We start from the raw sequence: 288,358 nt of genomic DNA, 5'->3' as shown, positions 1-288,358 counted from the left end.
GGAGGAGGTCGACGCATAGTATCGTCGTGCCTGCCTTTATCTGTAACACGGCCATGCAAAGTCAGTTACTTGGATTATTTCCCCACATCAGAGTAGACGTGACAGTTTTGGGTTACAACGCATTCGACAACCTCAATGGAAGTGCCTTTTCATCTGTAATGCGCTTACTTTGCGGTTTTGAAAAGGCGCGTTTGTGCGTCAGTGTTCCCTCCACATCGAAGTGACGTGCATGCCATAACATGACAATGTGTATGGACAATCTCAGTCGGCAACTAAATGATCGTATGTTGTATTGTGCTGCTGGTGGACATACTGGACATTTGTACGAATAGTCACAGGTTGTGGAGCAGTTGATATGAAAAACGACAGCTTTTAATGCCACATAATTTATTTAAACAAGGTGTCAGAATAAACAAAGGCAATCGTTTTTTCGAATCTTCAGCCCTTGCGTCGAGTCATGCTCAGTTGACCGTTGGCCGCACAGCATAAGTTCAAAGGACACAGTCAGCCCGCACAAGATATGTGGAATGATGAAGTTGTGGCATTGTCGTCTTCGAATCGCATACATAGTGCAACTATTTGTGTAGGATGCAATTAGTTTTCCACGCAATCGATTATAATAAGAGCCGCTTAAATGTATGTGCATGATCTCACATGTCGCAATATAAGTTTGTCTTCAGGCCAAACTGCCACAGATGAAATTTTACAGCGAAGACGCGTCGAACAATCGAAGACCGATTGTGGTCAGCCAGTGTGATCGGCAGCAATCGCATTCATTGACATTGGCACTTTCGGACGTGGTTTTGTAAGCATTTTACACGATTACGTTTTTGGTAGTAAAATAATTGGTAATTTGGGTCAACAGTTACGCTTAATGGCTTTAGAGTATCGATGGCATCTCGCCATCCGACTCACATGCATTGTTTCCTCTTCTCTCATTGTTAAATTGATGAATGAATGAGCTTGGGGGCGGGGGCGCTTTCTTTGTTTGTCGGGCACCTATCTCGAATGAAATAGAAGCGTTTTCATCTTTTGGAATGAGTTAAGCTCCAACAACTTTCGCTGCTGCAGTTGGTGCCGATGCTTGAAATACTAGTAGAAAAGCAAAAGGCATTCTTCTTTGTTTCTCTATCTGTGCGTGAGCTTGTGAGTTTTTTAATTTGTTATTATATTTACTTTGTTACATTTTGTAGGGAATTCCGGCCGAAATTCGAAATAACGAACAACTTCAATAATACAACAAAAATATTCTCTATTTAAGTCAAAATTGGCAATGAATCATGACTGACATGAGTCAGGATTAATTTTGATGTTGCGTAATAGGTTTCGTTGCTTAAGGAGGTGAGAATACAGAACATAAAGCTTCTAAGGTCTGCGAAAAATTGTCATGGAATATGGTATGCAGGCCATATGGACTTGTATGGTGACCCAACAAACGTAGGAGTATTCATTAGAAACACGAATCACAAGTTTTCAGTGCTGGCCTGTGAGCCAAAAATTAAATTAATAAACGATTTGTCACAATTGATTTCAAATGTGCTACAATCGAATTCAATTCGATGTACATATGTATAAATGTACCTATTAATGACTGTAGGTAGAGAACATCAACGGACTTAATTGTCAAGTCCCACACCATAGGGCGGAGTGTATATTTAATTTGTCATACCGTTTGCAAAACATCGAAATATTCAACGGAGATCGCGTAAACTAGATACATTGTCGATGAGAATAAAATTCAATATCGATTCGGCTATTTCCTACCGTCTGTTGAAATCGCGATAGAAATCTCAATATTTTTTAACATAGAGACAATTAAAGTTTTAAATTGTTACTACTCATCAATAATGGGGTATATCGGTACACGCATGGGTATAGCCCCCATATAACGGTAAATCATAATTTTCGGAATTTTAGACACGTTTTCAACCAATTGATGCTTTGAGTTCTCATTGGATATCAAATATTCTTACCGATATCAATTGTCGATATTGCTTTACTCTTAGGGGAAGCCTTATACAACAGAACTTTTCAAATTTCGATATTTTAGGGAGATTGGCCGTGTTTTTTCAACTAAATTCACTGTAATTTAGTAATATCTGGGTGTCTAATATATTCTGAATGTCCACCACATGGTGGAGGGTATGAAATGTTCGGGCAAATTGGCTGTAATTTATTGTTCCAGCCGGTGAAAATTAAGCTGCGTGGCCATGAAACGAGCGTTGTCTAATTGATTGCATAAACTTGGCCCGAGTGGTGCGGTTGCTGCTGCGCGCTTTCTTCATGAGTATTTAATTAGTCGAAATGGAATGAAGGTGTTTGTTGTTGATGCGAGCCATGCGGTTCGCATCTTCTAAGTGATCTCCGGCGAATGACGGCGTTGTCAATATTGTTGGTGCTACCATCCCGGTGTGTGAGTGTGAGTGCGAGTGTTTGTTTTTGTTGTGGTTAAACAATTTTATTAAATACAAATTTTACAGATAAACATCATCACGACCGACACCACGATAAACATTAGCACGAATGTACGTTTGAGTGACTGAAAGAACAGACCAAGTAACAAGACTTTATTAGCTAAATGGCAAATATGAATGAATGTTACGACGATAAGGTCGACGATGTTACCGCAAGTTTACTCTCTTTATGGAATAACAACCGAAGAACATTTTTCTATTTAATCAAAAATATAATCTCAGCCCACAATTAAGGCCCACAATGACCATTCATCGTACGGCCTTGCCGAAAAACCCTCTCGGTTGTGTGTGTGAGATTGATTAGTGAGCTGCAAGTTCTTCAATATGTGGACCAACATTGATTGTTAAAAGACCTTCCTTCACATACTGCATAAATATATACTGATTTTCGTCGATTCGAAGTCAAATCGTTCATTTAGGTAAATTTCCAACTCTTGGGTATTTATTTCACATATTAAGTTCGGACATTTTTTTCTGTAGGGGTGGCGAACACAGAACGAATTGCAATACATTTTACACCATTTTTTTTATTTTTGTTATATGAAAGTGGTATTATTGGTATTGGATTTACTAAAACGAAATTGGTGTTCTAATATCCCCATCGAATTTGATGTTTTTACAAGAATCGTTATTTAGACAAATGGCCTGTAATAATTTTCTGTCTTCAGTCTCGATCTCTTTATTACAGCATACACTCGTAATTTAAAAATGAAAATATAAGGCTTAACTTTCATTTTGAATCGCGTAATTTTCAAAACGATATTTAATTAGGCAGCTAAGATGTACTGCACGGTATAATTAATCGGTCAAAAACAAGTAAAACGCGGATAATTTCATATATACCTATTCAGTATCATCCTTCAAGTACCAAGTATTTACAGACTCAAAATAGTTTTGAGGTACGTTTGAAGCGGGAAAGATCAACAGACAACGTAATAGGAAGTTGTCAAGATTTAACCTTTATTACGTGTATTTGACGATAAAGGCTTAAGATGTTATGTATCAAGACGTTATATCTAGTACAAGATTAGTACTGCAATGCCACTGCACTTCAAATCAGAGGGATAACGGAAAACTACAGAGGACAATTTTGGCACAACACATCTTGCTTGTTCTGCTTAGATGTCACTTCCGCTTGAAAACTATACATTCCGAAATTGAAGCCGCCTAACACCACAGCTGATAACCTCAACTATCGTCGGTCATTGCCACGACTACAAACGAAATTTCGTTTCACCATTTGTTGCAATGCCTTGTTTTGTGAGGTCTGCTTCTCAAAGCGAAAGCCATTGCTTGATGTGTCAAACGATTAAATGTATTGGTGCGTTACGGACCATAGTCGAAGTTGGATTTGCACTGCAACATGCATTCAAGCGATTTTTCAGCAGGCAGACCCGGCGGCAAGATGTTTGTGATTACTGCTCAAACAGGCCGCTACATAAGCGAGCTGAATGAAATCGTAACATTTCATGCATCGCCGTTTAATTTGTAGATTTGAGGTTCGACGTGCGTTGCAAAGCTAAGCAAACATTCGCATTCGAAAGTGAAAAGTCATGCAACCAGCCAGACAATAAAACGAATGCAGCGTAAATCCGACCAAATTAAAACGTTACATTAATAATAAACCGGTAGGCGAGTGATCATTCTGCCGATCTACAGATCATACATATGAGGCGTTCAGTGTACACTTCCATTAAGCCCACGTATTGACAAATCTCAAATGTAAATGCCAAAAGCCTTGTTGTAGTCATAACATTCTATATTAAAGAAATCGTTCCAAAATAATCATGATTAGCGCCGTTATCCCTTCTACATTATAATGTCGAATTCATATTATAAAGAGATTTTAAAAAGCACTTACACTCCATCACCGCTGTCCACAACTTTTTGTTTTCGGAATTAATCGATGCGTGCCCTGAACAGCTCATATATGGCCCCGAATCCTCTTGCTCTGCTCTGCAACGAATCATGTCCGCCTATGGCAATTATTAACACCAAATGTTTAGATTGATTTTGCGACATCAGCTGTTGCAACAAACATCGCACCTAACATAACCATCTAACGTTCACGATCACGATCCAATAGCCATAAAATAAACAGCGTATCGCCATTGACCAATGGCAAGACTTTGCCGTTCGCAATTACCGATGGTGGACATTGTCCACGAAGTGAACTGGTTGAAAAGTTTTACTGCAAAAGCAGTCAAACATCGTTGTTGATCTTTTTTGGTTCATATTGAGAGCCCGATTCCGTTTTAAAAACCAGCTGAATAGAAATAATTTTTTTTTTCTTCTAATATCCCAAAAAGCAGACCAGTAGCAACGAATGCCACTAATACGCCCCAGAAAACAACGGAAACCCTTTTTCTTGATATTGTTTTGTTTTCGTTTTAAAGCGCACCTTTTAAGCATTTAAAATATGTGCATATTAAATGAAACCATGCCATTGACACAAGTGGGTTATTCAGATTTGCAAAGTGCACGCCACAGTATATTCGTCCTAAATAAGTCCTTTAGAGGTTGACAGCAGCCGAAGCAGCAACAGCAACAATAGCAAGATAAAGAATAAAAAAGCAAAACGAAACTGTGCAAAATAAACGTGTGGCACTTGTCACTTGTCTGTCAATAGGTGGAGACCTCTGGGTCATCAACGGAGTATCAACGTTTGAGTGCGTTCTTTCTTCTTCAGAAGAGAACAACGAAATAGAGGCCATTCGGAACATTTATTTTCTAATGCATCGCATCTATTTGCCAAGGCTGGGGAGAGCGTTGAATGTTCCTCGTTGGGCCGTTTCAGATGGAGGATTGTTTTTAGAATTACTCATTTCATATTGGACGCCTTTAATATTGCCGTAGCTATCTTTCATTCTAAATTTTCACTACAGTAGCAATAGGCGCCATTTTCCATTCAAGTAATGGTGGCTTCCTTGAGCGCTACCTTGCCCGCGACAGAGTTATGTTCAAAAGCAAACATACACCGATAATGGTTTTCATTATTTTAACAGACTGACGATTATGTTCATCAGTTTGGTATGTTTGCGTCATAGTCATTATCGCAGCTAATTGTATTGAAGTTCGGTAGGCATTCATAGTCAACGACTATCGGAACAAAAAGGAGTATTTCAGTCGTATCCATACATACGTTGATTCCCTGTATGGAGTAGGGATTGTTTTTAGTCAAACTCATTGCCGGACACAATGGCGAGTATCGTTATTTCTGGAGTTTCGTTTTCGTTTCACACAATTTCCACTTTCATTACAAATATTCATATTTCAATTAATATTCTGCGCTTTTCCATGTTCCCCAATAAAATAATTGCGCTTTAGACACACGCCTACACATATTCACATGTGTCGTGTGCATGTGCACTCAGGGTTGGGACGGGAAGGGGCGGGGCGGGGCGGGGATGCCACAACAGCAATATTTTCATTTAAATCCTGTCGTTTCGAGGTGGCCTTTACAAATAAACAAAAAAGTGTTTGCTTCGCGAAATATCCTCTCTCCATTTTGATATCAAACATAATGCTGCCGAAGCAGCTGTATCGCTCTTCACGGACTGGCCATTTAATCCGCTGAAATGCAGGGAGGAAAACCTAAAAATAAACCTCTTTAACACCGAACATTTCCATAATGAAGAAATGCCGCAGAACAATAGGAGCATAAATAACATGGCGAAATGTTCTGACAGCAATTCATTTCAGCGAATACAAAATATAAACCAGCCGTTGGCAGCCGTTTGCCAGTAACGAACTGCGAGCGAGTAATGATGTTGCGGAGGTTGGTCCTTTGCACAAGTATGGAGTGATACAGCAAGAAAATGGATTGGTTTAGGCTTAATGCGGATACTCAACACGGAAAGTGGTACCGAATACTAGGCCTTAATTAAGGCTGTTGACTTCGTTCAGCCGCTTCGATGTCGCATGAATTTGGACATGTGTGGGTGTGTGCGATTGTATTTAAGTTATAAATATGGATTGTAAATATTCTTATTTGTTCATTGCAATGTTTTCGTGACAAAAACGAATTACATTCAACCTTAAAAAGTGATAGAAAATATGGCACCTTTGAAACATGAGAATGGTATGAAGCGTGCAAACGTAAGGTTTGTTAATTTTATTTAATTTATGTCAAGGTTTGTAGCTTTACTCATATATATAATTTAAAATTTAAAAGAGAAGAACAATAATTTGCTAAATTAGGTTGTTGTTGTTTTTAGTGATTAAAGAAAATTCATTATTTTTGATGGAACATCGGAATCCTGAAATTCCAAGGGTGTAGGAAAGAGTACATGTCTGGCGCTCGAATGAAATCTCGCTCTCGTATGAACTATTATTGACTGCATTCAATTGCCAGTATTTCAAAATAAGCCAATAAGAAATTCGATTTATTTAAAATTTACAAGTGGCCATAGCCCCTAATGGTCAGCAATGCATTTTTACACAACTTTCGATTGCTGTTTGCTTCCAGCTTCAAAGTTTCGTTGGAATTCACCTGTGAATTGAAATCGAAAGTAAACATTGTGTGGAAGTTTGTTACGAATTCAGCCGATCAATTAGAAAAATTAATTCGAACGGGGAGGCCGAACAACAACAAAAACAAAAATGAAAACACATTTCTTAACAGAGGCTTAAACGGGCCGTGATGACTAAAATCAGAAGATGAACGTAACGAGTCGCTGGAGTGATTTGGTTGGAGCAGCGCAAAGAGAAGAAGAAAGACGAAGAAGACATCAAAATCGAAAACAATGAAATCCGATGTGCATGTTCAACGCAATACACTGGCAGCAGAGTTTTTGCTTTTATTTGCAAGTCACGCTCGAAAGCTGCAAATTATGGATTGCGTGGTCCCCATCGAGTTGGAGCAGAAGCACTGTGAAACGCAAAGTAATATATGTAGAGTCATTAAAGCAGTATAGCAATGAAAGCAGGGGAGGTGAAACCGACAACCTTGTTCATTAATGAAAAATATAACAACAAACCTGAAAACCAATCAGAAAAAAGCTCATTATCTCACATTATAGTATTCGGAGATACTTGCCGCTGACTAAAATTTATATCTAAAAGTCCTAGAATTCTAGGCAATTAATTTATCGCTCATAATAATTGCAGGTGGATCCACGGATTTTTCATTAAAAATGTTTCTTCCCGACAACCCACTTTTTAAATTAGGTCTACACATTTTATTTGGGTTCATTCACTGTCAGATTAGTGTTTTTCTCTCGAATTCGTATTGTTCAGAGCTGCAGTCCACTAAAGAAAGTGTGGGAGTTGTGTGTTGTTGATCTGCTGTGTCCGCACCAATTAAGTTAGGATGCTGTACAGCAAGCAGCTTGCTATTTGCTGATAAATAGTTGTACATTTATTAAGCTTATGCAAATGAGTGCTACAAATATTTATCACCCAAACAGCCAGGACACTGGCTCTGTATGTCCTTGGTGTTTGTGTTTGCAGTTCTGTGGCTTAAACAGTTCAATTATGAACCAGCTGGAGCCCCATACGGCGAGGCGTTCGCAATGAAGGATTGTCGGTTTTTCCATCAGTCACATTAATAACGATACAAGGAAATGGTCTCGTAGTTGGTGGACATTTGCATGCCGTAGAGGTTGCTATGATGCTGCTCTCCGACCAATCTACACTAGCGAAATTAATATATTATCTCGTTGAGCTATGGGACTGTGATAGTCTGTGGCAAGGCTGAGACGACAAAGGATGGGCGAATCATAATCTGTATTAATGCGCCACATTAGAGCGTTCTCTTTGGCAACAGGCAGTGGGGTAATGGCCAGACAGCTGATTCAGTACGAACGAACTTTGTTCATATGCTCAACAATTATAAATTTTATATAATACAATTATGTGCTTGTTTAATTTAGTTTAGTTTTGTTCTCATTTGTTTTGGTTGGTTTAACTCCGTCCAAAATTGCCACAGGACATTCTTACGATTATGCGTCTACAGCGACGAATATGTCGCTCTGGTGGTTGACAATGTAGCTCTTGTGACTTATGTTCCCTCAACCAAACCGGAAAATCCATGGAAAGTGTATCGCACCGTGAGCATCGTCGTTGTACATAATCCTCTACTTGGAAAGGCCATACAGGCAGTCAAATCAAGGTGCACATTGAGTGGATACGTTGGTGTTATTGATATAGGACATTTTCTGGCAGAGCAGCTTGCGTTGTCTGCAAATAGATTTCTTATTTCAGCAAACCAAACACACAGATTTTAAGAACATGTCTTAACTTGATTGATATAAAATCTGGCCACTGAACAAATGACGCCCATGATCTGATTGCCTGACAGGCACAGATATTTTCGACCGATTTGAGATTTGTTATTTGAGCTTTTCGGTTCAGCTTTGGGCCTTAGCCCTGCCCGAAATAAAATCTATAACATTGCACTATTCGCTTCCTCCTGGAAATGGTTTGTCTTGCCTCTTCACTTTCATTGAAGCAGAAACAATTTTTCCTTTCTAAGTCAATCGTATCGAAGAACAAATGTGTGTTCGATACAACGTCAAGTTTGAACTCAGTGTTTGTTGTCGCAAAAACAGGGGGAAACACGAACGTGACTTGAATCTGGGACACGTTTTACAAACGGGCGAGAGCAGCCAACGATGCTCGGCAATGTAAAGAGTTCTCGAACTACGTACCATCTGTTTCATGTGTCAATTGATGTCACATGTCTGCACCTCTATAAACATTTGAACCAATACAGGGTGGAGATGATTCTGTTGAACAGTTTCGTTTTATTGGCGCTTTTATTTATTGCTCGTAACTCGCTTCTCGCAAATTTTTGATTTGTATTTTTTTTCTAGCACTAAACAAATGACTGATGAATTTGATAATTGCTCCAAGAAACGGTAGGACATTACACCTAAATTCAATTGTTCCTGTAAACGAATAGAGCATTAGCAACGATATCGACGGCAGGGTTTAAAATTGTAACTTTATATATATATACATATATATATATATATATGTGTGTAAAGATTGGCCCCAACAAAGTGATCCTTTTGGAAAGCCACGACATGTGCGGCAAATGCACACTTTCACGATGACGAGGTCGTGCAATGCGCACTTTTATATTGATGGATATTTAATGGAGCGTATAGCGACGAATTGTCATTCTGACTCGCAATATTTTGCAGTCAGGAGTTATGTAGACATTAGTCGCGAAATAAGTCCATTTCGGACATTGCTCGTCTGTACAACACTTTTCTACGGCCAATTCGTTCAAATTTGCGGGGTTTCTTTTAAAATGTGTCTACCTTAATGATTATTGCAGTAGTTGTTTTGACATAACTTTGCATAATGTTTATCAAAACGTGCGACAAAGCAGGCTATGGTAAGATAGTGGGAAGCTGTGTGGAAGATGTGGTTGAATGGGTGGAACAATATATGTAAATGTGTATCGGTTCTAAATACCTATACATATTGGCATGTCCAAGCTGTGTCGTTATTTAAAAATGGATGGCATCAATGTTTTTTTTTTAATAGCCACAAAGGCACTGTCTATTTTGTCGCAATAAATATTCTTCGGTTAGACAGGGAAAATCATTCCCATTAAACTTTGCATCACATTTAATGCCAAATTTACGTACAACCCCTTTGATGAAATAAATACGGCTTATAAAAAGGACTACTGGTGGGGTGGTGCCCCAAGAAAATGCTGAAATGTCCTTAAGGGTGTTGTTATTAAACAAAATCAGGAAAAACGACTCCAGGATAGCTTCACTTGTATTCAGCAGACAGTCATTCTCTGGCATATCCTTTGTAATTTAATGTGCAATTTGCCAAGTATTTTAGCAGCCAAGGGAAGGGTACACACAAGAAAATTAGATTTTCCACTTGAGCTAATTTAATCCGAATGCTGTCCCAGACAAAGCCAATTGGGACGAGTATGTGGCGGATGGTCGGTAACTCAGCAAGCAAAAGGTACTTGTTGATAACTGACTATATTTGATTGTAAAGTGTGTCCTTTCACGATGAGCATAATGGACGGTATGTGTGTGTGCGTGAGCCCTATGATGAGAATATCATTAAGTTATAGTCCTATTGTGCAGACAGGAGATAAAAACGAATATTTAAATTATAGAATTAAGTACGCCACAAAAATATTGTAAAAGGATCCCTCAGAGGTTGCAGAACGGATGTAGTATGTGAGTATGTCGACACTGCAGAGATAACCGAACAAAGAACTAACATTTACTCAGCTCATTATTTCCGTATCTTTATTGCAAAGTGATGACATACAAGTAGTGGTAGCTGGTTCCCAAAAACAACAAACACGACACGATAGCATTATTGACTTTTCATTATTGAAATGATGAATGTCGGTAGAAACTATTCGCCATATGGGCCGAACTAATTAATTAAAAAATCTAGAATATTTGTAGACATTTGAAATGTCTGTGTATTCGGATAGTGGAAAATGAAGTAGTTAGTTTTACATATGTTGTAAAGTTTTCAATGAGACACCAACATTTCATGTTCTTCACGATTTCGTAAAATAACAAAAATACATTCCACAGAACACACATCTCAATCCCCATGTGATCATCGAAGCGGTACAGGGCTCAGGTAGCGGTATTTCTAGCAGAATTATCTACTTCTCGTCTTTTCTCCTTTGGCACGACAATGCGTTCGTTATTCATTTCACAATTAAAAGTCGTCATTTCGTCATTTCACACTTCCCAACTGTCCAAATATTTATTTGAGGTGGATACATTTCTTGCCTCCGAAAGAATAGCCAACGATTGGATGAATTATGTCCGTGTGTTTCTCTCTTTTCTACCAGCGTTGTGGTCCTGTTGGCGGTGTCGTACTACATTTTTGGTTGGCTTTTTTGTATTCGCATTGGTGGTGTCATCCATTTATTAAAAAATAACATAATTTACTACGTGGTTTCTGTGTGAATTATTGCTCACTGAAAAACGGCAGCATAAGTCGCAGACCCCCAGTACGACGAGCTCCCTTGCTAAGTAAGGAGAAATTGGAAAACTTTGGCCCACACCACGTGCTAACGGTCTGAGTAGCCATTGGTGGTGGTCATACGTACGACGTGTGATACCCCAGGACATCAACTAAAATTCTTGGAAATCATGATCGTTTTCTTTACAATGAAAGTAGATGAAATAAAAACTATGCGGTAGTCCAGATTTGTTCGCCGTGGGAATAGTCTTGGTAATAACGACAGCATTGATGCCAACTAATAAAAAATTTATTCATTTTGGGCAAAAGCTTTCTTTCACATTCTCCCATCTATGTGTGCCTCCATTTGCATTTGAACCACTCTCAAAGCGTCCATAACTTTCCAAATGTCCAATTCTGGGAGGCATTTGGAAACAAACACGTCCTATCGCATTGAGTCACACTCACTGGCATCTATCTTCGGCCATGTAATCGCAGCCAAGCAAGTCTAGAGCCAAGTGTAACCTTCGGAGCTATAAAATGCTGAATGTCTGGCGATTGCCAAAATGTAATGTGTTCGCCATTTAACCAGTTAGCAGCACTTTAACCTTTTTATGGCCTACTAAATGAATAGATCTCTCACATACATGCACACACACAGTAGTGCGTACTTGGAACAGTTATATGCCGTTTTGCATTCGGATGTACTTCTCGGTGTGCAGAGGCATTAACGAGTAGATAAAATTTGATGAAATTTGATGCTCTTGTTGCAGTTGTGGTGATTTCCACAAATAAATGTTTGACATAGAATAACTGTAACGGAATACATTGGGGTGTGCCGAAAATGGAATTGGCACCATACTCCCAATGTTTACTACTTAATACTTTATTGCTGAGCGACTAGAACTATGTTCTTTTTGGGTGTCCTATCAACTATTATATGCTGGGTCTTTGCGACTTTTGCCAATGGTAGCCAGTCACTGCATGTTCTGTTCTGTAGCTTTGTGGTTCATTTCCGCCTTCTAATGGATTTTTGTGATTCATTCATTTGTTGCTCCAACTTTCCAGTCCAGCATTGACATTCGTTCAGTCATTCATCATTCATGTCATTTCTGTTTTGCTGCTTTCCTGCTTCCAGTTCCCCCAGAAGCTTTTTCATTCAATTCAATTTCAAATGATGCCATCCTCTGTCAGTTGCCACGTCTGGGCAAATTTTGGTCAGAGTGCTGTTGGCGAGTTTATTCCTGTGAGTGTGTTGGCATTTAAAATTGATTGAAAATGGCGGCTGAAATTAGTCGGAAGCGGAAGTGCATCGAAGCGAGTGTTTTGTGGTTTTTAAAACATTTATTATGTGTTTGTCTAACATCATCAAGTGGGACAATGGAGGTTCCATTTCAATATGATTGGTTGGTTGGTATTGCCCGTTGTCGAATTTGTCTTTGTTGAACAACCTAGATGAAAAACAATTGACCTAATACGCCTGTTCCATGAAATAAGTTTTATAAAATCTGACTTCTGAAGGCGAAAATGTTTGTTCACCACACGGCATAACCGATGACTGTTCGTTTGCGACATAAGGAACCTTCGATGCATCCCAGTGATTTGTACACCCCTTTCAGACCCAATGACGTTAATCATTTGTCTGATGTATTTGTAGAAACAGGATTGAAATAGAAGCAACATGTTGAATTCGATATCATTTTACTTTTTTTCTATGCTCTTAAGACACATGCACATGTCTTTACTATCTTCTCTTAAAAACTGTCAGATCTCACAATTGATTAAGCTGGATCTGAAAGGGTTACGTCAATTCGTACTCGCTTTAAATGCATCCAGCTGCAGCAGCCAATGTGGAAAAAGAAGATGTTAAACGATTCTCCACTTATTAAGCCATAAATAAGGGCATAATTGTTTGATAGTTGCATTGCCGAACGACTCTGCATTGTCGGCCCATATTTGTGGATAAAACCCTTACAAACAATTATGCCCTTAAATAAGGGCATAATTGTTTGATAGTTGCATTGCCGAACGACTCTGCATTGTCGGCCCATATTTGTGGATAAAACCCTTACGAAGCCACAGCATATTTGCCGTTATCTGTGTGGAACGCACACATGAATTGTTGGCCAGTCAAACGAGCCACACAATGGGAAATCAACGAATTGTTGCCGGCCAAGAGGACAATGAAGTGGCCAATTGAAATCATTAATTGATTTATCATCCGACATGGCTTTGCAGTTTGTCAACGAAAGGCCAACCTGTACCCATAAGGACATATTTGTTTGCTCACTAGGCACTTGGCATCGCCGCGCTTTGAAGCAAATTTAAAGTGACACTTCATTAAAGTCGGTGGGTGCTACAGACTATGACGTTGCCATTGGGGTGTGCAGTCGTGCCACATGTCCCGGCATAATTTTAATATAAATTGCTTTTTGTTTAGTCCTTTCCAAACCACAATTAGCTGAGTTTGCTGCTGGTCTGGGTTATATGATTGCTGTGCAGCTATTCGGTGCATTCACCTGGCCTGTTGACACACTATTTGCATCCACCGAACAAACGGGCTAGAATTTCATAAATATTAATCCGAAGAGGGGTGTCGCTTTCGGCGAATGAGCGAATACATGAATGTGACATATTTCTGGGCAATGACAAAACGAATTTCCACATCTTTTATATAATATTGGGTTGTGATGCTGATAGTGACCGTTAGGAGTAATCGATTATTCTTCCTTCCACTTTCAGTTCTTAAATAGAGGTGCTTGGTCCTGTAGCACATAATACTTGTGGTGAAGACATACGACAGTCTCCATCCTATAACAATATTGAAAACCACACTTGATTGGCAGAAATTAACTCTGGAACTTCGGAAAAAATAATCGAATAATAAAAATGTATGAAATATTCATTGTGTAGAGTTGCTGGAATCGGCCTTGGGTTCCCAGCATCAGGAATGTAATTCTATGACATCTTGTTGCCCTAAATTATGAATAAATCCGCTTGCTACCATATGTTGCAAGGTCGTTCGTTCTGAAGCTTAACTAAATCTGTACACAACATTGTTGAGCTTATTTTATTTGCATACTCAACATTGCAACGCAGCAGGAGGGAAATCTGATTCAGCTTAAGGCCATACTAATTGTAGAGGCAGAACTTCAATGTTTGAACTACGACAGAGAGAAGTAGATGCCAAGGATTGTCTGTCGCGTCAACAGTCCGAACATGTCTTGGCCTACATTATGACTTTCCTCAGACCAGACTCATATTGGAGTTGGTGATATTGAATCATTACAACGTGGGGAAGTGCATATTCCAGAAATGTTTATGAATGACCTTTTCGAGCTCCAGTTTTTGGTTCATATTCACAATGTCGCCACTAAGTTTGTTATGGGAATGTTTCCCTTGGAGTACAGATTTAAGTTTGCTGGGTGGAATTTGTTCCTTTCCACCAAACCTAATATTGGCAATACCAGCCAACATACACATGTTTGCATTTGTGTGCAATACTCATACTATCTCTAAAATCTAAAAACATGGTTGAGATAAAGCTGACGTGGTGGGTTATATGACGCAACGTATTTGCAATCGTTTTGGGACGTCCTCCATAAAATATTCCCTCCGACACGTAGTGGATACGTACATCAGCCGTATGTGGCAAGGCAGGTTGATGGCTATCCATTTTATGGACAATCTTAACGGAAGGAAGCACAAATATTGTGCACTGAGAGAAATATATGCGCTTGGTCGAGCAATCTAAGTTGACAATGAACTTATTGAGCAATCCGTCTACTATTTGATTTTTGGTAACTGTGCGAAAAATGTTGCGAACATTATTCAGAACTAATATGCCGACTCAGATCTGTGTTACTTCACACACACACACACACACAAAACTTCTGTGTTTATATTCCTCATATCCCGCTTATACATCGCTGCAGTGGCTGTAGCGACTAGCTGAGGAGTCTATTTTTTATTTGCTGCCAATACGTGATATACATTTCATATGAACATAAATTCCCTGGAAAACTCTTTTGTTGCGCTTCGTCTTCAATGTCGGCGAATGGAAGCTAAAGTTAAAACAAATATAGAAAATGAAATAAAGCCAGCAAATAGCATTAGAAATTGGAGGAAGAATTCAATTGAATCGCTTCTGTTTTTCTCGGTTGGCACAGTGTTATGCGAATGAATAACTTTTTTATATTTTCCAAATTGTTGTTTCGTCCAGGGAATATGAATAGAATAATATATTGCTACCCATAATAGATAATGGTCTTGACCTTTTTACAACGATGTCAGTGATTGCCACTGTTAAGTCCTTCATACTCCCATTACTTCCGGCAGAGTGACGTAGAATCCCGCCACCATTACATATGACATGGAAGACAGACATTTGCATTATTTACATTTCATTAGACCCCGCCGATTTCCGTCTTCAGTAAACAGTTAAACGTAACTGCATGGCGCAATTCAAACACGGTGGACGCAGCAAATATCGAAGTACAATATGCCGCACAGCGGGATATGTGCCCAGATCTGACGCGGATACCGATACAACAACACAAAAAAAAAAAAAAAATATTCAATTTACATACATCCATATGCAAAGAGCACTTCCCCACAAAAACATTTTCTCGTTCAAATTTACATAACTTTAACATTAGTTTTGCTTCAAATAGCGGCAAGCTTCAAGCGCTTCGCTTGCGTTCTGTCAAAATATCACTTCGCAGTTACTCAACATATTTGCAATGACAGCGAGGATTGCTGCAAAAGTTTTAGAATAAAAACTTTATATTTTGTCGAGAGTCGAAGAACGCGTTCCCCTAGGGCGGAACTATGTATCTGTCCAAATAGCATTTTCTTAAAAATATTCGGCGGATATTGGTTTACATGTATCGTTTGTTGGGAAACTGTAGTTAATATCAAATTTGTTTTAATCCAAATATTTGTCTGACATTTGTAGATTTTTACAGTGACCCACGAGTAGGACCCACAATAGGGAAAATCTTCATGTGTGTTTGAATGTGCTTACGTACATATGTGAGCAATGTTCAAATGAAAAATTTGCACCCCAAAGGAACGAAAATCTGAATTCCCATTCGTTTGTTCTCCGTACATGGAACGTTCCGCATAACAAACTAAAGGCATTTGTTTGCTTTACTTTTCGCTCCGAAAAAGTCCCGTTGCGGCCATGAAGCGTTGTGTGTAGCATTCTGTGTGCCATGTGAGCATTGTAACGTTTATTCACGCAACTCTTGCCCCGTGCATATTTGAAGACTACTTCAACAATTCGCTTGTGGCACGTGGGTGTTAAAATTAACGTAGTTAACAAATCCATTCCACGGATGCTTTATCCTAGGGCTCCGTTTCAGTACTGTCGACTGCGTTCCAGTCATATGGAAATATATGTATGCGTAAATGTGTGCGTTATGTAGAGTACCCATACGTTATCGTTCCTGGTGCTGTCGTAGATAGTCATACCTTTGATAATTATTGTACATTTCCTATTCGAGTCTGTGGGCTGAGTGTAAGGCTATTATACCGAATTTTAGTTCAATATAACAATTTTCAATTGTTTGACTACACATTCACTTATTTACGGAAGTAATAAGTGTCCCATTGGCGAAGGTGGGATGGGCGGGCGTTAGTAATTAACCTATCATGTTTCATTTGTGTAACGGTGTGTGATACCTTATAATGCAAATTGCATTTGCCAAACACAAATAGATTTTGCTAATTGTACACATTTTTTCTTCCGAGCGGACGTCCATCCTTCCCACAGCGCAATCCGTATCCTTCCATGGTTTTTTGTTAAGTTCTGTAAACATGATTTCTGCGGTTATTTGAATAAAATAATTTTTATGTATGCGCTGTACAATAATGTCGTCATATGCAACATGCCAACAACAAAAAAACATAACATCAAGGGCAGCAACAAAACCAGGACAGCGCAGCACCAACATCGACATGCACGGACATAAAACTTAATTAAAAAAGATTAAATTTCATTAAAAATATTACATCGAGAAAAAAATGAAATGCTGCAAAGAGAAATGGAATGAGGGAAGGCCTCTATCGCTTCCCGTGCACTTGCTGGTCAATATGCAAATTGAAATCAGATATCAATATGTTTCGCGAAACACCCGTCATTAACCTGACGTGTATATAAGAGTTGCAGGACTTAATGACATGCATTTGTTTGCGAATGAGAAACTGTATGTGTATGTGTGAATTTTTCCGTAAATCGTTCGGCAGTTCATTTAAAAAACATATGCGCAAATTGAGGATGCAAAAAAAGTAGGAAATCGAAGTTATGGTTTTAGAAATTGTCCTATAGCAACTTCTAACAATCTCATGTAATGGGACATATTGCAGGATTTACAATTTGTCGGCAGTTATATATCATTTCGAAAATATTTTTTGCGGAAATACAATGCACCCTACATCAGAAACTGCAAAACGGCAAAACTCCAAAGAAACAGAATTTTCCGTTTTAATAAAGGCAAACGATCCCGACCATCGGCTATTCTTCTCTTTTCAATTTATTTAGTTTTTTTTTTTGCGAAACAGATTGTACATATGTAGCATCTACCTGGTGGTTATAATTAATTAATTTATTGTTTATAGAATATCAAAATAACAATGTGACGCCGCCGCGGACACGGCAATCATTCATGCAAACTTTAATCAGGCCTTTCAGTTTTTTATCACTGGCGTCGTTTTAACGCAGTTGTCGATTTTGTTGTTAGTGGCGTATAAAATTGAAAATTCAATTAAAATACGGCGAAACCTGTACAGCGAACATGCCGCTTTGCATAAATTTATTGTTGATGGTTCTGAATCACCAACGCATTGAACAAAAACTCCAAATAATGCAAAAATTCCATTTAAAATATGTGTCGGGTTAGAAGTGGAGTTGTAAATGCAATTAATGAAAGCTCAGGGCAGTGCATAGTACAGTGCATGCACAGCCAAATCTAGTGCTCGTGGTGTCCCGATCAATGCTCACGCTTAACAACTCTTTATGACCCGAATTTTATTCTGTGACCATACAACTATTTTCTGTGCACAGATTTAATGCAATAGCCTAAATAGATGAACATGAATTTGAAGTCACTACATCCTTATCAACAAAAGCGAAAGAATACAGACGAAAAACTCTTTTAGGGTTACTCTTTACGTTCTTTTAAAAACGTTAATTGGGCCACAAAGGGTTAAGTAGATCTTAAGAAAAAATAGACTCCAATAAATTCTAAATTAAAGTAGTATCCGAAGTGAAAAGTTGACTGTTTTCTTCTCCGTGATAAAGGTGCATATAGTCATATAACGTATGACCTTTATTTTTCTAAAAACACAAAATTTTTAGATATATTCTTTAAAATATAATTTTTGGAAAACTCATGGGTTTGGTCTGGATGATATATACACGTTTCCAATAATAATCTTTATTGTTAGTATTTTACGTTCGGAAAGTCACCTTAGAATACACCAGAAATTTCCAAATTGCACCAGAAATTTCTAGAGCTACTTGAAATCAATAAATATTTGAAATCAAAATTCAAAAGTTGCGAATTCACCTTAAGGTGCGATTCGACTCCTTTACACTACGATAAGATACTGTAAATGGTCACAAATCGTCAGTACCTCGTCGCAGTGTAACTGTCCATACTTAGTACAGCATAGAATGTTATCTGTTGTCATCGGTATTGTCGTACATCTTATTGACCTAAGTCTTGCCAAACATCTGTAGCATGAAGCAGGTACTCATGAAGAATATTAACTCCAGTGCCATCTGTCAAACTTGAACATTTCAACACAAAACTTGCCGATTGGGCAATACTCGTATTCAATTCAGATATTAACAAACAAAAATCAATTATGCGATACCTTGACACCTTTGCCTAGCTTTTTGGCATTAATTATTGTGACAACTGACACTCAGCTCGCGATTAGGTGCAATTGCACAATCACCCCTAGACATTGAGAATGCTGAAGATGACACTGCAAAACCCTTTTCATGGAATGCCGAAAATTAGTGGGCTATCTATTTGCTTAATGGTTGGATTGAAGCGAACGAGTGTGAATACCAAAATACGGAATCAATGTGGTCATTGGTTGGCTCCGCCGTACGCATGTCCTATCCTCCTATGTAGATATTGAGGGATCTCTTGCACTGATTGAAGGCAAAGAATCATTCACTGCGTTAGATTTCCACAAAAAAAAGTTCAGACTTGCAAAACATTCCCAAGTAGAGAATATTCATTTGTGCAACAATACTTCAAGCAAACAGAAGCCTTATAATCAGATGCAGCTACAACTGTAGAATTATTGCCATCATCCACAGCAGCATCATCAGTTCGCCAGGGTGCCTTTGGTGTTATGGTTGCCAAATTGTTTGCAACCTTTCTTGGCTTGTCTGGTTGTTCGTCGCAGATGTTCCATTGACGTTCGGTCGATGTGGTTGTCGGAGTTGGTGTTGCTGGTAATTTAGTTATTACGATGATTGCCTCAGAACTTTTTAACCATTGTTTGAAATGGCTTCTTGCATTTCTCTTCTCACCCTATCTCGCGCTCAGTTGTAGCCCCGCTCTTCTATACTCTTTTCCAAATCGTCAGCCTTATTGAAAATTATATGGGAGCAGCAGCGTCTTCTCTGATGGCATCTGCATTAACTGCACAAACGTGACTTATGGAAATGACTGGTTTTCGAACTCGATGTCGTCGTTGCGAAACGAATCGAAACTGAACTTCAAAGTGTTTGCCACAATTGCTGCCGACAATTGTTTTGTTAACACATCCAAATGGTTTTATTCGGTGCTCTATTAAGCTTCTGATGTGATAGGTGCCCGGAGAAAAATTGCAACACCATCTAATTGGCAGGCATTACTTAAATTTGTGGATCATTGGACCCATGACAAAAACTATTACAAATCGACAATTTTCCCGTTGATATTTTACATAAGTACGATTACTACCTTCTCCAACGGCTATATATCTTAGCAAAGACCCTTGTAGAAAGATATATAATTGTGCCAACTGCGAAAGTTCCATCGGAAGCGAGTATCTGATCTTTCCTCAAGGTGACATAATGTAAAAAAAAATATTTTTTTCAAATGTGGGGTCACTGTTTAGGTCCTTTTAATACCATATCCCATAAAGAACATTCCACTGCAATTGGGCTAGAGTTTGTCCAGGGACAAACTGATATTTGCGGAGTGACACATAAACGCAACATATAGGTATGTGTGCTTACTTGTACGTGTGTATGTTCGAGCACAGTGACAGTTTGATACATTGCTTGTAAGTTGTGTAAACATGTTGGAAATTTATAAACATGTAGAACAGTGTAACATACTGCACTACATTCATGTCACATGCACCACCACCACCAACAGCTACAGCAGGACAGGGTAGTGTAAGCATGCGACTATTGGGTTGTATTTTGAGGGCCAATGTCTACGATACCGTATGCTGTGTACAACATGAACATCGAATGTATGTATGGCTGTGTTTGCTAGGCGGAGGTGTGATCCGTGGCATTTTTGATTTGTATTAATTCCTTTAGAGCAATCTTCTACATATAGAGGTTGAAATTCCAGCTACCAAAGTAGAACAACATATCGCGTAGATTAGATGTTTATTAGACGTGCGTTTCGCCTGCATTCTCGAACCTCCCCTCCACATGGAAGCAATCTTCGCGGTGTTTCACAATCATAACCACTTTGTCAAGTGAACGTTCCACCTCATTGCATGGCCCATTGCATTTGTGTAGAGGATGTGTGTTTTCTGTTGTCAGAATTAAATAATCCTACGTCTGTAAACCAACAACAAAAATAGAAACATGGAAACAGAGACAAATTGAAAAAGGGATTTCAAAAGGAATTTTTTGTCAAACTGCTGAACCACCCGTCGTCACACACACAGGGATGATATGGCATATGTTTTATGTACCACAGTCAGAGTCGTACACACAAACATGTCACTAACACAAATAAACCATCATCATCTGGATCTGAAAAAAACACGTCAAATGCCCTGAAAGTTACAGTTGCTCATTAACAAATCCAACGAGGTCTAAATGTTTAGACTGACTTTAAAGCGATGCGAAAAAAGTCGAACAAATGAAGGAAACAAGTGCTCACTGATTTTATGTGGCTATTTGGACTTCACGTCCCGCTATTATTATGCGTATGATACTCAAAATATCTGTAGGCATAAAGGATGACTTCGAATAACTAAGAAGTACTCCTCACTTTTACGTCCTCCATAAAAAGCGATAATAGATTTATACATGCATCCATAGACTTGTATAAAAAACAGCCAAGCCATAATGTAGAAACAACCATTTTAAAGGATTTCTTCCATAGACAGCCATGTCTGTCGCCGAATGTGTATTTTTCATCCCCATTGCGAATTAATATCCTGTAAGATGGAGTGAGAAAATTTAAGCAAAACCTTTACTGCCAACAGCAGGGCAGAATTTAGGATAAGATTTATTTGCAAGTGAATGCGTATTTTTTTCTCATCTCCCCGTCGATGGCGGGTGCACGTCTACATTTGGAGTCGTCGAACAAAATCTTTTTTATGTTCACAGATTGACATTATTCATGTCGTCGTCAGCTAACCAAAGGGATATAACTTGTGACGAACGACAGCCAGACACAAACACATTTGTGCTCCCAGGATAATTTGAAATGTACGTCGGAAAGTAACTGGAGTCAGTGATATCATACAATGCAAGTGACATGATGGGGAGTGCGAGGCTACATCGACTTTGTTTCTACATGGGTTGCTGTGTGTGCTTGCGAAATCGCAAAATGATGGTATAGGACATGGACACATTGACAGTGTTATGATGTCCATTCTATTCTGATCGAAAGTTACTCTGTATATTAGATCCGAAAAACAGAAATTCCAAAACTTCGGAATTCATTCATAATATGCCGAACCAATTTTAGATCTAAGGTCGATGTGACGGATGACGTAGTCTAAAGGACTAAGTTCTAAAACGGCCATTGATGGAACCACTTGCATTGGAAGTCAACGAAAAAGATCTAGTGAATATCAGGATCTAGTGAATATCAGTGAATGTGGACTTAGCAATAAAAGTATATGTACACCTCCAACCACCTTCGATAACAATCGAATATGAATAACCACTACATTTGCATTTTAATGTCATTAATATTTGCGACAAAGAGCCGGTATTCAATGCAATACCTGTATGTCCTTATTTCTGTGCGAGTGAATATTGATTTTGAAAGTCATTAAATCTGCATTTCAATGGGCACTACTGCTAACATTCACACAAAGTGATTCATGTGCAGACTGAACCCCTTTGAAAGGATTTCCATTTCATTTGAGTCATGTTAGCATGACTGTCCCAAACATGTAAAATGTTTCCCATGTCAAACCAAAGCCGAAACTAACATGGAGAATGGAATAAACAAAGCTGGCGTCAGTGACACAATTACAGCTTGGAAACACAGCGTCTCTACGTAGCTGGTCTCTGGGATCCCCACGTGGCTAGGCGGCTGACTGGAAATGGGGAAACAGAATCAATCAGTTTTTATGCTGTTTTTTTTCGCGAATGACCTCCCACATCTAATGCAATGAAGTACCCTTAATAAATGTGTCTCTTTGTTTGATTTTTAATGTAACTGAATACATATTTTCCCGCTAAGCCTTTGTTTCGACTTACCTCGGATATAACGAACTATTTTGCTTGGTCCTTACAAGTTCGCTATAACCGTGCTTGACTGTATAGACAAATGTGTATCCCAACAATGTAGTTATTCGAACACACAATTGATTCAACGACACCCATTAATTTGGATTGCATTAGAGTGCCACAATTTTTCTCAATGTCACAGAGCAATATTACCCGCTAACGAATTAATTATTAATCCGACAACCCCATTCCAACAAATTCATTAACGAAGGGAGCTCCGGAATAACGAATGCCACCAGATTGGTTTGCAATAAACTGTATTCAGCAGCCATAAATCACTTGGTTAAGAGCAGTTGGACTACTTATCGACATACACATGTCAAAACAAATAAAATTACAAAGGACAAAGCTACAGAAAGAAGTTGAAACATCCAAAGAGTGGTGAAGAAACGAGGGGTGCCGAATAATATATATATATATATATATATATTAGCTTTTAAGCAAAAGTTCTCAATTTAGTTATATCCTTATTCGCATTTTTTAATTGTTCTATTTTTTGGCAAATAGTTTGTAGATGCAGGCGTAGGGCATAGTTATAAGTGAATTTAAGGGTAGCGCTTGAATAAGTGTCTGTTTGGTCAATCAATTAAGATAAGTTTAACCCATTTAACCCATTTAATAGATGTGTAATTCGATTTAATAAAATAACCATAGGATAAAAGTATATTATTGGTTAAATAGTCGTAGCCTTCTTAACATGCGAGCAGCAACAATGAGAATTATGAATACCTTGTATTTGTCAATGAATTCCCCAATTCCCCAACTGTCACAGCAGTGTGTAGCAAATCTAACGCTGCTACAATAAAGGCGGTCGCATGCCAAGAAACAAGCCACAGCGACACAATTGGCAATAATACCAAAACTCGTTAGGCCAATAAATCAGGAATTGTTTGGGTTCGTTCGGTTGGTAAATGTAGCCTTTGTTTTTGGCCTTTCCATTACTGACCATAAAACATTTGAATCGTTATATTAGGCACTTGAACAAACTTGCTTGCCAACAGCAGTCATAAGCCTCTACCCTGCCAGTGGTTAGTATTTACCCCCTCCCCGTTGTGGAATCGAACTCTTCCGGAGTGGAGTGTATTTTCAGCCATTTGAAGGCATTTTTGATTTTGAGTTCATGCTAATTCTTATGCCATGAATTAAAATATATTAATTATATTTTTTAATGTTTGTTTATTCTTTTGCCTTTAAATATCCAAAATTGTACAGGTTTACTGTCAATGAAAAAATCACGACAAATATGTAAATGTATTGTTTTAAAATGGTTTATGCATTTGATATTGTATACGCAAAACATCGTTTGTAAACATGAGTCGGCCTAACATTCGACATTGTTTATTTTACAACAATTTCAAGGCTTATATATAGGCCATGAACAATTTCATTTGTTTGTTTTGTTGTTTTTACAATAACAAAAGAAAATAAAACGATGTCGCATTTTGTTAAAAGTTACAGAACAGGTAACACAAATTAGTTGCATTTTAAATAACTTCGAAAATTCTACAAGATAGCTCATTTGCCTCGGGTCAACGTTATAATTAGTTCGCTTACAAACGGGTCTACGCCCAAGTTTTCAATACCGATTTATTATTTGTCGTGCTGATTAAACTCGTTTTTGAAATGTCGAATTGATGATTTCCGCTTGGGCCTTGGTTTACTGCAGGCATGGGCAGATCAGGCATTTTTGATTTTGAGTTCATGCTAATTCTTATGCCATGAATTAAAATATATTAATTATATTTTTTAATGTTTGTTTATTCTTTTGCCTTTAAATATCCAAAATTGTACAGGTTTACTGTCAATGAAAAAATCACGACAAATATGTAAATGTATTGTTTTAAAATGGTTTATGCATTTGATATTGTATACGCAAAACATCGTTTGTAAACATGAGTCGGCCTAACATTCGACATTGTTTATTTTACAACAATTTCAAGGCTTATATATAGGCCATGAACAATTTCATTTGTTTGTTTTGTTGTTTTTACAATAACAAAAGGAAATAAAACGATGTCGCATTTTGTTAAAAGTTACAGAACAGGTAACACAAATTAGTTGCATTTTAAATAACTTCGAAAATTCTACAAGATAGCTCATTTGCCTCGGGTCAACGTTATAATTAGTTCGCTTACAAACGGGTCTACGCCCAAGTTTTCAATACCGATTTATTATTTGTCGTGCTGATTAAACTCGTTTTTGAAATGTCGAATTGATGATTTCCGCTTGGGCCTTGGTTTACTGCAGGCATGGGCAGATCGTAAAAAAATCGGTTCTCACGCATTTGCCTTTGTGTGTGTGCCAATGGTTTTTCAGTTGGTTCAGTTGAATGTGTGTGAGAGAATAGTGATATTTACTCCCGCGAGAGTGCACGCGTGCGATGGTTCGCCCGACACTGGTTTTCTGTTTTGAGTGTATTGTTGTGAAATAGAACAATTGTTGGTTGGGAAGACAACAAGTCAATCTGACAAAAATATTCCTTTGGTTGCAGCAGCAATGTTATTGAGGGCGATGGTGGCGGCATTAACATCCATGCAGCATGGAGATTAATTTATACCGACTTCGTTCGATCCACTCACATTGAGCAATTGCAAACATTGTCGACAGTAAACATTGAAAGTCCATCAGAAGCATGACGACTATGGAGAGAGCATTTTGCATATCATCCACAAAAGTCCATCGAGCAGTCGGTTTGTCCATCCAGTGGACCAGATATTTCTGTACATTCATTTCGGTTATGTTCTGTATCTTCTGGCTGTGAACCGTTTTTTATGCAGTTCCCTTCGCAAATTGTTTTTAAATATCCCGACGAGTCCATTATAAATGAAAGTCGAAACTGCTGTTGTGGTTTGCAAACGTTTATTGTGGGTGTTGTAGTTGGTTGCCACATTGGTGTCTCGTCTGGGGGCAGTGCGGATGTACGTGCAAATTGTCAGAAGTGCTGTTGTCGAGTTGTGTAGCTCTGCGAAAAGAAGAGCACTCGTCCAATAATAACAATGGCAACTATTAAGAGGATTGTTAAAACATAAATACTTATTCTGCCGCTGAGGCTTTAAGGTGCCGCATCACTTAAAGTGGAGAGCTTTATTTTTTGATTCTCGTAAGCGTTGCTTTTAAAACGATTACTATTTGTATATAATGCTAAAGTGGTAATTACTAACTGGACATGTCCTTGTTATTAGGCTATTCTAGAGGCCTACGTTTAAGTACATTTTTTGACCAATATCCATTCAACACTAAATTTACTAATCTGTAGGAAAATATATATATATAAAGGCTCACCCGCGGACACCGCATTTCGTGGTCAATTTGACCTATATAATGGTTTAAAAGTTATATATATATATATATATATATAAATTTACTAATCTGTAGGAAAATATATATATATAAAGGCTCACCCGCGGACACCGCATTTCGTGGTCAATTTGACCTATATAATGGTTTAAAAGTTACTCGCAAAGCAATGAATTTATTGGTCATACCGGGCCTAGACCACATTCAAGCAACACATGGGCTATGAATATGATATGATGACAATTTGTTATCAAAGAAAGGGTTTTTAACGTTCGCAATAATTAACAGCAAACTTATAAAAAGGAAAAAAAGGACAACATTTTGTACACATGTTGGAACAGTTTTATTTTCAAATAACTTATATTTTTTAATATTGTTTTGTATTGATAACATCAATTGTTTTGATATGAAGCAAATTGGCTCACTTCAGTTCTAATATTATTATTATCCGCACATCTAGTGTTAATGCTCAAAATTGATTTATGTCGCAGCTGTACAATTGAACAACGAGCTGATTTCTGACAGTCTCATAAGGCAGCACTCTGGTAAAAATTCCAAACTATAATTTTGCAAATAAAATATGTCTTTCGTTTGATGTTCATTTTAAAGAATGTGATAGAGATTGAAAGAAAACCACCACTTACGACTTCCTTACTACAGCCTGGTGTTGGGAAATTACCTCTCTATGTCTTTTCGTTAGCGACTTAAGATATTGTCCCAGATTAACCAATTTCCTCTTTAATTAATATTCATGTAAGGTTTCCCTATGGCAAATGCAATTTTGCCTGACCGCCCCCCTCCTTGGAACCATTCTTGATTACAATCCATTTTTCGTCTCAGTTAGTCTTTATAGAACTCCTTATCGAAACTAGCGTGCATGCTTTTGTTTCGTTTCTGTTTACTTTTACTTGGTCCTTTTTGTTCTGAAATTAATTTATTTTTATAGCAGAAAAAAAACCGAAGTGGGATTTTTATTTTTTGTTGTTGTTGGTTTCTTGTTATGCTTTGGTGTTTTACTTCTTCGGTGACTTTTTTATGCCATGAAAACATTTGTTGGCTTGGTTGAACAACATTATACCGATTCAGTTGGCAAACACTTTCCATCAGGGATATATATTTTGAAGCAGGATTATCCTGATTCCTACCAATCGTCCTAGAGCCATTTCGTGGTATATCCGCAGAATTGAGAATTGAATTTAAAATCGAGAATACATATTTTCCGTCTATTGATATCGATATTGCTGAGATGGGTAGAAGAGAGATCTTGTTCAAGAACAACATTTAAAAACGTGAAGACTGTGGTTATTCAATTGCTGATGTTGACTCTTTTATTGTTTTTCTCGCATTGGCTTCAGCAAATGAAAGAGGAGCACAAATATACCCTATATTCAAGAGTTGTATTGTACAAACATGGATGAACAAAGGATTCCGAAAATGTTTTAATACGACGCATTTCAACTAGGAAAAGGATTGCGAACTTTTTTGTCTAGCATTTTTAACTTAACAAAAGCAAATATAAAAAAGAAAATTTTAAGTACAGCATTCGTACAAATGTAATATTTAAGAACGATTCCCTAAATAAACATGGACAATAATTACGGGGAAAATAACAATCGTTTCAAGGAGAAATTGGTTAACCCAACAGGACGAATACCACCAAACAATCGTTAATCCTAGATATGTTCCCTTTGAGCACACACTAAATGTTATTTATTTTTTAATGAGGCTCAGCGGATTGTACCGCTATGCTGACTGTTATGTTCTGCAGTTCCTTGGTGTTCTGATTATAACATGTATTGTGCAGTAAACACAATAACTTAAAAATAACAGGTTTACAGCATATTGTAACGTCGGCCTATTTAGACTTTGTCCACAACTAAAAACTTTGAATGAATTTGACCACTATCCTACCCTATACAAGATTTACTTTAGCATTTTGACAACCTGGGGGTTAATGAAATTTTTGCGATGAACTGAAACGGACGTGGTTCACAAATTCTTAGGATCTAAAACCTTAATGAACCCCATCACCAACCTTTAGAACATAACCAATTGCATTGTATTCTATCAAAAGTCATTTCAATTGGATGAGCATGGAAATGGAAAGCAAAACACGAAACTAATTACACTCATTGGCCTCTTCGACCTGTATGCCTCATTTAATATTTATGAAAATAAAAACATTAAAATTTACAAATGAACTGCAGCAGCGAACATTAACTTCCCTCTATATTTGTGTTTTCCCTCTGACTTCATCCTGTGCCAAAGCATTCCTTTCATGCAACTGCCCTCTGCAACTGCCTGTTCCCCATCCACCTGCATCGTTTTGCGCATGAGAAGACCATCTAATCGAGGCCAAAGATTTCAAGGAATCGATTAATGAACGCATGCAAAAAATCAATCGATTGCTGGCATTCAACACGGCCACGGCAATGGTCCAAAAGACGATGATGAAGCACATCTGTTTGCTGCAAACCTCGATACCACGATGGTGAATAAAGCAGTGTTAGTTAAACGGCGATCCGATACTGTCGAATGTTCTGATGAGCTTCCTGCCGAGATATTTACTTTCGGTGAAAAAAAAGAATTACAGAACGCTGAACAAATATATGCATGACTGACTTGCAGGCGTGCATTTATGACCAAGAGAAAGGTGTTACACAAAGACAGATTGTTGTCATACCCCCAATGACGATTCAGAATTGAATATCTTCGTTTCAAAGATGACATTTATAATTTTCCCAACATTATTTTAGTATAGAACAGAACACCATTTAGCTAGTCTCCGGTCGCATGTTTAGAAACACCAGTCCATATGTACTGTGCACATGCATATTGTTTCGGATTGTTTCGTACGAACTCCTCGTTTTGCCGATCCCATGTTACAAGGAAGGACAATCCTTCATTCATCGTAATTCACCCTAATGTTCATTGCGGCATTTGTACATGCATGTATTTGCCCGTGACCCCATGTATTTACTCGTGTATGTGCAATGTCCAGAATATTGACATGGCTGTCCTGTGTACGGAGCAATTGTGGCTTAAGATTGCTTCATGGTTGGTTAGTTTAACCTATGTTGACATCGTCCCGATGGTATTTGACGCCTGACTACATTAAACAAACAATGATAACAACAAAAACAACAACAGTGCAGGCACCGACAATAAAGAACTGAAGCGACAAGTGCACAAAGGTTCCGAGACAAGAATTTCACCAATGATTATTACAACAAACGAGCAAACCGTCATCTACGAAATGGCTGCAGCGGAGCCATTATAATTTCCATACAGAGCAAGCCACCTCGCCTCCCACCGCCTGACAGCTTCGCTCGGCAGGAATGTTGCGACAATGTTGTTACATGGCTGCCTTTGACTACTACGAGTGTTTGTGTGTGTGCGTGACCACAGCAAAGGCTGACCAGAATATTTAAATGGCAAACATGGCAGATGGCTCCGACACTGGAAGTTTTCTCTAAGGAGTGGCATGTGGGGTTTCGGTTGTTACCGCACACACCAACCCCATAGAGAGGAGGTCTTTGTGGGAGACCTGTCTGCCGCAAGAACCATATGTGAGTAGCAGAGTTTAAAATGGACTGGCATCCAATCCAATTTGCATTGTTGTTCGTGATGTGGTGCATTCCATTCAAGTGGTCGGCATGATTAGGACAGATTGATTTTCGATAGGAACACATACACATTTACATTAATTTACGTGCGTACGTAGATGTATTCTACAAATTGGACTCGAAACCAAAAGGTGTTGATGGCAATCAAAAGAAATTCCCATGTCGTAACGCCGAGGATCTTCCTCCTGAAAGATTGGTGAAATTACATTTGGTGTTTAATTTTGACAGTTCACCCACCGAGGGGCCAAATGCATTCGAATGTTGCGAAATAGCAATCCGTTGTCACGTAATGGAGGCTGTCACAATGAAGGAAGGTATGTTTTTTGCCGTACATTGTTACTATTCTCCTCGGTGGACTGTCACATTGTGCTCGCAAAATCCATAAATTTTCCATTTAACAGAAAAGAACATTTTTGGCACTGCTGGCTACGGTCTAAGTTTTTGACAAAACTAAAAACTCGGGAAACAAAACGATGGTGTCCGTGACAAAGAAATGGTGTTTGCATTCAAAGGATAATCGAAATGGAATAAAGATAAATCATCTTCAGAGAATTCGGGCGACTTATTTGTTTTCAGACAAATTTATCGCAAATGAAGCAAATAATTGCAGCGAAGTTGAAGCAATGTAGTAAAGTTTGGTTGTAGTCCGTCGAATGACATCCCGATCAACAACGAGAGTACGTATATCCATTCTATTGTCGATTGCCAAAAAACCAACACACAAAGTACTGATAACACTGTGAGACAAAAACGTTGAAATATCGATTCCACATCTTTGAGAATATTGCGTGGTTTTAAAATCGAATCTTGGGATTATTGGAGTCCGGTTCAATAAAGGAAGGATGAAATGTTCCTCATTCGATTTTACTGAAGAAATGTAAAACCCTAAAATACATACAATAGTTACAAATCAAGCATAATTCATAAAAAATTGGGTCGCCGGCATATCTTCAAACTTTGACTTTTGACGATTTTTTTCTAGGGTTTTCATATATAGACCAAGCCCTTCCCAATTTGAATTTTCCACAACCCTCTAAAATCGTGTCCCACAGTGAAATGGCGTCGTCTGCCGAACATACCAATACTTCTGAATGTGACCTTTGTGCCATAACTTGTAAGCAAATAACAAAACAATGTATGGAATGACCTGATAATCAATTCCAAAGCGAATGGGATAGATGCCACTGCCAATGCCTGGTGTGGCCATAAGATACAGCAACAAATTAAATAATTACCCCAGCGAACATGCTTAGACTCTGAAGCCCAGAAGCAGAGCGAGAAATTGGAATGACCACAAACTAATTAAAAACCACGTGTCGATAGCGCTCTGTAAAATGTTATTCCGTGTAGGAGAGTTCTTATTCGTTTTACCTGGATTCGTTTTACCTGTATGTTCTCAGTGAGCGAAGAATTTACGTTTTTCATTTCATACAGAAAGTTTCTCAAAATGTTTAATTTAAACAACACTAAATTAAATTAAACAAAAAACCATAATCACAGTTGTAAAATATCTGTCGCCTTTCGTTCTACTGCAATTTTGTGTCTCCTCGGAATTGTTAGATAGCTACTCAACCGCTTAGAACTCCCGAATGCAATGTAAAAACGACATCGTTTCAAGTTCTCAAATCAAACGGAAAGATAAACACTATGTCTAGTCGAATGTACAGGCCAATACTGCTCCCCGTCTACACTACTCGTACTGTAATGATTCGGTACAACACTCCCATTTCGAATAAATTTTCCAATTTCATTCGTATTTATTATTACTTTCAGATTTATTTTCGTATGTGGATTGTTTGTATGTACGGAGTAAGCAAGGTGTTTACTATTGCCTGCAAATCATTATTAGGTAGTATATATAATGTCTTTAGGGAGATTTAGTTTTGGGTCCTACTTATTAAATTAATATTGTCCTGAGGTGGAACATGGACAAGGTCCAAATATCGATAAACCATCACCAATAAAGGACGGTGTTCTTGTTCTCCTTCGACTGCAAAATACAACTCTAATCAGGATTCCAATGGGGTAATTTATATTTCGCTTTTCAATACACACAATGCAAGTTCATGCCTGTTGCGACACCATTTTATGCGGCTGGCAAAAGACGAAAGTTTGAAAACATTTCATTTCCGAAAACAGTTCTGACTTGAGGGAGAAGACAGTTAGCGGGAGATCCCTTTGTACGTAATATAAACTAATTAATTTGATTATTACAAGGCTCCCGCTCCTTCACATCCCCGCCATCCCATTGGTCTGCTAGAAACTGTGTTGCTTCCATTCATTCACTGCTACAACAATAACAAATGGTATTACATCATGCCGGCCATATAATTTTCTTGGCATAGTTCGTTACTGTTTCCTCCCCCTTCGTCTGGTTGAGACTGTTACTTACCTTGTCGTTTTATAGCACGTAATTGAAAGTTTAATATCAAGAAAATCGTCCACTCCTTTCAAATCAGCCAACCGCCAGTGAACTATCCGAAACAATCCCCAAAGAGCACTCCTTAATTTGTATGGCAAAATACCCTACGCGAAGAGGCGATGATAGGCCAATGCGCTTTAATTTAAATATTATGTGTGGAAATTATTCGAAATCCAAGTCCAAGTGGGATTTATTACACATTGTAGCACAACATGCCATCATCAACCGATTCCCCTATAAGTTACTATACTTGTCTGGGCCGGTTAGGGCTTATTCTATGTCGTTGTGGCCTTCGGACTATTTATTTGAAATACCAATTCAAATCGAAAGACAGTTTTCTCCATGACGTCGATAACTACCAGAGGAGACCTCTTCGCCACAGTTAACCGAGACATGAAATAACTTGTTGCACTTTGGGTTGAGTGGCCCATCGCCTCATTATCCAATCCAATCCAAGCCAACCAAAACCGTTGACTGCTGGCAGTCAGACACACCACAAACATCTTCATAAGCCTTGGGCGGCCGAGTACAACAGGTTTTAGCTTCAGCCTGAATTTGATTAAGTGTTTCGTTATTTTCAAATTTCCCATTCGAAATCGGAAAGTGAAAAATGGAAAATGGAAATTTTGAATGAGTCGTAATTGTGATTAGATAATAGCCAATGTAGGTCGTGGCTTTAGACCATGGCACAGAGTGGAGCAAATCGCCCTGGCCATTCTCCCCTAAAATGGCATCATTATAGTTGCATGTGCCGGGCGAGTGTGTTAACATTGGGGTTGCTGGTGTTCTTTCAGCTTGTAAAATATGATACAACTTTGTATTTGTTCGGCATTCATTCATTCAGTCATTCTTCCAGCTTCTCAGTCCGTTCGCACTGTTTGTATGTCATGTGCATGTGGATATGTAGATATGTTTGTAGGTCTACATTTTTGTATCATTTTCAGGCAGCTTGTCATCTGCCGTGGGATCCCAGTCCCAGCGCCATTTCAGCATTTTACATGAATCATTTTTGCACATTTGGCATAGACAAGCTCACATTTCCGCTTGAGATAGATATACTCTGCATTCCGTGCATAGCATAGGCCATATGAGTTATTGCCCATGTGAATTTCCGTTTCATCGATGTTCGGAAGATGTTCATTCGAACTAACAATGTCTAATCGTAGCAATCCATTGGGTAGATTTTAACTAAAATTTCCTTTTGGAATGGCCCACATTCGTTTGAATAGGCGATAGGTCGTTTTTCATTTTCAATTTGGTGTGGTGCACATTCATGTCGATGGAGGTCTGTAGTTGCGACATGTTGATGTAATTTTCTGACATTTCCTGAACGATGTCCATGGTTATTTGCCACAGCAAAGGGCAGAGAGAGAGAGGTGCCAAGTAAGAGTTTTGTATTTTATTTTTTTTTTCATTCAGTTACATGTCGGAATATGGATATGGAATCGCGATACCATTAGAAACGCTGCACTCACATTCCAGCTCAAAATGCAGAAAAGTAGCAGGCCCCTAATTAATTTAAATTTGTTTAAATATTCTCTTCTATTTTCCATTTCATTTTTGTGGCAGTTAATAACAAATTGTGGCTGCCTCCAAATGTTCCCTACTTTCCCATCCTTTTAATTGGTGTTTTGCCATCAGATTGGTGTGTTGCAAGTTGCAACGAACGTGTGACATACTCATTCCCCACCAATTACAATTCTAAACATAAACATCCCCGACGTGCACTCACCGCACATCTTGTCAATTTAATTTCAGCCATGATGCAGCACGATGCACACTGGAAACAGTGCAGAGTCTATTAAAAGTGCTCAAGACAATAGCCGTGCGCAGAGGAGGAGGAGGGGACGACGACTACACCAGCCTGCCAAAGCTTAATGAAAATGAGATATAACCAGTTCCATGCAATCCCATAACCACACACATACATAGATTGTTTGTGGCCATGTTCAGAATGACTGTGGAGTTGATGTGAGGTGAGTGCATCTTCCATTTGATTGCAGCTCTGTCTATGGATGGAGCCGGATGGTAGATGGTACATAATCTCCTCACTTGTACTGAGAGAGGGGCTGGCGGGAGGCCGGGCGTGCGGTGTCATAGTGGTATGGTGGTGGTGGCGATTGTAGTCAGTCAACAAACATAAATGTGCACAGTATCATGGGTATATGAATGGCCACATGCAGTCATATTGGAACGTTTCGATTATCGGGAGAGTGGATCTCGTTATGGGAGTTTGATGAACTAAGTTCGACAACATATCATCTTGGGCTAAATAATTGAATCTCTGGTAAAAATATATTCGGATACAGCCTAAGGTTCACACATATATAGATATATAGTTTAGAGGAGAACCGGTTACTGTGTTAGAAAGGGTTTTTAATAAGAAATGGGGGTTTAAGGAGCGTCAATTCCGATGCAAACTTTGACTCTGTGAAAGATGCATATACATATATGTAATGTGTTGCCTCTGAATACTAATCAATGACTGGATATAACGAACGCATTACTGCGCTGCGTCCCTTCTAACACCCCGTCACACACACTATTTTGCATTTCTGTCAATGGATTTCATTGATGACCTGCCGACAGGTTATCAAAAATACATGCTACTCCATTTGTTGGCTTTTTAAGAACCTTTGACCAATAAACAGGAACAACATACTTGGTATGTGCCACAGTTCAGCAACTACATTAGGTGGTGGAGTTTCCAATTAATATTACAGGACCGGTTTGACATGTTGATATGGCTATACATAATTCCAACGATTTCCTTTCACCAATTTATTCGGGTCGAGACAGCCAACAGCTAGCTACCTCCACCAATAACAGCCGCCGAACAACTGCTACCAGAAATTGTGTGTCCAACTGGCTATGGATGGCATAAACAACAGCCTGTAGATAACAGATAAATTTCCAGCATAAAAATGTTTATCTCTTATGTCGGTCTCTGCAATGTTAACTTAACATTTCTTGCCAGACATGGAATCCACACCACCTTTAGTTAACAGAGAAATGGAGACGACAATAAAGAGACAGAGAGAAAGAGAGAAAGACTTGCATGCCCATACTAGGCCAACATTACATATCCTTAGAAATTTGAAGATAGAAAGGTTAGGGATTTCATGGACCAAGGACCATAACCTACCGTAACTGCGGGGACGCACAGGGTAGGTAATGAAATTACTAGCAAACCAATATTAGTGTTACTTAGACAAATCAATTAGAGATGTTGTTTTTATGTCATGTGTATTTGTTGTACATGTGGATTGAAAAAAGTAGAATGCGTACTTATCCCATATTCAAATCCGATAAAAATATGAAATGTTACAGTACCAGTTAAGTTCTTAGTTTAAAAAGTTGTATAGACTGACTCTTGATATATTATCTGTCGTACCAAAAATTCCAGTTCCTATTAGGGAACCGCGATATTTCCGTCTCATTCGTTATTTCTTTTTTTTTTTTTTGTATTATTCCGTTTGAAGTGCTGACATTGACAACAAATGCGCAAGTAGTTTAATCCAATTACTGTGGCGTTTCCCAAGGCAGACGATTCCGTCCATGAGACTGAAACCGTGTGAAGTGTCTATTGCACTCGTTTCGTCGAATCACTTACGTCCCATCGATAACCAAATACCCCCACACACAACGTTATTGGGTGGAAGTTTAACCAGTAAGCGTTCTGTCATCACGCTGCTTGATAAGATCTCGACGACTGGTTGCGAGTATTTGGCAACCATAGATGTAGCGGCCGCAATCACAGCCAACGCCACTGCAAGCACCGTCGTGACCATCGTCACCAAGAGTGTTAAGTATCGTTGTTTACCCCAGCGGTTTCATATTCCTCGGATATGTATAACAAAGGTTCATACACGGCCTCAGACTCATATCAGACTGACGGTCTGGCGGTGTCGCACATTTATTTTCTTCTTCAGATGCGGCTGTGTTTTCTGCTGTTTTCTTTGCCTCGTTCCCGTTTGTTGACTTTACACTTGACATTCACATTGAAAAATGTTCCAACGTTTGTATACACACGCGTCTTCCCATCGCGGCCGCACTTGATGCGGCAATGGAGCACGTGAGACACCGTTCAGCAAGTCTGTCAGTCATTCGGAGTATGTTTGTGTGTACGCTTTTCCATATCAATTCGCATATCAGTATATGAACGTGAATTTGTGTATGTACGTAGGTATGTGTGCGACGTCTTGGCCTCATGCAAACACTATCGGAGAACTCACGTCCAACATAAAACAGCATCTATCTAGCAAAAGCAAAGTTGGAGCACATCTGTAACAGTAGTTCTTGTAATTCCAAGAGCACCAAGAAAACTAATTTTCTAAAATCGGATAGTAAAATACGAACGCACACACACACATCGATATTGGGTTATGGATTGAAGTAATGTAATGCTGTGATGCAGAATATATGATTGGAATATATTGGTTTGGTGGATCTCGACAATCATCAGAATATGCATGATTCTGATGATTGTCGACTTCTTCCGTTGATTAGCATAGAAATTTTACTAACTGACAGTGGTTTCAATTTTAATCCGAAACTTTAACCGTTGAGCATTGAAGTAAAAATTCATTTCGCATTGACCTGAGCGAGCTACAACTCCATCCAGCATTTTTACGTAATATGACAATAATATTTATTTAGTTGGCGTTTTGCTTTTGATCGACGGGAATGGACATCAGCCGCATTGAAATGAATTTACTAATACGTTCTTCACAAAGATAATGAATTGTTCCACTCAGCTCAGCGGTTATATTTTTGTTTGTTTGCATGTACACTTGTACTCACACCTGGTAGTGTTGTGCCCATTAGCACATGGAGGTGTGCAAATATTTACTTAATTGTGGCATGGAAATATTCTCCTTATCCGGCCACATTTCAAAAATAAAACAAAACAAACTTGAATGTAAAGTAATAGACATAAAGATATGCCGGGTATAACACTCACAGGCGGTGTACAATTGAGGCTACAAGAAGAAGATAATTCTGATGATGATGACGGCGATGTTTACTCACATCGTATGTGAAGATTTCGTAGGTTGCTTAAGGGTCTCGCATTTAAAATCTTTTCTTTTTTCAGAGCGCCGAAAGAAGTAATGATTGGAATATTCTCTAGGGATAACAGTTCATATAGTATTTGAAATCAACATATAAGTTAACCAACAAATCCGAGTGGAGCAAAATTTGGAAAATGTTTTATTTGTACTAATTAAACGAGAGTATTGTCAAATATAACAAAAACATTAGGTAATGGTCTTGATCGGTGAATGTGAATAACTTTTATAGGAACGCGTCATTGGCATGTGGAGCTAACTACATTGTCTCGGCGGACATGAAATAACCACAACCTAAATACATATGCCATCGACATTGTATTTGCAAGGCAGTAATGGTCACGTAGCCAGAGATTCAAATTACAAACTACTGCTGTGTCTAACTAACACACTTTCACCAGATTGCGACTATCCTTCGTTTGGAGGTCGTCATTGCTATTCGGTGGGTCGGGCATATGTTTCTGATTTTCCTCCTGTAATTTTTCTCTCCCCAGCATCGACTGCAGTTGTATGTGTTCACTAAATGCATCAGATCATTAGGACCCCGTTTGTCGTTTGTTGTCAGCGGGACCATTGGGGGTGGTATTTCAAATCAGTCAAGATTGAAGTCGAAATCAGCACCTGATTATTTTGTCGCCCCTTCGCATGTTTACAATTTCAATCGAATGTCTATTGAGTTGAGATTCATTTGATTTGCTCGTTTCTTCTAACAGATTCCCACCATAAATTGCATTTATTCGTTGGCAAGCAACAACGCTCCTCTGCAGTTTGCCCAAGAACCAGTCCAACTAGGAACTGAATAAAAAGGTCGTGACACAATAATAACACGCAGACTGGAACTACATGCGCTTGCTGCGAATGGGGATGTGCGTGTTTCTGAGCTTTATTACGGCAATCAATGGACTAGAACTGTAGAGATTTCTTAACGGAGCACCAGGCGAAAGCTGAACAGATGTAAGGACGGACGATATTCTATTAGATGTTTGTTCTTCGGTGTAATTGCAGTTTGATTATTCGAATTGCAGCACGTTTCACGTCATACCATTTGTTGTTTTGTTAACACACAACGGCTTATCGGGTCGGAGTCGAGTCGAATTCTGTGATAAACAATATCCAAGTAATGACAATTTATGATGGTCATAAATAAAACACGACACCACATCGGATCGGTGCGAATGCAACAATTCAAATCGTAGCGATCAACCCCTAATGACTTTTTAGTGTAAAAGTACGAGAGCAAAGGTGTGACCCGATTCCAATTTGGAAATTATGACACCAACAGTAGCAGTAAGACGGCACCGACACGTCATTCGGGCGAATGGACTAGAGCGGACACTTGGCCAGACATTCCGCAGGATCTCCAAATACTGACCACAGCAATGTACCTTTGTCGTGAATTAAATTACAGCAGCAGTGGAACTTTTTATTTCATTTAAGCTGTGGCATTCCGCAAGCAGGAAACTCCCAGCAATTGTTTGAATAATTTTGTAAACAAAATACTAACTTTTTGTGGCACAAGCTGTAAAAAGTGCAGAATAAAAGATGTAGGAATTCCGTGTAAAACAACAAAGGATTTTATTTGGCTTCAGTTGCAGTTTTATCCAATCCTTGGCGCAGCTCCTTGCGTCTGGCTGTTTTTTTTTTTTTGCTTTTGTCTTTTTTATTATTCGTTTTTTCTTGTACTGGGCATTTGATGGTGTTTATTTGGGTTTAGCTTTGGTTTTCTTTTTGTTCATTTGTGGGGTCTGTCCGTTTTCACGCTCGGCATAGTTTAGCTTTGTGGGCTAGCGCCGAACGGGGAATGTACAAAGGAAGCCATAGTTGTGGTCAACAGTTCAGCACAGCAAATTCGTAGAAAGAACAGGGCGAACGGCTTCTTCTACAGCATTCAAATTAAGTACAAAAAGCTCAATAATGAATTCATTGTCACATACACCGCTAAAGAGAACTAGAAATTTAGCCTTCGGCATCAAAGGTATCGTTGAACCATCCATTGCTTTGGGTCAGATACGGTGTCGGTACACAGTCAGGTGAATTTGGAATATAACATGAATTTATCTACTGTCACTAATTACTCAATTAAAACCCTTGCCGTACACTGCCTAACAAATGAAACCGACAGCCTGGCCGGAGGTTAGTATTCACCACTGTGAAACAAAAACTTTACGCATAAAAATCGCCACAGTTTCCAAAAAAAAAAAAAAAAAAAAAAAAACTAAACTTTTTTGTATCAAGTTTTTGTTCATTCTTTTGTTTCCTTTTTGGTTGCCAAAACGAAGAAAAAACATAACAAAACAAAATAAATAAACGAAGCGTGGTATAGCGGAGTGGAGCAAAAAAGTGTTTGTTTATAACTTAAGTTTTGTTAGATATCGGAGTGAATTTGAACTTTTTCTTTGACTTTTCATTGTTATTTCCAGTTGCAAAGACGTTGCACACCAACTGCCAAAGATTTGTAGGACAAAAAAAAACTAGATATTTTTTTGTGACACGCTGTCATTTCTATATGGAAGAAAATAGGAAATAAAAAAATATAGGCAATAGTTATGAACATTTTATAATCTTCCATTGAAATTTTGTACCTCCAGTGCATTACGGATCGAATCAGCCTCTGCAGTTCATTGGGATTTTCGGTGATCAAGACTAATTAAGTACATACATAAAAAATTAAGTACATACATAAAACACAAATACAAAAGAAGAGACACAGAATACAACATTCTTGGCAGAGTTAAAATTGATGCGAACTAACAACAATGGTCCTACAGTTTGCTCCACTGATCTTTAAAAGAGCAGACATTGACATTTAACTAACTGAAAATGTCGATCGAATGTCAACGATCCACAAATGGACGGCATAAGGAAATCTGTGTGCGTGTGTGTGTCATACAATGGTTGAGGCATTTTTGTAATTGGCCGACACCAATATCAATGTTCACATATTTAAAATATAAATATCTCTTTTGTGGTGTATCATTTATTTTAAAATTACTGCATCAATGCGACTAGGTATTGATACAACAACTAATTTGGCAAGTGGTTCTGAACTGAACTGAATTTTCCATAAACGTTCTATGGGATTGAGAGTAGACTACACCAAAAACGTTCATTATTGGATTGAAACAAATCTGGCATAAGGAAATGTGTTTGTGTGCATTACATGTCATGCAATGGTTTTTCAACGTTTCGAGAAGCATTTTAAGAATTTTTGAAAAGAAAGATTTATTCATTGAGTATTTATCCCATTTTTAATTCCAGAAATATATTTTTTTCATTTTTAAGTTCTCGCTAATCTTTACTCTATTTAATTTTATTTTATGAATTTTTCGTGCAGAAGTTTGAAAGTTTCCATTATTTTGTCATGACTACAAAATACATTACTTTTTACTTCAAATGTTTAAAAATTGGAATATGGTTACGTCGATACATCAATTTCGGATTGGAACATAATTTTAATTAATTCCTGGAAAAAACCAAATTTTAAAGAAAGAAAAATTTAATCAGGCTAAAGTCCACTTTCAAAAATTTGCAAAATGTATCCATAATTTTTAAAATGTTGATAAATGTGTTGTACTCAATGGATATGCGAATTTCGTAAGTATGCATGTAAAGACTTTGGGGAAATACATAAAATGTCATGCATATGTCAAAAAGTAGGGCGAACGTTATTTCATACTTGATTGTTTGAAGAAATTTAAGTTATAGTTCTGAAAAACAATATTATCCGGCTACAACTTGATTTATTCAGCAAGGCAAGCACATCCTTTGGCGCCATTTCGGATAATTAACGACTGACAATGGCACTATTAAATTCCATTACTTGGACAACAATTTTAGCAGGCCGCAACAACAGTATTCAACACAATGGGGGTGATGGCGCCAACCATTGAACCAACAGTACTGATGATCCTGCCTCATTATGCGAACAACCTCAACATAAGATTCACTGCCATGCCAACGAAATAATGCTCGGTACTTTGTGTGGTGGGTGCGTAAATTGTGGCACATTATCTACACTTGCAACAAATTACCTAAGCTCACGTTAACCCCCCTTAAAGTTTCGCGCGCCACACCAGCAATGGTGGTCGTACACGCAAACAGTGATTACAAGGAGACAAAGAGGCAGAGCCCAATTTCGCCGTTGTGGTATGTAAATGTACCGACAATATAATTTCTGAAGCACATGGAGCTGACGCTTAAGCGAAGTATCGACAATGATCGGAAGCAGATATTATAAATATAGACATTTCGGTCGGATAAGACTCTTGGTATGTCGCCCCACTAATGGTTTTCAAATTTTCCTTTTGAAAACCCATACCTACACAATTCCACACAAAATTCCATAACAAATAACTAATATAAAAAAGTGTTTATACCACATTTGCATCGCTTTGTTGGACAATTTGTATATATAAAAAATTAATAAAGTTCGTCCCTAAATGTTGGTTGCCTCTTTGTGACCACTGTATGTGTGAAACAAAAACTGTATCAATGTGCGCATTTCCACATAGCCCCACGAACCTCCACACACACAGATTTCTCACTTCTTATCGTGGCTCTTTGCATTATCTCCCCCACGAAGTAGATGCGTGGATGTGTTACATGTGAGAACCTCTTAATTAGTCACTTCTGAATTAGTGGCAATTCAATTGTTATTCACACATACATACAAGTTTCGAAACAGGAAATCCAATCAAATTTCCGGTAATTACGCGATGTCGTACAACAAAATCCGATGTCCACGAGATGTAGGCCACAACAAATGCAAATGAAGCAGTTCACTGGTTTGGTTTGGAATTTGAAAGATCAAATTGGTAAACCATTCTGCAGGACATTTGGTCCACGGAACTTTGAACTGCACAACACCACTACTATGGGAAATATGTTGAAACGCATAATATTACGACGTTATTCAATCATAAAGTCACTCATTTGGTTCTGAGTTGGTATGTTTCAGGTTTTCATCGAAAATCGATGAAAGACTAAGCAACCATTGAATGTTATTTCATATTTACATCTTGAATGCTAGGTGGCCACATAGCTTTAATTTTGTTATCCTCGTATTATTTCAACATTATCTGCCTATACCTGACCTGATATTGAGTAGTTAGCAAATACTTGGCTCGTTATGACCTGAAAATATTAACAAAAGAATTGAAATTGCCATTTCCAATTCATTTGGGTATTTCGGATTTCGTAATTTGTTGTTTCTGTTGTTGCCGTACACTTCCATTTGAATGGACGTTGAAGCAATAATTACACATTAGTTTTATTTTCATTTATTTGTAATTAGACTTTGATTGAATTTCAATATATTTGCATTCGACAGAACATCGAAGTGCACGTACACACACACACACATACGCACGCTCGAACACATCGTTATTGGAGCCCACAGTTTACACTTAAAAATTGAACCCAAATTTGTATTTATTCATAATTAATTGCTGACAAAACTGCAATAAAAATTGTTGAATAATAAATCGAGTGTTGAATGAAATTGGAGAGGACTCGAAAGCAGAGCAGAACAATTGGCGTTGGTCAAATTAAAGGGAGTTTGATGGCAATGGCGAATGTTTTTTTATTATTTGGCAAACTACTTTAAATTTCGATAACTTAAATGGCGTTAAACGTTTTCCAATAGCAGGGACACTGGGCACTGCCAAATGAATTCTAGTTATTTGGACCAGGCCAACATTCGCAATTTGCTTAATTATTTTGGCTTTTTTGTGAGCGGGTCATTCTAATGTCTATTCTCATATTGTATTATATTTGTTTTGTTTATCGTTTCTTTTTAGTTTTAGTTTTTCTTTGTTTGCCTCGTATTCATGACACAAATGTGCACTGCTTTGGAAATTACCAACCATCAATAATTAAATATGTGCGGAATAACATTTGGACTCGTTAGTGGAACAATGGAAAGAACGGTGGTGCAGCGCACCGCACTTTGCAAAGCAGTTCGCGGTAATCGATGTCATTGTAATCGCACACCATGGCCAGTTTAATATTTCAGTTAGCCACAAACAGCATTTAACACTAATACCAGAAGTGGTTTGCTGCTCCACTCCATTCCACTCCAATCTACTCGACTCTACTCTACTCCACTTCACTTTGGGGGAAAACAAACAAAACTAAATCCATCTGCAATCCGTTTCTCATTTTGTTTTTCGTTTTGCTTCTCCCTGTCACAAATAAATAAACTCTGGCATAAACAAGTTAAAACCACTGCAACAAATTCAGCTCAAACTCGGAAAATGTATTTGCGAACGGCATTCAATAACCGCAAATACTCATCTATGAGATGCAAAACAGAAGCATCGGTTAGATAGTCACAGAAGCCGGACACAGCGACCCGCCACTCTGCAGGGAACCGATGCCACAAGTAACACAACAAAGGAAAATAAACAAGAACAAGACAAAGGGAACTAGAGCAACAACGCCAATCAGAAAGGGGTGTGGAAAGGAAAGGAGGACGATAAACTCACTCCCCTATCTCCGCGAAGAGAAAGCATAAAAAAGAAAATACGGAAATTGCACTAAACAAACTTGTATGGCAGGAATGGCAGTAGCAGCTCAACTTGTTGTCCGCCAGGGAGTGGCAAACAGTTGTTGGCAACTCTTCCATTAAGGCTCAAATTAAAACGGAAGTATTAAATCCGTTTAAACGTGTATCAATTTGCAGGGAAAACCGCAGGAAGACATACAAAGGATGAACAATGCACGGTCCCTCCGAACTGCTGTTGCGATAGAAAAAATACACGCAGGAAACAAAACCGATTAGCATCTCCATTTTGCGGCCGCAGAAGCACAACCACATGTTGCAATTGTCACACCAGCCGTGAAGCCGATTACGGAAATCGAATGTTTGATTGCAGGCATCACGAAGAAACAGGCATCTTACGATTGCCAAAAGGGGAATATTTTAAAGTTTTCAGTGAAATGGTTATGATAACCGCCATAGCATTTTTTGTGGCAGAAAAAGTTTGCCAAGACTTAAAAACTGCTTCAAAATTTCTCATACAATTCGACCAACATTGCGGCATGCAGAGTGTCCCTATCAAGCTGAATAGTAATTGTAAGTTTTTCGTAAATTTAGATGCCGTATTCTTCGAAGAAACACCTTGATTGTCTGGAGAACTTGTGCGTATTATATTTGAGAGATGATGATGATATACTTAGATGGCTTATACGAAAACAAATCCAAAAAATAACAACAAATGTACTCACGATAACAACAGTCACTCCTTGCGCTTTCACACTTTCGTGCACTTTTTTATATAGCTCCACTCTGACTCTAACCTACCGCCATAGTTATTTCAAGTGCTTAGACTTGATGCTGATGACGACGATGATGATGTTGTTGTCTGCATCCAATAATAAACATTTACATTCTACAATGTTTCCGTCGGCGTTTTAGTTCCTTTCGTTCGTCGTTTAGACAACGACTGTGAACATTAATCTGCGAGGTCGCTGTAAAAAGTTGAAAAAAAAAACAGAATATTGTTAATGACCTCATTAGGAAACATTAAACAAGAAATGAAACTGAAACTTTGTCCTTTAAAGCAAAAGAGGCTATACACATACTCTCACGCACACACACACACACCCAAATATACATTAGTATTTCGAACAAAAAGGTTAAGTCGATTTAGAATTCTTCTTTGTTCAGTTGAGCAAATTGTTGCCGTAACAGAGTTAATTACAGCTGGCAAACAGAAGCAACAAAATGCTGGCTACATAATATGTTCCTTTGCTACATTTTTTTTTTTGATTTGTTAATCTTTGTTAAGATGAATGTTTCCATTCCTTCGAAGCTGCATTTGGGAGGAAACATAAAGATTAATATTGACTCAAGTATTTGAAAAAATAAACTGTTCATAATAATTGTAATAGTAATTCGACGGGAGAGGCTGTGCTTTTCAATTTGGAGACGGCACCAATCTCCCCCTCTGTTTTTGCATTCATATTAATTTCATATCCGTCGTGGTCATGGCTTGTGTCGTATGGTCTCTGTCCGAGAGAGACAGATGTGTCTCTGAGACGCATCAGACATACGAACATACTAACTAACCAACTAATCAGTTTAATTTAACGTCAATTGCATGGTAATTCGCCCAAACAATGCGTCACATTTCAGATTAACTTTTAATTGACACACTCTATATGCGCACACCCACTCAAAGCGACCCCTCCCCTCGTTCCATCATGCCATTTTAATGCTACCCCAATTTATTGTCCAGTGGAAATGCATTGGCGGTGCTAACAAATGTCAGGTTATCAATAAAAGCAGCAACGTTAAATTCGGGTATGTAAAGAAATCAGAGACGATTGTGGTTCTACTTTTCGAAATGGTGGACGAGAGCAATTGTGTTATGAATAGCTGTTTTATTGGGTTTATTGCGAACTAAAACTTCCAGCAACATAGTAAAGGTGTCAGCAGTATCTGGTACATGACAAAGAAGGTAAACACATTACTGAAATGCCTAAAAGTATGCAGTGAAATGACTTTAATAACAGTCGACAAAGTCATGCTTCGGTTATGTTATGCCATAGAATATTTTATTTATGCATAATCGTATGTCCTTTTGCCATTGGAGTTGAAAACTACCACCAAAGCGACCATACCCAATCTGCCTAGTACATGTTCCGCCACCAGGAAAACCAGAGCCAGCTACGCCGGGTAGCAAAGAAAGACCCATTAAAAATGCATCATCATTAACTTACGTTTATAGGCGCATGTTACGCCAAAATTTCATTTTGGGAACAACGCCTTGGGACAAAACCAAGGCGGTGTTTATTTTCCATTCATTGCCCAAAGTTGGAAAACAACAGGGACCAAAGAATATTTTTAGAAAGGTGCTAAATAAATTGAGACGAATGAAATAACTGTGCCAGCCGCTACAACACCTTTGCTGTTGTTGTCGTCGACGACAGCAGTACGGCAACCGGTAGTATTTTATGTTTAATAACGTCCATTTATGTGAACGAAACATTTTTATTTTGTGCCGGGCAAGTGGCGGGCGCCTGGGCTAGAAATTCACAACATAAGGGAAATGTCATAACACATTTATTATAAACAAACGACCATTTACGAACTGGATAATGACCATGTCCTGCGTGGTGAATGGGTAATATTTACGCGTCCATATGCCATTGTATCTTCCGTCATTGTAATGCGTATTGCTTGCCACTGGCATGTTTGCATGCACAAATTTAGAGATACAATTTTATGTTGTACGGATTGAGAAAGGTACTCGACAGACCGCACAAATCTTTTCCCATACGGAATGCCAGTCACCACATCGTACACATTGCTTGAAATATCATACCATGTATCGGATTTACTGGTCTTGCTTAAAATTCACATTAGCGATTTATGACTTCGCAATCTAGAACTGGGTCATTCTCTTCTTCCCTCTTAAGTCTGGTCATTGTTTCATTATTTGTTTTTGAATGGAAAAGTGGGTTCTTTTTAGGATCCCTCCTCCAGGTTGCATTTGATGTTTTAAAACTATGAAAATGGATATCCATTTTACATTTCCCTTTCCGTCAAAACAATCTTGTTCACATTTCCGTGCATTTTACGGGATTCCACAAAAAATTCCAAGTTATTTTTTCCAAAAGCAAAATATTAACTAAACATAGTTGTCCATCCCCCTTGCAAGTTGTGCAAACCACCACACACATCACATCTGTACGGAGCAAATGTCGAAAATCGACAATACAAGAGTAATAATTTATCAAAAACTTTTCAATGCTGGTCTGCTGACACCCCCAACGGCATGTAGATGGCTAAAGAATTAACGTTCGACCAAATCGGAGAGGGTGGATTTGTTTGTAGCTGCACACGACTTTGTGTTATTTCTTACATCTTTCGACTCGAGTTTTAGTTTCATTTCATGCAAAATTCCGATGCTTTCCACATTTTGTGGCCATGGTAAAGTTGATGTTGTGTACGGGAACACGGACGATTCATACTTTTGCAAAGGCACATACATATGTATACATACAGGCACACTGGAGTATCGTGCTGGTAGCTGGCGTCCCTTTTCGAGCTGTGCATGTTGACGATGTGTTTAAATGGAAAACCGGAGAAATACTTCATCCACAACAGGAACACCAGAGTTGAGGTAAACAAACAACCGAATAAAAGCCAATGTCTATCGACAAACGAAGCCCATGGAACAATGGTGGGATGCACTTTTGAAATATATACCATTAAAATAATAACTTTTGTGGTCAGATTCGACACGTTTTGTTTATAGCGCCGATAATTATCATTACTTTCAGTCTGGTTAGAATTTTGATATTCTAAAGGTAATATTTTGTTTTAATACGCGACTCAATGTTTGACGTTTAGCGGCGGATGTTGTCGTCTCAAGACCACAGACAATATGCAAAACTGTTTTTTCCAACGCATTTCGCCAATAAAGCACGTTTGGTATATACTTGCAATCTCGAACCGTATTCAAGAATTGTTTAAAGAAAAACTTAAGAACAATTAAAGTTTCAAATTAAAAATGCCGAATCTACCCCAAGGGTATTTTCTGTATTTTTTGTATTTTTACTATCAGTCTTTACATATTTTTACACACAAGTACATTGAAGTTAATTTTTTTAATAAAATAAACTGCCATAAAATTTGAAGTGTTTTGTACACGATCTGTTTAAATATTAAAACCCGTGCGACAATTATTTATTTTGATATTCGATACCTATGGATCAAAGTCAGTGATGTAAAATGTGAACTTCCACATCGAAAAGGCCATTCATAGCCCTAAACAAAAAATTAAACTATAAAGACTCATTTCAGAAATTTCGAAATGTCGAATATGTATGTTTACTCGCTCAGGAATGTGAAATTTCATTAACTTTTCATTTTCTAATTCCCATTATGATCAACCCTTTCCTCCCTGTCGCATTCTCTAGAAGCCACTAATAATTTCTCTGTGTCAATTTCATCTAGCCATGCCGTGCCATACACCTACTCACACAAACGCAAAGATAGCCTCACACCCACTATCTTTCTATTCCAAGGGAAAAAGTCGACAAAAATCGCATTCAACTGCAAACAAAATGGCATGTGAAAACCACGACTCATACGAGTTTAATCTCGCAAGAGGGAAATGCACGAAAGCCACAAAATAAGCAAAATACCTCATGAGTGTAAACTTAAACCCATATGGAATACAAGTCAGGGGTGCTGGCAGCCGACGGGACATTGTGCCAAGCTGCACAATCTGATAAAACAGGCAATCCGACAGGCAGACGGGCGAAAGCGGATAAATGAAGACAAGGATATGCAAAGCATCTTGATTGTGCTGTAGCACAAAATTCCATTTAAACACACCACAGACAGCCACGACGTGCACCAACACACGTACACTAGCTTGCTACCAGCAACAGCCAAAGGATACGCCATTACATTAAGGATACACTACAAAATTGGCTGCTTCCCGTTGTCAGTTAGTATTTCCCTTGCAAATTCACGTCCCACCGATGCGTACCGTATTCATGAGGCAATGGTGATGCCACAAGTTGGGGCAATCTTTTAGGGGAATATAATGGACAAGCTACAGCATGTTTGTTTTTTAATTCTCTGGTTTAGTAATATTTCATTAAACGATTTTATATTCGACAACAGCCAAAGATTGACATGCGACACGTTCCTTGGGCCCATAGGACCTTATGAAGCGCTGTCCCCCAGCCGGACATAATTAAATTCAAATTATGTTTCTTTGTTTCAAAACATGCAACAGCATGAATATTTTTCACCCATCCTGCCTCTAGTAAAACATAGAGGAAGAAGTCAACAAATGTTAGTTGTGGCCCTAAGATATGTTTATTTAATTTTGAGGTTTACACATTTCTTTTTATTCTACTACATATGGATTGAGGCCATTTCATAACCACTAACACGCAGCCACCCACAAAACTACGCATCCGCGCTTAAATCCACATGGACGCATTCATGAGTAGTTTTCCAATCGTGTGACATCATAATTGAATCGTTTATAATAAAGTCGATGTCAGTGGGATTTGTCGTCCGTCAGTTAATGGGATTATTGGCAACAGCAGATAGCGAGATGCAAACAAAGAGACCTGGAAGGGTGCGGGAGTATGTTTTAATTAAACGCATATGTGCACTTTTAATTACTTCACAATGACACCGATCAGGTGACCAATTTAAAATGCCTGCAATCTCATTTATAACAGGGTGTACCGACCAAACTAGACAAAATGTGGACAAGATCTTCGACTTACCCGACCTAATTGAATCGTTTATAATAAAGTCGATGTCGGTGGGATTTGTCGTCCGTCAGTTAATGGGATTATTGGCAACAGCAGATAGCGAAATGCAAACAAAGAGACCTGGAAGGGTGCGGGAGTATGTTTTAATTAAACGCATATGTGCACTTTTAATTACTTCACAATGACACCGATCAGGTGACCAATTTAAAATGCCTGCAATCTCATTTATAACAGGGTGTACCGACCAAACTAGACAAAATGTGGACAAGATCTTCGACTTACCCGACCACTTATTTTAAATGTAACGGACTAATTTTCAGATGCATGGTCCATATTAGGTAGAAATCGGGAAAAGATAATCCCCTCGAAAGGTGGCATCATACAGGTGTCTTATGAAATTTGAATTTGTTAACACTGTACACTGCACACGTTAAACTAAGATCAAACATCATTTCAAGATCGATGAATCTGACAGACAAGTCCAACATCATCATGTTCGCCATATATCCCAGTTGCACGTTGTCCGTGTAAGAATCATCTTTTATTTAATTCTATAAATTTAGGTTATTGGGGAATTTTTATATTGACAGCATTTTGTTGAAATCGGTACACCCTAATCAACTCTCACAATATCCGTTACACATTCAAACAAATCCCATAAGTACTGTCAACTTATTTTGTAATGCGGTTCTCGACTGGTCTATTTCAAGCCTTTTTCCTATTCTGCAAATGCATCATAGTATGTGTCTGACTGGTCTGGCTGGCCTGGCTGGTTTCAAATTAATTAAAACATCAATGATTCCAACTAAATTTAGTCTTCTTTATGGCGTTTATTTTATATTGTCGTTCGGGCAGCACCCACCACCGCTTGTCACATAAATTGAATTATAACGTCCGATGACTCGTCGTTGATGCTCTTGAGTGGCTTAACAAGTCCTTGGGATTTAAGCAAATAAATTTATTTGGAATTAAGCATAAATAACTTGTTATCACTTGACAAACACTATTAAGGAAGTTTCTCTGCCAATGGGGGGAAACGAAAACCGAAAGGGACTAGAGCAAAGTTTGAAATACAGATTTATGAGGAAGAAACACAAGCAAAAAATGTAACCAGTTGCAGTCAAACATTATGTCTGTTCGGACATATTTACTGTATGGATTATATATTTATATATATACCGAATATGTATCTGTGCTTGCGTGCATGTTTTAAGATTTGGCCATGGCTATATGGCGAAAATACGGCTATAGAAACGGATATTATTTGTTATACTTTTAACTTTTGGATTGAAGATACCCTAGCGTTTTCGACACTCAAAAATTAGAGTGAAACCTTGTGGATTCAATTTTGCGAAAAATGGCGAAACTTACCAATTTACTTCTACTCTGCGATAAGTAAGGCGAGTATCAAACGGTTCTGAAGAGATTTCCATATTTAAAAATTGGCGAAGAATTGAATTTAGAAAAGATGCCGCATTCAAATTGAACTGATGCCTCAAAGGTCCGAAGGACCAAAGGTCAATCACCAACAACAACTTTTCATTTCAATGTCTGCCACTTAAAACTGGATCACAACAGTGGATAACTAACTTTGCTTTGATAAGTGTGACAAGTCATGGAACATAAAATGCCACTACAACACCATGCCAGTAGATTTCTCAATTCAAATGTGTTCAAAACGATGTTACTCAATTTGGAAACAGTTTGCACATTGCATACGCCATTTGAAACCCGTAAATAAGGGCTTAGCAAAAAATATACAGTGCCCATATGTATTTTTTTTTTTTTTTTTGAGATTTATATATATATATTTTTTTGAGATGTGGTGTATACACAACTATACGAAACTCTGAGGGATAGTTTTGTTTCATTGTGTCCTTTATCCGTATGACTATTTTCGTTTCATGGATGCGTTCGTGCCCACATTTGTGTATTTTTCCTTACTTCCGCAGAGGTATGTTTGCTACTCAAACATCATAAACACATCAGTGGGTCGATTCACTATCAAACTTAAAAAATTCTCAAATCGATAAAATATTGTAACGACAAAATAAACAATATTTCAATTCTATAATTCTATGTATTTTTTTTTGAGATTTATATATATTTTTATTTGAGATGTGGTGTATACACAACTATACGAAACTCTGAGGGATAGTTTTGTTTCATTGTGTCCTTTATCCGTATGACTATTTTCGTTTCATGGATGCGTTCGTGCCCACATTTGTGTATTTTTCCTTACTTCCGCAGAGGTATGTTTACTACTCAAACATCATAAACACATCAGTGGGTCGATTCACTATCAAACTTAAACAATTCTCAAATCGATAAAATATTGTAACGACAAAATAAACAATATTTCAATTCTATAACATTTTTTAACAACAATTGTTAAAATTTGGTCTGTTCCCGTACTGCAAGAATCAACTACTTTTTACTACAATAACAAAATTTCCTTTATGATATCGAAGAAAATAGTAAAATCGAGTAGATTCTTGCAGTACGGGAACAGACCAATTGTTGTTAATAAACAACACCAACAAAATCGAAGTTAACTTAACGACAAATATTGAACATGCCTCGTTTTGTTCAAAATGTTCCAAATTAAAAGCTTTTTGAAAGTTTATCGACAATTTGTCTACATTTTTACAGAATAACATGTTCGTTACTGCAAACGATTTTATGTGTAGACAAAATTGTCGATTGTCGGATCGTTATAAGTTACTGAATCGACCTACAGAAGTGGGCAAAATGATTTATTGACTCTTGCGGCAAGTGTCGTTCACTGGCTGGATATTTTAAATGGAATTTTAACATTCGTAAATGTTCCGCATCTTGAGAAGCCCAGGTGAATGGTCGTGGCTAGCCCAGGTGAATGGTCGTGAATTTAAGAGAGCTTCGATTTGAGCATAAATTATAACATTTTAATACAACTATTAAATTCAATTCGAAAGGGGCATGGGATGGACACATGGTATAATAATAGAAGGTAACAGCAAGTGTTGTTGTACAAAAACGATACAACAACCACATGGAAATTTGTTGTTGTAAGTTCTACTAGTGTCAACTCATTTGACAGAAAAATGTAAATAAACAAACAAATTATCATCAAATTATTTTTATTTTGAAAATGAAATTTTTTCGAATCCTCAAAATAAAAATTGAAAAACATGAATGAAAATCTATCAAATTTATATTTCTATCTATTCCACATCTTTCCTATAATTGAGCCATTGCCATATATATGTGTAACACATATGAAAATGCTGGGAATAGCGGTTTATTCCTTGAAGAAAGATTTGCTTCCTTAAACTTTCCCAGCAGGCAGATTGAGTAAATTGAATACAGGAGCACATTTAATAAAAAACAATTTTAAATTGTATGCGTTCCCAATTTTCCTGTTGGGTGATTAAAAACATAATTTGTCAAACTCATATTGACACTAGTATTACGTTGGAATCAAATCAGCTGGGATTTGCTGTTACCTTTTATAATTGTACCATGGGATGGACAATGGAAATAGTGGACAATTTCTAAATAATGTGCTTAATAAAAAAAACTGTCTGACGGTAAGTTATAAAAAAGTTAATTTGAAGATGACAATTCAGATTTCTGTTAAATTATTTGATAGTTAGTTACATAATATAAGAACTTACTCTTACCTGGATTCGTAGGACCAAGCTCATTCAGAGACAAGTGTATTTCCAAATTAACAAACAGATGACAGACACTTGCCTAATAAGAAACAACTTACAATCGACCAAAGAGAAAAGTGGGACACTGTGATTTCATACACGAATGCCAACGCTCTATTGTCGCCCACATTTCTTTAATTCGTGTTGTAGAAATTAGCAGGGAGAAGGCGATAGCACTTGCCAAATCCACGATTCACCACTACTGTTGCTATTACACCAAACAATTGCAACAACATCGAGTGAGAAGCGCAAAAGAAGGCACTTGGTGTCATTTTCCGGACATTATTGTCACGAAACACTTTCTTGTCGTCCCATTATGTTGCCCACATACTTGTTGGAAATGAAAAGGCGACGACACATGCAAAAATCACAATCAAACGAGAGGCTCAAGGGAAACATTCAGCGTTATTATCCGAGTCTTATTGTCTCCAACTTTTTTCTCTTTATGCACAAACTTCGGCAGCAGCGAACAACAATAACAACGATCGATATTTTCAATTTTGTTCATTTTGCAGCCGTTTTGTTTTCCTGTTGGATATATTGAGCAATGAACTTTGAAATTCACAGTTAGTAACTATTTATTCCTAATTTGCCGCGAATATAAATCGTATGACCACTTAGTTAAAATTATTTATTACTGTGATCACTTTTTGTTAAGCAACCTAACCGAACCGAGAAAAAAATATGCACAATCTGATTGATTTGCCGACATGGGCTCGTTAGAAGAAATGTAGACAGTATGACGTATTGAAGCAGTGATGCCAACATTAAATAAGCGATTTATTTTTTATGCCTACAGTTAGATTGGTGAAGTCAGACAATGTAGCATATAGTCTAGAGTCTAGACTATAGTCAACCCACTAGTGGGCGATATGGATTTTTTGGTGGGCGGTAGGATTTTCCTAAGTATATTATATATTTTAAGACATTTTGAATTTGAAGACATTTTGAACTTACAGGTGTACCAGTGGATGAAAAATCAATTTACAGTTAATGCTAAGGAAGCTGATACAAAGTATCAAGAAGAACTATTAGAAATAATATATGATGGATATTGTAAAATTTTATATCCAAATATGTGGAAAGAGGTATTCAAATTATTAGTACCTTTTCCTACCTCATATTAAACCGCCTTAATATTTCAGAAAGAGGAGACCTTTGCTTGTTTTTGACGAAAATAGAACCAGATATTAAATATTTAATTTCGCAGCATCAGCCCCAGGGATCCCATTATATACTTAATATTTTACTATACTTAATTAAAATTACTTATGGTGTTTTTACACGATATGTATTTTACATATGTGCTGTCACTTTTTTGCATATGGAAATCGAACTCGTCATGTGAAACATACGGAAATTTCAATGTGTCAAAACGATATGCAATTACATACATATGTATTTTTTCCGAATAGGACGCGCTCTATTTTCGTATGTGAAACATAAGGAAATCAGCTGTTTGAATGAAACACATTGTTGGAAGAATATATTTCAATTGCAAGTCAAAGAAAAGGATCAAAAGGCAACAATTACAAATTATTATTTCGTCTGTAGGTGTTTAATAAAAAAATGATGTTGATTTAACAAAAAATAAAATTGTTTTTTTGTTTATAGGTTATGTCATATGTAAAATACATATGCCGATTTGAACACAAAAATAAATGTTTTGTGTACGCCGCTAATTTTGACACACATAAGGAATTACATATGGATGAAAAAAGTGACAGCACATATGTAAAATACATATCGTGTAAAAACACCATTAATAAAATGTAAAGCCTTATAAATAAAAGCAGTTTATCAATAAACAACACTGTGGATTAAGTGGGCGGTAAGAATATTTTTCTATCACTCGAGGTGAAAAAGTGGGCGGTAATTACAAAAGGTTGACTACCCCTGGTCTAGACAAACGACAGCTTTAATTTGCATTAACAGCCTAATTCACATTAGTTTGTACATTATATCTATTTTTATGTGTGTGTTGTTAATGCACACAATAGTTCCGTTTCAGAACCTGCAAGAATCTACTAATTTTACAAGTTTTGCAACATTTTACCAGAAAACCTTTCATGAACCCACAATACTAGTAAATATTTCAACCAAATTTAAGAGGACACAAAACAAAATGGCCTTCTCTTTGTAGACTTTTTACTCGAGAAATTTGGGCGAGTAAAAATGGTAAACAGGAATGCCAACATCTGATTGGCTGTTGTGTTGATTTTGAAGTATTGTCATCTAATATTGAAATATTTACGAGATTTCCCTTCTGGAACTTTTCGAATTATTTTGTACTTTGAGAGTGATTTTGGCATTATTCCCTTTTACTAGATCTACTATTAAAAAAGTACTGGAACAAACCAAATAAAACTGATTTTTTTCTGAATTTAGTATTTTTAATCTGACAATACTATTTTTTTTTTAAATAAAATGAGAAATATTCATTCAAATTGCGAGCTTTTCACAAACATGTTTGCTACTATTCTTCGTTTTTGTCGTCTATCCATATTATAAAGATGTTACTCATAAAATATAGGAAACAAATGTCAATATTTTCTTCCTACTCAAAGACAAACAATATTTCATAAATGCAGAAACTCTCGTCTGTCAGGGGTAAATAGGGCATTTGCCGCTTTTTTCATAACCTGCATGACTGTTGTCATATGTAAACCAGTAAGGAAAGTAGTAAAGTCGGACGGGGCCGACTATATGATACCCTTCACCACTATGGGTGTATTTAAAAGATGCATCCTAACAGAAGGGCCATTTACATGAAATTTTATGAAATAAAATATGTGACCTTTATCTAAATGTGAATCGACTTTGATCATAAACTAATTTAGACTAATGTATGCACGTTTTTTTCCTAATGGATATATTTTGGGTCCTACTTAAAATCGGACGAAACTAATGGGAGATAAAACTAAATTTGGACGGATTCCAACAAAACTTGACACACCATTGGCTAAACCATTTTCAGTACGTTGTGCAAAATAAATCCGAACTGGTTTCAGCAAACTTTAGTTCGTTGTGCAAAATTGTGTGACAATCTGCCTAACTTAAGGTCTTAAAATAGGACAATTTTCAGAAACTTTACACACATCATTCTAGACTCAATTCAGAACACACATCGTTCTAGGGTTTATTCAGTAAGCTATGCCACATTTCGTGCAAATCGAAGGATATATAGGGACTTTGGTACACCATTTACATTAAATCGTTCGAACATATATATGGGAGCCATATCTAAATCTGAACCGATTTTCAAGAAATTTTACACACATCATTCTAGACTCAATTCAGTACCCTATGCCAAATTTCTTGAAAATATAAATATATATTGGGACCGTTTATATTAAATCGGTCTAACATATATATGGGAGCTATATCTAAATCTAAACCGATTTTCAAGAAATTCTACACACATCATTCTAGACTCAATTCAGTACTCTATGCCAAATTTCATGCAAATCGGAAGATATATGGGCAATATTGCCAATTTTTTAACATAGCTGAAGCGGAAGTTCACCCCTTTATAACTCGGGAACTACTTAAGTATATGAAAAAAAGTGAATAGTTTTGGGTTAATTTATCTGTCGTTGCAAACTGCTCATGATATTGACCTCCAAACTTTATTTTGGTGGAAGCTGTGTCTACTTTAATGTAAAAAAATGTGTAAAAACACGTTGAGGCGAACCAGTTTTTTTATGTTCTCTATCGATTTGTGACTAAGCCACTCATTGCACGGTCTTCGTGTCAAAATAAAACTAGAAGCCAACAAAATGGGGACTACGCCCCTTATGTATCATTTTTCAAAATTTTCACTGCATCTACCTTTAAATGATGCTGACATTTTGAAGCTCGATTTTGAGTGTTTTTTTAATTTTAATTCTAGCTTTAATACGCAAACAGGAATTTCTAAAAATCGATTATAAGATTATTGTAGTCGCGAATCTGCGTCATTTGATATGTATTTTGTGTATGTAGTATGCACAGCTTCAGAGTAATACTCATCCGAAGGTGCGAATTTTGTGCGATCAAATTTCTAAAAAACCTATTTTTCGGGCCAAATTTTTAGATCTGTCAACTGAATGATATGGGTACCCGCGATCAATAAGGTTTTTTACGTTTCGGATGATATAAAATCTTCTTCGTGAAAATCCATCTATTAGAACGGCGGGAACTGGCCTTCCAAAAACACGAAATTTGGCAAAAAATGTTTTTGAAAATATCGCGGATTTATTTGCGTTTTCTGTGTATCATTTCCGCTTCAATAAATGACCTCATATGGATTTTGATCTTTTTCGAAAAGAGAACTTTAAAAACTTCAGCCGAAAGAGAGATGTACGCAATTTATCTCAAAAATAGATTGTGCTGGCACATCCATGGTTCTTAATGGACCACATTGAAATGGTATAGATCGATGTATTTTTTTAGGGTGCACACCGAAATCGGATGCGCGTTAATGGCATATGCAGTTTTTGGAAATTATTCGCGTTTTACGATTTTTTGGGTACTTCAATGCAACGTGTGGCACATCTTAGCCGTCAAATGAAATTTCGCAAAATATGCATGGATTGGAAGATAAACTTCAGTACTTCCTGGAAACCGCATGCGCATCAAATGATTTTGAGAATTACGCGATTTAGACGCAATTTATCTCAAAAATATTGTGAGCTGGCACATCCATGGTTCTTAATGGACCACATTGAAATCGGTATAGATGGATATATTTTTTTAGGGTGCACACCGAAATCGGATGCGCGTTAATGGCATATGGAGTTTTCGGAAATTATTCGCGTTTTACGATTTTTTGGGTACTTCAATGGAACGTGTGGCACATCTTAGCCGTCAAATGAAATTTCGCAAAATATATATGGATTGGAAGATAAACTTCAGTACTTCCAGGAAACAGCATGCGCATCAAATGATTTTGAGAATTACGCGATTTACACGCAATTTAAAATGTACATTTCATAATATTATTTTATTTTAAGATTTATTCCTATTTATAGAATTCTAAGATTAATTGGTAGGGTCTTGATATAATCCACAAGGCGTATACTTATACACAAAAAGTGATTATTATTATATATGTCAATTTTTCGGCGAAAATCGGGTAAAATAGCAGAATAACCCCAACATTTTTTTCTGAAATTTCTTGTATACAATTAAAAAAATAAATATGATGACATTATTTTTCCGAACCAAAAACAAATATTTTTTCTCAATATATTGTTTTGTTGTCGCTGTGATTTAGAAACCGCTACACGGACTTGTGTGATTTTGATATCATTTGATTCACCATGGTGTTTAGATTATGTAGATATTTTTAAATTAATTTTTAGGTGTGTGTATGTCATTAATATAATGAAAATATTGACGTAATCTGCTATATTTTTTTATTTTTCTCATATTTCGCGAATATTTGCAACTTTATCGTGATTATTATAATATATTCATATTCTCATTTTACGGAGGAAGATATATATCAACGTTTTTGGTCAATATAATAAACGGCGTAATTTTAAGATTTTTTTCTTATGCTCAAAATTAAAACCTCGATAACTTTTGCGCGCATCAACCAAAAATTTGATCGCGAACGGTTTCGGATTTAGGACATTTTTCTCTATATGTGTACCAAAAATCATAGATGTGCCACAAAAACAAAAAAGCTGATTTTTTGAAAATGGAATATTAAAAAATTGGCAATATTGCCCATATAGGGACTTTTGTACCTAATTTACATGAAATAGGACGAAAATATATATGGAAGCTATATCTAAATCTGAACCGATTTTCAAGAAATGTTACACACATCACTCTAGACTCAATTCTCTACGCTATGCTAAATTTCGTGCAATTCGGAAGATATATAGGGACTTTTGTACACCATTTACATGAAATCGGACGAAAATATATATGGAAGCTATATCTAAATCTGAACCGATTTTCCCAATTTCAATAGGGTTCGTCCTTGGGCCAAATAGACTACCTGTGCCAAATTTCATCCAATTCGGATAATAAATGCGACCTGTACTTTGTTTACAATTTAACATGGACGGACAGACAGACGGACGGACGGACATGCATAAATCGACTTAGAAGGTGATTCTATGCATGTTCTCAAAAGGAACCATGTGTCTATCTCGTTTCCTTTTGCCTGTTACAAACATATGCACAAAGACATAATACCCTGCACCACAGTGTGGTGAAGGGTATAAAAATGGGCCGAAATGGATTCAACATTGAAGAAATTGAAAAATTGTATAATGCCGTTGCGATAAAATTAATATCTGCATTCATGATTTAATAATTATTTTTCAGATTGTCTGGACAAAGACCATTTTAAACTTTTGTACAATTAATGCTTGATCTCAATTGTCTTTGACTGTTGTGTCGCTTGTAAACGCAGGGTAACAATTCCACAATAACTCAAACAGAAAAATAAAGAGAAAACTCAGAAAATAAAGGGATAACTTATTTGTTTCATGTATTAAAGTCACTTTGAGAATTAGTAGCAAATACTCAATTTTGTATGAAATCGACATTATTTCGATTGCAATTAAAAAAGCGAATTTTATTTTCCATCGGATGCGCTTTAATCTGTTCGAGTAAAGCATTCAAATAATTAGTAAGCTATAAAAATCAAGAATATCCGTCATTGCTGGTTACTTTATGGAAGAACTGGGCTTTTCTGGCTTGTTTTCACGAAAACGTGCCAGGGTGGAGCAACACTGGGCTAGTTGAACAAGGGAGTGTAAGGTGGGGTAAGGGGGGGGGGCGACTGAGTGAATTCTCCAAGAAAGAAATAACCACTTATATGTATATTAACTTCACATATTGATGGCTGTGATAAGAACGGTGGTGATGTATTTCACTTTTCAAATAATTCAGATAAACAGTGTTATTACTGACGTAGACTAATGCCTATTAATTTCTTAGGACTGATATTTACAGCCATATAAAACTCAGTGAAAACTTATATATTTATTATTTATTAAGTTAAGATTACCACAAAGCGAACTACTTTCTAGGACAAACACTCATTATTCGCATGGAGTTATAGAAGTGCCCTTGTGACCAATCAGCTTTGTTGTCGTTTACTATCTAGGAAGTGTTGCAACAGCTAAACTTCTCAGGCCATCCTTTATTCACTGTCGACTTCCTCGAAGAAATGCAGGTCTTCAAATATGCTCAGTGACCTCTCTATGACCTCATCCCTGTAACGCCATAGATTCGTATCGACTACCGGGTCGTTCAGAGTCGCCTTAACCGGTGGTTCACGATAATGTTGAAGCTGGGCTACTTCAGCAGCGAACGAATAGCTTCGGCACACGTCATTCGAATTGTGCATCGGAAAATGGTTGTGAACTGCTATCACCCAGTCTGTGTTGTGAAGACATTTGGTTGCCCAATCGGGTCGGATGTGCTCACGCACTCGGTATACATGCTGCATCATGTAGAAATACTCTGGGATGTCACGATTGTAGGCTGGTTTATTCGCATACTTGGGGAAGTATATGCAACGGAAACAGAAACTAGCAAATCGCTTACAATTAGTGGTGTGAATAGTCTGCCCAAACGCCATCAGGTCGCTCCAATTTGAGAAATTGCCAACTGGCATGGGCAATTCATCGGTGTCGATCACGGCCACATGCTGATACCGATACATGTTGCGATACAGACAGTCGTTGTATGGCACCAATTCATGCAGGATTTTGGCGTAGGAATTCTTTGACATTGCCATATGTCGATACTCTGGCGTATTGCTCAACTCCAGTGACCAACTGAATGGCAAATACTCCAAGAACCCCGTCCGCTCATAATAGTTCAGCACCTTGGTTGTATTCGGATGCACCTGCAGTTTGTACATGGTGACCTTTTCGGCGCCTAGAGAACGCAACGTTTCCAAAAACTCTACAAAGCGGTACGACATGTCCTCGTGGGGATAATTCAAACCTTTGATACAGACAGCAAAACCCTTTTTCTTCTCGTTTTCTTTTAATGGCTGATAGAACACCCTGACGTTGTTGGTTGCTTTGTCACAGGGCGAGGCCACCAGCGAAACAGACTTTGGTATCCACGTGTTGTACTCCTGGGGAATGCTGCAGCTCAAAAAGTGAGCGTAATTCTGGCCAGATCCATGGCCCCACAAGTACAACCAAATGCTGTGAATAGTGTCCACCTTTGTGATCACCGGCTGTGGCTGTTCGTCGTACCACAGCTGACAGTAGCTGGTTGGATAGTCGCTGACATTTGGAGATATGTAGTTCATCATGGTCAAAATCCGAACCACTTGTTTGCCACGTGTGATACTCGGCCGTCGGTCTAAGTAGGCTCCGAAAATAAAATTTGTGACATTTCCATTGTCATACTCTTGCCAGTAATCATTCCGAATTCGGATCTGACGAAAAGTGGGGTACCACGCACATGAACTATTTAGATTACGCTTGCTGTAATTTACGTTGTCGACATATTCGATCGGCAGGAACGGCATTTCCCGCCGAATATTTTCATGTATTTGCGATGCGTTTGGACCTGAAAGTGTTTACACGGAAAATTGTATCAAAGCAAAGAGTGAGACAGAGAAAAGTCTTACCACTTCTTGTATCAATGGCCAAACGCTTTCTAACTTTAGCTAGCACCAATTTGGTCTTCCCGCCTATGGTGCCCTCGTTGAATTTCTTCAGCAATGTTTCGCGATTCAGCATCGTAAACACCACCATATTCATCACCAACAGGCTTAGGAAAATCCGACCAACAATCTTGTTTCTATTCCACATTGTCTATATAGTCCAACGATTGCTCAGAGAACGTCTGACCGGCGACTCCTTCCAAGATATACTGAGTCATCTTTGCACTAACATTGAATGTCCCGTGTGCCGCGGTACTGTCAAATAGTTTGTGTCAAATACCAGTGCATGTTCCGTAATCAGATGTATACGCATTGATGTTCAAATTTGATAGCCTGGAAATACATGTTTTGATAGTGGGTTGATAACGAATTTACGTCTGTAGGTACAGCATCGACGAAAGACGTTTGCGTCTAACCGCCCCTTACCGTCTGCTCTGTGATCCACCGAAAAATGTTCATTCAATTGGTACACTGGCCTTGACTACACCAATTCTCAATAAATATCAGTATTTCAGTATTTTTTCTCCATATGAAAGATAAATCCATCAAAATTCAAAAAGTCAAATTGGGGTTCTCTACGATTGCCCCGTCTGGTTACAAATAAACAGGTCAAAGCTATAACTAATAAATATAAGTCTGTGTTTGTATGTGAATAAACAATTGTTTTATTTTTCTCTTAAGTTAAACTAATAAATATTATATTAAAGCTAGTACATCTCTGATTCGCGTAACATCATCTCCGACGACAACTAGCGCGACCTATTTCACCAGACCTGCTTTGCGCAATGCCGACGTCGTCTGTTCAACCAAAGCGGTTCGATAGCGCTCAATACCATGATCGGCTATCACTTCTCGGAAATTCGGGCTAGGCTGCTCATCGTGGTAGTGTTGCAAATGGGCAAGTTCTTCCGGCACATTGAATGGATTGCAAGCGTTCAACCACTCCAGGCTGTAGTGATTGTGCAGGGTCACTGCTTTGGATGTCCGATGCAAGCATTTGGTAGCATAACCTACGCGGGAATAGTTACTCGTTCGGTACGTATGATTCAAGAAGAACATATAGGGTGGACTCGTGGGGCTACCTGGCGGTGTGCTGTAGTCCTCTGTGCTGTTGGCGATTACGAATCGCCGGGGATTGTATGGAAAGTAGGTGTTACGGAAGCATAGCGCAGCAAACCCCTGCGTACAGTTCTTCGACTCTCTGTACGGCATGGATGCTTGGACGATGTCATGCCACGACCGCCGTTCTCCGCGCGGCATTATAATTTCGTCGACATCGACTAGGGCGATGTACTCGTACTCATACAAATGGCGGTAGAAGCAGTCATTGTAGGGCACCAACTCGTTCAAGCGCTTGTTAAATTGTGTAGATTTTAGAATCCAGTGTTGCAGGTGGGGCAACCCCACAACGCCGCCAACCAATGTGATTGGCCGAACTTCGACAAATCCCTCCTTCTCATAGTAATTTAGAAGCGTTTTGACGTTAGGGTGCACATCAATCTCGTACATGAACACTTTTGCTGCTCCCAGCAGGCGCTGCATCTCGAGCCACTCAGCCAGCCGGGAAGACAGATCAATAAAGGGAAAATCCAAACCTTTTACGCACACGGCAAAAGTTGATTTCCCGTCGACTGCAGAGGGTTTGTTGTAGACCACATTCAGAATATTTAGAGCGGTGTCACACTGATTACCAACGATGGAAACCGCCTGGGGAATACGAGCACCTCCGGTCACATTTGCAGATGGCTTGGCCAAGGGACAAGTAATTAAAACGGGGAAGAACATGCGGGAGCCACCCCAGCGCCAAATAATTTTATATTCATGTATTGGAGGTAATTCCGGAACATTGTCATTTTCATACCAAACTTGGCAGAAGGATGATGGAAAGGGTGGCTTCAGCTGATTGACGAGGCCAAGGATTCGTACAACCGGCCCTTGGGGCAAATCTTCGCGTTCGTCGTAATACGCACCATACAAATGAAATGTAACGTTTTCCCGACTGTACGTCTGCCAGTAGTTATTGTAGAAGCGCAACGACTGCAACCTTGGAAAATTGGCACAGTTAAGAGCTTTGCGCATTGTCCGGTTCTCATGGCGACGCGCGTAACTGAATGGGACATACGGAAGTTCCTTTTGGAATTGTGCGAACAACTCATCGATCGAGGGTTCTGAAAATCACAGAATAGACGATTCGAACTAATTCAGATATTAAAAAGTGAAATCGTTGATTTGTAAAAAGGCCGCTGGCGTCAAAGCTCATTACAGCCTTCTTACAAATGACACAGATCTTGAATGGATAGTTTCTTGGGACATTGGACTCCCGCATTCCTACTATTTACATACTCCATCATGGTACCCCATTTCGAGAAATGAACATCCACTTGATAGCAATTACATTTTATTTACGATATTGACATAGTTTTAGTACAGACCCAGTTAACAGCAGATGTATGCTCTGCGGCATACTTCAAATAACATGCCGAATTCGCATACCTCTATTGTTACTGTTTTCCAGGAAGACATCATCATCGTCTGACAGTTCAATTCCTCCAGCTCGTGCAGATAATTTTGGATTCCGCGATGTGACCATTTCTGCGGCCCCTTGACTCTCGAGGCCACGCAATATCCTGCTGTAGTAGTAGCTGTGACCGCTGTTGAACACATTCATCAGCAATATGATGAGCAGCCACGCAAAGAGGGCAAGTGTAAGAATTTTACAAATTTTCGATTTGGGCGCCATTGCCTCTGTTTTGTATCGGTATTTTGTCTCACGGGCGTTGATTAGGTATTAGGTTCCGCACATTGAGATGCAAAATTAATCCATTCAACTAGCGTTCTAAATAACAACTAAATCAGGTAGAACAAATTTCAAAATACGCCAAGGTTCGTGCGCTCGGCATCTTATCAATTCCAACACTATTCGATAATTCTTGTTGTGTTCCACGAATTCTTTGCCCTTGTTGTTGATGTTGTGCCAATTGACACCCGGTCTAGATAAGTTTTTTGGGGCTTCTTTTCGACGATTAGAACTAATGAATTGGGTGTTGCCACCTTAGTAGCAATTGCATACAAACATTATTCCCGAGGGTATATGGTTGCTAATCCTAATCAACGAATCCGAACTTTATAACTATGCGCAATATTACCCGAAGCCAAGCAATGTTCGGCACCGAAGTGCTGAAATCACAAGTACCATCATATGTAGATAATGTCATTGGTGTGTTAATGGCACTTTTGTATTGGTTAATGCATCTCCATTTTGCACCGCAGTTGTGCACATGAAATGAAGATACACTTTTTTACATACGACGATAATTTCTATCGGGAGTACTAGAAAACAAGAAGTTACTCCCGAATCGATTTCCAGAAACTATCCAAACGATTAAGTTATTGTTCGCGTTTTTAATGGGCACAATGCCGTGTTTGATTAATACATATATTTGCTTAATATATCTACAGCTCATTATGTCCTACCGGGTATTATTGTACCTTACCACGAAGTATAAAATAGTCTTTCACATCTATCGATAACGAGCTAATAGTTTGAATCAATTAAAAGTATCATGGCATTGGGAAAGTTTGCTGGCGATTAAAAAAACATAAATGCTCAAAGGTTAAATGTAAAATATTACCGAGTCGCTGTCAAGCAATGAAAGTAATCAAGTAGCTGTACATGGTTGGGACATGTCTATTTCGACACCTCCGATTGCAGCGGTTCAACAATTCTATATATGTGTTTGTTTGGTATCTAGGCGAATAACTTGTATTCGAGATAGTGTTTATCTTGTCAAATATTTTGGGGATCGGGAATATTTTCCCGTGCTTATTGTTCTCAACTCTGGAGGATGGTATGACAATTCAGGTGAACTGTGTGCAATTCTAAGGAAAAATGTGGAAATAATATACAACTATTGTTGAACCGATAACAAAAATGGGACATTTGCTTCACAACACACAACAGCGAAAATCCATAATCTGTCCAATAATTCCAGACAGGACCAATAAAGAGAGACTGTCGGAGGGTCAGATATATTAGTGTGGTACCTATGAAATTTGTACCAAAAATTGTGATCGGGCTGATTGTCATTTCCATTCAAGAAAACATTAAACGATCGAGGGAAACCCGATAGTGCTTCCATAAGTTATGTTTTCTTTCGCTTTATTCTTTACATATTTAGCTAGTAATTTTAGTGATGACACTGACGGGTTACTGACAAGTTCCACTGGATGTGACAACGGATAATAAAAATCATTAATAAACTATTTTGCTACAAAAATTGGGAGTTCTTACCACCCCCTCATCTTTTATCCAAACGGAATATTGGAACCGCAGAGGATGGCTGTACTTTGAGCCCCCACCACCAATTCCAATCATTTGCCGATAAGTCTTTTGTTATAAAATTGTTTATTCGCGTTGTCAGCTTTCCGATAAACGGCTCTCTGATAAGGCGAGTTATCAAACAGCGATCAGCAGTAATGTTGGTTCTGCGTTCACGCCGTGGACAGTTTGGCGTTGCTAGTAACGAGCAACGGTTTCGCTGGAAATAACTGTAAACGTCGGAACAAGTGTTTCAAGGTGTGTGCGTGTGGGCTCTACCAAAAAGACGAGAACTAAAATATGTTGAGATTCCATTTGGTTTTGGTGGCGGCCGTGGCCCTCACGAGCGTACTCCTGATGAGCCAAGCACAAGTGGCGGCCAATGATCAAATCGAACAGTTGAAAAAACAATTCATGCCGGCCCAGTTCCGAAATGCCAGTTTATCAGAAGGTAAGCTTCTATGTACGTTTTCTGGTTAATTAATTTTTAAACACTTTGTTTTTCGTCTTCGTTCGCAGAGGATCTGAAGAAAATCTTCAAGGAGAAGTGTAAAAAGGCTACGGGTGTCGACAACTCCACTCTATATCAGGAAGTAGAAAAGGGCAGTGTCCTGTTGGTTGCTTGCCTCTCAGGCCTGGCCAATCTAACAGCTTTGCAGCAAGAAATCGAGGAGGCCCGACCATTAGGAGAACTCGATACCGTATTCCATAAGCATTGTCAGAAGGCACCGGCAGCCGAAAAATGTTTCCGTGAATTCAATACTGTCATTCAACCATGTCTGAGTCCGGAGGAGAAATCCCAGAATGCCGTAATGATGCGCATCGTGTCCGGCCTGCTGAACTTTATGTGTGCCCGCGGTGGCGACCAAATAGCTCTATTCGTTGCCGAAGACGGCCCCGAATGCCTGGAGGCGAACAAGGAGGCCATCGCCCACTGTGCCAATAAATCGTTCGCTGAATTCACCCCCAAGAACAAAGTAACAGATCTGTTCAACTTGCCCGACTTCACTTTGGAACCAGAGCACTGTGTGGACCTGGCAAAATTCGAGGCGTGCACGATACACCATTTGGAGCAGTGTCAGGAGATTACACCCGCCAACGTGGCTGAATCAGTGTTTAAGTTTGTGAAAAACGAGACGAGCTGCAAGGCTTTCCTAGAAGGCAAAACCAAGCCACGATCCATTCTCAAGGAACCCAAAAGTTCTGCCTCTGCAATGCCGACTATTACTGGGACCGCTTTTGTGGGACTCCTCTTATCAACGGTGTACGCCAAGTACTTCGTATGATTCCAGTAATTTAGTTCTTAATTGTGTGATTCCCTCCGACGCCCTTTCGAGGCGGTTCAATTGTTATTGTCGCTGTTCTATATTCACATTTAAGTAAAACAAAAGTATTTATTATACCCCAAAATCGACAACATCCCATTCTTTTCATAGCTCGACAGAAACTTCAAAGCATTGGCGAATGAGTCAGGCCATAAACATAAACAATGACCATTGACACATATCTTATCGGACGCGGGCAACACTAATTGGTAACTGGAAACAATATTTGTTTTATGGAACTATGGAACTGATAAGGCCACACTCATCAAAGTGGTGGGTTAATGCATATACGATACACATGTAGAAATAGGTATCCTAAATGAAATTTTTCTTCCAATGTCTAAATTGTTCATCGATATAAAAAATATAAGGTTACCGACATAGGTGTGTTCTGATTATTGTGATGGTATGACGGTAAATTTTATTCAAATAGTATCGAACGGTTTAGGGTTTTCCGCACAACATTGGAAAACATTTGTTGCAGATTGCCACTATCCCTTTCTTTGGAGATCATAGCATTTCACATTTCTCCTATCTAAACTTACTCACACACCCACATTAACAAACAGACACGACAGCGAACCGAAAAACCCTCCCTTTGTTCGCTCATGAACAAAACAATAAAAGTCTCATTAAATATTCATATGATGATGATGATGGTGATGATGACGAGGAGGAGGAGGAGGATGACGACGACAAAGAAATGCTCGAAACGTCTCAGAGCTGCTCAAGGAATACTCCAAAGAAAGCGGTTGCCAGACGTTCATAATAACTCGTTTTGTCTTCATTACCAAGTTATTATGAATGCCCAGAGAAGAGGACATGATTTATGGCAGCAACCTTTTTGATGACTTGTGCAATCTGAGGAAGCCCCCACAATAGACATTTCTATGGCCGTAACATTCAAAGTCCGTCCATGGGGAACAGTTTATTAGAATTTAATAATGGAATTGGCATAAGAGTTCGTTGGCCTTTTGTAAATAAAATAAAATGGGTTACAGGTACATTTACATGTATGTATATACAGGAAAATCGATATATAAAGGTGGTCAATATATATATATATATACCTATGTCTCTTTAATATGTTTGGATTTGAAATCCGACAAAACACTTTTGTTGGTTTAGATCACTAATGCACAAACTAGTACGATAGCGGTGATGGCTAAACAAGTTTTCTCTCTTTTCGTCAGATGATCTCTCAGTTACGCTCTCACACACTTACTCTTAATTTAGTTCTGTTCAACACTGGTTTAGATACATATTTACATCTCAAATTTCCAATGTCTCTAAGATGTTACTGAAAAAAAAGACCAAAAATACTGATTCACGATTGTTCATAGTCCCTATGTAATGGAACCGCCCAATTTGTAATATTTCAAAATGGTTGAACATCTTCAATACAATACTACTTAACGTTAAACCCCAAATTTAGATTGGAGACGTCCATAAAGTTCGAAGCAAGCCAGCCACTTTTGACATTCAATGTAGATGACTGCAAATAGGTCCAGTCTATCTACATTTTTGGAATACTGACCATATAGATTTATAAATCGCTGGCTTTACTTGAAAAGGCAAAAAGTCCAATTTTCCTAGAAATTGAGATTTTGTTGCAGACATGCTCATCAATAAGTTATTCAAATATCAATTAAAAATCGTCCGACCTTCAGAGATTTGACCACATCAATGAATGCCTTAATGCTTGGTTTTTTTTGGCCAAATCATTCGCATGAACTACGATTCCGGATAATCCAACTCAGCATTCCTTAAAGAATATCAACTTCATGCCCGTTCATCTGCCGTCCCATCCAACAACGAAAGACATGATTGCATAAACAAACACTTAAATAAAATCATAAAAAACACATTTCTGCAAACTAATCTAAAGTTAATTTACGGCGTACAGCAAAAAAGCCAGCAACCCAGACAAAAACTCGTCATTGTTGTAATTAAAACCCCATTCCGTTGCCAGACGTCGGATGTTTCCTTCAGTTCGGGCGAAAAATACATTAAAATAGTTTCCCTTTTTCTGAACTGTGCGACAATATTCCCTGATAAGATTATCCTCCTTCCTTGGGGGTAGCTCCCTGCCTAGCTTTGTCTGAGTTGGTGTTTTGTCTGTTGTCATGGTGACGACGACACAAGCACACAACGACGACAGGCAGCCAAATGCCGGGTATAGAAGCTGCTCATTAAAAAAGTTGTTGCTCAACTGAAATTGCATTACGCTCGTAATGAACAAACACAAAGCATATTTATTCAAGACAACAGCCTACAGCACCAATGGGGGTTGAATTGGCGGCAGAGGAAAGCCCTGAAGGCTACCTGTAGTGTCAGTTTCCACTTATGATAAACTTCTATGGTCGATTGACGAGTGAAGGACAAAAGAAACATTTCAAATTTCTCTCGATTTCCCATTTTACTTTATTCGATTAGTATTCGTGCCGAATGCAAAAATAAAAGTTGTGCATTTTATTCGCTTCACTGGCCGCACTAGAAAACTTCATCTACACAGGCGGCTGTCTTCGCCAGTGGTCTGTGGCAGCTCTTAATTTAACGCTTAGTCTAGTGTCTAATTGCATTTTTACATTTTAATGCCAATCTCGCCTTCAACTCCGCAGTCACACAAATATTTGACCATGGCGTTGCTTGGTCATACGCTTGGCAATCAAGAACTTTTAAGATGTCCGGCAAAAACTAACTCTGGCTCGAGTTGAAACTTATTGGCTGGTCGATCTGTCGTTACAAATCCCAGAGAAGAAACTGAAGCAAAAACTTCAGTCACGCTACAAAGTTGTTGTTGTTGTTATTTTCTTTTGACTGGGACAATCGCCATCGTTGCGTGGACTGAAAAGTTTACCATGAAGGAAGACAAAATAAAAGAAGGAAGACCAAATAATGAAGGAAGACCAAATAATTTTCAGAAACTATTGCAGTCCACCCTTTACATATATATTTTTGTGAATTTGTCAAATATCTGCTGCCCTTTTTCAATTTCAGAGCCAATTCGTCTTGTAATCCTTGGTGGTTTGATTGCCTACTCGTCATTGAATATTATGAATAGATTCGCCTTGCTATTATCGGCAATTTCGTTCATGGGGTTATTGTGGTTTGAGTTGGACAAACAACCTCTCTATCCTCATCACCAAGTACACACTCCGAAAAAATACACCCGGAAAATGGCAACAGAATAATTTTAGGACTTAACATTTGCTAATTGCCAAACAGCAACGACAGCAAAGTACTTGGACATTTGCTGATTGGTCAAACTTTTCAAACTAAAGATTGGCCTGTAAATTAATTTATAACAGACCAAAGGACAACACAAATTGTAATTCAAAAAAGCCCTTGAGTAAAAACTTTGTCTTCCAGCTCTTGGCACCTTTGAAGGCATTCAATGAATGTATGAACGTCAACTGGTTGTCCCTTTGCATTGTAGCTTGCCCGACACACATCTCCTATTCAACGTTAAGTGTGTTATTGCTTAAAACACCAGATGCGAGAATGCAACAACAAAGAGCTGTCTAAAATTAACCACATAAAGGCTTTTCTTACTACTGTCGAGGTGACAACGACAAGTGTCGTTGTCGCCAACACCAACCAACTCCAAAAGGATTTCCACTGTTCTGCCGGATGCATCTCGGAGAAAGCGGGCACTGCTAAGTGGTTTGTTGTAACGAACACCTGTGACTCCATGTGAAATATAGTCTAGTGCCAGAAGGGGTAAAAGGGGTCCAGTCACATATGTACGAAAAGCAGACAGACAATAATGCTTCAATTAAGCTGATGGTAGCAGCTTAGTACTGCGACACTTAAAACTTTAATACAGGCATGGGCAGATCGTAAAAAAATCGGTTCTCACGCATTTGTCTTTGTGTGTGTGCCAATGGTTTTTCAGTTGGTTCAGTTGAATGTGTGTGAGAGAATAGTGATATTTACTCCCGCGAGAGAGCACGCGTGCGATGGTTCGCCCGACACTGCTTTAATATGTCGACAATTGACAGTTGGCAGCTACAAATACATACGTAAGATCATTGTTCGAAAATGGAAAACAAATAAAATGCTGATTTTTTATTTAAAATTCCTTTCAATTCGAAAACATCAGCGCCTAAGTACATTATTACCCATCAGTCTCATCTTCATGTTTGGGTCCCAGTCAATGAGTTAGCAATTTGCCTCTTACAGGGTAGTGTGTGCAATGAACCATCGGTTGGAATTAAATTTCGGCTGATGTGAACACTTGAGTAACTGAGAATTTTTCCGCAAAAAGTGTGAATGAGTCAGTAATACACGAGAGGCCCCTGAAAATAAAATGTCAATAAATAATGTTTGACGAACACTTTACAGTGTACACTACCAACCGGGGAAACATCATTAATTATTATTGGCAAAACTCTGGGGTGTCTTACATCCGAAATGTTTGATGGTCCGACAGGTGAGGTCACAAATCTATAATAATATTTATGGTGATTTTGTGTTGCCTATCAAAAATTCATTTCGATTGTGTGCCAATGGACTCCTCTTGGAGCCTCACCAATGCCTCCCGAGTTTGCCATTAGCATTGCCCATCAAAACATTCACAAATCACTCAATTTATTATGAATTTTCCTTCTTCAGGTTGTTGTATGTGGTAGTTATGATTTCAGACGCTTAAATCACTATTATCTTCTTCACACCCCTCATCACACCCATCATTATCATCTTCGTCATCACTTTGCGTTTTAGTCAAGTTATTCCGTGTCATCGTCTCATCTTCTTCGTTGGCCCATCAATTCGTTTTCTGTGAAGACGGTAATAAATTGTTTCCCAGTTGTTGTGCTTCATTTTGGCTCGTTTTGATGTGCGGAATGCTGAAGTTGCCTTTGTGTGGGAGGCAACTACTGTGTATGCCCTGTTCAGCAGCTTCTTCTTCTCTACCTCTCTCTGGTATTCCTTGGTCTGCCATGAGAAATGCAGACCATAAATCATCTTTTTATGTGTTTCCTTCGAGGATGACTGGGAAGGTCTTTAATTCCCTATTTTCATAAAACCAACGGTTTTTTGCATTGACCGAGATTTCACTCTTTTGAATGCCCATTGTCGTGATATTTGCGTCAGTTGTAGGAGATCTGAGTTGGGGGGCGTACACTTAAAACTCAGACTTTGATTTGAAATGTAGTTAGAAAAACATTTCAACTTCATGATCAGATTATTTTGGTATCTAATGAAATGAAATCCTTCCGATCGGTTTAAAGCACGCCGAAATGTGTATGTTTGTGTGTGTGATTGCTGATACTCTCTGAATTAGTGGAAATGAAAAATCTCTCTGTGTTTCTAGTGCACAACTCAGCACAATGCAAGTTTAAATATTTCATGATTTCCAAATACACTGAAAACTAAGCGATTTATTTTCGGATGCACAGCTACAAACACATGCGTAGGGATTCACTGTGTTTCGCTTAGCTGTGTGGCTTAGCGATGCTTTGTGCCATCGCTGCTGCTTTCTTTCAACCAAAGAAAAATGAAATGCATTATCCTTCGCTGCCAGAACAAAAAAAAACAACAGCTCTGAGCACAGTTGCAGCATAGTTTACTTACGATACACGTGCACTTCATACGTCGTTCTTTTGTTGCAAACGAGCTTAGCTCGCCGGATAGAGGGAATGACAGAAAAGGCGATTTTCCCAAATAAGAAAATGAAACTCGCCGAACAATACCTTGAGACACTGATAACGAACAGGCAGGACTCTCAGATTGCCACGCTTTAGTTCTGCCTTTGCATAGAGTACAACAACATGGCAGCGTGATGACACACTTCGGCAGGGTTCCCTGTGTTCTTCGACGTAGATTTCATTCCATTTCTTCTGCACAGCCAAAAAAGAAAACGAAACAAAAATACTAAACGACCTCATGATGAATTGCTGAAATTATTTGCACTTATTTGCCTCCGACCAGGCCAGGTGAAGAAAGCTGAAAAAACTGCAATCCGAAAATCCTTGAGGAGAACGACATGGATGAAAGAAACTTCAAGTCGGAGGAAAAAACAGTACTGACGAAAAAGTTTGCACAATAAATTGTGGAAAACGTCACACACGCACTCAGGAAGATAAACACGCACACCCTTGCCAAAAATCCCTTCAACCCAATGACGATAAGCAGAACAATGAATGGTGCAACCGTAGTTTGAAATTTGAAAATGCGAAAAACTAATGCCAGTCGTATTTTTAAGTAATCTTAGAGGAATGTGCCGAATATTGGTCATTGAATTTTCAACATTAAATTTGAAACATCGTCATCGTCGTCATGATTTTGGGGGCATTCACAACTTAATCCGGCTTCTATATCCTTCCCGGACGGAAACGGTGTAATTTTGACTATTTCTTAGCTAACGGAACGAAAGCTAATGAAGTTATAGTTGGTCGGTTATTCGCAAGAGCTATTGCCGGCGAAGGACACTCAGTTTGCACTGGGGTATCCAGAGTGTACTCGTATGTGTTGTTTTACACATACACGCACACACAAATCCATTCGAAATTGTATTAACTGTGTGTTTGTGGACTGGCACACAAAGGGGGGTAAAATGTGCATCCACATGTTTAGCAAAACTTTTTCCAGAGGCATAAAGTTGCCGTTCTTGCTGTTGTTGTTTTTGTTGTTGTTTTCGTTGCTGTTGCCATTGTTGTTACTTATGATGACGATGCTACTGTGTTGTGCTGTGTTGTCGTCATAAAATTGTTCGTTAATATATATTGTAGTGTATTTTATTACTTTTGCTATTTGGCCTTTTGTCCTGCAGCTATAAACTAATTGCCATGTTTGTTTTTGCTTTTTGCCTTTGGCAGTTGTGTTTCCCCCATTTGTTGTTGTTCTACACTTAATATTTAAGTTTTTTTCATACTTCAGTTGATTGCTGTTGCTGGTTCTCCGCTGGCGTAATCGGGACGAGGTATAAGAATCTCCGATTTAGTTTGTGTGTGGCACTTGTAAAGTGGTTTTTGTTGTTGCCACTCGCAATTGTTGTTGTTGGTTGGTTGCTATCTTTGGACTTTCATTGTAATTGTACAAAACGAACAAGTAAAAACAATAGAGTACTCCGAAAAAACAGCAACAGCAACAACACAACGGCAGCTGAACAGAAAAACAAACTTTTCCATTATGACAAGCAAAAGTTTTTCTCGCATCAACACACGAGGATCGACCTATGGCGCCAATCGAGTGGGCACAACAAAATGTTGGTATGGGAGCCGGGACTAAGATTTCCGGGAATATTGGGCATGTTGCTATTCTTATTGTATTTATGATTGAAAAAATTTTGAAAAAATAAACGGTCGTGCAAGTTAAGGATCCACGCAATCTCCATATAGCTGAATACACTTCCAAAGTTATTTCAGTTTGTGTGTCCTTCACAAAGGACACCAGACGCAATCAATCAGACAATTTATTATGTTGTTAGGAAACCCCTTCGACAGCGATTCTCGTACTTGTGGATAGCCTGCATGCATTTAAATTTGAGCTGTACAAACTTTTTGCATATTTGTCTTCATGCTGGAAAATGGAAAAGCAAATGTCCACATTTATTGAAATTCTCTGAACGGAATGTCATGACTGTTACTTCTTTCCAACAGAAAGTAAAAAAAATACTCGACAGGCTGAAAGTTTAATTTGTTTGTTCCATTTCGGAAAATGGATGTCATACAAAGCGTTTACGAAAAGCGTTAAGAGAAATCAATTAATTGGAACCAAACAGTTCGGCTTCATAAAAAGTTGAATACCCAGAACATAGAAATCACATTTACCACAACTGTCAAAGGCAACGGTGGTCCGTCAGAGACAGCAACGTAGCTGACATATTTCCCGACGTACACTACATATGTCAGTAACGTCGGAATCCTATCCAGAACCATTAGGTTTCAGACGAAGGATGTATTTCCATTAGTGAATATGGAAATTACATTTCGTTACCAAATATTGGTACGGAACGTAAAAAGGAAACAAGGAAGAATTAATTTATCGAATGTATGATTTAATAATGGACGAAATAAAGAAGAGCAAACTATCACCACTTTAAGAATTAGAGAAGATAAAATTAAAATAAAACATTTTCTTTCAATTACTAATTACGAAAAAATAACATAGTTAGCTTTGACAAAAATCATCAACAAATTATACTAAAATGTACAGAAAGAGTATCACAAGGTTTATTTATAAGGTTAACCGGTGAGGCCAGCTGAAGTCTTCATAGACTGGCCAAATTTATTGTTTGAAGAACAAATAGATAAAAATATATTTTTGAAGCAAAATATACGTGCACAATTCTATCATTATGTTTTTATTTAACAGGCCATGGTATATCCGAAGTTGTGCAAAATAAAATATTTATTAAAGTGATATCAGTGCTGTACCTACTTTTTGTGGAGTACTTTCTTTATTGTTCGCGTTAAAAATATAACATAAATAATATGTTTAAAACAATATATTCACTTTATTTTATATAAATGTAAATGTGTAGATGTGTACTTTATATAAATGTAGATGTGTGTTCACTATAAAATTGAAAAAATATATATATGAAAGTCTATTAAATTTACAATCATATCGCATCCATCCCTTTCCTATAGTTGAGCTTTTGCCAGTTGTATATGTAGCACATATGAAAATACTGGAAATCGGCTACTATTCTATGTATAAAGATTTACTGCTTCAGACCTTCGCAGCAGGCAGATCGAGTAAATTGAATACGGAAGGACATTTAATAAATAATAATTTCTAATTTAATGTGTGTTCAATTATCCTGCTGGGCCATTTTTTAAAACATAATTTCTGATATGGAAATTGGCACGTGTTTTGTTTTGGTTATTGCAGTTAACTAGAGCCATGGGCATACACACACATATATACAAAACGTGTTTATTTTGAGAAAAAAATGTAATCAGTCGGTAGATATACCCTACCTTGCAATAATTAAATTCAGCCATACTTTATCGGCAAATTTTTATTTTGAATTTTTAGTATCCGATTTAGTCCTAAATCTGTTGACGAATAAACCACAAATCTTCATTGAAACGAGAAATGTTGTTTTAGTATTCGTTGATACAAAAAGTGTTAAGTTCATTCATTCATTCATTCATTCGAAGCTCAAAACATTTTCAATGGTAGACATTTCATTTGCTCTCCATGTGTGTCTTGCCAAGATAGTCTCGAATTGAATCAGATGAAAAGAGACCACCATGGAGATGGGTGTATGTGTGCGCAAAGCTAGCACTCACACATTCACGCAAATTCAAAATTAAAGCACAATTTGATGGCAAACATTTTAACTTAATTGCTTTTCCACATTCTTGACACCGAACCATAAACATATCTCTCCGCGTCTCTGTGCAAGGCAGGACAAGAATTTCGTAACCAAATGAAAACAGTTGAGATTTTCCTGTCTACCTCCCTCTTTTTTGTCCCTATAGTGTGGCAGCATTGCTATATGACATTGGCTTACCTTGTCTGAAGATTCCAATTCGAATGTTCTCCAAGTTTCACAGTTGGGCGGTAGCATTTGGGACCAGGATGGCTGGGGCTGTTTGTGTGAAATTCCTTTGTTGGAATTGCAACTTTGAAGCAACTGGTTAAATCTGAAACCGTAAGAAGAAGAAGAAGAAAAACACATTGTTAATAAATTAGAAATGGCAAAAAATATTGATGGGTACACTTCTTTGAGTGTGTGCTGCGCTATAGGTGGCGTGAACTGTAGCTCGACGCTGGAGCATTTGCTTAATCATTGCATATTTTATGTTGGCGAAATTAAAAAAGTTTTATTCTCAAACATATTTCGCATTTTCCAGCAGAAAAGTGTGGGTGTTGTTCGGATGGGTGATGTGATTCCATGTTGAAAAGTTGAACATGGTGAAACTCTCCTCCCCCACTAACACAGTCACAATTATGGGCAACATGTTTCCATTTGCAAAGTAGGGTTCAGTGGGCCAATTCAAATGTAGGGCAAATTGACTTTGTTTCGAATGTTATAATTATCTGCGCTTTTCTATTCTACTTCCTTTTAGTTCATAGAGGGATCTCTCGGACCAAACAATTATATCGCATGGAGGAAATCAAATGTCTATGCTCTGAAGTCGCATGCATAGTGGCCTCTATTCCACATTTGACCGGGCAAGCCAACTCACAAATTAAATGAAATACAATTCTAAAATGTTTACAACCCTTCAACCTGACCATTAAACCCTCTTCGCAATGACTGAACCTAGCCAAACAGTTGCATGGACATTTGATATGGCGTAGAACAAAAATATATTCAAACCACATTTTATGGCGCATTACCAGTCGAAATGACTTTTGCTGGCTCCACTCTGGCCAAACCGGTGTTGTTCCTGCCCTGTTGATTGTGAGTGGGGGGCTCAGCCGGGGGTTTGTGGCTTCAACAATGTTTGTATTTAAATTAAGCTTTGACAGTATGAAACCACAAATTAGACCACAAAATGCTTATAATTTGAGGATTTCACACACACGCACACACTCACTAATCTACGAAGATGCTATTTTTCGACTAACTTTTATTGTTGTCGAGTTTTTTCATTGTTGTGGCGGCGAAACTGTTGTACATGGTAAACAGAGAATCTCCGGGGTACGAGAATTGGGAAATACGCAGACGTAAAACACATTTGGGAATATTTAAATACTTTCGAAACTAATATTTGCATAATAAACGAAAAAGCGGTAAACGACATCGTGTTCTAGGTGTGGCTAACAATGTCTGTGGTCTTGGGTAGGCAGGGATCCACGGCGGTCTAGGCGACAGGATAGTTGGTAGTTGCCGGTGTGGTGTGAGTTGGATCGAATGTCAGCTTTTACTTTTCACACAACTTGATTTAGGTGCGACAGAAATTAAAATTGCGGTGGCATGTCGTAATGAATTCCGCCAACAAGTTAAACACACTTTTCAAAAAGTCACTGCCAAAACTAAGTTCAGCAGTTTGGTGGCACAGAGATCAAAATATATGTGTGTACATGGAAACGTACTTCAAAGTTGCTAGGAAAAAGAAGAGTTCGGCATCAAGTTTAACATTGCATGCGGCAGTAGCCGCAGTCAGCGATGATTTAATTTCATTTGTCAACGCTCAACATTATAGACCCAAGCGGAAAATGCCTCAGATGGAAATGGGAAACTTATGATTTAATAATTAGTAAACTTTGTTTTCCTTTACACGGCAGTAGTCGTACACCAGCAGCGGAAGCAGAAGCATATGTTGCGATTCACATGCTCACACCCCTTCTCACGGGTGAAGGCACACACTCGCACACATCCTGGCGCAATTAGTTGTCTATGTTATATTTAATTACCTCTCGCTACATCGACAACAATAATAGGAACAGCAACAACGTCAACGAGCATTCCACCCCATCCTCTGCTAGGAAACATCCACAAAAGTTTTGTAATAATTTATGTTTCGGTTAATGAAAATACGAACAAAGCGACCAAAGCAAGCCGACTGGCTGGCCCGCTGGCAGACGGCAATCGAAGGAGGAAACAACGCAGCGATTCAAATTTCATAAAATCAACCGAACAAAAATTATGTTGTTGTACATCCCAATTAAAGTGAGCTGGGAAGAGCCATATCCAGCCGCAATGTAAAGAGAGTACGAGGTTGATGTGGCAATCATCGAATGGAAACTAAAACAAAAAACCAAAAGCGATGGTCATTTGGTAATTTTGCATTCTATTGCCGATTAGAGAAATGAGAAATGGGGTACAAAAATTCAAAACCATTACAGACGTAGTCCCTTCCATTCTAAAGTAGTACTAGCTGACGGAGTTCAAACACTTCCGCATCAGCCTCCATACACATTTCTTTCTACGAGGTGAAAAATAATATCAAACACAAACGCACATGCACACACACACATACGATGCTGTTGGACTACTGTGGGATATTTTGCACATCCGTTTTCTCCAGTGAATCCCAACCTTCCAAACCACCTAAGTAGCTTTCGGAATAGTGTGGGCAAAGTAAGGTTAATACAGAACCCCATCAACGTAGCACACCGGCACCGGCACAGACACACACTCACGCGAACCACTTTCTCTCTCACCCCTGCACACATAATTAACAAACACAAATAAAATAGTTAATGTTATGTCTGCGAACAATCCCACACCCATATAGAAAACCGCAGCGAAAACCACGACCCAAATAAATTTCCAGCATCCTGCCGAATGCTGGAAACCACTTAAGTTAATGTCGAGTGAATGAGCAGCAAGTCTATTAAATATGCACAGCAAATGGGATCTGGGATTTGAAGGTTTAATGATTATTAACTCATAATCATAAACATCACGATGAAAGGCCTACAAAGTCCATAAAATTGCAAAGATTTTGCAATTCTGGGAGATCGCATCGCCCTCTTCTATGTGTCTTTAAGAAACGAGTTCAATATTATCGACTGAAATGCTAAATGCGAGAGATATTGTTACGGAATCTGATTGGAATCTGATCGATAATTAACACAACAGTGCAAAAGTCCTTCCATCCCGACTAAGTGCAATGTCCTTGATGTCTGTCTGATGTCCGATTGAGAGCTTTGCCCACAAGAAACACTTGCATATGTTTGAATGTGTGTGACCATTTCGATAATTTCAGTTGACAGAACAAATCAAACTGAGCTCCATAGCCGACTAAGTGGAGGGTCAAAAGGGTTTATTAGCAACGATTTCTATTTAATTGATTAATTTCATTTCACAACTGGGCGGAGGATTTGCAATGTATCATGGCATCTATAGGAACTACCAAGTGGAATCCGCTATACACAACTATAGGCCAAAGAATGGTACTTGCTGTAAATTCCAAGAATTGATTTAGCCTTAGAGTGCCTAACGAAGGGACGAACAAAGATTGATTTTCATTTATAGTTTGATGCCAACGTCCTGCAAAACTGTTGGCAATGCAAGTTACTTCCAGACTCTGACAAGGACGAACATGGTTTATTTAAAATTATTATTTATTCAAGAAGCAAACATACAGAGCTCTGGCCATTGGCTGTGAAATAATTTCTCAATATTCATTTGGGCTTCTCCTTGACGATCTCCAGACTTACCATTTCCTTGTACAATACCTTGCCAATTGTTGTGGGATTATTGGTGACTACAACATTGGCACTCTCCAGGGCATTAATTTTGTCCTGAGCTCCACCCTTGCCGCCAGATATTATGGCACCAGCATGTCCCATTCGCCTGCCCGGGGGCGCTGTGAGACCAGCAATGAATGCGGCCACCGGTTTCGGTGGGTCGCCACAATTGTTTTCCATCAGAAATTCGGCTGCCTTCTCTTCGGCGTCACCACCAATTTCGCCTATCATCACAATTCCCTTGCACTCGGGATCTTCAAGGAACAACTCCAAACAATCAATGAAATTCGTGCCATTAAAGGGATCACCACCCAGCCCCACGCATAGTGTTTGGCCCAAACCGTAGAATGTGGTTTGGTTGACTGCCTCATATGTGAGGGTTCCAGAGCGTGACACTACACCCACCATACCTCGCTTATGGATGTTACCCGGCATAATGCCAATTTTGCACTTCTCTGGAGCAATAATACCCGGACAATTGGGACCCACCAAACGGGACTTGTTTTGCTGCAGCAAAGCTGCCTTCACTTTTACCATATCGTGCTGGGGTATGCCTTCAGTTATGCACACAATTAGCGGAATCTCTGCCTCAATTGACTCCATTATGGCGGCAGCTGCTCCCGGTGGCGGAACATAAATGACGGAAGCATGAGGTTGAGTTTCCTGTTTCGCTTCCTCTACGCACTCAAAGACAGGCAAGTCCAGATGCTTTGTTCCGGCCTTTTTTGGCGAAACGCCGCCTACAACTTTCGTACCATATTTCAGAGCCTCTTTACAATGAAATGTAGCTTGTTTTCCTGTGAAGCCCTGACAGATAACTTTTGACTCCTTGCAGAGTATCAGATTTCTCAAGGTATCGTGATATGGGTCGCAACACATGAAACGTCTCGGTGTACGAGTTAATCGACAACTTGCAACGGATGTGACCTCCTTTGAAATTAACCGGCCAATCGTACTAAAGAACGCCATAGTTTATTAAAAAAATGCACAAGAAAATTATTTCCAGGATGGCAATTCAAAATTAAATTTGAAATATGACTTTGGTTTTTTCCGGATTGCTTTGCTATTAACAAGGTTACAAGGTAGATCCAACGGGTATCGGAAAGCTTAAAATTCAAAACAACCTCAACCAAAAATGCTTGTTCTGGACTGCTATTGTCAGCATTGACTTTAGAAAAACATTTAATCGCTATCGTGAACATTTCTGTTTTCTCAGAGGTACACACGAAAATCACATTTCATGGCTGAATCGCAAATCTGCTTTGCATCACATCTTCCCTATGCTTCGAACGTAAATTAACAACTTCGGTTGTGGAAACCCCGTTTGTAGAACATTACAGCGTGGAATCATTCGATATAACTCCGTTCTCGAATATTATATTCTCAACAATGAAGTTGTTGAGCATTTTGCTCAACCAGTGCCAGGTTTTGTAATTTATCATCCTATCAGAATTTCTAAAAAAAAGTAGTCGTCTCGATTAAAACATTTTAATTGTTACCTCTATCCTCTAATTACCCCGGTTTAATTCTGTAATTTAAATTGCTTCTCTTAATGCTATGTTTAATTGTGGTTGTTGTATTTTCCAGGAAACTACTAAAAACACAAACTATTTAAAAACCGAAATGCACAGTGGCGGCATGTACGTGCTATGTACGTACGGCATGAATTTCCATCCCAATATAAGAAGTTGCCGATAATGCAACTCATTTAGGCCGATTCTCAAGATGTGACCCCCAAAGTCACAATGTGAACGCAGACCCTTTGCTTTTCAATTGCAACATCTAAATACAAGTGCAGCGTAACATGTGTACGTGGAAGCGGAAGTCTCCAAATATCCGGATATGGACGATGTTGTGTTGCCAATGGGAAGTGTATGGAAATAGTTTATGATGCTCACATTGGGAAATGACGTAACAATGTGTACAAACAACCAACCAAAATTCCGTGAATATACCGTAATATACATATATGAACGAACATATATGTATGTATATAGTTTGTCAACCGCAATGGTGCAATTGAATTGTTATTGTAAATCGAATTTTCAAAAGAAAGGAACCATACTTCTTTCGGAATAACGTTAAGGCGAACGAAGACAATGGAAGGCTCCACCTTTCTTTACAAACTACCTGGCATTGAATGCTTGTCATTGGATTATATTCGGACACTAGTGTAACAGAATGCGGTCATTTAGTCGATACAGTTTTATAGGGAAACTAGTAAAAGGCACAAATGCAAAAATTGCTTCCAGAGTACATGATGATTCGAAAAGCTCTGGAGCGGAAAACTAGTAACAATGTCAAAATTAGGCCACAATCTCTTAAAAACAACGCAACTTCCTTATATTCGTAATCCTTCAGTTATAAATTGTTTTATTCTTCTAAAGGACATTTGTATGAAATGCGATATCAAATACATACGACGTCCATATCTGACAACGTGTCAATTGCTTCCTGCATTCGATGAATGCCATAAGCACGTACATACACACTTTTAGCGTTAAACAAACAAGAAGGAAACAAAAGCAACACAAGTAAATTTCGTATGTCACGCTTTTGGATTGACAAGCCCAAAATTATTCGGAAATAGAAAATCAACACATCGTCCTGCACCTCCTGCCTGTTTCCGTTTGAGCTCCTCTTTCAACACTGTCGTCTTTTGTGAATCACACGGGCCAAGGCATTCGTTTGGAAGTTTTTTCGATCTGCAGGTTGGTCTATTTAGATTTTGCATCCTGCACTGTTTAATTCTTTGGCAATTGTTCGACTCCAGTCGTTGTAGCAACACAAAATCGGACCGAATTGAAATCAAACCTGTGTAAACATTTGCCTTTTCCAATTGTAAATGCAGTGCAGTGCAATGGAAAACGTATTGTAATCGAAATTGTATCCGTTTTTCGTTCACAGGTGGACAGGGAGGTAGGTAGATGAATTGGCGTATATCGATACAATCCGTTCGTCGTCCGTCGTAAGCACTTTTATTCACTCAACCACCAGCCAGCTAGTCACCTATGCTGCCAAAGTTATTCTGTTCTTGTACAACATGACCAAAGTCGATTGTATTTGGTAGTGGATCAAGCAATACTTGGAAATTTACATGAAATGTATCGGTAAGGGCAGTAGGGTTGCCATTTTCCAATTTAAGTTTGTCAATAAATATTTTAATGGACCACGGGCATCACAACAAAATCTCGATAGGCAGATGTTCGGGTATGCCTTCCATTTTTATACGAATTAAGACTTGTAATAATGTATCACGATGTCCAAGACGCTAAACGTTTGACTTGGTAAAGACTTGTGACGAATTTCTTGGTTTAAAATATAGAGAAAACCTCCTTGGCAACACTGTGTTGTTTGAAAGATAAATTGCATTAAAGACACGCTGGCTGTAGAAATTTAAATTCAACACTCCTCCGAAAACGATACCAAAAAGATAACATAAAGACACTCGTAACTCCCTTCAGTCGTTCAGCCAGTCTTAGCCAGAAAATCAATAAATATTCAATGAGAATGGTAAAAGCAGGACAAGTGCGTACGCAATTTTTGTACTATAAATAGGAAAGTGGTCATTCGATGCCGTCTCTGATGACCTACACGGTCACCACCATAATCTAATAAATATATTGATAGCAGATCAAACAAGGATCATATATCCTGATTGCAAATGCCCATGTTGACCCGACGCCCACAAACCAGTCCCAAATAAAGGGATGCCGATACGTCCAGTGCATTATGTCGCATCCCACTGCAATGTCTGGCTGCGACATCAGTAGGGTATTCTCTATTAAGATTATTTCTCAAAAGGTTTAAAGCAAACTTTGAATTCTGGAAGTACTTGGTTGGTTCGTTCACAGTTACATTGAAGACTGCACCATGCCGTACATCAGCATCAACAGACTGGATAGTGTGTCAGAATATATGCAGATTCGTGCATGTTTGCCGGATGTGTTCCGAAGAAGGGAAAACTTAAGTTCGTTAAGCTTAACAGGCGAACTGCACAGCTAAAAAGGATAACAACACAAAATAGTTTAGAAAAGGGCAGCTTCCTGAATCCTGTATATGTTTACATCGATAGACATATTGGCTACAATATCACAGCGAAAACATTGCAGTGCATGTACTTCGTTGGGGGGGGGCAAATAAATTCATCTATCTAATAGAACACCTCTCAAACCCGTTGTTGCACCAACTCCATGCTATGGACGTTAGTTCGCTTGTAGCGCCACTGCCTTCCACTGAGTCTGCTTTGCTTCTTATTTCCTCCTTTTAATGTTTAGTGTATCGTTGTTGCACTTAATTATGTAAAATGTTGTGTAAATTCAATTACAGTACCACAACAGACAATGAGCTGCTTCTTGCCACGATTGTCGAGGGGAAAACAGTACCAGTTGCCGTTGTCCCAGAAATGAAAAACAAAACATAGATGGGGTAGAAATGCAAAGAAGTCACCAATGGAGCACTCGAAAACAAAATTAGTATGACTAGCAGCCAGCTTCACTAAGACGATCGAAAGTCTACACCTTTTTCACATGTTATTCGAAACATATCAAATGTAATTCGAGAATTCCATTTGTAATTCACAACATACAATTTGCAATGTTACGAATTGCAAATTGTATCTCTTATATATAAAAATGAAATGATGTTGCGTTGTAAACCTTCCGGTTAACAATGCGAATCATTTCAGACATTTTGAGATTTTTTGGGCGAGAAGCGTATCATTCTTTAAGGCTTTGTCAATTATTAAAAATTTTCAAAAAAAATGGAATTGGCATTATATTGAAAATATTTTATGTGAGAATACAACAAATAATTGAAAAGTATATCATTGAATGTACACGCGATCATTGCATGTACACGTTTTCCATAGAATTCACAAATGCTATGATGGAAACTCTAACTCTAAAACTAATATACGAGATATTTTATTTGCTACAATTTATCATTAAGCTCAGCTGGAAAGAGAACAACGAACCAAAAATCAGCCATATTAGAAAAAATAGCCAAACCATGTTACCTAATTTGAAGGTTATGCCAAAACCTCCGTCCGATGTTAATTATTCGTATTGAACATGCCAACTACCGCCAACACTCAGACAAAACTTGGACCTAAATAGATAATTATTCACAAAACATTATATGGGTGCTAAAATTACAGCCACATACCGAAAATTGAGGGGTTACCCGGATACTTGGACCAATACTGATAATTTTAAGTAGAGAGATTTACTGCTCAATAAGTACACCCTATGTTGAATTAATAGCAATTCTGTTGAAACCCGTGGCCAAGATCTTCAAAATACGGTATGTTTAGGGCCGAGAATTTCATTTGTAATTTATAGAATACCTTTCGAAATTCATAGAACTCCATTTAAAATTCATATACTTCCATTTGAATTTCCAAGGAATGCATTTGAAATTCATAAAACTCCATTTGAAATTCAAATAATTCCATTTGAAACTCTTAACATTTGATTTGAAATACATTCATAAAATTCCATTTGAAATTCAAATAATTCCATTTGAAATTCTTAACATTTGATTTGAAAAACATTTCATTTGTTTTTCATAATTTTTTTATTTAATTCGAAAAAATATTAATGGTAACATACAAGGAATATATATGAATTTGAAACGAATTGTTACGAATTACAACTGAAATATTTTGAATTACAAGTGAAACGTAATAAATTTCAAGTCGAATTCTTTGAATTTCAAATGGATTTCTTTGAATTTCAAATGAAACTTTACGAATATCAATTGTTAATATACCAATTACAATTGCATTTTTTTAAATTTCAAATTGATTTTTTGAATTTCATATAAAAAGTTTAAAATTACAAATTTACAAATAATTCAAAAAGATGTAGTTGAATTCGAAATTAAACTTCTATTTTTACAACTACACAATGGAAAATTGATCCAATGAAGATATATTCATCGAAGGTTCGTAGTTGAAATTAAACATATTTTTCCTTCATGACAAATTAAGAGTCCATGTCACCTAACTTGTCTTGCATTGCTGAAAGAAAAAATATGAAATCAAAACCGAAACAGCCTGAATCGGACATACTATGAAAGCTGAATGTTGTCAAAAGTAAAATTATGGAAAAATTAGAGTCATATGTCTGCATGAGACTACCTTGTGCAATTATACCATGGACGTTTCATACTTCAATCAAGGTGTATTTAATAAGGTGTATGCATCAGCTACAACAACGAACATATTACAAAAACAACACTGTTGTTATAGAAAATAAATTGTCATGTTGACAATTAGTTTTTGATAAAAATAATAAAAGAAAAACAATTATCCATTTATGTTTATTAATTATTGTCAAGAACTATTCTTTGATGAATAATTAATGAATTTGGATATTCTTGGATTTTTGCAATTTTAGGTTAGGGAGTAAAATTTAAGACCCGGTCACGAATTATTTTGAAAAGTTTCCAACGTGTAGCCCTTAGTTCCTGGCGATGTTGCTTATTACAATTACAATTTTTTTCGCCTCCTTAATGAAAGTTTGGTGGACATAAATCCCCGGCCACGGACTAAATCAAGGAAATTGTGTTGCCCTTGTGCAATCTGTCTATAGTATATCAAAGACTTGATTTTTGGATATACCGATGGGCAGATTCCAATATAGGCTACGTATGTGTAGCTAGGATATATGAACAGATTTCAACATGGGATACAAAACATAAACTATTTGGATAAAATCAGCGAACAGTTTTAAAACTGATTTAAGCCTAGGTTTCCTTTTCGTCCGTCTCTATGAACATATTTTTTATCAAAACTCTCAATTTAAAGACAATTTTGTAAACCGTAATTAATTGTTGAAAATGTTTTTGACAATTTACTTTACAAACAATAAAGAAAAAAGTTAAAAACCATATGATTGTCACTTAGGGTCGTACCTAAATTCATGCGTGTGCGTACGATTTCATTCACCTCAAAAGTTAAATACATGTATTTCAATGAATGTTACCCAAATACGCATTGCGTATAAAATTATAAAGTTGAAAATTTTCAACATTGACAATGCGTATTTTGAATTTTTTGTTTTTTGAAAAACAAATATATTAAAAAATGTATTTTTCTATACATGTAAACATTTTTTAGTGTATTATGAAAATGTTTTCATCCATTTTCGCCGTTTTCATTGACACACAATCAAATAAGGTCCTTGCGTATTTGGGTAATACGGACGTTCAACAAAACCTATAAAGGTGAGTATATTTGTACGGAGCGCAATAAATTAGGTACGGCCCTTACACCTTATTTAATACACCTTGACTTCAATGAATTTTATTTTTGTTGATTTGACAACTTTGACAGAACGTATATTTCATTTTTTCTTTTGTTGAAAATAAAAACCAAACATTCAGAAAATATGAAATTTCGAATGGGAATATAAATATTTGGTTTGATTTCATAAATTTTCAATTTTATTTTGCGGTTTGTATTATTAGCTTGAAGATATGGATTCGACGTATTTGGCTAATACGGCATACACAACATTTTGCCATAGTGGGGAAGTTGAATATGTTTGTACGCCCCGTCGGATAATAGTTAAGGGCTAAACAGAATGTTCGCGTTGAGCGTTTTTTGTTATCGCGTTAACGCACGCAAAAAGTTAAAATATATTTAACTCCGAAGAGCAGCTCACAACAAATTCGAGCGTTTGTGTTATCGTTTCCTTGTGGTTGTTGTATTTTCGATAACACATAACGCAACGGATGGCTCAACGCGAGCATTCTGCTTAGCCCTTTAACGTTGTTAAGTTCTTGTCAAGAAACATCAAATAATAATTTACAAACAAACACACCTATTTCTCTGAGTGTTTTGGAACCATGGATAAGCGCATTAGTGCAACGTTTTCAAAATTGTTTTTAAGTTGACGTTTAATAAGTTTTAAACGCTTATTATGTTTACATTCGCTGACATTATCTTTTAGGGCTTTTTTAGTCTCTGCTTTACTCTCATTTATTTCATTGTCATAAAGCCAAGCAAAAACACATCCCGTTCGCAGTGGCAAAGCGTGACAGCAAAGTGTGCGAAATATAATAAATGCCCCATCTTCCTTTCAACGACGGACACATTTGGGACAATGTCTTGAGGTTGCTGCTGCCACACATAACCATACACTCGTTACGCTGCAAGAAGGATAATGATGCTGGTGCCGCTTTAAAGGTTTGAGTCTAACCGAGGACCAACAAATCCTGCTTGAACGTCATCGTAAAGTGTAAAGCTACGAAAGAATTTTATATTGTCCTCCTATGCAACTGTTATTTGTATTCTTTGTTTAGGGATCCTTTCTGGCGGTTGGAAAGCAACCAGCAATTGCATCTGCGACTAATGTGTTCAATTAGCCTAATTACTTTTTGGCAACGGAAGAATATGCAACATTCCGCAATATCTCTAGCCTGGTTATAGTTAATGATGGATATGTTTGAATGTTGACAACACTTCCAACGACCAATATGTCCCAAAGTGGAACTATTTTAAATGTGTAAAATAGGCTTGAAATGCCAATGATGTCTGTCACCCTCCCGCAAACAAAAAATTTGAAGGAATTGCAAACTTTTATTGAATTTTAATTATGAGGCACTAACGAGACAAGCATAGGTACTATCGCATACCATAGTGACATTTTTTGAGTGGGTGAAGTATTCTTCTCCGATTGGGATATCGCCTTGGTAGTTTCCAGTTCCGCTTGGCATATGGTTTCCCTGCGAACATACCTGAATAAGGACTCCACCAAACCGGCTGGTGTGGCTTCATTACAGGTCTCCATGTAGCGAATTAAACATTTTTCGAAGCGTTGCATATCTATGCACTGCTCGGGACCCATCACAAGCTCTGGCAATTCCGAGGGAATCGATTCGGGAATGTAGGAGGAAAATGTTGCATTCATACACTTCGCTATGTTTTCCTTATTGTACTCCACACATTTTGGACCATCCTCGGCGATAAACAAAGCGATGGCTTCGCCATTGCGGTGACAGGCGAAATCCAACAACGAATCAACGATGCGCATCATCTCAGCGTTCTGCGAACGTTCGCGAGGTGTCAAGCACATCACCAGTTGGTCATTGAATTCAGTTAAGCACTGCTTGGCCAGGGGCATCTTCTTGCAGTACTTAGCAAGGACCACGTCCAGGTCACCGATGGGACTAGCCGCTTCGATTTCCTGCATAACAACGGTGATGTTGACGACATCATTGGCACAGTCGATCAGCTTATGAGCCGCTCTCTCTATATTCTCGTATTGATATTCCGGCGGCGTGGTGCCATTCAACAACACCTTTTTACATTTTTTGTACAGAAGATCTCTGGCGTTGTCGAGTGTAAAGTTAGATTTGCCAACGTGTGCCGGCAAATAGTCACTCAATTCCTTCTGAAGTCGTGTATACTGGCCATGTATGCCGCCATCAAGGGTCATTGCGACCAATAACACAGCCAGGCTAAGATTTGCCATTTCTTCTTGTCGAATTCTCTCTAGTGGACGCTTTCAATGTTCGAATCAAACTATTTTCACGAATTAATTAAATTCCATTAGCCATAGACGCTTTGATAGTGAACCTTATCGACGGGTACGCTACACATGCCACAAGCACGTTTCGACTAAGACAAAAGCATGGCCAGAAAATCACATTACAAGCTTATAGCTTACACATATGTCGAACACACCCATCAAAAGAATCTTATCGCAAAATTCGCCTTCTTTTACTCATCCGCCGATTATCCGTTTGTATAAAAATGAAACGATAGACCGTTAAATGGGGACATGATAAGAAGGTGCGGTGCGATTATGGAATGGCATGGCATATATGAATATATCGATCGTGTATAAGTCTGCTTTTCCACAGGCAAATTTTTATTTGGCAAATTCTGAGTTTGTAGGCGGGAGGGATGCGAGGAAGAAAAACAAAAGTTTGCCCGTTCAGAATTTGCGGTACACACAAATTCTGCTTTGCTCTGTTCGTTGAAAACAATTTTATTGACATTTCCTTTTTAACCTATTCGTTTTACTTACACACAGCCGGCTTTTGTTTACAAACCTGTTGCTTTAATTTGTGCAAGTGAAGTTTAATTTTTGCAATTTATATAATAAAATATATATAAAAAAATAAATAATATATTAAAAAATTCTTTAAAATGCAAACACTTTTGACGTTTCTTCCCCTTCTTTTGTATTTTGATTCGCAAATTTGGCGAAGAAAAATTTGCTAGTGGAAAAGCAAGCGAAAATTTCAAAAGAGAAAACAAAAAATTTGCCAAATAAAAATCTGCGTTTCAAATTGAAAATCTACGAAACCACGTTTTTCTCTACATTTACCGTTATAGAACTAATTTTCGAAGTGGCCCAGAAAAACCAAAGGTATTTTCGTGGTCCAGGGACTCCAACTAAACAGAATTGATACATTAGAACCCCTGAATAATTTTCGTTTCGCACAGTGTAATGTTACAAAACAGCTTAACCCGCCAATGCATTTACGAATCCTATAGAAATATATTTGAAAAATGACACTAGAAACACAGCAGATCTAAAACGCGTCAATTCAATACATTCATGTTTTATTTCGTTTTATGTTTAAAGGGTTGCCCAATAAATATATTAATTTTTAACATTTTCGCAAAAATATATTCAATGTGTGTAAAGCGCATGAAGTGTACACTTTTGTGATGTAATTTAGACACCTAATCTAATTTTATTTTTATTTCCAAAAAATTGGGGTTTGTAGTACCTTTTAAAGTACTTATACCATGACTGCTGCAGTGATTTTATTGCAAACTAAATAATTTCAATATTTTGTTTTCAATTTTTACATTCCCCAATAGGAATGCAAGTGCCGCTTTGATCACGAGCGTAGCCTTTATTACAGTAGCATCCATCTGGGCATCTAATATGTCGGATTAAACAGGGCTTATTAAGAGTAGCACAAAGCCTTTGGCATGAGTCTCCACATGGTGTATAGAATTCATTAGGTGGGCAACGGACGCGATCGGAAGCTAGACGTTAAACAAGACTTTTAACATTGAAATCCGAACACAATGATCGTTTTAAGTTCATTTAGAATAAAAACCTTCAATGACAGCTGCAGACACCAGTAGCCATATCGAAACCACGACGCAACGTCTAAGAGGACCAGTTTTAAACATTATAATTGGCACAACGATACAAAACAACTGATACTCTTCACTGATACACGGTCTCTTTTTATTTATTTATTTGTTTTTAGAATTGCAAATATCAGCAATGTGTCACGACGAGCTGGCTGAGTTCACGACGTTGTAAATCCCCCGACTTGCGTGTTACATAGAAACTATTCGGCGTTTAAGAAGATTAAACTTCAGTTTTATTATCGGTAATATGAGTAAATATGAATATAAATTCTCAGCCCAGCTAATATAAAATAAACAAAAATTACTGTCTATTGATAGCATTTATTTCACCTCCAAGGTAGTGTTGAAAAGCTCTTTGTTGCTTATAAGTTTGTTCGTCAAACTCGAGATGACATCATAGACGAAGACATAAAAGTATATAGATACGAAAACTCACTCGTCGACAAATTCCAATAGATAGTCTTTTCTCTGTTGTTATGATCTCCTAACAACGAGCATAAATCTGAAAATGAAAAATATATAAAATCCTATTTACATGTCATCATACACACATTTTCGTTTATTGGCGTTTTTATTCTTAACATGTCTCCTCTGTTAGGCAAAAATCTCCTACATGTTCATCCGTTATACCGACGGCGTTGACTGTAACATAGAAGTGAAATACCAAAAACTTTGTCAAATTACATTTTGAAAAGGGCATTCTTATTTGAAAGTCTGTTCTTCAAATTCGAAATGACACGAATATTTCATTCCCAACACTCCGATGACGAATCAAGCTTTTCATTTGTCGGTGCATGTCTCAGCTATGTTAGCATGACTCAGACAGGGTGACACAACAATTCTATAATTGTTAGCCTTCTAATTTCTGAGATTATCGGGACACTTCACCCTTCACTTCAGCTGTTGAATTGCTGAATGATTTCAGATGTTGGCTAAATTTTTGTAACTTTATCATACCACGCAGACATTTCTTTAGGCATTAGACAACGACATGGCTTAATTATGCAGTGGAACAGCGATAAGAAATAAATATTATTTCTCTAGAAAAATTCAAGCCAAGTTTTGGTGAGCGCATGCGTATATATGGCATAATGTTGCTTTGTAGATGTGCTGGACTCCACTAAATTCTGTGCATTTCTCTTAAGTCACACCGAATAGATCTCTCGGTTGATTTGCTCTCCAGTCTGCCAAGCAAATGCTCGCCGAGCACCGGTGTGCATATGCCATATGGCCAATTTGAAGCTCAACTCACTTCTGTGTTTTCGTAAGCATTCAGTTTTCAACGGGAGCGCGAGCGAGAAACAAGCAACTGAAAGAATACGCGGAAAACGGCCGAACCTCGTCGTTTTACTTGTGTGTATATGCATTTATATGTATTTGTGTGTTTTATACCACAATGGATACATATCAGATTCGCTGCAAGTGATTCTTTTAGTGCAAACATAATTATTTAAGGAAATACTCCGGCAAAAGTGTGCAGAAATTTGAAAAATCCAACGAGATAATATTGAGAAGAAAATAAAAGGTTAGATCAGAATCGATGCTAAAGTGAATGCGTCCTCTCAGAATATACAAGTGGACATTGTGAAAAACATTGTGCATGATCCGTGGGAGAGGGGCAGAGATTCGTTCATTTGCCGCAGATACGTGCGACAGAACAATGGGAAATGAAAAACGTTGGCATTTTCCAAATGCAATTCCATTAATTAATTTTGAAAAAAGAAAGAAAAATTACATTGTCACGGGAAAATACACGATACACAAGCACGAATGTGCTGTGCGAAACGTTGTGCTTGATCAGTTCTTATTGTTGTTGTTGTTGTTGTGGTTGTGGTTGTTTCATGTTGATGGCTTTACGACATTCCTCAGTGTTAGCAGCCGAAAAGTTGTCCGACTAGTTTGGTCTTTTTGCCAGCTTTGCTGTTGTTGTGGTTTTGTTTTGCTGTTTTTTGTTGTGTTTTGAAGGAGATCCAATCAAACGTACAAACACACAGACACAATCCCACCTCAACATATCCAAGCATATTCGGGTTTTGTTTGCTTGTCCGTCCGTCTATTTGGCTTCTCCAGGTTTAATGATCATTGCGCATACACAGATGCTGAAGATGTGATCAGGTTTGCGCTCAAAGTTGATACACGTTTATGAGTATGTGTGGTGTTGTCGTCTATTAAACTTGGCGAAGAAACAAAGAAGAAGAACAACAACAATAATATTCGATAGTCGTTCGTTTTCTTTGCGTTTGCGGTCAGTTTGCCCAATTTGTGCATCCACCTGTAATTAACAATGACCCGTTTGAGCCAAGCGCGGTACAAAAAGAAAAATATGATTTGTTTGCGGTAGCGAAAAGTCGATTGAGTCTCTGACCAAACAAAATAGCAAACATTGCGGGAACGTGTTTGTTGCTTAAGTCTTTCGTTTTGCATTTGTTGCGTGCCATTCCAACTGGTGGCTCCATATCACAATGACTTACACACATCGCCGTGTATATGTATATATTTATGTGTGCGTGTATGCTTGTGCGAATTTCTGTGAGATAAAGTTAACACAAAACGCTGCAGATGTTTGTTTAATACCAGGTTACGTTCGTACCAACAACAACAACAACAACAAAATACCAAAAATATTCCATATAGAAAAGAAACCTTCAAAATAGTTCTAATTTCAAAATCAGTGATTGAAAAAGAAGTTATAAACAATCGAATTTGATTTTCACGACGTTAATTAATTTTTAACTGAAATGTGGATAAATAAACAAACCAACATACTGTACATTGCATCAGCCAGCGACGTATCACAGATTAATGCTGACATTTTTCAGTGATACGTACTGGCGTTAATGATACGGAAGTGTCCAGCAGCAAGCCGGACGTGATATCGCACTAGGGCGCATAAATATTACGACACTATATTCACAGTCCGGAACATGTATATGTTCCAGTATATTTTTTTATACATCTGCTGACCAGAAATCTTTTAAATCATTGTCAGTAAAAGTTCTTGCAAATGTACATTTGATTGGAAAGATGAAATAAAAAATAAAACTAACGAATGTGAGGTATCAAAAAAGTGTGCTCGTCAGCGTCTTAGGTAAAACATGTACTTCGCTCGTCGAAACGGAACAAGTATCGACATAGAAATAGAAATTCTAATTTAGGATACCTAGATTAAAGGGCATTTTGTTGACAACTACCCACAAACAGATCGTACCCTCCTTAAATACAAGTATGTACATCTAGGCCGGTTGTGTGGCATTTTGTTCGCTCATAATGATATTCTCATTTACATGGCATTGGTGCAACTCGGCACTTGCAAATCAATCTCTTTTCGCAGACGCTGCTCGCCTTTAGCGTCCGATTTCAGGTGTTTCATTGAAGCTGTCATCGAACAAATGACGGCGCCACTAAACCTGTATCTCTAATGCACCACAGCTACGTTCAATGAATGGGTTCATGCAAACCACAAATCAATGATAGAGCAGAAATATGAGAAAGATAGTGACGGATTTGAGTTCGCAAAAAATATCAAGTGTGCGCATATTACTACAGTTTTAAATCGTTGTGTACAGTAAGAGAGAAATCGTTCCATAGATCTTTGAAAATACCGCCTCCTTCGTTTCTTATAACGATAATAATTTTGAGAAATGTTTTGTTTATGGTCCACCGACTGTGATGATTTATTTCATTCAAATCTGATTAAAGAAATGGCTTGATAAAGATGAGCAAATTCCAACTTTGCAATTTATATTTATTTTATAATGTCCCTAAAATGTTTATGTTTAATATAATTAAAAATGTTTGTGAGGCCCAAAACAATTTTAACGCCTCCCACTGTGGGCTAGGAATCCATTTTTGGATAAAATTAAAATCTGGCGAAATTGAGCTTTACACCAGTAGAATTACAAATAACATGAGGTAATTTTTTTGGGATTTTGAGAAAAAAAAAGTGACAAACAGAAACACATAAATGTGCTTTTTTAAAAAACTTGGAAATTCAATAATGACATATCGGCTATAACGAATTTCCGCGCTTTATATCCCACACAAAAATATATCGCTTATATTGGTTGTAACGACATGTGTTTGCAAGATATTTGAATCTTCCTATTATCAATTTATGGTTGATATTATTAATATCTACCATAAATTGAATTTGACAACCATTTAATACCAAATTTCATGATTCTAACTCTAAAGGTTGACCCAAATCCAAATTTTACCAAATTTAGTTCCATTTAGCACACCTTATTCCCATAAGTACCCTCCTAAACCATCCAACAAAACTTCCTGCATACCCCGATCCTACACAATGATTCCAAATTCAAATTTCAAAATTGTACCAAATTTAGAACACAGTAGAACAAATTTCAAAAACAGTAGAACGAATTTCAAAAACCTCCTCCTTATTTTCAAAACTTCCTACATACGCCAATCCTACACCTCCACAGTGATCCTACATCAAATTTTGAAGATTCCAACTCTATCGGTTCACCCACAATTTAAATTGTAACAAATTTAGTACGCAGTAGTACCAATTTCCACACTGATCCTGGATTCAAGTTTTAGGATTCCAACTCTATAGGTTCATCCACAATTCAAATTGTACTAAATTTAGTACGTAGTAGTACCAATTTCCAAACCTTCTTGCATACCCCAATCCTACACCTCCACAGTGTTCCTAAATTAAAATGTCAACATACGAACTCTATCGTTTCGTCCACAAATCAGATCGTACTAAATTTAGTACATAGTAGTACCAATTTCCAAACCTTCCTACATACCCCAATCCTACACCTCCACAGTGATCCTAAATTAAAATTTCAGGATTCCAACCCTATCGCTTCACCCACAATTTAAATTGTACCAAACACTTAGTACAGATTTCTAAAACTTCCTACATACCCCAACTCTACACCCCACAATGATCCCAAATCCAAGTTTCAGGATTCCAACTCTATCGGTTCACTCACAATTCAAATTGTACAAAATTTAGTACACATTACTACAAATTTCTAAAACTTTTATATATCTTAATCTTACACCTCAACAAATTGTACCAAATTTATTACCATTTAGTACCCATAAGTATTAATTTCTTAAATAGAATCCTGACCCCCTGCAGTGATCCTGACACCAAATTTCATTGTTCCATTTTCGTACTTTTCGGATAGTTATAGTTCGAGTTTCCAACAACCCTTTGGTACATCTATCCTACACTCCAGCAACGACCACCAAACCAAATTTCAGAGTTCTAGCTCCACCGGTTCGCCAAATATAAATGGCATCACATTTAGTACGTTTTAGTACTTTTCGTACCGTTCTAGTACGAATTTCCAAAAACCCAGCCTTATCTGTCATATTTGGACCAAGAGTGACCCTCACCCAAAATTTCAAGATTCTAGCTTCAGCCGTTTCTTCTGGGCGTTGATGAATCGCAGTCAATCACTCTTTTATTTGTATAGATAAAATAAAAATAAATTAAATACCGACACACACATCTGTTCGAAGATAGTTTTAGGGTTTATTACTTTGTTCTTAAGTGCTAGAATTCTATGAAACTTTTATTCCAAAACAACAACAACAAAACAATAACAAAAAATTTTTGTAAATTATTTTTCTTTCCTTTTAAATCTTGAGGGTCACTCAAATTTTGTAGGGACATTCTTGAATTAGTGTAGATTCGAATTAAGTCAAACAAATTTGACACCGAGAATGGGGGGTCCTCTTAATTTAACACATTAAAGGAGTTTTTTTTTTCAAATATTTTCAAAAAATGCAGTAAAGTAAAAATCGTACAATGTTACATTTTATCTTTGCTTTTTAGCTAACACGTTTCATAACCGATTCTGGAATATCGTATAACGAATAATGAACATTTGACATTTTTACTCACCTCAAACGGCAGAATATATAATATGCCCAAATTCAACTTTCTTAATGCGAAAGAATGGTATTCCGGACAATTCGATAACGTCTTGGGGTATAGATCAGCAATTCATTTCATAAATGTATATCAAATAGTTTATAGACGATATTATTAAAACTCTTTAATTCAGCCTTTATATTTCCCTTTATAACTGCAATGCAATGACTTTTTTACTTCGAAAGTCCTTTTATCCAACGTCAAAATCACGTGAGTGGCAGTGCAACGACCTCACGACAAAGAGTTCATAATACAGTGAACACCAATATCGTGTATGCTCTCTTTCTCACAACGATGGTTGAACAATTCTATTTGGAAAACGACAGAAAATATCTTTGCGAATTTGTTTGCAAGAATAGTTTTTCCTTATATATTGAACAAAATTTATAAACAAAATAAAACTTGTCACTTGTTATTTATTTTATTTAGATATCACATATTTTTTTTTTCAATTTTACAACGCGAGCCGGTTGAAATTTACACGCAGACGCGACGAAATCAATAGGACAACTGATCGTGAGGTATACATTAGAAAACAAAACAAGCAAGAAAGGAAATAATAGGAAAGGAGTGTCTAAGTACAAAGCAATTTAATTCATGAATTTATTTGCAAGCTCAAATATGATAGAAGTTGTAGTTTGCATTTTATTCAATAATTAATTACGACGATTCTGTACATTTCTGGCGCGACCCGGTTTAAACGTACTCGCAGACACGATAATCACACTCAAATCATCGGATAGTCATCACAACAACATCAACATTGTCAACTGCCACAGAGTAATTTTCACAATTCAATGATGGTTTTCGATATAGGTCAGCAATACTCTTCATGAATTCATATGATTGAATGATTATTTGCATTTTAATCTCTTTCAATTTAGCATTCATTGTTCTCTTTACAATTGCAATGCAATGACTCTCTTACATTGGGGCACTTTAACAACAACAATGACCCAACGGCATTGCGAAGAAGGCAACGCAGTACACTGGCCGATAACGCGTGTGTACTTTTCTCCTTACATTTATGGTGTATAGAAAGGGACGGAAAATTACTTCATTTATTGGTTTGTAAGCACAGTTTCTTTTGGTTAATTAAACAAATCTATTTGTGGTTGTAAATAAACACATATCATATATCACTTAAAACAACACAGATCACTTTTTTTATTCCATAATTAATTATAACAATTGAAACATTTCGCGATGAAACGACCCGGTCGAAACTGACACGCAGACGCGACGATGGCAAGAGGACAACTAATCGTAAAATGTAAATTAACAAAAATAAAACGAAGAGGAAAGCATAAAGAAGGAGAGTCTTGTGCCGTTATTACACGCATTTTTCTTTTTTCGGTTAAAAAGCTCAAGTTGATAGATGTCATGCTCAGAATGATAGAATTAATATTAAAAACATTTTTAGTACGCATTTGGCGATGGTGATCTAAAATTATACCATATGCTATATTTTTTAATTTAAACTCAAACATTTGCAGATATTTTAAAATAACAAGAACATGTTAGTTCGTGTTTTATTTTTTTAATTGTTTTTATGTTTTTTATATCACTTAAAATAACACAGATCACTTTTTTTATTCCATAATTTATTATAACAATTGAAACATTTCGCGATGAAAGGTCCCGGTCGAAATTGAAATGTAGACGCGACGATGTCAAGAGGACAACTGATCGTAAGATGCAAATTAACAGAAATAAAACGAAGAGGAAAGCATAAAGAAGGATAGTCTTATCCCGTTATTACACGCATTTTTCTTCTTTGGGTGAAAAAGCTCAAGAGTGATAGAAATAATATTAAAAACATTTTTAGTACACATTTGGCGATGGCGACCTAAAATTAAAACATATGATATATTTTTAATTTAAACTCAAACATTTACATATATTTTAAAATAACAAGAATCCAATCAGAAGTTAATATATTTTTTTAAATATTATCACGCAGACCCAACGAAATCAATAGGACAACTGATCGTAAGGTTCAAATTAGAAAAAAAACACAAACAAACAAGGAAAGCACAAAGAAGAAGAGTCTCAGACTTGTATAATGGGATGGTATTTCAAAGAAATGTTATAATGTACGTTGTTTCATAAGTCTTACGGCGGAAGGCTCATTAAAAACTTATTATTATTGCCGCATCCATGTCTGGCACATTTCTAGAGGTCTGCAATCTATCTGCATCAATAAAAATTGAAACACAATTCTAGGTTCAAACTTAAAAAGGAATGAATAATGCTAGGAAATGAAACGCTTCTTCATGTTAATAGATATGAACTAATGTATGTATATTTCATTTCTTTTTCTTTATAGTTAAAAGACTACAATTGAAGTCGTGAGAAGCCAGACGAAATGAAGATTTAATATTTGCAGAAGGCACTAACCCGCTTCAAATTCAATGTAGAAAAATGACAAATTATGAAAATGTATTAAATCTGCCAATAAATTTCAATGGCAATGACCTAAATTCTGAATTAGCCAATCCCAGTGCAGCACATGATGGTGTGAAAATGTCCCAAAGAGATTTCTCAGAGGTAAGTAAAAAATAAAAATGCCAAACATATGTATGTATAGAAATGAGTTATTTATGGTACGACTTATAAACAAATTCCACACAAAATGACTGAATCTAAAATCTTAATGCATGTATAAGATTTCAGATTCTGTCATTTTGTGTTTCCATTATTTTTAATCCTTGCCTCATCGAAAACATTAGGGCTGGGCTCAAGTATACCGATCTGTTGTTCGATATCATTAACAAGACTTCAAATTAATCCGGACACAATTTGTATTATTATTGCTGTTAATGCCTACATCAAGGCCTCTTAAGAAGGTCTACCGGGAGGCGAATTCATGAATTCGTCTTCCCTTGTTATCAAGCCTTTTTATCTCCAGAAATCGATTAGATCCCGACAATGCGATTAGAACGTAATTATAATATTTTGCACGTATGTGCATACAAATGTACATCTGTATATTTTTATTTTTTCTTCAAACAATACAGGCATTACCGGTTAACCTTATACCTTATAAATAAACATGGGCTTATCTTATCACAATAGTTGAATACCGAACAACGCAGGTCAAGATTATTTCAAACAATTAAAAACAAATCGCTGCGAAAAAGACTGCAATTTGTTGAAGCCATTTCGGCTTGGCCGTCCCATGTTATTTATTCCTATGCCGATTACTGTCTACCCAACAACCATGAATATGACCCAACAACCATGAATATGCCTGATAAGTGGCGGAGACGAAGGATCACAACAGCAAACAAGCGGAATTTTGGCAAAAGTGATATATGTTCACAAGCATACTGATTTCTTAAATGCTGTATGCACGATATTAATATGTTTGGCAGGGAGAAATGTTGACGAACTATCTAGATCCGATATCGACTTTTCGCTGATTAAGAATATTAAAAAATGTCACAGGACTGCATTTAGTTCGGTGTCGTAGCATAACAAGGAGTTACAAAAAAATTAACATTCCACAGACCCTATGACGAACTTCTTGAAAGTTCGCCTTGGAATCTCCATTTCTAACATACATATGTATCAATCAAAATTGTTTACAGTTTAACAATTTATCTTAACAACTTAATTTGTTAACTGATAAAGCCGACTTTACGCCATTCGAAATAAAATTAATGACCCATTTCGATTATTAAAGATTGTTCAATTGTTTCAATTATCGGTATGTCAGATATTGATGGTATCTTTACAATCGCCAGCAATGCTTTAATTTCCAGTCGGAATGTTTCCCTAATGAATGTTGTGGGCTTGAGTGCGTAGATTCCGTGACGACACAACTACACAGCATTATTTGTAGTACAATATTTTATTTGTAACTTCAACATTGGTCATAATCACATACACATACCAAATATGGGCACTTCTGCTGTCACTACAATTCACCCTTAATACGTTCTTGTAGTATTAAGAGTACTATCAGTGGTAAACAAATTGAATGCCTCCGGTTTTTAACTTTTACATAAATAAGAAATATCAATCATTATTATAGCAATTTCAAAATTGGGTCTGTGCTTCGACAAATGTTGTCTTTCTTTGTACTTTTTGCCGCAACGTATCTAAGTACAATTAATGAAAAGAAATTCTTCGACGTTGGTTTACCTTTTTCCGGAAATGTCCATATCTATAAAGAAATCTTCTTGGTCCGTTTACCGCAATCTAACTCTACACATCGCCCTAAGCATTGCTTTAAAAAAATTACCTAACGGGTATCCAAAGTCAACAATCCGAGCATGGCTAAAATTGTTGGCTCCTTATTGTTGTTCAAATAGCCGATACAATGCAATTGACAATCTAAAATGCTGTTAAAGAGCCATTCTGAAATCAAATAACAAATAAAGGAAGGTCCTACATCGTAGCCTGTACAATTGCAAGCGGCTGCTCTGTTAACACAGTCGGCTCGTGAAGATCCAACTACAAGCTAAGCAACTATAAAGCGATGTCGTCACAAGAATGTGCCAAATTCTCAGGAATTGAACTTTTTGGCCAAAATCGTCCAGAAGTTGTCATGGGAAAACTCTGTCCGCGGTGACAGACCTACAATAGCAGCTACCGACACAAATCAACAGGAAGAAGGTAGAAAAAGTGAACGAGTTCACGTTGAAATCTTTACGATCAACTCACGTCTGCCACGTCTCCCTAGAAGTGGCAGTGCCGCATACAACACTAAAGCCCAACAAAATCAAAATCCACAGCTCGAGAACACACAAAAAAGTAATACCAAGGTGGTGGCTATTTCGACAACGAGATCGGAAAGTCCCAAAAAGACTAGCAGAGGGAATCCAAGTAAAAGGCTAAACATCAGTGCCAAGGCTTAGGGCGAAGCACTGGTCAGTAGCAGTGATAAAATGTCTGGCCAACAGAAAAATAAACCAAAAAAGCGACAAGCAATTCAAGTGTCACGTTTGTCAAATAACAGTTCTGGTCAAACTCAACTCTATTCAGTGCCCAAGACGAAGAATACAAATTCATTTTTACATTTTTCTTTCACATGTGCCGCAGCGTTTGCAAAAGCCGTAAAGGGAGAATCACGAGAAACAAGAAATCAAACCTTAATTAACGAAATTAAATAGGCAAAAAAGTGCCACCAGGTCGGAGTTAAGACTAAATATGTCAACGCGTTACAGAACCAAAAAAATGTATCGGATAGTATTCAGATTGACTTCAGGCACATTTCGATCGGATGGTTTTGTTTTACACTCAATTCTTTCCTTCGGGAGGTATGGAGGAGATGCCTAAATGCCTGCCGATATATTTCATTATTGTCAGGTTCGAGTTGTTTATCACGATATATTTGGAAGGCAGAATAATTATAAGAGATGGCTAAATCGTCTTAGAATTCCACACTTTGTAGAATATTCAGATTGACTTCAGGCACATTTCGATCGGATTGTTTTCTTTTACACTCAATTCTTTCCTTCAGGAGGTATGGAGGAGATGCCTAAATGCCTGCCCATATATTTCATTATTGTCAGGTTCGAGTTGTTTATCACGATATCTTTAGAAGGAAGAATAATTATAACAGATGGCTAAGTCGTCTTAGAATTCCACACTTTGTAGAGTGAACACTGATTATTCCGAGTAATGACTACCCCCTATACTATGGCAGAATACGCCTATATGGGGACAACACCAACACACGGAATAAATAAGCAAACTATTTTAATATAAACCAGTAAGGAAAGTTCAAAAGTCGGACGGGGCCGACTTTATGATACCCTTCACCACTTTGGTTACATGCAAAGATGTTAATATCTACAAAATCCTGTAGATAGAACAGACATAGAATATTTGGAGGACCATTGAGATGGAATCGGGCGAAATTAAATAGATATTTGAACCAATTGAACCGATTAAAAAAAAACTTCGCAGACATCAAACAGGACTCGTCTGAACCGATTTCAAGAAAACTTATCACACATCATTTTTTCTTCAATTGCATTCGCTATGCAAAATTGTGATCAATCGGACAAATATTGAGAGTTTGGTGTGTCATTCACAAAAAATCGGACGAAACTATATATGGGAGCTATGTCTAAATCCGAACCGATTTTAAAAAAACTTCACAGACATCAGACTGGACCCAATTCAGTACTCTGTGCAGAATTTTGTCCCAATCGGACAAATATTGGGAGTTTGGTGCATCATTTACCTAAAATCGGACGAAACTATATATGGGAGCTATATCTAAATCTGAACCGATTTTAACAAAACTTTGTGACAAATATTGGGAGTTTGGAGCAACATACACGTAAAATCGGACAAAACCATATATGGAAGATATATCTAAACCTGAACCGATTCCACCAAAACTTCACAGAAATCAGTCTGGACCCAATTCAGTACTCTGTACAGAATTTTGTCCAAATCGGAAAAATATTAGAAGTTTGGTGCATCATTCTCATAAAATCGGACAAAACCATATATGGAAGATATATCTAAATCTGAACCGATTCAACCAAAACTTCATAGACATCAGTCTGAACCCAATTCAGTACTCTGTGCAGAATTTTGTCCCAACCTGACAAATATTGGGAGTTTGGTGCAACATTCACATAAAATCGGACAAAACCATATATGGAAGATATATCTAAATCTGAACCGACTCCGCCAAAACTTCGCAGAAATCAGTCTGGACCAAATTCAGTACTCTGTACAGAATTTTGTCCCAATCGGACAACTATTGGGAGTTTGGTGCATCATTCTCATAAAATCGGACAAAACTATATATGGGAGCTATATCTAAATCTGAACCGATTTAACAAAACTTCGCAGACATTAGTCTGGACCTAATTCAAAATGTTGTCCCAATCTGACAAATATTTGGACTTTGGTGCAACATTCACATAAAATCGGACGAAACTATATATGGTAGCTGTATCTAAACCTGAACCGATTCCACCAAAACTTCATAGACATCAGTCTGAACCCAATTCAGTACTCTGTACAGAATTTTGTCCAAATCGGACAAATATTGGGAGTTTGGTGCATCATTCTCATAAAATCGGACAAAACTATATATGGGAGCTATATCTAAATCTGAACCGATTTTAACAAAACTTCGCAGACACAAGTCTGCACCTAATTCAGTACTCTGTGCAAATTTTGTTCCCAATTAGACATCAGTTTAGACCCATATTGGGAGTTTGGTGCATCTTTCACATAAAATCGGAAAACAAATATATATGGGAGCTATATCTAAATCTGAACTGATTTTAACAAAACTTCGCAGACATTAGTCTGGACCTAATTCAAAATTTTGTCCCAATCTGACAAATGTTGGGACTTTGGTGCAACATTCACATAAAATCGGACGAAACTATATACGGGGACTATATCGAAATATGAAAGGATTTTAACAAAACTTCGCAGACATCAATCTGGACCCAATTGAGTACTCTGTGCAGAATTTTGTCCCAATCTGACAAATATTGGGAGTTTGGTGCATCATTCTCATAAAATCGGACAAAACTATATATGGGAGCTATATCTAAATCTGAACCGATTTTAACAAAACTTCGCAGACACAAGTCTGCACCTAATTCAGTACTCTGTGCAAATTTTGTTCCCAATTAGACATCAGTTTAGACCCATATTGGGAGTTTGGTGCATCTTTCACATAAAATCGGAAAACAACTATATATGGGAGCTATATCTAAATCTGAACCGATTTTAACAAAACTTCGCAGACACAAGTCTGCACCTAATTCAGTACTCTGTGCAAATTTTGTTCCCAATTAGACATCAGTTTAGACCCATATTGGGAGTTTGGTGCATCTTTCACATAAAATCGGAAAACAACTATATATGGGAGCTAAATCTAAATCTGAACCGATTTTAACAAAACTTCGCAGACACAAGTCTGCACCTAATTCAGTACTCTGTGCAAATTTTGTTCCCAATTAGACATCAGTTTAGACCCATATTGGGAGTTTGGTGCATCTTTCACATAAAATCGGAAAACAACTATATATGGGAGCTATATCTAAATCTGAACCGATTTTAACAAAACTTCGCAGACACAAGTCTGCACCTAATTCAGTACTCTGTGCAAATTTTGTTCCCAATTAGACATCAGTTTAGACCCATATTGGGAGTTTGGTGCATCTTTCACATAAAATCGGAAAACAACTATATATGGGAGCTATATCTAAATCTGAACCGATTTTAACAAAACTTCGCAGACATTAGTCTGGACCTAATTCAGTACTCTGTGCAAATTTTGTTCCCAATTAGACATCAGTTTAGACCCATATTGGGAGTTTGGTGCATCTTTCACATAAAATCGGAAAACAACTATATATGGGAGCTATATCTAAATCTGAACCGATTTTAACAAAACTTCGCAGACATTAGTCTGGACCTAATTCAAAATTTTGTCCCAATCTGACAAATATTGGGACTTTGGTGCAACATTCACATAAAATCGGACGAAACTATATACGGGGACTATATCGAAATATGAAAGGATTTTAACAAAACTTCGCAGACATCAATCTGGACCCAATTCAGTACTCTGTGCAGAATTTTGTCCCAATCTGACAAATATTGGGAGTTTGGTGCATCATTCACATAAAATCGGACAAAACTATGTATGGAAGCTATATCTACATCAGAACCGATTTTAACAAAACTTCGCAGACACAAGTCTGCACCTAATTCAGTACTCTGTGCAAATTTTGTTCCCAATTAGACATCAGTTTAGACCCATATTGGGAGTTTGGTGCATCTTTCACATAAAATCGGAAAACAACTATATATGGGAGCTATATCTAAATCTGAACCGATTTTAACAAAACTTCGCAGACATTAGTCTGGACCTAATTCAAAATTTTGTCCCAATCTGACAAATATTGTGTGTTTGGTGCATCATTCACATAAAATGGGACGAAACTTTATATTGGAGCTATATTTAAATCTGAACCGAGTGCAAAAAAACACGTACATAAGTATGGACTTGATTCAGTGCGCTGTCCAAATTTTGTCCCAATCGGACAAATATTGGTAGTTTGGTGCATCATTTACATAAAATCGGACGAAACTATATATGGGACCTATATCTAAATCTGAACCGATTTTAACAAAACTTCGCAGACATCAGTCTGGACCCAATTCAGTACTCTGTGCCGATTTTAACAGAACTTCACAGGCGTCAATCTGGACCTAATTCAGTACTCTGTGCAAAATTTTGCCCCAATCTGACAAATATTAGGACTTTGGTGCAACATTCTTATGCAGTACTCTGTGAAAATTTTGGCGATCTATCTCAATTCGCTTACACGCTATTGTGATTAAAACAGACAGACGTCATAGAATTTTACGCTGATCAAGAATATATATATGCTTTATAGAGTCGGAAATGATTATTTCGATGTGTTACAAACGGAAAAACGAAATTAATGTACCCTCCATACTAAGGGGAGGGTATAATGAAATTTAAGACAATAACCATTAGGCCACTACGAAGGTTCAAATTTTCAACAAAGTCGATTATTAATCAGATATTTTGTGGCCAGATTCCAAATAGTGAGTGTGTTGGTGTTGTTTTCCATCCTATGTTCAGAGAGGTTACTTCTCCAAGGAAAAACACTGTTTAATGTCAACGAAGGGATTTCAATTTTGGACATTTGCTGTTCGGTCAATTTGCTGCCGTGTACTATACAAACTGAACACAATACGCAGATGCGAACAAGCAGAAGGTACCAACAATCCCTTTGTTATAAACCGCTGTCATGTCACATAAATCGCTGCCTGTAAATGTCCGACCAGACAAGCTCGAAACGTTCGTCTGTTGTCCCATTGCCATTGTTGCGGGTATTTCCGTGCTTGTGTGTGTTCAGTCCTTTTGTTGCCGACGTCCCTGTACTGATCGTTCAATGATACCAAATCAAGAGAACAAACATGTGTGCTTGTTTGTGCGGCTATGTACTTCTAGAGGCTAAGCAATGTGTTCCAAAGGGTTAATCTGTTTTCCGCGGCTTTAATTTTTTTTGTTTTCATTTCTCTTCGCCTAAATGAATATGTTGTACAGAACGCGAAGAACTGAATGCAGGCGCCACACCTTGATAGGTTTTTTATCACGTCTCAAGGACATATCCGAACAAAGAAAATCAGCACGATTTGTTATAGAAGAGATTCTCAAATATATCTATCTTTTGGATAGCCGACTCTTGTCCGAATGTAAGTAATGTGTCGGTTGTCGCTCAAGCTTTGCACTCGGGAAACCAACTTTGTTTGAGACACATTATTATTATCTGTGGGCCTGTTATACGATTATTGTATTGATATTCCAAGCAGATGTGACTTCTGTGCAGGTACTATTTTTTGTAGGCGCTCGCTCAGATGCCACTGCCACCAATAAGCAATTCGATTAGATACGAAAACCGACGACGGCATGAAATGCTGTTGTGAACGGTACTAGGCAGACAAAGAATTCCGTTTTGATATTTTGAACGACAAAGGGAACAATAAAAAAAAACTTCGAAGCTCCACCGTTCGGTTCCTTGTATTGGCACACGCGCTTGCCAGTACATGCTCGTTTGTGCATGTTTGATGTTAAATTCTTTGGCCACTTTTAGCAGTACCATGTTGTCGGAAAACGGAAAGAAACGTTGACGTAGACTTTGCAGACACAAAAAAGACAACTGGACGAGGGGACATTGCCAATGTCAAGAATCTAACAAAGTATACATACGCCACCGCTTTGTATATGTATACTTGATACACTGACTGCATTGCCATTGTTGCGGGTATTTCCGTGCTTGTGTGTGTTCAGTCCTTTTGTTGCCGACGTCCCTGTACTGATCGTTCAATGATACCAAATCAAGAGAACAAACATGTGTGCTTGTTTGTGCGGCTATGTTCTTCTAGAGGCTAAGCAATGTGTTCCAAAGGGTTAGTCTGTTTTCCGCGGCTTTAATTTTTTTGTTTTCATTTCTCTTCGCCTAAATGAATATGTTGTGCAGAACGCGAAGAACTGAATGCAGGCGCCACACCTTGATAGGTTTTTTATCACGTCTCAAGGACATATCCGAACAAAGAAAATCAGCACGATTTGTTATAGAAGAGATTCTCAAATATATCTATCTTTTGGATAGCCGACTCTTGTCCGAATGTAAGTAATGTGTCGGTTGTCGCTCAAGCTTTGCACTCGGGAAACCAACTTTGTTTGAGACACATTATTATTATCTGTGGGCCTGTTATACGATTATTGTATTGATATTCCAAGCAGATGTGACTTCTGTGCAGGTACTATTTTTTGTAGGCGCTCGCTCAGATGCCACTGCCACCAATAAGCAATTCGATTAGATACGAAAACCGACGACGGCATGAAATGCTGTTGTGAACGGTACTAGGCAGACAAAGAATTCCGTTTTGATATTTTGAACGACAAAGGGAACAATAAAAAAAAACTTCGAAGCACCACGGTTCGGTTCCTTGTATTGGCACACGCGCTTGCCAGTACATGCTCGTTTGTGCATGTTTGATGTTAAATTCTTTGTCCACTTTTAGCAGTACCATGTTGTCGGAAAACGGAAAGAAACGTTGACGTAGACTTTGCAGACACAAAAAAGACAACTGGACGAGGGGACATTGCCAATGTCAAGAATCTAACAAAGTATACATACGCCACCGCTTTGTATATGTATACTTGATACACTGACTGCATAGACATTGATCCTGATGTGGGGCTACGTCTTGTAATATTGTCCTAATCCTTTGCTTCTCCTATTTGCGTATTTTTACAGAATGAACCCGAGTGTAATGCAGAACTGACGGCAGCCAACCGTGCACTTTTCCTAGAAAAAGTACGACAGTCAAATGCCGCCTGCCAGAATGGCGACTTCGGAACCGCAGTCTTGCTCTACACGGATGCATTGCAACTCGACCCCAGCAATTACATCCTGTACAGCAATCGTTCGGCAGCGCGTCTTAAGCAAGGACAATTCGCATTGGCGCTGCAAGATGCGACAAAAGCACGCGAACTGTGCCCGCAATGGCCTAAAGCGTATTTTAGACAAGGCGTCGCCTTGCAATGCCTGGGCAGGTATGGTGAGGCACTTGCTTCCTTTGCGGCTGGATTGGGACAGGATCCGCAGAACAAACAACTGCTGGCCGGTTTGGTTGAGGCTTCGATAAAAAGCCCACTGAGGCATGCTCTTGAGCCAACATTCCAACAATTACGAGCTATGAATCTGGACCAGTCCCCGTTTGTGGTTATATCGGTGGTGGGCCAGGAGCTCCTACAGGCCGGACAATACCACTCGGCAGTGACGGTATTGGAGGCAGCATTGCGTATCGGATCGTGCTCGCTGAAGTTAAGAGGATCAGTATTCAGTGCCCTCAGCTCAGCCCACTGGGTTCTCAATCAACTGGACAAGGCCATCGCGTATATGCAACAAGATCTGGCAGTGGCTAAGAGCTTGGGCGATACAGCTGGCGAATGTCGAGCTCATGGCAACCTGGGTTCGGCCTACTTCAGTCAAGGTTCTTTCAAGGAAGCGCTGACGGCTCACCGCTACCAACTTGTGTTGGCTATGAAGTGCAAGGATACACAGGCCGCGGCGGCAGCTCTGACGTCTTTAGGTCATGTGTATACGGCCACCGGAGACTATCCCAACGCTCTGGCGAGTCACAAGCAGTGCGTACAACTCGTCAAACAGATCGGAGATCGTTTGCAGGAAGCCAGAGAGATTGGCAATGTCGGTGCTGTTTTCTTAGCCATGGGGGATTTTGACTCCGCAGTAGATTGCCACACACAGCACCTGAGGTTGGCGCGCAAACTGGGCAACCAAGTTGAAGAAGCCAAGGCGTACTCTAACTTAGGATCGAGCCACCATTATCGGCGCAACTTTGCTCAGGCGATGACCTATCACGAACAGGTTCTAAGAATTGCACAGCAGCTGGGCGATAGAAATATTGAAGCAAGGGCATACGCCGGATTAGGTCACGCAGCCAGATGTGCCGGCGACATTGTCCAAGCCAAGAAATGGCACGAAAAACAATTAGAAATAGCCTTGGCGTCGCGAGACAAGATTGGAGAAGGGAGGGCCTGCTCAAATTTGGGGATTGTATACCAACTGCTGGGGGAACATGACGCAGCGCTGAAGTTGCACCAGGCTCACCTCACCATAGCAAGACAGATGCACGACCGTGCCGGAATGGGCAGAGCGTACGGGAACATAGGCAACGCCTACTCCTCGGCGGGTCTGTATGAAGCGGCCATTAAGTATCACAAACAGGAATTAATCATAAGTAAAGAAGTGAACGACCGCAGTGCGGAGGCGTCTACACATGGCAACTTGGCGGTGGCCTATCAAGCCTTGGGTGCACACGATATGGCTATGATCCACTATCGGGCTCACCTTAACATAGCTCGTGAACTGAAGGATACGCAAGGCGAAGCCTGCGCCCTATTGAATTTAGGCAACTGTCTCAGTTCTCGGCAGGAGTTTGCGCAAGCAGTCCCCTACTATGAACAGTATTTGATGTTGTCCCAGGAATTGGGGGATGTGGCTGCCGAAGGCAAAGCCTGCCACTTTCTGGGCTACGTTCACTATTGCCTTGGCAACTATCGCGAGGCGGTGCGCTACTACGACCAGGACCTGGCTCTGGCCAAAGATTTGCAGGACAAGGTGAACATGGGCAGGGCCTACTGCAACTTGGGTCTGGCACATCTGGCATTGGGCAATACGCAAGCAGCACTGGAGTGTCAAAAGTATTTCCTGGCGGTTGCACACATGACGAATCACCTGTCGGGAAAATTTCGGGCACTCGGCAACATCGGCGACATCCTGGTGCGTACTGGGGACGTCGAAGAGGGTGCGAGAATGTATCAACGTCAACTGACCTTGGCCCGTCATGCGCGAGAGAGGTCAATGGAGGCGGCAGCCTGCGGAGCCCTAGGCTTGGCACACAGGCTCATTAAAAAATACGACAAAGCTCTGGGATATCATACACAGGAGCTGTCGCTGCGCCAGCAAATGTCAGACCTGAAAGGAGAATGCAAAGCTCATGGACACTTGGCGGCAGTGCACATGGCCCTGTGCAACTACCCGTTGGCCGTGAAGTGCTACCAGGATCAGCTGACGAGGTCTCAAGAACTGCACGACTCGGCCATAGAAGCTCAAACGTTCGGAAACCTAGGCATAGCCAAATTAAACATGGGCCACTACGAGGACGCCATCGGCTATTTAGAGCAGCAATTGGGCACTTTGGAACGAGTGAATCAACCAACAACTCAGCACGACAGAGCGAGAGCCCTGGGTCATCTGGGCGATTGCTACGATGCCTTAGGAGACTACGAAGAAGCCATAAAATGCTATGAGCGCCATCTACAACTGGCCACATCGCTGCAAAGCTTGCGAGATCAAGAGAAGGCTTACAGGGGCATGGGACACAGCCACCGAGCCCTGGGCAACCTGCAGGAGGCATTGGTATGTTTGGAGAAGCGTTTGGTCGTGGCACACGAATTGGGTAGCGCGGCTGAAGTGAAGGCTGTGGCATATGGAGACCTCGGCAACATTCATTGTGCCCTGGGCAACTACGAGCAGGCAAGGAACTGTCTGGAGCACCAGCAAGAAATCGCCCGTGAGTTAGGGGACCGGAAACTAGTTTCAGATGCAACTAGCGCTCTAGGCAATGTCTATCAGCGAATGGGGGACAATGACGGAGCGCTGAGTTTACACAAAATGGACTTGGAGATGGGGGAACTTTTGGGCAATGCCTATATGCAGGCTCGGGCATGTGGTAACCTGGGAGCAGTTTACGAAGCCATTCGTTCCCATGACGATGCTGTAACATTCTACGAGAAACAACTATCAATGACCACGGACCACCTTACCAAAACCATTGCATGCGGATCTCTGGGTAAGCCAAGATAACATTGTTCAATTCCTATAAAATAACCTCGCAATATACGTTACAGGAAGAGTATACCACCAGATGGGAAACTACTCGGAGGCAATCACCTACCTGAAGCAGGGTCTGACATTTGCTCAATCCATAAACAAATCGGAAGAAGAAGCCAAAATAAGACATCAATTAGGCAAGTATCGATCGCGCCCGAACCTTGGTGCCATTTAACAATCGCCACTGTTTTGCCCCTGTAGGTCTTGCACTAAGAGCTTCCGGTGACAACGAAGGAGCCAGACTTCAAATGGAGAGTGCTGCCCAACTACTGGAATCGGTGCGGTACGACCAGCGCAGCCCAGAGGCACGTACCAATATTTACGATCTGCAGACCTCCTGCTATCATATCCTACAACAGATTTTTGTGGCCATGCAGCGCAACGAGGAGGCATTGGTGGCCGCTGAACGGTGCAAATCACGGTCTGGCCCTGAAGCGAATAACGCAACACGCAAGACCATGATGACGTGCACCGAACACATATACGACATTGTCAATCGCACAAAGAACAATGTCTTATATTTCAGCATGGCCACCGACGAGCTGTATGCTTGGTTTTTACAACCACAGAAGGGCATTGTGCGCTTCCATGCAGTTAAAATAAGCGAGGAGTCGTTGAAGATATCATCGGAAAAGCTGGCCGAGCACTCAAAGACAGGCGGTGTCAAGGAGAGTCTCTTAGAACGATATATCAATATGGTGCGTGACAACTTAGGGGTGAATTCCGACTCGGTACTGCACGAGGGAGACGGCAGTGGGTGGCGAGCTTCAACGGAGAACTTACTTGATGACTTTAGCAGCGAACGATCTGGATTCCTGCGCATGGTGAACCGAAATCACTTAATGAATTCGTCCAACTACTCCCTTAGCTCGCTATTTAGTCTGGGTTCTGTGGGTGGGTCAGTGGCCAGCCTCCAGGGGTCCACGCGCTCTATAGGTAGTCTTCAGGGCTCCTCGCGCTCGCGTAGGACTCCTTCAGTGTGGCAAGGTCCAAGCTGCCTACACACTCTATTTAACATTCTTATGGCTCCATTTGACGACTTATTGCCCACGGGCGGGGCTGTGTCCAGACAAGGACGAAAGGAATTAATTTTGGTGCTCGACAACGAGCTGTATTTGGTGCCTTTTGCTATTCTGCGCAGTTCGAAAGAGGACGGCGAATATCTATCGGAAAGATGTTCTCTAATAACGGTGCCATCACTGCAATCACTGCGGGTGAAGAGTAAGGCGTTGCGTTCCCGCGAACTAGCTGAGAATTTGAACACCGCCCTCGTAGTCGGTGGTCCACGTATACCGACCACCTTAGCCGAAACATGGGGTTGGTCCGAATCGCCAGCTTCATTGCAGGAAGCTGCAATGGTTGCCGACATGCTGCAAGCCAAAACACTTGCTGGCTGCAATGCCACCAAAGAAGCAGTTATATCCGAACTGCCCACAGCGGAGTGTGTGCACTTTGCGGCCAATCTAAGTTGGAAGTTGAGCGCCGTAGTCTTGAGTCCCGGTGATGTCGTCGACTCACAATCTCAGAAAAGGTTCTACCAGTCGTCGAACGCTGAGATTTCGGCGGGGCAAGACAACGATCCACCAGATCTTTCCGGTGGCAATATGGAGTTGCCACAGTTGTCCGACTTCATACTCTCGTCCTCCGATGTGTTGAACATCAAACTCAACGCAAAATTAGTCGTTTTAAGTTCCTATCATTCAATAGAGCCGATAACCGGGTCAGGAGTGGCAAACTTAGCTGGCAGTTGGCTAGGGGCCGGAGCTGGCGCTGTTCTGATATCACTATGGCCGGTGCCGGAGACTGCTGCCAAAATTTTACTCAGAGCATTTTATTCGGCATTACTGCAAGGGGCCAGAGCCGCAAGGTATGTCCTGTTCAAATATCACCTAGTCCCTACGGTGTTAAGTTCTAGATTTCAAAAATTTATTTTGCATTCTAATATACCTTTCTTTCCTATTTAGAGCACTGGCCGAAGCTATGCAAACGGTTCAGCACACAAAGCACTTCGCCCACCCAGCCAATTGGGCGGGCTTTCTGTTGGTTGGCGGAAATGTACGCCTTTCTAATAAAGTTGCATTAATGGGCCACGCCCTATGTGAACTCATGCGCACTCCGGACAAGTGTCGAGATGCTTTGCGTGTATGTCTTCACCTAGTGGAAAAAAGTCTGCAGCGCATTCATCGGGGACAAAAGAATGCAATGTACACCACACAAAAGAGCATCGAAAACAAGGCCGGACACGTAGCCGGATGGAAGGACCTCCTAATGGCTGTGGGATTCCGCTTTGAACCAGCCGCCAACGGCATACCATCCAGTGTCTTCTTTCCCCAGTCTGACCCCGAAGATCGCTTATCGCAGTGTTCAGCAAGTCTTCAAGCCCTACTAGCCCTAACGCCGTTGACGTTGCAAGCCTTAGCCAAGCTAGTCAGTAGCTCTGATATGGCGGACGACATTATAGCCGTAATACGAAACGTTTTAGCGAAATACCCGCCAAAAGGCAGTCCCGAATCGGAGACGACTATAGAAATTCCTCTTTCGGTGAGATTGTGGCGTGTCGCAGGATGCCACGAACTCCTGGCATCTATGGGCTTCGACTTGACAGAAGTCGGCCAAGATCAAGTCACCCTTCGGACGGGAAAACAGGCCAATCGTAGAATATGTCAATTTGTTTTGCAGGCCCTGTTGGCGCTTTTCGGTAAGTAGTACTGAGGTGATCCCGTATTTGCCACAACTCACTCGACAACTTTCACTTTCAGATACCCAAGAAGCCCCCAAGAGTTTGGGTCTTGACTCGTCCAGCAGCTGTGAGTCCCTAATTGAAGATACTGTTATCACGGAGGCGGTAACACCCATTGCCACTACAAATCACACGCAATTAACTGCAGCAAGCCATCAACCATTGACGGCAGACACCAGTAAGCAACCTATAAATGTTGGAGTGACCTTGCCTCCGTTGCCCATAAATAGATCGCGCTTGATAAGTACAGGCAGTGGCGCCTTCATATCGTATGTGCGGCGAAGGGGTGAACCCGATGGCGGGAGAACGGACAATGAGTCGATCCCTGTCCCAGGGGCAGCCTGCAGTTCCTCATCTATGTACCCTGCATTGGACTCCAGTCTAAATAACACAACAGACAGTGAGCTATCAGATGGTTATATATCACAAAGCCACATTACGAAGACAAACCATTGTCGTCTGGGATCGTCAACGCTAAGAGGGCCAGTTCGAGTATCAAGACCCGGTGGGGGCGGAGAGAGCGATGCTGCATTCACACCAAGTCCCCCAGTCACCACACAAAACCCCGTGGATTCAAATGTGTCTATGGCTTTGGCCCACCAAACTAGAATTCGTAATTTGTATTCCGGAACGGGAATGGGTTATTTGGGTGATTCGGCCATACCGGAACTGACAGCAGCTCCAAGCACAGCGAACCGCAGACCGGATAGCTCTAGTTCCGCCAGTTCCACCACTGATTGGGAAGGCTCTGGCCACGCTACAGTCTTGAGAAGAGGCGTACATATGCCCCCTCTACCACCGCCCAGGCAAAATATGCCATTAGTTGACAGTTTGAGACCGCTGGCACCTATGGTCCCTGTATATAATAATTTAAATGCCAATTTGCCAACGTCCAACTCAACGGGCAACGTTGCCGACTCGAACAGTAGCGAGTCTGAATTCGAAAGGAGCTTAAAAGGTGGCCAAGTGCCAATGTCGCAGTTCCGACTGAAGCCAAAAATCAAGCTAGGGAGTGCACAAACATCGGTTGCGGCTAGGGTCAGCAAGGAGCATGCCCTATTTATGGACCGACTGAATGTAAGAACGGAACCAAACCCACAGGGGTCGTCGGTAAACCCAATATCATCCACGCATACGACATCTACAAATAACACCGCTGGCAGCCGAAAACCCATCAATTTACCCGATGACGATGACAGTGCACTGGTGTTCAATGCATCCAATATGTACTATCCGCAAGCGGACAGTGATCTGCTGCCGGAGACCAAGAAAGAACACAAACCTAGTAATCACAACGGTTCTACATCTGGCAGCGCTTCGTCTCAAGGTGTCGCTGCAAAAGATGCTACCTCTAAAACAAATCAAAAAACTATTCAGGACTCCATAATGCGCCAAATGAACCGAGAGATGACGCCGACCATTTCGGAAGTCTATCATGAACGCAACTTGGGACTGGGTTTGGCCCCACCGCTCTCCCAGCTATTACTCAGCAAAAACTACGAAGAAGCTGAAACCTGCAAGCCCACACAAGCCAACAGCATTGCCCTGAAAAGTCTGGCCGATGCTGCCAACGACATTGAATTAAGTGGTGCTTCTTCGACATCCTCTGTTAGCACCACAAACACTAAAACCCTAAACACCCAAAGTTCCATCGCCGCCAACACCCCGCACGGAGACGAATGCTCGACATGCGGTGAACCGTCCGACATTATTTGCCACTGCAAAAGCGCCACCGTTCAAAAGAAGGCTTCGCATAAGCCTTGGTTAAGTAACGTCCCCTCCAGCATAGTAAAGGCCAGCGACCTAACCACAGCCGACATACTGGAGAGGCAAAATAAAATCCGCACCAGTGTCATCAAAGAGGCTGTCAATCCCCCGCCACCCTTGCCAAGTTCTCTGTCAACACTGAAACGTGTACCCAGTCCCTTCAATGAGTATTGTCGCCGTGACGAAGGCGACGGTCGTTCCGTGGCCGATTCGCAGTGTAGCAGTAATTACAAAAATATAACAATAGTAAAAGCTGAGGCCAGTCAGGCCAGCATCGTACCCAATAGGAAAGTGTAAAATAAATCGGCATTCAAGTCGAATGATATTCGTCATGCGCCGACCCAATGCAATAGTAAAGCGGTGGATAGCATCCCATCCCCAAAAATGTATTCAACATGTACAGATTTACGGCATGTCCATGCTTTTCCTCCGAAAAGCCAGCCAATATTCCCAGAACTGATTATATTTAATGAGTAATATTTGTAGTGGTAGACCCATAAGTTGTTAGTTAGACTATATGTACGTTTGTTTATTGAATAAAGCTAATCGTTTATTCCATTATTGTTTTTTTATTAACACTATTTCTACAACGACAAAGCACATAGCATTGTTAATCGAAAACGACAGCCGCGCGCCTACTCCTATTTTGTTGAGGGTGGGCGGAATAATAATTTGTCAGATCCGCCACGTTGAATTTCATTCGATCAAATTCAGTTGCCAAGGTCGGGCGCCAACAAGGGCATTTTATTTACAAAAATCAAATAGTGGGCACTATGTGATGATCTATTCCAAAAATTCCATCAACAGACATATCGCTGAATTGTAAAGACATTGGCATTTTTGCTTCGCAGAATAGAAAGACACTATCATAAGCGGAATCCACGAACGGTTGTTATTACATGTAGAAGGGGTTTTCTACAACGATGCGTATGCGTCTTTTAGTTTTCACAATCATGTCAAGCATGCGTGTGATCAGGACATAGAGCATAGAATATAGTATTGGCATTAAAATGTATATCTACTAGTAGTTGGTCAGCATCAAATCCGCATTGCTTGTACAGCTTAACCGGATTGAAGGACGCCATAACATTTGTCCACCCAAAAGAATTATAATCTGATTAATAGATTCAGACTCGAATATACGATTATGTGAACGGTTTCATAGGTTCACGTGAACAACAACATAAGGCAGTCATCGTTAAGAGCATTAAAATGTATATCTACTAATAGTTGGTCAGCAACAATTCCGCATTGCTTGTACAGGTTAAACGGATTGAAGAAAGCCATAAAATTTGTCCACCAAAAAGAATTGTAATCTGATTAATAGATTCAGACTTGAATATAAGATTATGTGAACAGCTTTCTTAGAGGCACGTGAACAACAACATAAGGCAGTCATCGTTAAGAGACGCAGAAGTGTAAGCACAAATTAAAATCTCTTCTGTGGGAAGAAATTTGCGAATAATCATACGAATTCTTCTATGATAACGTCTGGGTACTCATTGAACTTCTAAACCCACATAAATTATTTTCGGTCCACAATGGGTAATTAAATTATATTTGGACGACATTTAATGATCATGTTCAAGTTAATTATTATTATTATTTTTTTATTGTTTTTATTGCATGTCATTTGTTGGCGATAAGGCATAGCCCGAATTTTGGGAAACTTGTGACCGACCGATCATTTGTGTGCTTTACCCTCCGGAGAATTGATTAAAAATAAATACACTCGAAAATAAAAACAACACAACATATCATATCATTTACGTTGGGGAGCATGGAATCGAAAATGAAATCCGTTATTTATAGCAAACAGTCCCTCATACTAGGTATTCGTTCTAAAACCCCATCTATACAATGGAATGGAATTTTTTCATAAATGCATAGGCTTTGTAAACAAAACTGCACAACGTATTGCGTCTGCACTCTATACTATAAACTATATAAAATACACTCATGTGTAATCAATGAAATTTCCCGCTTTGTATTCAATTATTTGCCAAGAAAATGAAATAGTTTGCAAAATATTTATTACATCCTTATCTGATCGTTTTTGTTTGACGTTAACACAACCGCTCAATTTGAATGTCAAGAGTCACCAAGTATGTAACTGATTGCGCTGTAGTGTGAATTAAATAATAGTCCCTATAATATTAAACAAACCTTCTACATGTGGATAATCTCTTTGACGCCAGTACAAGTGTGGGGTCTTGATTTCTTCTCCTCTTGGTGTACACGTGTGTGTGTGCATATGCATGTGTCTCCCATACTCAACATAACTATTTTCGTTGGTACGCATACGTTCGAGGGCATCAAAACCTCATCTTCCATTTTATTGCAGTTATTGACAACCCAATCATAGGCATTCGTCTGGAAGGACATTTTGCCTGGGTCACAATTTAGCTCATTTATCAAAACCAGAAACGAGTTGACCAATTCCACGTCGCGGAAAACCAAATTGTATCCCGCACACAAGAAAAATGATAGAGACCATTCAATTCGCTTTACAACGGCGTTCTATATTCGCAAAGCGATTAACTATACTATAGAAAAACCTATACACATACCTTTCACAAAATGTTTTGCGCTTTTAATTGCACATGATTTGGGTTATCAGGCTCATTCTCTCTCACACTCTCCTTGGCTCTCGCCCTCTCTTGTGAAGTATAAAAAAGCTGGCATTTGTCTCGAACATTTCAAAAGCGAATTTCTATTGAAACAAAACGGTTACGACGACCTTAGGAGTGAATTCATCTTTGAATAACAGAAATTAGTAATAAATGAAATAAATAGCTGACACACACACACCGTTAGAGGAAACACAAAATGCGCATTTTACAGGAGGTAGATACAGTGAAAAGAATGAAAAGAATTTCGAATAATATCTCTATTTGCTATTGTGTTTAGAACCAAATTGATTTCATAGATCCTTCGGAATTGTTACGTCCCGAGCCAAGCTTTGCGGAAAAAAGCCTATCGAAATTCCGTGATTATAGCATTGACGAAAAGGATCCGCTAAAGGAGCGGGTAAGACAAACTTATCGGCTAATGCACTTGAACCAAACGGTCGACTTTGTAAAAGGTCGCCATGAACGCTGGTTGAAGTTCAATACCATGAAGGCAACAGTTCGTCAAGCTTTAGAAAAACTTAACGATCTCATCGACGAGTCTGATCCTGATATCGATTTGCCAAACATCGTGCATGCCCTCCAGGCTGCCGAACGGGCAAGAGAAGAATACCCCGAATTCGATTGGTTGCATTTGACAGCGTTGATTCATGATTTGGGTAAAATAATGGCATTCTATGACGAGCCACAATGGTGTGTTGTTGGTGATACATTTCCCGTCGGATGTGCATGGGGCGATAGTATAGTTTACAGGAAGGACAGCTTCGAAGGCAACCCAGATGGGGAGAATCCTCTATACAATACCAAATACGGTATGTACGAACCAAATTGTGGAGTCGACAACCTTATGATGTCCTGGGGCCACGATGAGTACATGTATCAGGTGCTGAAACACAACAAGACAACGCTACCAGACATAGCCTGCAAAATAATTCGTTTTCACTCATTTTACCCATGGCACAATGGTGGCGACTACCAACACCTCACTAAACCCGAAGATGAGGAAACAAAAAAATGGGTTTTGATATTCAAGTAAGTACAGAATGGCAGAATGTAACTAGAGTCTTTTAAATATTCCCTTCTTCATCGTTTTTAGTCGTTATGATTTATATACGAAAAGTGCAAAGATTCCCGACATAGAAGCATTGTGGCCGTACTACCAAAGCCTGATTGATAAATACCTGCCTGGAGAACTGGAATTCTAAAATCATTTAGACCATAAACACTTATCGACTGTGATCAAACAAGCAACGTCGTTTCCAATTGCTAACAAATCAATAACAAATATACAATCAATAGTTTTTTAAACAAACCCATTGTTTTCCTTTATTTTCATGTCATTCCATGGAGTTGGTGTATTTGGTAAACGAAACGTACAAAACCACTTACGCACTACCCATAGCGTTGTCGCTTATTCCCGTGGGATCGATGATCAGATTGATAACATTTCGAATTGTCACTTGAATAATCGTCAGAATAGGTATAGGAACGGGATCTGCTGCGACGATGACGTCGCGTCGAGTGTTGATTGTAGCTTCGTGATCGTGATCGAGATCTCGATTTTGACTTTTGGTGTTTCTTAGATTTCTTTTTTGATTTTGATTTCTTTGACTTGGATTTTTTCGATTTGTGTGGTTTTGACTTGGATCGGGATTCCGATCGATGTTTTTGCATCTTGGCGTCATCGCCACCAGCATGGCTAGCTTCCGAGGATGATGACGTAGGTCGCGATTCCCGTTTTCTATACTGACGCTTACTCTCAGTATGAGTGGCCGAAGAGCAAACATCTTCCTTTGTCCTACTTCTTGATCGGGACTTTCTTTTCCTGATGTGATTGGTTTCATTAATATTCGGCAATCGGTCATTAAGCTTTTTGGCAAGTTTTGTTGGTGGGGACACTTTTGCAGGTACAAATTTGGAAATGACATTGTGAGTCACCATATTCACTGAATTTTCGTCTTCACTGTTATCTTCCGGTCCGTAAGACGTTATGGGTATAGACTGTACGGATCCTTCCGAATCACTAGCACCATCCTCTTTTCGCGGCTGATCAGTGTTTTCATCAGTCTTTGTGGATTGTTCCCTGTTGTTCGTTTCCCCGGACGCAACGGCTAAAATGAATCAAAACCATTGCCGTTAGTAATTGTTGCCATTCCATCCAAAGACTGCTAAATTAATCAATTTTATGGCACATTGGCAATTGGTATTCCTGTCAGTTGCAATGCACTTCGGATGTAGCAATTCAATTGATATTAGAAGAGAACATTGGTGCTATGCATAATAATTTAGCGTATTTTGAAAATATGACCCTGAAGTAATCAACAGATTTTTTTTACGCTTCTTTGGAATTTTTGAACTATGGCCAAAAACAATGCTAGTGGAATACACATGCCTCACTTGAGGCATGATAAAAACGATCAGATTAGGTGCAGAAAAAACGCAGCACTACGCTTCAGAGTACGGGCATTTTTCTAAGCATTAAATTTTGGAATTCCACTCACCCTTAATTTGGTTCAGGAATGCCATAGCTTTTCGTTTCCGTTCCAGTTGCAATTGTTTTTCCTTTGACACAATTCCGCCCAATTTTTCTCTAGCAATTTGAGCCAACTTGTCTTTGACCTTTTCCTCGGCTAATACAAAAAAAAAATATTTTAAATACCACACATTCTGAAGAATGTATATGTCATACCCACCTTTTTTTAATTCCTTATGTCGCTGCTGCTGCTGTTGTTCGAATAGAGCGTTGCGTTCCGCTTCCGCCTTTGATGCGGCCGATACATTTGATGACACCACCAATGTTCCAGAAGACATTGTCGACTTCAATGGGGCGATTGCAGGAATTGTTGTAATGGGAAGTAAATTATTCACGGGTAAAATACTAGAACTTCGAAAGGCTAACGCAGCTGCAGCTATTTGCGCATTTCGCGCCATTAGCTGAGATTCCACTTCAAATATAGCTTTTTGTACGTGTTCAGGGACGTGTCGGTTGGGGTTGCTGCTTGTAGCTATATTTGCTGCGGTAGTAGTCGGCGTATTTAGTTTTTCTTCGTCATCACTTGTATCCTGCGGTAAAACCGGAGGCTGTAGAGTGGTGTTTGGTACATCTTCTTTAGGTTTTATAGAAAAGCATACGGGATCTGAAATATAATTGAAGTTGGCGGTTTCGCTAGTCATGAGTACTTCATAATGTATGTGTACTACTTACTGTTCGAACCTTTGTCGCGCATCAGTCCCTTTTTGTTCATCAACGCTTCTGCAACTTCCTTGGCTTTGCGTTGTTTTCTTTCCTTAGAAGCCGCGTTTACATCGCCCGTTATTTTATACATATAGTATGGATAATATTCATTGTCAGGCAACAAAAATGTGAAGCGTTCGGCCGATTTACTTCGCAGAGTCTCTTCGAATTGGCGGCCATTTTTTATAACATAAACTGCTGTCTTGTCAATAATATTCTTAAGATTTTCGGTGGGCACGGGAAAATCAACATTCGCTGGTGGTGTTACTTCGCTCAGTGGGTTTGTGGACGTAATCTCCTCCTCGTCGCCGCTTTCAGAGTCCGACGAGTAGTTTTGAGCCAAAGCCAAAGCACTCGAGTTCTTCAGAATCTCTACCTTGGGCTCAGTGTCGCCTAAACTTGTGTTTGTGGCGTTGGTGATTGCTACTTTCTGACTACTAGAATCGGAACAATCGTCTTGTTCCGTTATAAAAGTTGCACCGTTATATTGCAGAAGAACGGGAGTGATGCAAGGCGAGTTGTTTGAAGACTCTTGTTGTGAAGACGCGCTTTGTCTTGATGATTCGTCGTGCAACTCTGCTAGTGGAACTCCCTTAATTTTACTGATTAGCTGAGTGTATGCACAATCTGCTGAAGGTTTGTACTTGACCATGGGCACTAAAACAACTGGTTTTTCCTCAGCACTTACAGCTGCGGATCCATATGTCCTCAGAGAACTATCCCCTTCGGAATTGCCAGTTTCTTGTTTGCTGAAGGTTTCTGGATACGTTCCATTCTTAATGGCACTCATAACATGCCTGTAATATGGATACAGCAACGAATTTTGTGACAAAAATTCAAATTGTACGTTGTTGGACTGCTTCGCCTTGAGAAGAATCTCCATTTGAACGCCGTGTGAGGCTATGAATCGTGCGGTTTTCTCAATAATAGCATGTTGTTTCATTGTGTCTGGCTGAAATAGATTGTGTTTTTCGTTAAAATGTAATTGTTTTCTAAACACTGGACAATAAATTCCTTACCAAATGCATATCGGGCGGAACGTGGAAATTCTGTGGCAGTTGGAAGATTTGTTCGGGTTCTTCGCATGTTGGGGAATTACTGAACTCTTCACGACTCTCTATAATTTCTTTCGACTCATCATAAGTGTGTCCCACTTGACTGTAGCCACCACCATTTGTTTCTTGCTTCAAGCGCTTCAACTCTTCCTCTAATTTGACCAAGTCGCCGAGAAGGTTGCCAAGAATGCCCAAAATAAACCCAAAAAACGTTAGAAGAAATACAAAATTCCAGCATGAGTCACGGCCCATGGCAATGCATTAATGAAATCGAAGTAGCCAAAGGCACTCCAAATATTTTACAAATAGTAAGAAAACAATTTAAATTCAGAAATGTAATTGAAAGTAGTTTTTGTTCATAAATTCAATTCTATTCGAATGCTTGACTTCATGTGCATGAATGTCGGGAAACAGCGGGCCTGAAAGTAAACATTAATCGATTGTAGGATATATAATATATTTACCTGCCTTTAAGAAAACAATATTTGAAGGCATTACGACCGCTCCCAGTTGCTGCGACTCGCACTCACGTGGCTACTTTTTTGAAGGTAATTACTTACGTGATCTCGGCAGTTCTAAATGTTCAAGCTGTGCTATGTTTATATTATAATTATAGACTTAAAACATAACATGTGTATGTATGATGCACGGCTTCCGTCGCCGGAAAACTTTAAAAACTCTTCGTAGTTATGTAATGGTGTAGGTATTCAATATATTTGTTTCCAGCTTACCTTGTTTGGTTATAACGTCTTCCTCGTTTTTGTATAAAAACAAATATCGTTCCTCTTCACATAACTGTTCCGCCCTTTGTTCTTCGGCAGTCAAGCAATCGAGTCGATTTTCATAACCACCCCCAGGCGGAGGTTCATACGGTGTTAAATCATAGAGTGCTCCTCGCACATCGTATCTATAAATTTGTTATTGGTATTCCAGATCGGCCGTTTGTTGGAACAACAGCGAAAGGGAACAGGTAGTAGTTGTAGTTGAAAACAAAAAGAGATGACAAAAAATTAAAACCAAAAGAATAAGGTAAATGAATCTAAACTAACGAGCTTATTCTCCGCAGGATTAAATAAATGTTGAATACGTACCAGCCAGCACATTCTATCTGGAACTCTTAACATAACAATAAAAGTAATAAAGAAATTGTACACAGTTATTTCAATGCCGAATTTTGAAGAGGGAACATAAGAAATCGGGTAGGTTTCCTCCCAGGTTCAACAATTGTCTCGTGTGAGATCTTTATTCCGACATTACCAACTAACTACTTTTGTTAATCGAATGTTAACGTAAGTATGCGATGTAAATCGTTGTAATGCGAGGTCACACAATTTCCAGAAAAATGGCTGACCACTTCTTCGATTTTCATAGCATACATAGATTCCGTCAGCAAGACAATCCTTATTTTTTCGTTTCATTCATATATAAAACCTGCATATAAACCTGCATATATTCGTTCAAGTCGAAGTCCAACAAAAAATTATATAAAATAGTCCAATACTAATAGACACCATAGCGGCCAATTCCTATGTATTTTACATCTGACGTCCGGAAATGCTAAATCATTCGATTTTGGATTTTGATTTGAAGTACTGGCACCAATAAGGATGATATGTACTTTAATTGATTGATATTAACAATATTCCCTCTACAAAGAGAGATGCTTGCGTTCTTTCCTGCTAATCATATCCTTTTTCAAGCGAGTAAGAATTCGGCAATATATGATCAGATAAACATTAAATTCTATTTGGGGGAAGAACAAATATTAACCTGTCAATTTTTAGGGTATCATCGCCCATCCACGGTATTAGATGCTTGCCCTGGTCAATTTCACGTGCCTTCTCATCATCACGGAAAATCTTACAGGCATAGCCAAAGACTAGTAGATCAATTTTCTTCTCCATGTCTGTCGAATTTTGCCATCCCGTTAATGTTTGTGGCTTTCGCAAAATGCCTGTTCCAGCGCCGGATGTGTCAGGCCTCGAATATGACATAGCTTATTAACTTTGGAAGCCTATATATGTATTGCAAATCACTAATTCTCTGCGAACTTCACTGACACCACTTCTTCACCATGCAACTTATGTTTACTGATGCTACTCACTTCGCAGCAAAGCAGACTTAATAAGGTAGTCGCGGATGCACAGCTGTTGGGACAATTAACTGTCAAAAAAGTTGCTGTAAATAAAAAAAAAAACAATTTTTATTTTAAAGACATTGCTTGGCTGTAAACTTATTAAGATATGCAAATGCATTTCGTATTGCAATCACTTAATAATTACTTTGATTTTTTGTATGTTAATCCAGAGTATTTCCAATTACTACTGTTAAGAAATATTTATGGAGCTTGAACATATGTTTTATTGCCTTAGTTTATTCTGTAGTATTCTGGGCACATAACCCATTTTGGCCTGACTTTGAATTGAATAAATTAATATAATGGTAATAAATAAATTTTAGTATGAATCTGTTTGTTTTTTTCAAAAATAGTTTTGACATTTCAACGGTATACCAAAGTTGCTGATGGGGCTACGCCACTCAAGACTAATATTTCATGTAATCGATATTAACAGAAAATATCGATAATATTGATGGTGGCACAAGCTGCAGACATAAATAAACAAACATGTCTCAAACGAAAAGAAATCAAAAATTCCAAGCCAAAGAATGTTTCAGCCGAATGAATTTTTTATACCAGGCCTCGGCGTTAATGGCAGGAAAGAATAACTCATTATCGGCATACTATGGAGAATTGTGCAAGAATATAGCAAAGAAGTCCGTGCTTAAAATGTGAGTATGCCAGAAGGTTGATATGCAAACATTAGCTGTTAACCCACAATTTGTACTCGGGGGTCAACTAATTCCAAACACTGCTGTTTCCATGAGGACTTCAGTCAATTCTGAAAAAAGTACAAACCGTGTTAATCAAAATGAATTTTCCTTAGGGAGCCTAATTTGAAAAGGACACTATGCAAACGTTGTTCTTTGGCGCAGCAACCCGGTAAAACCAGTGAACTGAATGTAAAGGAATCTAACGTCGCACACAAGGAATCCATAGATGAGCAATCAGAGCTTGTTAGTCGTTGCCTAATGTGCGGTTATCAAAGAAAATTTATTGTAAATACTAAATATGAGTTTTGGCTGGAAAATGGCGATATGTCGATAGCCGAGGTTATAACTCAATCAGTAGCAGAATGATATAATAAATAATACTGAAATAATAAATAAACTGTTTTTTTTTTTTAAGTTGTAAATAGATTTTTTCAGGATCAGTGATTTTCATGACGCTTTCATTTATCTCTCAATATAAAGTTCTGTATTCTAACGCTTTCCACAAAGAACAAAAACTGAACTCCACCAACAACAAAAAATTAATTCTGCAGTACATTTACATAGCAAATTTGCAGTTCTAACAGGGTTCATGGCAGTTTCAATATAGTATGGGCACAGACGAATGATGAGTAAGTACATTTTCAAGGAAATGCAAGACAATATTTTTTTAGTTTCATAAACATCATAATAATCATTGTACAATTATTCAAGGTAGACCATAGCCTACCTACAAAATTTGTGACAGTGTATGTAATGTTTTGAAAATATAACAAATAAAACCTAAATCCATTTGTTTAAAGATTAATTTTTCTGCATTGGTAGGAAGAAATTTATGATTTGTGGTGAATAAATATCTAAATCATATCCCCAACTCGATTTTGGAAGGAACACCTGACATTCCATTAATTTTTCGCGATTTTAGTAAAGTTTTAAAAATATGTCAAATGAACAGAAACTTGTTGCATTATTTTGGCATTATAGGCCATACTCTACCTTATATAATCACATGGTACATTTACACAAATTGTATCATGTGATGATAATTATATTCTTCCGAATGCATTCCAATATTAGTGTTATTGACTAATTTCAATTCGTTGTTATAATTTTTGAATGTTCTGAAATTAAGTCAACTATTTCTTTTCTCAAAAGTCATGGGCTCTTGCAATTATTGAACACCTGACCGCACATTTTCTGAGTATTTCATCATCTATACCTTACTTAGTCTATGGTATGGGCATCAAACATTTTTTCATGGCCATTTAATAGGTCAAACAGAAAGCAATCGAAGTCGGCAACGTACTTTAAAACAGCTGATCCCGAGAGATCAGCTGTTTTAAAGCTTGCTGTCAAAATTTGACGTCTACATTTTTGGCAATCAACTTGAGAAAAAACTGCTGATTTTCTGTTTCTTAGAGACCTGATTTTATTCTATTCCAGCCAATCAGAAGTTGGCATTTATGTTTACCATATTTACTCGGCAACTCTTTTACTGGAACGCAGCTATAGTAAAGTCGTCGGAAAACGCACAAATTTAGGTAAATAAACTGAATATCAGAGAACAAAAAGTCAAAGTCTTGAAGCAGACTGAACAAGATAATGGCAACAGAACTTTAGACTTTTAGTGATTATAACTATTATTATATTTACAGGAAATATAATTAGAGGGATTCGGGATCAGTTGAGTGAGATTGTGAAAATACAAAGATGGCTTTGAGGCAATTAGTCGAAGGCGATTGTGGCGGGGTAAATCCGCTCATGCAATTGGGTGGGGAGTTTACACGAGATGTTGCCCGTAAGGACGAGGGATTTTCACAGGGAATATTCGAACGTAATATGCGTCCAGACGAACAAATGGTAAACGAATTTTTGGGACAAGTGTCTGCTCCGCCACAATCGTTTCAGATGGATACCCTATTGCAAGAAATGCGTCAGATAGAACAAGCTTCTTGTCAACCACAGGCAGCGCCTCGGGTCATTGATGAAGTAGTTGGACAATGGTCAAAGGATTTTAGAAATGAGTTTGCCAATCAAGTGCCTACACAACAACTACAACCGACTGGCCATGTGAGAGACTTCTTCGAGGAAAGTCCGAGCACCTCGACATCATATTTGAACAGACCTGTACCATATGTGCCAATGTATGCACCTCTAACGAGTGATGGCCAACAAGCCCAGACGGGCTTGACAGACAAATTTTTCGAAGAAGCTCAAGCTCTGGAAACCCTTGAGCTGCCTGCCAGTTTGCAAGGTGAAGATTGGGTTAATGATTACAAGGCTAGCAACGAGAGCAATGAACAGGCCGCAGCAAACTATAATGAGAAGTTTTGGCAACGTCTCCAGGACGAGTGGGCAAAAATATCAGAGGAATCAGATCATCCTTGGCTGTCTGAGTTCGACGAAAGCTATGACCCTTACAAGGAGTATAAGTTCGCTGAAGAAAACCCAATGAAAGATATACACAACCCTCTGGAAAAAGGAAAAGAATATCTGGCCAAAGGGGACATTCCCAGTGCGGTTTTATGTTTTGAGGTTGCAGTCAGCAAAGACCCCGAAAATGCCGATGCGTGGGAATATTTAGGTATAAGCCAGGCGGAAAATGAGATGGACCCACAGGGTATCGCTGCCCTTAAGAAGTCATTGGATTTAAAACCAGACAATGCGAAAGTTTTAATGGCCTTGGCGGTCTGCTACACAAACGAAAGCTTGCAGTCGCAAGCTGTTAAAATGCTAACGACCTGGCTGCAGAATAATCCGAAATATAAACACCTAGTTGCGCCTTCCCATGCTGAGTCTACTGCGGACAATGCTGCAGCTCTAGCGTCGTCCCTGATTAGAGGCAATAGACTTCAAGAAGTGCAGGATATGTTTCTTGAAGCAGTACGTATGAATCCGCAGGACGTTGATCCGGAAGTACAAGAGGCTTTGGGTGTACTTTATAATCTATCTGCAGAATATGATAAAGCCGTTGATTGTTTTAAGGCAGCGCTACAAGTTGATCCGCAGAACGCAAAGATTTGGAACCGCCTAGGTGCGAGCTTGGCCAATGGATCTCGATCGGTTGAAGCTGTAGAAGCCTATCAAAGGGCTCTTGAATTGGAACCCGGCTTTATTCGCGTCCGATACAATGTTGGTGTGTGCTGTTTAAACTTAAAGGCATATAAACAAGCCTGTGAGCACCTACTAACAGCATTGAATATGCAGGCAAATGTTGCCGCCACACGAGAATTTGCCCAAGGAGCTCTGGGTTCAAGCCAACAGATGTCTGAGTCAATATGGAGTACATTGAAAATGGTGGTTTCACTAATGGGACGCAACGATTTACAGGGACATGTGAGCGACCGCAACCTAGCGGCCTTGAATGAAGCATTTAAGGACTAAAGTGTATTTTAAAATAGGGATAATGGTGATGGGAATTTGTTTTATTCACTTCTGTAATCAAGGGGCAATTAGATGTAATGCAATAAAATGCTAATGATTATACATGTAGTCTATTAGAATACACACTATGTATTGTTATTGTCTTTCTTATTTTTTATTTTACACATGATTCACACTTTTGAAAGATAGGAATGACCTTTTCTTATGTACAGCATACATTTCATTAATTCTTAGATAAAGCTTTTTTGATTAATAGCACGGCTGCCGCTCCAATTACCACTGATACCAGGCATATTCCAATTTCCCTGCGAATATAGATAACAAATGGATTCAAATGAATTAGAATACAATTGTGGTCATTTTAATTAATAAGACAACATTGCTTTCTAACAAGAAACTCATCATGTAGTGCATGGGGATGATCACTAAAAAAAACGGGACCAAAGAGAAAAAATGGGTGCTAAACAAACGAGGTAACTTAGAATATAGGTGCTCCCAATGTGGACAGTACGGTGCGCTACATACACATGAACTTTTAAGCTCGCAATGGCACTTACTTGTATTTACATATCTGAAGAAGGTAATCGAAAACTAGCATTTCTCAATATATCTCATTTACTTGATTTTAAGTATTTTATTTTTCTTGCCCCGTAAAAGAATCTACAACTAAGAAAAAGTATTTGTAGTTATACTGAATGTTTAAATGCATAACGCCAGATCGTTTATATTCCATAACATTCTAGTAAGAAACACATCAAAGCAAAATAATTGAGCGGCATTGTTTTTTGTATGGATTATGCCCAACAATAGCATATAAAGTATATATATCTTAGGTGCACAACAGAAATATATCTACTAAAAAACAAAACATGAATAAAAAAATAAAACCATTCAGATACAAACTGTTAAAGAAAAAAAAAAATAGAAAAAAAATTATACGGTATTGTGAAAATGTAGTTTTGAGAAATCGAAGACGAAAGACGAAGCCAACGTAGCCGTGGAAGCTTGGTTCAGAGTCTTTCAATGATTAATCAAAGACGTTGAAATTCTGAGCAGGAATCTTTTTTTTTATGCAGTTGGACTTCGATTGCCCGTGGTGGGGATCTGGACTCCAGGACTTTTAACATAGTATGCATTTTATGCTCATTTTTATTTGATTTATGTTAAATGTGTAAAACGTAATCATGGAGGAGACAATCACTGTTCAATAAGAAAAGATGAACAAAGGCGTACGGCACATTACTTTGACATATTTCATCATTTGTCACATAGACGCATCCACTGCGCAATGAACCGTACTCTTTGTCGTTTTTGATGGGTATTCGTCTACATCGTTAAGCATAAATAAACTAAGAGAACGGGAATCGACAAATTGGGACAATGAAATCCTTTGATGTGGAATATTCCCTTCATCCCAATGGTGGAAGCATGATAACAATCGCAATTACCTGAGCGGAAGATTGCACTTGCAGTCCTTTGCTGCCAAATCACCAACATAATACTTCTTCATTATCTCCCTAAAACAAAGAGATTATTGGAACGCCTATGTAAAGCATTTCGTAGTTTTGTGCTCACCTGGCCTCCTGACTATGACCCACGTCAATAAAATCTTTAGTACCATCCCGACCTGCCACTTCGTCGAGAGACTCCTCTCCTCCCGGATGCTATACGAAATATATAAGAATAGGCTTTGCGAGCACGTTCATAATAGCCGCATATATCCTTACCTCGCTTCGAAACTTGGTCAAGTCGTAAACCTTATTTTCTATAACAACCCAGAGGTCACTTGGTTTGTTGTGCAGCTTCACAGTTTCCAGTGTAATCTCCACCATTTTTGTAAATTTTGCTAACTCGTCTTAATAACGCAAATAAAAATTCTTTATGCTCTTTTTTCTCTTTCGATTTATGAAGTATTCTCCACTCACTCGCAATCGCACCGATTACAACAAAAAACTGTTGTAGAGAATTGAGATGTCAAAAATATGTTCACAATTATTTTGTACAACTTAGTCTTGATTTAGATTAGGCGAGTTTACTTGCGGCAATTCTTGTCGTTGCATTTTGAACTTGCTTCATGCGTCTATACAAGGCAATTCGGTTTCCAAAATATTTTTCTATTTATTGCTTTTTCACATTTAAATATATATAAAATGTCAACAAATACGAAATACACAAAACGAATTGCCAGAAAATTGTTGGTACGAGCATTTTTTTCATTTTTATTTCCCTTGCCCCTCTCTTCAACAAACAAAGACTTGCCGCAAGTAAACTCGCCTAATCTAAATCAGGACTTACATCAGATTGTATTGGAAAATTCGGGCTTTTTTCAATTACAATAACATTTTTGACAGTTAATTATGTTAACTACTTTTGCAATAAGGGCATAAGCAGTATTTGTTATCGCAAATACAACAACCACAAAGAAACGATAACACTAACGCTTGAAGTTGATGTGCGATGCGCTTCCGGGTTAAATATATTTTAACCTTTTGCGTGTATTAAAGCAATAACAAAAAACGCTCAACGCGACCATTCTGCTTAGCCCTTTAACTATATTTTGACTTTTAGTGCGCGTTAATGGTGACATTCGCGTAACTCGTTTTTTTTTAAGTTATATGGTCTGTTCCCGTACTGCAAGAATCTACTACTTTTTACTACGATAACGAATTTTTCTTTATGATATCGGAGAAAATAGTAAAATTTAGTAGATTCTTGCAGTACGGTAACAGACCAAAAATATATTAAACTCCGAAGTGCAACGCACAACAACCTCCTGCGTTGATGTTATCGTTCTCTTGTGGTTGTTGTATATTCGATAACAAGTAACGCAACGGATAGCTCAGCAGATCTCTTAACGCGATCATTGTGCGGAACCCTTAAAGGGCTAAGCAGAATGTTCGCGTTGAGCCATGATCTAATTATAAGGTCGCCCGATAAGGCCAGATGATTTCACCCGAACTGTCAAAATGCTTTCGATTGTGTGAAAACGTAAACAAAATATTTGACAGTATGAGGGATTTTACTCCAAAATTGTCGATAACGATTGCTTCTGACTCGACCTGTTTATTGGATCATGGCGTTGAGCCATCCGTTGCGTTATGTGTTATCGAAAATACAACAACCACAAGGAAACGATAGCACAAACGCTCTGGGTAAAATATATTTTAACCTTTTGCGTCTGTTATGCGGTGTACACACTAGCATTTTTGAATGGCACTCTTGCCCAAATTTTGCTTGTTTGATAGTGTGGCCTCACATGTTTGTCATTCATCAGGCAGCCACAAAAATATTTATGGTTGTTGGACAGTCAGTAATCGATAAAAAAGCTGACAGTCAAAAATGATAGTGTGTACACCGCTTTAACGCAATAACAAAAAACGCTCAACGCGACCATTCTGCTTAGACCTTTAACTATATTTTGACTTTTTGTGCGCGTTAACGGTGACAATCGCGTAACTCGTTTTTTCTTTAAGTTAAAATATATTTAACTCTGAAGTGCAACGCACAACAACCTCATTGATGTTATCGTTCTTTTGTGGGAGAAACACATTTATAAAGGAATATCAAAGTGAAACTTGAATTTGAACGCCGTTCTCCTTTATTCCTTTACAATAAAAAAGCCAACTTAACATGTCAATCCTGAAGTCCTCTTATGTGCTTCCCCCTATAACTTTCCTTTGTAAAACGGTAAATGTCCAAACACATTCAGCGCGTTGCGTGTTTTTTTTTTTTGTATCAAGTCAACGCGCACACAAATTTGAAATACATTTAAATCCCAAGCGCAAGGTCTGTTTACTTTTCCCATCATTATTGCAAAAGAGAATAAAAACGGCTTACTCTCTGAAATATAACATACTGAGTAAATAACGTATTCATGAATCCTAAAGAAAAATATCTCATTTGTTCCGATACATATTCGCTTCGAGAACTCCATTTTAATTGGAATGTGTACATCATTCTACATTCCGCGTATGTATTAGACATCTCTTTTAAACAATCAGGGAAATAAAATAATGCATCCCACTTTTTAAATAAACAAAGATGATTTTTTTATAATTTTTTATTTCATCCAAAAAGTAGACCATATTATTTATTGGAATAAGGCTTAAAAATTGTTCGAAAACACTCGTACTGAAAATAAGAGAATAATTTTGTTTCGCCCTTTAATTTGATTACATGGTATAATTTTAATTTTGCATTTATTCCACTACATATAATTTAGAGACAGCCTCCGCGAAGACGAAGTACTAAATGGAGTGTTGATTCCTTCTGGATATTGTAGTCGGACAATGTGCGACCATCTTCCAACTGCTTGCCGGCAAAGATCAAACGCTGTTGATCTGGAGGAATACCTTCCTTGTCTTGAATCTTGGCTTTCACATTTTCAATTGTATCGGATGGTTCAACTTCCAAAGTGATGGTTTTACCAGTCAAGGTCTTGACGAAGATCTGCATACCACCACGGAGACGCAACACCAAATGCAACGTTGATTCCTTCTGGATATTGTAGTCGGACAATGTGCGACCATCTTCCAACTGCTTGCCGGCAAAGATCAAACGCTGTTGATCTGGAGGAATACCTTCCTTGTCTTGAATCTTGGCTTTCACATTTTCAATTGTATCGGATGGTTCAACTTCCAAAGTGATGGTTTTACCAGTCAAGGTCTTGACGAAGATCTGCATACCACCACGGAGACGCAACACCAAATGCAACGTTGATTCCTTCTGGATATTGTAGTCGGACAATGTGCGACCATCTTCCAACTGCTTGCCGGCAAAGATCAAACGCTGTTGATCTGGAGGAATACCTTCCTTGTCTTGAATCTTGGCTTTCACATTTTCAATTGTATCGGATGGCTCAACTTCCAATGTGATGGTTTTACCAGTCAAGGTCTTGACGAAAATCTGCATACCACCACGGAGACGCAACACCAAATGCAACGTAGATTCCTTCTGAATATTGTAGTCGGACAGTGTGCGACCATCTTCCAACTGCTTGCCGGCAAAGATCAAACGCTGTTGATCTGGAGGAATACCTTCCTTGTCTTGAATCTTGGCTTTTACATTTTCAATTGTATCGGATGGCTCAACTTCCAATGTGATGGTTTTACCAGTCAAGGTCTTGACGAAGATCTGCATACCACCACGGAGACGCAACACCAAATGCAACGTTGATTCCTTCTGGATATTGTAGTCGGACAATGTGCGACCATCTTCCAACTGCTTGCCGGCAAAGATCAAACGCTGTTGATCTGGAGGAATACCTTCCTTGTCTTGAATCTTGGCTTTCACATTTTCAATTGTATCGGATGGTTCAACTTCCAAAGTGATGGTTTTACCAGTCAAGGTCTTGACGAAGATCTGCATACCACCACGGAGACGCAACACCAAATGCAACGTTGATTCCTTCTGGATATTGTAGTCGGACAATGTGCGACCATCTTCCAACTGCTTGCCGGCAAAGATCAAACGCTGTTGATCTGGAGGAATACCTTCCTTGTCTTGAATCTTGGCTTTCACATTTTCAATTGTATCGGATGGCTCAACTTCCAATGTGATGGTTTTACCAGTCAAGGTCTTGACGAAAATCTGCATACCACCACGGAGACGCAACACCAAATGCAACGTAGATTCCTTCTGAATATTGTAGTCGGACAGTGTGCGACCATCTTCCAACTGCTTGCCGGCAAAGATCAAACGCTGTTGATCTGGAGGAATACCTTCCTTGTCTTGAATCTTGGCTTTTACATTTTCAATTGTATCGGATGGCTCAACTTCCAATGTGATGGTTTTACCAGTCAAGGTCTTGACGAAGATCTGCATACCACCACGGAGACGCAACACCAAATGCAACGTTGATTCCTTCTGGATATTGTAGTCGGACAATGTGCGACCATCTTCCAACTGCTTGCCGGCAAAGATCAAACGCTGTTGATCTGGAGGAATACCTTCCTTGTCTTGAATCTTGGCTTTCACATTTTCAATTGTATCGGATGGTTCAACTTCCAAAGTGATGGTTTTACCAGTCAAGGTCTTGACGAAGATCTGCATACCACCACGGAGACGCAACACCAAATGCAACGTTGATTACTTCTGGCTATTGTAGTCGGACAATGTGCGACCATCTTCCAACTGCTTGCCGGCAAAGATCAAACGCTGTTGATCTGGAGGAATACCTTCCTTGTCTTGAATCTTGGCTTTCACATTTTCAATTGTATCGGATGGCTCAACTTCCAATGTGATGGTTTTACCAGTCAAGGTCTTGACGAAAATCTGCATACCACCACGGAGACGCAACACCAAATGCAACGTAGATTCCTTCTGAATATTGTAGTCGGACAGTGTGCGACCATCTTCCAACTGCTTGCCGGCAAAGATCAAACGCTGTTGATCTGGAGGAATACCTTCCTTGTCTTGAATCTTGGCTTTTACATTTTCAATTGTATCGGATGGCTCAACTTCCAATGTGATGGTTTTACCAGTCAAGGTCTTGACGAAAATCTGCATACCACCACGGAGACGCAACACCAAATGCAACGTAGATTCCTTCTGAATATTGTAGTCGGACAGTGTGCGACCATCTTCCAACTGCTTGCCGGCAAAGATCAAACGCTGTTGATCTGGAGGAATACCTTCCTTGTCTTGAATCTTGGCTTTCACATTTTCAATTGTATCGGATGGCTCAACTTCCAATGTGATGGTTTTACCAGTCAAGGTCTTGACGAAAATCTGCATACCACCACGTAGACGCAACACCAAATGCAAAGTTGATTCCTTCTGAATATTGTAGTCGGACAGTGTGCGACCATCTTCCAACTGCTTGCCGGCAAAGATCAAACGCTGTTGATCTGGAGGAATACCCTCCTTGTCTTGAATTTTGGCTTTAACATTTTCTATAGTGTCTGAAGGTTCAACCTCCAATGTGATAGTTTTTCCAGTTAATGTTTTTACGAAAATTTGCATACCACCACGCAAGCGTAGTACCAAATGTAGGGTGGACTCTTTTTGAATGTTATAATCAGACAATGTACGGCCGTCTTCCAACTGTTTGCCAGCAAAGATTAAACGTTGTTGATCAGGAGGAATACCTTCCTTGTCTTGAATCTTAGCTTTAACGTTTTCAATGGTGTCTGATGGCTCAACTTCTAAGGTAATGGTCTTTCCAGTCAATGTTTTGACAAAAATCTGCATGCCTCCTCTAAGACGAAGTACCAAATGAAGAGTAGATTCCTTTTGGATATTATAATCTGATAATGTGCGCCCATCTTCAAGCTGCTTGCCAGCAAATATCAATCTTTGCTGGTCTGGAGGAATGCCCTCTTTATCTTGAATTTTTGCTTTTACATTTTCAATTGTGTCAGAAGGTTCGACCTCCAATGTTATAGTCTTGCCAGTTAAAGTCTTCACAAAGATTTGCATTTTGTTTCTAAAAAATAAATAAATAAAACAATAAATATAGGTAAATTTGACATATAATTCATTTAGTTTTTATTGGCCGTAAATATTCAGTAGATTTTTATAGAAAACATTTACGTAATGTGTTCTCGGATTTAATAAATTAATTTATTTAGCAGTTTTGTTGGTATTAGAGGATATAAGATAAAATAAAAATCTTTCAATTATACCTAAGTGATTCAAGGAAAATAGGCTAAAACACAACCAATTACCCAACTTCGCTGAGAGAATACTTTATCTTCATGGGTGCTTGCTCACTCAACCCTGTTTTGTTATTCAAGCTGAGTCACTCGCATACAAATACAGTATACAATTTTATTCCAAACCTTCCAATCAACAAAAAAAAATGTTCATGGGGAATTTATTCCAATGAATGGAAATTCAATCGTATATTACATTTGGAACAATAAAATCAATTTCACCACAAGACCAATGCATTTAGCTAAGCGATAGTTTGATTAACGAGTTTCTGATGTAATTTTCTCCTTCGATGTACAACCGACGAATAAAAACAATTGAAAAATGCACTTCCACCAATTTAAATTACATTGACGCCATATTAGCGAATGTGTGTCTGTGCATGCCAACTACATATAGAATTTTTATGCATTGACGATGTCTTTTTAAACACAACGTTAAAGTTAAAAGTGCTGTGGTTCATTAATTTGCCTTCCCTTGGCATTATATTTTGTCTTTTATAATTTTAACTAACACTGGGAATTGCAACGTAACCTCGATGACGAAGAATCATTCTATTGCGTATGCAGCTAAATACAACGCTTTTCTTGCCTAACTCTTGCAATGCATTGTTCTATTTTTTTTTTTTTTTTCATTTAATTTTTTACTGCGTAGTATGAACTTACCTTTACTTTGATAGAACTGCTCGGTCAACACACAATTATCACTATATTTTATAGAATTTAATTTATCTGGGACTCTTTTTCAAGTACGCTGCTCTCAATGTCTTCTGTATAACTAAATGCCACCAGGAGAGAATAGCTCCTTTTATACCCTTGCTTGGAAAACTGGAATGCCTTTGTTTGACTTTGCCTTCCGTTGGTGCATTGGAAGTATTATTCATATAACATTTCCTCTCTCGCTCTTTTTCTTTGTCTTTTTGAATTATGTATCAAAAAAAAAAACATGGAATAGGATAGAACATCCCCTAATTGATAGAAAACTATGTGATCGAAACGTAATAATAAACTTCGCTGCATATTACTTTATGGTAATTTTCAAAATGTAGATAATGTGTAGAAATTATTCAAACATTGTCTTGTTTAGCAATCTCATTTCTCACGACGTTCAGGTCTAGTGTTGGAAAATGTCCATTAATTTTTGTCAGTATTGAAAACCCTTCATGTTTTCTAAAAAACGTATATTTTTTGATGTTATCGAAAATAATTGTAAAAATTAGTAGATTCTACGGAATTAGGCACATTGTATTATTATGTTCGTGAAAAACGTTTACCAACTCTTCAGCTCTCTACAATATGTGAAGCTTTAAAAGCCTAGTAGGCTATAATTCAGTTCGTTTTCCTTTGTTTTTTAATGACAATATTAATGAAGTTTGTTGATATTGAACACATCGTGTGTAAACATGGCCTATAAATAAGGTCACCCAGGGAGACCAGCGCGATATCTGCGCCACTCAAGTTTGCTGTCAATATGCATTATTGTGAATTGACTTCCATTATGAAAACGTAAACGAAGTCGAAATTTCTGTCATTAGACTTGAGAGAAAACAGCTGTTTTCCAATTTCGATTGCTACCTGGGTGACCTTATTAATAGATCTTTGTGTGTAAATATAGCCGTGGATATGATGGTTTGGGTTATCGAGGTAGCAAATGTACATAATTATGTGCCCTAGCTCGTAGAACACGAACATACATGCGTTTTCATACGATTCATTAATGTCGTCTGTGCTGTCAAATGTTATATGCTCAGCAAAACGGCATTGATAGCTCGAGTAATAAACCCTTCAGCTGTTTTCCTATTGCATTTCATAGTACGTTTACATTTAACCGGATTTCGTTAATCCAGTGAGTTTCAATTGCCAATTCCTTTGCATATACGTCAAATAAATCCTCATAAAGTAGGTTAACAGTACGTTTACATTTAACCGGATTTCGTTAACCCAGTGGGTTTCAATTGTCATTTCCTTTGCATATATGCCAAATAAATCCTCATAAAGTAGGTTAACCCGGTAAAAAGTTCTAATGTACAAGGAGTTTAACCCGGTAAAAAGTTCTAATGTACAAGGAGTTTAAGTTGGTGTTGCCGACATGTAAATACCCTCTTACCCGCAATACAAAGGCTGGAGAGTGTACGCCGTAAAAACAACCCCAAACTGTAACATGAATACAAGCTGATGTGGTCAACACTGACAATAAAATAAGTATTTACCAGCACTGGGAGTGAGGCAAACAGTTCTCTCGCTCTCTGTCTCTGTTGGAAAGTTGTTTTCTCTACTGGAAATAATTATATTTTTATTTACAAAATGAAAATTAAAATTGAATTATCTATCGAACATTCGCGAGTTCAGCAGAATGATGACAACGAACTCTTAATTTCATGATAATGTGTTATTATTAACAAATAACAATAAACAACACATACATATGTATATAAAATATTTAAAACAAAAAACTTTGAGTCTCCCACGGATTATGTGTTGTACCTATTGCACATAATCCGTGTATATATGTACGTATGCATGTATATACACAGGTATATATTTATTAATTTCGATTAAAAATCTTAGTGCGTATTAAATTAACTAGTCGCTATGTACATGCATACATATGTCTATAATTTTCTTAGAATAATTAGTACTTCTTTCTAGTTTAATGCTGTCGTTCGATATTATTATGATAATTTGACTGTTTTTAAACATTATTGACTGTCACTTGACGCCATATTTATTACAACAATTACTTAGCATTTATCCTTTAAGTCATTTACTCCCTAAACACTAAATAGTTATTCCAAGATGGATTGGAAATATGTACATGTATGAATATGTTTTACATATGGTCTATTACCGTACTGCAATTTTAAAGGATGTACGAATTTTTACGATTATGAGCGTCCCTCAATTAATATACACATAGTACTGAGCCATTTTATTTTACTTACTAGTTTTAATTTGAACCTAAACATTTGCAACGATAAAAACAGAGCACAGATACTCGCATGTGTGTTTTGACGAGAGTTCGAAAAGTCTTGGTTTATATAAAACAAAATAATTTACAACACATTCAACTCTTTAAAGTACTTTATTAGCATATTGAATTCAGAAAATACTGATTGTAGTTAATCAAATTTATAAATTCGCCAATTTCTGCTTGATAGCCATGTCGAACTATTTTATTGCCCAAATATATGGTGTATTTAATTAACTTGTTGAAGTCAATTTCATCGTTCACTAATTTCTCGTATCGGGAATGTGTGAAGGATTCTTCGCCAGGTTTCAGTTTGAACTCCCTAGATTTCAGGTTGCTGCGAACGAATGATACAAACATGTACATATACCTTTGAAAACATAAATCAAAGACGATACTAACTTGTAAAAACGTATAGAGATTTTAAAGACATTGTCTATTGCATTGTAGAACTCCGCACTCCTTTTGTTCAGCATGCACAAGAACAGTATGCGCTTTATGTATATGGTATGCTTCCGGTATATGTCTTCGATTGTCTTTGCCGCAACAAGTTCGTCCTTGAAGGTTTTCCAGGAGGCTTGCAAGGCATTGGATGTTATATGATTTTGCAAATGTACAACAAAGTGATAAAATTTATGTCGTATCAGCTGAACATGTCTGTACTGGGGTGATCTTAATATGCTTTTTCCATGTTGTTTGACGTTTTCTTTAAGAATTTGATAGCTCCTCTCCAAAATCCAACTTATTCGTCGGACGCGCACAAGGTATTTAAAAATGTTGGCATACTGTTCCAGTGTTTCTGGGTTCAAAATGAGGTTTAGTGGCCAGTTTATGCGATAACTAAGGCTGAGATTGTTTAAAACATCCGGTGATGAGAGTTCGAATTTCTCGGGAACGTCACTAACAATAAAAGACAAATTCTCCGCATTTGTATCCTTCCCTACAAAAAAGAATAGAATATTAATTTTATATCTGAACTTCCTTAAATGGACCGACACAACCTACCGGTTATACTTGCGCCCAGAGCTGTGTCCAAAATCGAATGTAATATCTGATAATTCAACAATTTTTCCGGCTTCGCTCCTGTCTCCAACTTGCCTATAATTCCATCGCATATTATAGAACCGAATTCTCCATCCATCATGAAAAAGTAGTTGCGCAAGCTGCGAAAGTGGTCCAGCACCTTCAATTCGTGCAGAAACATGCGCATAACTTCATTATTTATCAATTCCAAATGAGTACTCATTGGAATTATGACCGACTTCTGTAGAAACTCGGTTAAAAATTCGGTTAGGGCAGAGTCTTTTCTCAACTGCGTAGAGTTATGCGTAAATGTATTCAGGCGCATGAAGAGACTCGATGTACCGCATTTAAAGTTTGTTGCAATCAATTCTTCGCATCGTTTGTACGGATCCTTATAATTGGGTTCGACGGATGGACCTCCATCCCCGTTTTCTAGCTTAATACCATTGCTAGCAAAATGGCTCCCTTCTGATTTATTTTGTTGACGATGGAGTGGCTTAAAATCATCAGGAAACATAAACCCTTGCTTGGCCATAACACCAGCCGTATTCAAGGCACATTCAGGCGTCGACTCGTAACATGTATTCGCAGTGTATTGTGATGCTTGAGGAGGTTCTGTGTTTACTACTGTTAAATCGGTCTTACGATCATTTGTGTTTGTTCCTGTCATAGTCTCAGAGCAGAAATTTCCATTGCATTTATCAGCCTCTCCGTCACTTAAACCATATGCTGGTAAATTATATTCATCCGATGCAGTTGACATGGGTGTTAGAGGTGAGTCCGTGGAAATATTCACAACTGAGCTGGATCTTTTAATTTGTAAATTACCGGTGATGATATTGTATTCACTTTCCAAAACCTTCTTTCTATTTTTAGCCAGATCGCTATTTAAATCAAGATACATTAGTGAACGGTTATCCAATGTACTTTTATTCAACTCGCTGAACAAGTCATTGTGCATCATGCGTCGACGATTACGCTGCAACTCGGATAAGGTATCTTTCTCTACATTCAGATTTATGTCTGGTAGCAATAAGTTCTTAGGATCACTACTTTGAAATCCGAACTCTTCTGTCAAGACTCGTAGCTTATTGGTCTCAGCATCACTTAGCGGTCTCGCATTTCCCACTGCATTAATGAAATCCCAAAGAAATATGCAAACTATATAAATTACTTTGTGAAAAATACTTACAGACGCCCGCAACAGAAGTACTTTCAAAATTTACACAGCATTCAACATGTGTACCCGACATTGCTTTCAGACGATTTTGCTGCAATATATTAGCCGGTTGATCAGGTAATTCGTTGGCGTTTATTAAATCGGACGCGCTGCGTTCTATGTCGACATCAGTGGCATTAGATTTGCCCTCATTAAGTACTGGTATCATTGTGTCGCGTCCATTTGTTTCGTTTTCATTCGCTTTCCTTGCGATTTGCAGTTCATCCTCATTACCCTTGAACTTATCTACGAAGTCGTCTGATATGCATTCCTCATATTCCGACGTTTGCTCATCATCGCCGAAACAAGATTCAAATTCGGTTCCAGCTGTACTTACCGGAGTTCGAGGAGAAGGCTGGAACATACATCCGGTTGGGATCACTAAAGATAATTTGGAGTTAGTTTCTTTGCCCGGGACCTTCTCGACCAACATATTGTGCAATTCATGATAGTACTCAATACGTTTGCGAAGATTAATGTTATCTGTTTCTAGGCGACGCTGCTCAACCTTCTCTGCTTCGCGCATACACTTGAGCTCATTCTCCACATTCGCCTTGCGTTCAAGAATTTTGCGTCTCCGGGCATCTTGCAGTTGAGTTGATAGCTCTTCGAGAAGTTTCTTCTTCCGTTCAGCTGCAGCCTGGGCCATATCGTTTTGTTCGTCGTTCCATCGCTCTATATTCGCGCGGGATCTCTCTAGCATGCGTTGAAAAAATTGTCGTTTTGCCTCCTTTCTTGTCTCGAAGACTTCGCTTATTGATATTGGACTCGAACAAAGTTTACAAGCATTGTCGAAATAGGATTTGCAAGTCTCTTCCAAGCTCTCTATCTCCTTAATTGAAAGGCACACCGATATGGGCGGATATTCCAATTCAAACAGGGGGTGCTACTCAAGACAAGGTTTGTGTGGAATGCGAGTAAGAAATCAGAAATTGTATACTGGCGATTATTATACTTACGTTTGGGGCATACGCCTTTAGTAGCATAGTGTATTTGCCACATTGCAGTATTTGATCCTCAAAATTTTGAAAGAAATCAGGTACAACTTCTCTACGGACAGAATAAGCTTTGTCATAGAAATATTTCGTGTTTTCTCTATAGTGGTCCACAAATGTTACAAAAAGCTCATTACAGGGATCATCAAGCAGACCATAGTAGATCCATTTTTGCAGGTGTCTAAAATTGCGTTTAAACATTTAAATTGGTATCGTTTATCTCTTCATGTTTATACTTGCTTGAAGTAAACGTGACAACACTTCTTCAATAAATAAATAAGGACAGCGATTAAGTCATTCTCTGTCAAACGCATTATTTCTCTGTACAAATAACCAAGGAACTGAGATCCCATTGGAGGTTTTACATTGGGATCGACTATGACAAAATATATATATATAATTAACAACTCTCAGTATGAATAGACTTTTTATGTATGTGCACATACCTTTCGGATGAATCGCCAATGTGTAAGAAAGACAAATTATTTGTTTCATAATTTTTTTGATACGCTGGTGGAAGCCTACTAAATGCTTATCGTCGTACCCAAAAACGAATTGACGAAAAGTCATTAAATATTCGTCGATAGCACCGCACAAGGCCTATGATGAATATAATTAGTGCAATTGATGCAGGGAAATTTTCATACCTGTCTGCATTACCTTGAACATGAATCCTTCGAACATAAGTTTGTAGTCTCTCTTCATAATCATGGTCTGTAGTCTTTTATAACACGTTCCACATTCCATGAATTCTACCACTAAATTTTTAATTGTTGCCGGCAGTACACCTTCGATAGTAATGTAGGGTTCCATATAGAACACGATTAGCTCGTCGTGATGAAATGTATCCGATTGTAAGCCGACTGCAAGACAAAAAGTCTTACGCTAGTTGAACGCCTACAACAAATTAATATGCAACAAGTACCTGTTAACAATTTCAAATCGGCGATAAAACATTTCTCATCTAGAACTTTTGCAGGGGCTGGTTTATTATTGGCCTTTGTTATATAACTCTGCAATAACAGTGTAACACTGGTATCACCAACAAAAGGTCTCAAACATGATATGCCGAAACATCCTAGTCCTTCCCAATTCCAAGAGAAAATATGGTACTCTTTTTCATTGTCGGAAGCTTCATAACCTATATCGTGGAGCATTGACTCTGGTCTCTTTTTTGACTTAAAACGTTTTTTGTGTTGAAAAATTGTTTCCGGGAATAATCGCAAAGAAGATGTATTAATGCGCAATGCAGATCCCAACAAGCGTTTTGTCATACCCGTGAAAGTAACTTCAGACACATCACCATCACAAATCATTGTATGTGAGTTAGTAAATTTGTCATTCATGGCCATTAGTTTGTCTCTTTCACCTTCGAACACGAACTGCGGCAAGTACGGATTGTCCGGGGATTTCAGTTCTCGAATACCCTTGAAGAATCTTGGTTTTGGATTCATAATATCGTAATCGCTAAACCCGGGATAATGTTTATTATTGATGGAACTAGCATGTAGGGTAAAACTGCCAGGTATCAGTAAAGGCTGAGGAGTGGTATTGGTCTGAAAACGAACATGTTAAGTGTAAAACGTACTTTGGATTTATGATCAAATCGCTTACTATTTCGGGTTCGTCATGTACATCCGTTTTAAGAGCCAAAAGCAACTGCACTACATATTTACCTGGTCCCACGTTGAAATAGGGCTCTCCTCTAATGTCTTCCAATTGCTTCTCAAACTCCGATGACTTTACATTATTTGGACGAGAGCTGATTTTGGTTGAAAACATCTGCATCTCGAGCGCCCGTTGGGACTCAAACTCCTCCTCCCGTTCATTGCTCGACAAGAGGATATTGAATGCCAATGCCTTCAGCTTTTTAACGCAATGTTGATCTACGTCGATAGCTACTTCCTCTTGATGCAGTATGGATGAACATAGTTTTTTTAATAAATAATTAACACTGTCTCTATTTGCTTCTAAGTCGTGCATTTTCACATATCCTTTGAGGACCCTTTGAGTTTCATCATTCCAATGAAATTAATGTACCCCGAGATGATATCCCAACTTTGATATGCTTCTGAAATGATTTTAATTTGTTATCTAGCGTACTCGCAAAACGTACGGTTTACAAAATGTATGTTTATTTATTACTCGTAAGTAGATGTAGGCCTAAAACTATAACATTTAGTTAATTGAATTTTACATTTTCGTACTTTTTGTTCACACCGACGACAATATTTTTCTACCCTACTTTCAATTTACTGGAGTCCAACGACACTTGTATTGGGACAAGTAAAGTATCGATAAATAACAAAAGAAAATTGCAAACTAAATTATTAGTTTTGGCGAAAAACTTACTTTAGATTAGGGATAATTAAATCGACTTTCGACTAATCGACTTTTTGTGTTGAAAAATTTAAAAGTCGAAGTGGACTTTTGATCTTTGAGGAAATTCGATTTTCTTCATAAATACTTGATTTTATTAGCAAAAAGCCAAAATTACACATTTATCAAATTTGGTAGCCCTTAGCGTGGTTTTATATTTGCCGGGATCGGGATCGGTGTTGAGAGTCTCTCTCTCTCTCAGTGGTAAATTGTGAATTGTGTTGGAAAACATTGCCACAGGTAGGAACAAAAAAGTACGAAAAGGTACCTAAAATTATACTTCAAATGATAATAAATCATAATTATCGAGAAATATTGGCCAATATTTATACCAGTTGTTTGCATAAATAATATATGTTATAATTTAAGCGTAAAGGTATTCACGAATAATAAAAAAATATAATTTTTGTTTTGGTACGTTTATGTCAATTCGTACCTTTTGTGAACAAAAAGTACGCTTGTTACAAAATTAAAAATAGCGCAACTCTAATTACTCTCTCAAGAGAGAGAAACTCTCAACACCGATCCCGATCCCGACAAATATAAAACCACACTTAGCGACTACTTTATTTTTGTCGTTAAGTTACCGAATATTTTCATTAAGCAAATACAAATTTGCTGTTATCGGTTATCGCCGGTAATTCTGTTGTAAAACAGTTACAAAATCGCACCACAGGTTTGACAAAATCGAAAGATTGAAAATTCGACTTTAAGTGCTAGTGTGTAGCACTTGTTTGATAGTGTGGCCTCTCATGTTTGTCATTTATCAAGCAACGACAAAACTATTAATGTTTGTTGGATTTTGGGCAGTGGTAAAAATCAAAAAATCTTAAAGTGTACTTTTGCGATCGACTAAGTAGTCCTAAGACAAGTTCGATGTCGAGAATAACGTTAAGTTCGAACACAGTACTTTGATTGTATTTGTACTCTCACAAAACACCCACGGGCGCCTGTTGAAGACTGCTTTAGACTATAGTAATCCCCTAATTATATACAAATTTTCACTATAACGTTAAGTTCGAACACAGTACTTTGATTGTATTTGTACTCTCACAAAGCACCCACGGGCGCCTGTTGAAGACTGCTTTAGACTATAGTAATCCCCTAATTATATACAAATTTTCACTATAACCTGCTCATTATACATTGTCCATAGAGGGTCAGATGAGTGCTCCCCCCCCCTCTCCCCTAAATGTGCTGAGTAGAACTATTTACAATGTTATAATCAATACACGAAATCGTTTTTGAATGTAATATTTATTAAATAGGTAGTATAATATTTAAAATCAATGGTCATGTTACGAAGTGTAAATACACATGTACATTCAAACAATTCATATAACTATATGTATGGCCCATGTCTTTCTTTTATAATCCAAATACGATCTATAACTTCTCCGTTTTTGTCATCCGAAACTTGTTCGAAATATATGTGCGTTTCATTAAATATTTTCATTCGGGTATAGCCAAAGTCCTGAAAGGAAATGTTTTTTTTATTTTCAGAAAGGGCCAATTTAGTATGAGCATGTAGTCTACCTGGCTGTGAAATGCGCTCCAATTCGGTATTTTTTTGAAGAACGGTTCTCGGCCCTCCTTATTGCCGGCGGCACCCGTTATAATATGAACAGGTGCCTTGGGATTATGGTACGGTGCCAATGAGGAACCATTGTAAATTGTATAGTTGTATAGAGGCCATGTCCGTTCGTAGCAATGTTCATGGGCCCATAATTCGACATCGACGCCATATTTATAGAATAATTCTTCTAAACCAAAGCCACCTAAAATTGGTAGTCCCCGTCGTACTACAGTGTTGTGATGGGAGCAATCGTCCCCGTTGTCATTGCTGCAATACATTGGACGATGACCAAATGTTACTATCCATGGACGTTTCGCTCGATTTTCAGGTAACGACGCAATCCTTAAATCCTCCTCAAGCCACTGGTATTGAAACACCAATGGTTTTAGACCAAGCTGTAGGAAATAGTAAACCTCTGTAGAAAATCCAATAAAATGTATTGGACCCATATCGAAACTGTAAAATAGATTTTCATGCTCGCTTCCAGGCATACCAAAACGTGCCTTGTAGTTTGAAAAATTGCTACGAATTTGCAAACAATATAACAATTAAATGCGTAGCATAAGTAACATGAAAACATACTATGCTTCTTCGTGATTTCCTGGCACGACCATGTATGGAACATACGCTGATATCGATTCTATCTGGCGCATAAACTCGTCGCCTACCGCTCCGTCAGCAGAATGCATGTCATAGGCGAAGTCTCCCACGTGTAAAATGGCATCAATACCACCCATTTGAATTTCTTCTTGTAGTCGTGGCAGCGACTGGGCATTCTCATTGCCCATGTCTCCATAGATTACCAAACTGGGGGACCATTCGTCCTGTTTGGGTGGTGTTTTAAACCAATAGATTGCTGACCAACCCAACGAACTGCCGCAATGGTATATATATCGTGTATTTTCCTTCAGCTTGTGTAGTGTTACCTGTCAAATTTGAATACGTTAAATCGCAGCCGGCATTGAAAATATTTCGTACTTACTCTATGGATATATTGTGTCCTTTTTGCTTTACCGCCATCAGTGAACTTGGTGGGTCCATTCTTGTTTTTTGCAATGTTTGTTAAATTTCCGACGCCATATTTGCAAGTGGAAGTCGTAGTGTTGTCTCGAGTTGACCAGGTAACTACATAGTCGTAAGTACTATCTATAAGAGAATTACGTTATATGTCACAAATATTTATTAAAATGTGCATAAAAGAAGCAGAGGAAGTCAGCGATGGTAATTATGATAAATACGAACTTAGGATATATTTTAGAAAAACAGTTTATTCACATTTATAAAAACAAGAATTTGATTTAATCACAAATTTCAGTAAAAACCATACGATAGCACAATCTACTTGTGTATTCACATATCAGTGTAGGACCCGTGCTTGTCTTTTATAATCCAGAAGGAATCGATGATATCTCCATCCTTGTCGTCAGAAACTTGTTCAAAATACAGATGGGTTGCGTTATAGGCCTTCATGCGCGTATATCCATAATCCTACATGAAATGAAGATATTAGTGAAAAGCAACGTTTTTTTTTTGACTGACTCGTGACATACATTACTGTGGAAGGCATTCCACTCGGGCAGTTCCTTTGAAAAGGGTTCCCGGTTTTCATTGCAGCCTGCAGAGCCAGTGATTATTTGAATAGGGGCTTTGGCATTGGTGTACGGATTTTGAGCCGAACCGTTGTAAACCTTAAAATCATAAATTGGCCACAACCTGGTGTAGAAATGTTCGTGAGCAAAGAATTCCACATCAACGCCATATTTGTAGAACATGTCTTCTAGGCCGAACATTTTCACAATGGGCAAGCCTTGACGAATGTACGTCTCCAGATTTTCATTGCAGTCATACTCCTTGTCATCGCTGCAATACATGGGTCTATGGCCGTAGGTAATTACCCATGGACGCTTGGCTCTATTTTCCGGTTTATTCGCTTCCTTTAAGTCATTCTCCAACCATTCGTATTGTTTCGTTAGCAACTTGTAGCCGTAGTTGAGGAAATAGTATACCTCAGTGGAGAAGGAAACAAAGTGAACCGGTCCCAAATTGAAACTGTACCATAAGCTGTCATGGCCTCCAGGCATACTGAATCTCGTTTTGTAATTAGAGAAGTTGCTGAAATTAAAATGATACAATGTCGGTGACAATGTGACAATGTTGCTACGGTATATATTACTATTTCTCTTCGTGGTTGCCCGGGCAAACCATGTACGGTACGTAGGCGGCTATGGTCTCGATTTGGCGCATAAACGCATCCCCCACCTCTGCATTGTCTGTGTCCATATCGTAAGCAAAGTCCCCGACATGAATGATGGCATCGTACATTCCTCTTTGTGTGTCCTGTTGTAATCGAGACAGAGATTGTGCGTTTTCGTTTCCCATATCTCCGTATATGGCCAGGGATGGTGACCAACTCTCGCCCGACGGCGGAACAACGAAGGAATATGTGGCCGACCAACCTTCATCGCTGCCACAATTGTATACATAGCGTGTTTTCGGTTTAAGCCCGCTGATAGCAACTTTGTGAATGTACTGACTGGAGCTCTTCGGCCCACCGTCCACAAAAAGTACCGAAGATCCCTCTGCCTTTTTAATTGTTTTTGAGTTCCTGAAGTTGTCGCCGTAAAACACAATCGACTTGCTTGTGGCATTCCGTGTGGACCATGTTACGACTATATCATTCAATGTCTCTGAAATTTACAATTATATACACATACATGCATTTTAAAACTTTTCAATGCGCCAATGTCTTTTATTAAAACCCGTTACACATATTCAAATATAAATAATTGCCGAACTCTCTTATCAACAATGACCCGAATGCAGAACTACTACTAATAACAAAGAACTTCGCTAAAAAATAAGCGATAAGTTAAAAAATCCCGCGACTGGTTTCGAACAATAGAAAATAAAATGGTGTTTCCCTTGAATGGCGACACACTAAATTCATTACGTACCTCCGAAGGACAGATGAATCTGCTCCGGTTGAAAAAACACAGCAGTGGCGTCAACATCCTGTTGTGTCGTGATGTGAAATACATTAAACACAAGGAGGACACAGAAAAACGGCAATATTATCATTCTAACAAACGAAATGGTTCTAACAAACTGATTCAACTTCTTTGTTTTATACTGAACCGACCGCAATTGAAAACGTTCCAATAGCAGAGAAATAGCGGTGTTTTACACTTATTGGGATTGGTGTTGAGAGTTTCTCTCTTGAGAGAGTAATTAGAATTGCGCTATTTTTAATTTGTAACAAGCTTACTTTTTGTTCACAAAAGGTACGAATTGACATAAACGTACCAAAACAAAAATTAGATTTTTTATTATTCGTAAATACATTTACGCTTAAATTACAACATATATTATTTATGCAAATAACTGGTATAAATATTGGCTAATATTTCTCGATAATTATGATTTATTATCATTTGAAGTAGAATTTTAGGTACCATACACAATTTACCAATGGGAGAGAAACTCTCAACACCAATCCCAATCCCGATAAGTGTAAAACCCAGCATTGAGAAAAGAGAATGTCTAGAACGACCATTGTTTGCGAAGTCGGTGTGATGCACACGGTCGAGAAATGCAAATGTTTGGAAGGAGAAATGGCAGGAGACTTGATGATGCGTCTAGGCGTTTGTAGCTGTACTTTTAATTATTAGGTATGTTCCAGCATTTTTTTAGTTAATTTTTTGTTGTCAGTTTTTATACTGAATTCTATAAATACATTTATGGGGTAACACTAATGTCAATTTTATTTATATATACAATAAAAATATGGGCCGTCAAAGTTCAACATAATTAAAATTGAATATAAAATAGTTTTCTGAATAATCCATTTTAAACAAGTAATAAAAAATTGTTATTGGCTTGTATTTTTTTAACAATTGTGTTTGAGTTTTTCCGCTTTTAGGGTTTGCGATCCTATGGATGCAAGTCAAGCGGTGCCAGGGTGTACTCCATGAGTTTATTTTTCTTAAACAATTAAGTTTTTTGTAGGGAGAATCCAGCAGCTGATTGACATTTCTCCATGCCTCTTTCTAAACAATGATATTGAGATGTTATGCACCATCCTCATTCGTAAACAATATGGGTTTCGGTCATTTTGCTTCGAGTTCATTTTTATCACATGTTTTCTCCTTTCTCATTCTATTCGTTGCATGTGGAACGTATTTGAATTAGATCGGTTTATTCAGTAATCCACGTGTTGTGTTTGTTGGTGGGGTATCAGAAGTCGCCCAGAAAAAAATTCTGAGTCTGCGTTTTTAACAATTGTATAAAGTTTCCCTTGACCATTGTTATACGGAAAAAACATTTGCATTTTTAATCCTCGAATTAAAATCTTATAAGGCCGTCAAATCATGGGTGGGCAGGGCAAAGTCATTAGAAAGAAACGAAAGTTTCAAGGCCACAAGGAAGATGATCCTGAATTTGATCTGACCAAGAAACATTTAAAGACGTCACATGTGCGATCGATGGAAAAGAGGCTTATTATAATACTGGAAGGCGCACAACTGGAAACTGTGAAGGTAAGTTGCTTCGCTCAGTCTAATGATTTTTCAAAATCAGAGCAGAACCCCACACAAAAAAGTGATTGATTTTAACTATGTTAACTTTTTAGGTGGGCAATACATTTGAATTATTAAACTGCGACGATCATGCCAACATAATGCGTAAAAATAATCGAGATCCTGGCTCCTGCAGACCTGATATAACACATCAATGTCTATTGATGCTTTTTGACTCGCCTTTGAATCGTGCAGGACTGCTTCAGGTTTATATAAGAACAGAAAAAAATGTTCTTATTGAGATAAACCCCCAGACAAGAATACCGAGGACTTTTAAGCGTTTTGCCGGTCTGATGGTGCAACTTCTACACAAATTTTCAGTTCGTGCCAATGACACTTCTACCAAACTAATGAAGGTTATTAAGAATCCAATTACCGATCATTTGCCGGTGGGCTGCAAAAAGTACGCAATGTCTTTTTCGGGGAAACTGGTGTCGAACATAAAGGATCTAGTGCCTAAGAAGAATGAGAACGACGATGAAGAGGAACCAATTGTCCTTGTAGTAGGAGCCTTTGCTCATGGTGTCCTCAAGTGTGATTATACCGAAGGATTATTTTCCATTAGTAATTACCCGCTATCAGGAGCAATAGCATGTTCGAAACTGTGTTCAGCATTTGAAGAAGTTTGGGGTATAGTATAAAAAATATTACTAAGCTTAATGTAGATTTAGTGAAATAAAAGTTCATTTTAACAATGATATATCTTGCGGTTGACTTTTCCCACATCCTTGGCACGTCTCTGGTCCCACCTAACCTCTAACCCTATATATTTTATTCGACTAGATACGCATTTTACTGTAGACTATAAATAACAGTGGTGGACAAATATTTTAAATGAAGGATATTTATATTTTTAAATATAAAAAAAAACATTGCAATGGCTTTATGTTTGATAAGAGAATTACTATAGATTAGAATTAGAAGATTCTGAAGGGAACTGTTGTGTTTTCCGACTATGCCTTCTTCTCTGCAGCCCGTTTCTTTTCCGCTTCCCGTTTAGCTGCTGCTTCGGCTCTTTGCTGTCGTATTAGAGCAAGACGGGCCAAGTCCGCTTTGGCTTGCTGAGTCTTCCCTTCAGCATGAAGTTTTTCGTAACGAAGGCGTGCCTTTTGTTTCTCGATCTGTTCCCTCTCTCGCCGGGATAGCTCCGGCTTTGCTGGAGAATCGCTAATATTTAGGTTGCCAATTTTTTGGGTTGCCTTCTTTACAACACGATTTGGATTCTCGATTTCGATTAAACTGGCAACACCCTTTTTGGCATCGCGGTCTTCTTCTTCAGAATCATCCTCTTCGGACTCGGAAGAGGATGGCATGGTGCCAGGAACCACCTTTTTTACCTTTCCACTACTTCCCGCTTGCTCCTCCTCCTCCTCTCCACTGCTGGAAGTTTCTTCTTCATCTTCTTGCCGTTGCATTTCCTCGGGCGATGTGAAGTGGCGGCTGCGGCCCTTATGGTTAACGTATTTTCCACGTGGCATGTTAAATGTTGTGTTGTTAAATTAATAAATCTTTGATTTTATCCTCGTAAATGCCTCAATTTTTACGAACTGCGTACGAAATGGTTCAATTGAACAATTCACTAAACATTAGGTGAGCCAGTGACCGGTAATCATTTTGCGAATAGTGTCTCGACATCAGTTTTTTTTTTAATTTATCGATACGGAAATTATTCCAAAAATGCAATTTGAAGACTAAGGTCGATTGTAACAACGATTTATTGATGATAACTCAGAAAGTATTAAGGGCTAAACAGAATGTTCGCGTTGAGCGTTTTTTGTTATCGCGTTAACGCACGCAAAAAGTTAAAATATATTTAACTCCGAAGCGCAGCGCACATCAACATCGAGCGTTTTTGTTATCGTTTCCTTGTGGTTGTTGTATTTTCGATAGCACATAACGCAACGGATGGCTCAACGCGAGCATTCTGCTTAGCCCTTTATTCTAAAAATAATTGTCCTGTTCCCGTACTGCAATAATTTACTACTTTTTCTAATTGTCCTGTTCCCGTACTGCAATAATTTACTACTTTTTCTACGATAACAAATTTCCCCTTAATGATATCGACGAAAATAGTAAAATCCAGTAAATTCTTGCAGTACGGGAACAGACCAAATATTTTTGAATGTTTTGCAAATTACTAACGACTCAAAAAACAACATAGTATGAAATATGAGAATTTAAATCTGTTTTAAAATAGTTCAAATACTTTTATTTAAAATTGTCCATTTTTTTTGTTTTTCTTTACTGTTGAAGACTTCGTACAATGACCACTTTACACGTTTTTCTTAAGGGCTAAGCAGAATGCTCGCGTTGAGCCATCCGTCGCGTTACCGGTTATCGAAGCAGAATGCTCGCGTTGAGCCATCCGTCGCGTTACCTGTTATCGGAAATACAACAACCACAAGGAAACGATAACACAAACGCTCGAAGTTGTTGTGCGCTGCGCTTCGGAGTTAAATATATTTTAACTTTTTGCGTGCTTTAACGCGATAACAAAAAACGCTCAACGCGAACATTCTGTTTAGGGTCTAGTCTGTTCCAGAACCTGCAAGACTGTAAAATTTTTTACTGCGATAACAGTTTTTCCTTTATGATATCTGATAGAATAGTAAAAATTAGTATATTCTTGCAGTACGGGAACAGACCAATATTTTAGTATAAAAATGAAAATTGTTTTGATTTTGAAAATGAAAGCAAGGCCAATTCATGACGGACATTTTTAATTTGTCCAATTTTTCGTTGCCGGTTTTCCATCCATCCCATCTATTACCTCTAAATAAATACCTTTAAAATCGATCTCATAGACTGCACAATGACATCAGTTTTGCGTTTTTTAAACCTGGTTACGTGTTTTTTGTCTCTGAGGGTTGGCATCACTGGAAGAAAATACAAAGTTCGAAAATGGTGGAAATATTTTTACAATAAATTAACATTAAACAATGAAAAATCCTTTGCGTCTTTAAATTATATGTCGTCAATATCACGTTGTATACATTAAATCGTGAACTGATATAACATTTTATCCGAAAAGTGTAAGAGAAGATTAATGCGCAATCAAGTGGAAACGTGATGAAATCTAGCCAGTTGTTCAACTCCCGTGTCAATGTCGCACTGCATAGAGAATTTCTGGAAGAATGTTCTAAAATCGAAATGCGATTTTATGACTCAATATATAGCTTAGACAGAAGCTAAAGTGAAAAATGTCTCTTGAAAACAAAGCGTGGATTATTTTTCTGAAATTATTTTCCGCTGATTTCCATTTACATGTTTTTTCCTCATTCGAGCCATTTTGTTATTCATTTAGTACGCTTTTAGTACAAACACGTAGTACTCTTTGCTTCTCCCTTTTCGAAACCATAGTACACACTGCGTTTGTCTCTCTCGCACTAGTGGCGTGTTAGCGGTGCGGGAATGTAACGACCATAGAGGCCATTTTTTTCCTTACCCTATTTTGCTCGTGAGTAATTCAACGACAAATGTATATTTGGTTGAAACCCGCGTTCTTTCGGTCGGGTGCGCGTACGTTGTGCAGAAAATTTATTAAATATAGTGTTTAAAGCCGTCGCAATCCAACAAAAATACTACAAATAAACAATTTAATGTATGTTTCAAGAATATTGAGTGAAATTTGATGAATGCCTTTTGAATTAATGCTTGAAAATTGTGCATGAAAAAAGTGAGACTCCGCTGGGCAACAGCACTGTATACAGAGAAACTACCCGAACAAACAACGAGAAACGGCAGAAACAACAGAAAACACTACGAGCGAACAGTATCGGAAAGCAATTAAAAGATGAAAATGTGGAAAGAAGTATGAACAAAACGTAAGAAGAAGAGAAGTACGAAAAACGAAAATTTTCACTATTCAATCTCGCTCGCGTGTTGTATATGCGAATTGGTGACAAAAAAGTCGACAAAAGAAAAATTTTAATTTTGCTATTGCTATTGCCAGTGTGCGTTTGTCTATTTGTATCCGTGTTTTTATTATAACGAGGGAAACGCTTTAAAGAGGTGCTATGGTTTTATAAACAAGTTTCTCGACTGTTGTTGCCCGCGGGAGTCCGGTTTAGTTGAGAAAAGAAAGAAAAAACGATTTCAAGTGAAAATGTTTGGATTCTTTAGATTCAAATCATTCATACATATTTACAACCAAAACCAAACAAAATAATATAGTAGTGTTTATATACAACAAATCCAGAAGAAAAATAATAGTAACAAAAAAAACAGCAAAACTAAAAACAAATTCTGTACAATAATCGAGAAAAGAAAAGTGAAACTGAGCATTTGTAAATGATTTAAAAACATGTAATTTTAAAGTATTAAGCATCGTCTCTATGAATTTACATTGAAATGGTAATTATATGTATACACTTATTTACCTACTTTTAGTTTGGCCATAATAGTGACCAATACTATTCGGGGTATATTGTCCATATCTGAGGGTTACTTTGGTGATAGCTTTCGATAATTTTTTTTAGCATCTCTAGCATCATTTCTTATACAACTGGCATAAACAATGTTAATGAAAAATTAATAAACATTATTTTGACCTATAAAATACAACTCTGTTTACTGTCAGAACCTGGCGTCCTAGAGAAAATATATGCTTGATTACCTGAGTATTGTGAATGTCAGAGATTAGAGTCGAAAATAAGAATCGGCGGCGTTAAAATACCTTTCTAAATCAGGCGAAAAATATAAATATCTGTACAACTTGCATCTAAACTCAGATTTACAGTTATAACAAAGAACAGAAGAATACGACATTGTTAAAATAGGGAAGAAAAGTCCTTGTCTGTTTAATAAACAATTTCTTAACATTTCATGTAAATCAAGATCTTTACTCAGGCAGCACCCGGCGTTGCAGGTGAAAAGACAGTGGCGGTCGCAACATTTGACGCCGTTCTGGTGTTGTGTGGCTTAGTTGTTCACTGCCGTCACATGTATCGTCTCTTTCTTCTGTACTAAAAAAATATACCGCCATTTTTTCCCTTTAAGAGTAAAAGAGACCTATATGTTTCAATAGGGCTCCAGCTAGACGACCCATTCCCACATAATTTTTTTTATATTTATTGTACATCATCACGTCCGTTGTAGGTCTTTTGCCGCTGTTGGTGAGAGCGTACAAAGAAAATTTAATTTTGTTACACTTTCGAGTCTTTATTTATGTCCGTCCATTTATTATCTGCCTCGAAGTAAAGTTTGGATGTTTAAATGTTCTTTGTGTTTGGATTTAGTGCAAGATTTGGTAATCCAATATCGTCAGTAGGTCTGTAGTGGTAGAATTTATTCTTTCTGATGGTTTTATTCGGGTTTCCGTCATGCGTTTGATTCGCTGCGAAGTCGCTTTGTGCTGCCACTCGCCGCCTGCAGTTTTCAGCTTCAACCGCTACCATTCATTCGTTCATTCAGTAATTCTAATTCTCTGCCCATCACTTACTCGTCGTCAATAACTCCACATACACAAGAAAGACATCGAAATGGACATCGTATCGAATAATTCCTAGTTTTCACCACAATGTCTACTGTACTATATTTGCCAGATATGTTGCTGCTGCTGTTCTGCTATCTGCAGCAGTGTGCGTCGTTTGTGTATTGCTGGGCGATGAGTTGTATGGGTGCGTTAGAAAAGGACAACAGGACGACGGATTCAATGAAAATGATGATTTTTGTGTATTTATGTATCAAAAGATACAAATTTTGAAAGAATATCAAAATAATCAGGTAAACATTTAATTTATCCAAGACTGTCGTCTGCATTGCCAACTTCGAAACAGGTGTTTTATGCGATTTGGCTGCTTGTTGAGTTGTTGATTTTATTATAATTTTACATTGTTGAACAATAGGCATCTATTGGCATGTGCACACCTCTCCAATGATATCTATACTCCAGGCATAATTCCAAAAGGTTCTTTTAAACATTGCTTTGTACGCGAATGTGTGTAAGCAGTGAGTTCGAATTGCAATTGCACAGCAAAAGACAGAATTAGGAACCGAGTATTTAGCAAATGTCACTTAAAAAACCTACACATATTCGTAACGATATGGGTTATAAGCCAAATGTTGTTATTGCTAAATGCAAAGTGTACATCTTAACGGATGCATTTGACCAATATTATTTATTCAATTTCATATTAAATATCTTAAGATTATCTTCAATGTATAACTGGAGGGATTTTAGATGATTTGAGTTTTTGACATACCATATGAATGAGCTCGGGATCGAAAAGTTTCTGAATGCGCCTATATTCATTTATTTATTACTATTTATGACACATTTTTTGCAACATACACATATTTATATGCGAACATTTATTGTATTTTCAGTATATTACCTTTATAACAAAGTCCATAAGACTATAACATATATTCTGACGTCTCCTTAGTGAAAGCTTCTAACTACAAGCTTCTCATCATCCATCATCAACAATAAAGACGTAAAGCAACACAATTGCAAAGCAGGTTTTATCGAAACCCTAGGACTCATAAACATTGGACAAGCAATAGATATCAAACAATGTCCGGGTATCTAAGCTGACTTGAAATTCATTAGCAGTAAATGTATGGTGAGTATGAAAAAATCCATATGAAATGAACTAGTTATTTGCAAAATATTTCCAATTCCCTTGAATGTGCTACTAATATATTTGATTGTTCTTAATTCGTATTAGTCATTTTGCCGTAAAATGCAGCCTCCCAAATCAGAGTCGGACAAAGCACAACAACAGCATTATATGGCCAAATATCATCCGATATCAGATATGTTCAGCATGATATACAAATTGCTCTATCAGAACAACTCTAGACCGCTTCAAAGGATTTGAAACACAAGTTTTTTTTATCGCCAAGACAAAAGAAATACAAACTACAGTTGTAATAAATAATAATTAAATTTATAAGGGTGACTAGAGACTAGAAGGAAGGATTTGAAACGAATCCGAAAGGAGGGTTGTAGCCCTGATAACAATCCAGAAACAACACTAGAAAAGTGTTCATTTGGGATCTAAAAATACACATTATACTAGAGATAAAGCACAAACATACACTTTGTATATAAATTACAAACTGACTAAAAACCCCATCACACATTCACTTAAAATAGAACTCTTTCGTGACAAAGGAAGGGGAGAAAAGAGACATCAACATGTCGCAAGAGCCACCGCCCCGTATTGAACCCTATGTGGAACCGGTCAACGGTGTTGTGCAGCCTCCGACTGTGCCGCCGCCTGATCGGCCTGGCCGTAATACAAACCAACTGCAGTATCTCATAAAGACGGTAATGAAAGCCTTATGGAAACATCACTTTGCTTGGCCATTTCAGCAGCCTGTCGATGCTAAAAAGTTAAACCTGCCCGATTATCACAAGATCATTAAGCATCCCATGGATTTAGGAACGGTAAAAAAACGACTGGAAAACAACTACTACTGGTCGGCAAAAGAAGCCATTGAGGACTTCAACACAATGTTTTCCAATTGTTACGTGTACAATAAGCCTGGCGAAGACGTTGTCGTTATGGCACAGACTTTGGAGAAAGTGTTCTTGCAAAAGCTCGAAGGTATGGCAAAGGAAGAAATTGAATTGGAGCCTGTGACACCGAAAGGCGGTGGTAAGAAAAAAGCTAGACCAGCGTCAGCCAAGCCAGCGTCGACAAACGCATCGTTGCATGGGACTTCGACAACGCCGACTGGTGTTACGCCCAGAGCTGCTGGGGTAGCTAGTGGACGACCGTTATCAGCGATGGGGGGTACCGTTTCTTCATCTGGCGGAACACCAGGATCTACGACAGGAATACCACCTATATCGACGATTCCTCCACAAACTGTACCGGGAAGTACGAATACAACTACTACAGCATTAGCATCAGGAACTCCTAGCACACTACTGCCGGGAGCGAATATCCTTCCAGCTGGTAGTGTAGCTAGCCATGTCTCACTGGTTGGGTCGGGCGTTACAGCGGGTGCCGTTGCAGGTGCAGTTGGAGTTAATTCCATTGATGGCAATGCCGCCGGAGTTATTGGGGCGAACCCAACGGCCATTGCCAACACAGCGGCAGCGGTACCTGCGTATCATGTAAATAGCACAGCAGCGGGCGTTGAAACTGTTATACCACCTCAACAACCAGCTAAAATGAAGAAAGGAGTGAAGAGAAAGGCTGACACCACCACGCCCACCGCGAATGCATTTGAATCGCCCTATGCACAAATCGACTCCAAGAGTGCAAAAATCGCAACGAGGCGTGAGTCTAATCGGCAGGTAGGCAAAAAGGTAGGCACACGTGTTGGAGCATGATGTATGTACTCACCTATGTACATTGTACATACCCATATTTTAATATAGACATATAGTACACAATCACATACGTACCTATATATCATCTCTTCATAATCCGTTTGGTTAAATTGACCTCCAGATGTAGGCAGCCAAGTTGGTGATAGCGTACCATACTTCGGTTGTTACTTTATCCCTGACTGGGCAGCTCTCGTATGTAAATATGTGTTCTTATGCTCTCATATTTGCCTGTCAATCACATTTCCAATTGATATATTCTTTTTTATTGAACATCATGCTTTCACCACACACGCTGTAACGCCTTATATCCATTAAAAAAAATAGAATTGTGCATGCTTTTTATCACAACAGCATTTATCTATCTCTTTAGTCAATTAAATTTATTGTTTAAAGTAATGTCATATTTGTTTCGTAGGATGCTGGTTACCCCATGTCACCAATGGGTGGTGTTGGGGGGGTTCCTGGTGTAGCTGGTGGGACAGTGGGGGTTCCTGGGTCAGCGAAGTCGAAAGAAAAGCTGTCAGATGCCTTGAAATCCTGTAATGAGATTCTCAAAGAGCTCTTCTCAAAGAAACATTCGGGGTACGCTTGGCCCTTTTATAAGCCAGTCGATGCCGAACTGCTTGGACTTCACGATTATCACGATATTATTAAGAAACCAATGGATTTGGGCACTGTTAAGAGGAAGATGGACAATCGCGAGTACAAAAGTGCACCTGAGTTTGCTGCTGATGTGCGATTAATATTCACCAATTGTTACAAATACAACCCCCCAGATCATGACGTCGTTGCTATGGGCCGTAAACTTCAAGATGTCTTCGAAATGCGCTACGCCAACATACCGGATGAACCGGTGGCAAATGCTCACGCGGCTGCTGTTGCAGCAGCGGCCCATCACGGCTATGGTAAGCATGACGCATCAGAATCATCTTCCGACGAGTCATCAGACAGCGAAAATGAGTCGAACTCAGATGAGGAGCGTAATGCCAAGTTGAAGATGCTGGAAACAAGACTTCTTGACTTGCAAGAGGAAATGAGGAAATTGATGGAGGAAGCCTCTAACAAAAAGAAGGCCAAGAAGAAAATGAAAGAAAAGAAAAAGGCTGCTGCCAGTGGAGCTATTGGTGCCGGTGGCATGGTGCCGGCGACGGGTGCTGGTGCATTAGCAACTGGCGGCGCCGGCGCCGCCTCTGGTGTAACTGGTGCCATACACGGCCACGACATGTCCACCGCGATGGCTATGGGTCAAATGGCTACAGGCGGTAAGGGATCCGCTATGACACCGGGGATGGCGGGGTCAGTTGCAGCATCCACAGGAAAAGGTGCTAAGAGTAAAGGGCAACGTGGTCCTAAGGCGGCAAATGCAGGAGCCGGAAGTTCCAGCGTTGCGGCCGGAGGTGCTTCCAAACGTACCAAAGGAAGTGCAGCGGCTGCGGCAGGTGGTGGTGCTGGCTCTGGAACTGGAGCGAGAGGTCCAAATAAAAAGAAACCAACTACTCAGGCAATGGTATTCGATTCGGAGGAAGAAGATACCGCCAAACCTATGTCATACGACGAGAAAAGGCAACTGTCCTTGGATATTAATAAACTGCCGGGTAAGTGCAACTTTTGTAGAATTTTTCAGATGTTTACCATTCTGACTGCAAATGTGTTCCTTTCCACTTCACAGGTGATAAACTAGGACGTGTTGTGCACATAATCCAGAACCGAGAACCATCGCTGCGCGACTCAAATCCAGATGAAATAGAAATCGATTTTGAGACGTTGAAGCCCTCTACATTGCGAGAGCTGGAGAGCTATGTCGCGTCTTGTCTACGCAAAAAAACCCGTAAGCCTTACTGTAAGTTTATCCCAATGACACGCACTACTCAAATTTATCAACTGCGACAAGAACGTCATAAACACCTTCTAAGGGGTTGAAACCAATTAAGAGAAATATTGTTCTTTTGGAAATACAAACAAACAATCCATGCATATACCTCGAAATACTTGTATTCTCAACATACCCTTCCAATGAAATAGTAATGAATACGAGCATATCAATTTTATGTTTTAATCCGCATTTGTTATGGAGAGCTTATTTCTTTTTATCGTTTTGAATGACACACCTGAATTGTCGTCTTATCTCTTTAGTTCCGTTTTCGTCTTTATATTTATCCGTTCCGATGAAATATAGAATATCACCTAGAATTTGTGTCTGCCACACCACATCCATTTTGTATGTGCTTTTGCCACACGCGAAACCAAAAGTGTGGCAATTAACTGAAATGAAATTACCACTGATAGGCGAAAATGAATGGACAAAGTAGTGAACGTGTTAATTGGATGAACTAAAGATAAAATATGTATTCTATTATATTTCGATTTGTATTTTAATTTAAACTATAGTTTACTCTTATTTCTAAGTATTTCCACTTGAAATGTATGTATCCTTCTTTATATTCGTATCATGTAGTTTCTGAAAAAGTCTCGTCTACTATAAAAATGAGAGAACACGATTATTGATTTCAAAATTGAAAAATTTGGTGATGGTTTTTGATTTAACTATTGTGCATGATTTTGATGTTTCGTTTCAATTGGATTTAGTTCGTCAAAAAGCCTTTTAATTAATAAATTAATTTCACATTTATATCGATTAACAAAAACGTACTATTAGCCATTTTGATAATGAAATGCACGATAAGTGTCTGTGACATTAAAACTATGTAAACCTTGACTTCTTGCCATTCTTCTATTCCACACAGATAAAAAACCCTCTGGTAAATCAAAAGATGAACAAATGGCCGAAAAGAAACAGGAATTGGAGAAACGTTTACAAGATGTCACCGGTCAATTAGGTACCAGCAAGAAGACAGCCAAAAAAGGTAATAATTGAATATGAAAAAGTATTTGTTGTTTATATAATATAAATTGGAATAATATGTATATCACTAATCTCAAATATTTTTCTGAGCAAATCATTTAAATGTAATTCTTTCATTTCAGACGAATCATCGAATAAAGTGGAAGCTGTTCAACCTGCAAATCGCCCATCATCCAGCTCTAGTTCGAGCGATTCCTCCTCGTCCAGCTCAAGCGATAGTAGTTCTAGCGATTCAAGTGACAGCGAAGCAGGTTAGGACGCGTTTGTTTATTAAAAATATTTTGTTTTATATTATTTTTATTAATATGAAGAATATCGATTTAATGGAAAAGAAACATCTACCCTATCTTAATACTATATACCTTAGCCCCTACCAATCATACACTAGAGAAGAAAACTAAAAAAAGAAATATCAAAAACTTATCTCTAACGTTGAGTTGTTTTAGTGGCCTCTATTACTTTTGTTCAGTTAGCTTTCCTTTTTCAATTTCAACAATAGCGCCCTCTTTATGGTTGCAAGCATTATACACAACTTTAATACTAACAATCGAAGATAGTTTTAATAAAATGATTGGGTTTATATATATATATATATATATAATATATATACATCAAATGTATATACATATATTGATTAAATCCTATAAAACATTCAAGAACAAATCCTGCGTAAAATTTTATGCTCGTCGGGAACGAATAATCTAAAATTAGAACATGTGTCCCAGTCGTATTTTCTTGATTTCCTTGATTATTCCACGCCCAAGACATATCGTTTATTTTGATCGAATAAACTCGAATTGACACTTATGTGTTCGGCAATGCATTATCGATCTATAAGTTCCGCTTCTTCAACAGAGATTTATGTTCTAACTCTTCTAACTAATGCCTGTTAAAACTCCGTTTTTCTATTCGGTAAAGGACGAAGTTTTGTGATCATGCTTTGTGAGCATTCAATTATGTTCGTTCAAGATATTTGTATCTGCTGTTTATATGTTAAAAGACTGACACAACAGCAGTATATGAAAGTGTAACTAGTGGGTTGTTTGTTTCGTTTTAAAATCAGTGGAACAAAGTTCCAGTTTTAAGTGCAATATAATTTTGTTTCCTTTCTGTTATACTTAGCCTTGGTGGCTATATGATGTTATCATGCCAGTTGGCCAGGGATGTTCCATTCCACACGAGTTGTCCACGACATGCACACTTACTAGATAGCATCAAGTCACCCAGCAAAAAGTAATTATATAGAGCTTTTCATTAGCTCAAGTCACAAATGGCCACAAAACTTCACTTGTATCTGAATGCCTTTTCCTTCTTTCGTACATAGTTTACTACCTATCTTACATATATTTCCAGCAAAACCCTTTGCATTTCGTGTTTTGATTGTTCGATTCCACTAGCACTGGGAAAGTAAAAAGTTTTTAGTAGCACCCCCTCTATTTGGTAGATCTCTTACCCAATAACATAAATTCCCTCTGAACAACAACAGTATATTTTTATACTACAAATTAACGTGCTAATGCTTGAACCATCAAACTTTTACATATATTATTCATCCAACATTAAGTTTTACATATTTATTTTCGATGTAGAGACAATTTTTATTATTCTTATTCTAGTTATTATTACTATTATTATGATTATAATTTTTAAAAAGAGTGTGAATTTGAAGAAAATCGTGAAGCAATTGTGTATTGGGGGCAGCCAATCATTCCAAGCTAATGACATATAAAATCCTAGCAGTTGTAAGACAAATTCGAATTAAATCAACACGTTAATATGTTAATAATTTTAATTACAAATAACAAATATCAGCATTGCAACGTTGAATTTAGAATTTAAAAATAAAGTTCATTTGTTTGTTCACTTGTGTGTATATGAATATGGAAAATATAACTTTCAAAGTTTTATTTGGAGGTTTTTTGGCATATGCAAAAGAAAATGTCTAATCGTACCCTTGAAAGTTCAGTCATACAACGACAGCATCGATGATCAATAAAAACGCATAAATTAAATATTAGTCTTTCACTATGCATTTTCGAGGACAAAATCAAGTGCATCGAACCGAGTACATTTTGGTAAACAAACCAAAGTATGCAATTCAATGGAGGTGATACGATTTGTAGAAAAATAACTTTTGCCTTTTTCATCTATTTGAGATGTTACTAATTTCGATCTCAGTGCGTTTTAGACACTTTTCTTCTGCATCATTTTTTGTATCTTTGAAAACAAACAGCAGGGATATTCTCTTTTACATTTGCAAAAAAGGAAAAGAAAACTAAATATGCAATTTTAAATGTTCTTAGAATAACGGCTGACGAAATTAAGAAAACACGTTGAATTCGCGCGTATCTGTACACCTTTGTATGAAAAGTTCTAATTACCGATTTCAAAATTGTAATGATAGTTTTACAATTATGATTCGTAGTTATAATAAAATTATTGTAGTGCACTTGCAGACAATGTGTAAAAAGTGTGTAAAGTTTTAAGAGTAAACTGATTTGTAAAACGATATCCGCTCGTGCTATAGATAAACACCTACAATCGCCTTTTTGTTATTTACATGTGTCCAAAATATCTTCTATTTATTACGCTGAATCAGTATGCGGATTTAATAGATTTAAAACTCTTCGTGGCATTTGATTGTCACAGGAAATGGTTTCGAAGATGTGGCAATGTTTATAGGGACATTTGCCCCTGAACTGTTTCAATTTCATATGTCATTTTCAATCGAATACACCTCAATCAAACACTGTTTTCCCCACTACATCTGTGCAGTCCTGTTCCCATCTACATTGGAACATTGAAAAACGGCATTCAGTCAGAGGCAGTTGTTTAAACAAAATGATGACCATGTACCAGTAAAACATGCGCGGAATCTTGAGATCGAATGGTCATTGTGAAGAGCAAACTCTACTGGCATCTTTTGTACCGTGTATAATCATAATCTTAATTCTTACATATATATTTTATAAATTGACGCATTTTGTTTTGTAATAAAATCACTTTCCATATGTAGTATTTTTGTTGTTGTATATCATGTAGTAAACAAACCGACCTGTCTGTGGCACAGACGTTGTACAATATGAACCTTAAGCATCAGTTTAGGTAATCTCTACTAATTTATTAGGTTATTGAAAACGGGTTTAAAGTTATTGTTATCGAAGCGATAATTGGTCGTCCTTCGCTTTTCCCTAAATGCGGTTGATTTGATAGATTTCGGCTGTCGGCTTTCCCCTTTACACATTGTTTGCACGTTTTTCATTCCTTTTTAACAAGAAACAAATATAAATTATGAACTATGAAAATATTATTGTTTACACCATGATACTGGAAACCAGATATGAAAGAACGTACAATTTCCATATTGAAATTTAAAGTATAACGAGAGTGATGAAATATGTTCATTTTATTGTAAACTTACTTAAGTGTTCCATATTTTGTGTATTCAAATTATATCGATTACTTTATAATTTTTCAGAGAAGAATATATTAAGTTTGTTGTATTAGTCAAAATCAGTAAAGGGATTTAGCGTTGAACACCATAATTATAGTAGCTTCCATCCAATGTTTCAATTTGTATCGTCGCTAATCCGTATGTAGCCATGTGTGCGGTCAAGGTTTACCACTTCTTACAGGTATAGCTGTATAAATTATTTGGTTTCTAAAATGCAAATTTGGATTATCATGCGGCTCAAATATCCACAAACGGACAATTCGAAGAGTGTTGAACGTTATTTTCCCTAACTATGCCGAACATAAAATTGTAGATTAATTAGTACACGTACACAATAGATAAGATGAACGAAGAAATACAAAAGAAACCCACAACCACCATCGTTCAGCAGCCTTGACTGCTGATTTATTATTGTTTAAGCAAACCCCACTCTTGGGAGAAAGAGGAATGAAGGACTTCAAGAAGACGTCGGCTATCTGCGCATACTAAAGACATTGCCATAGTATTGACCACTAAATACTGACCGTCACATATTTCTTTTGTACTTTTTTTAATTGAAAGTACCGTTGATGTTCTCCTGTGTCGTATTCGCCACAGACTTTCCCACAGATAGCAGAACACTTTCAACAAAATCAATGCACTATGCAACAATGTTTTGCCAATGCATTCATCATTTATAAGAACTAAGTTATAATTTAAGTGTTATAGAAGGAACGAAGTTAAAGAAACAAAAATTAACAAATACAAATATGTTAAAAACAAAAATACACAATATATCTGGAAAGTGTTTAAGAGCATATTCATTTTATATACATACATACTTTTAATGTTTAGTTTATTTTCTAACACATTTCAATTGTTGTTTAGCATTAAAAAATAAGAATACTGAAGAAATACATATACTATTATTTTTATAATTGACGATAGTCGTTTACTTTCTTTTCATATGAAATATAAATTTATATATATACATATATATATATTTTTTTTATTTTAAACACTAATATATATATTCAATTATCATTAAAAAAATATATTTCTAAAACATATAAAGCCACAACAAACATTAACAATTCCCTCTCCTCTTGAAATGGGGAAGACGACATTGCAATGGAATACACACATTTAACACACACGTATTTTAGTGGCTAAAACTGAAATAGAAAACCATAAATCTAAACAATTAAAATTAAATAAATTATAAATCTAAGATAATTAATAGTAATTAAAGAAAATTCACAAAAAAAAAAAAAAAAACCATACCAGAAATAAACGTGTTTTCAATAATAAAAAAACGTCGCGGTTATTCTTTAATTGTTGACTTGTACTATGCCAATTTTTGGGGAATTAGAAGATTATGTTTTTTATGGTCTTGCGGTTTTACTGCTGTTTGTCGTATTAGTGCTGCTGCTTCAACACAATTGCTTCTAGATTTTCGATAGAATGTCTTCGTGAACAAACGATATTTTGTATTTTATTGATTTGTTAAACAACATCAAGGTATTTACCATTAAGATACTGATTGTGAACATAAACAATTTTTATAATGTTTTCTTTCACCCCCATTTGTAGGCGACGTCGAAGGTCCACCGAAAAAGAAAAAAACCCGCGATTCCAACGGCAGCAATGTAAGTATACATTTTTTCACTCGGTTTGTATGAATATTTTATTATTACCACGACTACATTCGTATTGTTGCAAGATGGACTTCCACCAATCAACAAATAGTCACCATACACAAAGAATAGGCAGAAACAAAAACACAATCCCATTCTAGTGACTAATAATATCATTGGCTGGCAAAAGTACTTTATGCTTGGATATGCATCCTACCTTGCCCATGCAAGGTCGTATACATAATGGTTCTTGACATATATGTATTTTTGTCGCATATATGTGTGTGTGTGATATAGATTCCCTTAGGATTAAATCAATCTTTTGAAATTGTCTTTTATTTCATATCGCATTATTATCGTGGTTATTGTGTCAATAACATTTTATAGGTAAATAATGCTGTCATAACGACACCAACTAGTGCGAGTGGGTGTACAGACCCCCCACCTGCGGGTTCGTCGACAGTAACAGATCCATCTCAGACACTGAACACGGTCTCCACCGCTTCGAGTGCGGCTTCTGGAGGAGCTGGAGCCTCGGCAATTAGCACCCAAGCGACGTTGCTGGGTTCAAACAGTCAAGCAAATGCCACTGCCACACAAGTGGGGGTGATAGGAATGCACAATAACAGCGCCGTCTCTCTGTTGTCCTCAGCGAATGTACCAGTTGCTGGATCCCAACAGCAACATCAACAAGTTCCCGGAATCAGTAAGTCCCCGTAGTTACATGGCGTGCCGTCCCTTTATGATTGTATAACTAACTAATTGTTTGTTGGTGTTATTGTTTTTCTTCTTTATTTTTATTACTTTGACATGCTCCATTCATTCTCCCTCTGTTATGAAATTGTGTAAAATTTTCGCATGTGTGCCTGTCTCATCTGTACAGTGGGGGTAAACACACCAACATCGATGGGAACTGTCACTGCTGCGACATCAAATAGCAACAGCAACAACACTTTGTCTGTGGCAGCAGCTTTAAATAACAACAATATAAATCCTATTAAGACACCTTCAGCCACACCTACTTCAGCAGCAGCAGCAATTCCACCCGCCGTTCCAACAACAGGAACATCATCTACGTTAGGTCTATTTAGTAGTGTAAGTTCTGAAGTTGGAAGTGCAGGAGGTGGTGGTGTAGGTGGGGCCAACGGTGGTGGCAGCACAAATGGACCAAGTGACTTGACAATGCCGCCAATTTCGGATGCTGGTGTTAATACTGCAACGGCTACAGCAGCAACCGCCCTCACTACCGCATTGGGTGGCGACGGCGGCGGGTCTGTTAGCGTGACAAGTGCTGCCAGCGGCACCAGCACTGTTACGAACACCAGCAATAGTGTAGGAGGTGGTATCCGCATTGCCAGCAATCTTCACAAATTACCTTCAGACGTGGCCGAAACAGCAGCTAGCATAGGTGGGCCCGCTGCCACGTCGCAAGTTTCAACTGCGTCGTCTTTGGCTGCGGGTCTTAAACAAATTCCGCAGTTCGATGATCCCGTCGAGCAGTCACTTGCTTCTTTGGAACAGCCGTCGCTGTTGGCACCACCACCTGCTAGTAAAAGTGCTGCTGATAATTTTCTAATGGCTGCTGCTGCGGGTATTAATGCGGCTCATTTAATGCAACAGCAATCATCAGTGCAGCAACAACAACAACAACAACAACAAGTGTTTGGAAGTGGACAATCACAACCTCAGGCGAGCCAAACACATGGCGGTGGAAACAATCAGCACCATGTAGAATTTATGAATGAATTGCTGTCGAAGGGTGCAGCTTCTGCAGCAGAAAATGTCCCCGGAATGAATGGCAACCACTTTCCATTGATGCAGTTCGGCTTAATGGAAGGCCTGAATTCCATGATGCAACAACAATTCCAACAAGCCGTTCAACATCAACACGCACATAACAATGGGTATAATATGGGCGATGTGGCAACTTCAAACGCCCTCGACAGCCTCGGGTTAAGTTTGGGTCTAACGCACGGTGGCGGAGCGGGAGGAAGCTCGATTTTTGATCAGCTGCCCGGACGAAACGATAATCATTTGCTGGCCATGATGATGAGTGGCGGAGCAGCTGGAATGCCCAGCAACTTGTCTCTTGGTGGTTCAACTGTCGCAACAACAGTACCGGGAATGAGTGGAAAAAAAGACACTAGCTCCAGCAGCAGCAACGGTGATCATTCGCAGCAGCACCCGTCGAACAAATTGCTTATAACACCTAAACCGATCGAATCAATGATGCCAAGTCCCCCGGAGAAAAAAGGTCAACATGCACCTCAACAGACGATAGGTGGCACAGTCGTAGCACCACCCCTACAATCGCCATCCGATTTAAAAATACCCTCAACAACAGCTGCAGGTGCAGCTGGCAATCAGGCCATTTACGCCCCGAATGTGAAGAATCCTAGTTCATGGTCAATACTCGCCGGCTCACCGCAAAACACTCCCACCTCGAACAAAACCAAACCGGCCATGGACTCATTCCAGCAATTCCGCAATAAAGCCAAAGAAAAGGCCGACCGTCAGAAACAGCTAGAGGCCGCTGAAAAGGAAAAGGAGCAGAAACGACAGAAGGAGGCCGCCGAGAAGGAACAACAGCGAAAGCAGCATTCAAAGCCCCCGCTCCACATGGTCGGTGGAAGTTCCAATTCTAGTAGCAGCGGCAACGGTAATGGTAGTACCGGTCCAAACAGTCTTACCGGTTCTCACCATCAATCGGTGAATGTTACGAGTGGTGTACAGCCACCTCACGCACATGGCGGCAGTGTGACCAACGCGCATTTAGCTGCATCCATAATCGAATCTATGGAAAGCGGGAGGTAAGCCAATTCGGCTATGGGCCATGCCATTATCCCGTGACGATTCTGAGTATTTGTTTTTTCTAGGAAAAGCGTACACGATATTCAGCCGTTATCGCGAGTGGTCGACGATATAAAGGCTTCGCCACAAGGTTGTGGTTCACCAGCGGGCACAGCACAACAATCGCCACAGGACCGGGCTGCAGCCAAACGAGCTGAACTTAGGCGCATGGAACAGGAACGGAGAAGACGAGAAGCGGTAAGTGTTCCTCGAATTTCCGTTTAAACGTGTGAATCAGCTCGCTACATACATACACGTCACGATTTACTTCATTCTTTCCAGAGAGCTGGCCAAATCGACATGAATATGCAAAGCGACCTAATGGCAGCATTCGAAGAATCGCTTTAATATATGGCTAAATAACTTCCACGCCGAATCCTGTTGAATATATTTCCTTATTGTTGTCATAATAATTATCGGATTCTTTAAATAATTTATATACATACATAGATATACATATAGAAACAAGAAAAAAGAAACCCTATATCACAAAAAGGAAATAAATCTTTTAATTAACACAAACGTCTACTTGAAATGCAGATTATGTTTATATATGTAGAACAATTAAGAAAAAGGAACACACTTCAAGTTTACGAGAATAAATTATAAAACGCGCTGGAACCGCCAGCTGCAGTAATACAATCACTATTAAACTTAGTTAAAAAGAAAAGAAAAAACAAAACAACGTGACAGCAGGCACGCATTGGATATGAGGGCAACGCAACCCCGCAACAACACAAACAAGTTTTAAGCTATACTAGAATCAATTTGGAATGGAAGCGGAGCGATGATTTACGAAGCAGTCACACGGAGCAATTTCTAATTTTTATACATTAAACCATACATTTTTTACTTTTATTTTTAAATCGTTATTTAATTATAAACTACGAGCATATTAGATGATGAACAATGTTTGAATCAAAGGTAACACTTTTTTAAATGGCATGATTTCCTTTATTATATTTACACACATATTATAATTATTATTATTATTCTCTTTTCTAAGCGTAAACACAAAAAAACGTAGATGTAATTAAATTATCATAAATGATTCTAATAATAATAAACAATTACCAATAAATATAAAATTATGTACTAGTAGTTAGTAGTAAACTACTCCATGTAATAATAATAAATACACAAAAGAAAAATCACATTATAGTAATAAAGAAAACAAATATGTAATAATAATACCAACAAAATGAAATTGTAATTATTTATATAACCATAATGCATTGATATGGAAACAATGCATCCTAGCAAGCAAGTACGTGTTCTAAATCGAATAACCCGTATGCTTGTATTGCCACATGTATTATCTTTATAAATATATACTACTTAAGACAAATGAAACACATGCACACGCATTCACCACTCATAGACACTGAATTGGAACTCCTCGTACACAAGTAACACTGAAAATTAAAATTAAAACTTCAATAGTTTGTTCATTATTTTCGTTTTATTGCCATAAATAAATATACCTTTTCAAAATGTTATGTGAAGACATCAAAACAAACTCTGTAACGTAATAAAAAACAATGTTTTTAAATTACATATAATAAATTCAATAACAAATATAAATAATAATTATACCAACACCAATAAAGAAACAATTCAAACATAAAGATGAGTGGAAAATATACAAATTTAGATCAAAACATACATAGGAGGTAACATTTTATACGGTTATATCAAAATATCATTTTATTGGCAAAAAGGGGAACTGACTGTCCGCTTAACCTATGGTGAAACGTGTATCATAAATGTTATATTTATGAAGGAGTAACTTACGAGTTTCCCATAACTTACATTTCCCAACTTAAAATTTGGTATTGAATGAACTAAAATCTAAAATTATTGTTCATATGTAGGGTTGAATTAAGAAGACAATCCGCATTACCGAGGCCCCAAATATCGAGATTTTACTGTATGCTAAAGTATTAAGAAATATAAAAAAAACACACAAAACTCAATTCAATACACTATGCAAAATTTCATATAATTCGAAGAAACATTGCATAAAATCGAACAATTTATATATCGACCGAAAAAAGAAAAATAAATAAAAATATGGGGCAATTTATGACATTTCATACAATCGTACCTACCAAGGTTTATTAATAAGGTTAATCGGCTGGCAAATTCATGCCTTGGTCTTCTCTTGCTGCCAATTTTTTAATCGCGAAATACCAACCAGAATAGGATAAAATCTCAAAATATCTTTCAATAAAACGTAATGATAGTAATGTGCACATATATTTTTGTTCGAATAAAAATATTTTTTGTTTTTTGACAGTCAATTAAGTCTTCGGATTCGCCTCCTTGTTAAGCTTATGAATAAACCTTGATACCTACTGTAGTATGAGACCATCCGATCGGAATTGTTCAAGAAACGTTATCTTTTTTTTAGAACGTATGCTATATATATGAGAAAATTAACCACATGTGAAAGTTCGAAGATATGTAAAATATAGACCTTTTTTGTTAAATGTAAACAAAGCGGTGGTAGACAGCATACACAATACTCTACACAGATAATAGATGAGTTGAAAAGTCCATGGCCAGACACATAACTGACTCGTTACCTTTTGGCACACTGTATTTTTTAATTTTAACAAAGTGCATAGAATCACTTTATGCATGTCCGTTTGTAAACAAAGTACACACCGCACTTATCTAAATTTGATGAAATTTGGCACAGCTCACTTATTTGGTCCATGTACGAACCCTATTTAAATGGCTGAAAATCGGTTCAGATTTAGATATATGTGAAGTAAACTTGACTAATCTAATAATAATAAAAATACCATTCTAGACTCAATAAGCTGCACCATGGAAATGTTTCATCAATCGAGTTCAACAAAACTTAAAGCACATAATTTTAGACACAAATTAATCTGCTATGCAAAATTTCGTTTAAATCAAACCAGCACAGGATCTTTGAGCACCATTTACAAAAAATCGGACGAACACATATATGGAAGCTATATCTAAATCTCGCACGGACGTACCCTGGGAGTTTAGTCTGTTAGACAGATGGGCGGAGGGATGTACATCCATAAATCGACTCAAAAATTGAGTCTATGCATATTCTCAAAAATAACTATGGGTCTGTCTTGTTTCCTTCTGCGCCTTAGAAACATATGTACAAATAAATAATACCCTGTACCACAGTGTGTGTGTGGCGAAGGGTATAAAAACGTCAGTTATTTGTCAAACCATGGACTTTTCAAGCGATTTATTATTTGTGTAGGGCACACCACAGGCTGACCAAATCAACTACATTTAACATAAAAATAGTCGATTTTATTTAATTTCTTCAAACTTTCAAATATGGTGAATTTACTCATATATAAAATTAGTTTATATATGCATTATCAATAGATAATCACCCCTATTCCGTATGTCGTCGTCGACACAAAACGACGTCGAAGAGAGTCGTATTTTGCAAATTGGGAATAGGGCAAATAGGGAATGTCGTTGTCGAAATTTATCGATAACTATTGAAACATTTTTGGTATTCCGTAAGAATGTGCGACGACGACGATGTCGGAGATTTCTTCGTCATAATTTTTGTTGACGATTGAAGTGTTTGAACAATTTTTTTTTTAAGAAATTAAAAAAAAACATGACCGGACAAGAACAGGATACATCATTCTAGAATCTATTCAAAACGTTATGGAAAATAAAGTGTAAATAAAGAAAAATATATGGGATCTATATATAAATCTGAACCGATTTTGACAAATATCAATAGGACTCGTCTATGTGCCAAATAAAATTTCATCCCAATTGGATGGATTTTTCCAAATTTCATCTCGTTCGGATGATAATGGTGGCATGTAACTTGTTTGAAATAATACATGGATGGAGGGACATGCATAAATCGGCTGAAAAATAATTATATGTATATACTAAAAACTAACTATGGGTCTATCTCGTTTCTTTTTGGATGTTGCAAACACATGTACCACGACATAATGTCCTGTGCCACAGTTCGGTCAAGGATACAAACACATTTTTGCACAAAAATATCAAACAAAATGAACAGCTGACCACAATTTTAGAGATGTGTTTTTTGTTTTTTTGATATCGATACATAGTCGACATCGTCACATGAGTGTTACAGAATATCAAATCAGTGTCGAAGTGAAGCCGAAAGAGAAACGTCGTCGACATACAGATAGGGGTGAATAAAACTTTAGAATTCCCTCTAACCATTGGTGCACAATTTATAAGAATCGGTTCAGTATTCGCTGAGTTATTTGCATTTGAAGTCAACTATGTTCCCAAATATACTTACTGACTGTGTTTGGCCTAAAAGTATGCTTTAATTTTCTTTACAAGCCAGCAAGCCATTACGAAAAATTGCCGTTGTTAAAAATGGATTTTTGTGAGGTTTTTTATTTTCAGGTAATGGGCGCCCAGCACCGAACAGCAAGTATATTTTGGAACATAGTTGACTTCAAATGCAAATAACTCAGCGAATACTGAACCGATTTTTATAAATTTTGCACCAATGGTTAGAGGGAATTCTAAAGTGTTATTTCATGTTGAGAATGCATATAAAAACTAATGCTATATATGAGAAAATTAACCATATGAGAAAGTTTGAGGAAATTAAATAAAATCGACTATTTTTTGTGAAATGTAAAAAAACGCATTTGGTCAGCCTGTGCTGTACCCTACATAAATAATATATCGCTTGAAAAGTCAATGGCCTGGCAATAACAGACGTTTTTATACAGGATATCATGTATTTGTGCATATGTTTGTAACGCGCAGAAGGAAACAAGATAGGCCCATAGTTATTTTTGAGAATATGCAATCGTATATATGTTCGTCCCTTTGTCCGATTCAGACGAAATTTTGACAAACTTTGGTGTTTATTTACGAGGTTTATTTTCTGCGGGGAAAAAATAAAACTCCTGAAATTATTTTTATTTTCGAGTGATTTGATATAACTTATAACCGTTACGGTCTCTGAAACATACACAACACGTTGTGTCATTTTTGACAACATATAACTACAAACCTTTTCAGCAATTTAGATCAGTATGTCATGCCGTTAGTGGTGTTTTAATTAAAACAATAATTTTTTTTCTTTATATTTTTTTATTTTGTACAAAAATTAGATTTATTATTATTAAACTATTAATATTTTACTAAATATATGGGGGATGATTTTATTTACAAGAATAATCCAAAAAATGGATTAGTCAGTCAACCGATCTACAGCTAGGCCTAAGGTCTAAATACAGTTGTGTGTAAGGTATGGGAGGGGAGTGTGTCACAGATAGGCTTTTGTAATGGACGCGTTCAACGCAAGCGGACAGATGTGCATCGTCTGGTTTACATTTTTGATGTAAGGGCGGCTAATTGCGCTTTGAGGGCATCGATTTGGCACAATAATTCGATGTTTTGGCGTTCCAGATAAGCGGCACGAATGGCGATCTCGTCTTCCTTGATGCGGCGGCGGTCACGGGATTTCTTTGCTGCGGCATTGTTTTTCCGGCGACGTTCATAGTAGGCTGCATCTTTGACAATACCACCCGAGGTTGATACGGAATTTTGGGTATTGACATTGGCGCTAGCATTGGGTGCTGATGCACTGACAGTTTGGGTCACAGATGACTGACTGTCATTGCCCGAATTTGAATCACAATCGCTGGATTCTTCGCACTGCTGGCGTTCTTCGTTCTCGCTGTTGTTACTGGACGAACCTTCATGAATGCTGCCACTGCGTGAACTTGTGCGACGCATTTTTGGATTGGTGACGGTGCGGGATCCACCATTTGAGCTGCGAATTTGCTCGAGCACTCGTTTGCGATATTCAGTGTATCGCTCCACTCGAGGATTGTCCAGCAAAACATCGGTTGCTGCAAAATTAGCCGCAATAACCAAGGGGTCACGGGGAAAAGCTTTGAATGGACGGGTGGTTTTAACATCGAGGGGAGTTGAAATGTTTGTGCTGCTTGTGGGAGTAGTTGCGGTAATGGGCTGTTGTTGTTGTTGTTGTGGCGAATGAGGTTCAGCCATGTCCTGTTTCATGGAAACGACAGCAGCGGCAGCAAACGTTTGCAGAAGACTATTTCCAGCTGTGGCGTTAGCAGCGGCTTGGGCCATTGGCGCAGATGGAGGTGGTGTTGTTGACATAGGTTCTTGTTTGATACCATTGGAGTAGTATATGCCAGGATACAATGAAGCTAATCCAGAAGGAAGGCCATTTTGGGTTTGTTGCTGTTGGGACTGGGCTGCATATAGAATATTGACAGGCAATAGCGAGGCTGCGGCAGCGACTGTACCAGCGGCCTGTTGGGAAGCCATTGATGCAGGCGATCCAACGGGAGAGCCTGTGCCCAAACTGGAGTTGGTGTGGTACGGTGAGGGTGTCTTACGGGTTGTTTCGGCGGAATCACAGCGCCGTGACAAATCAAGAACTTCGGTTCCATGGGTGGTAGGGTGTTGCTGAGGCATGGCCGTGCTCAAGAGATGCTGTTGTAACTGTTGCTGGTAGGCGTAGGCTGAATACAAATCCAATGCAGGCATTGGTGGGGACGGTGGCTGTAAATGCATTGGCTGTTGCTGATGATGGTGAACTGCGGCGGCTGCTTGTAGTAGGCCTGTACGATCTAAAAATAATTAGAAAACAATTATATTAGTAATGCTTATTCAGGGCGTATAAAAATCGGATGTTATAATGTGGGCCAGAGAGATTATTGCGAAATACTAACCATTTTTTAAATCCAACAAAAATTGGCCGGACATCAGTTTCTCGTGAATCATCATGATTATTTCGGTTGTTCGTGTGTGGTGTTAATCCAACAACAGAGAATTCTGAATGGCAAATCCTTTTTCTATTTTTTATGTTGTATGTTTGTAATTCTGAGATAGTTTTTCGTAAACGTCAAATTGTCTGAGATATTTCCAATGTTTTGGACAGCGTATGCTGATGTATTATCTGAAACAGTGCTCGGTGTGTACTGATTTGAAAATGAAAACGTCGCAGCTTATATACACAGGCTAGTTGCACATCTACAGCACCTACGCGCAGGCGTTGCAATTTCATTGACAGGCCAACTACCCTTGCAATGCCATGAGCTGACCCTCGCTTCCTTTCTCTCTTCTACCTATGTGATGGTGCCGCTCTAACTCTTTTTTCTGGTCGCCTTGCTCTTTCACTCTACGGAAGGATAGGGGAAAGGTCACAAGAGTGCAGCAGGTAGCTGAGACACTTTCAATGAAACGAAAGGGTGGTACTCCATGTGCTAGTGTGATTTTCCTATGTGGTAAAATGAGGGTGGTGTGGCCTGATAGATCGAGAACGAGGGAAAGAAACGAAACACAATAATGATTGTTCCAATCACATGCATATGTATGTACACACACAAATGTATATGAATGTTCTATTCTGCAATAGTTTTACATTCTGACATAAAATCAAATAACGTTTTTGTTCTATAAAGCAAATGTATGGCTTGTCCGTTATATTGGTTTTTATCTCAATTCATATTGGCATAAATGGGAACATGTCCCAAAAAGCGTCTCAACGCCAACCCGAATTTACTAATTTTGGGTTTTAATATTTTGTTCGAATTGATCGCGTATGTATTTTAAAACTGAAGATATAAGCCAGTTTATAGGGGATATTACAGTGGAATTCAAACGAAAAGTCAATACCTTCTCAACTGAATTGCATTTTCAACTCGTCTATATATTTGGTCTGTTCAAGAACCTGAAAGAATCTTCAATTAATCGAAACTATTTCAAAGTTTCCCTTTATTAATGTGGAAGTTTTACAACATGTTAAGTACGGGACAAGTCGTTACTGCTATTCAATGTCATCGATTTTAATTGATTTGATTGGTAGTTTGAAATTGTCGTATTGAACCAACCTCTCCCTTATGTCGGAATAAGTCAAAACCAAAGGCAACAAGCTATGTCTAATTGCATTATTTTGAACTTGAATATACTATATCAATGGTTTCTTTCCAAAATCGTGTTGGAAATATAATTCAAATACTTTTGTCACCCAACAAATTAGAATCATTTGTTATTACTGAATTTGATAACATTTTCTTAATCCGCTAAATATTAAATTTAATTGCGCTTCATTGTAGATATGCATGTTTGAGCTTTGAGTTGATTTTACATAAAATGTCAATGGCAAATACTGAGCAAGGCAAAAAGTTAATAAAGGCGGATTTTAGGAACAACTGGAAACACATTCATCTTTGTCGTATCTGTGCTGTGTTTGGCATAATTTGTACGCCATTTGCAGTTTGTGGCTTCGTATTATTATTAAAAGGTAGCACATACATACAAATCTATCAATTGACATCAGCTGTTTCTAAATATATTCACTGTTTCTATATTAATATACTCACAATTATACCTCACCTATTTTGCATGTAATCACTTGTAGCAGCATTTTCGGAGTCATCTACAAAATGCCATTAACTTTTGCGCTTTGTTAATAATGTTAAAGCATTGCGATAATGTTAAAGCATTTCCGAAAGAACAAGTCCCCACTACCGAACTTTTTTATCTTGCATTGATGTAGCCTGTCGTCGTTATTTGTATCTACAAACGCTTAAAATTATTAAGAGAACAATAAATTTAAACAAAATGTCTATTCCAGAAAATGAAGAAATCGATGCAATTTTTAAACGTTTGCCAGCTATTAGTATTCAAAAAAAAATGTTACAAATTGCTAGATTCTTCCTGAACGGGAAATGGACCAAAGTTAAACATTTTAAGTTGGAATTTTTGGCTCGAATGTCACATTTCCCATATTTACTGCAAACTATTTCTTTGTTAAATGCAAAATCAACATTGAAACATTCGGATGAATTTCTTTCGATTAGCAATAATTTGGAATGGTGAAATTTGCGATGAGGTATTGTCGCAAGTTTAGTGTTTTCAATTGGGATTATATGTTTCTTGCCACAAAGCAAACAAACACCTTGGATGCACTGTACTGGCCAAGTTTATTAATTAACTTTAATTCGCCGTGTCGTAATATTTGGCTCAGCCTTTTGATGGATTTTCTTCATTCAATTCGATCAATGAACGAACAAAACCGCTGTATAACATTAAAAATCGACTAATCTTCGGATTAGAACCTTAAAAAACCACAGGGATTAGTTTAATCCAAATACATATTCGCTAATCCCCTCGCATCCGATGCCACCATATTTGTTGCAAAAATATAGTTGCTAACTAATTTTTTACCTGGCCTGCAGTCGTTTTTTTGCGACGGGGTTGCTTGGTAGCAGCTACGAGATGATCATTAAATTTGCATGTAACTTTCGACTTTTAAACGCAACTGCCATAAAAAAGAGTTACTAACTTCGTTTATGGTTTTGACCTTAGGTTTCGCGGAAAACCCCTGTAGGAAATATGTCGACGAGTAGCTTGTTTTCCATTTTTTGCGACTTTTGTGTCATATTGGACCGTCTTTTCACTCCTTAACATGCAATTTCTGTGCAATCCTTTCGCATGAAAATGACCGAAGCAACTTGTTATTAACCTTGCTCTGGCGTCCTGGAAGACAAATGATCCTTCCAAAACGTCACTTTTGGCAGCCTTCGTCATAAATTCATAAACATTTGTTATTTTCTTCGAGGGGCAATAAAAACGGGTTGGGTTACTTTTGTGACCTATGGCTAAGATGTTTTACTACTTTTTTTAACGTAACCAAATTTTTATTGCATAATTTTTTAGCGTATTTTTCGCTGCAACGGTACCCATCTTTTTCCTGCAGTTTTTTACGAATTCCTGGAACGGCGGAGTAAAATTATGTCTATGGCCAGGTAGATGCGTTTTTTGTCAAGCGTCATAAAATAGTGAAATTGTATCATAAAGGGTTTCAGTTTTTTAAGGAATCCAAACCAATAAACGCATATTGGCTAGGTAGGTAGCAGGCTGGAATGATAATAATATGTAATTAAATTTAGCGACTAATTGACTACGAAAGGGTTCGATTGTTTTGAGCTGCAAACTATCCCAGGAAAAGGGGTTTTGTCGCTAATTTAAGTGAAATGTGTTCAAATAAAAAGTGATAAAACGCGCGAATCTGCTTGTCTTAGTAGTTTCTCAGAATACATGTCTAATGCACAGTGATGTTGTATGGTTTTTTTTTAAGTTAAAAGTCAAAATGTGGTTTGTATAATAAACAAACTGTATGCATCTGCATTGGATCCGTGCATATGATATGGAATTAACTCTTTATATATATTTATATACTATAAATGCAGACACTGCAGAAATAGAAATACCAAAATCAAAAATGTCGCGTAAGTATGTATGTATGTACATATATATATATATATATATATGTATGTATGTACATATATATATATATATGTATGTATGTACATATATATATATATATGTATATATATTGGAAATTGCATGTGCTTACTAAAAATCATATCAAATTTCAAAATTTTGTTCTCAAAAAAGTTTAAAATTATAAGGAATAGTCAGATATATGGAAAAATAATACATATTCTTGAAAATAGCTGTATATGGTGATAATATTGAAATAAAAAGTAAACATAATTACTACATTTATTACATTTTGTACCGGCATATGACGATTTCGACGTTTACACCTTTTTGACACACGAAAACCTAAAAATTAGTCAGTTAGTTGAAGGGTTTAAGAATAAAATTGGTTTCTCTTCCCCTTTCTTCATCATATAGATCTATAAGATGGATTCGAATAAGAGTCGGCGTAAAGGAAGATTTTTAAAAGGAAATTCATTTTACCCATACTTCGCCTAAATGCGTACTTGCACTCACTTAGAGTGAGTAAAATAATTTTGAACCGATTTTATTTTTTTCCTAGCTTGAATTTAGACAAATTGTTCGGCTTTTGTACTGATCTCATAGTACTAACAGTCACTTAATTATCTATGATTCTGACGGCGGATTTGCACGAGTGTTGTTTATGTTCCCTTTAAAACTCAGTTTTCTTTCCAACGAATTCCCAATGCATAATGTTTCACATTGTCACTTGACGTTACGACTAAAAAATTACACAAACATATCCGGTATTGATCTAATCGTCGTCTGGATTAAATATATGTATATGGGGATAACTTTTAAGTGTCCGGATACAAGCAACGATTAGTCCAATCGTTTTCTTTATAGCCAAAACACCCTAGGCAATCTGTTGGACGACGTGAAAAATCAATAACTTTTCCTAGCTCATCCCGACTTACGACGTCAAGTTGTTACGTGTGTTATGGAAGATTATGCAAGTGATTAGACTTCAGGAATATATCCACGAGTGCTCGCATCTAATCCCCATAACACGCTAAGCTTAAAAGTTACAAGTGTTCATAAGAAACGCTAAAGGAATTGCAAGGGGACAGGTACACGGACGAATATTACTCTGTAATCCAGTTGTCAGTATTTAAATCGGGGCATATTCAAAATAATCGCCGCGAAAGGTACAGTTCCAAGTAAAACAAATACCTGCGAGCAATGCGAAAAGTCTAGAAAGTCATTAGATGGAGCTGCTGGGTAACGAGCTTAGTATGACGGTAGATTAACCATTTCTGGCTCAAATGCCATGCCAGAGCCTGTATTGCCAAAACAAATCCCTCGCTTGTCGCTTCTAAATTATGAAACAACCTTGATTCGAATAACTCACACACACACACGCACTCTCAATCGGGAGATATGAAATTTGTCATTTTTGGCATTTAATCCATGGCATGACTAATTTGTTATTGCTTTGCAGGTAATACCAAACCCCTTTAGAAGCAGTGAACAAAATATTACTCCTTCTATTTGATGACAATATTTCTGCAAAATTCGTAATAGATGATATTTGGAAGAGGAAACGCCTCTAAACCACACATAGTACGTACATGCATACCGACAAACATAAATGCATAACTAACGTGGATTGAAACCTTCCGCTGGACAAGGTCAACGTGTTGGACAATTGCTAGTTAACGCCCCCTTATATGAAAGCAAGAGTTATACTCAGCTTATATCTGACCTAAACCTCTTCTGGTGACCCACATTGCTGTTCTTAGCCAGAAATATATGTTAATAACTTAGCCTTGGATCGTTGGACAGATTCTATAGAAAAGGATTGGTAGGATTTCACTGGACATGTATATATAAGAACTTATCAGTTGTTCTGCTTCATTTTTAAAAATCAATGCCGTTTTAGAGGAAGCCAACTAGAAATGTAAATAGCGTGAAAGGTTAACGCCAGCATCTTATTCATAGAAGCGAAATAGCTACCGAATCATCAGACCTGGGCTGCTTGGCGGAACTAGCCATCGGTGACTAATGCATTGAATGCTATGGCAACCAATAAACCAGTTATAAAATCAATCAATAATACCGGACGGCATTTGATAAAAAGGGCTTTGAATAGGGACAAAGAACGAGTTGTACTGAACACACCAATTTCATTTGTGAGAAATGAATTTGGTAACTTTTCCCAGTTCTAGTTATCACAATGAAAATATAATTTGCAGGCGATTTTGCTTATCTATTTTAGTATTGCTTTCAATGATTTCAACAGACAGACAATGAAACAAACACAGTATACAGTACATAAACATACACATATCTACTATGTTGACAGGAGATAAATAATTTACAATCGAGGGAATTATAAATGGTATTGCCCCCCCTTCCAAGCATAAAAAGAATTTTCGGCAAAAACCTTATTTCTTGATAGTGGCGATTATCTTCCACAACGACATTAACCTAGAGACGTATTGCCACAAAAGTATCTTGCCGCAAAGTATCAACTGTCACTTGCCAAACTAAGTTGGCGATTTTTTCATTCAGAACTCTCGCTGTTGTACATTTCGTACAATGAAGACCTGCGTAGGCATGCGAAGGGGGGGACTGAAACTAATTACATTATTGTCAAATATTGAAACCACACTAATTGAACAATCCGGTGAATCTCTCGGACTTTGGTCTACTTCTACGGTTTGCTGCCAATATACAAATGAAGCTGATGGGACAATCGACGGTGACCTATCTTTGCGGTCCAGTTAACTGGTTTGGATTTCCGGATGTCTGTTCTGCTGGCTTTCCTGTTCACATGCATTGATCTTCTTGTCACAAATATCGAATCAACTTGATATTTGTTAATTACAAACCGAGATTTAGGTGAAATCCTCTAAGCCGACAGACAGACAACAGCTCATTTGAATGCAGCATCATCACAGCAAAGGCCGCCTTCCAGTTGATGTTGATGTTGTTGTTGTTGTGGCGATGAAAACAATATAGGAGAACTATAGGATAACAATTAGAAAAGGATTTAAAGTCTTTAATACATGGTCGTCAAGTAAATGAAATCGTTGGCAAAAAAAGGAAGCAAGTACCAGTCGTCCCCCGTACTCAAGCAGCTCCTTTCAAATCCTTTTCTGTTGATATTCCTTTCCCAAAAATTGCACGACACTAATCCGGGAAGAATAGTTTTTTGCTCTTTCTTTAAAAATTACTTCCGTATGTCTCTGCGTCCGTCCGTCCACTTTGCCAGATAATGCCAAATCTATTGTTTGTCCGTTTTCCTTTTTCGGAAGTGCTTTCTTTAGGGTCGGAAGAGAAGAGCCTACTTAACAGCAAGTGGTATTTGCATACAAACATGCCAACACTAATGCATGTAAATGACGATGCAAAAAGGCCAAACATTTCCACAACAAACGGATTATCTATTTGTGCAACGAAATCGAGGAAACACAGCCAAATGCATTGCCATTTTTGGCATTTTTTCTCTTTTAGTTTGTATATACATGTATATATATATATATATTATCTTGTTTATATTAGTTTGTATACTTTTAAATTAAAACTCAATTCGAAATATATAATATTTAGCTGAAACAGATTTATCGTACAATCAAAGAAACTAAGTATTCGTTTCTTAAAAATATAAAGACCTGGAGACCAGTTGAAATGCAAAACATTATACGAGGGGGGTATGCACATATTGGGCATAAAAGGCATTGTCTAAGGGGGTTTGAGGTCTTTAACTGAAAAGTACATACATATATATTTTTCAATATTTGTGAACATGGTATTAATTTTCACTAAAATTGAAAATGTTACGATCGAGTAAGTCTTCGACGGAACTGCAGCCAAAGAAAACTCTACGTTGTTCAGCTTTCATTGCAGACTATGTTAATTGGTAATGATGATAACCTCTCTATTTACATGCTATGTATAAATAATACGGAAGTTGATAATCGTTGGTTTCTCTATCTGTCCGTCGAAAGTACTGCCACCATCCATTATATTTTCCCAATGCATACATCATCAACTGTCATTCTAGGCGATTAAGTAAATCCACACTTCATTAAAAATTGTATAGAGACACAGACCACCATGCACAACGTTATTCCTATTATTGCCTGGCTGCGACTCCTAACCTATATTGCTGTTAATGGACAATCGAATAATTCTTCGATCAAACATCCGTTATTGAAGTATTGTTGGTGGGAGTTTTGTCAGTCAAATTATCACAGGCATCGACTCACAACTACATACGTATGCATATGTGTGAGGCAGGGTTGTCAGTCAATACGCACAGCTCGCTGTCAGATAATACTTCATTTCTATGGGGATTTGTGGGATTTCATTGTTCCATTCGCTTGCATTCTTGCATTCAGTGATGTTTGATTGTAACACAACTCTTTTCCCACCTTGAATGGCCTAAATACCGTTGTTCTCGCTACTGGCAGATATGTCACCACATTGGGTGCCGTTAGGTGTGACCGTTTACTGTTAAAGGTGTTTCCCGAAAAATGGCTTCGATTGTTTCGCATTGACTGCGATATGAATCGAAACTCTTTTCCGTATTTTGCGGAAGTTGGCTGCGCAAAAAGAAGAACAAAAAACAAAATGCACACATAGGACCTAATCTGTCGCATGCATTCCTGCCTCCATGTACCGTTTTGTGGAATATCCAGAGAGTTTGGCATGTACAACGGTTTGTTCACTTCTACGCACAACAACGGTTTAGTCGGATTAAAGCCAGTAATATGAACTCCATGAAGAATCCTTTCTTTACACCTTTCAGATTGTGGGAGTTTTTGTCATCTTGGCATTTAGCTGAAATCTCTTGGAGATTAGTTTGCATTTAAGCCTTTTCCGTATTGAAAGTGTTATTGTCTTGCATATGTTATCCTCTTCGATGTTGGTGTGCGACAATTGTTATATTGTTATTCTCTGGTCACGTTATGGGCTGTTGCAATATCGTTCGTATGAGTTTTGAATATTTGGGAATCAGGACAAATGTATTTATTACTTGTTTACAAAAAGTTGTCAAATATTCGAAGAAGCCCCATCAGAAACCGTATTAGATAAATATCTCTATGACGGGAATGGAAAAACAAAAATAGAAATTATGGTTTTGTCTCAAAAATATATTTTTAATTAGAAATTGGTTGTGGTATACGTATACGTAAGGATATATGCAGCATTCAAGAAACATACATACATACAAAATAATAAAATTTGTAATATTCAATCGGGTCTCATATTTTTTCACAAATTTACGAAAAAATTATAAATCAATTGTAATTATTCTCATCAAAAGAGAATATCAACATAACATAAATACATTACTTCCTAAAATTCCTTCCAATGAATATTACAAATTTTATTATTTTGTATGTATGTATGTTTCTTGAATGCTGCATATATCCTTACGTATACGTATACCACAACCAATTTCTAATTAAAAATATATTTTTGAGACAAAACCATAATTTCTATTTTTGTTCCTTCCTGGATGTGCACTAACAACGTATACCACAACTAATTTCTAGTTAAAAATATATTTTTGAGACAAAACCATAATTTCCATTTTTTTCATTCCCGTAATAGAGATATTTATCTAATACGGTTTCTGATGGGGCTTCTTCGAATATTTGACCACTTTTTGTAAACAAGTAATAAATACATTTGTCCTGATGCCCAAATATATATTCAAAACTCCTACGAAGGATATTGCAACAATTTGTGAAAAAATCGGGTCTCATATTTTCTTATTTGAATCGGGTGGAGTTTGTGCATTCTTACGCCATTTTCATTTTTATTGTACGCAACTACGAACAACCACTTTTGTCGTTTTCATCCCCCTATTTCGAATGTTTCTTTTTCCCTCTGCATCGAATACATCGCTACAAAAGGCTATCTGTCACCACCACATACTCAACTATCGTAGGCTGGCTAAGGAAATAATATAAGGAATCCCTCGAAGCATATTGCGATTGTGTTGTAATTCAGTAAATAGCATATAGGTCTTACACAATTATGTGCGTACATACACATACACTTCTGCATTTTATATCCATTACACACTAACGTAAAATATATGGACGAGAGGAAAAAGAATCAACCAATCGCGAGTAATTGAAATTTTGTGTGCGATTCCGAATAGTTATCGTTTGAAAAAAAAAACGATTATATGTTTTAGATGCTACAACTAAGTAGAGAACTTCAGAAGACTTTTTAACAGAAGTAGGAACAATTACAAAAGGGAAACGATTTGCTTCAAAAGATCATTCTAATGGCCTTGATACGCGAGAAACTGACAGCACATATATCATTGATGGCTCGTGTGACAAAATCTTAAACTCTATCTATACCACATGTAATCTTATCTGTCCGGGTATCGAGGAACATGAATACATTTTCCATCGCCTGGCAAAAATGTCTAGGGAAAAGCAACAATCAAAAACGACGCTAAGATAAAAAAACAATTCAATTTTTCCTTTTTCCAGTGTAGCATTTTTTGAAAATTGTTGCCCAATTACACAGTGACACATTTTTCAACTATAAAATCTTGAACCAATCGAGACCCCCAAAATCTTGAAGCTTGTGATGGTGGAAGAAAATCCCTAGCTGGGTTTTGCATTATTAGCGAAGCATTTCTTTTAAATTAATTTTTAAAATATTCGACTGGGGCGGATTTTAGCACAATTTTCGAATAATACGTACTTATTATTGAGTCTATATCTCGTGAACTATTCGAAATATTGCTTTTCTCTCTTAAGCAATATGTTTCCTCTTAATTAGGTCTACAAATTTTCTCTTGAGATAAAATCAATAAAACAACAACATCATACTGAAAATAGCACAACTGCAAAAAAAAAAATAAAATTTAGACATACTTTTTCCATGTTTTTCACACTTATTTCAGAAACTGCTACTGACTCGGACAAAAAATATATGACAACAAGATAGCCAATAGCAAATCAAACAACTCTTCTTAAAACCCCGATTTCATTGGTTGACTCCTTCACATAGTTATAGCCTCACAAATTCATCAAAATGAACCAAAGAAATTCACTCCCAATTGTATGTTTATAGAAATAAAAATTGCTATGCTTTTTTCAATAAATAGGTACAAAATTGAAGTAAAAATTAAACATGGAAAAAGTAAGTCGAAATTTTAATTTTCTTGCAGTTGTGCTATTTTCAGTATGATGGTGCTGTTTTATTGATTTTATCTCAAAAGAAAATTTTTAGATCTAATTAAGAGGAAAAATATTGATTAAGAGAGAAAAGCAATATTTCGAATAGTTTACGAGATATATATATAGTATTATTCGAAAATTGTGCTAAAATCCACCCCCAGTCGAATATTTTAAACATTAATTAAAAAAAAAACTTAGCTAATAATGCAAAACCCAGCTAGGGATTTTCTTCCACCATCACAAGCTTCAAGATTTTGGGGGTCTCGATTGGTTCAAGATTTTAGTGCTGCACAGTGTTATTATAAGGTTCACAAATACTCATTGAAGTTAAACTCCATTTTTAGATGGTAGATTTATAAATAGTGATTAGTTTGGAGCATAATGAAATATAGCTTAATAGCAACAATTTGAAGACAAATAATCATATGATAGTGGTTTTATGACATTAAGTGAAGACTTTCGGAATTCAATTAAATGGCGTATTACGCCAAAATCTATACTAACACCGGATGCGATATACGAGTATGTGGCTATAAGGTGGAGTGTGTATAAAATGTATCATTTGTCATTCGCCGGAGACCCCATAAATTATATATTATTGATCAGAATAAAATTTATTGTCAATTTAGCCGTGGGATTTCAGAAACGTTTTTTGGAAAACATTGGCTGCAATTACATATTCTTGGTTCTCATTGGCCTCCAATTTTCGGTATTTGACGATTACATCTTATTCGACGGACACGCATAATTTTTGGAGTCAGGTATTTCCCCATCCAATTGCCACATCATTTTAAAGGACATTTAAAGTTTTCTCCGGAAGAATTTAACTCGTTTTCAATTAAATTCATCTCCATAGAATAAAATCATTTGAATTGGATATTTTTATTATGGTGGGGACGAGAAAGTGATTTCAAAGACCTCTACCACTATTTTGGCATTCGCAAATATGTATGTATAGCATATTTTTAAATGGGCATATAAAAAGTCAATACTTTGACGAAATCGGGAGGGGTGTTGGTGTGTAGAATGATTTGCCAGAAGCATAATTTTATTATTATAGCAAGTATTATTTGCTGGATGTCAGAAATGAATGAAAATTGCCATCTGTCCATTGGGCAGTCGTACGGACGTGTGACCACAGCTGATGGTTGATAATTTTATGAGATTCTTTAGTACGGACGAACCTAAGTGAAATCTTTGGAAAGAAGTCAATGTACGTACAGTTTATAACACACAATGGCAGACAATGAATCTATCCTGACCCCAAAGGGTTGTTAAATTATTGGTGTATTGTGGACAGACGAACACATACACACAATACGTATTTGACATACAGCCATGATGAATAATTTGGTCACTTTGGTGGCCAACATTTGGCATAGTTATTGTGTGTCCATAGAAAGGGTTTTGTGTTTTGTAATCCTTATTGCCGGGGGATGTTTCCTGTTATGCGTGCGTACATAAATATATCATATGTAATTGTGTATGTATATATTTATTGACCTTATTTTGTGGTTTGTTGAGTAGATGTGTCGGTATATATAACTTCGGTTGAATTTCCCCCTTTCAGTAATAGGAAAGATTACGCCTTAGCATTCATGACACATTCGCCTCCTGTCAAGACATAACATTGACCATCAATAACGTGTCCGCTTCAACCACCCTACTCCTCACCGATACACCATAAAAATAAAATTATGTGTACGCAACAAAATCGATTTTCGGCAGACATGTATATTCACCCTCCGTTTGCTTTTCAAGTATTTATTATTTAAGAACGAAGAAGGGGTTGAAGTTTAATTAGAACTTTCTTCCTCTTTAGGCCAATATAGCAGATATTCTCTTCAATTAATTTCTTTAAAACATATTCACCGAAGATATTTGTGGGTGATTTGCAAGACGAAAGAAACCAACTACATAGATAAGGAACCAGAATCAACTTTTGTTAGATCTGTAGATATATAGAAACTCAAACCAAAGCTCAACTAATAACATCAATTGTATTAAAACTAGTTTTTCCATTGGGGTTTTTTGTCACTTTTGAAACATACAAAAGACAGGGGAACGTTGCGTCGAACCAATTAAATGTATTCACATAAACTTCGAATTTTCCACCATTCGAAAAGCCATTCCGGAATAATTTCACACACATTTCCATTTCAAAAAACACTTGGTTCGATATTTCCAAACCTTCGGAAGAATTTTTTCTTTTGTAAATCGAAACAATCGAAAGAAAAATTTGCGTCAAATCGGTCAAGCCACTTAGGTTCGAACCTCAAAAATTTGACTTTTAAATCTCTCGAATCCAAATTGAACCAAATGACATTTATTTTATAGATACTTTTATGCTTTAAAAAATTGAGCCGCAAACAACTGTCGGTGGAGTGAAGGAATAATTAGTAAAATACGGAATGATCTGACGCCAAATAAATGCAAGACGTTAATAAATTCGACGAATAAAAGAATAAATGCACAAATTACTGGAAACGTTGATGTCACTCAATACCAAATTTGGTTTATTAATGTCGTACGAAACTATTATGGCCAAAAATTATAACGTATATTTCTAAGTTCCTGAATTCTTTACATTTTTATTAACCGCAATGGATATGAAAATAAGCAATTTTGTACTTTTTATAAAAATAATACAATTTAAATGAAATCCATGGGTTTAACTTTAACCACTGGCCAGTTTTTAATATTTAAAATCTATACATTAATTTAGTCTATTTGTTAAGTGTAATAAATATGGAAACGTGCGTTAATTGCACATTTTTTGTTTTTTTTTTGGTTCGATATTTCCAAACCTTCGGAAGAATTTTTTCTTTTGTAAATCGAAACAATCGAAAGAAAAATTTGCGTCAAATCGGTCAAGCCACTTAGGTTCGAACCTCAAAAATTTGACTTTTAAATCTCTCGAATCCAAATTGAACCAAATGACATTTATTTTATAGATACTTTTATGACTTTAAAAAATTGAGCCGCAAACAACTGTCGGTGGAGTGAAGGAATAATTAGTAAAATACGGAATGATCTGACGCCAAATAAATGCAAGACGTTAATAAATTCGACGAATAAAAGAATAAATGCACAAATTACTGGAAACGTTGATGTCACTCAATACCAAATTTGGTGTATTAATGACGTACGAAACTAATATGGCCAAAAATTATAACGTATATTTCTAAGTTCCTGAATTCTTTACATTTTTATTAACCGCAATGGATATGAAAATAAGCAATTTTGTACTTTTTATAAAAATAATACAATTTAAATGAAATCCATGGGTTTAACTTTAACCACTGGCCAGTTTTTAATATTTAAAATCTATACATTAATTTAGTCTATTTGTTAAGTGTAATAAATATGGAAACGTGCGTTAATGGCACATTTTTTTTTTGTTTAAAGAAAATGGATTTAAATACGCCGGTTATAGGAACACTATTTTACTAAAATGTATAAAATTAATGAAATTTTTATCACTAAAACCGCCGTAGAAAACAATTCGGTCAGAGAAACTGGTAATGGAAGTACTCAAAAGATGGACTTAAATATACCGCAATGGATGTGAAAATAAGCAATTTTGTACTTTTTATAAAAATAATACAATTTAAATGAAATCCATGGGTTTAACTTTAACCATTGGCCAGTTTTTAATATTTAAAATCTAATATTTAAAATCTAATAAATATGGAAACGTGCGTTAATGGCCCATTTTTTTTTTTTTTTTTTTTTGTTTAAAGAAAATGGATTTAAATACGCCGGTTATAGGAACACTACTTTACTAAAATGTATAAAATTAATGAAATTTGTTATCACTAAAACCGCCGTAGAAAAGATGGACTTAAATATGCTTTCAAAATAATGTGTTAAATTTTAAAAATCCACCATTTTGTTCCGAAAAATGTTTTCAATTTCCATGTTAAGTTTGTTTCAAATATTTTTGCCGACACTGTATGGCGGGATATACAAAGTGGGTTTGGCGTAGCATACATTCGAATTGGGATGAAACTAGAACCAATAAAGTGCCTACCAAATTGGAATGTAACTTGTAACTGTAACTAGTATCTGAGTGATACGCTACCGATATACCAAATTCAAGTTCGTATAGGTAGGTCGGGCAGAACTGTGGTATATATGGTAGCTCAATTTAAATCTAGAAAGGTCTCAACAATTTTATTATTAACATTGTCTGGGTTTGTCGCACTGGTCGGATTTGTCCAAATCAACTTATTTTGACTAGCTCTAAGTGGATTATTAATGCCATAACACAATATGCGTGGCGTAGGGCATAAATATTGGACGACAGATTTGTCCCAAACATGAATTCCAAATTCCAATCAATATGTTGTGCATTATTGGTGGGTTTTCTAATATCACGCATGGGCCTATTATCAGCGTACGCTATAACAACAGCGTATGCTTAAAATACAATTTCCAAAACAATATTTGAGTATGTGTGTTGGTGTTTATCATTCTATGTAGCTGAGCGAACGAGCGCGACGCGTGTTAACGCCCCCTTAAAATTAATGATCCTACAAAAGACAAACAATGTGGCATTCGTGGCACACAGGCAAACCTCGTGATCCTCGTGTCCTGGAAAAATATTTTTCTTTTGCCGACGTACATAACTGGCTCCTCTGACTCCCTCACAAAACACACAGATTGCTGCAGCAAGCGAGGCACACGCACGCACGTTGTGTATTTGTTTATTTAGTCGTGTTCAGTTTTTTTTTTCAGAATCCTTTGACAATCTTCATAGTTTTCATTCACCGTTAACCAAATCAGCTGCACATGCGCCTCAATGCGAGATCAGCCGGAATTGGAATCGTTTATTTGGGACTGTCAATTTGTTTTGTCTGTGACCGCACTCGAAGCTGACTAAGCAGTCTTAGGTGCTTCGTTTGCAGACGCTGGACACTCCGGATGGATGCTTAATAAATATTGTCCGCAATGACCATGTGTCGAATCTTATTCAAATGATTGACCCAAGAAGAAATGAGGAATGAACATTTTTGTTTTGCTGACTAATGATGTTGTGTTCCGGTCGTCCACATGAACTCAATCCCTCTCCACCTATTGCCAACAATGGATGACATTTTGTTTATGAATAAATTCGTTTGAATAAATGCCGTTGATTCGGATCAAAGGAGAAACTTCACATTTTAGAGATTGCACCTAGCGAGTAATTTCTAATAGGACGATCCTTGGCTCCACGCGAACCTATGGGGTCTTTTCCGAAATATTGACTACGTAAGTGTGTTGTAAAAAAAACAAGCCTAAGGTTGATTATTTTGTATCTAGATATGTTGTTTGGATATGTTTTCACTTATCTCATCGAGTTGCTCATGAAGGATATCAATTGTGTTATGCATTGAATACGAACTCCTTGAGGTGCTTAGAATGCAAACCCTTTTGTGTACACCTCATATAATACGATATCTTGTGGCCAAATATTTCAACCACAGACATTGTTCTCGCAGCGGAAGTTAGTGTAGACAATGTCCCTTTATCTGAATGACACAAATAATATAAAAACGATATTCTTTTTTTAAAACCCACAATTTCTTTTGTTAAATCCTCATTCAATTATTATTTTTGTTTATCGGTTATCAGTCAGTGTTGATATTGGGATACATTTCCGCAGCTCTTTGTGTCAGATCGGAAGCCAATAATTTCAGTGATAACCATCAGCAAGAATCCATAAAAGCAGAATAATATATGTATTATAGCATGGTATTTGAAGAGGTATTGAAAAGGGTGTGTAATCATATGGTGATCCTAGTATTCACAGATATGTATTTATAACATCTACGATGACCATAAACTTCCGATTTGGATATAAGTTTATCTTAGGACAAAAGTTTTGACGTAACACCTAGTTAAGAGTGCTGTCCTATTTTGAAGATCCCGAGGATAAAAAAGTCATTTAAAAACTTTAAAGTGCGGTCAATGGTTTAACATTCTCTCAGATAATGGAACTGCTCTATTTGTTGTTGTGTCTCCCCCAAACTTTTTTTGTCGTAGTTTTTGTTTTTGCAAAATAGTCAGGCTGAATCCCAGTTTGTTTTTTTTTTAACAACTATTTATTAGTAGGGAAAGTATGTCATTGTCCACCAAGGGGTAAGGCAGGGAAGACTATAGTTACGGATCTCGCCACTGATCCTCATCAGTTGGGGATATTCTCCCCAGAAGCTATTAATGGCTACTTTACAAAAAAAAAACCTTTTATACCCAAATGACCCTTGTAACAAAGCCAAGTATTTAGCTACCTAACCAACGAAATAAACTGCATGAGAATTTTGCCAAAACAAAACATTGTGTCATTGGGAGATAATTTTAGTCGTACTGCGATGATGTCCGGGAGGACCTTACGATATCTACGGATATAAAGTTTGTAGGTAATTTCCACATACTTATTTTATCAATTGACCATCCAAAATATGCGTAAAACCATGTTTTGGAATCCATATTATATATGGGCTTTGTATTCCGATTGGACAGCACATTTAACTCTAAATAGGGAAAGAGTAAATCACGCATATTTGCTGAAATAAATGCTGCACCAAGTGGTTAATGGTTAGCATTGCCCATTCGTTTTATGTGTTTTTTAGATCACCTGCTGTTAATGCAATCCCAAATCAATCCATCTTGACATGGCCTCGCGTGACTGACACAGCCTGAGATGTGTTGCCGCCTGTGGTGAATATGCCTTGTCCTGCACCATTGTCGCATTGTTAGTTCTTGTTTTTTAACCGAGACAAGAGGAGTTAAAAAGGTGTGTTTGACAACCCTACGAAGGTGTAAAAGATACATCACTGCTAACATCCATATTAACCACCAGCCACTGTCCACATGTCAGCCATAGTTTGGCTAATCAGTTCTGCATAGATCGGTGTTCTTCTCATACAATGGACCCAATAATGAGTTAACAATAGCACCATTCTTTTGGAAGACCTAATTGCCAAATAATGCGGTTTTTTCTTCCTATTTTTTAATGGGAAACGTAATGGGACAGACATGGCATTGTACCGTTGGGAGATGTATTCCAAGATTATCTCAAAATGACTGATGGGCTAGTTCTTTGGAATGTTCAATTAAAATCACACAAAGAGAACTTGCAAAAGTTGACTTTATTTGGCATTAGATATTCACATAACCTCTAATACGACTGGATTCATGCTAATTGAATTAAAACCCGAATGCATTCTGATTAAATACTATTTATCTATCTACCTATATCAGAGCGCATACAGTGGCGGAAAAAGTAATAAGAACGATTTTCTTTTCGTTATTGAATTATTCAAGATTTTGTCTTACTAATTTGTTATTATTGTTGGAAAGCAGCGTCCTCTTATTTTGAATCCAAGACATTTAATTATTTGTTCCCTATTTCATACTGATCCTTTTTACTTTAAAGAAATAATAAGTAATCCTTTACTTGTTTCTCGTTCTTACTATTTTTCCACCACTTCGTATAAAAGAGTAGCGTCATAAGTGTTTGCTGATCATCAACGCCCGAAGCGGCTAAAACTAGAATTTTGAAAATTTGCATGTCCATCGATGTTGGGACGAAGTTAGAAATATAATTTTGAAATTTAGAATGCAGGTTTGTACATGATAAACAAAATTGTATTCGATATGGAAAGAAATCCTAAAATGTACTAAATATTGTATTTGGCGGACTGGATATAGATAGAAGTCTACAATTTTAAGTATCTTAAACTATGACAAAGGAAATGAAGCATGCAAATTTCTTTTAGAATTTTGTTCTAAAAAGTACTAAAAAGGAACGACTATCAATATAATGTTGTACGTATATGTTCTTCGAAGAGATTAAATTTCGATTTATGAATGTTCTATTTAATATATACGACGATTTTTATTTGTACTATAATGCTAAAAAGGTCCGAATGTAAGAAGGTTCACTAGTAACTGTCGAATTTGCAACGGAGCTCGTGCAAATTCACCAAAATATATTATGATATAAAAATAAGAACGTACTCTTTCATAAAATGAAAAAAAACTAATTGACAGGGCATATACGTCAGATAGATCCTAGCGCCAAAGCAACACTAAAAAACACGTTGCTTATACAAATTTAAGTACAGTCAATGCTCGATATTACGAAGTTCATTGATACCATAACGAATTCCTTTACATTATAAATATAATTAACAAAAAAAAATCCGCTAAAGAAGTAGCTGGTAAATGTATATATCTCTCGAATGATATTCAATTTCAATATATATCCCAACAACACTGATCGCTGAAATACTAGGACGCTAAATACATTCTATATTGCATTCGTCAAAATGCTAAATGCGTGCCACGTCGATTGGGAACACGTGTTTATTGTATGTAAAAATAATATTGTCCAAAAATGAAACCTCCCATTCCATTTTTCATATTTCCATTTTTCCTACTAAGTAAGAAATGTACCCAGAAGAGGAATAATATTTATTTAACATATAATATCGGAATAATTTGTAAAGAGTTTCGGAAAAACAACCACATTCCTACTACACCAGGAGGAGCATGGCAACAGTTGCTTAAAAATAACAAAGGACAATTCACAGAAAGGATTGTTTTTTTTTTTTGGCTCGGAGAGCACAAACATGGAACGTGGATTAAGTTATTCAAACTCGACACTGATCGCGTTGAGAAAGACGCATTCTAATGATGTTGTCATGCCATAGGACAATGTCGCATGCCTTTGCGTTTAGGAACACGGAGAATCAATTGGCAAAATGATCCGTCTGCCACTGCTCTCTGGGTGAGCAAACTGCGACTGCGTCAAACTGAGAAATGCTAATGATCGTTGGTTCCGGTTGTTCTACTTACTAACTCTCCATCTTGAACGATTTGTAATTTGAACTAATGAAGCAACAAAGATGTGGACCACATGTGATACGTCCTAGTGTGTGTGATTAATGATTGCTTAATTTGTTAACTGTGGACTTTGGCAAGGACAATTAACGGGACTCCCACGTCGGCTTTGGAAACTGCGCCATGCCTAGCACACATACATCCATAGTCCGACCACGAATTTTCATTGAATAGATGTTGATGGTGTCCGAAGTTAACATCAACAGAAAGGGTTCCAGATCCCAAAGAAAGGCAACGGTTCGAATTGGTATATTTATTTACGTATGTTGTTTTTATTATTATTATTTTTTTAATATTATTACTAGTACGTGAATAAGTACGGCTCCACATAACCATGTTATGTTCGAAACAAAGAATAAATATTATGTCGCTAATTAAATTTTCCCATACCTTAATATCGACATTGCGGATTCTGTGGTATTTGTTACAATTACGAAATGTAATCCTTCGACTAGTCAGATCATTGCGGATCAGAGTCCAACAAGTTCATTGATCCATGATTAGTCTAATTTTTAAATGGAATTTCGAAATCTCATGTATGGATTTGACGTTGGGAATACACATGCCCACATGTTTGCCTGCTGGATAAGGAACTTTGGTAGGCGTGTGCTTCGAACAATCCGCTCTTTGGCAAATGATCAACGGGTTTTGTTCGAAAGAGTACGCAACGCCAAGGAACATTTTGTAAACAATTGACCTAATTAAAGCCTCCTCAATAAATGGGCTAGAGCGTCTTAAGCCCCTAACAAACACTGGCCCACACGCACACACATGCGCAGGGCCACGCATGCGCGCATGAGATCAACGATTTCTAGCTGGCGGCAGGTAGCCTACCCTGTTATTTGCGTACGTGTAATTCGCCGCTCACGCAGAAGTATTTGCAAATCCGGTAGCTTAAACGAGTTAAAGGAACTTGAGCGGAACTTAATCCCATAAATTTGGGAAAAATTCGATTTTAATCAGGTTAATTCAGGTAATAATCTGTGCAGAAATTACGTATGCCATCCAGCGCTCAACTAGTTAGCACGAGAATAAGACAGATTAAAACGATCTGGATTTGCGAAGATAACACCAGCACCAACGAAATCCTCCTATAGCCCGAGGGGCAAACAGCGATTAGAGCGCGACATTTTAATTTAATCTCGGCCAGACTTAAAGTGGACTTAAGCTAAAGCAGACGCTCGCTCCTTCGATTCCTAACGGCTGGATCAAAAATTGTGTAAGTAACAAATTGTACTCTTTTCGCATAATCTGATCCAGTTTTTCCCTTAAACTCGACCTAATGCCCCCAGATTAAAGAGTTCGACTGCATTGTTTGGCAAATACGATAGATGTTACAGTTTATTGCAAGCCCCTTGGCAATTTTTGTCGGTTGAATCTAAATATCTGTATGTGCAGCGAAATTCAGAGATATATTAAAACTTCAACATCAACATACCCAAATAAATAATCGAACCGCGTGTTTTTATACAATTCGAAACGATCGAAAACCATGCCATATTAACAAGTTATTACAAATATGTACTTAGTTTGTTGATTCCCGACATCTGTCTATATATTTGGATGGTGCTGGCTGGAACATGAGTTTCTTTTACAGCAAAATTATAGTTGGGGTCAAAAGATAAAACGAAACTCATTTCTCTCCAATATGAAGTGAAACATTAAAAAAAAAACAACTCACGAATCAAAATCTAAACGAACGAACATTATCAGTATACATGTATAAATAATAGTATTTAGTATTTGGGATCTCATGTAATACCTATACACGTACGCATAAATCTGATTTACCATAGTACCATTGTATTGGACAAACTTTTATCGATCATCGTCTTTGTCAAGCTTTGGTCCATACTAAGTTTTATGACAACCCGTAGTTATGACGAGGGCATAGAACTAATATTTTGTGGTTTTAAAAACTTCTTGGCAGAAAAAAGGTTTAAAATGGTCTATTACTTATAAACATAATTCCAACGAATTATGAACGAGGGTTAAAAATTGAAGCGTCAGCGTTTTGAAAGTGGATTTCTCGAAGCCCTTGCATTTTAGGTATTTGGTGACATTGGCAATATTACTGATATAAACGTGAACAAGAGAATATGTAGATGTCAATTTGGGAACACTAGCCATTTCCAGATTATTCGTCCAAAGTTACGATCAAAGACAATCTTCAGTTCAGAGGAATCATCAGGAATGTCATCGTTGTGACAAAGCAAACGCACTAACATGGAAAATAAATAAAAAATAGAATGCCGTTAGAAGGCAATATGGTAATGTCCGCCACCTGACTATAAACCAACAAAGGGAAATTTTTTGCCCATGCGTCTGCCTGCAATAATCATAATTGACCACTATGACTTTGGCAAATATCAAATCTTGCCGCCAATGTGCAAATGACCACAATAGGTTCCGTAAACAATGGGCGACATAGCATTCCAACTAACGGGTATTTGAGTCATTGTGGCTAGTTCGGCCGTAGTTGATGATCTTAAGGCCAGTGCCGCCAGTTCGAATCACATTTGCCAGTTAACGGCAATTGATCCTCATATGAGCCAACACACATCATAACTGGATACTACTACGCATTTAAGGACATGGCATTTCTTGTAGTATAATTTGTTTGTTTTCCCTGTGAACGGTTTTCTGCTGAGTCAACTCAAACAATGTTGTGATGGTAAGAATGATGTCCCACTCGGACACATCCTCTGCGGTAGGATGTGGTCCCGCAGAAATGTGTGAAGGTCTGTCATGCCGTGTCGCACAATAGCCCAGCTTATTAGTCGGAAAATTGTTGCATTGTTGTTCAGTCGGTGCATGTAATTTCCAAAGAATGGTGTCCTCTACGGATCTCCCTATCTTTGTTTGCAACATTTTACAGAAGTTTGTTCAACGTTAATGAGAAAATTGCTATGTAATAATCTGTGACGACGTGCCCATTGTAATTTCATCGTTTCACCTTAAGAACGCATTGGACATAGTGGATTATACCAGGTTATTGAAATCCAATACAAAATTAATTTCCTAATAATCTAATATGCATGCACCTACATAGTATATATGTACATATATATGTTGCTAAAAATTAAACAAAATCAATCAAGATTTTTGAAATGCTTTGTAAGAAGTAAAACTTTAAGAAATGTTCCCTATGTCTTCTAGGACTTAAAGTAGATAAGACTACAACATCGGGATCAAAAAGCAAGGTACATATCTAAACTGAGTATACATACATGAGTTTATGGTTTCGCCAAGCATTCCAATTTTAGAGAAAGGAACATGTTGCAAGGAGTCGTCCCCATTTTCACCATCGCCATTTTAAACGAAACCGCTCACAACGAAGTATTTGTTGAAATTGTCTCGTAACTATCGAACAAGCACAACACGAACAAAAAGGTGGGTTTGGTTTTACGTCGCTGATTGGTTGAATAAAAACGGGTAGTTTCCGCTTTCCGCATTAATTGTACGACACAGCAAGCGGCAGCCATTTTCTAAAATCGAGAATATCGTGAAAACAATATAAATTAAAAAAAATTATATGCTATTTTTTTAATAAATAAAAACGGACTGAGCAAATTACTCCAGTAAATATTCGTAAATGTCACAAAAATAAAAAAATAATTTAAACTAACTGAATGTGTTGTATATATACAGTCTTTTTTTTTTTGTAAATATAGACAGATATCCTACAATTTGAAGTAACTAGACTAAAATTCCAAGCAATAAAGTTACATTTAATAAATTGAACATATCAGATATAAATTTCGTAAGATATGCGTCATTTTTGAACAATCGAATGCAAAATTAAATGCGTACTCGATATTTTTAATAATTTCTAATTTTTTAATTTAAAGAAAATAGAAAAATGCTAAAATATGCGTCCATTACCAGATTCATTGAACATGACGTGACATCTCAAAAATTACCTACAAGATATAACGCTTCTTCTTCACGAATTTTAGAGTTACCAGCATAAAATTAATCATTAAGTAAATGTTCTGTATGTTGAGGATATTTCACACGATTTCAGCCTAAATAGCTGTAATTTGATATGGTTTCTCATTGTGTGACAACTCTTGTTACCAACAATGATCAACATTGGTCTAATTTTTCCCCGAAAACAAATTCGGTATTGTGGGGAGTTTCGGCAGGTTTTTCAACCGAATCAATATTGGCCCCCTTTAACGGATATGTCCATAAAACTGTGCCCTCAAAATGTCGGTATTTTGAGAAGTTTGGGTTCGGTTTTTTTCAATCATATTGATTCACGTTTACGGGTAGCTCCCGTATAACGGTTCCCCATAATTTCGGTTTTTTGTGCAGTTTTAAATATTAGGGGGGTTTTAGAGTGATGAGATTTTTGGGAAAAATCCAATCAAAATTTTTGAAATTCAGGACATTGTAAGTCGCAGCATAGTTCCACAGGGGTTGAAAATTGTTTAAAAAAATATTAATATTGAAAACGAATAAAAGGCGATCTTCTAAATGAAATGATCATTAGAAACGATCAAAGAACTAATATTGCTTGTATTATTATATCATGCATGTACATATATATATATATACAATATTCCCAAGTTTTAAACATAGCTGAAACCGAGATTCACCTCTTAATAACACGAGACTTAGAAAAATTAAATATTTTTGGATTAATTGATCTGTCATTGCAAACTTTTCATGATATTGCCACCAAAGTTTTGTGTGGAAGCTGTATCTACTTTAATGTAAAAAAAAATGGGTAAAACAAGGTGAAGCAACCCAGATTTTGTATTTTTTTGTCTCGATTTCTGACTAAGCCACAGCATTTTTCGTGCTAAAGTAAAAACCTACAAAATAAGGAGTACTTCCCTTATTTATCCTTTTTCGAAAATTTATCTGCATTTACTTTTAAATAATTGTGACATGTTATGTTTCAATGCACAAACAGGAATTTACAAAATATCAATTACAGGATTGTTGTACTCCCCAATCTTAGTAATTTGTTATATATATATATATTACATACCCAAAATATATATTTGGTATGTTATATACCATATCCAATATATATATATATATATATATATATATATTGGGTATGTAATATTCCAAACCACAGTGATATCCATCCAAAGGTGAACATTCTGTTTTTTATTTTATATCATTCCTTTGCAATTGAAGCCAATTTATAATTCATGTGGCCAATTTAAAGTTTGTTACAAAGATATAATTTTAATTGTATTATAATATTAATACAATTATTTGTACTCGGCTCAACATATTATCACATCATAACTACTTAAAATCCTATTTTCCGGCGAAATGTTTATACCTGTCATTTGAAAATATTGTGGACTTCATTACATTTTTTCGATGTATAGGGTGTATATCGAAATCAGATGCGCGTTAAAGCCGTATGGGCATTATTAATTATTTGCATTTTACGAGTTTTTGGTCATGGATTACCCGATTTAGACGCAATTTAAAAAGCATATTTTCACAATATACTTTTAGTATTCATATTTATAGAGTCACACGATTTATTTGAAAGGCCTTATAATAATCCACAGGATGTATACATTATTTGTCTAATTTTCTATGAAAATTCCTAAAATTTCTCGTATAAAATTAAAAAATAAATATGATGGCATTATTTCTTCAAGAACAAATTTTCCTTCATTTCTCGCTTTGTTTGCTATTGATATCTTTTTATTTAGCGTGGTGTTTAGAACATGTAGATAGTTTTGAATTAATTATTAGGTGGGTTCGAATGGATTCGGAGTCAGGACGTATTCCCATATATATATATATATATATATATGTACAAAAGGCGTACACATCATCCTTATCAAAGGAGAATGGAAGATATTAAAAATTCCATTATCCAGCATTACTTTTTATTCTGGATTGAATGATGTAGTATTGCGGATCACCACAACACCGCCCAAGTCCAATTTATTTTCCTCATCTGTGTATTGAGGCAAATACATCTTCGAGAAATGCCACCCATTTTAACTGGAAAATTGGGATATACGACTTGGGTATCAATTGCTGTAAAAAATAGGCGTATGGGCGAGACATAAATCCTAAGAAAAGCAAATGTACAATAGCTAATTTACCATCAAATTGGTAGGACTGGCAATTGTTATTCAACGAATAATGAACATGCAAAATTATGAAAACTGAAGGACAAACAAAGCAAAGAGCATTAAATTATAGATAAACCACAAAAGATTATGCCAAAAGTGTAAAAATACAAATGAAATCCCGTTTTGTCATTATTTCCTTGTAAGAGGGAGGTCTGCAACAATAACAAACAACAAAGCAAGGATTTAATACAAAAAGATGTTGTTGACTTAAAGATATAACTAGACACAAACACACACACATAGGCACAGGCAAAGGACTTAAGTACATATATGGAAAATGCAATCCTCCTACCTTTGAACCCAACTACAATTTGGATGTCACTACGTAGAATTTTTCTCCGCTCTGTGTAAGAATAAAAATTACAATATTTTTATGTGTTTCAATTATTAGTGCCTTTATTTGTTCTTAATAACATGATTTAAATCGTAAACTCCACGAACACATTTTAGTTTTACACCGGGTACATCTTGAACTCGACCCACGCGACATAAAACTATGTTATGTTCTTGCAAGTTGTGACCGATGCCGGGAACATATGCTACCATTTCCTTTCCTGTAGACAATCGCACCAATACACACTTGCGATTGGCCGAATTGGGTTTCTTCGGCTTCTTGATAAGTGTCTTCAGAACAACGCCTTTGGCAAATGGTTTACCATCCAGAGGTTGGCGGGGAGGACGTATCTTAACATGGGGTCCGGTACGATGCATTTGAGACAATGAGGCCATTTCTCTCATTTGTTGCATGGAATTATTTATGACTGAAAGAAATAAAGAATACATTAATTACCCCAATCCAGACTGCACACCAAGGTGTATAGCAATGATTCAATCTCGGGGACTTTTGTATCAAGCTCTATTAAAGAGCACGTTGTATGCATTTGGAAATTTCACGTTTCCAAAATAACAAATATTTAATAAGTATGGTCGTACCAGGGCTCGCAAATACTCATAAGAGACAATTTCCACTAAGACCGCATTTCTTTTTCAAAAGAAAGTCCAAGCCAAAACGAAAAGGGTCAATCGCAAATGCCATTGTTTGGGCACACAAAGAGAAACGTCGAGATTAATATCTATCAATCACGCCGTGGAATCTAGCCTTTTATGTTGCAGAAAACGTCATTTGGTGGTAATTATAAAAAACCGTATGCGTGCAAATGGACGACAACTGAATTTTCTCATTGACCACCATCACTCGACAATGACTGCAGATTTTTCACAGAGATTAAGTCGAAAAAGGAATAACCGAACTCTATGTTGAGTTTGTTTAGAACAATAGCAATCACATTCCATTAAAAATGCACATTTCATATTTCCATGCTCGTGTCTGTCCGAGTTAATAGACCGGCTGGTTTGAGCCTACGTACAGATAAATATTTGTTGCAAAAAGAAGTGACAATTTATAGCTGTTTCATTCTATTTTGTTTGGGCAAATATTCCTCTCATTAATCCGTTATGTATTCGATTTATGTACTCTGGGTTTTATTATTAGAATGCAGCATCTGTCAGGCATTGTTACTCGCTGCAATAAGGAGACACCATCCCCAAATAAAAACCACTATTTAACACGCGTTGGACACACTTTAACTCGTTTATGTTGTGGTTTGTGTGGCGAATGTCTGTAAAATATAAAATACCGCAAATTCCCAAATTCACAGTGTTTAACGTAAACTGTCTTTATATACATGTCAATTATCAGTACAAATATTTTGTTTTCTCTATTTTGTGAGAGCAAATAAAAAATGTTTGGCGATTGGTTTTGTAGCTTGAATATATATTCCTCCGTTTTTAAATGAGCTTTGAAGGATTTAGTTCAAAATGTTAACATAATTAACCCTGTAAACGAAGCAAACAAGCATTTACTAAAGAAAAAAAGTAAATGACATATTTTTCAAAACCAAGGAGTTTGGTCGTAAGTTGTAGAATTACCCGAAGATCCTCTAAGTTAGATTTCTGGCTGTTATTTGAATAGATTCCATCCCTTTTTCTGATAACAGTTGTATAACTATTAATCATTATTTTTTATTATGTTTTAATAACCACGATGACATGACATATGTATATTGAACTTTTTCAGTTCGATCTTTCTAGGTAACTGCTACGTCCACTAGTTTTGCTAGTTAAGTTAGTGAAATGTAGATTTATCATTCGTGGCCCGCAATGGTTATCGTGATTGTTAAAATGTTACTTGTCTTATTTTATATGTGGAGGATATTAATATTATTTTTAGAACAAGTGTATTAATAAGAGCTTTCTGAAACGTGGTCTTCGACTATGTAATTATTGTGAATAAATAAATAATCCACAATATATGGGAGGAATTTGATTTTGATTCAAAAATATTAAAAGTCACCCAGTTGATGCAGGTGTTCTAAGCATAACAAATAGCTCAAAGCAACGTTTATTATTGTCGTTAATAATCCGAATCTACTTGTAGATTTTCACAATGAAAGTGTCAAAAAATGTATCCAACTATGCAACAATTTCAATAACTACATATATGTGCATGCTTTGTTTTTTTTTTTCATTGTCCTTTTCAGGCATGCAAATCCACTGCATTGCGTTATTAGAATTCCTCAAGTTCCTTTTGTCCATTTGCATCCCTTTTTTGGTGTGCAATGTGTGTCCATGACCACTTTATCGTTGAACAATAGCAAAGACAAACACATCGAAAGGATTAAGTCCGTTTGTAATTTCCCATACACACAATGGGTGGTCGAATTGATGGGCAAATTTGAATTTGACCATTATTTCACACAACATGTGTGGTTTTTGTGAGTGAGAGTTTGAGAGTCCATTGTCTTCTGGAGAATTGCAATACCATATTTCGCCGTTTGTGACTGTACTGAATCAATACCAAATCCTTAATATCTCATCACATTATTATTGAACCTTTTTTTACTTTTTTCCAATTATAAATACCCTCTTTCAAAAAATAAAGTAAATAGTTTTTCTTCTTCTCGATAATAAGAAAAGGATTGAAAAAAAATAGTTAAGAAATGATCGTGCTCAAAATGTGCCATATCATTCTACTAATAAAAATAAGTTCGCAGTGATCAATATGTTTTTGAGATTTGATTGGCGTTTGCCTGAAGCGCGACACATATCATGTGACAAATAAAACCGTAAACACAGATGTTCTTGATGGCACGGGTAGAAATATAATGAATAAGTGAAAGAGTTTCCTTTTTATTTTGGTTTCAAGGTGTATTTAATAAGGGGTAAGTGACAATCATATGGTTTTAAAGTTTTTTCTTTATTGTTTCTAAAGAAAATTGTCAACCACATTTTCAATATTTCATTTCGATTTTAAAATTTGTCTTTAAATTTAGTGTTTTTAATAGGCAAATAAAAAGGAAACTTAGGCTTAAATCAGTTTTAACCCCGTTCGCTGATTTGGTCACATATTTTATGTTATGTGCTGAAATCTGTCCATAAATCTCAGCTATCCATACGATTATGTTACGTAACTTATATTAGTGTTTGCTAAAATCTCCGGCGGAAGTTAGAAACGCATATGGACAGATTGTATACGGTAAACACAATTCCCTTGATTTAGTCGTTGACCGGGAATTTATGTCTCTTAAATTTTCTATAAGAAGTCGATATTTGATGTCACTTCCTCGAAAAAATAAATTCTAATTTACAATATAAAAACATCACAAGGAACCAAGGGCTGTATGTGAGAAACTTTTCAAAATTAATCGCGACCGGGCCTTAAACATTACTTTTTACTCACCTAAAACCCCAAGAATACACAAATGCATTAAATATTCTTCAAAGAATAGAATTATTAATTGTTTTTGTTTATATTTGTCAAAAACAAATTGTCAGCATGACAATTTAATTTCTATAACAACAATGTTGGTTTGGTAAAATATTTGTTGTTGTATCTGATGCATATATATGTTTATATACATATATATATATATATATATTAATGTGGTATATTTTGAGTAGGTATAGCTCGAGAAGAAACCGCACAAGACAAAACTTCATTACTAATTGCGAACGCCTATTATGAATCCCAAGGAATGAAAAATTAAGTTTACATTCATAAGAATACGGAAAACATTCTCAGATTCTAGATATATCAACATAAAGAACATATCTGGGAAAAAACGTTTTATACTCTCTACCATGGTATAATTATTACAAGGTAGGGCACAGCTACCAACCGATTACAATTTTTTCTCAAGGTGGCTTGTTCCAGGAAATCAAAATAAATTGGCATTTTATTTTGGTAGGAATATTTGACACCCAATAAGAATCAAATTAGAATTATGGGTCCATTTTGGAAAGCAACCAAACTCCAGTTGGGATTTCAACTAGCAACATTATGTATATCAACTTTTCTTAGTTGCCGTCGATAATACTGTTTTGTCACTTCTTTAACTAGAAATATTGTAAACAAAAATTGAATAGAATATTTCAGAAAAACTAATTTTAATTGATATAAGCTCAGTGGAACTATTTCTTAATGATGTGCAAGGCGTGTCATCTATTAAAAGGCATTTAAGAGATAAATTCAATCCATTAAAACTACTATCCGTACCAAGGTAGATATATGTGCCTTGATCCGTACTGTGCGTAGATGTTTATGTCTACAGAAATGTTCAATCAACTGCTCATTTTAGCTTCAAGGCGTATTTTCGACTAACAAAAGATGCCATTGTGTACTTAGTTGAAGCAATAAACCCTGGTTTCCGAAAAGACCGGCGGCCAACAGCAATTCCTCCTCTCTTAAAAGTGTATGCAGCTCTGAGGGTTTTTGCGGAGGGAAGTTTTCAAAAGTCCCATGGCAATGACTTCAACCATGGCATGCTTCAACCCACAATATCGGTGGTTTTGACCGAAGTTGTCCGGCTAATAGAAGAAAAACTTTGTAAAATTTGGATTGTTTCCAAATTATCAAAGGAGGAAAAAGGGAAGAATAAACATTTTTTATTCGAAAACAAAGTTCCCGGGTATTGTCGGATGTATAGAGTGCACTCACGTACATATCAAGGGCCCAAAAGAAGATGTTCGTCACGCTCTGTCATTCATTTGGAGTGTGTGTTGGTGGACCAAAGCTGTTAAAGTTCTCTGAAATGGCCTTCCACACATCATCGGTAGTGGCTTTGGTTTGACCAAAAGCCCGCACGCCGCGTGCTACATTTATGTGAGCTTCCATCCGGGCAATTAAGACCTCAAATTGTTCTTTTGTAGTAATTTTAACCATTAAACCTACAAATTTCACTTATTATTGTTAAACACGACTAAACAACAACAAGAAATAAATGGTTGCCGAAAAATTCTATTTGAAGCAACTGAAGATGACAACAGTTGCCTGCATAATTCAAATTTGGCTACTGGCAACGCCACTAAACTATGGTTTCCATCCGTAATCGACCCATTAATTCTACTAAAAACGTAAAAAACCCTATTGCAGTGAATTCGACTAAAGACCGACATTTTTTGTAGGTGGATTTGCTATTCAATGGAAACCTAAACAATGAGGATACCGTTATATGCCGGCTATCCTCAAAACTCCATCGATATTTGCTTTGGGAGCTATCATAAAAAGGGGACCGATACCGATAATATATAGTGGGGAGTATTATTCATTTATTTATTCCAAATGCCAAAAAAGTGGTATCAATGACATAATGTCCTAAAAACTAATAATACATAAATAAAAAAAAATGGTTACTTCTTCCTTTTTTTGCTAACCAATGGGAACTCAAAGTACCGAAATACAGCCAATTCGATTGCGTATCGTTCCAAAACTTGCGAATATGGTGGCTATCATCATGAAAGGACCGATATCGATAATTACTATTAGGAAGATTTGGTACCTAATGAAAACTCCAAGTAATAAATTACTGCCAACTCGGTTGGAAAACATGCGAAAAAATGGGGGCTATTGATAGCTAAAATTACGATTTATTGCAGAAGTCGATTTGCCGCTCATTTTCGGTTCCCAATTAAAATTTTCTGCATTCGAGAGATGGATTTATTTAGCAAGTTATTTTGCAAGTGGTGGGATAAACCTAAGGGAGTTAGCACGTATCTAATTTATTCTGTCCACAACTTTGTGAAAACAACGGCAGAGGTTTCCAATATATATACAATGGAATGGAGGTGTGCACTATAAGAGAAAAAAAAACAAACCTACCTTGCGTAGTCAATTGTTTCGTAACATTGAATGTTTGCCTCAGGAAATTCATGGCTGCAGATTAGAAAGGGAATTACAACTGAAAAATCAAAGTATGCCCAGATTATTTTCAACATTTGTAATTGTTACAATGGAGAGGAGTATCATACCATTCAAAACAACGATTTTGTTCCTCCCGTGCTCTGGTCTCGTGTTCAGGCCTTTAGTCAGATGCAAAAAACAAGACCGCCCTATTATAAAAACGTTTCGAACATGGAAAATTGGTGAGACAGGAGAGAATAGCCGATGAAGACCCTATCAAAACGTAAATGGAAGACACTCATCAAGTTTACGAATGAGTGTGAAGAACAACGCCGTGACACTCGTCATGTTTAGAAAGAAGGCGAAGAAGAAGTGACAAAAATTGTTTCATTCCGTTCTGCGGGTTGCCACACAGCCAAACAGTCGCTTATGGTCATTTGTGTTTTAATATTTAGAACTATAAAGTTTACATTACATTTTAAATAATTTTAAAGGTATTTTAAATAATTAAAATTTGCCAGACAAAATTTTCTATAATTTTTAAATTCTTATCTAAACTGCGGGGAATATGGTGGGCGGATATGTCAACTGTTGTCGTTGGAAAATTAATGGGGCCAAAGAATTCGAATTTGTATCTTTATCTTTGGAACAGGTTTAATTGTTAAAAAATCGTTGACTGAACAAGTTGAAAGAAACTACTCTGTGAAATGAACGATCGGAGCGGTCGGTACTAGTTACGAGGTCAGGTTCTTTGGTTCCGTTAATTCCATTTGATCCTATCGTTCATTTTTACTATTTTCCCCTAGTTCTCTTGTTTCGATCCAATCGTTCACCTAAATCTTCCCGTTGATTGACTGAATTAAATTGTGCCAATGAACGATTTGAACTAAAATACACAAATTGCCAACAAATGTCATGAATTAGGGCCCAACACATAATTGATGACACAAAACCAACACAAAACTGATTATGTCTGGGGACATCTAAGTCGAAATTCGGAGGTGTACTCGATTTGTCGATCATCAATATAGCGTTGCCAATGTACAATAAAAGAGGTTCACATTGAAGAATACTTTCAAACCAAATATTTTGACATGGGTTAAACCATGATGCAATAATAAGGTGATGTATCAAAACAAAACCTTTGTTTTTGTCTCGATTATCTGTCAAATTTTTCTATATAATATTTCAAATGGTTGGCAACACTGCACATCTAATTCAAGTAGAAATTACCCACTTTGACAGTTAATCAAGACATCAGCTGCGCTAAATGGACTACCTATTCATTGTGCCATGGGTTAAATTATTTTTGGGGGCGATTTTTCTATATTATGTGTAATATATGTTCCTACAAATGTACGCAAAGATTTTCTTTGATTAAAAAAAATAATTTTATTGAATATTAAGTTATAGTATTATTTGAATATACTGGTATAGTATTCCTCTTCTAGATCATACAAGTCCATTGCCATCTCATCACGTAATTTCATCAATTTTTTATCGCAATCCCTTTGTGTGGCGCGAAATAGCTGCGAGTTGTTTGCAATAGCCTCATTAACGGAATGGAAATCGTTTAAAATCAAGTACTGTTTAATATCTGAAACCAGTTTCATAAGCGATTCGCCAGCACGCACTGAAAATATCCGTTTACTATTATCAATATTTCACTTCTTTTTCATCTAACATTACCTATGTTGGCTGCACGGACTTGCATTTCATACGTATCCTGCTCACATTGTGTGGTTTTCGATATTTGCGAGTCGCCTTCACCTCTGGCCAGTTTAATAATTTCTGAAAAATAAAACGTTTAGTTGAGCAACGCCCATCTCTGCATTATGGATTGTTCTTCAGTTGTTCTATTGACATTAGCAGCAAAATGGCGACGGCAACAGCTGATTGCTACCACGTCAGTCAGACAGTCAGAGAACTTTACAAAGAGAGATTTCGTGAAAAGAAGTTTGGTGGCAGTATTTACTTTAAAAAAGGAAAGAACTTAGAAAAGAAATTCGGTGATTTGATAATTGGATTATTAGCGATTTTCTACGAAGATGGGTCTACTTATTTCAAATCTCCTGAACAACTTCCTAAGCAAGCAAAATGTGCGTATTCTGATGGTTGGTTTGGACGGCGCTGGTAAAACCACAATTCTGTACAAGCTCAAAATAGGCGAAGTCATCTCAACGATTCCCACAATAGGTTTCAATGTTGAGACTGTAGAATACAAGAATATTTGTTTCACAGTTTGGGATATCGGCGGACAAAAGAAAATAAGGAACTTGTGGAATCATTATTACCCCAACACATCGGCGGTCATTTTCGTTGTTGACTCGTCCGACGTACAGCGAATGGACGACGTAAAAGAAGAATTGCATGGGATGATGTCCAATGAGGTACTGGCTAATTCAGTGCTCTTGGTCTTTGCGAACAAGCAAGACTTACCAAATGCCCTGAGCTGTGCGGACCTTACGAAGCGACTGGAATTGCACACATTGAAGCAGGATTGGCATGTTCATGCCACAACGGCTACCACAGGCAAAGGTCTCTACGAAGGCTTGGATTACTTGAGGGACATGTTGGAGAAGAAGTAAATCATTATTCAATCCGAATTCATCTGATGGACATTCGTATATGTATTTTTTAAGTTAATTTTAAATGTAAACGCAAACATGATTAATAAATAAGCCTCTGTATAATCGATATTTATAAAAAACTGTGTCTTTGCTATCAAAACTGTAAAATAGGGATGTGAAAAGTGACACGCCCTTCTTTGACAACAATACAATTAATGGACATTCTCAGGGACAAAAGGAGCACACAAGTTTATATCAATCTTATATTAGTGTAGGTAGATAGCATCCTTTGATCAATCGAACATCTGGGTACATGTGTACAACTTGTCACTGTCTTACCTTCATAGTTTTCCAACATGCTTTTCACGTCATCTTTCAGTCGCACTTGATAGGATTTCAATAACGCTTCCTTCGACTGGGGCAATGCACGGTTTGGATTCATCTTTCCCTATTTCCGCCTCTAAGTGGAACTTATTTTGAATCAACAAATTAGACTTCTGTGCCGGCGGCCGATACTGACTGCCCCTAAATTGTTTGCAAACTTGTTAATGAGACCCCATTCCAAGGTTTGAGAAAAACATTGCTTCTTCATACGCGACATTCCAAGTAAAATGGTAGCCCTAAAATACATGTCTTAATTTTTGACGCCATTTCAGATCATTTTTTTATTTACATTTGGGCACTTCTTGAGCATGTCGTCATATAAAAAAAATGTCTACATTTCATTGTGAAGTTTGATATAGGATATAAGTGCTCTTTTGTTCTTTGTCAACCGGAAGAGAAGAATAGCATTCCAGTTAAATTGATAACACATCAAAAACAGATGATCTGAAAATAGAGATTTGAAGTGCGATGCATTGAACCACAAAAAATTGGCCTTTTTCGATCTGTTCTAGTGAGTTTTTGTTTTGTTGCAAGTCAATTTGGTTAGTTTGGTTGGTGACTTCTTCAAATTTATCGTTCTATTAAGTTGCGTTTGTTTCAGCGTATTTGCGGGAATAAATAATGGCTGCACGTCGTGACATTGCTCCGTTTCTACAACGTTTAAGGGCTTTTCTTTTGGGCGTAAGTTGAAATCGGCATTAATGTGGCAGTTGTGTGTTTAGTTATGTAAGAAAGGTATTCCAGTGAGACAGATTCAATGTATTTGTATTTTTGGTTTATTTGCAGCGGGAACACACAGTTGCGCTACGCTTCGAAGATGGTCTGGCCGATCGCACCCAACCACCACCAGAAATTCCTTATCCCGTACTGAGGTCCGATTGCTACTATCACGGCCGAGATCCACGCCGTCTGGTAGCACCTCCAGTTGACTTGGTAAAGGAACAGTTGAAAATCGCTGGTGATACTAAACCGGCTGCTGCCAGTCGTTTGCCTACACCTGGACAAGTTTATAAATGGGATTAACTTAGATAAATAAAATGTGGTCACAGATTATTGTTAAAACTACGATGGTTAAATAATAGATTTTCAAAATTAATTCCCTTTATTTGTTATCTTCGAAAATGGACATTTAGAACGGAGTTGGACAAGAGCTTCAGAATATGCTCTTTATTTGTTATCTTCGAAAATTGATACATCGATTGATGACGGACATGGATATTACTTAATGTCTTCTTTTGAATCCCATCTGCCAACCGTTTTTTCGATTTTAACACTATGCTAATTGTAGGCTCAACGCATTCCCCAAGAGGTAGTAGTTCGAAGGACTGAATTATTCTGGTAAGAAAGGCCTTAATTTCCAACATTGCAAAACGTTGGCCAATACAATTTCTTGGTCCTGCTGAAAAGGGCACAAATACAAAGTTATTTTCGGGCATACCACGATCTGGCATAAATCTTTGGGGGTCAGTAAAGTATTCAGGATCGTTTTGCATGGTCATAATGCCGATTAATATATTCGTTCCTTTAGGAATCAATTGATTATCTACGAAATAGAAATAAGAATAGTAACAAGTTAACCGAACATTTTTTTTCAAATGGAATCATAGATATTTATAGTAGTTATGAAGGGATGGATATGATATTTATAATTTATATAATGTAATTATGATAATCACCTATATATAGATCTGCGATTGTTTGACGACCAATAAACGGTACTGGCGGATACATACGAAGCGATTCTTTTATAACTTTGTCCATATAGTGTAAGTTCGTCAATTTATTATAAGTTAGAGGCTCGTCGACATTTGATCCAATAACACGTATCAATTCCTCATTTAGTTTTTGTTGATCGTCTTCATTTCGTGATATGGCATACAATGTGAATCCGAGACCGCTTTTGGTGGTATCATGACCTTCGAACATAAACGTATCGACCTCTTCTCGAATATCTTTGTCAGACAGTGGCCGGCCATCAACTTTGGCGGATAGAAGTATGTCCAATAAAGCCATGCTTTTCTTTTTGCCATAGAAAACATTTGAAACTGCGCAAACGCACATCGGGATTAATTCAATTCATCTGAATTGTAAAACATAACATACCGCCTTCAGAAATGGCATTGCCTGTCGCAGTATCCATTTCGTCAATTTTGGACTGCCTTCTTTCTCTTATAATAGTTTCAGTGAAACTGTGAAGATTTTTCATAACGCTTTGGTATTTTGCATACAAATTGGGTTGGAATATTCTGAACATAACTTCTGATCTATATGCAATTTTGACAAAACGTTCCGTAAAAATATTTTGCATCCTGAAGATAAAGGTTAGTTAGTGACTAATGCATTCGCAATTTGAATTCTACTTACTCGATTAAATTCCGAACGTATTCACAGTGTTCATGAGTCTGGGCGTTTATCTTTACACCCATTGCCGTCTCGCATATAACATCTAATGTGGCCAATCCTATATAGTGTTCAATGTCGAAGGCATACTTCTGCTCATCGCATGCAATACTATGCGGGCTTATAGTTGGGTCCACGGCATGGTGACTTATTTTTTTGACACATACTGAGGCCTGTTGATCAAAAACATGAATAAAGTTATCTAATATTTGAAAATGAAATGCTGGTGTAATTGCTCGACGTCGCGACCGCCACTTTGGCTGGTTGCTTGTTGTTAGGAGTCCATCACCCAGCCATTGATTTAAAAGGGAGTACATGCGATTCTTTTTTATTTCCGTTGGGTGACTTAAAATAGCCTGTATATACTTTGCATCGCTCACAAAGAGAGCATGTATATGAAATATCCACGACTTTACAACTCGTCCATATTTCCCAGACATATGAAATCCTAATTTCAGAAGTTCTGTAGAGGAAAAACAGAACTTAAGTTTCTTAGTGGATGATAGCTCATAGTGAGTTTAGGCTATACCATCTGGTTTCGTGTTAAAATATAGCCATACAGCCCCTACAATAGGAAGGTTAGGTGGCCCAGGAATGTCCTGTAAAATTCTATTTATTCTTCTTTTCCAAATGTAGTCGATGGTGATGAGAATAGACAAAGTACATAAAATACCGAGGAACATTTTTTAGTCTCTACTCAACAAACAAAGGCTAAGAAACAACTGTTCGTGTTATAAATTGATTCTGATAATTAGAAATATACGTTTGAAAATACGCGGGCCGCTAAAACAGGTTGTGGTCGACCGTTAAGTGCAAAGTAATAATAAATTGTATAGTATGAAATTAGAACTTATATTTTTATATAATAATTGACGTAGCTAAATATGCCTACAATAATAATGTGTGCTTAGTTGCTGAACAATGCCACAGTGCAGTTGGATTCCATTGATAATAAAATGTTTATTTTTATATGTATGTGGAATTTGTATTTGTGCGAATATTATTGTGATAGGTGTATCGGTTAGCCGTTATACGCCGCACCTAGGGACATGACCGTTGCTCTGTCGTTGGATGATAATAATTGTTTAATGCTATCAAATGAGAGCTAACTGGTTCTACAAATGACTTGTCTGTTTTCAATATAGGTTATATCACAACTCATGCACAGAATGTAACTATTTTGTAAATTCCCCCAGTGTAAGGTAAGTTAGATATGCATAAATGCTGATGATTGATTGATACATTATTTCAAGAAGTAAAAAACGTCGTTTATACGCTCAACCATGAGGTCGATATTTAAAATACTTGTAATCGCGTATTAACTTAATATCTATCGCGTCAGTGCCATGGTAATTTTTGACACCCCATGAGAAAGAAATTACAAACAATTCGGATAAAAAATATTCCCATACTCCCCAAAATACCGAAAATTGGGAGGTACCGTTATAAGGGGACTATCGCAAAGAGTAGACCATTACTGATAACTTTTGGAGAAAGAAATGTTACGCAATGAGAGCCCAAAGTACCGAATTACCATACATGAAAAACGTGACCATACTCATTAAATTACCGAAAAAATGTACCAATTTAGAAAATTTTCTATAGGAAGATTTGATAAAAATATTCAACATTTTCGGAAGGAAGATTTGATACCCTATAAAAACTCAAAATACCAAATTACATCCAATTACGTTGAAAAATTTTATTTATTTATTTTTTTTTTCAATTTGCTTGCTTCTAAACCGGACAGCTACGATAGTGTTTATTGTGAATATGGATAAAGGATTAAGAAAGGAAATAGATATGCGGATGTTTATTCTAAATGTGTTTTATTCAAATTTTAAATGCTGCGTTTTCTTAGTCCTAAATTTATACCAGTAGCCGAGCGCAAAATCATATTCATTTGAGGCACTACATCTGGGCCAAGTGGCAGGAGCTCAAAGTGTCGTAGTAGAATCGATATAGTTGTCTTCATTTCTAAAAGAGCAAACTTTTGACCAATACAATTACGAGGTCCGGCCGAAAATGGCGTGTAAGCAAATGGATTGTGCTTTTCAGCTAGATTGCTGTAGAATCGCTCTGGAATAAACGCGTCGGGATTTGGAAATAAATCTGGATCTCTCGCTAGAGCATATACCAATAATGTCACTGTACTGTTGGCTGGTATAATTTGTCCATCTGTGATTGTGTTACATTAAATTACATTCAAACACACGGCTTCAAGTACCTGTATACATACCTACTTGAACGTCCCTGTCGGTATACCGTGCAATAATTGGCACTGATGGATATAACCGTAAAGATTCCTTAATAACTGCCTCCAAATACTTTAAATCGTGCAGTTCTCTCATTGTTATTCTCCGTTCTACATCTTCTCCTACGACATCGGATATTTCCTGTAGGACTTTCTGTTGTATTTGCGGGTGACGCGATAACAGATATAAGCAGTATGAAATGCCACTGGTCGTTGTGTCGTGACCCTCAAACATAAATGTATCGACTTCTTCCCTTATTTCATCGTGCGTCAAATGACACCCATTGATATGAGATTGTAAGAGGACATCCAGAAAAGTCATCCGTTTTTTTTGTCCAATATCATCCACGAAATCGGCTGCGAAACGGGAAATCCAATTAAAAAAGCTTGTATGCGGAAGTCGCGACATGTTTGTGTGTTGCATTTTCCAATGTACTCACCAAGCAATTAACGCACACACATGTACTCACCGGATGACATTGGTTCTGCCTTGCGAATAGATCCAGTTTTCAGTTGACTTTTTCTATCAGCTATTACCTTGTCGGTGAATTCATGCATGATTTGTATGCTCTTTCGAAGTTTCAGATATGATGGGAAAGCTGTCAATAGAAATCCAAGTTGGAAATACTGAACTGGTTTCATGGCCCTGGTGGCAATCACATTTGTTGCACTTTAAAGTTGGAAAACATTCAATTATAGGACCAATTTCGGCTTGTGGGTGTTTAAACTTACTCTTTTACTGCCTTGGCGTAGGGAAACTCGGGGTGAGCCTGAGCATTGACCTTAACACCCATAGCCGTTTCGGTAATAATGTCGAGAGCAGTAAGACATATAACTGGAAACATGTCAAGTGCCGTCTTTCCATCAGCTACAGAATAAAGGCGTTTAACCAAAACACGACTTTGCTGGTCGAATACCTCAATGAATTGTTCTAGAATTTTAAAGTGGTAGGTGGGTGTCAACATTTTTCTTCGAGCATGCCATTTTGCGCCTGAACTAAGCAACAGGCCATCACCTAGCCAGGGCGAAAGCATGTCGTAAATAAAGGCTTTCGATATGAAGGCCTGACTACTTAAAACTGTTTCAAAATATTTCACATCTTTAGTGACTAGCATAAGTTCATTGAAAAGCCACACACGAAAGACTTTACCATATTTATTACCCAAGGATGCAAAAAGATTGAAAACATCTGGAAAGCAGTAACACAAATTATTTCCTCTAATTTCTCGTTCAAAAATTACTTACTTGATGTATTATTTCCTAATGCTACCCACGAATCTCCAATAATGGGTACAATTGGCCATGGACCTGCAATACCGGACATCCTAAGAACATGATTCCGTCGATGTTTTATTAAATAATCCCACACCGCGAGACACACAAGACAGGCGACTACAACAAGCGTTAACATTCTGTCGCTCTATTTAAAGTATGATCTAAGCGAATATGTAATTGATGCGTTCGATTTTGTTTTCAAACTGAATTCATTGTTTCAAATATCAGTAAGTACGAAGCATTCGATAGCGAAGCATTTTGTAGCAAAAAAACATTATTAAGTAAATTTTACAATCAATGAAGTTGACCTCGTTGAAACAAATTAAAAACATCCTATTAAACACACTATGTTAAATAACTTGACTTATATACAGAAACTGATAAGTGATTGGTTCCCTTGAATACGTGAGACGAGTAAAGTATATATATATATATATATATGATCGCGAGGAAACAAATTTTCTAACGGATAAATAATATATATATATATATAGTGAGTCCTACTTACACCTATATAGACGGACGCGTGTTTTTCCCTTGACACAGTAACATATTTTTATTTAAAACAACAAAGCTTCCATGTTAACAATTAATTATGGCATTATACTTAACAGTGTTCTTAACAAACGAGGGGGAAATTGAAAACGACAGCCTATGTTAGTAATGCTAGTGTGTAACATTGTAACATGTTGTGTTTAGATACGGAAAATTTCGATCGTTTGTTTGTTTCTCGTTCGGTAAACGAGTTTTTCCAATACTGGATTTCCTCAAAACAACTCTTTCGACAATGTTTTTACGCTGTTTTTACGTTGATAATTAAATTGCACTAGTTCATTGTCATGCCAGAACATTGAGCCATTTATTTTTGAAATAAATATATATTTTTGTTTGCATATTAGGTGTTTGTGTAATCTCTTGGCTTCAAGCCAACATTTATACCAGTTGCTAAACGTAGAATTAAGTTCATTACCGGCACCACCTTTTCTCCCAAAGGTAAAAGTTCATAGTGCCGCAGCATTTTGCTTATGGTGCTCTTCATCTCAAGAACTGCAAACTTCTGGCCAATGCAGTTGCGCGGTCCAGCAGAGAACGGTACGTACGAAAATGGATTACATTTTCCGAACCTTCAATGAAAAATCGATCAGGTTCGAATGAATCGGGATTGGGAAAGTAGTCAGGGTCTCGACATGCTGCATATATTAAAATATTGACGTGCACATTTGCCGGTATAGTTTGGTTATCTGCAAAGTCAGGTTAATCAAAGTAAGCTATATGTAATAGTTCCACGAAAGAGAATGAAACATGGCAGTACTTAGTGTAACATAATTTTCGGTAATACGACCAATCATTGGAACAGGTGGGTAATTGCGCAAGCTTTCTTTTATAACTGCATCCAAATATTTAAGCTCCTGTTTGTCCTTATCGCAGACAATTACTTCGATAATTTCCATAAAGACCTTTTGCTGGACGTGTGGATGATGTGCCAAGAGGTATAGGGTATGGGAGATGCCACTGATTGTTGTGTCATCTCTATGTGGTAAGTGCTCCATTTATAAGATTCCTCGAGGGCAGCTCTACGTTCAACGATAACTTTATCGGTAAACTCCTGCATCGTTTTAATGCCCTTCATAATTTTGCAATACGATTTGATGGCAAATATCTTATAGGGCAAGTCAAAACATTGTGTAGGCCTCACGAAGCGTGTCCCTATAATATCGGCAACACTATTGGAAGGACGTTTTTTTAACAAGTTTTGCTAGCATACCATTTATCTTACCTCAACAATGCCTTGGCATAGGGGAATTCGGGATTTTCTTGAGCATTGATTTATACGCCCATTGCAGTCTCAGCAATTATATCGAGGGCCGTTAGGCAGATTATCGGAAACATATTCAGCGCCGTTTTTCCAACGGCCTTCTCCCGCAACTTTTTAACTAATACGCTACTTTGCTGATCAAATACTTCCACGAATTCTTCCAAAATTTTAAAATGAAAAGTTGGCGCAATAATTTTTCGTCTAGAATGCACTTTGAGCCACTGCTGTGTAGCAAGCCATCGCTAAGCCAGCTCCCTAACAGAGCATAGAGTCTATTCTTCTTAGTAACCTGTTGACAGCTAAGAATGCTTTCAAAAATTTTTGCGTCTCGCACAAAAAGTGCAGCTTCACCAAACACCCAAAGTTTAAAGACTTTTCCATATTCACTGTATAATCGGTTCAACAAATCAAAAACATCTGTGATTTGGACGGCACGATGTATTATTTGATATTAAAGAACTGGGTTTCAGAATCGTATTCAGTTTGCTAAGGCCATAAATTGTTGGCAGAAATAGGCATTTAACTCACTGGATATATCGTTAATCCAAGCTATTAATACGTTGCCGATAAAGGGTAAATATCTGGGACCGTTAATGCCAGATTTTCTGTATAAATCTTCAAAACGTTTTCGATAGAAATAATCACATAGCAATAGGCACGTAAACAACCCCACTATCACTTCAATTATCATTCTGACAAATTTGTGGCACAACCGTTCAATGTTTTGTCCGATCGAAGATTGTTTATATTCTCGAGTGGCTCCCGTCCCGTTTAATGCGAAATGTTTGCAACGGTGTTATTGTTATCAAATGGAACGATATGCAGACACAGGTCTTATCATTTCCAATAAAGATATGTTTATTATATTGACAGTAAAGCGAAACCTACATTTCTATTTGATAATATGGTTATTAATAGAATGTAATGTAATGGTTATTAATACAATGTAATATTTTATTGGCGTGGTCAAAAACTCCAACCTTATTGCTGGAATCATATTGGTGAAATACTATTTGAATTTGAATAACTTTTTAGCGAATTTTTAATTCTTATTCCCTTTATTCACATGAACCGATCCGTGTTTTATTTTGCGATTCGAAATTCAGCACAGATAATGAGTTTAAAAATAAGTCTACTCTGCAGATAATATTGGACTGTTTTCCTTTATATAGATTAGATTTCATTGGTGCCACGTTGAATTGTGGATAATTTTAGACGATCGACGCAAGAGGGATACCAAAGGTGTTATGTTATAAACAACGTGGACGAAGTCCAACATGAGCTCCAGTCTTTGAACGCAATACTATTGTTGTCAGTCGTTCCACCTCAGGTCCCAGCGGTAGCAATTCAAAATGAAGCAGCATTTTCGAGATCGTCGCTTTCATTTCCAGCATAGCAAAACGTTGACCAATACAATTGCGAGGTCCTGCAGAGAATGGAGTGTACACGAAAGGGTTGATGTGCGAAATAGAATCCCCTAGGAAGCGTTCAGGCTTAAAGACATCAGGTTGGGGGTAATAATCCGGATTACGCATAATCAAAGAAAACGACAAAACCACATTTGTTTTAGCGGGTAAAACGACATCACCTGAAAAAGGTGAAATAGACAGGCGCTAATTGCAATTGTGTATCAGAGGAACACTACCTAGTTGCACATCCTCTGTAATTTCTCGTCCAACAGCTGGTACGGGGGGAAATAATCTCAACGATTCCTTGATTACACACTCTAGGTATTTCATGTCTTGTAAGTCTCGATATGACAAGGCTTTATCGGGATCATTTCCAGCTATTTGCGTAATTTCTTCAAATAAACGAGCCTGTACATCCTCATGCCTAGCAATAAGATATAGGGCAAAGGATATGCCGCTAGTGGTGGTATCGTGTCCCTCGAACATAAACGTGTCTACCTCTTCACGGATGTCTTCATTGGTCAGTGGTTCGCCGTCGATGGTCGACTGTAGAAGTATGTCGAGAAAAGCCATGCGTTGTTTGCAACCATATTCCAGGTCTTCAGCAGCAATTTCGACTACGCAATGCAATTGAAAAGGGTGGTATTTGTTTCAGTTTAGTAATGGACTTACCTTTGTTAGTTCCCCTACTTATTGATTTTTCTAAAGCATCTCGACGCTTTTCTATTACCTGAGTGGTGAATTTGTGCATGATTTCTATGCAACGCTGTGTCTCCCAGTATATCTTCGGTGAGGTCAGTTTGAAGAGGAATGATGTTCTTTGTGAGGGATTAACGAAGCGTTTTGACATCACCGTGGAAACACTAAACGAGCAAGTGATATTATATTCGTTTTCCCGCACTTGGGCCTCGGGGACCATACTTACTAGTTCAGAGCTTTGACATATTCAAATTCCTGGTTCTTTTGAGCATGAACCTTTACACCCATTGCGGTTTCTATAAACCAAGAGGCTCATTAACAAATTAAATTTCTAACGGCTTAAATGTCATACCCGATATAGTGTCTAAAGCCATGCGACACACTACAGGAAACATGTCGATGGCCGTCCTACCATTGGCACGAGCATATAAGTTCTTAGCCATAATGGTACTCTGTTGATCGAAAACCTCTACAAATTGTTCCAGTATTTTGAAGTGGAATGCTGGAGTGATTATCTTGCGGCGGGTATGCCATTTCTTCCCATTACTCAAGAGCAGACCACGACCCAACCAATCGATCAAGAAATCATAGAAACTGCTTTTGGTAATCTGTTGCTGGCTGCTTAAAATGGCTTCGCAAAGTTTTGGATCGGTGACCCTCAAATGCATCTGATTGAAAACCCAGAAACGATACACTTTGCCATACTTCGCAGTGTTTTCTTTTAACATCGTCTCGATATCTGGATGATGAGATGATCGCATTGAGACATAAACACGAATGATCTTGTTTATAACTTAACGCCAAAACCGACTCACTTGCTGTATTGATGTTTCTCAGACGCAGGGCATTACCAAGAATAGGCAGTGCTTTTGGTCCGGTTATATTGGATTTTGCTAAGAAGGCATCTCTTTGTTTTTTGTGCAAGTAGTCCCAACCCACCAGAACTGCCAGTATGGCCGCTATCAACTCGAATAGCATGTTCCCGTCAGAAATTATAAACTGATACTGTTCAGTCAACAACGTCTTCCATCGAATGTTGCTATTCCCTCTCTTTTCAAATGAGTTTACAATTTGAAACAATGGTGGGCAAAATTTCTCTTAAGAAATTCTTAAGGGAAAATACAAACAACGATTATTCGGAGAAATGTAATTAATTAAACATTTTTTTAAACCATAAATTATATCCAATTAGACGCAGGGCATTACCAAGAATAGGCAGTGCTTTTGGTCCGGTTATATTGGATTTTGCTAAGAAGGCATCTCTTTGTTTTTTGTGCAAGTAGTCCCAACCCACCAGAACTGCCAGTATGGCCGCTATCAACTCGAATAGCATGTTCCCGTCAGAAATTATAAACTGATACTGTTCAGTCAACAACGTCTTCCATCGAATGTTGCTATTCCCTCTCTTTTCAAATGAGTTTACAATTTGAAACAATGGTGGGCAAAATTTCTCTTAAGAAATTCTTAAGGGAAAATACAAACAACGATTATTCGGAGAAATGTAATTAATTAAACATTTTTTTAAACCATAAATTATATCCAAGCAAGTGTAAAAAAACGTATTCCTTACAAAAATGTTCGTTTTAACGACAAAAATGTAAAGAGAACACAACATCGCTGGCTACAACGCACAACTGGCATCACTATATACAAAGAGAACTACGTAACTGTACATTTTAGGGATGTCGTTGACGAACAATTTTTAACTTTTTTATAACGAACTATTCATTCCATTTATTCCCAACCAAGATCCATACATTAGGTCACCTAGGAAGGCCAGCTGATATCTATTTACATATTTTGTCGAAATATTTAATTTCGAACATAAATAATATGTTATCGAACAACGTCCAGTAAAATCCAGTAAAAAATCGAATGTATGTGTCACAATTTGAAGTTGTTAAGAAGTCGGATACAAACAAAATTAAAAATTAATTTTATATATTTCATCCTATTATACATTGCATATTGCTCTATAGCTCCATAAAAATTAATATATGAATTGAATATATGAATTGAATAAAATCGTGCACAAATGCAAGAAAATTATATCAAATATTGTGGAAAACAGAAAAAATCAGTGCCGTGATTTACAAAAAAAAATTGTGCGATTTGCAAAAAATATACGATCGACACCACTATTCGGCATATAAACAAATGTAATGATGGTTATCAATGTAGCTCTCGTTATGAACTCGGTCTGAGCATACTCTGCACAAGCGGCTATTGTTCTCCATTTAAAGCAAGTTCATGTGTTGATCAGTAGTGTCGCGATTTCAAACTGAGAACTTGGTTGCGGATGATATCAAGTATATTTGCTGTTAATCAGTAGGCATCCCCGTATACTTACATATACACTTATGTTAGCACGTTATTAGTTGCGTATCGTTTCGTCGGCAATCATAAGAATGTGGGCGTGTTTCCTAGTTGGAGTATTTATATTGTTGTTGATCTGGGACTACCTTAACAAAAAACATCGCAATGATGTCTTGAAAAGGTCAAACATTACTGGCGGTGTCAATTTACCTTTAGTAGGCCGAGCTTTGCAAATGATCGGCGCCAATTCCGAAAGTAGGTCATTTTTTTAAACTTTAATCATACAATACATCATGTTGTCCTTGATCTAGATTCCATTGACCGTATACGCCAATTTTCACGGGAGAATGGGAAAATTTTCTATACTTGGATATTGCACGAACTGGTAGTTTTTTGTGCCGACCCAAAAATATTGGATTCCTTGCTCAGCAGTCCGGTTAACATAACAAAGAACAATGTTTACGACATGTTGTCCTTGTGGCTTGGTGATGGCCTACTTATGAGTACGGGCAAAAAGTGGCGCAAAGTGGCGTAATTGAAAAACGCCGAGAAACTTTGGAGAATATAACCGCAGAAGACAGCCAGTCAGACGAGGATGAGCTGCTGACAATTGGGGCTAAAAACATATGGCCTTGCTAGACATATTAATGCGAGCATCGGTAGAGGGTAAATCCCTTAGCAATGAAGACATTCGAGAGGAAGTAGAAACATTTATGTTTGAAGGTCATGATACCACCACCAGTGGCACTTCATTTGCATTGTACATGATATCCCGCCATCCGGAAGTGCAGAAGAAACTCGTAGAAGAAATAACAGAGGTAATCGGTGTGGATGCTGTCGCAACACCTACATACCGTCAATTGCGGAATCTACGATACATGGAGTGTGTTATAAAAGAATCTATGCGGTTGTACCCTCCAGTACCAATTATAGGAAGATATTTTGCAGAAGACACCGATTTGAGTGAGTATGATAAGTCCGTTTGGGCTGAAGCCTGACATATCTAATAATCCTGATGCCTATTGTTTTTTAGACGGAGTAGTTATTCCTGGCAATTGCCATTTCAATGTTCCACTCTTTGTGGTTTTGAGGGATCCAGACTATTTCAAAGATCCCAACGAATTTAAACCCGAACGTTTTTTTGCGGAAAATGCCGCAGACATATACCCATTTGCATACACTCCATTTAGTGCAGGACCCCGAAACTGTATTGGTCAAAAGTATGCGATGTTGGAGATGAAAAGTGTCATTAGTAAAATATTACGACACTATGAACTTCTACCCATCGGGCCCGATGTAATTCCCTCACTGAGTTTAATTCTACGTTCTGCAACTGGTATACAAATGGGCCTGAAGTCAAGAAGCAAATCACAATAAAATAATAGCTGTTTTCTTTAAATATTGTACTCAAGTCTAAATTCTACTTGTTTATATCAGGCATATGTTGTAACATAATCCAAATTAAATTTTATTCCAACAAAGCATGTACACATACTGGTTATTCATTTCACATTCTTCTTTACTTGGTTTTAAATTGACCGAAGATATTAGCAATAAAATAGACAGAGAGAGCTGAATAAAGATGCTGCCGTAATACCCGTTTACGTTATGAGAGCAAATGCACAAACAAGAGATCAGCGGACAAGTTACTCATCCAACTACAATTTTGATATTAGAGGGTGGCGTACAAAAGTATACACACAATTTGAATGACATTAAGGTGGCTTGGCTTATGACTGATAATTGTCAATCTTAAATATGTCCATTAATACAAAATAACCCATACTCAGGTTTTTTGTGGGAATTAAATGACAGTAAAATGGGGTTTTCAAAAACCATATCTAATGTTTCGTTGGTTTTGTTCCAGTTGTGGCACCCCAATACACACTGTTTATTATCGTATGGTTGTTTTAGTTCTGATAACGAAAACATCTTGCGCTCTATTCTCAGATTTGTTCGTGTCTCAGTAAATACACAAAAATAACGACACTCTGAAAGAGTTCTTAGCACTTTAGTATATTTTCGGTTTTCGGTATATGAAAACGAGCTGCGGGAGCGGTTAACACAAACGACAATATATCATGTTTTTAGAAATCCTTATTGTGTTTCTTAGTCTGCTTTTGCTATGGGACTATTTATCGAAAAAACGTCGCAATGATATGTTAAGTTATATGAAGGGACCCAAACCGTTACCGGTTGTGGGGAATGTTCTTTCCTATCGTGGACAAAACCCTGAACGTAAGTAGTATTCGAGTGGTATTTATTAGATATTAGCTATACCTACGTATCTTATAGAAAAATATAAATATTGTATCACTCAAATGAGATGCGGTTGTATTTTTTGCGATATCTCAATGGTTGACTAAATGTCGTGGGATTATCCGTAACTACGTTTGTCTGATAAGGTGTTTCTATCGTTATCGCAATTTATAATAACATATAAATCGATTAAGCGAGGGAAATTGAGATGAAGTCAGTTAATAATACATTCAGAAATTAATCAAAATCAAGTCAAGTTTGGTTCTGTAACAAAGACGACCTTTTGCCCTTGGTTGCAAAATTGTAGTAAATTGAAATAATAATAAAAAAATGGTTTAAAAATTTAAGGAAAAACTGAGTACAAAAATTAAAAAAATATATAATATATATTTGTATTTGGTAGTTGTAGTCTTTTAAATTACTAAAGTGTTTCAAAAATAATATTTGCTTAACTTACCTTCAGAGATTATGTCCTTCATCACCAACAATAGCAAAAAATATGGTGACATGTATCGTGTATGGATACTTCAGCAGTTGGCTGTTTTCTCATCGGATCCTCGTGATCTTGAAGTCATTCTGAGTTCTCCCCAGCACATAACCAAGAACAATCTATATGAACTTTTGCATCAGTGGTTGGGCACTGGTTTACTCATGAGTACAGGCAAGTCTAGAACTAAAATCGCACTGAAGCGTATATTGTATTAACAGTGTATCCAACTCTGGTTTTAGGCAAAAAATGGCATTCACGTCGTAAAATTATCACTCCAACATTCCATTTCAAAATTCTGGAGCAATTTGTGGAAATATTCGACCAACAAAGCACGGTAATGGTTAAAAGGCTGAGTGACAAAGCCGATGGGGAAACTGCTGTTAATATCTTTCCAATTATTTGTTCCATGGCCTTGGACATCATTGCTGGCAAGTATTGCTTTTTCTGTTCACCTGTAACATTTTTGAAAAATAAATGTTATTGATTTTTCTAGAAACTGCTATGGGAGTCAAGATTAATGCCCAAAATAATCCTAAATTTCCATATGTTCAGGCTGTGTTTACGTAAGTAAGAGCTAACCATTATATATTTATTTGAATTGATGTGCGCTTGGACTAACCTATTTTCATACAATACACGACTACTTAATCACGATAATAGGCGTAAATCTAAAAGAAAAGTTTAGTCATCCAGGCAGTATATCGGGAATATTTTCTGAGGAGCGTATAATGAACGGTTAATATTACTTATACGGTCCGATTCTTTAATATATGTATAAATTTTCCAGCCCCTAAGCAACTTTGGTGAAGGAACCAATCTCGATTTTCGAGTCTATTTTTTTTTATTTTTTTCCCTAATAACATAATTTTCAAAATTCGATTGGCCCGCCCTAATATATATATATATATATATTTGCATTCGTATTTAATAGAGTAACAAACATAACCACAAAGCGTTTCATCAACGTTTGGCATCGTATCGATTGGATATTCCGTGTCACTGCACCGACAGAATATAAACGATTGAATGAAAGTATTCGTTTGATGCACGATTTCACAGAGAATATAATTATGGAGAGGCGCGAATCATTGCAAAAGACGGTCGGTCAAAATTTATCTCTTGATGAGGATGACCTTGGCCAGAAGAAACGAATGGCGTTGTTGGATGTGCTCTTGCAGTCCACAATAAATGGTGCTCCCTTAAGTAACGAAGACATTCGAGAGGAAGTAGACACATTCATGTTCGAGGGCCATGACACCACGACAAGTGGTATATCATTTGCCCTTTATCTCATTGCCCGACATCCAGAAGTTCAAAAGAAGCTAATGGAAGAAATTGTCGAAGTTTTGGGAACCGAAAAGGATCGTCCCGCTTCATATAGAGATTTAAGTGAACTGAAATATCTGGAATGCGTTATAAAGGAATCGTTGCGTCTTTACCCACCAGTACCCATGATTGGTCGTTACTTCACCGAAGATGTTGAAATACGTAAGTATGCTCTCGGTTACTTAAATGTTCTTTGTATAATCTTTCATTATTGCAGGCGGCAAAAAGATTCCGGCTGGTACCAATTTTACAATGGGCTTCTTCGTATGCCTTCGCAATCCCAAATATTTCCCTGATCCTGACGCTTTTAAACCAGAACGTTTTCTAAGTGAGAATGCTGCCGAAATTGATCCCTATGCTTACATTCCCTTCTCGGCTGGGCCCAGAAATTGTATTGGTCAGAAATTTGCCGTTTTGGAAATGAAGAGTGCCATAAGTAAAATTTTGAGATACTATGAATTGTTGCCGTTGGGTCCCCAGGTTAGGCCAATGATGAATTTGATTTTGCGTTCGGCCAATGGCAATCACATTGGATTAAAACCGAGACAGTATTAAGGTACTGCTGCCTATCGACGAATGTACTTAAAATTGAGTTAATAATTAAATAACTAGACAATTAGTAAAATAAAACAAATTTGTTTCTGAATCTGAAGTACATAAAGGACTATCAGTATAATTTCCACCTGGATATCGGAATATATAACTCGATTGCAAGCAATCTCTTTAAAAAAATTCTCTACAATTTACGATATCGTTGTCCAAGTTTCTAAATAGAAGGGTCGAAGCGAGAATAACATATTTTAAATCGTGTTTGTTTATTGCCATATTGCCATTTGGTGAACTATTAAAAATACCCATTTTTGTCGATGCAGACATGTGTGTTTGTACATCTTCTGCAGTATGAATGTATTCACGACGATAAATGAGGAAAAAGGCCTTATCATCAAGCACATGTGTGCCAATTTCAGTGTTGCGGGCTTTTGCATTTTCTTGTTAGCCTTTGTGAACACTCTTCTCTCTGAACATTTTCAGTATTCGTTTAGTACAAATAAAAACAACATCGTTTTTCGTGAAATTGAAAATTTATTTTTCTAAAATCACTTTGTGAGTTCATTCAAAATTTGTCAACATTCGTCATATGTTTCGAAGTATCTAAAGAGTCAGAAACGGATACGGACTGATAAATACAATGAATCAATGATTGTTTGCATTTTGTTCGAAATCGATACTGAAGAGACTGCACGCAATATACTACAACCCCAACAACATTGCAGAGAAACATTCGCCAGGTAAAGAGTAGCGCGTGTGGATGACGATACAACTGCGAGTATTTTACGATTTGCGATTTAATGTCAAACCAGAGACGTAGTCAGGCCTCGGTTCTTATAATTGTTTAAGCAAATATCAATGGCGCCAGTATCTTATCATGGACGCAGTTAACACTAAAAATAGTCAAAAATATGTTTAATTTATACAAAACCTAATCATTTTGTCGAATAACACAATAAACATTTCTTTTTTCGTTTAGATAAATTCACGTAATTTCTTTAATACAGATGGTTTGGACAATTCTTCTGGGCATATTTGTAATACTCCTCATAACTGATTACCTTAAACGCCAACAAACCATAAAGAACTTAGGAAATATCCCCTTGGTATCCCACATACCTTTCATTGGAAGTCTTACGGTACTTTTACAGTTAAATCCCGAAAGTAAGTCATTTTTTTTGTTTGTTTTACCATATTACCATTTACTAATCATTTTGTAGATTATAAAACGAAATGGCATGAATTCATTCGACATTATGGGAAAACATTTGCGGCTTATATTTTTGGCATGGTATTTGTGATTACTACGGATCATCGCGTTGTAGACGCAATTCTCGGCAGCAATGAGTATTTGAGGAAGAATTTGGTGTATAGAATGCTCTCAAGGTGGTTGGGCGATGGACTCTTGCTGAGTAGTGGAAAGAAATGGCAGACAATGCGAAAAATCATCACACCCACATTTCATTTTAAAATACTTGAAGGATTTGTGGAGATATTTGATCGTCAATCTGATACTCTGATCGCCAAACTGAAGTCGAATGCTGATGGAATAACTCCCATAAATATTTATAAGCCAATGGGTCTGCTCACCTTGGATATAATAGTCGGTACTATGGCCTAAAAATGACTCACAGTATTATTGGTATAAACTAAACTAAATTTCATTGCAGAAACGGCAATGGGAGTTGTTTTCGATGCACAATCAAATTCGAAATCAGAGTTCATTCAAGCCGTCAATGAGTAAGTTTTTCAAGTGAAAATACCTGGGAGAATTTTGAAATGTTTCAATTAGAGTTACAGATATAATGGCAAATCGATTCGTACGTCCCCATCTATCTATCAAGCTGCTGGCAAGAAAAATGCTCAAGAAACAAAATAAAGGAATTCAAATTATGCACGATTTTACCGAAAAGATTATTGAAGAACGCAAGAAATTGGTTCTACATGCCGAGTCCAATGAAACAACGCTTGTAGAGGGTGATTCTGATGGCATTGGTGCAAAGAAACATCTAACATTTCTAGATGTTCTGCTACAAGCCCGTGTGGATGGTCAACCCTTGCTGGATAAACAAATTCGTGATGAAGTCAACACCTTTATATTCGAAGGCCATGACACCACTACATCGGCCATATCGTTCTGTTTGTATGCTCTATCACGCCACCGAGAAGTTCAAGACAAACTTTTTGAAGAAATACGCAGTAATTTCGGTGATAACATGGAGCGTTCAATCACATACGCAGATTTGCAAAACATGAATTATTTGAATTGCGTCATCAAAGAATCGCTGCGTCTGTTTCCTCCAATTCCAGCTGTTGGTCGTTGGATGGACAAAGAATTGAAAATGGGTAAGATGAATGAGTAAATGAAAATTGAGTTTGAATATGCTTTACATGTCATTATGTTGTGGTAACATATTTGGTATGTTCCTGTACTGTAAGAATCGACTAATGTGTGCTATTTTATCGTAGTATTGTTATTATCTATTGTTATCTTAGTAAAAAATTGTACATTCTTGCAGTTGCTGACATAATGCTGGTGCATTCCTTGATCCGAATTTTATAAGAACTAATTCGAACTGTTATTATTTCCAGATGATTGTTCCATACCACGCCACTCAAATGTCGTTATTCTACTTTGGGAAATACTGAGGGATCCTGACAATTTTGAAGACCCATTAAGCTTCACACCTGATCGCCATTTGAATACCGACAATGTCAAAGTGACTGGTTACAGAAACATACCATTTAGCGCTGGACCAAGAAATTGCATAGGACAACGTTTTGCTCTCTACGAAATGCGAACTATTCTAACAAAGATACTGAGAAACTTTGAATTATTGCCGCTAGGTGAAGACATCCAAGTCTCAATGAAAATTGTTTTGCGTTCAGAGAATGGTATAAATATTGGACTCAAGCAACGACAATATAAATGAGCAACTATTGAATAGTTCTCACTTTTACCTTAGAATATAATAAAAACGCAGTTACCTACATCGAAATTTGAGACCCACGTTTTGTTTTTGTCGTTCGAAATCTTTCCGATAGATATGTAGGTTTATTTTTTTACATCCGAGAGAAAACTGTTTCATGTCAAGTTACAGAGTAATTAATACTGGAATAACAATTGCTGAAATCTGTAAAATTTCAAGTTACAGAGTAATTAATACTGGAATAACAATTTCTGAAATCTGTAAAATTTCAGCCATATACTTGACATTTTCATTGAAGTTATGCGTCTGCTATATATTTACTTAGACCCCAGTTGGCGGAATTAGTGGAGGGTAATACACCATTGACAATTTTGCCTTTGCATGGTTTGTCTGTCAAAGGAAATGTTTCAATGACATGGGGATCTCACGGGGAAGGTAAATTCCTTAATCAATCTTGTTAACTTAATTTACACAATGAACAATAATTATATAATATTTATTTATTCTTGCCTGGACTATCCTATTGATGGTTTATTCCAATTCAGTTTCAATGTCAAATCTCGTCCAATTCTTTTTTGCGCGCCGTTAACTGAATGAACAGACCTAATTTAAGGGCGTCCATATGCAAAGAACTCGTAAGAAAATGACCAAGCACCGTATTGTTTACGAATGAGAGTAATGCATAATGGCGATATTGGACATGGAGGAATGTCAATCAGCTGATGCAATTCTGTTGGCTAAAACATAAATTATGACGTACTTTGTATGACAATTGGACATAGCCCATAGCCATTCATATACAAATAAATAACTTATTACAACCCTGTAAAGATTATATATCCCGAAAATGTGCAAATTTGATAGAGAGTAATTCAAATTGGCATTCAAGGCCTAATTTTTAAATATTTGCAGCGGTACACGCAAATACTTTTTATGGACCAACAAAAGACAAATTCTGCTTGTTTGATAATGTGACCGATTATGTCCGTCATTCATCAGGCAATCCCGAAAATATTCATGGCTTTTGGACAGTCAGTAATCGATACAAAATGATAGTGTGTACTCGCCTTTAGACTTTTCAGTACAAAAAGACAACTAATCGATTAGTCGAAAGTCGAGTGAGGTATCCCTATTTTACAGAGTGAAGTGAATCGTTGAACGGAACAGACGAAAATTTATCTTTTGTAAAGAAAATAGTTAGAAAAATTACACGGCGCGCGAAGTAACAAATGCTCTTATTATTCTAAGCCCATCGGTCAATAAATCTAACCGAAGTTTTATAAAGAACACAAAGTTCAGTTCTCGTTCGTTCAGTTTCGTAAAATAGTGTACATTTTTTTTCTTTTGCAAAGTCTACAGTAAACTTGCAATTTCTGTTGGTGTGTATTTTGTGAAAATAAAAGAAAAGAAAATATTAAATGGAATTGGGGGTGTTCGTTGCAAACAATTTTTAGTGTGGAAGCCCTCGACAGAAGGGAAAAATTATTTTCAGTGTCTATTTTGTGTTCGGTGGTGGTGGCGCATGTGGTTGTTGGTGTTGGAAAATTATTGAGGGTGTCAAAGAGTGTATAACATCAGTGTTGAACTGTGCTGTAAATAAATAAAATGTATTTGATTCCTAGTTGTTACTCCTATAGCTACCCAAGATTAAAAAAATAACAAATACTGTCGTCTGCAAGGAGAAGTAGAACGTGAATGAAGATGTTGGGATCTTGAATGAATTTGCATGTCCCAATAAAATGCGTACAGCAGAAACGACGCTAGCACACATACATGACAATGCCCGCCTACATGTTCAGTCCTGTGTATTAAAAATTGTTAATGTGTTTGTGTGCTCTCTGTTTAGCATTGCCTTTGTCCATCATCTTGTTGCCACTAATAAACAATATATCTGGAACCTGAGGATGATTTTCCAGTCTTGCTTCTATTTAAAATCTACCTTTTTATGAATTATCTCATCGTGTGCTCCAGATTGTTTTATTCGGTTACCCAAACATTTGACAGTAGTAGATTTAGCCGGTTTCTCAGCGAGATCATTAAGGAGGTTGCCACATGGTCCGAAGAGCACTTCACATGGGATTGTCAATTTTTATTTCAGCTAAATACGTAAACGTTCGTAAAGTACACTTCGTGCTATTATAAATTCGTTTTCGTGCGTTCAGCTCAGACTCTACATTTCCTCATGACTTTTAAAATTAACTAAGGCAATGTGGCTATCAATTTAAAGCATTTGATGTTATGATTACACAAATTTTATTTTTTATATATATCCAGGATGCCGTTATAATTTCAAAGACATTGATTTCAAAGATTTGATGGGACACAATGTTTATACAGAGGAAATTCTGTTGCGTAGCCGAAGTTACCATCTGCCCATAGGAGAAAGTCCTAAAGTCTAGGGGGAAGGCCGGTCAGTACAGGGGTCCATGCGGAACTTTAGAGGTCCTTATCCCGGAAATAGGTTATTTCTTTCTCGTCCGATGTCATGCAATAGTAAGGACCGATATACATTATAATTATTGGTATTTGCTTGTCTCGGGAACCGATATAAATTCGGATGTTAATTTTAAATATTGAAATTTTTTCTTGTTCATTATTGTCGGTAAATTATGTGGGGATTGTATACAAAAACTTATGATACTTATATTTTTTGCTTTATGTGTTTATTTTTCCTTTTTTATAACACTATTATTTTCTTTAATTTTTCAGTTTTCATCATATTTTTAATTTAAGCCATCATGTATGGTCAAAATGTTCGAAACGTTTCTTACTATCCACCATATGGTTATAATGGATATAAGCAAAGGTAATCAATTATTTATTATTTTAAATGACCATTTCTTTCTGTTATTGCTATTTTTTGTTATGATATTCAAAATTAAAAAATATACAGTTCGTATGTTAGCACTCGGACATATACTGAAGAATGTTTTTAATATAATACAATACAATACGCTATATATGACCATGCTGTATTGGATGTGCCAGTTATTTAGCCGGTTTAATATTAATCATTATCACGCCCACAGACATTCTTCTGCCATTTTCAGTTTTGTGCCCCATCCTTCTTATTTGTGTTTCTAATCATTTGGTAGGTTTTGTTTGTCTACTTTTAGGCTGTGATTTCTTTTAAGAGATTATGGCATATATTGTATAAGTTGAAGAGCACACAAACCCAGGCATACAATAGGTTTGTAATTCTGTAGGAGGGCAGTAGCTTGCTTTTGTGTCTAGTGCATGTAGAAACACAGAGAAGACAACGAAGAAGAACAAAATATTGAAGGTGAAATATATTAACATTGGCAGTGTTTCGATGTCGTCCTCTTTGCTGTACATCGTCCCTGTTACCCCAAACCCGTTTGCTTTTGTGCGAAGAAAAGAACAAAAAATATAAATGCAAATTAAAAGCAAGGTGTAACGACATTCACATTTCCGCAAATAAGAAAATCAATCAATGCAATTGGAAGTGATGTGCTGTTCCTCTCATGGGGGTAATGGTACATTCCAATTTTGTTTTGATTGACTGACCTCTTTGACCTTTTAAGCCTAAAAATAGACAAATATAATTTTTAACATAATATCAAAGGCGGCCTACTCAGAGAAGCAGAAGGAATCTATTTCAAAGGATTAAAAAGATCGTAAGCAGAAGCTGCACAAATCAATCATGTATCGGTAAATATCACTATGTTATCAAAAAGCATATATTTAATTTGCCTAGTCTATAATAGTAATAAAATGTAATGCGAACTTTGGTGTATATTTAAAATTGTTGCTTTTAAATTTTTCATGTTTCCTGTGAGATTTTCAGGCTAATCGAAAGTAATATCAAATTTCATTAAAACAACATTTATTTTTTATCATTTTCATTGACGAACTAGCAGGCATAGCGTTGCAAGCCTGGCTGGATTATCCAGCTTTTCCGATACATGTCCATTTTCAAGCTAAAATTTAATTTTAGGAAAACTTTGGCGAAACCTAATTCATCTACAGAATCAACGATCTTATATACCATTGTAGGCGTTAGGCATTCTGCTTAATAAATTATAATTTTGATAAAAAAGGTAAGAGCGATAGCTTGCAACAGTACATGTTTTCACTTATCTTTTATGCCGGCACCACCATCATCGGCATAACGCATGACATACGGCATAAAAACAAACCCTTGCTCGTTTCATTACAAATTTGGCAAACATTTGAATAAACTGTTGAAATTGTCTGTCGCCAGTAATGGCTTGGAAATAATTCAACACACAACAACAGTAATATCGATGATATATCTACAGCTTTCACAAAAATAAAATATTGATGCATTGGTGGGAACGTCTCAATGTTGTTGTGATTTGTTATTTAAAGGGTCCATGCTTCTATTTTTCGTCCATTATGCAATATGTGGTGATATGACAAAAATATATGGGTTTGATTATACAAAAAAAAAATATATTCATATATTCATAATTGTCAATTGCTGTTGTTGCAGTCCTACAGAGAATGGCTTGAGATCTATGGATGTTTCGTGAACTCTACTTGCTTGTAAACAATTTTGTAAGGGAAAATCTTGCTTGTTATTAGTAATTATGTATAAACAAAAAATAATTCAAAATTGTACTTGATACTCACCTTTTTGAAACTGTAAACATTCCAAAAATTTCAATTTTATGTTTTTTGAAAAAACTTTGTTCTATATTCCGCCATAAAATTACAGTCAACACAAAAACTGAAACGAATTTATTAAAACATTCACACAACCTGCCATTTCAACGCTGCTGCCTAGAATTGCAAACACCTTGAGACTTGGAGAAGCTGATGTTCTTAATTTCGGAAAAGAAAAACAACTTTTTGAATGGTCTTCTGTTTTGAAAGTTTCTGCTGTGGTGTTGCAAAGCAGACAAGTGCCCCAAGGCTTCGCTAATCTAAAAAAGAAACTTACCACCTCACATCTCCATAGGCTTTAAGCCACAAGTTTGTTTCACACCATATTCATGTTTATGTTGTTGTTTTATTTCTTTCGGCTTGTTTGATATATTTAAATGAAATTAAAATGTATACATTTATTAATAGAAATCAAACTGTCAATAGACCTGCATTTTTTCTGCAAATATTATTTAGTTAAAAAATGGTAAACAATTTTATAATTATGTTTATGATTTTTCGACCTTTCGAATGTTTAATAAATTAGAGATGGTTGATGACCTCAAGCTCGATCAACCATCTCTAATTTAGTAAACAATTTTAAATACTAAACCGACATCAATTCAATATCGTCTAAGGGGTAATAAAAAAATATTTTTTTAACAATAGACATCTGCATGAATGCACAAAAACACCACCCATGAGTCACTCACACAAAGTAATGGCTTCTATTCTATAAATTTGTTTGAAATGAAGTCCAATGAGTGAGGGTACAACAAATATGAATTGCTTCAGGTATGAGAGTTTCGAATTTGTTGTGTATTCGTTTGATTCATACAATCCACGTTTCAGACTCGACGAACCGGTATTTATTGTGTATGTTTACTTCGGTATGAATGTATGTTGTAACACACAAAGTTTGAACAAATGCGGCAAGTTCGTACACGAACATGTTTTACACAATGAGTGTGTCGAATTATACAGTAGTATTCGAATTACCCGAATTAATTGACGAGATATTTTGGTTTTTACACCATCCACAAAAGTATGAAGGGTATGTTATGTTATGTTTTTTTTTTGTAACTCATCGAAATAGTCATTTCCGCCCATATAAAGTATATATATTCTTAATAAGGACAAAATGTATGAATATCTAGTAATGTATCCACTATATAGCAGAACTTTTCTTTTTTCAATATTTAGATGTTTTTAAACGCACTTTTTTTAAATTCGTTTTAATTTGGGTTCGAATTGGATACCCCATAGTGTGGGGGATATTCAGTACTACAACTTGTCAGTTCATAACCTATAATATGTTAAGACTTCTGTTGTAATATTACTACCTTCGGGGGTGTCGAGATACAAAACTAAACCGTTACGTTCCAAAATGGCCTTTATCAGCCCACATTAAGTATATCCTCCCGAGAAGTAATCAATATTGGCCCCCTTATATAACCAACGCAATGAACGACGATGACTGTTGTGTGTTTTTAATGTGTGTGCGAACGCTCGTTTGCATAAACCTTCTTTGCAAAGTGTTGGAAATGTTCATACTGCCAGTAACTAACAAAATATTTAAAACATTTTCGCTGGCTTAATTTGAAAAGGACACAAGTCCATTTATCTAGAAATTGAGATTTTGATACAGTTATGTATAAAAAGCCAAAATACATCGATCTAAAAAAATTAAAATATATTTATCTCTTTTGTTATTGTTGTTTTGTATTGATGAGTAAAGGCGCTAAGTCCAATTCATCACATGTCACTGACTTAACATCACGTAAAGGCTTTAAGTCCACATTTCATATTTAGGATTTTGGACATGATTTTCAGCCGAATTGTCTGTAGTTTGGTATTTTAGGTACTTATGGGTAGCACACCTTCCAACAAAAAATATCAATATTGGTCTACTTTTTAGGGTACCGCCCAATATTCGAAATTTTGGTAGGTTTGGGTACGTTTTTCAAACGACTGTAATTTTATATTTAGGACTCTAAATTATCAATATTGGTCCAAGTTTTGGAGTTCCCCCATATTACCTTACCCCATTTTTCGGTATTTTGGATACGTTTTTCAACCGAGTAGGTTCTAATTTGTTATTTTGGGTTCTCATTGTGTGTCCAATCCTTTTTTACAAAAAAATTATCGTTATCTGTCCGCGATTTGGTATAGACCCAACAAAACTGTACACTAAATTTTTGACAATTTGAGGATTTCGGTATGTACAAGGTCCTAGTCCAAATTTCCAATAGTCTCTATTTTTGATATTTCTCTTGGTAGTTATTTACCAGGGCATAAAACCCATATAAAAATACCGATCAATTTAAAAATGACTGTTCACCTCGCGGCGGTGAGTATAAAAAGGTCGGCCCTGTCGAACTTAAGGACGTTTTAATTATTTTTATTCATATTTTTTAATAAACAATCTCTACTCTACTTAATAATATTATCATGTAAAAAATCAACAAAAGTACAAATTTATTACAGAAATTAGGAAATGTAATGAGAGACAATTTGTAAGAAAATGACCTACGTCCACAAAAACATAAAGAACAAATGAAAAGTCTTTAAGTCCCAAAAAAATGCATATGTATTTCCGCAAATACTTATTTGTACTCCTCATATAACTTTGTACTCTAATTTTCTGCATAGGCCTATTTTTGTATATCCCTTGAGGAAGATTCCGCCGATTTTTCTTACATCATTTCATTTAACTTTTACTTATTTTTCTGGAGTTTTTATTTACTTGTATTCAATAGAAAAAAATAAAAGACATTATTTCTCACTATTGCTCACTAATAAAGTTTTAAAGAGTGTACAAGGTAAATATTTGCATGTACCTGTACAATAAATGCCCACCATCAATGTTAAGCCGTTGAATGAATACACAGAATACAAAATACATTGCATGATGTTCACTCATTGGACTCATTGATGTTGTATAACTTGTTCTTGTAGTCCATCATACTGAATGTTGTGCTTTCAAGTTTGATCGTGTGATCGGACAAAGCACAACGAAGAACAACACAACTTCGGTGGTTGAATTCATTTGCACTCATTATATGTTGTTGTGTACTCTGAATACGACTTAACATCCATGAATGTGGATGTGGATTCATTGTACGAGTACATTCATGCAGATGTCTATTTAACAATAATTATTTTTTTATTTAATTTATATACGTGTTGACTATTTTACTTAATTAATTTTAAGTTAGGATGTTCATGTCCACATATAAAATATAATAAAAAAATTTTAACGGTGAATCACTGTAAATAGTATGTGTACATTTTAATACGTATAGTACATAGGACAGACATTAATGTCGTAATGTATAAATCATAAAATATATTTGCATGTGTATTCTAAAAAAAAATAGAATAACAATTCCATTTAAGGTTCAGGTTACGTTCGACCAATTAGCTAGATATACAAATGGAGAATACTATATTTACTGTGGCTGACTTATTTAGTTCCATTCAAGCCAATTGTTTACCAAAATTGAAGTCCTGATTCTTGTTACTTCCACCAGTTTTATTCATTTTTAATCATCGTCTAACCCCGAATGTTATTCTATTTTGTTATGATAAAATCAAGTCATTAATATATTTTTCCTTTGTTTTTTCATTGCGGCTTATTTCTCTCTCACCCCGATCTAAGCATCTTGTGTCATTTGTATTGTTTTTCCGGCCTATTTGGTCGGTTGGTTTAGTAGCAGGCACTGGCTGGCGACATTTCATTAGTGTAATGTAAAAATGAAGTAATTTAGGTCAAGTGCTAAATACATTGAGGCTGGGAAATCTGTCGAACCTCTTTGAGCCAGTATCTCTACGAAGAGAGGGGGTATTTAAGAACAATAGCTACAGAACGAGTCATTGTTCTGGTGTCAATGCTGTTGAAGAAAAGAAAAACAAAAAACGGCCACAATTGTGACGCCAATAAAGATGTTTATCCTTTTAGGCAGCAACGACAAAACACATAAAGTATTCAGTGGGCCTATCTATACCGCCATATGTATACATTTACATACTATCCCCGGATAACATAAATCATTATAAAGACTAAATATTAACCCAATAGAAGCGTAGAGAAATATACGAGGTCTGAAGAAAAACGTTAATTGCACCATTTTTGAGTTACATATAACATATTCAAATTTCGGATTCTGTTATGCTGGTGCACAATTGTCTTTTATATGTCAGTAAAATCTGACATTGTGGGTTATCAGTTTGTTTTTGATAGATAAAAAGGTTAGTTGTGCTCTGCTTTTCGATTTTTAATTTGAACATCGGTCAGGAGCAGTTGAACAGCGTCAACGTATACGATCCAGTATATGAATATTACATTGCAATCAAAGTAAAATTTTTGCTCACTTATCACCTTAAACTGCAATGACGTGGCGCATCGTGATTTCTACCCACAAGGTCGAACGGTCAAAAACGAATACTACCTTAAAGTTATGCGCCGTTTAATAGATTTTGAACGATGATAACGCACCAAGTTATTATGCCTCAGTCAGACAGACGTTATTATGCCTCAGTCAGACACCGTATTCACCGAAACTGAAGAAACCGAGAGGAAGAAGATAAAATAATGAGGAGATAAAAATAAAATCGGAACAGGAGTTGTTGGCTATACCAAAACGCTCTTTTCAGAAGTGTTTTCAGGATTGGAAAAACGCAGCCATACATAAGTGGAGTATATATGAGGGGAATTACTTTAAGGTGGACAAAATTGAGACCATAATTAAGGTAATGGTTATACTATGATCAGACCTCGTAAAGATAAATCAATGTCGCGTAGAAATAAACAAATAATAAACGCATTGCGAAAAATTGCTTACCATTGACGTTTTGATATACCAGTTACTATAACCTATATATATATATATTATGACATACAAATGTGGTACACAAATGTTTTGTTTATTATGGTAAACATCCTTGGAATGAAGTTCATTTTCTTGAGCTAATGTTAACATTTTATTTTGTTGAAATACTTTTTGGAAATACCAGCCAGAGGAAGTGGCATGTTGATGCTGGTAGGTAGCCACACATAAAGATTACGGAGAATGGTTCACACATGACTAGAGGCCAAATAGAAGCTTTCAGGGAGAGTAGCGTTTTCATTTCTTATGCATGAATGTCTTGAAGAGGAAACAGGAACTTAATGCTGTTACATTGATTTGTTCGCCTACTAAATACTGATATACACACATATCTGTAAATGTATTGCATGTCTTTCATTTAGGAATACTTGCAACATTCCCTTAACGACTTTTGATGTGTTTTGTTTTGTCCATATTTCTTGAACGATCCCAATCTCTGTACCTAACCACCAACAAAAAAAATATCCTCAGGGCGTCGAATATTGTATTGTTCAATCTATATAAATAGTTAAATGTGTTTCCCTAAGAAGGTGAAGCCGAAGAATATATGTTCGTAAAATGATGCTGACTAATTTACAGACGCGTACTAATTTGTAAGAAATAAAGAAGAGTAACTTTCAAACCAATTGTCTGTCCTTATACATTTGGTTTTGTCTTCAATCATCTTTGTATTTGACAACAGATTTACTTTTACAATTAAATTTATTATCCCCTATTTCATAACAATGATTTTATTCCAAAGTAGCAGAACATTAGTTGGTAGACTAAACGTCGCCTTTCTGAAAGCATTCACATTGCCTTTTATTGTTTCGCTTTTTGTTTTTGGTTTTTTTGTCAGTCAAGAATGGTTTTTGGTGGCTCCGCGACTCACTTAAAATGTTTGCATGCAACATTCTTTTGGCATGCAAAATGGATGCGAATCGGGGTCACAAGTAAGAGTTGAAAGGTTAAATTAAACAACGCATCCGCTCAGTTGGAGGTACAGTTGCTCAATAATTAAATGACATTTGTTTGAGTATGTTTGTGTATTTGTGTATGTATATGTTTTATATAAATTGTTTATTGTTGTTTATAAATTCCAGTGGCTGTTTGGACTGTTTACGCAATTCGACGAAACTGTTTGAATACGAAGGTGCTAGTTACAATCAGCCCATTGGTTTAATAGTTCTTATTGTAATTTGTTCAATGCGTTTGTGGTCCGACGATAATTTGAGTATTTTTTAATAAGTTAATACTAAGACACCAAAATAGAATAATATTAAAAACACAAAGAACAAGGACTTGAAAATTATGCACTAAATTATCATTTTAATTGCTATACATACTTATAACGAACATCGGTTATAGCGATTACATTTCCTAGTCCGGAAGACACATTTTTCAAACAAATTTTTTACTCTTATAGCAAATTACGGATATAACGTAATTTTAAACGAAACTTGTTTCATGCATGTTTTTGTTTATAAATTTATAAAATAAAGTATTGCATTAATAAAAATTTAAATATACAAATATAAAAATAATTGCAATAATTCAATATTGATTCCGTCTAACCCATGCGAAATGCCTCCAAGTCTGGTCTATAGTCGTTTGAGTTTATGTTTCGTTGATTTCGTTCACATGGTTTGGTAAATGCTTAATGATTTGGTATGATTAATTGCTTGATTAAGTTTATTGTGTATCCGAAATAAATTCTTATTTGGTTTTTTATTCGGAAGATTTAACTGATGAAAGATGTTTGTCATGTTCACTTATGATAAGAAGATTATTCTACTCGTTTGCTTTAGGAGATATCAAGAATAAAGTTACAACTTGGAAATACTTTGAATAGCGGAATGACATTTGTATTCCAACAAAAGTATTTCGAATTTGATTTTAGAATACGCTGACCACAACCGTAGTCGGCTTATTGGCTTGGCAAATATAAAATGCATCCATTTTGCAAATCCAGTCATTCATTTGGTATTTAGATTCCTTGTACCACAAATGGACACAATTCTCATTACCACCGGCATTATATGGTTGACCATGCGACCAATCAGCATATGAAATACGTTCGCCAGTTCCGTACCAATAAAAATCGCCTTCAGAGTGTAAATCAGATCCTGATAACCACCACCATCTATCCCTGGGATAATTTGATTTTAAATGATCTGAAAGTTCCTTGATTTCCTGTGCACTGTCGAATGAGGCTAAGTCGCCACCCATAGACCGACATATCAAATTAGCTTTGTACCATGATACCTGTAAAACGTATAAATTGATTACCCACTCTGGTCATGTTCAATGCGAATGTTTAATGTGTACCTTTGATTGGCCGAAATGATATAGTTTTTTACCAACGCGGATGAATGGATCTAATTTGAAGTCATCAGTATAACCTTAAGGAGGGGTACAAATCACTTGAACTTTCTACGATCTGGACGAAATGTTGTTTAATCTTACCCTCTGAAATTGTTGCTGATAATTTTCGTTCCTGTGATCCTATTACAACCGGACTGGTCAGACACAAAAGGAGCAACGTCATTAAGGCGACGTTCTTCGAATGAGCTTCTGTCTTCATATTATCTTGTCAATGATCACAACACAACTGAATCTGTACTCATAACTATTTTATTAAGAATCTCTGCCCAACTACTTGCTATTTATAAAACGACGAGAATGAAGGGATTTTTGTTTTGAGTCTGACATTTCATTATCTACGATTTGGAAATTAATTTAATTGTAATCGTTGACTTTTGTTTTTTAACATCACCTTTGGCTTATTTTATTATTCTATTATTATATTTTTCATTCTTTCCGATTTTCCCAGTTAATTTCAAATTTAAGAGCGGATTTTTTTTTTTTTGTAATAGATGATGATAAGTCAATAAAAGTGGCCGATAGTCAGAATGTGTTGCAATAATAATGAAAACATTTTCTTTTTTCTCAAATTTATGTTTTTTTTTTTTTTTTTTTTTTTTTTTTTTTTTTTTTTTTTTTTTTTTTTTTTTTTTGAGACAATTATTTCCATTTTGATTCGTGCTTAATTAGCGAAGCTTTTTCAATGAAAAGGAAAACCAGAACATACGCTTTAGAAGCTATCAAGAATAAAGTTACAACTTGGAAATACTTTGAATAGTCGAAGGACATTTTTATTTCAACAAAAGCATTTCGAATTTGATTTTAGAATACGCTGACCACAACTGTCGTTGGCTTCTTGGTTTGGCAAATATAAAATGCGTTCATTCTGCAATTCCAGTCATTCATTTGGTATTTAGGTTCCTTGTACAACAAATGGGCACAATGCTCATTGCCACCGGCATTATCTGGTTGTACACCCGACCAGTCAGCATATAACATACGTTCGCCAGTTCCGTACCAATAAAAATCGCCTTCAGAGTGTAAATCAGATCCTGATAACCACCACCATCTATCCTTGGGATAATTTGATTTTAAATGTTCTGAAAGTTCCTCGATTTCCTCTGGACTGTCGAATGAGGCTAAGACGCCACCCATTGACTGACATATCAAATTAGCTTTGAACCATGATACCTGTAAAACGTATAAATTGATTACCCACTCTGATCATGTTCAATCCGAATGTTTAATGTGTACCTTTGATTGGCCGAAATGGTATAGTTTTTTACCAACGCGAATGAATGGATCTGTTTCGAAGTCATCAGGGTAACCTTAAGGAGGAGGACAAATCATTTGAACTTTCTACGATCTGGATGAAAATGTTGCTTAATCTTACCGTCTAAAAGAGTTGCTGATAATTTTCGTTCCCGTAATCCCATTACAACCGGGCAGGCCAAACACAAAAGAAGGAACGTCAGTAAGGCGACGTTCTTAGTATGAGCTACAGTTACCATGTTATCTTGTTAATGATCAAAACACAACTAACCCTTTACCGAACTCTTGCTATTTATTTACATGGGAATACATGGGTTTTTGTGTAGAGTCTGACATTTTGTCATCAACGATTTGGAAGACAGTTTATTTGAAGTCGTTGGCTTTTGTCTATTAACATAAACTCAGAATTATTTTTTTATTCAAATTATTTCTTGTCTTTCTTCTGTAATCGTGTGTCGTTCTCGATCTTCCCAGTATAGCATCAAATTAAACAGCACCACCTTTTCTAACAGATGATGGTAAATCAATAAAACTGGTTGATAGTTTAAATGTGTTGGAACAACAACATAAACTCTGAATTATTTTTTTATTCTAATTGTATTTGTCATTCTTCTTTAATCGTGTAATGTTCCCGATCTTCCAGTATAGCATCAAATTAAACTGCACCACTTTTTCCAACAGATGATGGTAGATCAATAAAACTGGTTGATAGTTTAAATGAGTTGCAACAACAAAGAAAACATTAATAACAACAATAATTTCTGACCTACTGTTGCTATTTAATGTATACTGAAAATAAATTTACATACCAATTTTATATACGTAGTTGTTGTTGTAGCCGCCCTATTGTTTTTTCCAAAATGGGCGGAGGTGGCAGACGTCTGCCGAGAAAGACTCGGGTCGTAGAAGCGTTTTATATACGTAGGTTTTGTTGTTGTTCTTTGTACCATAAATGCCCATCAGTTCCCTAAAACGAAAACTTTAGAAAATATGAATTAATAATAATTTACCATACGAATTGACCTTAATAATGTGGAAAGCATAACACCGCTAATCTTTATTATTCATGAACTATATTATAAATATAGAAAGTTAGGACTTTGAAAATTTAATTTCATACATTGTTGGTCAAATGCAAATTCTTTCGCATATCATGCAATCCAATACATGTCAAATGTTTAACATGCAATTATCTTCATGTAAGCTTGAGTCAGACACTCCCATACCCTTTCCCTTAAACCCAGATCCACCCATTTGTTCGTTCACTTCTAAAGTAATTTTGCGGTATGGTAATTACACAGTGCAAAAAAGGAAGGGATATTTTTTTCAAATATTTTAACCCTCAATCCAAACATTGTAAGCCCTTTCCAGGAATGATTGAAAACTTATTTTAAACAGGGTAATATCTGGTCAGAATAAACATCAAACATGTTGAAGATCGATCTCTTCCCGAGTTTGCATCAATTTTCCCGTACTTTCGCCTAAAATATAAGAAATGTAATGTAGAATAATACTGATTAGACTGATTTAGGAGTTTTGGACATTCGAACATTTTTTGTAGAATATTCCGACCTGCTATAACCGTTGCGAAAGCAAGTGCGATGCGAAAGCTAAATGCGTTAAGAGTACAATTTGGTACTCTGTAACGCTCACGCAAACGCATTCGCAAACTAAATCGAAAATAGGGCAACACTGTCGCCACAAAGTAAACAATAACGAAGAATGACAAAAGGAAACGTCAAAAAATTTTAAATGAAAACATATTTTTGTGTGGTACGAGTGTTTTTTTAAACAAAAATGATGAACGAATTAAAAACAAAAAAAGAATATTATGAGATCGATCAAATATATTCTCCCTAAGTGACCACGGGTATTAAAATAGAAGTACGAATTATGTGACAAACGTTTTCAAATATTTAATTTTTATATATTTATACAAAATGTACGTCTCAATAAAGATTCGTTTATGTATTTATTAAACGCTCGTCTTTCCAAATAGATCCACAACAATTCCAACTCCAATAAAAGTAGCCGATGCTTTGAAATTGGTTGGACAAGGTGGTTATCTACACCAACCTGTAAATATGCACACATAGTTTCCCATTATATATAAAAAAATATAATACATTACTTTTTCCAACCACCGACATCTTTTACAGGAGGTCAATTTGAATTGAGGTCATCAGACAGTTTTGTCCACAAATTGTTGGCGCGTTGTTTCGCATTTGAACTCTGCAACTGTCCCTTTGCCAAATCACTGTGTTGCCCCATAAAATCTACTTAAGTTAGGAACTGACGTTGCTGAGTCTGCAACTGTGACTTTTTTGCCTTTTACTTAAAATAATTTACAATTTATATATAAATAAAAAATTTAATTGAGCTTACTTATATGTTTCGCTTCCTTTGCGTTTGCTATTTTGTTAACGCAAGATATTTGCGCTTAACGAACGAGTTTGACATGCGTTTTCGTATTACAAAGTGCGGTGATGCCACATTTGCGTAAACTAGATGCGAAAGGAGATACGAAAACGAATTAAAGAGTACCAATTACGCGATGCGTTACAATTTTTCTCACGCATCGCAATACAGAGTAACCCCCCTTAAATATTATACAAAAGTATTCCTCAGTAATATTGCCAAAGACGCCATGTACCTACAATACATTTTCAATATTTGTGAATAATATTGTCTCCAATTATAATATATCTATTTAAAGTTCTTATTTTTTTGTGATAATCGAATAAAGATGTTACTAAAAGCCACGCCTCCTCTATTAGAGTGCCATTGTCCCTGGCTTATTTTCTCGCTTATTATATTCGATTCGAATCTACTAGTCTGCATACATTTGATGCTGCTAATGTCCTCCTTCTTCACGAACCATTTGGACTATTCGCGTGGCATTTAGCCTAAGCCTATGCAACACATTGTCGTCACCCAGTTTATTATTTCGTCTACTTCTTCTATCGCTTTCTTGGCAGATCCACTTATGGAAATAAGTTCTTAATAAACCAACGTCTTTAGAATGTAATTTTATAAAACCATTCATTTGACGATGTTCGTATCGATGGTGACGGAGGAGGAGGAGACGGCTTGCCACTCAGCTTGTTTTCATGCCGTTTAACGTAAGCGTTGGAATGGAAAGAATAAACTGTGATGTTTGCCGTAAAAATTCAAAGCAGTTTTGTTTTCTGTTTAATTTTCGAAGTGTTTATTATTTGTGTCTGTTTTTGAAAGTGTTTTTTTCTGTTGGGCCTACTGAAAACGATTATGTGTTTTTTTCATTGTGACTAGGGAACAAGTGACTCTGGTTTTATACAAAATTATGCCCACATCTAGCCATTCTACTTCTTCTAAATTTAGATTCCATATTTTTTGTAGACATGTAGTAGAGGTGGCCACAATGAATCTGATTTTTCGTAAAATTTCCCTGGCTAATCTTCTGCTAAGATGTCCTATATTTGGTTGGGCCTTAAACTCTCCATTGCCAACGAGTGTAAATGTCTTTTTGCCCAACCTCCCCACTGAATATCAATGAGAATAGCTTCCTTCGTACTTGTATATGGACAGTACATAAAAAGCAGACATGCGAAATTCTTCTCCATGTTGTGAGGCATATTATTTTCACTTCTACTCCGAACTGTTTTGGGTTATGGACAATTTTCACCAAATCGTCCTTTTTATGAATGAAAAACGAACGAGCGAATAAGTGAGTGAGTGAAATATATTTGAAGCGACTGTTCTGTATGAGAATGTCGCAGTTTCTCACCGGATGACTGGCCGAATATGTGTGAACGTTGGTTTGTATGTGTGTACGTAGAGCTATGTGTGTTGCTTGGGCCAAAAAATCCAAAAACAAGCCGTTTGCTGCTATGTCAAGTGGTGCAATGCGAATTTCACTTTGCAAAGTTTAGTTTATATTTCAAAAGTCAGAATATATTTTTCTGCGAGTTGACAGGCAGTCATAATGACTTGGTCTTTCAGGTGATGTGATAATACACAGAATTTGAAAGCAGCGACATTGGAACACGAAGCAAATGCATTTCATTTAAGAGATTAATTGTAGACTATTCACTCTCGTGCCTCGAAATCTCACAGGCACATCACAGATAGAGGCACATTTGTGTCGTCATTGCATGTGCAATTTTAACAATTCAATTAGAGCGTTTTTTTTAATTCTTGTCCTATTCAATTTCATTTTTTTTGTTGCAGAAAATTTTTCTCTGATGCATTTGACTCCTCCCCTCCCTGTCTTTCCCTCATTCCACGTTTTTAGTATTATCGTCGTATTTGGCTCGATATTGTCTACTTTTTCCTTGGCTTTTAATTCCAGTACTTTGTTGTAGCGTCAGCGTTTTGCTGTTACTACACTTTAGATTGGTATATTGTTAGCATCTTGTATTTCGGTGATATGGGCATAAGCGGCTTAAACAGCACACATACAGTAATATACTGCACCTAGGCAGCCCACGACATACAGATTGCTCAAATTATCCAAAACAAAAATGTACATTTCACGTGATACTCCTTCATATCGAATTGCAATGAAAATATATTGAATATTTTAATTAGTTTAAATTTGTCTCGTGAAATAGATCATACATTATTGATTTGAGGGACTTCTTCTACAGTACGTACAGGTCATAAGGTGGAGTGGAGTGTATATTAAATTTGTCATTCTGATTGCAACATCTTGAAGTAATTGCCGGAGACACCAAAAAGTATATATATATATATATGGGCAATATTGCCAATTTTTTAATATTCCATTTTCAAAAAATCAGCATTTTTGTTTTTGTGGCACATCAATGATTTTTGGTACACATATAGAGAAAAATGTTCTGACTCCGAAACCGTTCGCGATCAAATTTTTGGTTGATGCGCGCAAAAGTTATCGAGGTTTTAATTTTGGGCATAAGAAAAAAATCTTAAAATTACGCCGTTTATTATATTGACCGAAAACGTTGATATATATCTTCCTCCGTAAAGAAAGAATATGAATATATTATAACAATCACGATAAAGTTGCACATATTCGCGAAATATGAGAAAAATAAAAAAAAATATAGCAGATTACATCAATATTTTCATTATATTAATGACATACACACACCTAACAATTAATTTAAAAATATCTACATAATCTAAACACGATGGTGAATCAGATGATATCAAAATTACACAAGTCCGTATAGCGGTTTGTTAATCACAGCGACAACAAAACAAGATTTTGGGGAAAAATATTTGTTTTTGGTTCGAAAAAATAATGTCATCATATTTATTTTTTTAATTTTATACAAGAAATTTCAGAAAAACATGTTGGGATTATTCTGCTTTTTTACCCGAATTTCGCCGAAAAATTTACATATATAATAATCACTTTTTGTGTTTAAGTATACGCCTTGCGGATTATATCAAGACCCTTCCGATAAATCTTAGAATTCTATAAATAGGAATAAATCTTAAAATAAAATAATATTATGAAATATACATTTTAAATTGCGTGTAAATCGCGTAATTCTCAAAATCATTTGATGCGCATGCGGTTTCCAGGAAGTACTGAAGTTTATCTTCCAATCCATACATATTTTGCGAAATTTCATTTGACGGCTAAGATGTGCCGCACGTTACATCGAAGTACCCAAAAAATCTTAAAACGCGAATAATTTCCGAAAACACCATATGCCATTAACGCGCATCCGATTTCGGTGTGCACCCTAAAAAAATACATCGATCTATACCATTTCAATGTGGTCCATTAAGAACCATGGATGTGCCAGCAAAATCTATTTTTGAGATAAATTGCGTACATCTCTCTTTCGGCTGAAGTTTTTAAAGTTCTCTTTTCGAGAAAGATCAAAATCCGCATGAGGTCATTTATTAAAGCGGAAATGAAACACAGAAAACGCAAATAAATCCGCGATATTTTCAAAAACATTTTTTGCCAAATTTCGTGTTTTTGGAAGGCCAGTTCCCGCCGTTCTAGTAGATGGATTTTCACGAAGAAGATTTTATATCATCCGAAACGTAAAAAACCTTTATGATCGCGGGTACCCATATCATTCAGTTGACAGATCTAAAAATTTGGCCCGAAAAATAGGTTTTTTAGAAATTTGATCGCACAAAATTCGCACCTTCGGATGAGTATTACTCTGAAGCTGTGCATACTACATACACAAAATACATATCAAATTACGCAGATTCGCGACTACAATAATCTTATAATCGATTTTTATAACTTCCTGTTTGCGTATTAAAGCTAGAAGTAAAATTAAAAAAACACTCAAAATCGAGCTTCAAAATGTCAGCATCATTTAAAGGTAGATGCAGTGAAAATTTTGAAAAATGATACATAAGGGGCGTAGTCCCCATTTTGTTGGCTTTTAGTTTTATTTTGACACGAAGACCGTGCAATGACTGGCGTAGTCACAAATCGATAGAGAACATAAAAAAACTGGTTCGCCTCAACGTGTTTTTACACACTTTTTTACATTAAAGTAGACACAGCTTCCACCAAAATAAAGTTTGGAGGTCAATATCATGAACAGTTTGCAACGACAGATCAATTAACCCAAAACTATTCACTTTTGTTCATATACTTAAGTAGTTCCCGAGTTATAAAGGGGTGAACCTCCGCTTCAGCTATGCCCATATATATATAATATTTACAACTGAAATTGACTATGTGGAAATATGTAGTAATATCTTTCTTTGAATTAAAAAAAAAATATGTCAACTTGGCATTTTTCCAACGCTTTAGGTTCAATTGAAACTGTAATTGTAATTTTTCCCAGAAATTTTTGGTATTTTGCTGTAAACTTTATTGATAAAATGGATAACTCGATTTTGCAACTCTGACGAATTTAAAAAATTACCGTTATCTTAGTTATCACAGTTTTTATTTTTTCGCAAAATGTAAGTACTATTGATTGTTAAGAGGTGATTTTAATAAATATTTAACAAAAAAAATTGTATATACGGTCACAAACAACCAAATAGAAATGGCAAACGATAAACTCGAGTACGCATAATGTGCCCTGAAGTTCAATATCACATATAGTTAATAAGTGTAAAGCCACAATCCCAGTTTCGTTGGCTCATCTTCGAAGAATACCACTAAACAATAGCCGGTCAAAAACAATAATTTATTACATGTTCCCAACTAGCAAAAGTCCTTCAAAAACCAATAGCTGCCAAATGTATGCGTACACACCAAGTAAAGACCTGATTACGAGAAAACCGATATTTTGAAGATTTCAGACATCTTTTTCAACCGTCATGCGTCATTTTTCTAGCCCAAACTGAGGTCCAGTGTTTTGAATATTCACCTCTTGATGGATGGTATAAATAGTTCAGCTCGACGAAATTAACGAGGATTTTATTTTCTTAAAGATTAATCTGTGTCTTGTAGATATAATCCAATTAGACTATTACAATCTCCCTCACCACAAGCTTAGAATTTTCGAATTTTGCATTGCTTTGTCATCACAGATGATGGAATGTTTTGTTGCTTCTACAGATTGCGAGGATGGGTAATAGCGGTTATGTTGTTACTGAAGAAGAGTAAAACGCCCGAATTTGCATTCTGCCCAATACCAAATATTGAAGTGATTGTGGTTGGGATGGCGGCGCTGAATATCGTTTTTTTACGCAGACAGATTGAAACTATTTCCAAACTTATTGTTTATTTATGCAATCGTTTTGTCAAAGAAAAGGGATTTCTTTAATTTTAATTGGGACTAAGCGATTGCAAGTACGTGGAATGCTGTCCAAATCATAACTACCAATTATAGGGGTTCTTGTCTTATAAGACGTATTTCACCGACTAAACTACACTGAATTAGTAACAAATCGAAATGACGACGAGTACATTGCACCCTCGCAACTGACGACAAACTTTAGCACTTCATCAGACACACACACACACATGCTCGTGAACACTGTTTCTACTCACCAGGTTCTGCTCTCAAGTACACCAGGACCCAAGTTAGTAAAAAAAAAACAAATCCAAACCACGAATGCATTGGCCAACCTCTACTTCAAGCACATCCTTCTCTCACTGCAAGGCACTGCTGCCATCGCAGCTGCCAACTTGTTCCGTAAAAAGTTTCTATTTGTATAACGACAAAAAACGAACGTTATGCATACTTAAATTTAAATACCTATAGCAGCTGTATCTGTTACATTCACCTCTGTTGGTGTGCACATGTATGTGTGTGTGTGTGTGCGAGTGTGAGTGGGTTTGTGGCAAGTGAACTACCCACTAGTAGAGAGACGAGGCAAGAAGTCTGGAGAGGAAAGTTGCTCATTCGGTTGTTGTGGTGGCATCCGAGTGCATTGCTGAAAACGTAAAACGTTACGCTTCTGCAATTTGGCTTCGACTTGTGATCTCGGAATTGTGTCAAGGCCTTGACACACTCACAACCAGCCAGGCGAAAAAGCAGAAAAACAGAACAAGAAGAAGAGGAATGACAGAATAAAGCAAAAGTAATTCACAGTGGAAATATTCCACCCACCAACACGAAAATTCAAACCGCTTGACGCCGCCACAGCCTGCTCTTCCTCCTTGGTCGTCACTGTTTACTAACAAACCAAAAAAGAAAAGAAAAAAACGCTATTTGTGTAGAACAAAAAACCTCTTGCCTTCTTTTCATTTAGTTATAATTTCTGTTGACGACGACGATGATGATGTTGGCCTGGCTGAAAAGAGCCATATACGAGCAGAAATAGTGAGGAGGGGGGCGGTGTTGGCCCAGCCATTACAATCGACATTTTTGCAGTCCAAACGTTGTCTGTGTAATATTTAAACTTGTTTAACATGTCTTTTTCTGTACCGCCTTTTGTTATGTTTAACTAAAGCGTAAAGCAAACACAAAAAAAGGTCGTTATGCATTCGTTTCCGCTTCCGTTGTTTAACTTGGCGCGCAATTGCTATGCCATCGCATCGACAATTTAGAGAAACTGGAGGCAAGGAGATAGGGTCACTCCTGAAGAGTTTCGATATAATTTTTGTTTATTTGCTCGTAATTGAAGTTCCTTATTCTCAATCAACTGGGTCCGCTAAGAGTGAGACATGTAGGCGTATTTTGCCTTCGATCCGTAAACAAAAACAGATGTATGTATATAATAAAAATGCAGCAATTTTATATTTGTTTATGAGCGACTAGTGGCGTTGTCACATTTAATGTTTAGTGTTGATGAAAATTGATTGGTTTTGGATTGGTTTTTTTTTAATCTATTGTTATCCTTTATATGGAACAATTCATATGGCCGACCTTCCATTTAACTTGTACATATATTCCGACAGGATTGACTGTACTCTCCCACTCTCTATCTCTCTATCATTCACTACATTTAATCGCAGAAGGTGGCTGTAACTGTTACCTTGTATTGCCTTATCAAAATGTGTCTTCCACATTCATTGTTGTATGTTTTCAGTTCTTTCATAATGCTCAAAGTGAAATGAGCATTTCAATAGTTTCAAACTACACTGCTCATTCCATTTCAGGTAAATTGAATATTTCGTTTGATTTGCTCTCGGCACCATTTATGTGTATGTTGCTATAGTTCGCTTTCCTCTTCAGAGATATACGATAGAAGTGGCGAAACAAATACAACACATGTCAAACCAACATACAGACTGAGTGACTGGAGGATGACGATAGCAAAAATCCCTAATGTTTAGGTGTTTCTTGTTGTATTTCAGAATAGGTGGGTGGCCACAATGCGTCCTTGCTTGTTTACTCTTTCAGGAATGTGACATGAATGGAACAAAGAATTATTTACATGTATCGCCATTTGTGGTTCAATAGATACAATGGTTGTCGCCATTGTCAATCCACGCTTGATTGACGACACCAACGATGGGGAAGTGTTGAGTTATTGAAAGGTGTTGCTTTCACCATTTAACGGGAATCAGCGATTCATTGTGAGCGTAGTATCCAGATATCAGTTTCCAGAGAAATACTTTTACTCTGTAAGGAACACATCAATGAATATGAATATGTCCCATTAGGATTATGACTTTTTTGTGGGACCTTTTTAAATAATTTAATGTAATAACCTTTATTTTAGTCATTAATAGGCAAAAGTTCAGTCATTCCTACAATGTATTTGAAATCGATTTTGAGAAAAAAATCAAATTAACACATTACTAAAATAACTAAATATCAATTTATAGAAAACTTTAAACCAAAAAGGCTGACACACACGCCCAGAGATGTGATGATAAATTTTCGACGGATTTTGTGTACATATAACGATTTTAAGAGCCTTTGTTGTATGTACCCAAAGTGGGAAGTGAATATAGTCGCTCCCGTCCGACTCCTCCAACATGTGCCAATAATGATCATTGTACTCAATAATTATCCACCGCTATATGGGGCTACCGTAAATACCAAATATCCCAGAAGTAGCATTAATATAAGTTCAGAAATTTTATCTTCAATATTGCGAGTTTTAGTGTTTTACAGGAGTATAGTTACGTCCTTTTTGCATTAATAAAAAAGCATACTATTGTAGTTACGTCCGTTTGGATTTCTTTTATTAGATCGCTCTTTTTGACGTTAGATGTCTAACTTTTTGAGTGAACACAGAAAAAAAATTGTAACCATTTGATAAAAAAATTCAAAAATCCAATTAAAATTTGATTGATTTTTCGCCGATAAAAAAAATTGTAATCCCATTCGAAAATATTTTGATAAAGCAATTCTCATATATACTAAAAATTTTGTTAATCGATAAAATATTTTTCATATTGACAATCTTGTTTATCAAATTATTATTATTATTTCAAATTAAATTTCTTGTAGTACGATACAAAACCTTTTAAACAGCAATTGCCGATTTTTACCCTTATTATTACAGCTCTCCCACAAAAATACCTCCAAATTTTCAGTATTTTAACGGCTTTAAACTAAATGTGTAGCTCTATACCGAATAAAAACTTATATTTGTTATCCATCTTTTACAATCTATTCAACAAAGTACTTTGTAATAACGTAATAAAAAATAATATGGCATATTGCAAAAAAAATTATTAAAAATTGTCCAACAAATTTAATAATTTTTTTGGTCAAACTCGTTTGTTGATGGTTTTTTGTGAATTGTTGGTGTTTGATAAACATTTCCGACTACGTTTGAAATATGTTATCGACATCTTTTTGTCGAACGCTGATGAAGCTTTTAATCAAAAATTTCGGGGTGGCTTTTTTTTCGGCGAACCATGTAGTTTGATTAAACGAACAATAATCAAACAAAAATCAATTTCGAGGTTTTCTGTATATACGTCCGTTTGGATTTGTTTATATATATATATTACTATTTTTTATTTATTTGAAGAAAAAGTTTAAAATTCATAATAGAATATTATTGCTAAACATATTTTGGGACATAAACATGTCTTTAGGCGCCCTCAAGACAGTTGGAGCCTTTCGTTTTTTGTTGCTGTCGTAAATCCTGCCAAAGGTCATATGATGCACACACATTACAATTTATGCACACTATAAGTTTATTGCATTTTTTATGGGCCATATACTACGTTTATTCGATTTCCGAAATTTCCTTTCGGTAATTTTTTGTTGGCAAGATGTGGGTTTTTTGAAAGCATACCTATATGGCAAATAATAAGAAAGTTCAGTGCCTACTTTAAGGCGCCTGTAATCGAAGCCAAAATGTTGTTGTTGCCAATACACGGTCTTTGCTTTTGTAAAGCAGAGTTCCAGCCAAGGTTAACTGAAATAATTTGTCAATTGTCTTGACACTATATAAGCGGCAATAAGAAGTAGGAACACTTGATGTGCGTTCTTAGCAATGGAACGGGTGACCAAGCACTGTCCCATTTTTGAGTATGGCCCTTTGTACTGATATCAGATTGGACCTCCCACTCTGCACTGCTGACAATAAAAGAGTATAGTCTCTCATTTTCGCCACAAGTTCAATTATGTTATATTACAATCCATGGACTAATCGCTGTTGAGCAGCATTGGGGTTTGACTCTGTTGGACATCTTAATTCGGAATACAAATGATTGAATATGTGATTTCAACAGTTGATCATATTAAAAATCAAATAATTCATTTTTTTATTTTACTTTCAGCGGCGAACGTATGTGGCGTATGTCCCATTCTCTACCCTCTGGAATGGTAAGTTTGCTCATTTTGATTTTGTTTTTCCAAAATTATTTCTTTCCTTCCCTAATACTTGAATAATATCTTTAAATACAAATTTATAAATAAACAAAACAAAATATATTTTTAATTGAATTTCAAGTTCAAAGTTTTTTGAATGCATTTTAAAATTTGTTTTTGGCATTTTTGATAATTTGACTTACAAAACATGTTTTTGTTAAAATATGAAACAAAATCAATCCTAAAATTAAACAACAACAACGAAGGCGCACACGCTTTTGCAACTTAGACAACAACATAAAAACAATCCCAACCACACACAGTACAAATATTCTATATATGTTATATAATTCTAAAGCAGACCATAACAACAGACATCCTCTTTTTTGGAAAACAAATAAAAAAAAAATTAAAATAATTGAATTCACACACACACACAAAAACCGAAACTATTTGCTGTACCAAAGCAAAAACATATACATACATATAGTTTTTTAACTCTTATACCACACAAGGTGTTTTCTGCATAATAGGTTATTCAAATTCCTTTTGTAGTTTTGCTGTAATCAACAACAAAAACAACAACATTTCTACAAGTAATATTAGTAGTAACTTAATGTTGAATTGGTTTTTCTTTGTAGTATATATCTAAATATAGATGTAGATCTATGTGGATATATTAGTTATATAACGTAAACGAAACAGTTTAGCTTAAGGTGTTCACATTTATGTTTTAATGGCTTATAGCCAATTGCAAATTAAAAAAAACGCTATAATCCATAATATGAATGTACAAAATAATACGCTACTTCAAATAATTATTTGCGTTTCCATATGCTGCAAGTAATACACAATAAGAAAAAATTGCTTTTTTTAACATTTCCGAAAGGAATTCTAATCCAGAGCAACAACATGTTGTTTTTTCTTCTTCAAATATTTCGTATTTCATACTGTCCGTCAAATATTTGTACCGGTTACTGGCGGATATTTAATTTCTGGATAAAAAAGAAAACAAGCAGCCCACTGACATTTCGTACCAGCACTTTTATTTTACTCGTCGAATAATAAAGTCGTTTTCGTTATCACACACACAGGCAAACACTTCAGCAACACTCTAACACCCTTTGAATTGTTGCAATTTTGTTGAGACCATTCGAATCGTTCTACAGTTCATTTCTCGTTGCTGGTGCTGCTGTCTGCAGCTACCTTTTTATATAGATTACTAAAGTGTTCTATGCACGAGCAACAGCCGGAACTAAATGGAAACATACTTCTTATCTTGTCAAGGCATTCGTTGTCGCAATCATGCCACCCAATGTTCTTTGAACTTTCCCATCGAGTTTTGTGGGAGTTCAAGCGGCAATAGTGAAAACTTATAGTCAACTTTAATGTTTAATGTTCACGACCAAAACTTAGATCAAGTAGAAACCAAAAGAAAATAGTAGTGCTCACAGTGGTAGGGAAACTCACTAATTCGTAACATATTATCGTATTTATATACAATAATATTGTTCCAGGAAAAAGTTTGTTAAAATAAAAAGTCTGGAATTTTCAGTGAGAATATATGAACGTAGTGGATAGAATGATTATAGTTTTAATTACTCATTTAGCGCCACCGCCCTTTTAAAAGAACACCAAAAATGGAAATACCGCTGTAAGAAAACAACATATGAAACATCTTATAAGATTTTCCGTGTTTCGAAATTTGGTTGTAAAACTCAGAGCCAATTCTTCCATGTCCTGACTATTTCTCGCCAGGTTCTAAACATTTAAATTCTTTAGTAGAATAAGTTCGGGTAATGTGGTAACTCAAAAAATTGTGAAGATTGTGAATTTCTTAAAACAACTTGTGAAAAATTGATCATCAAATTTCAATGATATTTTAAATAAGCCTTGAAAACTCTATATACACATCATTAAGAATATTTACTGGCATATACTATTTATTAGATTTTTTTTTTTGATTTAAAACGCATTAAAAGTGTCATTCGGTGTATACCCTCAGTCTGTGGTTTGGGGAAGTCTACGGAATTGCTGTCGTGTTTCGAGTTGCAACATTTTTTTAGTCACATTTGATATTGAACTTTTGAACTTGGCACTGTTGTGGATTTGCTCTTAGTTTGGGAAAAATCAGCTGAAGCCACATTACCCGAACTTACTCGATATACACGTTATAGAGTTAGTGATTTGTTATATCTTTTATTAATATTGTCATATTAATGTATCGCCATTAATAGATTATACTACAACCAACACATACATAAACATCACACACATCTGTACACATTAACAACATTTTTATATATTACACACATTATTAAAAAAAAACATATTTATTGTTGAGTACAGCGAGTGTCAGAAGAATTTCAATACGAATTAGTTCAAATCAAAATAGTTAAATAAAAAAGATTTCAAAATAATAAATTCCGGGGTCACTCCGTGGCGCTCGCTGTATATCATAACAATGTAACGGTAGCCTTCTGACATTAGAATGTAGTTTGATTTTTGTTTCAGTTTTTTTTTTGTTCACTTCATTTACACCAGTTCAATAAATGCGAATGTGAAATTTATTGTTTTCTTGTTGTTGGTGTTTAGATATGTGGGTGTGTGTGATTTAAATAAAAATACCAAATACCATTGTTTCATTTGTAGATATAGTTAATGCACCGTTAATTTCATAAATTTCTAAATTATTTTTATCAAATAAAAGAAAAAAATATACCAATTTCTTTCAAATTTCAATGCGAGTTTTAGTTTTGTTTTGGAAAGTTTTAGTTTTGTTTTGAAAAATAAATGTTGATAATTATTTTTTTTTTTCCTTTTTTTAGTTTTTGTCCTTATATTCCGATTGCAAAACGGAGTGTTTTCAAATGTTTTTAATTTTATTTGTAGTTCTGTGTTGTTGTAAAAACAATAAACCAGTCAATTGATTACACTGTGCGACAAATTTTAATTTGTTTGATAATTACCAGGAAATTCCAACAGATTATGAAAGAGGGAATTCTGAGAATTATAGTAAAACATTATGGCGAACATTTCTGTAGAATATTCTGAGCACCTGTAACCCCGCTTTGAATGAGTTTTCAATCACTTCTGGAAAAGGGGACCGAAAATACCCCTTCAATGAGTCGGTTGAGGGTTAATGTTGTATACCAAAATATTCCTCGATGTTTTATCAATATTTTGCCGAAGACACTATATACCTAAAATGCAAGGATTTCACGAAATCATAATTCGAAAATTATCAAAATTCTAGAAAAGGGGAATATTGCCCCCCTTTTTAGGTTACCCCCGACTTAAACTTTCAAAACACCGATACACGTGTCTTCTTTTTTAGACTCTCTTTCATAATCTGTTGGAATTTCCTGGTAATTATTTTTTTTTGTGTTGCACAGTTTGATTGAATGAAGACGACTAGAAAGACTTGATTAATTGAATTAAATTGCTGCATTGATCGCAATACAGCATATTTTAAATGTTTATAAATAAGGAAATAAAATTAGAAAAATCCTTAGTCGCACAGCAAACGTCGTAAGTACAAATGTTTATGTAAAATTCAGATATTGTTACGATACGATACGATTAAAAACGCAATTCATCCCACAGCCAGATCGAACAAATTTATGAAATAGTTAGAACTTGTTTTCCTATTTGTAATACCGTCATTCCGACTACAAGAGCATACACGGAATACAGAGAAGAGATGAAAGTACCTAACGAATCTATTGGTCATTACTATAACTGCGAATGCTATAAAAGCCTTCACATCAACTAACGTCCTTAAGAAAACACGCCCTCCCTTCCGAAACAATGTTAATTGATTTGAACTTACGACGTTGTACTGTGATGTTAACGTAGTGTTTTCCCGTCATAGTTTTCATCTTTCATCTTCTTTAGAATGCCATAGCTGGTTTAGAATACCATATTCATTTCCTACTACATATTGCAACAACAAATATAAAAAACAAACATTGCATTACTACTGGAATTGTTACAAACAGGTTTTGTGCCACGAAGAACTTGTTATCAAATCACCAGCGTGTTGTGTTATTTGCAAAATTCCGTCTGTTTTTAGTCGTCGGAATACCATATTCGAGACGACATGTGTCCATATATATATATATATATATTTGTGTGTGTGCGTGCATTTTTTGTTTTCTTTCGAATGCAAATTACATGAATGTTTTTGTCTACATACATACGTACAAATGAATGTAAATCAATCAGATTTATGTCGAAGGACCGCAAGCACCAGCGAACGTCCGTTCAATACCAACACCAATACCATACCAATCGAGTAACGACAAAAGCGCCAACGACAAATTAAAATGTTTCAAAATTCTTTGACTTGATATTTCAGTCACGTTATGCGTTTTCACCACAGGACACAGATTTTACGTCGTCGTATCCAGGTCCCTCAGCGATGAATCCACGTGGCCGTGGCGGCTATAATGATTTTTCAGGTGGCGGCAGTGCAATGGGCTCCATGTGCAACATGGCGCCGGCGCAAAGTACAAACTCGCTGAACAGCGGTGGTGATGGTGGCGGCGGCGATACTCAGGCCGTAAATGGAACCAATCTAATTGTCAACTATTTGCCTCAAGATATGACAGATCGTGAGTTATATGCTCTGTTTAGAACGTGTGGTCCCATAAATACTTGTCGAATTATGAAAGATTATAAGGTAAGAGATCGATCACAGTGCTCCATTTGTTGTTGTTTGTTTGTTTGAAACATGCCAGTCACACATTTAGTTGATCTCACTCCGGGTACATCTACTGCCAACAACAAACTCTGAGTGGTCTTTTCGATGTACCTCCTATACCTGCACGCTCGTAGTATGTGTATGTCTGTGGGCATGGCATCCAATATTGAAAAGTTAAATTTATGATGAAACTTGGATACACTGTTGTCAGTGTTGAGGTGACAGGAAGAGAGTGAGATGAGAGACAACATCTGTATGCACCTGTGTGTATTAGGGATGTCTGTAATAGTGGGTTTATGTTTCAAACAACTTTCAGTAGCTATATTAATAAAGCGGTATAACAAAAAAGGTTTTGTGGGTGCAGACCCACTTCCACATACAAGAAGAAGGTCATCAATATCACGAATTCTGTGGTATCATTTGCGTGTCCTTTTTTCGTTCGATGATGATAACTATTGGTCACAGATTCGTGCATTTCATAATCCTAACCAATTGTTTGTTTGACTAAAGGAAATAAGGACAGATTATAGAATACATGATACAAATGTCCTACCTTCGTGTATGTATCTTAATGTTGTGCCGCTCAACAATTACTACGAAGACCTTTCATAAAATGTAATTATTTAATTTTCTTTTTTTTTTTTTTAATAAATTTAATGCGCCCCCAGACTGGCTACAGTTTTGGTTATGCTTTTGTTGATTTTGCCTCCGAAATTGATGCCCAAAATGCCATTAAAACCGTAAATGGCATTACAGTAAGGAATAAACGTTTAAAGGTAAGCATATTTCTGTTTATTATTTATTGTTGTCATTACGTCGGATAACTTTCCTTATTTAATGAAACCTTCCTTTATTGCTGGCAGGTGTGCTGGGTAGTCGTTCTTTGCATAAACGGTTATTATAAGAATTGATTTAAATCTGCACTTGAAATCGGAGCTGCAAATCAATTTCCGTTTGTTTTGTTCGAATTTTTAGTATTTGGGTGGTGGATGGTAGCCATTGTGTCCTTCTCCCTGTCGGAGTTAACTTGAGGGATTTCTTCACTTTTCACACTTTCGCCTTAATTACTGTGAGAGATGAATGCAGAGGGACGCCATTTTCCTATGTTCTTCATTCTGTTTTCATTCTTGGCTGTGTTGTACTGCTGACACCTTATCTTCGCTTAACATTTTTTATACCCGCACTTGTTTAGGAAATACCGGAAAATGCTTTTGCATTGGATATCCTCTATGCAGCTTCTCTTTCATACTTCAGAGATATCATTGCAAGTATCTGGTGCAGCTTGGAGGATAGAAACGCTGTTTGACAGACACGGAGTGTAAATAATTTTTGCCAAGTAACAGCATTTCCTGAATCGTCTTCCGACGTTTTTTTGCTTTGCTTGATAGAGTTGATTGTTCTCACACCCTTTGTATTCATAATTATTAAAAACCGAAGATTGATTTAACGTAATTTCTCTGGTTGAAAGCGTCAAGGAGAAGGATTATCAAGATTTTATGGGAAAACGTTTACACGACGAATAAATAAAATCCAAACATGTAGGAGTGATACAATAAGGCAAGGCATCTATTGCCCATGTCATATTTCTAGCCAACCTCCACAGCGTATGCGGAATATTTTGTTAAAATACACATCGATTATACGCCACCAAACACTGTGCGATGTCCAATGGTTTTTTTTATTGTTGTTGTTTTTTTCTCAATTCCCTTTCACCACTGAAAAGAAGGTGTACACTCAAAAACATTTCAAATTATTTGTAATGAATTTTTACCAATTTCATGCCACAATATGAAAGAGCCAACTGTGTAACAACGTTTAAATGTTTGTGAATGGGGATTCTCCTGTATTATCCCATTTATCATTCACGCAGTCCACGGTGACGACGATGAGAATGATTATTTCGCACAATCATCGGAGAACGAATGTGTGTGCGTGTGTGCGCATAAAACATATACTTCATACGTAATAAATTAGCCAGTACAGATGGCTGTTCATTGTACTCCACTCCACTTCGTCCATCATCAATCATTTAATAAGTCATATTTTCAATTACATAGAAGTGTGCCGTTCTCCTGAGTGCCGTTGAGTTGGTCATATCGTACACACCTTTCTGTTTGTCCTTTGGCGTTCCGTTGACATTTGTTAAACAATCCGTTTTGTTTTTCTTGGTAGCTGATTTGCATACGACCAACAAAAACTAATTAATCTCGCTTTTGGTTTATTTCGTTAATGCGCGATGTTATAGTCGCTCTATTATTTGTCAGACGATGTGCAGACCTCAAAGTGTATGTAGTGTACCCTTGTTTGAGCTAGGATAACACTCTTTCCACTACGGCAATCAGTGTGGATGCATTGTCGGCTGTAGTTTTTTTCACATTTCGCTCCATGACGAATTATCTTGCTTGGCTACCTGTTTGCGCCACCTGTACGACGAAGTTGTTCCATTTTTAATCTGGAACTAATTACTTGAATTGTCACGCTTAATGGCAGCCAATTGAGTGTACATTTCACGTAGATCGGAGTCAGAGTACATTTAACATCACAGACGTGATGAGAATCACTATGATGTGGCTGCTGCTGTGGCTGCTGGTTCGGGTCCTCTTGCTGCAATCTGCTATCCAACCATCATTACGGAGTGTAGAGATTTGTTGCTTTGCTAAACACCAATTCCTTTAGCTTTGAAGCAGAAAGGTGTTGAGTACGTCGACACGGTGCCACATAACAGTCAGCACTGCTGTGGTCCAGCACAAGTGCAACCAGCCACCTTTGTACCGGAATATATTTTATTTTTTTCCCATGTTATGTGTGGTGTTTTATCCTTTGTCTCATCGATTCGAATGAATTGCTTTGTAGGTTTCATATGCCCGACCTGGCGGAGAATCAATTAAGGATACCAATTTATATGTCACCAATTTGCCACGTACAATCACCGATGATGAATTGGAAAAGATCTTTGGCAAATACGGAAACATTGTACAAAAGAACATTCTCAGAGACAAGCTCACTGGTAGACCGAGGGGTGTAGCATTTGTAAGGTATGTTTTATTCGTAATGACTCGGAAACGCCATTGCTGTATTGAATGTCATTGTCGGTTCTTGCAGATTCAATAAACGCGAAGAAGCCCAAGAGGCCATATCAGCCTTAAACAATGTTATACCAGAAGGTGCCTCCCAGCCTCTAACTGTGCGCCTAGCCGAGGAACATGGAAAAATGAAGGCCCACCATTTTATGAACCAACTGGGTATGGGTCCACCAGCGGCCCCGATTCCAGCGGCTGGTCCTGGGTACAACAATATGGTGCATAGAGGTAGACAAAATAAAATGCGCAATCACAAAGTACATCCCTATCATAATCCCCAAAAATTCATATAAGTTTAAAAACAAATGAATATGTTTTGAAAATAGTGTCTCCTCAGAATATAAAACGCATACATATAAACTAAAATTCGGTATAATCGTGATCTATTTCACACATATAATTACAATTACATCTAATTTGAAAGATTCGCGTCGAAGAAAGCCTCCGGGTATACATATTCTATGAGTCCGACATAATTATAATAAACTAATAGTAGTAGTTCTCTTCTCCTCACCTTAATTCTCTCTCTCTATATATATATATATATCGACATATATAACCAACCAAGATTTAAACAACAACACAACACAATTGTGCAGCTCTACTTCAGATTTCTTTGCTAACACAAATCTTATTATTTGTCATTGAACAACAATTATAGAAACATACATTTGAAATTTGGCGATGTAATATCTCTAATTGAGATATATTTCAACAATTTAACTAATATAATTTAATAGAACAAACAAAACTAAATATTTGTACTCTTCAATAGTAATTCCGTTCTAGAATCAATATAACACAACTACTACTCAATTTTCACATATACCTAAATATACGTTTGGCACAACAACACAAATCGGTCAGATATAAATGCGGTATCAGTGTTGTCAGAGGTAATCCTTCTACAAACTTCAAATAAATATGATTTAAGGACAGAACAGTGCTTTTGGAGAGTCTTTGGTATATTTCTAAGTGAACCAGACGGAGTTTTTATTCTTATTATTATTAATATCATAGTATCAGAACCACAATTTTCTGTGTATAAAATCGGTTCTTAAAAGTCTCTGTTATATATTATTAAATTCTGAGGGTATTTCTTACTATGTTGAGGTACGCCTCCTCGTATAGATTCTGTTCAATGATTTTAATTTTGTTATAATATGGAACTTCAAAAATGCAATACTTGACAACAATATAAAGAAACCGTTCTAAGGGTCAGCATATATTCAATGTTATATTAAGATTTTCAACATATATACATACCACATATATTTTAATATATATAACAATCAAATTCAATGATATTAATAAAAAGAAAGTAATATATATATATATATATATATATCCAATTGTCAATGTAGAAGATTAGAAATAAAAATGTAGATTCTGAACAAAAAATATATATATATAAGTGTGTGTGTATTTTTTTTAACGAATAAAATCATGGAATTGAATTAAAAAAAGATGAATAGAGTCATCTTTTTCAATGGGAAGAATATTTTTTTTTGTTTTTGTTGTTTTTTTTTACTTCTAGCAATGAATTTCCAAATGAAAATGGTGGGCGTGGTAAGTATACGCCAACCGATATTTACACCTCCACGAGAAGTTTCCTTGTATTGCTCTCCTACCCACTGATATCGGTATCCCGTATTCTGAAACAAATCAATATTATTTTGTAAAACCCAATAATTTTTTTATTTTTTTTTTTAATATGACAGCAGTTAACGGAAAATTGAATGAAAATGTATGTTTAAATTATTATCTCCAACCGAGGTGAGAAATATTTTTTTTTGTTTTTTTTTCATATGCCTATATTTTTTTTTTTTTTTTTTTTGTTAGAGAAACACACACGATTTTTTTAAATAAATATTATTAAGAATTCAAATGACAAGGTTAAATAAAATCTATAAGTGTGCCTATCAAACTTTCGATATGTGCATGAAAACTCAAACAAAACTAATTGGCGGTTCAAAATTATATATTCAAAATTATTTGTTATAATTTTAGACCGACTGTCATGTGCGGCAAATAATTGTTTAGTGTTCCGAAAATTAAAATATATTCGTAGCCATTTTCAATTCGTGTCCAAGAAACAGAAATAATGTTAAGTCATTTGAGCAAAATGTGATATAGTAGCAATTGTTATAAACAAATTATTGGTACATCTTTAAACTAAAATAAACCTAAAAAATATAAAACGATTATCCGAAGAAATAAACGGATAATTTAAAATTTGTGAAACGTTCCCCCTAACGATAATTCTGGAAATTATATTTTATTTCAAGTAAAGCAATTTGAGTCTGAACTAAAGTAATCAGGAGACACTATTTTGTAATTAATATTTTTTATGAAACATATACAGTAAAACTCCGGTGTAAAGATTATGAGGCTCAACGATTTTCCGATTTAACAATGGAGCAAACAGTCAAAACTGTTGTACCTCAGACTAAAAACCTTGACAACTTCAGGTTTTTATTTTTGTTTTTTGTTTTTTTTTTTTCTTTCAAACTATTTTGCTTGCCATTCCATTGAACAAACTAAATTAAGCCCAGTCCATTGAATGGACTATTTTGAAGACTTGTAAAAACATTACTCAAAATATAGCAATGAAATAAAATATAAACCTTATAAACCAATAATTAAAAAAAAATTAATGAGAGTGCAAAAAAAGACATTAGGATGTCCATCCCATTACGAAGTGTGGAGCGACCAGAACAATATTGATCTTTTGAAATCATTAGTTTTAAGACAACTTGAAGAAGAAGCATACGCCAAAGCACATAAGCAAAGTACAATTAATATTTTTGTTTTTTTGTATACTGAAATTTATATTTTCATTTGTATAAAATACTTCTAAAAAAGTAAATTTAAATATTGCGTTGTTCTGGCGTTTTCAGTTAGAACCAATTCCGATATAACCATATTTTCGATGTAACGATGAGAGCTTACAATATGTGTATAGGATCACTTTGTGTTGTCAGTACCATTTGTCAATAATATTTTTATATCAACATTTCGATTCGAATTGACTTAATGATAATTATTTCCTTGGGCGTAGTTATTAATTTTAGTATTGTTTTTTTTATGTTTTATTAAAAACAAAATTTCCACACATCATCCAGAGAGAATCATCTTCCCTCAAAAATGTTTAGGATTCATGTTTATTTTTTTCGTTGAAAACTGTTTTTCTTTCTTAAGCACGATGTAAATTAAACCAAAATAAATATAAACATCTTTTTTCTTTTCCATGCAACTGGTGGTTGTCCACGTTCATGCGTATCCTGCCTTCTACCCACAGCGTACAACTATTCTGGCCTTCTGGATGGCTTTTATCGCAACAAATCGTATCACTATCCCTACTTATAATTCAGCCATACATTAGTGTAAATAATTATTTAATAATAAATTAGCAACAACAAAGGCAAACTCAATAGTATTACGATATTTAATTAATCACTTGTATAATCGTTAGGTTTAATTCATTTATATTTAAGCTAACTAAATTATTCAAAAACAAATTTGTCATTCTTTGTTAGCCATTACATCTTTCCATACCAAGAAAAATTCGTATCGATAAATACCAACAAAAAACATTTTGTATATTGCTAAGAAAACCAAAAACAAAACAAAAATGAAGTTGTTTTTCTACATAAAAGACTAAGAGTTTCTTTTTTTTTAAATAAGTACATGTAAGAAAAAAACTATTAACATGAATATGTTTGCTAATTATTTTTTATTATTATTTTTATATTCGTTTATTTTAGTTTTAATAAAGCAAAGACTGGAAATTTGAGTTCATATTTTGATTATCTTTTTAACTGTGGGCGTTGGCTTAGAAATGTTTACTATAACATATAATAACATTCGAAAATAATTCGAATAACTGAAAAATGGGTTGATGGTAAAACGTTATGTATTTGTTAAATTATCTTCAACCTATGTATCTAAATAGACCCTAAAAAGACCAATTATGCAATTGTTTTTTTAATTTAAAAATGATTAAATCTCTTGATATATATTTTAAAAGACAATGACGTTTATAGTTTCTCGGTCATCCCATGGACATCGTTTTACTCCTGACCCTAAACGTAAATATTAAAAAAATACCCTAGAACTTATTATTTCGAATCGATATATTAAAATATACAAATAACTGGTTGACATGCTGTAAGCTGTGCAAAAGGCCCGTCTTTATTATTTTGTATCTTGTTTCTTTGGTAGCACTTTAACAAGTGACAGTTAAGACAATAACTTTTTTCTTCCTTTAAAATAAAATGTTGTAGTTAAGGTTGCAACGGATTCTATTTGTGAAAATCATTTTTTTCTCATATGGCCCTAAGAGCTGGTTGGTTGCATTGCCCTTATTGCATTGAGTTGTGTCTTCGACATTTATTACAAAAAAATAAAAACATCAAAGACAAATTAGTATGAAAAATGTACCTTAGCAGAAAATAACAATTCTCACAAAATTAGACATCTTTCAAAATAGAAATCAAGTGTATAACCGATTTCATTGTCACACACTGACTTTCGTTTTCTTTTACGTATTTGTTTAAATTTATAAAAAAAATATTCTGACTGATTCATAAGAAAAATCTTTGCTAGTTTAAATAATAAAGTCATGTTGAAAAAGAACAAACTAATACTTAAGTATATAATTCATTTACTCATTAGTTACTGTATGAAATGTTCTCATTACTTATACGAATGATTTCGTCGAATCTGAAAAGAACTTGATTTGTTAGCTTTGAAACATGCATACAAGTATGGCATTGAACGACTATCTTGGTTGGATGTAAAAGTTTGCAATGATATTCTTAAAAATATCTCAGATATATGAAATTTAGAATGGAAAGAATTTAGATTGGTGACAATACTGAATACAATTATGTTGTTGTTTCCAGGGTCTATTTATATTAGGCGTAGGTGGTCTAATGGTGACAAATTATAATTTGTCTCCAAAGCAATTATTATAAATAGAGTCGCATTATTTTAATTTTTTAGATACAAAAGTATGTTCAACCTCCGCATATTCTTAATAAATATTAAAATTTAATTTAAAAAATTATATGACCTTATTATTAGTATTTGTTCACCAATTCATATTTTTCTTTGTATTAAATTGTCTATACTAAATATTAAATAAATACGCGGTTTAAATTTAAATAAACCGAATTTTCACAACACGATGCCGTGAATTGTAGATGTGCTGTATATGTAATTTTTCCATATACTTTAGATTTTGTCACTTACCATACATAACAAAAATGCTAATTCATTAAAAGCAAAATGTTTTCAGATTCGACGTCACAGAATTATCATCGAAAATCATTTTCGGCAAGGAGAATCATTACAATTCGTATTTTAACTAAATATCTCTGTTCCTTTTCGTAATCATTTAAATAGCATTTCTTTTGTTCTGGTGTTAAGATATAGTAAAAATATAACAAGAAATGTTATGCGTGAAAAAATCGGCCTTCAAATTGGAAATTGTTTATCGGGATGTGTGTTCACTTCGTATTCTTAAGATAGTCAGAATAAACAAGCCATTTATTTATTTTTTAATTTTAAAGCATCTAACGTTTTCAATTGTAATCGAATTTTTAGTAAGTACAATTTATAAGAATTAATCCACAGTTTCAAAGGAACAGAGTTTTATTATTATGCGACATAAACTAAAAAGAGAAAAGAAAAAAATCTGACTTCCATAGAACTTACCACATTAGCTTTAGCATTTAAATTTATATACAAAACAAGAAAATTAGTACTGTTACAAGACGATATTGTTGAACAAAACTGAAAATTCCATGTTAAAAGAAAAGTTACATTTTTGTAAATTATTATTAAAAAAAATCAAGCCTAAGAAGGTTCCAAAACAAATCTAACGACAACTTTGTATATTAAATATTTTTCAAATGAAAATCCTTTAAAAATTATACATAAATATATATATATATACATAAAAAATAATTTTTTACTTAAGAAAAGTTAAAAGAAATGATTAAAAAACAAAACAAAAGAAATGAACAACGTCAACTGCCCATAAAGATTTTTAACTAATAGAACAAAAAATTAAAAAGAACAAATTATAACAATTAATGAAACACACATAAAAACAACAAAAGAAAAACAACTAATTTTAATATAAACATTTAACAAACTGTTAGCGGATCAAATTATTTAAATAAATTAATAATTAATGAAAACCAACATTACTGCATAAGTAAATCATTACTAGAAGTATACATACGGAACCGGCGGTATGTACCGGATGTGCAACAATACCAATTAATTCTTAATGATAATAATTTATGTAAACGAATTTTAAAATAAACAATGCATCTATATGAACCTAGTGATTATATTAACATACAAACAAAAATGATAGAAGTCAATAACAAAAATTGAAATCGAATGCAATGAATTATGATGATACGTTACGTTATTCAAATTATGTGTCCTCTTTAAATCGAATAATTTCGTTCTTTACTTTTCTTATCATTTCATAAAATTACAAATTAAAAGAAGAAAAAAACTAAATAATAACAAAAAAGAACAAAATCGGAAAATCTCATTACTTTTCCTATGTAGGGGAAATTCTCTAATAATGCCATGTTCTGACGGGACATTTGAACACTGTTCTTCGCTCTCCTAATTATGTACATGAATTGATAATTTGTTTTTGGTTTATCGTACATTTGTTTCTCGTTTTATACGCTAATTAAAACCGAATGGAAATAAATGGATATTGTATTATTTCTCCTAATTTTTTCTAAAAATATTTGTAAATTTTATCAATTTTTTTCACGCTGTCAGAGTTAACATGTTTTTTTTTTTTTTTTTTTTTTTGATAAATACACTTATTTAGAATTGACCTATATACAAACGTGGTCTGAACAACGAATGTGAGAGCGAACAATGTCCGTTTGAACGTAGCATAAGACCGTTTTGACTTTTCTGTTTTAGTATTTGTTGAACCGGGAATTGCGAAATAAAACTCTAATATAAATGAAAACACGAATACGTAATATGTTTCATTAGCAGCAAATTTAATATAACTGATAGGCCAGTAAATTTCCAAGAAACCAAATACATAGTTGATTATTATGAGAATAAGTTAAACATGATTGTGAGAACCAAAAAGGTAAATCATTTAATATACATATTGCTGGTTAAAAGTTTGCAAAAATGTTTAATCTAAATTATTCCTAAATTTATTATTTTATTTGAAATTTACGCGCCTGCTCAACGTCTCATATACAAAAATATAAGTATTTTAAAATTATAGCTCCGAAGTTATTATTATTATTTTTTTTTTTACGTTGGCCAATCTAGTTTAGTTAATTTAATATTGCATTTGAGTATTGGAAAATATTGGTATTGTATTATTTTCAATTATTTAAAAATATACTTGAATTATGAGCAGGTGTGTACATCATAAATTCTAATTTGCGTGGACTATCATCGAACTTTCGCCTAGATTTATTTGAGTTCAATTCAAAATAAAATTACGAACGTTTTTTTTTTGGATTACAATATATATGCTCAATAAAATTACAATAACAATATTTTAAAACATGTTTGAAATGTTCCTTCGAAGGTGGTCATCATTGAGGGAACACATTCCATCAATAATATAGTTTAGGGTTTGGCGTATTTCAGTTTTACGAGATATGAATATACTTCGGAGCGTTTCGTGTCTGTTGTGTGGAAATTAATGAGATGATACAGGTCTACTCATATTTAATTGTTTTTAAATGTTTTGTTACAATACGTTAATATTAACGAAAAACAACAAAAAATGTTATGACAAAAATCAACCTCCCAATTTATGACTTGTTATATAATGTATCTTTATAAATGTTATATATACAACAGAAACAAAACACAAACTAAAAAATCACAAACTATATATTCCAATTATATACTCTATATACATACATATATAAGCATTAATATAAAAGAAAATCTAAAAAACAACAACAACAAATATTTACAATTATATTTAATAAAAAAAGACAAAACCAAAAACAAGAATAAAAAGATTTTTTATGTCAAAATAACAACAAATCCCTATTTAAAATTTAGAGTAAATAAAATTAAAATTATAACAAAGTAAATACGAAAAATAACTTTTTCCCAATTTCATAACTTAACAACCGCAACCAATATTGTGAATATAATTTTGTGTATTTACCTCCTTTCCCAGCAATATTTAAAACAAAGTAATAACAATTATAAAAAATAACAACAAATCCAATAAAAAGAACAAAGCAACAAACTGATGTGTGAGATAAAAAATAAAAAATATTATTTGGAAAATATTTAATTTAAAAGAAAGAAACAACATTTTTCATTTCCTTGTTTTGTAATCGTATGGAATGCCAAAGGGGTTTGTTATGGGTAGTCCGATTAGATTTTGGAAATGATGATGATGTTTTTGTTTTTGCTGAAAGACAGACGAAACTGCCCGAGGGTTAAAATGAAAATTGCTATTTTTTCTAAACTCTATGCCTTTATATGACTTTAAATACAACATTTTAGATTTTTATTCCGACAAAAAAAAATTTAGACACTGAAAGGGTTAAGTCCATTTTAGATTTTGGTACACATTTAGATTTCTTGAAACATGTTGAAGGGCACAAAATCTCAAACTAAATTAGTACCACTTATAAACAATTTTGAAAAAAAAATCAACACACCAAAACCCTTAAATATCTCAATAGAAGAAAAATGGGCGCAAACCACTTTCAAAATAAATGACTCAAATATTGATCAAGGTTTTAAAAATATAGATGATTAAAGATGTCAGTTATAGAAAAAGAGGACACACAGAGGATATACATTTTCTAGATGACAGCCAGTTAAAATAGATGATTGTAAAGACAGTAAAATCTCACTAGTCCGGACAATTAGATTGTCAAATTTTCCGGATCATCGAAAATTGGTTTAAATTATTATAAATTTTGTGATAATTTTAATAATTGTTGGTGTTTATTGAAAAATTAAAGATATTCATTGCAACAATATGAACTTAAAAAATAATTGCTACAATTAAGACTCATTAAAATAAAGTTTTGTGTGGCCTCCATACTGAGGGCGCCGTGCAAGACGCCAATGAAATTTCGTTATATCAATACAACACGGTATTTATATATACATATATATATATACACATTTCAATATACGAATACTACACGAAAACTGAATACCTACCAGCCCAATACATTTGTCTATTTTTATTCATAAATTTCCGCATTTTTGTTTGATATTGCGAAAAGCAGATCTCTCAACACATCCACTTCACTCGCCAATTAAATTGACACAAAAATCATTTGAATTGTGTTTTGGTTTTTTGCTTTCAATATTCATAGAAGCAAGCACATTTTATTGACGGCGTTAATTTAATAAACTCTGGGTTTTATTTTAAACATTAAAGGATCCTTGGTTCTCAATATCAATTCCGCTATCAACGGCAGTTCCTCTTCCTTGTCGCCAACATATTCCACCTCATAGTGTCGTAGAACATTGGCCAAAATGGTTTTTATTTCCAATACGGCAAATTTTTGTCCAATACAATTACGTGGTCCGGCCGAGAACGGAATATAGGCATAGGGACTTAATCGTTCGGTACTGTAACCGGCTTCGAATCTTTCCGGTTTAAAGACATTCGGTTCGGGGAATAACTCTTCCAAACGACCCAGTTGCAGTGGAGAAATGCCAATGTTTGTTCCAGCTGGAATGATTTTGCCATCTGAAATTGAAAAAGGAGGTGAGAACATGTTGGATGACTGCCAACAGCACACTTACTTATTTCACACTCTTCTGTTACTTTTCTGCCCAACAGCGGTACCGAGGGAAACATGCGTAACGTTTCCTTGATACACAAATCCACATAATGTAAGTTATTCAGATCTTCAAAGGTTACCGGCTTCGACTTGTCTTTTCCCATGACCTGGATAATTTCCTCGAAACATTTTTGCTGGCATTCCGGATACAGTGCCAAATTGTAGAAACAGAATGTAACAGCTGACGACGTTGTATCGTGTCCCTCAAACATAAAGGTGTCCACTTCTTCTCGTATATCCAAATTAGTCAATGGCTTGCCGTCCACTTCGGATTGCAGTAAAATGTCAAGGAAGGCCATTTTTCTTTTGGACCCAGTTTCATTGGTGCTGTCGTCTCGTTTAATTTGTTGTGATTTCAAAAGCTCTTCTCGCCTCTGTATAATCACTTTTTCGGTGAAACCATGCAGAACGGCCAAAGCCTTCTTTTCTTCGCGGGCCAATTTAGTGAAACGGTAGGTCAAATCGAAGCGACACAAAATGTCAAACATTCGTTTGTGCAATACCATGGCGATGCTAATTAAAAATCGGGAAATATTGTTACTCGTCGTTGGCCTAATGGCCAGGCAATTAGGTGATCACAGTACTTACGTTTTAACAGCTCTCACATATTCCGAATCGGCATTCGTTTGCGCATTGACAGAAACACCCATGGCAGTTTCTAAATGTAAAATACAAATGATAAATTACGAAGGTTCTGCATCGCTTCGAGCAACATTACTTAACTAACAGAGTAATTTAATAGGTCGAAATTAACATCGATATATCATCTCTTAATATGACAGAATTATACCTAATAGTTTTATATACATCACCCCCCATGAACATGGCTGAAGTAGTTGTTATGTCCGAAACAAGAACGTTTAATGTTCTTGGTCGCGCCTCTGTTATCTTATCGTGACCATTTTGATTTGATTTTATAAAAAACGGTATAAAATCAAATTGGACTTCAGAACATCTGGTGGAGGTTTTAATAATAACCCCCTCTATATAAACATTATCGTCAAAGTAATTGCCACTGGAGGTAGCAATCCATTGATAAGACTGAATTTTTGCTTTCTTCAAGACTTGCGTGTAAAGTGCAAAATTTAATAACATCTAAATCTCATTCTTTATCGTTGTTTTATGCCACAATACAATTTCAACATGAATGCTCATTGCAAATCCTGACATCAATTTAAACAATAACATTTTCACGGAACGGGTCGCAGGACGTCATTCTATGTCGTCTATTAACTACATCTTAACAGAACTTTCGCATCAGAGATATGGCACTTAAATACTCACATCACACATAGCCTTACCACAAATTGTGTCCAGGGTACACAAATTAATTCTTTATCGTTGTTTTATGCCACAATACAATTTCAACATGAATGCTCATTGCAAATCCTGACATCAATTTAAACAATAACATTTTCACGGAACGGGTCGCAGGACGTCATTCTATGTCGTCTATTAACTACATCTTAACAGAACTTTCGCATCAGAGATATGGCACTTAAATACTCACATCACACATAGCCTTACCACAAATTGTGTCCAGGGTACACAAATTAACCCAATTGTACAAGTCAAACCCTTTATCAGTCTGCATACGATACTCCTTGTCCAAATTGTTTATCAGCGTACAGGATTCACGTTCAAAGACCCCAACGAATTTTTCCAATATTTTAAAATGAAATGCCGGCGTAAGAACCTTTCGACGCGAATGCCATTTCTTGCCACGACTAATTAGCAAACCTTCATTTAGCCATGGCTGCAATGATGAATATTCTTGGGCTTTGTCATTGAACTGGGTAGTGCCCAAAACCGCTTCCACATCTTTGACATCACCCAGGAGTATGTGGAATTCTGGACCTATCCACAGCTTATATGTGGGTCCATACTTCTCACAAAATTCCTTAAACAATTGCACGTACTGATGCGACTGCTTGCCAAGAAAGTGGTGGCCATGGCCAATTAGAGGTAGAGAAGGAGGACTAGATATATTCCGGGTCGCATCTAGAATATGCTTGTACTTTTGAAAATATACGACAAGGCCAAATGCGGTCAAAGTCGCCACAACTGCACCGAAACAGATTGCAAGGTTTATTATGCCGCCGATCATGTCGTATTAGCAGCACGCTCGGTTGGATTTGGACTGCGTTAACACAATGCCGGCAGTTTTGTTTTCGGACACTTCTGAATTGGAATGATTAGATTAAAGAAGTGCTTATCAAGAACAATAACAATAAAAAATGCTCTAAGAGCCCACAAAACATTGGACTTCAAAAAGTTGTTTTGATAAATGGAGGGTTTAATCGGACAAAGAGAATAAAGAATTGCATGGGCATTTCCAGAAATATATTGGTAATTTGAATATTTGACTCAACAATTCGATCAAGAGGATAAGATTATCACTATATATCAATCTCATAACCCAGATAACGCAAGATATTGTTTCTGTTTCTTTAAAATAGAATATTCAATATTTATACCCAAATATAATATTTGTAATTTTGCACTTTTTGGATAATATAGTCAATGCTCGTTATAACGAGCAATTGCATTCAATGCATTTCAAACAAAAAAAAAGATAATTAGATATTTAACTCATGCGTTATATCCCGATTTCCAATGATTTTACAATTCCAATGATTTTACAATGAAGCTACGAGAGTGGACAACTAGACACAACCACAATGTAATTAAAAAACAACAACTTTACGCCTTCTTTTAAGCAGTGATGTTGAGATTATTAAAAGGACAATGACGCCAAACGATTTGCGGCTAGACTAAGTTTGGGAGTTTAGTGTTTGTGGAAACCTAGCCAATACGCAATCGTCTCTTACCACAAATCGTGTCCAAAGTGCACAAATTCACCCAATTGTACAGATCAAATCCGTGCGTCGATATCGATTGCATGCGATACTCTTTGTCTAAATTGGTCAACAGTGCTCGGGATTCCCTTTCAAAGATCTCAATGAATGTTTCCAGAATTTTGAAGTGGAATGCCGGTGTAAGAACTTTTCGGCGAGAATGCCACTTTTTGCCGCGACTAGTTAGCAAGCCCTCTTTCAGCCAAGGTTCCAAAGTAAGGTACTCGTGGGCCTTGTCGTTGAAGCGTGTTGTGCCCAATACTACTTCGACGTCCTTCAGGTCGGACGTCAATATATTCAACTCGGTACCGAGCCACACCTTAATCGTGGATCCATACTTGCTGGCAAATTCGTACATTGTTCGGACATTTTCATGGGGTTCTTTGCCCACAAAATGATGGCCATGTCCCACAAGTGGCAAATATGGTGGACTTGGTATATTCTTAGTAACCTCAATCATGTGCCTGTATTTTACGAAATACAAAATCAAACCGACTACCGTAAGGATTGCTAGGAATCCGCCGGTATACAAGAACGTGTTTATCAGGACGGTAGCAGGCATCTTCTATCGTCGATGAAATTTCAATTTGTACTGAGCTCTTGCACTTATTGTTAGGCATTTTTCAATTTTTAATCTAATCGTATTTCAACAATACAAAACAAATTATCGCATTGCCCAAACCTCAAGTTCATTTTGGATAGACTAGTCTATTATTGGAATTATGTATATTGGATTTTATTGTTTTGAGGCCAACTCGAATGGTTCTTCGGGCCGGGTCAATACTGATAAAAACCATTATTATTCTAAGTAGCACAACTTCCCCTCGTTCTTCTTTTTTTGCGTGTATTGACACTTAGGATACCTCGTATTTTTTCACAGCCGAATCTAACTCAAAAATATTTACCACAAATCACATCCAGGGTATACAGGCTTATAATTTCATACAAATCAAACGATTGATCGCCGCCTTGGTCCGAAGAAAATCTCCGCATTCTGTCCACCATGTGATGAGACTTCCCATCGAAAACCGTTATGAACTCGGCGAGGATGTTAAAATGGAAAGCCGAAGTTAATAGTTTACGGCGCTTAAACCACTTACGACCGGTCGAAATGAGCAATCCCTCACGCAGCCACGATTGCAAGGCCTGATATTGATCCGCCTTCTGCAGATGTGTCATGGAACCCAGTATGGCTTCTACATCCTCGAGCTCTGAGAATACCATATTCAACTGGGTTCCCAACCAAACTTTTAGTGTTCTATGGCTCTCGCCCATAGACCAAATGCGTTGCATCATCAAATGGGCCGGTATTCCAATGAAATAGTGAGCATGACCCACAATCGGCAATGCAGGGGCGCTGTAAATCCTTCGGGTTTTGTCGATTTTTGGTTTAAATTTAAGAAAGTACACAACAGCAGCAATTGTGGCGAGAATCAATGACAGGCTTGTTGTTATCCTCAACCACAGCTCCAGTCCATCATTATACAACATATAGGCAATAAAAAAGGTACACTCTGCGCTTCAACAAAATCAAGAAGTTCTTTTAGAACTCGAAAATGTTACTGAACTGGACACAATATTTTGGCAAATGGACGCGAACAGATAATGTTTTTTATTTATTTATACAAACGTTTTCTTGAATATAAATCAATATGGACTGTCCATAGCTGATAAGTCTGAGTTCCGCGATAAGCTTATGAGGTTATTGTACATTTGCCTATTTTCGGCAACAGTCTGGCAGCACAGACAGACATGTATCATCTCAATTTATTGGTATTGGTATGTGACAGTAGATGGAAAAGTATTTATCGAAGCTATTGGTATCTTACGTCCAATTCTGATTCATGGAGGAGAAGGCGAAGAACACCAATGGAGCAGATAAACATATATATATATAAACAGCGGAAGGATTTCGAAAAGTCAACGGTCGAGATGTTTCTTGTTTCTCTTTTGCTGAATATCAGTCATTTTTTTATTCTTTTTTCGTTGAACGCAGTCTCAAGCCTATGTATTCGGCATACTGCATGCTCAAAATTTAAAAATGTATCTAAACATTTTAATATTATGATGATATTGTAGAGTTTTGAATTAATATAAATATAATAAAATTACAGAAATTCACCGAAGCCAATTGAGATGATATTCAACGTCAACAGACCATGTGTACTGTTGTATCTTTGTGAAAAGTTCACCATGACACCATTCAATGGCGGAACGCATAAAACTCAGTATCTGAATTCAGTAGGCGAACCTTGGTCAAGATTTCTGTCATAAATAATTGTATGAAAAACCAGAATTTGATTAAGGCATTCTAATGTTTTCAACAAGTCTTACTGAGCCTTAATTCTAAATTCACTTGCCACAAATAACATCCAGTGTTGCCAAATTTATCCAGTGGCCCATATCGATATCATCCTTATACTCGATCCCGGCGTTACGCCCCAACTAGAAGTCGGGTATTACTTTCGAAGATTTCCACATATTCTTGAAGTATCGAAAAATGAAATGCTGGTGTTAGGATTTTTCGCCGCTTGAACCATTTATGGGGCTTGCTCAGCAACAAACCTTCGCATAACCATGACTGATGAACGTTATATTGGCTAGATTTCAACAGAAAATTGCTAGTGCCCGGAATAAATTCCAAATCCTTCACATTTGACATGAATAAGTTGAATTCAGTCCCAAACCAGAATTTCACTGTTTCGCCATACATCTCACACAGGCTCGCTACGATTTTGAAGACAACCTCTGGTGGATGGCCATAAAACAGATTGGCATTGCCAACAGTGGGCCACGGTGGAACGCCAACAAAATTCTTGGATAGCTGATGTTGTCGGTAGTAACGTTTTAATGTGGGCAAATATCGGAAAAAGGACAGCACAAGAAATGTCGCTATCAAGCTGATGAGATACATTGCAGAACACGAGAGTACTTCAAGCTGAACTGTACATGTCCCACCTTGCACTCGTATGACTGAATAAAACAACTGAACCACAACTAATAGTTATTAAATATAACGTCTCAACGGTTGGGTGGATGCATGGATGGATGAATGGCAGTGTTGACTACTGATAAGACACCAACGAAATCCTAATCCATGTAATCAAATGCAAATAATTGGTCTGTTCCCGTACTGCAAGAAACTACTAATTTTTACTGTTTTGTTCGATATCAGAAAGGAAAAATTATTATCGTAATAAAAAACAGTAGATACTTGTAGTACAATTTCGGTCATTTCAAAATCGTAGAGACAATTTGTTCACTCCTTTTTTTATTATGTGAGTGGATTGAGAGGAAGAGATTACTTCACACAACCACTTGTATTGGTAAATTTAGCCTGATACAACAATCAACAATCAAGTAACGAATATTCGTTTCATACTCAATTCAATGTCCAGCATCTTAGAACTTTGTGACATATTGTACAACATATAAATCTTGTATATATTTTTTAACTTGATTTTGCTCCACCTGAAATGGACTTTTTGCCAAAAAAAAAGTGGATTCCTGGCCCATAGTAAAAATTACAATACATCAGGCTAGATACAAGCTTGTCATATTGGATAGTATTTTGTTTGTTATTGAGTCCAGTTCCATGCGTTCCATATGTTTTATGCTCTGATTTAAATTGAGATGACTTGATTTTCATTGCAAAATGTCGTTAGGAAAATATGAAATAATAATTTCTCATTTATCTTTAATATCAAATGTGCGAGCATAGAAACAGTCTTCACACATGGCTTGCTTCCTTATTGGCTACCCGCAATTCTATTAACAATATTAAATATTGATAATTATGGGTTTCAATTATCTCTATTTACCGGGACAACTACAAGTTGCCACCATTTATCAGCAGCCGGTGGCCGCACATCAAAAAGATGTGCGGCAATAATGAGAATTGCCGAACATTTTTGCATTTTTCACAATCAGGAGAACATTTGTTTAATGAAATGTCGACATCGGTTATTACACGAAAACTAATTAATCAAATTAATGCGACTATTAAGTAGCCAACACAGAGTGTATGGCATGTGCGGTGAGAGAACATAAAAAAACATGTCCTATATATTTTGATTTGATCTCTTTGGTTTTTGTAACGGCATCATACACATTCGGAAATAATATTTCAAGTTCTTTGGCCGCTGTTGGTCCAAAGCGATCTTCACTCTGTTCACTTCGAACACATACACACACATCACCCATTGACGTTTATTACACCCAACGCATCAATGGAATGTTGAATATCTGTTCTTCTGGGAGAATAGAATGTGGCAGGTAGAATCATGATTGCTTTGCGCCATTCGGTTATGACCACCAAAAGTTTGTTTACCCTAGCAGCAGTCAGTGACGATGCTCAGGCACTGGCGGAGATGCTTATGAGGATGATGTGAGTTGGTATAGATTATGGTGTGGATTACTCACTCGGTGAATAATTCGGTTTAATTTCGAAACATACAGGTTATAATCGTCACCAAGAATATTGAACAAACACGTTCCATGCTGGTTTGCAATCAATCCCAAAACATTTTGGAAATGCGAATTTAAATTCTTGTTGAAACAAAATGTGAAGTCAACACTATAGAGATATGTTTCACGATTAAGCAACCGAAAGTATATATTATCCCTCCAGAAAGATAATGAGTTATAAGGGACCATTTTTGAAACCGTACAGGAATGCATTACATCTCCTATATCTGGCCACATGTATTGACAAAAGAGGAGGGAGGATACAATTTAGTATTTATTCAAAATTGTGACTTTAATACACATCTTGTACTTCTTCTACATCAAAATGCAGCAATGTTTTGAAATCGAATCAAATTTGTCTTGATATTAGAATAAATTGTTGAATTAATTTTTAATGTAATAAATATTTCATTGTGTGGCTGTTTTGCATTTGCATTCATATGACACAAAGGTAGTCGTGTTAAATTAATTATATCGAATACATATATGTATGCATATGTGTTAGTGAATATAATATCGCGTACTTGCGAGAATATTCGTTGGAATGAAATCCGTATTCAGGAAGTCTGGTGTACCCCTTATGACAGACAGGACGCCAGAAATGTTCTCTTAATTAACATATATATATATATATATTATGTGATGTAAGTTAATAATCTATGAAAGACCGAGAAAACTGAACTACCGCTGTCGAAACCCATATGCAAGAAAACATTCCCCTATATATGCAAGGATTAATGGATGCACCATACATGGGATGCATTCAAGATTAATGCTAACATGACAGCGACCAACAATTAAATGAATCTATAGGCCACCACTTACACATAATAAAATACTTATAAATTGTAATTCAATTTCCGAAGAAGAAACAATAACAGATGAAAAAAACAGCAACAACAACAAGTGGATGAAATAACAAACACGTTCAAATTTTGGCCAACGACGAAGAAAAATAATAGATACGAACGAATTCCGTTGGCCCTTCCACCACCTACCTAGACACCATGTACCAGCACTTGTCACCTTTCATTGTTATGGTATTATAGGGCAGCAGCCATATGACGAACGTCACTTTGCATATCGGGACAGATCACTCGTTTATCATGTGCTTTGCCAGAGCGACCGAGCGAATATTGAACATTAGATGGTACCTGGTTGCAAGTGGGTGAATGAAAGATTGATTGATTGACGAAACCAGTGCAATGCTCATATCTTATACAACAAATCAACATATTTCGTTATGAGCAATATATATATATATGTATATATATACTGAGCTTGGAAGTTATTTTGAAACACAGCATGCATATGGGTAAAAAAATCTTATAGCTCATAATAAGATTTGGTATGACTCCCACACAATGTGTCTTGAAAAATTCACTCTATTGGCCTTAAACATCGTTAATATTAAACTAAATTCGAGAAAAATTGGCAGAAGCAAATGACGATGTGCAAACCATTTAAGCATTTAAGTATTATTGTTTTTATTCAGCCTGTTGTTTTTCCTTATTGCCCATTCAAAAATATTGCCAACATGATTCAGAATACCAACAATCGTGGATATATTAATGAAGCGTATCTAAAAATATCCGCTTGTTAGAAATTGATGGCACATGATGCCATCTGTCATAGCCACCCCTCTGGGGGTACAAATGGTATACCGTATTGTTGATTTAAAACGAAAATGTCATAAAACTATCGAAAACGAAGACAAAGTGTTTAGAATATACTTCAACACCAGCGCCATTCATACGTACGTACGTAACTAGATAGAGATATGTATGGCGAACAATTAAACAGACAAAAATGTGATTCGGTTCTTCATAATTGTTTTGTTTTGTTGGAATAATTTTTCCTTGGGTGATTCACACTCTAACGGTATTTTTGGATATATTCGTAGGTTTATGTGCTTGTAGAGATTTTCCCTTACAACAAATATTTAATTTATGAGTGGAACAACAACTGCCTCAACGCAGTTTTGCTAATTGTGCAATCATCTACCTTGATAAAGAACATGTGATTTATAGGGAAGTGTCATCCCCAACGGAAAGACAAATTTAATATACCCTTCATCGAATGGGGGGTATGTAAAAGTAAAATGAAATTTTGTTGAGCATTTTGCTTATTTTCGTTTCGTAAATTATATTTGTAATTCTCTTAATATTCCAAAAAGTCAGCAAACGAAATAAAAACAACACATTTGTAAAAAAAAATAAAAAGAAGAGGATGTGTTTTAAAATATGATGCATACGATATTTGTTCCATCACGCAAGAAATGCACATATGACCAAATTTAGTAAGAATTGAAAAAAATGTTTTCATGAATGAATGGATGGATGGATGGTGTCACAAACATTCAATTATTTTTTTTTAGATGGCATGAGTAAAATACACATCCATTCAAATGGAAGCCGATTTGAATCTATCTAGTCAATCAAAAAAATTGAAAATCTTAAACAATTTAGAACAAAAAATAATTTTTAAATTTATTTCATATTGTTTTGTTATTTTGGATTTGTGTTATTTGGACTCGGCTTAAGATATATGAAAACATGCATTGGGCCATTGTACCTGCATGGGTACAGCCTCAAAAACCATCAAAATACTAGATTTCACCCAAAAATTGTGAATTATTAAATATTTTCATGTTGAAAATGTAACCCAAACGACAACCGTAGAATATAAATTGTTTTGCTTCGATTACCTATAAATTAATTTTACTTCTTATCTTCTTCGTGCAGAAGTTTAAGGGTTTCCATTGTTTTGTCAGTGAATTGAATAATTTTAATTTTGTTTTCATAACTTTTCGAGAAAATAGTTTCAAGTCAGTTCTATGTTTATAAAACTATAAAACAGATTGCATAAAACCAATAATGGTTTTAAAAATAAAAGTTAGATGACCAGCAATAATGTTTAATTTTTATTGCATACATGGATTGAGAAATATCGCAAGCAACTATCATTTCGGGGGAGAAAAAAACATTTAATATTCCAAACATAAATATCCCACTGTCCTGGGCAGAATACTTCTTCGCAATAATATTAAATATATGATAATATACATACACATATTTATATTAAGACATTATTTTCATTTTTTTCGCCCATTATGAAACTTGAAAAAAAAAACAAACGCCAGTTTTTTTTTTCGGCAATATTTCGGACAAAGAACAACACAAACCGCACAACAAATCAAGCAACAATAAAATAGAAACCACAGCGGCGACGCCAAAACAAATGACGTAAATTAGCGACAAAGATCAAATCGTTAAATAAAATTTAATTCTTCATTCAGAAAATATGCGAAAAGAACCTCCGAACCAAAAGGAAATTGTTACAGATACATCTGATTGAGATGCGTGTATACAGGCATCTTCAAATCTGGAAAACTTTTCTTGATTCGAATAGCTGTTATAAATTATTAACTGATTAAATGCCAACGGTAACATTATTTGTATCTATATAATGTTTAAATGATATTAGTATTCAATCAAGTGATTTCGAGACTAGGTTCGTTAATAAACCTTGCCTGATACAAATTGGTCGCATCGGAATATATCAGGAGTATTACCTATCCCCTTTAAATGTTAGATATGAAATTAAAGGGAGTAAAACAGTTTCAAATCTTCTACGTTGCTTGGTTCCTACACAATCTAGTTTATTCAAAATAAAATAACTGAAAATAACAATTATTTACTAAATTAACTAACAAAACATACTCATAGCGTTGCCGTTGTCTCTGAGACACTTCCTCTCTTACACAAATGTCTGTTTTACGGAAATGTTCAATCAGAGCACTTCCGAAAAGAGTATCGCTCAAAATCTATTTAAAAACTAAAAGCCAATTCATGTCTTAGGTATGCCGTTGCCATGTTTTGTTTGTGTCTGTGTGTGTTTTGTTTGCGGTACTCAGTGTGAGATATCTAGTTGACTAGCTGTTGTGCATGTATGCGTTGGTATTTTGACCAACAGTATACGTCAACTAGCTCTGTGCTCATTTAACCAAAATAAGAGAAAATCAAAGAAGTGTTTGGGGCAATGGAGAAGAGACGATACAACAGCTGTTGCTTGCAATGGCAACAGCAACACAATGGCTGTTTTGCTGCTGTTCGACATCTTAGCATTTGTTGTTGTTGTTTTTGTTATTAACATAACAACCTGAATGGAGTGATCTTTTCATTTCATTTTGTTTTTTTTTTACTTTTATTGGGGGGGATATAAATAAAAATATGTTTGCAATGTTATGCTCACTTTTGTCCCGATTATTCAACGGAAAAGAAGTGTCTTCGAACACAAAGTATTCCCGAAGAAGAAGACAAACGCCCAGTCTGCAAGGAAAATTCAGCAACAACAAAGAAGAAACAAAAAGGCAAACACGTGAATTGAGAAATCTGAAATACAAATAAAGCATTTCTGCTTGTGAACATTTTTGTTTATGAATGAATCTGTCCCGAAAATATTTGGTCTCCTTCCCGCAATGAAAACTCTCCAACTCAACAATACCCACACCTACATACATAGTAAATGTGAATAATAACAAAAATATACAGCTATATCTGTGTGAATTATACTAGATATGAAAACGATTCTGGCAAAGTATGAAAATCTGAAAACTTATTAATAAAAGCCATCCGCAACATTCGAAAAGACATCATTTGCAGAACGGTCGTCAAAGTGAAAAGATATTAATCTCTTAAAACAAAAAGTAAAAGAAAAAACAAACAAGAACACATCTCGGCTAAAAAAATAAGAGGCCAACATTCAAATAACAAATTTATTTTTTTTTCGACAAACAATAAAACCCTACCAAAAATTAAAAAAAGAAAAACTT

At 36.8% G+C, this 288,358-nt stretch overlaps 28 protein-coding genes and 2 pseudogenes across 31 annotated transcripts; 12 read left to right on the top strand and 18 right to left on the bottom strand.

Moving 5' to 3' along the window:
• Positions 1-60,617: 60,617 nt before the first annotated feature.
• On the bottom strand, positions 60,618-62,196 carry LOC133320912 (uncharacterized). The gene is made up of 2 exons (XM_061530022.1): positions 62,070-62,196; positions 60,618-62,008 (listed from the first exon to the last, which is right to left on the bottom strand). Exons 1-2 carry the CDS (start codon positions 62,194-62,196, stop codon positions 60,618-60,620), a joined length of 1,518 nt encoding a protein of 505 aa, XP_061386006.1.
• Positions 62,197-62,864: 668 nt separating this feature from the next.
• On the bottom strand, positions 62,865-64,845 carry LOC133320911 (uncharacterized). Its single transcript, XM_061530021.1, has 2 exons — positions 64,599-64,845; positions 62,865-64,273 (listed from the first exon to the last, which is right to left on the bottom strand). The coding sequence occupies exons 1-2, from the start codon at positions 64,843-64,845 to the stop codon at positions 62,865-62,867; spliced, it is 1,656 nt and encodes a 551-aa protein (XP_061386005.1).
• Positions 64,846-66,723: 1,878 nt separating this feature from the next.
• LOC133320910 (27 kDa hemolymph protein) lies at positions 66,724-71,448 on the top strand. The gene is made up of 3 exons (XM_061530020.1): positions 66,724-66,874; positions 66,943-67,703; positions 71,245-71,448. The coding sequence occupies exons 1-3, from the start codon at positions 66,724-66,726 to the stop codon at positions 71,446-71,448; spliced, it is 1,116 nt and encodes a 371-aa protein (XP_061386004.1).
• Positions 71,449-80,786: 9,338 nt separating this feature from the next.
• Positions 80,787-90,334, bottom strand: LOC133320909 (succinate--CoA ligase [ADP/GDP-forming] subunit alpha, mitochondrial-like). Its single transcript, XM_061530019.1, has 2 exons — positions 89,598-90,334; positions 80,787-81,807 (listed from the first exon to the last, which is right to left on the bottom strand). The coding sequence occupies exons 1-2, from the start codon at positions 90,332-90,334 to the stop codon at positions 80,787-80,789; spliced, it is 1,758 nt and encodes a 585-aa protein (XP_061386003.1).
• A 1,341-nt stretch (positions 90,335-91,675) lies between these two features.
• LOC133320908 (chymotrypsin-elastase inhibitor ixodidin) lies at positions 91,676-92,019 on the bottom strand. The gene is made up of 2 exons (XM_061530018.1): positions 91,944-92,019; positions 91,676-91,869 (listed from the first exon to the last, which is right to left on the bottom strand). The coding sequence occupies exons 1-2, from the start codon at positions 92,017-92,019 to the stop codon at positions 91,676-91,678; spliced, it is 270 nt and encodes an 89-aa protein (XP_061386002.1).
• Positions 92,020-100,321: 8,302 nt separating this feature from the next.
• On the top strand, positions 100,322-117,664 carry LOC133320906 (tetratricopeptide repeat protein 28). The gene is made up of 6 exons (XM_061530015.1): positions 100,322-100,453; positions 109,699-112,819; positions 112,878-112,997; positions 113,062-114,727; positions 114,825-115,558; positions 115,620-117,664. The coding sequence occupies exons 1-6, from the start codon at positions 100,328-100,330 to the stop codon at positions 117,662-117,664; spliced, it is 7,812 nt and encodes a 2,603-aa protein (XP_061385999.1). The 5' UTR covers positions 100,322-100,327.
• A 2,532-nt stretch (positions 117,665-120,196) lies between these two features.
• On the top strand, positions 120,197-121,202 carry LOC133320905 (inositol oxygenase). Its single transcript, XM_061530014.1, has 3 exons — positions 120,197-120,214; positions 120,278-121,029; positions 121,094-121,202. Exons 1-3 carry the CDS (start codon positions 120,197-120,199, stop codon positions 121,200-121,202), a joined length of 879 nt encoding a protein of 292 aa, XP_061385998.1.
• Positions 121,203-121,389: 187 nt separating this feature from the next.
• Positions 121,390-126,237, bottom strand: LOC133320903 (protein suppressor of white apricot). The gene is made up of 7 exons (XM_061530013.1): positions 126,058-126,237; positions 125,019-125,194; positions 124,252-124,439; positions 123,203-124,184; positions 122,691-123,134; positions 122,499-122,627; positions 121,390-122,108 (listed from the first exon to the last, which is right to left on the bottom strand). Exons 1-7 carry the CDS (start codon positions 126,189-126,191, stop codon positions 121,390-121,392), a joined length of 2,772 nt encoding a protein of 923 aa, XP_061385997.1. The 5' UTR covers positions 126,192-126,237.
• Positions 126,238-128,826: 2,589 nt separating this feature from the next.
• On the top strand, positions 128,827-130,500 carry LOC133338898 (peroxisomal targeting signal 1 receptor). Its single transcript, XM_061547025.1, has one exon. It carries the CDS (start codon positions 128,827-128,829, stop codon positions 130,498-130,500), a length of 1,674 nt encoding a protein of 557 aa, XP_061403009.1.
• A 1,444-nt stretch (positions 130,501-131,944) lies between these two features.
• LOC133320921 (cytochrome b5) lies at positions 131,945-132,339 on the bottom strand. The gene is made up of 3 exons (XM_061530031.1): positions 132,228-132,339; positions 132,076-132,164; positions 131,945-132,017 (listed from the first exon to the last, which is right to left on the bottom strand). Exons 1-3 carry the CDS (start codon positions 132,330-132,332, stop codon positions 131,945-131,947), a joined length of 267 nt encoding a protein of 88 aa, XP_061386015.1. The 5' UTR covers positions 132,333-132,339.
• A 2,379-nt stretch (positions 132,340-134,718) lies between these two features.
• LOC133320907 (polyubiquitin-C-like) lies at positions 134,719-137,952 on the bottom strand. The gene is given in 1 exon segment (XM_061530016.1): positions 134,719-137,952. A coding segment is annotated over 1 exon segment (3,201 nt). The 5' UTR covers positions 137,920-137,952.
• Positions 137,953-141,237: 3,285 nt separating this feature from the next.
• On the bottom strand, positions 141,238-146,340 carry LOC133320902 (uncharacterized). The gene is made up of 10 exons (XM_061530012.1): positions 145,972-146,340; positions 145,283-145,913; positions 145,018-145,220; positions 144,804-144,957; positions 144,598-144,733; positions 144,322-144,538; positions 143,336-144,248; positions 142,126-143,271; positions 141,523-142,060; positions 141,238-141,457 (listed from the first exon to the last, which is right to left on the bottom strand). Exons 1-10 carry the CDS (start codon positions 146,338-146,340, stop codon positions 141,238-141,240), a joined length of 4,527 nt encoding a protein of 1,508 aa, XP_061385996.1.
• A 1,621-nt stretch (positions 146,341-147,961) lies between these two features.
• Positions 147,962-149,637, bottom strand: LOC133320901 (acid phosphatase type 7-like; annotated as a pseudogene).
• Positions 149,638-149,662: 25 nt separating this feature from the next.
• LOC133320900 (acid phosphatase type 7-like) lies at positions 149,663-151,390 on the bottom strand. Its single transcript, XM_061530011.1, has 4 exons — positions 151,267-151,390; positions 150,486-150,999; positions 149,863-150,424; positions 149,663-149,800 (listed from the first exon to the last, which is right to left on the bottom strand). The coding sequence occupies exons 1-4, from the start codon at positions 151,388-151,390 to the stop codon at positions 149,663-149,665; spliced, it is 1,338 nt and encodes a 445-aa protein (XP_061385995.1).
• Positions 151,391-152,679: 1,289 nt separating this feature from the next.
• On the top strand, positions 152,680-153,527 carry LOC133338889 (ribosomal RNA small subunit methyltransferase NEP1). Its single transcript, XM_061547015.1, has 2 exons — positions 152,680-152,847; positions 152,940-153,527. The coding sequence occupies exons 1-2, from the start codon at positions 152,680-152,682 to the stop codon at positions 153,525-153,527; spliced, it is 756 nt and encodes a 251-aa protein (XP_061402999.1).
• A 312-nt stretch (positions 153,528-153,839) lies between these two features.
• LOC133320899 (28 kDa heat- and acid-stable phosphoprotein) lies at positions 153,840-154,367 on the bottom strand. Its single transcript, XM_061530010.1, has one exon. It carries the CDS (start codon positions 154,362-154,364, stop codon positions 153,840-153,842), a length of 525 nt encoding a protein of 174 aa, XP_061385994.1. The 5' UTR covers positions 154,365-154,367.
• Positions 154,368-160,014: 5,647 nt separating this feature from the next.
• On the top strand, positions 160,015-172,355 carry LOC133320898 (homeotic protein female sterile-like). The gene is made up of 10 exons (XM_061530009.1): positions 160,015-161,152; positions 161,592-162,771; positions 162,846-163,016; positions 163,921-164,040; positions 164,162-164,290; positions 169,066-169,121; positions 169,497-169,815; positions 169,993-171,919; positions 171,986-172,157; positions 172,242-172,355. The coding sequence occupies exons 1-10, from the start codon at positions 160,031-160,033 to the stop codon at positions 172,305-172,307; spliced, it is 5,262 nt and encodes a 1,753-aa protein (XP_061385993.1). The 5' UTR covers positions 160,015-160,030; the 3' UTR covers positions 172,308-172,355.
• A 4,959-nt stretch (positions 172,356-177,314) lies between these two features.
• LOC133320897 (protein giant) lies at positions 177,315-178,751 on the bottom strand. The gene is made up of 2 exons (XM_061530008.1): positions 178,697-178,751; positions 177,315-178,594 (listed from the first exon to the last, which is right to left on the bottom strand). Exons 1-2 carry the CDS (start codon positions 178,749-178,751, stop codon positions 177,315-177,317), a joined length of 1,335 nt encoding a protein of 444 aa, XP_061385992.1.
• Positions 178,752-204,846: 26,095 nt separating this feature from the next.
• On the bottom strand, positions 204,847-210,659 carry LOC133338903 (small ribosomal subunit protein uS12m). The gene is made up of 2 exons (XM_061547032.1): positions 210,608-210,659; positions 204,847-205,211 (listed from the first exon to the last, which is right to left on the bottom strand). The coding sequence occupies exons 1-2, from the start codon at positions 210,657-210,659 to the stop codon at positions 204,847-204,849; spliced, it is 417 nt and encodes a 138-aa protein (XP_061403016.1).
• Positions 210,660-212,041: 1,382 nt separating this feature from the next.
• LOC133338876 (mediator of RNA polymerase II transcription subunit 22) lies at positions 212,042-213,641 on the bottom strand. The gene is made up of 3 exons (XM_061546999.1): positions 213,538-213,641; positions 212,318-212,419; positions 212,042-212,261 (listed from the first exon to the last, which is right to left on the bottom strand). Exons 1-3 carry the CDS (start codon positions 213,638-213,640, stop codon positions 212,044-212,046), a joined length of 423 nt encoding a protein of 140 aa, XP_061402983.1. The 5' UTR covers position 213,641; the 3' UTR covers positions 212,042-212,043.
• On the top strand, positions 212,646-213,342 carry LOC133338875 (ADP-ribosylation factor 1-like). The gene has a single exon (XM_061546997.1). It carries the CDS (start codon positions 212,677-212,679, stop codon positions 213,214-213,216), a length of 540 nt encoding a protein of 179 aa, XP_061402981.1. The 5' UTR covers positions 212,646-212,676; the 3' UTR covers positions 213,217-213,342.
• Positions 213,642-214,173: 532 nt separating the features above from the next.
• On the top strand, positions 214,174-214,621 carry LOC133338897 (uncharacterized). Its single transcript, XM_061547024.1, has 2 exons — positions 214,174-214,263; positions 214,369-214,621. The coding sequence occupies exons 1-2, from the start codon at positions 214,204-214,206 to the stop codon at positions 214,603-214,605; spliced, it is 297 nt and encodes a 98-aa protein (XP_061403008.1). The 5' UTR covers positions 214,174-214,203; the 3' UTR covers positions 214,606-214,621.
• Positions 214,622-214,691: 70 nt separating this feature from the next.
• LOC133320896 (cytochrome P450 4d2-like) lies at positions 214,692-216,422 on the bottom strand. The gene is made up of 5 exons (XM_061530007.1): positions 216,120-216,422; positions 215,947-216,077; positions 215,686-215,891; positions 215,259-215,627; positions 214,692-215,125 (listed from the first exon to the last, which is right to left on the bottom strand). Exons 1-5 carry the CDS (start codon positions 216,420-216,422, stop codon positions 214,692-214,694), a joined length of 1,443 nt encoding a protein of 480 aa, XP_061385991.1.
• Positions 216,423-217,822: 1,400 nt separating this feature from the next.
• LOC133320895 (probable cytochrome P450 4d14) lies at positions 217,823-223,321 on the bottom strand. The gene is given in 6 exon segments (XM_061530006.1): positions 217,823-218,160; positions 218,222-218,593; positions 218,707-218,906; positions 218,969-219,425; positions 219,482-219,628; positions 222,595-223,321. Coding segments are annotated over 6 exon segments (2,229 nt in total). The 5' UTR covers positions 223,310-223,321.
• Positions 223,322-223,660: 339 nt separating this feature from the next.
• On the bottom strand, positions 223,661-224,413 carry LOC133320894 (cytochrome P450 4d2-like). The gene is made up of 3 exons (XM_061530005.1): positions 224,251-224,413; positions 223,788-224,174; positions 223,661-223,731 (listed from the first exon to the last, which is right to left on the bottom strand). The coding sequence occupies exons 1-3, from the start codon at positions 224,411-224,413 to the stop codon at positions 223,661-223,663; spliced, it is 621 nt and encodes a 206-aa protein (XP_061385989.1).
• Positions 224,414-225,843: 1,430 nt separating this feature from the next.
• LOC133338952 (cytochrome P450 4d2-like) lies at positions 225,844-227,128 on the top strand (annotated as a pseudogene).
• A 704-nt stretch (positions 227,129-227,832) lies between these two features.
• On the top strand, positions 227,833-230,381 carry LOC133338899 (cytochrome P450 4d2). The gene is made up of 6 exons (XM_061547026.1): positions 227,833-227,989; positions 228,474-228,671; positions 228,740-228,928; positions 228,994-229,063; positions 229,432-229,988; positions 230,044-230,381. The coding sequence occupies exons 1-6, from the start codon at positions 227,833-227,835 to the stop codon at positions 230,379-230,381; spliced, it is 1,509 nt and encodes a 502-aa protein (XP_061403010.1).
• A 1,001-nt stretch (positions 230,382-231,382) lies between these two features.
• LOC133338951 (cytochrome P450 4ae1-like) lies at positions 231,383-233,308 on the top strand. The gene is made up of 5 exons (XM_061547078.1): positions 231,383-231,539; positions 231,596-231,982; positions 232,046-232,115; positions 232,168-232,721; positions 232,968-233,308. Exons 1-5 carry the CDS (start codon positions 231,383-231,385, stop codon positions 233,306-233,308), a joined length of 1,509 nt encoding a protein of 502 aa, XP_061403062.1.
• Positions 233,309-235,997: 2,689 nt separating this feature from the next.
• On the top strand, positions 235,998-269,795 carry LOC133338900 (sex-lethal homolog). Of its 4 annotated transcripts, none has more exons than XM_061547029.1 (7): positions 235,998-236,111; positions 258,533-258,578; positions 262,948-263,247; positions 263,937-264,044; positions 266,122-266,303; positions 266,371-266,576; positions 269,650-269,795. In XM_061547029.1, exons 1-7 carry the CDS (start codon positions 236,044-236,046, stop codon positions 269,715-269,717), a joined length of 978 nt encoding a protein of 325 aa, XP_061403013.1. In that variant the 5' UTR covers positions 235,998-236,043; the 3' UTR covers positions 269,718-269,795. The 4 variants fall into 4 exon arrangements, with proteins under 4 accessions (XP_061403013.1, XP_061403011.1, XP_061403014.1 ...); XM_061547027.1 differs by having other exon boundaries at positions 262,924-263,247; XM_061547030.1 differs by lacking the exon at positions 269,650-269,795 and having other exon boundaries at positions 266,371-266,661.
• Positions 269,796-275,755: 5,960 nt separating this feature from the next.
• Positions 275,756-279,547, bottom strand: LOC133338902 (cytochrome P450 4d1). The gene is made up of 4 exons (XM_061547031.1): positions 279,031-279,547; positions 276,788-276,857; positions 276,162-276,712; positions 275,756-276,105 (listed from the first exon to the last, which is right to left on the bottom strand). Exons 1-4 carry the CDS (start codon positions 279,515-279,517, stop codon positions 275,756-275,758), a joined length of 1,458 nt encoding a protein of 485 aa, XP_061403015.1. The 5' UTR covers positions 279,518-279,547.
• Between the last annotated feature and the right edge of the window lie 8,811 nt (positions 279,548-288,358).

Source organism: Musca vetustissima, unplaced genomic scaffold, assembly GCF_032173495.1.
Source record: "Musca vetustissima isolate MV318-11 ecotype Yass unplaced genomic scaffold, APGP_CSIRO_Mvet_v1 utg704, whole genome shotgun sequence".
NCBI classification, from domain to species: domain Eukaryota; kingdom Metazoa; phylum Arthropoda; class Insecta; order Diptera; family Muscidae; genus Musca; species Musca vetustissima.
The sequence above is the reverse complement of the archived record's forward strand: the minus strand, read 5'-3'. Positions and strand labels throughout refer to the sequence as shown.

What these genes read in the sequence shown, in the direction of transcription:
- LOC133320912 (XM_061530022.1), bottom strand. Translation starts at nt 62,196, where the DNA reads ATGGTGGTGTTTACGATGCTGAATCGCGAAACATTGCTGAAGAAATTC. An exon ending in GGCCATTGATACAAGAAGTG is followed by an intron (nt 62,009 to 62,069) that starts GTAAGACTTTTC and finishes AAACACTTTCAG; the next exon opens with GTCCAAACGCATCGCAAATA.
- LOC133320911 (XM_061530021.1), bottom strand. Translation starts at nt 64,845, where the DNA reads ATGGCGCCCAAATCGAAAATTTGTAAAATTCTTACACTTGCCCTCTTT. An exon ending in GGAAAACAGTAACAATAGAG is followed by an intron (nt 64,274 to 64,598) that starts GTATGCGAATTC and finishes TGTGATTTTCAG; the next exon opens with AACCCTCGATCGATGAGTTG.
- LOC133320910 (XM_061530020.1), top strand. Translation starts at nt 66,724, where the DNA reads ATGTTGAGATTCCATTTGGTTTTGGTGGCGGCCGTGGCCCTCACGAGC. An exon ending in AAATGCCAGTTTATCAGAAG is followed by an intron (nt 66,875 to 66,942) that starts GTAAGCTTCTAT and finishes CTTCGTTCGCAG; the next exon opens with AGGATCTGAAGAAAATCTTC. An exon ending in CGGTGTACGCCAAGTACTTC is followed by an intron (nt 67,704 to 71,244) that starts GTATGATTCCAG and finishes TTAAAACACCAG; the next exon opens with ATGCGAGAATGCAACAACAA.
- LOC133320909 (XM_061530019.1), bottom strand. Translation starts at nt 90,334, where the DNA reads ATGGCAAATCTTAGCCTGGCTGTGTTATTGGTCGCAATGACCCTTGAT. An exon ending in TTGGTGGAGTCCTTATTCAG is followed by an intron (nt 81,808 to 89,597) that starts GTATGTTCGCAG and finishes GGCGTTCTTTAG; the next exon opens with TACGATTGGCCGGTTAATTT.
- LOC133320908 (XM_061530018.1), bottom strand. Translation starts at nt 92,019, where the DNA reads ATGTTTAAAACTGGTCCTCTTAGACGTTGCGTCGTGGTTTCGATATGG. An exon ending in GTCTGCAGCTGTCATTGAAG is followed by an intron (nt 91,870 to 91,943) that starts GTTTTTATTCTA and finishes TTTAACGTCTAG; the next exon opens with CTTCCGATCGCGTCCGTTGC.
- LOC133320906 (XM_061530015.1), top strand. Translation starts at nt 100,328, where the DNA reads ATGACAAATTATGAAAATGTATTAAATCTGCCAATAAATTTCAATGGC. An exon ending in CCCAAAGAGATTTCTCAGAG is followed by an intron (nt 100,454 to 109,698) that starts GTAAGTAAAAAA and finishes GTATTTTTACAG; the next exon opens with AATGAACCCGAGTGTAATGC. An exon ending in CAAGGGGCCAGAGCCGCAAG is followed by an intron (nt 114,728 to 114,824) that starts GTATGTCCTGTT and finishes TTTCCTATTTAG; the next exon opens with AGCACTGGCCGAAGCTATGC.
- LOC133320905 (XM_061530014.1), top strand. An exon ending in AAATGGGTTTTGATATTCAA is followed by an intron (nt 121,030 to 121,093) that starts GTAAGTACAGAA and finishes CATCGTTTTTAG; the next exon opens with TCGTTATGATTTATATACGA.
- LOC133320903 (XM_061530013.1), bottom strand. Translation starts at nt 126,191, where the DNA reads ATGGAGAAGAAAATTGATCTACTAGTCTTTGGCTATGCCTGTAAGATT. An exon ending in GATACCCTAAAAATTGACAG is followed by an intron (nt 125,195 to 126,057) that starts GTTAATATTTGT and finishes ACAAATTTATAG; the next exon opens with ATACGATGTGCGAGGAGCAC. An exon ending in ATTCCTGAACCAAATTAAGG is followed by an intron (nt 122,109 to 122,498) that starts GTGAGTGGAATT and finishes GATTCATTTTAG; the next exon opens with CCGTTGCGTCCGGGGAAACG.
- LOC133338898 (XM_061547025.1), top strand. Translation starts at nt 128,827, where the DNA reads ATGGCTTTGAGGCAATTAGTCGAAGGCGATTGTGGCGGGGTAAATCCG.
- LOC133320921 (XM_061530031.1), bottom strand. Translation starts at nt 132,332, where the DNA reads ATGGTGGAGATTACACTGGAAACTGTGAAGCTGCACAACAAACCAAGT. An exon ending in TGACCAAGTTTCGAAGCGAG is followed by an intron (nt 132,165 to 132,227) that starts GTAAGGATATAT and finishes TATTTCGTATAG; the next exon opens with CATCCGGGAGGAGAGGAGTC. An exon ending in GGTCATAGTCAGGAGGCCAG is followed by an intron (nt 132,018 to 132,075) that starts GTGAGCACAAAA and finishes TCTTTGTTTTAG; the next exon opens with GGAGATAATGAAGAAGTATT.
- LOC133320902 (XM_061530012.1), bottom strand. Translation starts at nt 146,340, where the DNA reads ATGCACGACTTAGAAGCAAATAGAGACAGTGTTAATTATTTATTAAAA. An exon ending in ATTGGCGATTCATCCGAAAG is followed by an intron (nt 144,734 to 144,803) that starts GTATGTGCACAT and finishes ATTTTGTCATAG; the next exon opens with TCGATCCCAATGTAAAACCT. An exon ending in TGTTGTCACGTTTACTTCAA is followed by an intron (nt 144,539 to 144,597) that starts GCAAGTATAAAC and finishes ACGCAATTTTAG; the next exon opens with ACACCTGCAAAAATGGATCT.
- LOC133320900 (XM_061530011.1), bottom strand. Translation starts at nt 151,390, where the DNA reads ATGATAATATTGCCGTTTTTCTGTGTCCTCCTTGTGTTTAATGTATTT. An exon ending in GGCAACCACGAAGAGAAATA is followed by an intron (nt 150,425 to 150,485) that starts GTAATATATACC and finishes TTTTAATTTCAG; the next exon opens with CAACTTCTCTAATTACAAAA. An exon ending in GGAATGCCTTCCACAGTAAT is followed by an intron (nt 149,801 to 149,862) that starts GTATGTCACGAG and finishes CATTTCATGTAG; the next exon opens with GATTATGGATATACGCGCAT.
- LOC133338889 (XM_061547015.1), top strand. Translation starts at nt 152,680, where the DNA reads ATGGGTGGGCAGGGCAAAGTCATTAGAAAGAAACGAAAGTTTCAAGGC. An exon ending in CACAACTGGAAACTGTGAAG is followed by an intron (nt 152,848 to 152,939) that starts GTAAGTTGCTTC and finishes TTAACTTTTTAG; the next exon opens with GTGGGCAATACATTTGAATT.
- LOC133320899 (XM_061530010.1), bottom strand. Translation starts at nt 154,364, where the DNA reads ATGCCACGTGGAAAATACGTTAACCATAAGGGCCGCAGCCGCCACTTC.
- LOC133320898 (XM_061530009.1), top strand. Translation starts at nt 160,031, where the DNA reads ATGTCGCAAGAGCCACCGCCCCGTATTGAACCCTATGTGGAACCGGTC. An exon ending in GAATCTATGGAAAGCGGGAG is followed by an intron (nt 171,920 to 171,985) that starts GTAAGCCAATTC and finishes TGTTTTTTCTAG; the next exon opens with GAAAAGCGTACACGATATTC. An exon ending in AACGGAGAAGACGAGAAGCG is followed by an intron (nt 172,158 to 172,241) that starts GTAAGTGTTCCT and finishes CATTCTTTCCAG; the next exon opens with AGAGCTGGCCAAATCGACAT.
- LOC133320897 (XM_061530008.1), bottom strand. Translation starts at nt 178,751, where the DNA reads ATGATGATTCACGAGAAACTGATGTCCGGCCAATTTTTGTTGGATTTA. An exon ending in TTTGTTGGATTTAAAAAATG is followed by an intron (nt 178,595 to 178,696) that starts GTTAGTATTTCG and finishes AATTATTTTTAG; the next exon opens with ATCGTACAGGCCTACTACAA.
- LOC133338903 (XM_061547032.1), bottom strand. Translation starts at nt 210,659, where the DNA reads ATGAATTTCCTGAGGCAAACATTCAATGTTACGAAACAATTGACTACG. An exon ending in GAAACAATTGACTACGCAAG is followed by an intron (nt 205,212 to 210,607) that starts GTAGGTTTGTTT and finishes TATTTCTTTCAG; the next exon opens with TCATAAATAATTCCATGCAA.
- LOC133338875 (XM_061546997.1), top strand. Translation starts at nt 212,677, where the DNA reads ATGGGTCTACTTATTTCAAATCTCCTGAACAACTTCCTAAGCAAGCAA.
- LOC133338876 (XM_061546999.1), bottom strand. Translation starts at nt 213,640, where the DNA reads ATGAATCCAAACCGTGCATTGCCCCAGTCGAAGGAAGCGTTATTGAAA. An exon ending in CATGTTGGAAAACTATGAAG is followed by an intron (nt 212,420 to 213,537) that starts GTAAGACAGTGA and finishes TTTATTTTTCAG; the next exon opens with AAATTATTAAACTGGCCAGA. An exon ending in AGTCCGTGCAGCCAACATAG is followed by an intron (nt 212,262 to 212,317) that starts GTAATGTTAGAT and finishes GGATATTTTCAG; the next exon opens with TGCGTGCTGGCGAATCGCTT.
- LOC133338897 (XM_061547024.1), top strand. Translation starts at nt 214,204, where the DNA reads ATGGCTGCACGTCGTGACATTGCTCCGTTTCTACAACGTTTAAGGGCT. An exon ending in TAAGGGCTTTTCTTTTGGGC is followed by an intron (nt 214,264 to 214,368) that starts GTAAGTTGAAAT and finishes GTTTATTTGCAG; the next exon opens with CGGGAACACACAGTTGCGCT.
- LOC133320896 (XM_061530007.1), bottom strand. Translation starts at nt 216,422, where the DNA reads ATGTCTGGGAAATATGGACGAGTTGTAAAGTCGTGGATATTTCATATA. An exon ending in AAAAAATAAGTCACCATGCC is followed by an intron (nt 216,078 to 216,119) that starts GTGGACCCAACT and finishes GCATGCGATGAG; the next exon opens with CAGAAGTATGCCTTCGACAT. An exon ending in CAATGCCATTTCTGAAGGCG is followed by an intron (nt 215,628 to 215,685) that starts GTATGTTATGTT and finishes GCGTTTGCGCAG; the next exon opens with TTTCAAATGTTTTCTATGGC.
- LOC133320894 (XM_061530005.1), bottom strand. Translation starts at nt 224,413, where the DNA reads ATGCTATTCGAGTTGATAGCGGCCATACTGGCAGTTCTGGTGGGTTGG. An exon ending in GAGAAACATCAATACAGCAA is followed by an intron (nt 224,175 to 224,250) that starts GTGAGTCGGTTT and finishes CTCATCATCCAG; the next exon opens with ATATCGAGACGATGTTAAAA. An exon ending in GGCTTTAGACACTATATCGG is followed by an intron (nt 223,732 to 223,787) that starts GTATGACATTTA and finishes CTTGGTTTATAG; the next exon opens with AAACCGCAATGGGTGTAAAG.
- LOC133338899 (XM_061547026.1), top strand. Translation starts at nt 227,833, where the DNA reads ATGTTTTTAGAAATCCTTATTGTGTTTCTTAGTCTGCTTTTGCTATGG. An exon ending in TGGTTTACTCATGAGTACAG is followed by an intron (nt 228,672 to 228,739) that starts GCAAGTCTAGAA and finishes CTCTGGTTTTAG; the next exon opens with GCAAAAAATGGCATTCACGT. An exon ending in CACCGAAGATGTTGAAATAC is followed by an intron (nt 229,989 to 230,043) that starts GTAAGTATGCTC and finishes TCATTATTGCAG; the next exon opens with GCGGCAAAAAGATTCCGGCT.
- LOC133338951 (XM_061547078.1), top strand. Translation starts at nt 231,383, where the DNA reads ATGGTTTGGACAATTCTTCTGGGCATATTTGTAATACTCCTCATAACT. An exon ending in CACCTTGGATATAATAGTCG is followed by an intron (nt 231,983 to 232,045) that starts GTACTATGGCCT and finishes ATTTCATTGCAG; the next exon opens with AAACGGCAATGGGAGTTGTT. An exon ending in GGACAAAGAATTGAAAATGG is followed by an intron (nt 232,722 to 232,967) that starts GTAAGATGAATG and finishes TATTATTTCCAG; the next exon opens with ATGATTGTTCCATACCACGC.
- LOC133338900 (XM_061547027.1), top strand. Translation starts at nt 236,044, where the DNA reads ATGTATGGTCAAAATGTTCGAAACGTTTCTTACTATCCACCATATGGT. An exon ending in TATAATGGATATAAGCAAAG is followed by an intron (nt 236,112 to 258,532) that starts GTAATCAATTAT and finishes TTTTACTTTCAG; the next exon opens with CGGCGAACGTATGTGGCGTA. An exon ending in GAATTATGAAAGATTATAAG is followed by an intron (nt 263,248 to 263,936) that starts GTAAGAGATCGA and finishes ATGCGCCCCCAG; the next exon opens with ACTGGCTACAGTTTTGGTTA.
- LOC133338902 (XM_061547031.1), bottom strand. Translation starts at nt 279,517, where the DNA reads ATGATTGAGGTTACTAAGAATATACCAAGTCCACCATATTTGCCACTT. An exon ending in TATGTGAGAGCTGTTAAAAC is followed by an intron (nt 276,713 to 276,787) that starts GTAAGTACTGTG and finishes ATTTTTAATTAG; the next exon opens with CATCGCCATGGTATTGCACA. An exon ending in AACAGAAGAGTGTGAAATAA is followed by an intron (nt 276,106 to 276,161) that starts GTAAGTGTGCTG and finishes TTTCAATTTCAG; the next exon opens with ATGGCAAAATCATTCCAGCT.